The 220886-nt window shown below is 40.1% G+C and overlaps 10 protein-coding genes across 16 annotated transcripts; 3 read left to right on the top strand and 7 right to left on the bottom strand.

Annotated features, from left to right (window-relative positions):
• Positions 1 to 3039: 3039 nt before the first annotated feature.
• ZNF830 (zinc finger protein 830) lies at positions 3040 to 13895 on the bottom strand. The gene is made up of 10 exons (XM_088526370.1): positions 13765 to 13895; positions 13549 to 13648; positions 13079 to 13196; positions 12324 to 12357; positions 10768 to 10982; positions 10342 to 10432; positions 9649 to 9712; positions 6809 to 6889; positions 5387 to 5463; positions 3040 to 3530 (listed from the first exon to the last, which is right to left on the bottom strand). Exons 1-10 carry the CDS (start codon positions 13893 to 13895, stop codon positions 3347 to 3349), a joined length of 1095 nt encoding a protein of 364 aa, XP_088382496.1. The 3' UTR covers positions 3040 to 3346.
• A 1159-nt stretch (positions 13896 to 15054) lies between these two features.
• BAG1 (BAG cochaperone 1) lies at positions 15055 to 30692 on the bottom strand. Of its 5 annotated transcripts, XR_015913477.1 has the most exons (9): positions 30640 to 30692; positions 27950 to 28078; positions 27674 to 27756; positions 26894 to 27007; positions 26254 to 26361; positions 25249 to 25328; positions 21401 to 21478; positions 18315 to 18377; positions 15899 to 15980 (listed from the first exon to the last, which is right to left on the bottom strand). XR_015913477.1 is itself a non-coding variant. In XM_088526183.1 (7 exons), exons 1-7 carry the CDS (start codon positions 30680 to 30682, stop codon positions 15891 to 15893), a joined length of 630 nt encoding a protein of 209 aa, XP_088382309.1. In that variant the 5' UTR covers positions 30683 to 30692; the 3' UTR covers positions 15055 to 15890. The 5 variants fall into 5 exon arrangements, 3 of the variants coding, with proteins under 3 accessions (XP_088382309.1, XP_088382314.1, XP_088382318.1); XR_015913478.1 differs by lacking the exon at positions 25249 to 25328; XM_088526183.1 differs by lacking the exons at positions 21401 to 21478; positions 25249 to 25328 and having other exon boundaries at positions 15055 to 15980.
• Positions 30693 to 31311: 619 nt separating this feature from the next.
• On the bottom strand, positions 31312 to 39921 carry CHMP5 (charged multivesicular body protein 5). Its single transcript, XM_010217385.2, has 8 exons — positions 39818 to 39921; positions 36331 to 36435; positions 35581 to 35627; positions 34003 to 34096; positions 33848 to 33919; positions 32776 to 32884; positions 32372 to 32484; positions 31312 to 31916 (listed from the first exon to the last, which is right to left on the bottom strand). Exons 1-8 carry the CDS (start codon positions 39884 to 39886, stop codon positions 31866 to 31868), a joined length of 660 nt encoding a protein of 219 aa, XP_010215687.1. The 5' UTR covers positions 39887 to 39921; the 3' UTR covers positions 31312 to 31865.
• Positions 39922 to 40337: 416 nt separating this feature from the next.
• FH (fumarate hydratase) lies at positions 40338 to 56466 on the bottom strand. The gene is made up of 10 exons (XM_088526168.1): positions 56455 to 56466; positions 52957 to 53091; positions 52043 to 52153; positions 47217 to 47393; positions 46227 to 46409; positions 45257 to 45422; positions 43791 to 43994; positions 42610 to 42737; positions 41140 to 41293; positions 40338 to 40554 (listed from the first exon to the last, which is right to left on the bottom strand). The coding sequence occupies exons 1-10, from the start codon at positions 56455 to 56457 to the stop codon at positions 40412 to 40414; spliced, it is 1404 nt and encodes a 467-aa protein (XP_088382294.1). The 5' UTR covers positions 56458 to 56466; the 3' UTR covers positions 40338 to 40411.
• Positions 56467 to 57402: 936 nt separating this feature from the next.
• SDHA (succinate dehydrogenase complex flavoprotein subunit A) lies at positions 57403 to 69740 on the bottom strand. Its single transcript, XM_088525885.1, has 15 exons — positions 69615 to 69740; positions 67198 to 67284; positions 66753 to 66914; positions 66234 to 66377; positions 65936 to 66100; positions 64553 to 64701; positions 63996 to 64120; positions 62602 to 62770; positions 61861 to 62056; positions 60942 to 61113; positions 59729 to 59847; positions 59495 to 59606; positions 58970 to 59100; positions 58476 to 58589; positions 57403 to 57781 (listed from the first exon to the last, which is right to left on the bottom strand). The coding sequence occupies exons 1-15, from the start codon at positions 69678 to 69680 to the stop codon at positions 57695 to 57697; spliced, it is 1998 nt and encodes a 665-aa protein (XP_088382011.1). The 5' UTR covers positions 69681 to 69740; the 3' UTR covers positions 57403 to 57694.
• A 238-nt stretch (positions 69741 to 69978) lies between these two features.
• CCDC127 (coiled-coil domain containing 127) lies at positions 69979 to 72088 on the top strand. Of its 3 annotated transcripts, none has more exons than XM_088525909.1 (3): positions 69979 to 69992; positions 70428 to 70555; positions 71169 to 72088. In XM_088525909.1, exons 2-3 carry the CDS (start codon positions 70435 to 70437, stop codon positions 71837 to 71839), a joined length of 792 nt encoding a protein of 263 aa, XP_088382035.1. In that variant the 5' UTR covers positions 69979 to 69992; positions 70428 to 70434; the 3' UTR covers positions 71840 to 72088. The 3 variants fall into 3 exon arrangements, with proteins under 3 accessions (XP_088382035.1, XP_088382027.1, XP_088382021.1); XM_088525901.1 differs by lacking the exon at positions 69979 to 69992 and adding an exon at positions 70000 to 70029; XM_088525895.1 differs by lacking the exon at positions 69979 to 69992 and adding an exon at positions 70221 to 70271.
• A 15932-nt stretch (positions 72089 to 88020) lies between these two features.
• SLC6A19 (solute carrier family 6 member 19) lies at positions 88021 to 108135 on the top strand. The gene is given in 14 exon segments (XM_010227605.2): positions 88021 to 88277; positions 95378 to 95518; positions 96794 to 96931; positions 97990 to 98171; positions 98900 to 99010; positions 99784 to 99896; positions 101518 to 101646; positions 102365 to 102521; positions 103688 to 103774; positions 103776 to 103893; positions 104153 to 104312; positions 105965 to 106127; positions 107412 to 107655; positions 107743 to 108135. Coding segments are annotated over 13 exon segments (1911 nt in total). The 5' UTR covers positions 88021 to 88075; the 3' UTR covers positions 107622 to 107655; positions 107743 to 108135.
• A 1713-nt stretch (positions 108136 to 109848) lies between these two features.
• On the top strand, positions 109849 to 134025 carry LOC104580184 (sodium-dependent neutral amino acid transporter B(0)AT3). The gene is given in 12 exon segments (XM_010227647.2): positions 109849 to 110011; positions 117472 to 117612; positions 119362 to 119499; positions 121763 to 121944; positions 122244 to 122354; positions 126222 to 126334; positions 127267 to 127395; positions 127976 to 128132; positions 129351 to 129555; positions 130613 to 130772; positions 132539 to 132701; positions 133786 to 134025. Coding segments are annotated over 12 exon segments (1902 nt in total).
• A 4157-nt stretch (positions 134026 to 138182) lies between these two features.
• On the bottom strand, positions 138183 to 167167 carry TERT (telomerase reverse transcriptase). The gene is made up of 16 exons (XM_088525873.1): positions 166901 to 167167; positions 163821 to 165723; positions 162869 to 163064; positions 160344 to 160533; positions 156961 to 157143; positions 155563 to 155724; positions 155084 to 155179; positions 153107 to 153192; positions 151060 to 151173; positions 148233 to 148304; positions 146559 to 146744; positions 145160 to 145286; positions 144780 to 144841; positions 142333 to 142457; positions 141856 to 141993; positions 138183 to 138556 (listed from the first exon to the last, which is right to left on the bottom strand). Exons 1-16 carry the CDS (start codon positions 167129 to 167131, stop codon positions 138453 to 138455), a joined length of 3975 nt encoding a protein of 1324 aa, XP_088381999.1. The 5' UTR covers positions 167132 to 167167; the 3' UTR covers positions 138183 to 138452.
• A 9081-nt stretch (positions 167168 to 176248) lies between these two features.
• Positions 176249 to 199988, bottom strand: CLPTM1L (CLPTM1 like). Its single transcript, XM_010227627.2, has 17 exons — positions 199775 to 199988; positions 199136 to 199236; positions 197467 to 197656; positions 195811 to 195953; positions 194016 to 194094; positions 191254 to 191371; positions 190057 to 190151; positions 188646 to 188730; positions 186973 to 187076; positions 184417 to 184482; positions 182805 to 182855; positions 181505 to 181587; positions 180430 to 180464; positions 180090 to 180145; positions 179957 to 180001; positions 177744 to 177859; positions 176249 to 176571 (listed from the first exon to the last, which is right to left on the bottom strand). Exons 1-17 carry the CDS (start codon positions 199946 to 199948, stop codon positions 176487 to 176489), a joined length of 1626 nt encoding a protein of 541 aa, XP_010225929.2. The 5' UTR covers positions 199949 to 199988; the 3' UTR covers positions 176249 to 176486.
• Positions 199989 to 220886: the final 20898 nt, after the last annotated feature.

The following is a 220886-nucleotide window of genomic DNA, read 5'->3' as shown; positions in this document are numbered from 1 at the left end:
TGTAAAATATTTGTAAATGCTAAAATATTTGACTTTTTTCATTAAAGCTCCTCCCAGCTCAGTGTTTCTGAAATGATCAAATGGAGGCCATTTTATTACAGTGGCATGGAATAAGCAAAATGGGTTTACCAGCGCTGAAGCTAGTGCTCCTTTTTAACCAGTGATTCTCTTTCTGAAGCCAATTTTACAGTGATGTGCTTTAATGAAGGACCATTCTTTAGTTTTCCTTCCTCTCTCTTCTTCCATTTTGCCCCCAAGTGACTTTTGGACTCCTCACAGGCAAATTAATAAATGAGAATTACAAATGTTAAGCTTTCCCTCTTAATTCAGATTCTTCACTTTCCTAAACTCCTAGAAATCAGAGATTTAAAATATTCCTCAAATTTCCTCATGCCAGAGCAGCATCTTCATTTTGGACTCTGGCTATGGACAAGGCTGAATATTAGGATGACTTTCATCTCAACAGCTAACAAATAGAAGAAAACACAAGCTGTAAGAAAATGACATTTCTTTTACAAAAAGATTATTTGCTCTGATTAATCACCTAGCAGAACAGCTCATCGGAAATTAATCATAAAACTATTTTCTAAAACTGAGGACCAATAGAAGACATAAATTAATTGTGCTTAAGTTTTTCTAAGTCACAGGAGGTCACTTACCATGATGATATACTACCCTGTGTAGTCACTGAAGTTGGGATAATGCCCTTCTCTTCCTGACATGCTACTTTGCTGAAAAGTAGGTTGATTCCTTGCTGTCTTGGCACAACAGCACATAAATATCAATGGTCTTGAGGGATGCAGCTAGCAGTCACTATCTCCTTGGCAAAGCTCTCTGGAAACTTGTGTTTCAATCGATGAAGAGAGGTAGTTACTGCCTCACTACTGTCACTCCTTCCGTGAGAACTGACGTACGGTTTTATTTATGGATCTGCAAGATTTCTCCTAAGGAAAGAGGCACGGACTCCTAAGCAAGCACCAACCGAGAGGAACCAATGGTGCCAGTAACTTCATCAGCAACACGTGTCCTGCCACCACCTGGCTCCTTGTCCGGACTATTTCATAGAAATTATGTGAGGGTGAAAGCATAGAGCGACTGGGGGGAATGGCTCCACGTTTATTCCTGCCAGCTCTTCCCAATATTGACTGAAACAGTGGATGCCCCTTGCAGCTTGGAGCTCCAACGTACAGGGTTGCTCCTCTGCTCGCAGAGCCAAGGGGCAGCCCCGAAGATGCCTCCCCCTGCACAGCCCGTCCTGCAGCCTGACGCCTGCCCTGGCCTCCTGCACAGAGGGCAACCGAACTGCAACAGCTCTGCTCTCTGGTGCTCAGTTCCCTTGCTGTTTACCTGCACCTGAAAGTGCGATCTATATGTATATGAAAAAGGTTTGCTAAAAACAGAGATTAACATATTTATATTGTAAAAACATAGCATATGCCCATGATGCTCGACACAACCTGCACATAGCAGTTTCTCTGATACTAAGAATCATACTTCTAAAATTCAGTGATCCAAAGATCAGCAGAACGATGAGTAGTTTTGCTTAGTTCTTCCAAGAATGGAAACTGGCCCTGGGGGTTTGAACAGAGCTGTCCCTCTGTGAACACTGTAGCACCTCCTCAGAGAAGGATCTTCAGATATTCTTCAATGCCTCAGCAATCCCCTCCTTGTGCAGATCGCCTTGAGACCTCTCACCACGCAAAAGGCACCTTGAAAACTGACGTTCAAACTCACACATCAAGCTAAAGCGGGAATTTCCTTTCTAATTTCCATTTTGGCCCAACTAATTTTCCCTCTAACTTGCCAGTCCCTAGTTTGTTTCAATACTTCTTTATTAAATCACAAAAGTCGATATCTTAACCTCAGGAGTAATTCACACAAGACCACAGAGTTAAGCATTTTTAGTAGCGCCTAGTTTAATAGCCATAAATGTAAATAGCCAATATATGTAACCAGCATATATGCACAGGAATAATGGATGCACCAGTTTGTTAAAGGACTTTGCTTGAATTTTACTTTTAACAGCTTCATAAGGATACTTTCAAACATCTATAAACAGAGCTGCATCAAAGAAACATGGAAAGCAGAGTGGTAAAACAGCATCTCACAGTAAGGAAAGGGCTCTCGGCATAACCAGTGGTTCTTCAAAAGGAGGCAAATCTAACATCTAGCTTTAGTATGCAGCACTCTTTTCCCCTTAATTAATTAATTAAGAGCACTGAGGGAAGTACACGAAGATCTCTTAAGAGCAGAGCTTGCTCTCATCTCTTAGAACCTGATTAACTTCAGAAAGTTAAAGGCAAAAAAAAAAAAAAAAAAGTATTAAGCTATTCTTTCCCAACTTCATTGTGAGATAAAAATTAAATGACATCTCCTGTTTTTCAAAAGTCCTCAGTAACTTTGTAATGTTTTAAGATTTGCAAAGGTCAACAACAAGAACAGCAACAAAATTACTAAAAGTCAAGAGTTTTCTGCATTCTGGATCCTGGTTTCATCCTTAATTTTACTTTTCTGTTTGACAGAACATAAATCCATTTTAGATGCACTTCTTCATGTTAGAAAGGCTCCAGCAGTTACAGATCAATAAATGTCTTTACCTGGTCAGAGTTTCCAGCGCCCTGCCTTACTCTGACACTTATTACACTGGCCCTGCAGCATGCAAGGATGTAGCTGCTCTGTTCCCTAGCTGCAGCTCACCCAGGGTGAGGTCCGCGCCACTCTGCCTCCATTAAGCAAAGTGACAAGTGCCACAAAGGAAGGGAAATCTGCAGCGCTGCCTCTGTCCTTGAGCAGATCACTGTCGAGAAGCTGCCGCACAGTGTGGCTGAGCTTGGCACACGCACACCACAGAATCTGTAACAGACTTACAGAGCTTACTGGGGAGGAGATGGGGGAGGGAAGAGAGTTTTGAAGCTTTGAAAGTAACATAAATGCATAAGAGTTTCCTTTATTCCATCCCCTCGTGGGGAAAACACTATCAACATTTGCTAGCAATTTAAATCCATACACAATGCCACTGCCTCTAACTTATTGTACATATCTCATGTTCCCAAAAGGTTACAGATTATAAAATTTCTTTAAATTCCATTAAAATATCTCTCGTAGGAAATCAGTATTTTAAATTGGAAAGTTACATTCAACCTTGTAAAACATTTGCAATATACAGTTTTTACAGCATGAAATACACCAATCGGTAGCTCTACAAAGGTTTTCTTTTTTCCTTATATGGTTGTCTCTTTACCATCTCATGCTCCTCTTTAAATAAATATTTTAACAAAAGCATCTCACTTCTGATAACGGAAGTCACATCACAGGTAAAGAGGGTATCAACCACATTGCAGAAATGCTACAACAAAGCTCCTTTCACCCGCCAGTCTTGGGAAAGCAAGTCCTGCAGCTCTTCTTCATCCTCACTACCCAGACTTTCATCCTCTTTCTCTTGTGTCGCTGTTAATCTCATGGCTTCTTTAAGTTTCTCCTTCATCAGGTCCTGGCGGTTGCGCAGCAGCTCGACACGGCGGTAACACTCACTGGTGGAAAGCAAATTGCCTCTTAGTGTTTGCAATTCAGAGCATTTCCTCAAGCGTTGCATTTTGCTTCCCCAAATCTACGTGAAGCTTCCTGACATGTAAAGCGCTCCCAGGACACTCCCGTGCACTGAAGAAAGAGCAACACAGCTGCTCATAGCCTTGATCCACTGATTGTGCACTAAACTAGGGCCCCTCAACTCATTCCTGACTTCCTATTTTGCACTTACTTACAAAAGTTCTATTCTCAAAAATTAATAAAAATTCTAGAAATTTTCATAGTATATTTTGTTGAAAATACCAAATAGATGAGCCTCTGACTAAAATCCCTCTTTGTTTTATTCTTACTTGTTAGACAGAGCCACAATCCAGATCCTATTTCCCCTTGTAAACCTGCAACAGAATACTGACAGGCATCCACACCTGTATGAAGGCTAAGGAAAACATGAATTTCACTGGAATTATTTCGATTTGTAGATTCTTTATAACTTTCAAGAACATGCAAAAAAATCCAACTAACCAAAAGGAAATTCTAAACCAAAGGAAGTCTGCAGGGCTGGAAGTTCAGTGAGACATTACACTGGCATAAGTATCAAATCCAAAAACCAAGAATGGCATTTTTAGATAGGTACTTTGTGCTTTTAAACTGTACTTTGTATTCCAGACCAAATTCAGCATGCCAGATGCTTTTAAAGAGCAGCTCATAATTTCTCAGTTTACTTCACCATGATCTAAGAAATGTTCTTGATTAAAACTGAGTGAAGCATCCTAAAATTCTTTTATAGATTGCTTTATTTCTACTACTGAATATGCTCATGGGGACATATGCTTAAAGGTAAGATTCTGGAGTTCAAAGAATATTTAAAAGTAAAGCAGAAGATGTTTTTCTCACCCTGCACAGAAGACCTGATTTATCTGAAGAACTTCTGCTAGACAGACCGTGAAGTTCTGAAATTACTAGTAGTTTCAAACGCTATTGTACATAGGAATTTTTGAACACAGGTTAAAATGAATACTCAAATACAGTATACTGCATCTCAAGTCCTCTTCAAAATGCCATGATCATTGTTAAAAGATGTTCAGGTACCACCAAAGCTAATTTTGAAGCATCTGCTAGTATCTCCTTTTAATATCTCCTTTTTGATGAAAGTTTTGTTGAAGTGAGAATTAAGTTTCTTTTCTATCATTTGCACATGCTAAGCATCACGGTCACAATAATCTGTTTTCGTCAGGCTACTTGGAGTTTGAACTAATGCTTCTCCAATTGCTCCAATGCTTTTCAAACAAACAAAATGTCATGTAATTAAGTGCATTACTCAAAAAAAAAAAACAAAACTTTTGTTAGAGACAAGGAGAGATAACTACAGAACAGTACTTTCAGTACAGTAGATGAATGATCAAAACACAAACCTCATTGCAAAAATTTAGTTTGTTTGCTGTGAAGACCTTGTTTAAAAGAAACTGGTTATTAAGTATGTTCATATAAATTCACTCAGAATTCACAGAAAAAAAAATACTCAAAACTTAGAGAATTATAACTTTAATGTAGGCAAAGGCAGGCGGACGGTTCAAGGATTTATATTTTATTGCTTCATTTTGCCCTTGCCTGCTTTCTATTTTCAGTGATTTTTAGTGCAACCTTCCTTAGCAAATAATTACATAGCTTTGCACCAAAATATGTTCTTATTATGTATTAATTTGAGGGAATCTACCCTTGTCCTCCAAGTCACCAATACCTAGGTGATTAATGTAAACTAGTATCATAGAAGATTAATATTAAAAATGTTTATGAGTCCAGTCATATAGATACCCATTCCCGCTGCAGACCAGAAAGTTTGAGGAAGAACTGATCTACTTACATCTGCTCATCAATTTCTCCAATCTGGCGATCCAGCCGTCCCTCCTCATCCTCTTCTGCCACTATTGCTTCTGAAATCTAAACCAGAAATGCTCTAAGAAAAATTATATTTAATTCTGTCACTGCTGTTCTTTTTTGATATCCACGTTTCCTCCCCACAAGAAAAGTGTCTCATTAGTGTCAATCTCCTACATATACACTCGTAACTTCACAAAAGACTCTGGAGGCCTGTGCAGAAAAAGACTTTTGGTGATCTGGATTAATTTTAAGTGGAAAGGACACAAGGAAATGTTGTGTTTAAAAAAAAAAAAAAAAAAGAAAAAAAAGAAAAAAACTCCTTAAGCAGCTAAACTACTTTTTAGCATTTTGAATTTTTCAATGCACTACTATTTGCAATACAGCATAAGCAAACAATGCACATTCATACTCCAAGGATGACACAGGAACTCTCTCTCAGTATTTGGGACTTCCTCACACATGCTCATTGAAAGTAATGGTCAAATATTCCCACTAGATCCCCAAGTATTTCTAACCTGTTATTTTTTTCAGCATATACTTTCTCAAATCTGAATGTCTGGGAGATGCTATGCAATCAATGGTCCACGCGTAACTGAGAAGATTCCTTCTAAGGTGAAGAATTACGTGCATGGCTAATGCTAGCAAAACGTATCCACTACTGTTTTTGTATGAACGTGCACTCTGTTTATAGTGCTGACTGCTTTAAGTGCGCAATGATAATTTTTTGGCACCACTCAGCATTTAACATATGAGCAATTATAGTTAAAACTGAAGAAAAATGGCAAATACTCAAAGGGAAGAGTAAGAATATCAGGTATCTTTAATTGTACAAAAACCTATTCTAGGAAAACTTTCATTACAATGCAGTAATGCAGTAAGAAATTAAAGTTGTATCCAACTTGTCTTGTACATAAAATCTCATTTTACTGTCCCAAAGTTTGGGGTTCCTTTCTATTAAATTAAAATTAACAATCAAACCCAGATCACCTATGCTTTATAGACCTTGCTTCAAGAAGACAGGCATATGGAGGGTGGGTTGCCAGGCTTTTAAGGTTAAAATATGAACACATCTAATATAAGAAAGAACCTATAATTACAGTCCACTCTTTGGATATTTCAGATCAGTTTTCTGTATCTGCTATCTTACTTAAATGCAAGTTAAGTAAAGTAAGCAGATATTTTGATGACTGGATTCTCATCAGAAGTGCTTTCCACTTAACACTGCTGCAGTGGAAAAAGTAAGGAACTCCTTTACTCATCCATCAGGCACATTTAACTGCACCCCACAGTGAAACACATAGCTGACAAGTGCAGTATGTCAGTCGTTCTGCAGTCCTGCATGAAATGTGTTTTCTGTTGTGTGTACTGTATTTAACAGTGAATAAAAATAGATTCCACTACTTACTGTGTTGACCTGTCGCATTGCCTTTTGAAATTCATCCCATTCTTTGTCCATTTGATCTTTTGGAGCATCAACTTTTCGCACCTAAGGAATATCAATAAGACAAGTGTGTTAACAGTTAATATCAGATCACCCTTTGGGCACTGTAAACTGAAAAAAAAAAAAACATGAAAAAATATTATGCCTTTTTTTAAGAAAAATCTGGTGAACCCACTCCAGTATAAGTAACACATAAGAACAAGAGTAGTACAGCAGCCATCGAGTGATTTTGAAGGAAAAAACTCCACTCCTGGATTAAAAATGTAACATTAAAGAACTACAGACAAGGAATGGATGGTATGGGGTGCCTGTACTGACAGAAGTGATTGAGCCTCGAAATTTGAGAGGTTTCAGTCTATCAAGTTTTAAATTCTTCCACGAGTTGCCTGTTCAAACATATATAGCAGCACATCTCAAAAGCCAGAAGTAATGAATTATGAATTTTTAATGTAATAAAGTATCAGAAGATTCAGTAACTAGTCTGGCCACTTCCCTGTATTTCCCATCGAGTCTGATTTTGTTGAGCAACAAAAGAAATACTGCAGCTACCTATCACTTGAATACCTGCAAAGCTTTTTCTTTTATAGCAGAGAGCATTAATTAGTAACACAAGATGACTGAAACAGTAGCAGCTGTAAGAATGTGCCTAAAATCTGCGAAGATGTAATCAAAAACAGACTGTGCTTTTAGCTGAGCATATTGGCAAATAAACCAAGTCATCTACCCATGTAACCAAAGCTTCCACAAATAATGATGTATGTCACAACTTCCCATCTTTATGTTGAATGGCAGATGTCTGGTCCTGGATTGGGTAGAAATCACAAAACTGAGAGAAGCAAGCAGTCTGGATAGTAATTTATGGTATCTTTTTGTACTAGCTTTGTTTCTTCTTTATTCATTCCTTTTTTCTGGCAACACATCAATCATCACCACACTAAAGACTACTTGTGTACATCACTTGTTTCTGAATGATTATATGAAATCAAATAGAATTAATTAGGTTTATAGAATAAATTAAAAGTGTCAAAGCAAACTGAGAACTGGAAAATAATACCAATCTCATTTTTCTGTTTTATGATTATTTCTAATATGTGCGTATGTAATATGTTATTACACACTGTGGTTGTTTCTTGTAATTCATAGCTATTTATGTTTGTTATAATAAATTTAAGTACTACAGACATGACTTCCTTGAAATATTTATCTAATCCAGAATTGACATGCTTTATAACCCTGAAGTAAAGAATCAGTCCTTTTCAATCTCACAACCTCCCTCAAAAAGCCCACTGGAATTTCCTTTTTTTTTTTTTTCCTGGATAAATGTATTTTTATTTTATGTATGATTCCAACACAAAATCACGGCAATCATCTCAGCATAACCAATGACAATCACTTTCCTTCTTCTTCCTATTAGCTTCCTATTATACTTGAAAAGGACTGACTAAAACAAAAAGCATCAGCAAGCAGTTGAAAGACGAGCCTGTTGGAACATCTATCCATTTTTAAATTTTATCAGCTTAATAAAGATATCTAACCAGGGTCCTCAATAGATAAAAGGAGGTCTGCATTTCCTGACACTCTTGCTTTACCCTAGCCTCTCAGCAAAACTGAAGTATTTGAAGAGTGTAATACACTCTTCAAGTCATACTTAGTCATATGCAAGCAGAAATGGAAGCATCTTTTTCAGCTACATATTTCAATATACAAAAATTCACTATTCAGTAAGATTCTGAACGCATGCACACTCATATTTGCCACCAAACCCATGTGTATGCGTGGTGCACAGAGAATTTCACCACAGCAAATAAAAGACACACCAGCTTATGCCTGTGCCAGCAGGACAAGGTGAACATAAAGAAGCCTCATTTAAAAAGTTCTCCTAATCCAGAGACATGACCCCACCTCACCATCAAATTTACATTTACCAACAGTCTTCCAGAGTGCGATCAAAAGAGACACATATTCAAGGAAAGCAAGTACAGCATTGAAAAACAAAACATACATCCACAACACTTTACTTTGATAAGGTAACAAGCAAGCCATCAAATATGAGGTAAATTTTACTAAACTATTTTTGTATTTCAAAAAATCAGTGTTATTTTGATGATCATTTGATACTGTGCAAGATACAGGATTATGATTATAACAGATAGATTTTGATTGATTTTGATCACAAGATTTTTAATGACTGTTTTTGGACAAACAGCTTGAATGCTCCCAACATATTTTCTACTCCCCCTATTTTTTTTTTCTTTCTTTCTAAGCAGCAAATAAAAACCATACCAGTAAAATGACAGAGGGTTAAGATAAAGTTTGCTGCTGTAGTATGCCAGGACTAGAGTTGCTAATCTAGTCCCAGTCTAGTTGTTTTTCATTCTGGCAGTCTGTGTAGGTGCAATACAAACTAATACCAACTCTTAAACTTTTCAACCGGAACCCTCGAAACACATTACAGAAGCATTTTTACGCTACCCATTCAGAGGCAGAAGCAGACACATAGAAATGCATTTCTTGGGGCCATTTACAGGAATAAAAACAAGTGGATCTTCCAAATCCCAATTTAGCATTTTAGTCAATTGATAACCTTGCTTCTTTTAGCCCACGAAGGAAACAAAAAGTACCATCTCGCAGATGGTTTAACAAACTCTTCCTTCTCCCTTTCATTTCTTCTAATTACACATAATGAAATAATTCAGTCCTTTTCCTATATTCTGGCCATTAGTCATAACTAATTAGCTGAGAAAGTATCCTTACTACTCAGAAAATTATGATATTTAGCAGAAAGGAAATACAAGACCACTTACTTTTGCATCCACCTCAGGATCATCAAAGAATCCTTCTGGTAAAGCTTCAGCTGTGTTTTCTTTCCTGAAATGTTGGATTATTATCCTGAGTTAATACTTTCTATATTCTTTATGTGGAGATAAAATAGGTAAGAAAAAAAAATCCACTTTATAGAAAGATCTAGAAATGAAATAAGCTTTTTGTGCCTCGAGTTTCACCTATACTCATCAAAAACCAAATTGAAGAAATGAATTTATCTAGCACAAAAGGAATTTATAAGCTTACTGAGCTTCCTGCACTATCCTTTCCATTGTTTCAAGCACCGAAATATTTTACCAATAGAATCTCTACTTTTGATAGTCTAGGCACTTATTCAAGTATTAGCTTAAGTGAACATAACTATCATTAAAGGAGTAAGTCAATAGTTTTCTTTAAACAGTTAAAAGCAGTAGGTGACACTAAACTTCAGAAGTAGCCTGTATAAAAACTAGCACACACAGATATCTAAAAGATCCACTGCCTTTTTTTTTTTTAATCCTGCCTGTAAGATGTCAAATACTATTCTGAAATTATGCTGGATGATGAAATTATGCACAGATGGTTCTGGTTACAAGAACAGCAAGACAGATTTCTGAACGATCACAAGTATTTTATGAAAGGGGAATATTTAGTTACAGTTCCCCAATTTATCAATATTTCATATGACTGCTTACCTTTCCACCACCTTCTCTTGTATCTCTGGCTTCTGTATGGATCCTGAATGGGAAACTATAGGTGCAGCAGTAGTTTTGCTGTCAAAGAAGTCTGTAAGAAAGGACAAAAGCCAATGAACAACTGAACATTTTGCTATACAAAATTCTGACTAGAGAGGAATTTAAATTACTATCTTACTGAATCAAGTCAAAACAAAGCAGCAACCTTATTCTACAAACAACCAACATTATTCTACTTAACCTCACAAAATTACAGCATAAAAGTGGTAAACAGGCTGAGAAAAAAATATAAAATAACCAACTACCCAAGAATCTCTCTCACTGCTTTCCTTCCACATCCTAGTGAGCATTACATAAAAATATCAATCACAGCCCCTCCATCACACATCTTCTCCTCACTGAATTATTTACTACAGTCATCACTACCTGGAGGTAAAGAATTAGCTACTCCTTCTTGTGTTGGGGGCGGAATTTCAGTTTTATGTGTAACAGATGATTTGTTTGAGTGATCTTCCTGTTCTTCCTCCTCTTCATCATCATCATCATCATAATTTCCAGACAATAAACTGGGACCTGGACTCTTTGCAAGACACTTCTTTGCACCATTTTGCTCTGTTTCATCAAAAAAATCTGCTGGTAGCCTAGTAAAGAACACAAGAAATAAACATTTGAAACTTCACAAAAATCAGTTACAGTCTAGCATCTAAAGTCAATTTAATCTGTTAATACAATGATCTTCTCAATATTTTGTTATATACTAAATTGCAGAGTAGCTAGTGTAGCCGTTGTCCAAAGGCAGCAGCACATTATTTGCTGATTTCTTTAAAATTTCTTGAGAAATGTTCGGGTTTGTACGGCAAACATTCAAATTTCAATTTTTTTGTACTCCTATATTCGCTTCAAAACAATTTAATAAGAGCATCCTATAACAAAGTAATATTTAGGAACGCAAATTATTTAGATAATATAATGTTCACGGTCAGAGTTAGGTGTATCGATGTAGCTGTTATAAATACACTAAATACAAAATTCATAAGATTCACAAACATCACTTAGACCTTCATATCCTTCATGCAGCTACTCATTCTGGGTACTAATTGCAGCTCAGAACTGCAAAGACACATATTAACTTTAAAACTAGGAAGATCTGCACAGTCTTGGCAATGTAAAACTCCAGATATTTTTTAAGGATATCTGCAAATCTCTAAGCTGAACATTTTTTCCTGCTATATTTTAAAAGTTAATCATATTGACCAATTTGATGATAAACAAACTTCACAACTGTGTAATTTTATACACACAAAAAAAGGAACTCCCATAAGGTAACAATGTCTATTAGGGTTAATAATGCTTAACGTTAGTGCAAGATAATAATAATTTACCCAATGTAGAAGCATATAGGAGTTCTACCTGCCTTTGTGATACCTCCCAACCCCACACGGCTATCAAAATACCCTCAAATGATACCAAGATGCATACAGGAGGGATAAATAAGTGAACTTCTTGAAGTCAAGTATGCTAACACCTTTAAGATAAAGGCTTCATCTGGAAGATAGGAATTCACATGAATTTCAAGAAATGAAAATATCTTAGTAAAAACCTGTTGATAAATTTTATTAGTACGTTTTGTGACTAAATATTATTTGCATATGTAGTATATAATTTATCTTCAGGCTCTCATGTGGAATACAACAGCATTACAGATTGGAGCACACGCCATAACCTATTTTCATTTTAGTAAACTGCATAATATCATCATACTAAACTTATTCTTGTTTTGTCACAGACTAGATCTAGAGTTAAATACAAAGAATGATTCTGACAAACTCCATGCGCCCACATGAAACTCTGAACAGAAGCAGGGATCTGCTGACTGGTATCTGAATCTTTACCCTTAACTGGGAAATGAAAAAGAGGAAGAACAAGGTGAGAGCACAACGAAGTTCATGCACAGTTATAAAAAACACACAAAATCTACTTACCCAGATGTAGACGTGTGTGGCTTATCATCTGAACCTGTATAACAGCCAAGAGTCACTTCTCAATCTATTCTTTTAAAAGAAATATCCTTCAAATAAAAGTTTTGCTGGAAGCAATAAAGACGGTGCCTGTTGTCATAATTTCTGAACTGCTGCAATTTAAACGTTCCCAACAGGTACTGACAGGTACTACAAATACTACAAAGAATACCAAGCTTACGCACACAAATAAAGCTACTCTCAAAGATGTGCAGTGTTTAGTTAGGCCTATAATTTATGAGCCCAGAACAGTAGTTTGTCTTATGATTCTTAAAGAAACGTAAAAATAACCCTTGTGTATGAACTATGAACAACAAAGTATTTTGCAAGCACACAGCTAATTCTTCAAAAATAGAGAAAACATCTGAAATGTTTGCACAAATGCAGCACTTTCATACATTTTCATTAAGTTGTCCTATAGGAAGAGATTTAACTACCTTCCCTTCTTTATGAGAAAGTTTATCGAACGGCTTGTGGTCCAGTTTGATCTCACTGAAAAGGCAAGTGAAAATCTCCCCCTAGACAAGTGTTTCCACCGCTTAATTTATACTGTTTCTCATGCTATACAGACCAACCCACCACCCCATGACTTAATTTAACCCCCTAACGCGGCAGAAGTTACCAAAGTAACAGTTCTTTCCTGGACTGGCAACTATACACATTCAAGATGCAAAATCTCTGATTCTGCCAGCGCTTTGTAAGTATTTTCGTGCCATTACCTTTCGGTCTCTTTAATTCTGTACTTTCTGTGTCGTTTTTTCGCTTGACAGGATGAGACGATGTGCTAGCAGCTGGGGCAGCCGCTGCCTGTTTCGTGCCTTTTAACTCCGCAACTCTCTGCAAAGCGCAAAATCCACAAGACTGTCAGGAACTTTCGAATGGCAGTTCAAAGCGTAGCACACGTAGCAGGGCTAACATTTTTTCCAGAACAACATCACTAAAAAGACGTCACCGACATGAAGAACAAGGCTTGGTGCTCGCGTTACCCTCTCACACAGAATCCCTGGGATTGCCCCAAGGAGATTTACCCGACAAAACCCTTCCCCCCCCCAACCCACCCCGCGGCCCCACGGGGGCCCCAGCCCCGCCCCCCGCCGCCATTTCCTCGCTACCCCCTCCCCTCCCCCGCGGCGGCCGTTGGCGCGGCCGTTGGCGCGGCCGTTGGCGCGGCCGTTGCGGGCCCGCTCACCTCGCGGTGCTGCTTGCCCAGCACGTGCGTCTGCCACAGCAGCTCGCTCTTGACGGGCGCGTTGCAGAGCGCGCAGCTCAGGTGCCCCAGGCTGTTGTACCTGCGCCGCCGTTAAGGGAGGACGAGCCGCTGCGGGGCCCCGCACCCTCCCGCTTCCCCCTCCCCTTCCCTCCCGCCCCGGGACAGCCGCCCGGAGGGAGCGGGGCCGGAGGATACTTGGCGAAGGGCGAGTCGAGGCGCTTCCTGCCCGCGTTCTGCCGCTGCCGCTCGCGCATGAGGCGCCGCAGCTCCTCCTGCCGCACCTGCTTCCGCGCCGCGCCCGCCCCGCCCGCCCCGCCCGCCGCCATCTTGCGCCGCTGTGTCGCGCGCGCGCGCGCAGGGGAGAGGGCGGGGCCTCTTGGGCCACGCCCCCGTGCGGGGGAGGGGGCGGGGCTTATAGAGCCACGCCCCATTTTCCAAATGAACACGGAAACGCTCAGGCACTTTTAAATACAACCCCTCCTGCCCGAGGCGATCCACCTTTTATACCTGGTTTGCAAAAAGATATTTTGTTGTTGTTGTTTGTTTTTTGTTTTGCACAAAGTTGCCCTTATCCGCTTTTGTCCAGGAAACTGAACAGTGGTAACAGGAGTTAGCACAGAACACTGGTCAGCTCTGGACAAGGCTTCTGAATGCGGACATGCCAGGGGGAAGGGTTCGTCAGCGCTCCTTGGGCGCCCGATTAACAGCCTAGCAAAGACTTACTATTTGGAAATCTTGGATTAATCCATCGCACTTTGAGACGGGTTCAGGTCTCAAGCACTGAGCAAATACACTTGGGCCACAGTACTAGCACGAGGAAGGACACAGTCCTACCACAGACACCATTCTCTAATTCATAGCCAAGAGGATTTTACTAGGATTTTAGGGCTTAAAATCTTCTACAGCTCCTAAAAAAACAGTTTCAGGTGGAAAAAAAAATGCAATAAAAATGGTAACAAAAAATATGGCAGATTGAATCATATGGCCAACAGGCATTTTTACGACAAGAGTGACCCATTTTTAATGCAGGGCTACCATTTCATTTGTCCCATAGTCCTTTTCACTAAAGAAATGCTCCTCCAATTACAAACAGCAGAGAAATACAGTAAGACGACACTTTAATGGTTGTAACTTATTATCTGTTTAGTCACATTTTCTATTTTGTAAGGAGAGCTAATCGTAAAACAGTCATATGCAGATAAAACCTCATTAGCTAAGAGGCCATTTCATCCTCAGCCTCTGACCTGCATGAGTTGAAGGAGCTCAGGTTTGTCACAGGAACAGGCTCCTACCCAGGAAAGATCTCACTGGTTACTGTGAAGTATCAGAAACATCAGAAGCATCAGTGAAAAAGCAGCTCCCACTACACGTATGCCAGCTGTGGGCTCCAGCTCAAACTGCCAACAGAACTGGCTCAGCCTGCATCAGTCAGAAACAACCACTGCAAATTTCCACTAAATATAGAATGGATTCAGTGCAACTAGAAAGGAAGCTGAACATATATTTTAAAATAGCTCCTTATTCATACCTCGCTTGAACTGAACCCTTTATACATGAGCAGCATAAATGATCCCATTTCATTTCCCACCATAACTCGAGACATAACAGGAGCAATAAAAATAAGCTATAAAACACAGTCCACCAGAAATCCATGTAAAAAAATATACACCTGTATCGAGGAGCTCAACAACAATGTAAAGCACCACTCAAAATTAAGTACCATACATATTAGAGTACATTCCATTTATTATGACAATTTAAGGCTAAAATAGGTACAACTCCCTTATAATCAAGCTTTCTTATATTTATCAGTGCATACAAACATTAAGTAGATACAAATATGTGGTCTTTTTATTGCTCTGAACTGTTACTAGAATGTTATACTTCTCCAGATGTTGCTTCAGTTTTTCAATCAAGCTGAAGTTCCACAATTGTGACTTATGGCATCTTTATGATCACATTATCTTCTTTGATTTGAGCTGTAAATAAATTCCAAGACATAACAGACAAAATTGCCCATCACTGCAAACTTTGTTACTCAGTTGACTATGCACTCGTCCATAAAATACATGACAATTCACCACAAATATTATTTCTGCAATTCTTTACGAAGGATTGTTTTCTTTTCAGAATAACAGGTCTAATCAAGTGGCAAACATGACAACCAGCAAGTATTGATTAACTAGTACCAGTCTAACAGACTGGGCTTTAAAAAAAAAAAAAAAAAAAAAAAAAAGCTGAATAAGTGCTCCAAAACAAAGAGCAAACTTCTCTTCTTGCTCATAGAGCAATTATGTTTCCTAATTAAGTAGAGCAATGCCTCATTCTGCCAGCGCCAAATTCTTTGATTGCAACTTATCCATTTCTTGGCCAATATTTCCTTCAACTGTATCACACTGGGCAAGAAAAGCCTGAAAGTAAGGAAACAAACAAAAGTTAACAGGGATGCAATTTCAGCAATGGTAGACTGCTTCTTAAGAAAAGAAATTAAAGTTTACATCATATAAGAAGGCAATTCAACAACCACCTCCCAGACCAGCTTTCACAATGGCTTATTAATAGTTTCATTTACCTGGAATTCCGTGGAAATGTGACAACAATGTGGTTGTCCATCCTCACTGACACTGAACCTTCAAGTTAATCTAAAATCCGCAATTATCAGTAAGGATCAAAAAAGTGTTGACAAGTTGGGGGTTTCGGTTTGGAACATAACTTTAAAACTCCTTCCTACAATACACACTTCTGGGGCCTAAGTGGGATCCTATTGAGCCAGATCAAAACAAGCTTTGGTTAAGCCAAGAGCTCTGTTTGCACTTCTCAAGACTGCAGGGCAACATGAACCCTCATCTTTGACAAGCAGCCAATGTGCCTCAGTGGCGGAAAGTTCCTTCCCAAACGGAGCAGTCCACAGGACCTTGAGCATTTCTTGCCACGTGCTCACAAACTCCTACAATTGTAGTAACTCACGTGCAGCAGTTACAAGCCAGCGACAAGCCAGTTACCTTGGCTTCCTGATCACAGCATGCCTTAACACTTTAAGCTTCCACCAATATATTCTTCTAGGCTGAGTCCAAAGCACTAACTATAGTTTCTATATACACACATCTTACATGTGGTTTTGCTATGTTTGCAATAGACTTTACAGTCAAGCAATGTATTTAATGCTACTTAGATTGAAATAGCATTAAGAAACTTTCTCCTCCTTCCCTCTATTTGTTATGCCAGGCCAGTGCTTTTCAAAGAGCACCTAAGCTTTGGATCATCTGTTTTTGCCCAACCCCTTAACCTGACATAAACTCACTTCTACCAAGACTTGCGTGATGAAGAATTCAAGGTGACAACTGTCACTGTTGTAGGGTGCAAGTGTTTTACATCTAAGCCACCACTCTGGAAGACATGAGTGGTCGTCAGCAACAGAAAGCTGCTAATAACTTCCTCTTGCTTCTATAGAGTATTAAGCATACATTTAAAGTATTAAGTATAATTTGTCATCATTTCCTTGCTGGAAAAATAGAAATGGAAAAATAAATTATTGCTTTGGCCTGAAATCCCTTAGATTCCTCTGCAGTCCCCAAATGGATCAACAGAAGCTGAACACCGTCCCCATACAAGCTCATAGCTAATTCAGACCTCTGCTCAACAAAGTCCACTTTAGACTTCAACAGCAGTTCTTATTCAAAGCCCCACTTATTTCTGCAATAACTTCATCCAAGAGTGGAGCACTAGCAGTTTGCAATGAGGTTTACAGTAGTAACTGTAGGCTAGCTACTTTGGTCAAGCCCATGGAATCAAAATTATTCAGAGCTCTATACAACATAACCTTGCCAGAAGACCATCTTCATTTCTACTTGCATTAATTGACCTTATCTCTGTGGCAGAGTCCAAAAAGCTTTTGACTTAAAGGAAAGCACTTCTACTACAAAGCACTGCTTGGTAGAAATTTCTCTGAAATAAACAGCCATTTTAAAATACTTGGGAAATATATTTGGAAGTTTGGTAAAGTTTATGGCAAAAGACAAAACCTTTCAATTCCATATATGAACAAAAGGAACATTCACGAATAATTTTCAGGAGTCTAACCTATGATTGAAGCTAGCACAATACAAATCAAAACAGTAATCCGAGTAGGACTACCACTTGTCTACGGAAGTTGTGTGGGTTTTTTTGTTTGTTTGTTTTTAAGGGGCACAGTGGAAGAGAATTAATTCCAGCATTTGGTAACAAATTCAGGAACACTTAGAAAAATATAAACATTATGAAACAGCAAAGCAATAATTTAAAAAAAAAAAAAGTACAAACACTCCTCCATACAGCTTTTAGTTTAGTGGTTTAATTTCTATAGAAAGCTGGTATGTCATAGTAGAAATTTTCCAAAAAGCACCTCGAGCAAAGTGTTTCCCAGCTTCCAGCAGGAGTTAGCTGACTGCACTGTTGTACCCAGATCTCACTCATCTCTTCAACTTGCACAAATATGGCAAAAAGAATGATTCTGTTTCTTTTAAAAGTAATTGGAATTGCTCACTTCATCAGGCAGCCATAAGGCCAACCACTAATATAAATTACAAATATCATTTGAAAATAGTATGAGCTATGAAAATCTGTATTTTTCTATGCTCCTTTATAGAAGTATTAAATACTACTCAGAAAGAGCTCATGAGAAATAGCACTGTAGCAATAAATTCTGCAAAGACCTAAGCTGTAAACTGCTCTCATTTTCACAAGCTGTTGTTGGAAAAAGAACTCACCTGAACCCTTTTCACCAATCCCTTCTTTTTCAGTTTGCAATCACTGAAATTCTCTGGCAGATTCTGCAGTAAAATAAGCGAACAAGTTGATGCAGCTTAATCTTGAAACTAACATATTAAACTTACAGTAAAAAGTTAATGTATCAGAGAGCTGAATCCTCTTAACAGGCAACCTGAAAATGGCATGCCTGCTTAGTGAGGGTGACTACACATGAAAGAATTCAAAAGAAAAATCAGTAATTTCAAAACTATATATATACATATATACATACATATAACATGATGATTGCAAACAACTGAGCTAGCAAGCTTACCATATGCCTTCAGCTGACACACAGCAATAAACCATACACAGTTTGTCCACTGTAACATACTTATGTTAACTCTTCTGCTGGGCTCTTCTTCAGGTTTTCAGAGATGACTGAAGGTGCAGTAACTTCTTACAAACACTCGTCAACATCAAACTACACCCTTGCTATACAATCAGTATGAGGCTGCATCAGTAATGCAGGCACTGCTAGTCTGCTTAAGCTGTATGTATCCTTAGCAATCTATTCATGGAAGGTGTTGGAAGGTACGTGAAAGCTCTGAATTTCAGTCAAAATGCATCAGCTTCCACACTCCTTCCATCCAATATATATGTATAACAACGTATAACATCATAGCAAGTTTTACCTGGTTACTTCCTCTGTAGATAAGCTAAACTGGGGTATTGGTGGGGGAGGGTGTTGTGGGTTGTTTTTTTTATTATTATTTTTCTTTTTAGAAACATTATGTCATCATTACACCATCACATCTTGGAGTTTCTTACTGTGACACTTCTTCCCTCCTAACGCTACACCAAGACTAGAGACTACCTTATCTTTCCCTCTGTTCTGCTACATAATCATTTATAAGGCAAAGAAAGAAAAAAAAATAGTCTATTTTCCTTTGAAGTCCAGCCAAACATACATAGTATTAAATATAGGAGTCCTGCACATAATTTAACATAGGAGTTAAAAATACACAAGATTTCACAACAAAAAAATGACATGGTGAGAAGTGAAACTACGGGTTTAAAAGAGAATTGGGGCAGTTCTGGAGCAGAGATCTGCCTCTGGTATGTGTCCATTGCAGGTGGTACCAGACAAGGAAATATTAACAGCCCAGCTCAGCACATTTGCTAGAGGGGGGACAAAGGGGACACAGAGGGGACACGGATTGAGCTGGAACTTATTATTGCATTTTACTTACATGTAAGCCCTGGTCTAAAACCCCCATCACTCTTCTTCCACCCTCACTGGAAGTAGGAACATTGAATGCTGCTTCTTGTCTCTGGAACAGCATGAAGCTTTAAAATGGCAATAACTACTACTGTGATAGCCTACTCTCAAGGTCAAGGGTTTTTTTGCTTGTTTGTTTGTTTGGTTGGTTTTTATTTGTTTGTTTTTGTCTATTTTGTTGGTTTGGTTTTGGAAGATGGAGAAGAGAAGGAATATTCTGTTCCTGGGGTTCCACCTCCCACTTCTGTTGCTCCAGTACCATTAGGAGTTTTTCCAAATAACAGTATTATTAAATTGATCATTTTAAACACTTCCTTCAAGATCAAAAAAAGGCACTTCCCTTGCAGAAATCTTTTATGTCAGACTGTTGTTGCAAACAACACCAGAAACTAAAAATATTTCTCTCAGGGTGAAAAATTATTAGCAGAATGCAAAGGCACGAAACAGGTCAGTCTGCAGATGAACAGGGACATCCTTCCAAATGCAAACTGGTACAATGCTATCTTGCAAAAAGGAAGAGAAATGTCTAAAAATTAAAAGTGATTTTTTTTTTTCAGAGACTGAAGGTCCTTCTCTATCACTAGCAATATTCTTCAGTTTGTCCCAAGACACAGTTTCTTTTCTAAGGCCTATCTATCCTTTCCATCTCTGGATTTCCAACTCTCTAAACAAACAAAAGCTTCATTTTAGTAGTGGTCAATGTCCATTTTTCAAGGCACAACTTTTATTTATTTATTTTTTAACTGTTCATCTTAGGGGATACATAGCTCTTCCAAAACATGCCTTTTTTTTCTAGTGCTGTGCACCGCAATAAGCCCTAGCTCCCTGAGGCAGGCTAAACCTGTAGTAAGACTTTATTATATCCTTTTCTTTCAGAATGCTCCAAAGACATTGCGGAACAACTGAAAAGTTAGTTTAAAGCTGAGACTGAATCTTCTTCAAACAGCAGTCTTAACTCACAAATGTCACAGAAAAAAAAATACAATAAAGGTATATGAAGCATTTTAATGGATCTTGTTTATGACACAGGGCCCTGTAACCACAAGAGGAAACTCCCATATTTCCCTTAATTTTGTACAATATTCATTTTTGAAATGAAAAATACGACAAAAAACATTGGACATGAAGAAACTATTTTAGGTATGGATACCTAATATCTATAATGTGTATTAACCTGGAAGAATAAAAATCAGCCAAAGATCAGATATTGATTCTCACCAGAAAATGAAGATGTCACTATTTCACAGAAATTCTTCTATGCCTTGAAGCCCTCCATGATTCAGAGTTTATTAATAATGAAATTTAAAAAATGAAATAATATCCTAGCATTATCTATCGCTTTTTGTTTTTTCTCTTTGCCCAGAGCTTTTTATCTCGGATTGCAACTTCTGAGAGATTTTGGTGTTCCTATCAAAGTGCAACAGGAAAATAAACAGTTTTCTATTATCAGAATAAGTCTAACTATTAAAACCAGACAGAGAATTCTAGGTGAGCCTGCCACTAAATATCCATTTCAAAAACAAATATTGGTACCTGAAAAAAAAAACTTTGAAATCTGAAAAAGGTTACATTTAGACTATTTATATTTTGACAGTATTTTCCCAAACTGTTTTAAATGCATCTGTGCATGCAAAATCCTATGTTTGTCTGCCTACCCTCATAGGTGTTTTTAAAATCACACCCTCAAAGCCCTAGGTAAAGATATAGAACTGGAAGCCCTATATGTACTAACTTGCCAAACCAATCAAATGGCATTTTGCAGTCAACTTCGTAAAGCTTACAAATCTTAACAGCAAATTAAATCCCACAGTCTCTCTGTTTTACCTTAGTCAGCTTACGTCTCCTCTCCAGGAATACGTTGTCCAGCTATGCAGGGTTTAACAGGTGAAGCTGGCAATAAACCTTGAGTCACAATAACATTTCAATATTTAATTAAAATCAAGTTTTATATATATATATATATATATCTCCTTTTAAAAGTAACTTAATCTAGGCAGTGCTTATGCAAAGCTCTTGCTAAATGTCTGTCTTGGTGCATTTCTCGCAGAGCGACAGTTTGGGTTAGTAGGCAGCTTTCCTCTGCACAGCATATTCCGATTCACGCGGCACGGCTCGTATCTGCCTTCTACTTTCTCCATGACAAAACCCTGCTTAGGTCTCACAGGGCTTTCAATCCCTTCCTTTAAATTCTTTGAGTTCTGAGTGCCAACCGCCATGCTGGCTTTACCCAACAACTTCTGTAGCACTCCTGGGCACAGGGGTTTGGTTGGTGTTTTTCTCCCGCAAAGAGGATTTTGCCACTACAGAAAGTGCCTGTATCACCGTTGGCTAACCACGTTCTTGACCACGTCTCTGAGGGTTCTTACCAGGAGGATACGCTGACTTAATACATTACACCCTCAAAAATTCCTGTCCTGTAGGTATGCCATCCACCATGCTTCATAAAAGGTTGTTAAAACCAACCACCTTTGACAATACTGAATTCACGTGTGTTTTTCTCTCTATTCTCGAGTGCTCCTCTAACAATGAACTCAGATGCCCTCTTCCCTGAGCTCTGCTTCCTACAAAATACGGACTCTCTCTTCATTCCTCTTCCTTCTCCCAGCTGGTCTCCCAATCAAAGAACATCCCTTTGCTGCAGAACATCACTGTCGGCTCTGCCCAGGCTTCCTCTGCTACTGGAGCACTTGCAATAAGGATTTTCAAACATAATGTTACCCTTTGCTTTTTTTGCTTTTACTCTGAGTACTCTGTTACTCTTTGCTTTCCTATTTTTTTTTCCTTCCCAAATCACAGGACTCAGAAGGTAAGATTTGGTGCCTGAATTCAGTTTATAGCACTGTAATTAGCTAATACACAAAACAAATGCTAATCAAATTTATGAGAAAAAAGTAGGGTCTTCCACACTAGCAGTCAACAGCAGCAAGAGCTAGAAGCCTTATAGATTTTTTATATCAAATTCATTTAAAAAAAGCACTCTACCACACACAGCAACAATGCTAATGCCTTGTAGAGACACCACGGCTCTAAGCTCACTGAGCAATGACAGCACTTTCATGCTTCTGTGCTTTAGAAATATATTCTCCTTTGATTTTGCACTTATGATCCATATTAAGAGATTTAAGAGTTAAAAATAAGAAATGTCAATCAAAAAGTTTAATTATCCAAATGAAATCAGAGATTCAGATGTAAGCTCATATCCCTCCAATTATAAGTGGTAAAACTTCATAGAAGAAGTGTTTGTAAAAGGATAGCAAAATAATGCTATTTGCAGAATCCCTTATTTAATCCTTACTTGAGCATTGGTTTATCTGCTCTGTCCAATTTGACAAGAGATTTCACAGTGACTTGAAATATTTCAAGAAATTTAATAAGGAATCATCATGAGAACACAGTCATCTCTCAAGTAGCAAAATCAATGACAGACTACAAGTAAATTAGAGTAGAGCTGACAAGAAAGGTGTAGTATCAGGCCTGTGGGTTTAAATTTTCCTACTCATCCCAGGAAAGCTCCTTTCTTTCCTTTGCTTCAGTAACTTGTCTAAAAAACTGTGCCCACTAATTAAGTCAGGCATTTTTCTGTGTTCTACTTGCTGAGATTTGTAATAGGTGATATGCTTTGAATTTTACTCCTGGACCAGATATTTTAATTGCTGAAATAAATGCATTTCCATCTATGCACACAATTCCTCAATTTCTGAGGAAAACTGAATCTGTATTCCTCCTGAAAAAAAAAGATTTGCAGCTTGTGCAAAGGCCAGAACGTTTCATAGCATTCCAAAACGTGTTAGATGCTTAAAAGATCCCACTCTCTGCTCTCCTGTGAAGAAGCAGTAGCTATTTGTAACCAAATCTTTAAGGTTAAAACGTTCCAAGTTGCAGGTACTCAGAGACATTCTTTGAAGGCTTTGTTTTTGCATTTTTGTGAGTAATACCATCCTATTTTCTCTCTCCCACCCCAATACTGTATGACTCTTGAATTACTATTGCCACTTCCTGACACACTTTAAATTCATAGTTCTTAAATACGTGAAGTCTATTAAAAAAAAAAGTATTTTTAGTTCACAAATCAGCTCCTCTAAGTAATAATACATCTGCCAGCACTAGTATTCTTACACTCCTAGAACAGACAAAACACAGTATATAGTTTATATATAGCTATATATAAACTGTTAGTAAATGACTTAATACCTGTTAGCTTAATACCAAATAAACTGATTTTGTGTCAAGCTTGATTTTCTGAATTGATTCAAACAATGTACAATGCCTAAGACATTTTAAAGTGCTTTCATAACCATTCTGCCAAAGAAACAAACTGAAACATTTATGATGCAAAATTATTGGTAGATTTTCTTTCCACAGCACATTCACTCTTTCATCTTGCTAGGAAATTGCTCCCTCAGTTACTTTTTCTTTAATATGCTGTTGATTCCATTTATAAAATGAATGGCATTCAAAAGATTTGTTAAGGGTTGGTTTTAACTTGGGAATATTAAGACGTGTGTAAAACATTTCAGAAAAAGAAAAAAAAAAAAGCTTTCTGAAAGCTTTTTGCCTTTCTGCTTTACATTTGCATTTATCACTTGTTCCACCCAATTTCTTACTTCAGTGGCTCCTGTTTACTCTTCACAAAAATACCTCTTTGGTCTTCTGTGTCCCTTCATCTGTATGTTCCACAACTGCAGTACTTTTTCGTAATACCTTAATAAACATGGGGCCTGATCATGTAATCTACTGTAATAACAGTACACCGAGGAGCTACATTTTATGCAAAGATTCTGTATCTTATCTGTAAGATTCAAATTTAGTTTTTGTGATAAAAGCCATAGTCTTATTAGAATATTAAGCCAAATAAATATGCAGGTTGGCCCCAAAATGTACCTTCATCCACTGCTATGAGAAGTCCTAATTTGCATTCCTCCCTTAAAAACATGAGTCTAGTAAATGTCAGCTTCTAGGCTTTTTTACAATGAAGTTATAGATAACTATTGCCAATATGAAAAGACACTAATCATGATTATTTTTAGCCCTGACTACTCCCCTTCCACAAGAGAAAATTGAGGCACCTGAAGTCCATTATTTCAATGAAACAAGAAGACACCAGCTTATAAGGTTCCCAAAGTCATTTACTAACCCTCCAAGTACATGTCCAGTACTATCTAGAGCATTTTGGATATCGGGGTAAATAGCTTCCTGTTTAAAACATACAATACCAGCATCAAAAGAAAACTTGGGAAACTTTGTCTGATTGCAATGGAGAGGGTCTTTCAAGACTGTTATTATGTTCCAGGACTGAAAATACACAAGCATATACAAATACTGCTTTTTTTTTTTTTTTTTTTTCCCCAGACGGGACAATGGCACCAGAAATCAGTAGGATCAGAAATACGTTTTGACCCAATCCAAATGAGCTAACTGTCATTTCATTGCTATTTTCATACTAACACATAGGAAATTTGCCATTTCAAACAAGGAATCAGTTGTATTAAGCTTGTTTGTCTGATAGCATTCAAGAACCTACGAAGGCTACTGGAAGTTGAAGACTTCAAAATACTGAACCCTTTTTTTTTTTCCCTTTAATTATGATGAACAAGAAAAATTAAAACTTAGCACTGTCAGCTATAATAAGCATAAGCTAAATTCTCAGCAGCAAACAGCAAAGGCTAACTTACCATTAAAGGTGCACAGTATGAAAGGAGGAAATAAGTTAACAAACTCCCCGCCAATCCCAGCAACACATAATGTACAGCATCTGGTAAGGGCCAATTCAAATTATTACTCTATGATATACAGAGCTGTTCATCTTTTTCAAAGCACTCATCAATTAAAATCCATTTGTTACACAGACTATAGAACTTTGTACCAAAACATGCTCAAATAAACCCATAAAGGGTCACTGTGGAAAGCAGTAGACCCAAAGACATTACTACCACAGAAAAGCAATGCGGTGCTTCTTCAGAATAGGAATTTAAAAACATGATATGCAACAGAATTAGACAACAAAGTGAAAAAGAATAACCCAACAGACATAGAAACTCAACAACAAAATACGCCAGTTGCCACAATTTGGGGCAAGACCCTTGCTCTCACCTTACTCTCAGTTCTTGCATTCTACAGGGAGATACACAGCTTACTCGAGAAGGATGCTGTGAGTTATGATCCATTAGTGACTGTGAGAAACTTGGAGAAACTCCAGTACATTTCAAATAAAGAACCCAGTCCTCAGTATGCAGACATCTTGAGTACAAGTACTGTCAGTCCACATACAACTGACCAGAAAATTCTTCAGGACCTCCTTGTTCTTAAGCAATATAGAAAAAGTGCTTCTGTTTTTTTTTGTTTTTTTTTTTTTTTTTTTTTTGCCCCATCCTTTCGATACCTTTACTAGAAGGGTAAAACCTGAGTAAAGGATGCCTGTTTCATGCAGTCTTGACAGGCTATTATTGCCCAGTATGAAGCTCTTCTATAGAACGGGGATGCTTACACAGGCATTAATGTCATTATTTGGCAGCCTTTGGAGAAATAAAGGGGCAAGAGAAAATTAAGAGTAAACCAATTAACTATCTTAAAATATATGTATTTGTTAGTATTTTAAAATATCAAATACATTGTATTAAAGATTTAGTCTTAAAAGTAAACTTTAGGGATATGGTGCCTTTCTGTGATTATTTACTTACAATAGCATCTATCTGTTCCAGGATCTTCATGAACTGCTCTGCAATTCCTTTTATCCTCTTGTCCAGCTTTTTCAGAGCTTCTGCTTGGAGATCTTTTGGCAAAAAACCCTGACAAAGAAAAAGAGGGAAGACAGTATAACATTACTTCACAACCTGCATACTACTCACCTTAGAAAAAAAAAATCAATCCACTGTAAAAAATATTTTTTACTATTTCTATAGTTTCAGGTACAATAAAAACTCCAATCTCTTTTTTCTTTTCTCCATCAATGCTTGAAATACTAACTGTAAGATCCATTAGATTTCTTAAAATATTTTTTAAAAAAATCTCAAAGGAACAGCCATTTGTCTTTGAATTATGAGAGAACTGTTCATGTTTTTCTACATCTAAAGTGTATCATTTGTTCAATATTCAACAATATTTACCTTTTTTTTTTCCTCTCTAAAGAGTGCCATTCAGGTTCCTATACTGAAAACTCATAAGTAGCATTTGAAGTTTATTAAAAATTTTACAGGCCTCTTGAAAAGATAAAAGGGACAGCTTATTACTGACCGTAGAAAACCTTCAAGTGGTATTTTTTAAAAATAGGCATCTAAAAGCAGTTTTGCAAACATTTAAAACGACACAGAGCTGACATACCTTCTGGATACTTGTGAACTCTTTATTAACTTCCTCTAATTTATTAGCTATTTGGTCTACTGACTTCTCCAAATCTTTTAACTTCTTTAATTCAGCCTCTTCTTCTGGACTATTCTGTGTATTCAAAAGCATAAAATTCACAACTGTGGAACAAATAGGGTTATGATGTAGCTAACATGCAGCAACAGCACAGTATGGAAGTGAAGGCTTTTGCTCACTTAAATTTTATACTGTGGTTATTCTTTCCGTACCTTAGTGCCTATCTAACAAGCTGCTTCCAAAGTTTAACAACAAATGCAGTGGTAATGCATATAAACATGTTAAATGAGAATAATCTGAAGAGCAAATGAAAAGTGCAAGTAATTTTCTTCTATTAGCTTTATTATCTTGCAAGTAGAGGCAACATATGAGGAGATCCTACCTTGCCTTCTACTTAACAAAAGAGGTCACACGTCACTTCACTAGAAGTAACCCAGCAACTACCGGGTTTTGTTGTTTTTCAACCAGAAAAACAGGGTGGACAGAAAAGGGAATCAGCACACAGGAAGCTCATGAGCGCGGACAAGCCACAGATTAGGCAGAAGCTTGTCAGGAATGTAATTTCAGAAAGCTGCGAAGTTATTTGCAGTACATAAGACTGAACACAGCTTTGTGGGTATGAACACAGGGTGAGTTTTATGCTCAAACCTATACCCATGTTCAGGAGTTGAGCCACTAACAGAAATTAGAATAATGCAGTTAAAAAAAAAACCAAAACAACAAGCTGATGGCAATACTTACCCTTTTCCCAATCAACATGACTTTGCAACCATTTTTAACACCAAGCGCTGACAGTGGTTGTTCCATTTCTTTCAGAGACTTTCCTTAATGGGATGAGAGAAAAAAAAAAAAGTCAAAATACTACTAAAAGCAGTAGGTGATACTTTCCACTATTCTTTTCAAGCAATAAAAAACAAAGTGTTGAAAATGCTTTTTCCAAAACATTCTGAACACAGATATCCAAAAGTAAGATGAAAGATACCACCCTTAAGAAACCCGGACAGACTTGTGAATTACCTTTGTATATCAGTTTCTGAAAGGGAACTGGAACACCAGTGACTTGTTCGATAAGCAGAGCCATGTCTTGCAACGTAGGTTCACCATCATCCTGATGAGAAGCAACCTGAATACTGTGCTTTTCGTTACCTAACAAAATCAGAATAATAGTAAGATTGGTTGTTACCTAGAAAAATTTAGGGGGAATCAGTTTCTCACACTTATTTCTGGGAATGCAGAAAGTTTTCAAATCACCAATACTCATGTACAATCTTTATTTTAAATAACTGTGTTCTGTTGCAATTCCTTTGTCTTAGAGTTACTCAGCTGAAAGAAAAAAAAAACATATTTTTACCTTCTGACAACCTGAAGAGTTGGATAACGAAAAGATCTACTGGCTATAAAGCTGCGAATAAAAACGAGATGGGGAATACTGTTGAAGAATGCAGATGGTACAGGAATTCCACAAGCTGAAGAACGGAAGCCCAGACTTTCATGATCTGCTTTATACAGGAACTTTTAAGGACATGAGTCTCACGAAACCAGAGACGACTTTTCACTTCCTTAGTGCCCTACCTCTTACTCCGATGTCTTCCCAGTCTTCCCTTTGCTGGGCCCTCCAAATGAACCCTCTCAGTCTGAGGATGGTTTCTCCCCTAACAGCACATCCAGCTGCTATAAAAACCCGCACTGACTGTTTCTAAGTGTCAAATGAGTTCTAGGGAGGGTCTCCAAAGTCTTACCCACAGCAGCCTTGAAGAGGCTTATCATTTAATTGCCAAAGTCTTGAGAGACTCTAGCCCTTAAATCCCCTCTTAGCCTCATTCAACTCAACACAGGTTTTGGATGCAGTCGAAGAATGATTTCATGCGAACAGGTCAATCAGTGTAACAACCTGGGCAGGCTAAGGAGGAGACTGCACAGCCAGAAATGGGAAACTCAAGCAGCTGGACAGCCCACACCATCAGCGAGCTGAAATGCAGCCTCAGCTACCAGGCCTTCTCAGCCGGCAGCTCCTGCTCACAGAGAATCCTGTTACGACTTCCCAAGACCACGAGGTTCTGACGAGCAACGAACAGCAGGAAGTTCTCCGAACCAAAGGACCATGTCAGTTCATCTCTGCCTCTCACCCGCCTCTGCTCTGTGCAACCCTCTGCTCCCACGTGCTGCAGGCCTGCCAAAACACTCACCAAAATGAACCAGCCCTGGCTGCACGGGAACTGAGAGACCTCTAACAACCACCAGGAAGAAAACTGCCCTCATGCCACTAATTTTCAATGCATATATATCATAGAATTATAGAATGCTTAAGGTTGGAAGAGACCTCTAGAGATCATCTAGTCCAATCCACCTGCACACATAGGGTCACCTAGAGCACGTGGCACAGGGTGGCATCCAGGCGGGTTTGGAAGATCTCCAGAAAAGGAGCCTCCACAACCTCTCTGAGCAGCCTGTTCCAGTGCTCTGTCATCCTCACTGCCAAGAAATTCTTCCTTAAGTTCCAGGGGGACTTTTGGTGCTTCAGTTTGTGGCCGTTTCCTCTAGTCCTGTCAGTGGCCACCACTGGAAAGAGGTTCAGGCAAGTATGCTCGTGGAGGCTGTTGACTCCTGAGCACTTGGGCAAATCTGGATCTTATTTAGATGCCTAACTAGGGGCTGAACAGTGCAGGACTAGCACAGTGACAATAAAGGAAAACACTGCAGTAATTTATCCTGGAGGAACAGAAAGCAGGGAGGGTTTCCCAATTTTAATCAATATGAAAGAAAGAAAGACAGGAAGAAGCTATAAATATCTATTTTAACGTGTTTTGGTCTCCCAGGGACAAGCTACATAGAAACGTCAGGAACCTGAGATCTCCAAGAACATTCTGGAAAACAAAAATGATTTTAAGCTCAGAATCCTACTACATCAGCTCCCTCTCCAGCAGTTCCCAAACACATTTATCTGCTGTATGTGAAGGCTGTGACTGTCAGCAGTTCAGAAAACAAAAATTAAAAAAAAAAAAAAAGAAAAAAAAAGGAGTAAAAGAACAGCTAAGGTTTGCCTTGCAATGAAGACAGCTTTAATTACAAATTATGAATAACGCTTTTGGGTGACTATGGCACAAGTTATTCTACCAGTTCGCTGATGAATGAAATTACCATGAAAAACATTTCACAGATTAAAATTGGCATCACAGTTTCCTTTTTTTTTTCCTGTATAAATGACAGCATTGATTTAAAATCTCAACTAATGCAAGTTTCTCCAAATCTTTTGAAAAACTCTAAATACATTTAGAAAAAAAAGATCAGGCCGATTCAATGATTTGTGGATTGCACAGTGATACAGGTGGGCCTAGCACCGTTCTTTTCCTCAAGCCTTCCCATTCCCAACCTTCCCCACCTTCACCCACGCACGCACAGGGCTTTCACTAAAACGCTTCCACAGAGCGCTGGCCGCGACGGGAAGCAGCCCACAGCACCGCACAGAAACGCGCTGGCTGAAGTCCGTGACGAAGGACGCCTTCTGCTTGCCAGGAATGACAAAGGAACTGCAGGGCAAGAGGATAACGGAAGGATAACAACGCTCCCAGGCCAGCCGGCTGCTGGCGAACGGCAAAGGCCCCGCGAGCAGCGCGCTCTGCGGAGAGCCGCCACCAGCCCGCGGCAGGGAGCCCCTCGGCGCCAGCCCCTTGGGACGCGACTCCCCCCGCTCCCCGGGCGGCTCTTACTGTAGGTGACGGTAACGGCCACCGGCGCTCCGCGCGCCGCCATCTCACCCCGGCTGCCGGCGCTTCCGGGAGCGCGCCGGAAGCGCGTCACGGCGGCGCGAGCCCCGCCCCGGGAAGGAGGCCTCTCCCCCCGGGGGCGGCGCTGTCCTTGGGCCCGGTCCGCGCCACGGGACCGTCCCGCCGGCCCGAAGGCGGCGGAGCGAAGAGAGCGCGCGGCTGCTGCCAGCACCGAGGGACACTCGGGAAAAATACCTTTATTAGTGATAAAGCAAGTTGTTTCTGTACAGAGGGTTGTACAAAGTGCTTCTCCTGTTAGGCAAGAGCTAACTCCGGGCTGCACAATTGATCTTCCGCAGCCACGGTGACGTTTGGCACCAGTCCTGGGCCTGTGGCCCATGAGTTCAGCAGAAGGAAGACAGCAGGTTTTCTTTAGTCTTTTTTTCTTGGCTATATACTTCCTTTTTTTCTCCCCTTACAACATCTATTGCTACTCCTGCCAGGGAGAGAAACATGGCAGAGGCAACAGTATGGTTTAAATGTGACAGTGGAAAGAAAGTATACGGGGTATTTTAGGGATCAAAATGAGGCTCCACCTCTGGATACGCTTGTCAAGCAGTGGGAACACACAGCACGTTAAGATCATTACCAAAAACACCACACCAAAGGATCAGCTACTCTAAATGATTTTATGTTACAATGGCATACATAAAGTTAATGATAACCCTATCATCCGTTACATTTATTAAGAAGGTTACAATACAATAGCACAAAAGTCTCAAGATTGAATTTGTTTTAAAATGCATCTAGTTCTTTATCAAATAAGCATAGAAATGAGGAAGCTATTTTACAGACAGGAAGCAGCAACATACAGTCTCAATTTCAAGAAAGAGAACCATAATACAAAATCAAACAGAGCTCAGCTATAAACAGTCACCTTTACTCTTCACGTATTACTTTGTCGATAAGACACAGGAAATCAAAACCTATTAGACTGACTGCTTCCACCGAAGGAAATTGTGCCAAGTTCTCCATTAATAGAAAAGTCAGTAGTAGAACAACTTTCTTCAAAGAAAGGAAACACCAGCAGCCATTCATATTGCGTACTATGATGTAGTGATATTAAGGTTACACTGGAAGGACAAGTTCTCCAGATCTTTTTTTAAAAAAAATCTTGTAATTTGATTTGTAAAATGTAGTTCGCCATATCCACTGTGCTTTTGAAACATTTATGTAGCAGGAATCTTGGGCAATCCAAATTCATCCACCAATACACCATCCTGTAAGGAAGAGAAAAAAAAAAGAGACAAGTTAACAAGTTCTGCATTTTTTCCCCACAATTTTCATTTAATGATATCTGTAATTGTCTTTGTGTGACAACTGAGATCAAAATAAAAGCAATTGGTATTTGATGCTGTATTACAGCAGTGAAAATCAAAAACATGAAAAACTAAGCTTATAAAGTCTATGAAAACAAGTTTAAAAATGCCATTTTAGCTCTTGAAAACAAAGAGCATGAAGTACACTGTATTCTCTCATGTACACATCTTTGAAAATAGTTAGCTTATGATTTAGAGGGCTAATTCATCATACATAAGTAGATCACTCCAAATACAGAAAGCATTAAGCACAATTTTTGTTTAACATATGGAGGATTCCAAACAACAAGCAACCCACATAAACATGATTCATTCTGAATATATGTATCTATTTTTCTTTTAAAGAAAAGACTCACTTTGTTTTTTGTATCGGTAGGAGTTCCTTCTGGGATTGCTGGAGCAGATGCGGCTTCATCTAAGTAGGAATTGTCTTCATCAGCTAAAATTTCATCACCTAGTGCATCCAGTTCTGAAATAAAATTATTAGGTAGGTTCAAAAATTAATCAAGGCATTTCTTTTGCAGAAAGAAAGTATCTCTTATACAGAAACATGGTTCACAATGAACCACTCTTTCTTATTTGCTTATTATGTTTCTTATTTAACTATCACTACGAAAACCACCCCCACCTGCCACTCAAAACAAGTTCAGGTAACAAAAGTTAAGTTTCTTGTAAGAAATGTAGGTTTATGCTTAAAAGAATAATTAAAATTGTTTTAGAATAATTAAAACTGTTTTTAAACACTGTGAGTTTTCCTCACCTGCTTCCAAGTCGTCCTCATCAATCTCTGGTGTTCCATAGCTTCGGCTCAGCGCTTCCTGGACTTCATTGGCTTCTTCCATCATATCTTCCAACTGATCTTGTATGTCCTGGAGCAACAAAAAAATCATCATGTCTCTATCCAACACTTTTAGCTAAATTTATCAGAGCGTAGCCACAACCAGCCTACAAGGTACTCACAGATATATAAATCCCTTTTTTACTTTTTTCAAGTTGGGGGCGGGGGGGAGGAAGTAGCATTAATACTGGTCATTACATATATATTCAGTATTATAGCACAGCCTCCACTACTGTTAAAAAAAACTAATAACGTAATAGGAGAATATGAAATCTGGAGAGAGTACGTCTACCTGCCAGAGAAAAACATCTGGCCTGAATATGCCAGAGCAACAACAAAAAAGTAGAAGATATTTTAGCATATCTATACCTATTGGCACTATACATAGATACAAATAAGAAAATCATCCTTGTCTAAGAGTTTATCACATAGGCACTATTAAAAATAGCACAGGAAAGAATTTAGTGGAATTCAGCACTGACATCTAATGAACATTTTAATGCAGCATGTTTGTTACACTTCAAGATACTATGTTTTTAAATTATGTTTTTAAATTGGATTTTCTGAAGATACTGTGAAGCTTTGCATGCTTCTTGAAAATATGTTTTTCAGTAACTACCATGAATAAGAACACAGTGGGGCAAAGAAGTAGCAACATGAGGGGAAAAAAAAGAAGGGATAAAGAAGGGATAGAACAAAGCAGTCGCTAACATTTACATAGATGTAGAGATGAAAGGAGGAATGAAGAAAGATGGAAGATTAGGCCAGTATGGAAACAATATGTAGTGCAGTAAAGGCAACAGCTGATTGTGTGGTACCAGAGACATTAGGAAAGAACGGTAGGTGATACCAAAACACCAAACAAAAAAACAGAAACCAAAACAAACAAACAAAAACCTAATGAGCTTGCCATTTACTTACTTAGTTCTCCACTCCCATCGCTATTTCAGTACACTGTTTCAATATTCTAAATTATTAGAGAGCAGCAGCTCACCTCGATTTGATCAATTTTGACTTGCTTGTAAGCTTTCTTCATTTCTTTCACTCCCAGTTTCATTGCATCAACCTAGAAAAGAATTAAATATGTTTGTATCTAATGTTTGTATCTACCCACATTACAAAAAAAGAAAGTTGAGATGAATATTGTACCGTTGTCTTTGTATCCTTGAGTGCCTGAATAGTGTAATTAGCTTGTTCCATATTAAAAGATTGTTGTGATAGATTATCCCTCTGTTGTTCATACCTGTTAAAAACAATGTAAATAATGTCTTAAAAATATCACCACACAAACCTTAAAAACACTATTAATTTTTAGAAATTTCAATCCTTGTTCACCATGGAAGTACTTGTACTGTCTATGTAATGCAAGTCTGCTTTATAAGAGGCTCATCAGAACATCTGAAATTCAAGTGTATACAGAAAATGGCATAGACTAAATACAAATAATAACATCCAACTGACTCTAAATATAATTCACTCAATTTTGAGAACCCAGAATGAAAGAGATGAACTATTCATCGGAATATATATATATATTTAGTCCTCAAACTAAATAAAAGGGCTAAATAAAATACGGAAAGTTGTAATTTCTCAGGGGAGATCCAGATAGAGCAAGATGACATCAGTACCTATCAAATTAGAATACAGAACAAAGTTAGGTAAATGTGATCTTTTGGAACTCACAGAGCTTTTGTAAAGGATAATTTCACTGTTTTACTAGAGTTCTTTGAGGGAGGCAGTGAGTGTGTATGGATGAAGATGATCCAGCTAACATAGGCTATTTCTTTCTGTCAACAAAGAAACAGAGTCCTCAGAAACTAAGCATGTGCTGTGTAAGAGGGAAAGCCCTCACAAGGAGGAATAAAAAGATAAACAGTTCTATGAAAATGCCACATTAATGTTCAGCAGTATTCAGAACAAGCAAAAAGCAAAATTGTGAGTAGCTAAGAAAGGAAAAAAAGAATATCATGCTATTTGCAAGGCAAACCTAAATTTTAAATACAGTGTGGAATTCTGGGTGCTTTATCTCAAAAAGAATGTAGCAGAACTGGAAAAGCTTCAGAGCAGGTCAGGGATGATTCAAACACAGAGCAGCTTCCGGACAAGGAATGACTAAGCACACTAAGGTTCAACAAGCTGCCAGAGAGATGACTGAGGGGTATGATGATGGCCTCTTATCCTCATAAGCAAAGCAAGTCCAGCAAATATAAATGGGGAAACAACTACTGAGTCTTTCAACACAGGCACTGAGAAGACATCAAATCAGATTAGCAGATTGCAGAGTCAAAAACAAAAGAAAGCAGTTGTCCTCATAACATCTAATTAATCTACTGTGCTCCTTGCCATACAGATTTAAAAAGTAATTGAGCAATTCTGTATAGAAGAAATTCTGTATAGAAAAATGAAGTACATTGTTTACAATAATCAAATAAAGATATAAACTGACTGGATTTGTCCTGTGCAGCAAGTTCAGGAGTCAAGTACAGCTTTAGTGATAAGCGGATTTATATAAGCTTTTCCCAATCCAAATGTATATACTCACATACAAAAAAGGCACAGATAACGCTGACACAAGGTGTGCACATAGCTGCTCCTGAGAGGCTGATTAAGCTAGTTCAGCTATTTTCTTGTAAAAATACTGAGAAGTAAGAGTACTGAAAAGATAAATGCCACTTTCCTTAAAAACAGCTTTTGGTTAACTCAGGATTGAGAAAGGTTTAAACTTACATTCGCTTCTGCTTTAACACTCTCAAAGCTTTCTGCTTTACTGTGTTCTGTAAGAGATGAAACAAAACATAATCAGGAAAAAGAAATTGATTTTACCCTCGTTTATACTATTTGAACATAATGTGTAACATTTACATTTTCCCAAAGAGTCTTCAGTTAATCATGCTGAGCTTAGCAGTCACATTCAGGGTTCATTCTGTACTAAAGAGTAATAAAGCAGACTTGGGTAAATGTTCCTAATAGCAAATACACTCGGAACTTCTAGCTCTTGAATTCGTTTTTGATAAGCAGAATATGAAGTCAAATGTGATCAAGCAGAACCATCTTGCATCAACACATTTTAATGGCCAGCATCAAGCAATACTGTAAAATACGTGATACTGTTTGTAGCGGATGTTTATCCCCTGGCAAAACAGTGCAGACCTTTTATTTTGGCAGATAAACTAAACAGCCTCTCTTACTAGACTTGATTCAGAAAACAGGAGGAAGAAGGGAAGCAAGCTTTCAGGCTGGGGAAACCACATTATATTTCAGATGAAACAAAGAAAATGAAATCCTGACTGGGTTAAGATGCATGTTTGACAGAGACTTTAGATTAGAAGTACATCTCCAGGATCTTACACCAGTTCAGTGATGCCAGACACAACTTTAAGAACCTGAAGCACCTACAGTACTACAGTACCAACCCATTACACGAGAAAAAGTCCGAGTCAGATGTTCTCATGCTTAAACCCCATAGAAGATTCTTACCTTTGCTGGCCCCTCTCTCATTTTCTTCATTTGATCCTTATATTTCACCAGCTCTGCATCAAGCCTTGCAATTTTCTTGTCAATTGACTCAGCTCTGCTATCCACCTTTCATACAAGAGGGGAAAAAGGGGAAAAAAAAAAGAGGGAGAGGAAGACAGGAGAAACATTCACTAAGCTGTTATCCATTGTACAATAAAACAATGACCTTGGTTTGAATGTATCTCTAATTTCCTGCTCTCATTCCTCACACAGTAATTTTATGAACAGTTTAAAGCCTGTAAGAAATCAAGTGTAAGAAACCAGAATCAAGCAAAGCAACAGAAGCGCTCTGCAGTAAGCCCTGTATGTAGCAGGCTCTGCTTCAGGATGCTCCTCTGCAAACCCACTCAAGCCACAAGCTCTGTGCAGGAACTTGTGCCTGTGCACAGCGCCAGGGACGAGGCCAGAATGGACACAGAGCATCTTATGTGCTGGCAGGTGAGGAGCAACGCGAGAGGAACAAGGATGTGTTCAGCAAGTCTAAAGGCTCTCTTCTGACGGGCAGAGAACATTAAAACTTCAAAAATAGATACAGATTATTCTAAGCATACACAAATTAAATATATATACACACACACACTGGCAATCACAGCATTCTTTTGAAAAATGACAAAAAAAAAAAACCCTATGATTTTTCATTCTGAGATTACAGGGATTAATATATAATCATATATTAATTTTAGAAAAAGATGAACAGGTGTAAATTGACAATTCTGACTTGCTAGCAGTGTATCTAAACATATATAATTACCATCACTTTAATTTTTGTGTCTTTAGCTCCTTTCAACTCACTGTTCTGTGACAGCAACATGCTTTTGCCAGAGGCATTTTGAGCAGAGCATTTGACATGAATGCTTTCTACACTAGAGACCAAAGAGCTCAGTCACAGCTGGCACTGAAAATTTTGCATTATGCTTTTTGTTATTCCAAACAATTTATTACTAACAAGAAAATAAGCTATTTTATGGTTTTTAAGGTCCTGTAAGTTCCAAGTCTAGCAACTCTCCAGGGTCTTCATCAACTAAGAGCATCTTTAAGGACAGCCTCCTTCCCAGGGGAAAACAAGCTATTTAGGCAAGAGCCTATAAGGATACACACAGATCTAGGAGAATCGGCCTCAGTCTTTGTTTGTGATGCCCATTATCTACATAAGCGCATAATCACAAACACAGAATCTGAACTTTTAGAACCAAACTGAGCATCACGCAAATACAGTACATCAGCTTCTGCAAATTCAGGTAAGGTGGTGTCCCAGCATCCATGTCCAGAAACTTGATGTTAAATGCACACATTATATGTTACGGAGATACACATACATCAGATGAAGGAACAATCCCTTCAAGAATTGACCCAATTTATGCTAAGGAAAGCTACATTATGCATTAAGACTCAAGGAGGTGCTTTCTGTTATTCACACACAAAAATACCCACACAGGAGCCTTTGTTATTGCTAATGAGACCAACCTAAGCACAAGAAAATGAAGTCATATCCCAAATCCCTATTAAACAAAATAGCAGCTTACTCCAAAACTTGTGTGTGTGTGTTTTATATATATATTTTTTCAAAATGACATTCTTAACATCATGGTCATAACTACCTTTGCTCTATGCTAAGTTTCCCCATAACTGCTTTGAAAAAACCTTTAGTCTGGAGTGTTGTTTCAAAGCAGAGCATGAAAACAGGCTGCCAATGCCACAATTCCTGATCTAACCTCCCTCCCACCACCCTCGTGACAGCTCGGAGCCCTCAGGAAAGCAGTAAATTCTGCAGGCACCAAAAGAGAGAGAGCAGGAACTGCAAGGGACAGAGCAGTCCCTTGGAGACTACCTGGAGAGATCGGACAGAAGCATGGACAGATGTTGCAGACAGACAATGAACTCAACAGCAACCAGACATCAGAGAGAAAGACTGGAAAAGCATTTGTCATTTTCAATTGACAAATCTAGAACCATTTAGATATTTTAATGTTTGATTTACAAACTGACTGTGATCATTCCTCAAAACTCTTAGAATACAATTAATGGATAATTGTTATTTAATAGATATCTGAGTTTTTTTCCTAGCAATAATTAGAAAAAAAAGCAAGCAATAAAAAAGCTCAGTAAGAGATTTTAAAAAGCAACTTGGCCATCTTTCAATTGTACAGAGAAATATGCTTCAAATCAAAAAGAAGAGAACTAAAAATTATGTGTGTCTCCAAACCACCAAATTTAACATGCTAAAGCAGCAGCATACATTTCTGATATCTCACCTTGCTCTTTTAATGATCTTTCAAAAGCAGTTTAAGAAAAATAATCCTAAAGATATCACTACTCCTTTAGCAGGACTTATCTGTTGTGAGTATGAACTGAAAACATTGCAAGCCTTTGACAAAAAGGACAAATGTGACAGCAAGACAAATTCATTCACAAACTTAGAACATCCAGAAGGATGTCCCAACACCTGCTCACATACATAATTGTTTTAAAAATTAGTTTCATCCACAGAGAATGAAAGTTGTCAAAACTGGAGGAAAAACACTAACATGGAATTCAGTAACAATAAAGTGGTTTACAACCTTGCCCGAGTCAAACACCTGCACTTAGAGCCAGCACTTCATTTCCGGACACTGCACTGAGAGAGACTCTCCATTTCATTTCTTAAAACCCATAACTCATTATTGGTTGCCAAAAAAATAAAAAAAGGGTCACATGTAAAATGAACCTGGCACTTTACTTTCCAGTTAACCTGATGCATCTTGTACAGCCCAATTCCCAGAGAATGTAATTATAAATAACTGGAAAAAATAAAACAGCATGCCGCTCCCAGTGGCTCATGTTTTTTGTTTGTTTGTTTGTTAATCCTGTACAGTCAACAAAAATAGGAACTGTTTAAAATATACTTATATATTGCAAAAGCCCAAGGGGACTGAACAAGCTCCTTGTGGAAGCAAAGCTGTTGGCACATCTAAAATTGGCTGGTCTCAAGGACAGAAAGCACGCATTACCTCAGAGTGGCAAGATCATTCCCGAGAAATCTAACAAATTATTTTGTATGTGAGGGAAATTAACGTATTGTGAGGGAAAAGATTTCCTGGTCTCTAGCTTTCGCTGTCAAAAGGGCAAACTGAAATGTAAACAATAGCATCTCAGATGGATTTCAGAATGCAGGAAGGAATGCGAAAGGGTATTTTTTGCGCAGACTTCTTACTTATGACTCAAACTGAGCACGCTTGGAGCTACCTTTTGACTGAGCGCTGCTAAAAAGCAAAGCGCAGGTTCTCGGCCAATAAAACAACATCCTACAGGACACAGCGGGCCCGCTCGCGCCGCGGCGCGTACCAAGCGCACACAGAACTACGCACGTCAAGCTGGCACGCACACACGGCGGTGCGGGGAGCCCGGCCCGGCCCGGTCCCGGAGCCCCCGCGGCCCCTTCGCGCCCGCGGGCCCTTGGGACGCCACGCACCGTGCCGATGCAGTCGGTGAGACTCGGTGGGGGCGCCTTGGGCTTCGCCTTGCCGAAGAAGCGGTTCATGGCGGCGGCGCTCGGACAACGGCACTAACGATCGCCCACCGCCCCGGAAACCCAGCGCCGGCTCCGCCCGCCACGGCGCCTGCGCCACCGCCTCGCCGGAAGAGCCGAGCGCGACGCCCTGCGGAAGGCGGAAGCGCCCTCACAGCAACGTGCACCCTAAGTTCCGCCCTTCCGTAGAGAGACGAGGTGTGATTGGCTACTCGGAATGAGGCGGGGCTACGCAGAGCCTATTTAAAGGGCCGCACCGCACAACGACCGCGGCCAAAGTCATGGCCACATCCGGTTAGTGCTGGGCGCGGAGCTGAGCGCGAGCCACCGCCCCGCCACCCCTTCGGAGGGTCCTTCTGCGTCATGTGAATAATCACTTCGTACTTATTTCCCAATGCAGTCTTCTCCAAATGATCTCAGCACAGATAATGCTTACATTAAAGTGTAATACCATAAAAACATGTGGCAAGAAGCAGCAAACCAAGAGCGCAACGTATCTGCTTAATTTATTGTTTTATGATAAGAACATTCAATACATTATTGAGGACCTAACATATCTTTAGGCTTCACCCACTGATCAAACTGGTCTGATGTGAGGAATCCCAGCTTTATGGCAGCTTCTTTTAATGTTGTCCCTTCTTTGTGTGCAGTTTTGGCAATTTTAGCTGCTTTATCATATCCTGTAACAAAATAAAGTGATCCAATTAGCTGTTAGCAACTCTACAAGATTTACTAGATATGAGAAAAAAGGATGCTTCATCCTTGAACTATCAATTTGTTAGGTATTACTGTTATGGATACATTGCTACTTAATTTGAAGTAAATGCACACCTCAAAGTGAAAGCAAATTCTGTTATTCTCATAATAAAGCACTGACATAAGAGTTCTATGTGATTTTATTCAACATGCTACTCAGTGACTTCTCCTTTTGAAATATCTCATATTGTAATGTTTAATTTTTCACTATTACTATAGAGGCCACTCTGGGACAAAGGGTATACAATTCTTCCTAGTTTCCTGTTTGATTCCTACTGGATTTTAGTCTTAATATACTGGAATGGCCACAGCAAACAGGATATATCTATCTTTAAGAGTATTTGGGGATGTTAATTAAGTTTTGACCTGACTCATAACTTGATCTCCTAAGTATTGTGACAATACAAACAATATATACAAAATAATGTTACTGCAAAATATTTTAATCAAACGCTACTGCAAAATATTACAGTATAATGGTTTAAGATGTCTCTGAGCCTTAAACTTACCTATATGAGGATTAAGTGCTGTCACCAACATCAGTGATTCACTCATTAGTTTATTGATTCTGTCTGTATTGGCTTGGATTCCAACTACGCAGTTGTCAGTAAAAGAAACACAAACATCTCCAAGAAGCCTTGCAGAATTTAACACATTTTTAATCTAACAAAGAGGAAAAAATACCAACTATTATTTATTATACCAACTCAGATATTAATATTTGTATTATCTGGTACATTTGTTCATAACTAATGTGCTCTTCTAATATCTACTATTTGCATAGCACATTTTTATAAAAGGAGTACAGTAAATATGCTCTTTCCTTTGTGGGTTGAAGTTCAGCCAGGCATATTTAAAGAAACTCTGCAAGAAGGACTTAAAAGCCAAATAATTCTTACATAAAAGTATGTATAAACACTATTTTGCAAATAGCAAGTAAAAATATATAAAGGTATTTGATTCAAGGGCATTTTTCCCCCTAGGTACCAATTAAGAGAAGACATCTAAAATATTGTCTGGTATTATTTTCTGCTCACAGAAACCATTACATGCCACTCTTTTGATAGCTATTTGTTTCTAACAATATTTATATTGTTAGGAACATCTCTTGGCTAAGCAATAGGATTTTTTTTTTCCAAATCACCAGATGCTATATACTTTAAGAAAGTCTGTTCAAATGGGTGAAAAATTAGTATCCCAAACAGACCTAGTTATGAAGAGACAAATTCTACTTTTATTAACAATTTGAATCAATCATTTCTAACCATTGCAAAAAAAGAGCAGCAGTCGGTCACTATAGGCCAAGTAGAAAAATAATATATGACTCATTGCTTCCCTTGTGCCTTGTATTTCTCACAAAAAGACAAGCACTCAAAATATCATCCCCACTCTAACCTCCATGCTATCCCTGCATCATCTTATACACAATTCTCTATGATTTTCAAGTTTTGATGCTTTTGTTTGCATTCTTTTTCTCAATTTCTTCTCATTTTTTTTCTTAGATGTAATATTAGATAGATGTAACAGTTAGCTAAATGTACATTTTTTAAGCACAGAGAAGGGGTACTCATGATAAGATTGTGGTTCACACCTTAGTCTTCATCAGTAAAACAAATTAGCATCGATAGTTCCTGCCTATCAAATTAACAATAATCATCACTTTTAGTGACAGTATTTTCTTTAGCCAAATTTTCTTTAGCTTTTCAAAAATTTTTGTCTCAAACTGTGATCCTGTCTTCCCACTTCTTTGGGCTGACTAACAATATGGACACATTGTTAAGACAGAAGCTTCATGAAAAAAAAGAAGCCTGGCAAAATAGTAAGAACTATACAAAAGAACCAAGTTTGTTCTCACTTTTATGAGCTGCTTTGATGCTTGTTTTAACAATATACTCACTGATTTTTTTTGCTTGTTATCTGACTATCTGTAAAAATGAGAACTTCAAGAGTCCTATATATTTAAAATGGTTTGAACTTACCATCATAGGCTTAAAAACATTTAGTTCGAAGTGTCCATTGCTACCTCCTACAGTAACAGCAACATGGTTTCCCATAACTTGGGCTGCCACCATGGTTACAGCTTCACACTGCGTGGGGTTCACTTTTCCTGGTTGTGGAAGGGAGAGAAAAAGGTAAAGCAGTAAGTCCTGTATCTACCAAATCACATTCAACAAATTATTTTTTTTCTAGCAGGTAGCATGTCTCATTCCTCAATAGCTACAACATCTAGAAATACAGAAGAGAAGTAATTTCAAAAATTATATTAAATTTACTGCACTTCCCAGTAATTCTGCTAGATTTTTTTTAAATGCATCTCACACCTACAAGAAAACCACCATTTAATTTCCCATTCTCTGCAAAATACAAAGCCTTCAATCACATATTCCCTTCTTTTGTAATGATAAAAAACATTTGCAGAATACAAAGTTCTAAAGAAGGCCACTCCTAAAAGCGACACCAGCAACGCCTTTGAGAGATGAATCTAATGTGCGTGAATAAAGCAACTCTAAATTATCACAATTTTTAACAGATTGTAATCTGACATTGTCCAAGTACTTAGGCATTTCTGGTAAAATCACTTTTAAATTGCAGTTAATTCAAGCAATTGTTACAAATTTGTTAAAATTACTTTGTATGGTTAGCATGGTTAGCATAAATTCAGCTGTCCAGTATTCATATACACACATTTCTTAGGAAAAGAGCAAGGAATGATTAATAATATTATTCCTTTCTTTCTTGTCCTGCCATAAACTGGGATCATTGCAGAAGGGAAGATGTGATTGCATAATGTTAACCAGGCTAGGAAGCAAAGACAGAAGTCAATTTAATTCACAATATTGGCCAAACAATCACCCTTTATGCAGCTCAAATAATGGATACGATTCAGAGATTGGATCATTTAAAGCCTGGTTTTGAGAAGTATGCTTGCATTAGTAGTTACATATACATGTACAAATATTAATACCTGGGACGCACTTTCCAACATGCAGCTGTGAAGGCAATTTTTTTTTAACACAAATTTTGTTAAAATAAGACAGAAGATAGAAACTGACACATGAATTGAACTTACTGAAATTTGTGCTAAGTTTTTAGTAAATACTTGTTAACAGATACTGGTCCAACACAAAAGAAACAGGTATTTTTTCCCTTTGTATATTACCTGGCATGATACTGCTCCCTGGTTCATTCTCAGGCAAGATGAGTTCCCCTAATCCAGAGCGTGGCCCAGAACCCAGGAACCGAATATCATTAGCTATTTTCATCAGGCTACACGCCACTGTGTTCATGGCACCACTGAGTTCAACTAGAGCATCATGAGCTGCAAGAGCTTCAAACTTATTTGGAGCAGTGACAAAAGGCAAACCTACAGGGAGAATAGAAAATATTAAAACTGAGCTATTACCTTGCAGACATAAATCTGATTATCAGGCACGTGATTTGCTTAATATACAACCTTACTAATAAAATTTTAAGTTCTTTTTTCCTTTCTAGACCTTTCCTCACACACTTTATAAACAGATTCAATTGTTTACAAAAGACAACAAAAGTTACTAAAATACAGAAAAATATAAAAGTTGAGAATTTGCCTTTAATGAACTTCAAACTTTCATAGCATGTGTTGCATCCTACATGTTGCTTTGTACAATACTTCATAAATGTCAAGAGTCTCTGAAAATTTAGCCTAACTTACAAATTTCCCCCATAACAGCAAGTTAGGTTCTTTAGACTCAATTTCCAGGGTGCTTTCTTTCAGTTATGGAGATACAGATTTTTGCATAGCAGTGCAGATATTAGGATAAATAAAAAGTAATCACAACAGAAGCGGTTACACAAAGAAGAAAAAAAGACACATCCAAATTTTAAGTTTTGGCCTTGGAAAGGAGCATGAAAGCTGGTTCTGGCTTAGTAGGATGCCTAAAACTGCTGCCAACAGGAGGAGCACAAGAGCAACAGAAGCAACAGCTGGGTATACCTCAGTTGGAGGCTAACTTCCTAAAAAATCTCTGATGGATTCTTCACGCAGCAAAATGAGCCCTGCAGGGTATAAGAAATTCTTGATCCTCTACTATACAACATTTATTAGAACAAAAATGCTGCTGAAAATTTTCTTGTAAAGCATGAAACTTCACATTCATGTTTTCCAGGCATTTTTAAAGGTATTGCTACACAAGACAAAGCAAATTAACTGGTTTGCAAATCAAAAAACTTCAACAGCTCTATAAATTAGTCTTAAATATATTAAGACAACAACAACAAAAAGCAGTTAATTACTCTCTCACATTGAAAAAAAAAAGTATTTTGCCTGTGCTTTCCTCCTCTTTAGTGTCACATCACTCCAGATTAAGAAAGAAGGAGCAGAGATAAATGGAAATACTATGGCTGGTCTAGTAATAGAAGCATTAAACAGTATCCATTCCCAATAAGCCTTATTCAGAAAAGCACAATTTCGGTGGCCTTTACTGCACTGAGTACAAGTAGAAAAACACCTTACATGAAAAATCCTATGCATAAAAGACTGCATTTGCAGAATTTATTTCAATGACAACTGAACGTTTTAGTTTAAATTTAACTGCATGTGCTACATCTACTGCTTTATTGATAACTCTTATATTTATGATGCCTCACCTGTCAGTTCAGCCACTTTGGCAGCAACCTTCTCAGCAAAGCCAATTCTTGTATTTAATCCTGTACCAACTGCAGTCCCACCTGCTGCCAGCTGATAAACTCTTGGCAAGGTTGATTCAATCCTAGCCACACCATATTTAATTTGTTGAACATAACCACTGAATTCCTTTGAAAGAAAAGAGGACAAGAAAAGAAACACCAAAGATGACAAACAAAAATAAGCATCTAACATTATTTAAATATTTAACACGATGAGGTTCTTATTTAAAAATATAAAGACACTGAAGTTCTCACAAATGATAAAGCTTTTATTAGAAGACTACTCACAAATGTTGAGCATTTACACCTAAAAATAACTTGCATATAAAAAATACAGACACTGCACTTTTCCCCTTTATCTCAGTTGGGTAATCTGTAGAACCTGAACCAAAGGTAAATCAGCTTTCAATATTATCAGTTTAAATTGATTCTTTACCAAGTTAACGCAATATAAGCCATTTTTGGACATATGATAACCAAGATTAGATTTGAATATTTTTAGTAGTATAAATTACACTAGTTCTAAAATTTATCTTTTTTTTTGTCTTGGTAAAACCTCATTTTATATGTTTACAAAACACAAATGAACTGTACCTTATTCCTTCTGATGTCACTGCAACAGAAATGTATCATGTATCACATTGTGCTATTTGGCAAAATAAAATTAGTTGAAAATAATTTACACATTTATATTTTACCACTTTTACCAGGAAAAAGATTGCAAAAACATAAGGAAATTTGTGACGCCATTCTTAGAGCACAGAATTCAGCAGCAAACATCAGTTAAAATGAAAACACTGCAATTGAGATTCAACTGGTTTCTTACAGTTTGCGCTAATTTTAGACTTCCTTGAGTTTGCCTCAGGAAAAACTACTTTCATCCATTAAATTTTCAAGAATGTTCTAAAGAAAGAGAAAAGATTTTTTTTACCTGCCCAAGTGTAAGTGGAACAGCATCCTGTGTATGAGTGCGTCCTATTTTTATGATTTGGGAAAATTCTTTGGATTTTGCTTCAAGTGCATTCTCTAGCTTCTTTAGTCCAGGTAACAACACCTCATTAACCTCCTGGGCAGCAGCAATATGCATTGCTGTTGGGAACGTGTCATTGGAGCTCTGTGAAGGAAATTAAAGAAATTTATATACAGTAATTCTCACCATTTGTTGCTGTAAGATCTACCTGTGTGGCTTCATCCTTGTAAGAAGAAATGAGGCACAAAATAAGCAACATAGAGGTGTTCCAAAAGCTAATTTGCAGAGTGAATAAAAATCTTCCAAGTTCAAATCCAGCACCTTAATGATAAAAACCACCTTATCTAACTTTACCTGTGGAAAGTTAACTGCTTAATGAGATTGTCTCTCATAAGTTGTTAGCAATTCTTTAATTTTGCAGTGAACTGAGGTAAAAAACGGATGGAGCATTTTAAATAAACTGTAGATGACTAAAAAGATAACATATTGCTTTGGTAATAATAATTCAGTAGCTTTCAGAATATTGACCCACCACAAAAGATGAGGAAGGGATATAACTAACTCAGTCGCCTAAACTTACCTAATCTAAAGAAAATATTAAGATTTAAGTACAACAAAAATAAGACTGTTTGCCAAAATCCAAGGGGAAAAAAAAAGTGCAAGTTTCTTTCTTTCTAATACAGGAATTTAGCCACTTTACTATTATTTCTACATGCTTTATGTAACACATGATGCAGATAACAGCTACAGCTACTACAGCTACTCAAGCTTAACAAACTGGACCTAGCACAACCATTCACCAACACTTTAAAGTTAATTTAATCTGAAAAAAAATACAAACCTGAAAAATTCATTTGCCAAATCTGTACACCAGTCTCACAAAACTTGATTTAATTGACAAAATATATAATTTTAACAGTAAAAAAAAAAAAAAAAAAAGAATATAGTGACCTGACTTTTGTTAACATGATCATTGGGATGTACTGGCTTTTTACTCCCCAGTTGGCCTCCCATTATCTCAATGGCTCTGTTGCTGATGACTTCATTGACATTCATATTGGTTTGAGTTCCAGACCCAGTCTGCCACACCACCAATGGAAAGTGATCATTTAATTTTCCTGCAGCTACCTATAATGGAAAAATAGAGAGACGATTTATTCTATTGGGACAAAGAAAATTAAGAAGCCTAAAATTATTTGAAATAGAGCTATCAAATTTGTAATTGTATTTTTATTAAATATATATGCACACACACACATCTATTAAAAGATATATCTCAATCATATTTGAAAAATCAACATATAACGATTGTGGATTTATACTAGACAGTTAAGAATAGAGTTTGATGTTAGGCTTTAGTTAGACTTTTAGAAGATATCGTTTAATATCATGTTCTAAAAAGCAAGGGATATCTTATGGTGACCCTAAAGCTGAATAATTATCTCCAGATTTTAAATATATATGACAGTCACAGAATCACAGAATGCTTAAGGTTAGAAGGGACCTCTAGAGATTATCTAGTCCAACCCCCCTGCTCCAGCAGAGACACCTAGAGCACGTGGCACAGGGTGGCATCCAGGCGGATTTGGAAGATCTCCGGAGAAGGAGACTCCACAACCTCTCTGGGCAGCCTGTTCCAGGGCTCTGTCACCCTCACAGTAAAGAAGTTCTTCCTCATATGGATGTGGAACTTCCTGTGTTTCAACTTACACCCATTACTCCTCGTCCTGTCCCCAGCCCCCACGGAGAAGAGCCTGGCCCCATCCTCCCTACAATCACCCTTCAGGTACTTGAACATGTTGATTAAATCTCCTCTCAGCTTTCTTTTCTCCAGACTAAACAGGCCCAGCTCACTTAGTCTTTCCTCATACGATTGATGCTCCAGTCCCTTAATCATCTCTGTGGCTCTCCGCTGGACCCTCTCTAGAAGCTCCATGTCCCTCTTGTACCGGGAAGCCCAGAACTGCAGCCAGTACTCCAGGTGCGGCCTCACCAGAGCTGAGTAGAGGGGCAGGATCCCCTCCCTCGACCTGCTGGCAACGCTCCTCCTGATGCAGGCCAGGATCCCATGGGCCTTATAGAATCATAGAATGCTTAGGGTTGGAAGGGACCTCTAGAGATCATCTAGTCCAACCCTCCTGCACACGCAGGGTCACCTAGAGCACGTGGCACAGGACTGCATCCAAGCGGGTTTTGAAGATCTCCAGAGAAGGAGACTCCACAACCTCTCTGGGCAGCCTGTTCCAGTGCTCTGTCACCCTCACTGTTAAACAATTTTTCCTTAAATTCCTGTGGAACTTTTGGTGCTTCAGTTTGTGGCCATTACCTCTAGTTCTGTCGGTGGCCACCACTGAAAAGAGACCGGCACCATCCTCTGCACTCCCTCCCTTGAGGTACTTATAGACACTGATCAGATCCCCTCTCAGCCTTCTCTTCTCCAGGCTGAACAGGCCCAGCTCCCTCAGCCTCTCCTCATAGGGCAGATGTTCCAGGCCCCTGATCATCCTTGTAGCCCTGTGCTGGACTCTCTCCAGCAGCTCCACATCCCTCTTGTACTGTGGGGCCCAGAACTGGACACAGTACTCCAGATGCGGCCTCACCAGGGCTGAGCAGAGGGGCAGGATCACCTCCCTCGACCTGCTGGAGACGCTCTTCTTCATGCACCCCAGGATCCCATTGGCCTTCTTGGCCACGAGGGCACACTGCTGCCTCATGGTCAACTTGTGGTCCACCATGACACCCAGGTCCCTCTCTGCAGAGCTGCTCTCCAGAAGGTCAGTCCCCAGCCTGTGCTAGTGTCTGGGGTTATTCCTCCCCAGGTGCAGGACCTTGCACTTGGCCTTGTTGAATTGCATGAGGTTTTTTACCACCCAGTTGTCCAGTGTGTCCAGGTCCCTCTGGATGGCAGCGCAACCCTCTGGGGTATCAGCTACTCCTCCCAGTTTCGTGTCATCAGCAAACTTGCTAAGGGAGCACTCTGTGCCTTCATCCAGGTCACTGATGAATAAATTGAACAAGACTGGACCAAGGACTGACCCCTGGGGGACCCCGCTAGCTACAGGCCTCCAATTAGACTCTGCACCGCTGATCACCACCCTCTGGGCCCTGCCATCCAGCCAGTTCCTAATCCACCTCACTGTGCACTCATCTATCCCACACTTCCGTAGCTTGCCCAGGAGGATGTTGTGAGGGATGGTGTCAAAAGCCTTGGTGAAATCAAGATAGACCACATCCACCGCTCTCCCGTCATCTATCCAGCCGGTCATTTCATCATAGAAGGCTATCAGGTTAGTCAAGCAAGATTTCCCCTTGGTGAATCCATGCTGACTACTCTCGAGCACCTTCTTGTCCTCCATGTGCCTGGAGACAACGGCCAGTATGAGCCGTTCCATCACGTTCCTTCTTGGCCATGAGGGCACATTGCTAACTCATGGTTAAGCTGTTGTCAACCAGGACTCCCAAATTGCTCTCTGCGGAGCTGCTTTCCAGCAGGTCAGCCCCTAATGTGTACTGGTGCCTGGGGTTATTCCTCCCCAGCTGCAGGACCCTGCACTTGTCCTTGTTGAACCTCACGAGGTTCCTTTCTGCCCAACTCTCTATCCTGTCTAGGTCTCTCTGAATGACAGCACAGCCCTCAGGAGTGTCAGCCACTCCTCTCAGTTTGGTGTCATCTGCAAACTTGCTGAGGGTGCCCTCTGTGCCCTCATCCAAGTCACTGATGAACAAGTTGAAGGACACTGGGCCCAGGACTGACCCTTGCGGGACACCACTGGCCACAGGCCTCCAACCAGACTCGGCCCCATTTATCACCACCCTCTGGGCTCTGCCATCCAGCCAGTCCTCAATTCACTTCACTGTCCACTCATCCAGTCCACACTTCCGGCGCTTCCCTATGAGGATGTTATGAGAGACTGTCGAAAGCCTTGCTGAAGTCAAGATAGACAACATCCACAGCTCTTCCATCGTCCATCCAGCCAGTCACCTCATCATAGAAGGCTATCACGTTCATCAGACACAACTTTCCCTTAGTGAATCCATGCTGACTACTCCTGATGACCTTCTTTTCCTTGACATACCTAGAGATGGTCTCGAGGATGAGCTGCTCCATCACCTTTCCAGGGACAGAGATGAGGCTGACCGGCCTGTAGTTTCCTGGCTCCTCCCTCTTGCCTTTTCTGAAGACTGGAGTGATGTTGATTTTCTTCCAGTCCTCCGGTACCTCCCCCGCTTTCCATGATCTCTCAAAGATGATGGAGAGCTGCTGAGCAATGACCCCTGCCAGTTCCCTCAATGTTTTTGGGTGCATCCTATTCAAGCCCATAGATTTAAGGCTGTCCAGTTTGCCTAAATAATCCCTAACCCAATCCTCCTTGACCATCGGAAAGTCCTCCTCTCTCTTGGTTCTCTCTCTTGTCTCCAGGCTCAGTACATGGGAACTGGCCTTAGCAGTAAAGACTGCGGCAAAGAAGGCATTTAGTAACTCTGCCTTCTTTGCATCCTCCCTCACCAAGGTACCTTCCCCATTCAGCAGTGGACTAACATTTTCCCTAGTCTTCCTCTTGCTGCTGATGTATTTGTAGAAGTCCTTCCTGTTGCCCCTGACATCTCTCACTAACTCTAATTCCAAACAGGCCTTGGCCTTCCTCATTGCATCCTTGCGTTCTCTGACAATGTTCCTATATTCTTCCCATGTGGCTAGGCCCTTCTTCCACATCCTGGTATTATGCTTTTCAAGAAATAATCTTAGGAATTTTCCATCTTATACAGAAGCAAAACTCTCAAAAAACAAGCAGAAAAAAACAAAAACAAAACAAAAAAGTACAAAACCCTTCCATGATAAACTTGATTCCTTTGAGTTAAGGGCAGGGTTATCACTGCAAGGTTATCTGGAAACATGACAATAAAGCCTCAGGCAACTTTCAGAGATAATGAATAGGGCTAAAAAGCTGAAAAGCTAGATGCCTTCCAGCCACGAGCACTCCAGGTACACTTCTAACTAGGAAAGCCCTACACATCACGGGAAGTGACTAGCTGTATATTTTGGAGCTCTTTAAAAGTCTTGGGGCTTGAGACTCGTGGGGCTACAGCTGGTAGAAAGCAAATTTAGCTGCTGAAAGCTATAGAAGCTGTTCAGAACTGTAAAAAAATGCTACTGCACTGACTAAATATGGCTGTTGATTTATACTAAGTAGGCACAGTGGATACAGACAATTGTCATTCACAGTACTGTGGAATTGGAACCTGAATTTCTGAAATTCAGGAATTCTGAATTCAGGAATTTTAACCTGGAAAAGAAGAGATGCCTCCATGTGTCACATCATGATCCCTCCAACCATAAAAGTGATACTAAACAAGTGCAGTTATAGTAGTAAACTTACGTCTGAAGAGGATTTAGACCAAGATTTAATACTAGCACTGAATTCAGCAATATTATATTCCCCTCCTAAGTTTTTGGACTGTTTTTCTGGCACGAGTCATCCCACAAATACTTTGCAAGTAATGCACCGTGTTAGCAGAGGGGGAAAACTGCATTACATTAAAAATGTAAGCATTAAAATGTATTGGAACATTCACTCATTTCTGAAAATACAAGAAGTAAAATATTATTAGGTAAAATATCTTATCAGCCTCAAAAACAAAGTTTACTAACTACAAATGTATTGCCCCAGCAATCTAAGAAATGCAGGGCGTCTTCCCCCAGGTACCAAACAATCTTCCTGTGAAAAGCTACCAAAAATACCATGAAAGTTCCAGCATGTTGAACAGTTTGTTCCTACCTCATCGGCTGCCTTTATGATAGCATTTGCAATGTTTGGTTCAAGACCATAATCCTGATTTACTTCAGCAGCTGCTCTCTTCAAGATGCCGAAAGCCCTTATGACTTGAATCTGAGACACAAGAGAAAGTTTAAACGTGTTTTTTCCCCTAAGAAAATTTTAGAAACATGTTACACAGATCTAATTGAAAACTAAACTTTCTTAACTTTAATCCAGCAAGTAGTCCATCAAGCAACTCAAAGAGCAATCAAGGTCACATTGACTGTGCTGCCATTTATCTAAGTAATACATAAAGCAGTACGTAGCACATCTTATCCTCTCTCTGAAAGCTAAGGTCTTTGATGCTAATCTGCATCAAAGCAGATTATGTGCAATCTGCTATAATGCAATAAAATAGACAGAAAATATTTTATGTGCAATGAAATAGACAGAAAATAACTGGTAGCCTTTCTAAAATAGCCTTTTAAAGATAAAACATTCAGTATATACAAAAGGAGTACATGACACTTTGTGTCTTACTACTACTGAAAGCACAGCTGCAAGTAAAAAAGCAACTTCACATTTGCTTACGGTATGCAAAACATTCAGAAACAAACAGCATCACAGGAAATATGTAACTATAATATATAATAATATTCACACTCTTTGGTCTTCAGAAATAAAAAACATGTCTTTCATTTTTATCTGTTTATTTAAAAAAATAAGCAACACAATAAGTAATTATTCAAAAGCAATGTTCAATTTATTGACCTGAAATAAATTGATTTCACAGTGAAATATCTTGCCATGGAGATTCTAGATTTAATTACAATTCAAAGTTGCTGATATTCTCAGTAAAAGACTAAGAAAAAGGTATGCATTCTGACATCCACAAACGTACAGAAAAGAAATGAGCACAGAATGAAATTACTTACTGGCATCCTTTCTGAAACACCTCCTATCTTGAAGTTCATTGTTGATCTCACAGTCTGGGCACCATAATACTTGTCACTTGGGACCTTCAGTTCACCAAAGGTGTCATATTCTGTCCTAAAAGACTGTTGACTGGACTATGGAAAAGGAAGAAAATACTTTTCAAACACTGGTAAACAGAATAGCGTTTTTGAAAGTAGACATAACTAAGAAAAAAAATGCACAAAAGGAGGAAAGATATCAGATGTTAATATTAGCTACAAGTATCTTTTCTAACTGTATTTTCAAAAAAAAAATCTGATTTTGAGTACTGGTCTGTTTTACTTGTTCTTTGCTTTATGGCTCTCCATATTCTTGAAGGGGAGCAGAGCTAGATATTCAGCAGAAGCCCTTCTTGAGCAACAGTGACTTTCTCCAGCAGCCTGCTCAGCTCTATAATAAGCTTGCTGTGGACCATTATGCCATTCCTATATTCTTTGATTTTCTTTATCCTATTTTAATCACTTACCATTCACTGACATGCTATTAAAGAAACAAAACATAGCTAATAATCATCTAGTATCTTACAGTCCAAAATGTTTAATCTGGACATTGTGAATGTACACATGCATATATTGGTATGCATGCTGCATTTGAAATCCGAACACCTTCGCTAGAAACCTTCTCTGGAACTGGATAAGCAAAAACAATTCATTTCCAAGCCCAACTCCTGATACAGTTATAGGAGCCATGGTCAAATAACACAGAATGTTTAATCAGCCATAACCTTTTAGCAAAAAGCCAGTAGTTGCACAACTGATTCCTCCAGTTATATAATTCTGAAGTCAACAATGGTGAAACAAAAATAGAAACTCAGAGATCAGCATTCCAAGTACATCGGTTAAAGTAACCTTTAATAACAAAAAACGTATTGTGTGTTCCCTAGCAATCTCCACATCACACAGATTCACAAAGATTTTCAAGTGAAGTAAGGAGATGAGCTTCTTAGAGCCATGTGTTATTTGCTGATTCATCAAACACTAGAAAAAAATTGAAGGGATATTTTTTCCATTCATATCTAAATAACTAAAACACTGACAGGCAATTAAAATTATTTCAGTTTTGGTAACCAAGAAGCAACAAGAATTATCATCATTAACCTTAAATTAAGGCAAAAATGATGCAAACAATCACAAAAACTTGTACAAAGATTATATGGGACACTCATTTTCAGATATCCACTGAAGTATTCATTTTAGTTATGTTACCATTTGCATAAGTACAGTAGTAGCACACAATGCAATGTAAGTATCTTGAAGAATTCTGCATGACTGACTAGTATAGCAGTTTGCAGAACTGAGCACGTTTCTGTGTTAAAAGTATGTGCTTCCCACCTCCTTAGAGGGAACTCTCCCTCCTGGGTGGTATCACCTGAATGCCCCAGTTCCCCTATTGAGGGTGGATTTTGTGGTCATTTTGAGACCTAGGGAACGGAGGGCCCAGTGTGCAACAGTGTGACAGATGCTCATCCGTGGCACTCCCCTAGTCCCGCTCCACTGGGCCACAGAAGGAAAGAAAAGGAAACATAGTGACAAACTAAGGCAAATTCCTATGTTCACTTAGTTTCCATCATAGCACAACAAGGTCAGCTGTGAACAGGAATTCCTCACCTTTACAAAACCAAAACCTGTGACTTTTTTCCTTTTTTTTTTTTCTTTTTCTTTTTTTTTTTTTCCCTCCAGGAGAGTCCTGACCAGGTGTGCTCTGCCTCCACAAAAACCCAATAACCCACAGTCCAAAGCTGATGTAGTCTAGGCAAACACAACTGTACCTTTGCCTCATTGCTGGAAACTATTTTGACACTGGAGAGGATTGCACCATAATGTACCAGAGAAATTCAAATGCCTGTTGTACTGCAATAATGCTTTCTATAGAAAATCACATTCTGATTTCTGTATGCAGCAACTTTTGGAAAGAAGCATTTCAGTTTGAATAAGTGTCACTAGCATGTCTAAGCCATTCCTTAAAGAACAACAGAAAATGGAATCTGTACTCTTCCTGCTCTCTTTTGTAAGATGAACAGGCTTTCCTTGTTTCAAAGCATGGTATGTGCTTGATATACCAATTAAATCACAAATTCTGAAATTTATTCTTTAGAAAACAGAAATGAGTATTTTACAACATTTGGCTGAGGAAAGAAAGAACCCAGTTCTATTTAAATCATCTCAATTGAAATCCGGTTCAATTTAGCACCAAGTTAAGGCAATACAATAGTCACACTGCAAGACAACAGGCAGATTAGGCTCTGCCTAACTATAACGTGTTCAAAAAGTCATCTTTTGCTGCTGAAAAACCTCTGCAAACATCACAAAGTGACTTATTTACATTTAAGTACAGGATTGTTTTCCTTTCCCCTCCGAATGGCCACCATAAAGTTTCCTGTCAAAGGGTTTTTTGAGCTTGAAAATCACCAACGAACATTTTGCTACAAAATCTGCAACACTTAAACACAAGCAATTAACTGTATCATGAATCGCTATTTACAGGATAAGTTATATTTGAGACTGCCAAAGAACATATTTCATGTAAGTTCACAGCCTTCATAAATACCAGATCTGAAGACCATGATCTATAACAATCTTTCTTAAATGATGTGGCAAAAGAAAATTAAAAAAGAAAAATCCTGACAGGCCAATGGTTTAGGAGTTACATATCGGTTTTGACTCCAGCTTTCTCATATATTTCTTTCATCATACAAACGATTAACTTGGAAGTTTGTCTTTTTACACAATTTTCTGTACTATAAGTAATACTACAGATCAGGAACTAATATTCTAGTTATTTGATTAAATGTATTGAACATTAAACATCTTGCTTTCTGCTGAGATTCTTCTGACAGTTGACAGACTTCTTGCTTTTAGCAGCAAACTCCTACTACAGCTCATACAACATCCTGTTACCACCGAGATTCACACTCCCTCATTTGAACAGCATTTCTATTTTTATGCTAAACCGTGTTCAGTACATGCGCCCCACTCATGCTTTTGCCTGACAGTTGACCGGCTATGCTCAAACAGAAGTTTGGGCTACTGGATAAAGTAGCAGTTTCAGGAAATTCTCAGCAGCAGTTAGAGCCATCTTTCTAGTTTTCAAGCTAATTTACAGGATCCTATCTGTCTGTGAGGCTTTAGTTTGGTCCTTTTTATACTCGGCAGCTCTAAGGAAGAGCACAGAGATTTTAGGGAAGAAGCTGCTGGACGCCAACGCCTTTCCCAACGGCGCCAGCAGCAATTGCTTCCTCACCGTCTCCCCCAAGCTCAACTCAGCTCAGCTCAGGCAACTGCTAAATGAATAAATGAACAAATAGATAAATAATGAAGCGCGCAGACGCCAGCGCTGCGGAAGGAAAATGGCGGCCCGGCCCCCGCTGCCGTTAGCGCCGCGGGGCGGGGCCAGGGCGGGCGCCCGCGCAGGCGGCGGCGGCGGTTGAAGGTCACGGCGCCCCCCCGGCCCCTGCTCACCATGGCGGCGCGCGGCGGCAGGAGGGCGGCCCGCGGCGGCAGCAGGGCGGCGGGCAGCGGGTGCGCAAGCGGCGGCGCGGCGCAGCGGAGGAGGCGCAGTGAGCGCTGCATGGCGGCGCCGGCCGGGGACAAGGCGCCGGGGGCGGGCAGCGCCGCCGACCCGCCCCGCGCGGCCCTCGGGTGGCGCCTGCGCGCGCCCCGCCGCCGCCCCCAACGTCCCCGCCGCGTAAGATACAGAATCAAGAACAAGCCACACATCCACTTTTCTTTTTTTTTTTTTTTTTTTTTTTTTTCTTCTTTTCCTCCCCAACAGCAACCAGCATATAAAACATGCAGCAGGTGAGAAAAAAACAAGCATTTGTCAAAAGAGAAACGCTTCATTCAGTTCCAACACTCGAGGACAATGCCCCGGCTCGGAATTACTCGCAGGAAGACTGCTCTGGACTCCAGCACTTGCATAAGCGTGTCTGCACCCTTCAGCAGAGCACAGACAGGTCAAGCCGTGGCAGGCTTAACCCTTTAGGGGAGTTCTCTTCTGCAATGTCAATTTTTATTTCCAGCAAGAAAAGGCAGGCTAGGAAAGAGAGAATACACAAAGAATACACCACAACGGTATTTTCAACGGTTCCAGAGCCAGGGGAGTGAGCTAATGAGAATATAATATGCCGTATTTTTGCAGAAATAATTTCCACCTGTTTCAAGGAGAGTAAAAGTGCCTCTTTTCCTTCAGTAATGAAATAGTATGACAACTTTTACCATTTTAACTTTTTTTTTAAAAAGCTGCAGTCAAACTGAGAGAAAAGAATAGTAGGAATTAAAAATAGCAATTTTGTAATGCTTAATTTTAAATCTCCATATCATAGAATTCAGCATCTCGAGCATGTGTACAACTTTTTCAATGCATTTGTTTTTAAAGCAAGAAACAACTATACATTCAAAATAAATGCATTATGGTTATATACATAACTGCATATTCAAAGATAAATACTGGGACAAGACTTATAATCACTTTATTTAGACACATTTTGTGTTTTCCCTTTGAATTTTGGCAGATAGGTGAAATATTTTGCATTCCATTTTCATAGCTTTGCAGTAAGCCACAGAGCAGAAAACAAGCTGGAGACAGCTCTAGGCAGCATTTTTCATTAATTGTTAATGACAATGGCATTGTGATTTACTTGTGCTATGCTTAGGTACCCTAACCCTCTTTGGAGGAGGAGTGCAAAGTGACTGCCAGTTACTAGTATGAGCGAATAGCAGGTGGAACAGTTGAGCAGTCTTCTTCATTCAGAGTTCTGTCAATTACAGGTCTGTATTTCAAGGTAACCTTTGGAAGGGAAAAAAAAAAAAAAAAAAGACAACTTTAAGACAAACCAACCTCTCATATCCCAAACAAGACATTCTAGATAATACAAGTCGCTGGATAATTCAATTTATGTATGACATGGTTGATGTAGGAAATGAACACTGTGAAGTAGTTTAACATTTTAGTAATCTAGACAGAATATGCAAAGATAACTGAATTTATCAAAACCAAAAAGGGGCTGGAATGCTCTTGATTGTCCTAGAACTAGAGTCAAGGAAGCTAGAAGCGCAGGGATGAAGACGACTAAGGGAAAGGATACACAAACCAAGGTAAGGTGTTTTTTTTTTTTTTTTTTTTAATTAAGATCAGATTTCAGTTCTATTTACTTTTAGAAATACCTCATGCTGAATATCAAAAATGAGTTTTACCAGCCAAGGGAAAACAAACAAAAAGGACCTCAAATCCCAAAGCTTTGTAACTAGCCTGACGCAAGGGAAAGAACAATTCTGGCTGGATCACAAAGAAACTTCTCAAAGTTCAAAAATAACTCACAGCTTCACCTACTATACCAAATGAAACATTTAATTCTTCAAGTATGCTAACTATACCAGGTACCTCAGACAATGCCAATTATTTCCCAGTATTATCGTATTAAAGATTGTCTATTAGCCATCTATTGATAGGGAGTAAAGGCCCTAAAGCAGAGTCAACGAACCTTCCCAGTCTTGACATCCACATATGAAAGGGTGTGCTTTCTCCAGTGTTCTTCAAACGGCTTCTTCTGTTGGCCTTGGAGTGGCTTGGAATAGTCAAACTCATCTACCCGTACCTAGGAAGATCAGGTTAGTGTAGAGCAGAAGTTGCACCTGAAGTTTACTTCATAACCATACAGGTAGCCACACTTCAATTGCAATTTAATACACTGTGTCTCCTAATAGCCAGTCAAGTATTTCATTACCTCCTGCATCAAAATTCAAGGTTCTTGTAAAGTTTCAGTACTTAAAATAGTGCTGTTTGCAAAAAACATTACACACACACACCCACTCTAAATAAAACAGATTAAACAGGGCAGGTGAGATCACAAACAAGTGCCACATGAACTGTAACTCAAAATTCTAAGGACCGTACTTTGAAGAAATTAAGACTTAAATAATCCATCCATAGCATAGCAAAAGCAGCCTCATGTCCAGTCACAGAAAACATTTATACCTTGTAGTCCTCTCTGGCATGTGCGCCCCGGGACTCTTTACGAGCCTCAGCACCATAAACGGTTTGCAGAGCGCAAAGCATCAGGTTTTGTAGTTCTAGGGTCTCCACCAAGTCGGTGTTCCACACAATACCTAGTAAAGATATTAAGATATTATAAAGGTGTTCTACAAACAAGTTTTCCTCAATTTATTTCTAACCTATTGTAGATACCTAGGATGCAGTGCTGTACATAGCACAATCATAATACTGGAAAACTGAATTAATCACTTAATACTCAGGGCTGACAATTTTTAACATGTCATACAAAACTTCAGCAGTACTGAAAGGTTCCACGAGTGTATTAAAATACCATTGCTTCTTGCATGCTTGATATCAAGCTTGAAATTTAGTCCTCTCACCTCATTTCGAATCACAAATCTAGCCTAGAAGTAGCTTTTTAAGCACATCCCTAGCAGGACCAAAAGATAAGGCACCCCCTTCTCAAAAAGGGGACTTTTCCCTTCAGTTAACTATCTCCATTATTACCTCTGTCAAACGTCTTCAGATGAGCCAAATCTTGATAAATTTGACTAAGTTTCTCACAACCTTCTTGTAGTACAGAGCCAGTACGAAATACAGCAGCGTGGCTTTGCATCGTCTGTCAAGACAGTAAAAAAATAAATCGCCTAGTTTCACGTGTCTATATCCACAAAGCCTCAACTGACCTCATTAGTTCCAGCAGAGCTTTATATAAAACTATTCTGACTTCACCAATCTTACCTTCTGCATGTTAAGTCTCACTTCTGAGGTTCTTATGGTTCCATTGGCAAATCTTAATTTGTCAAGATTAGCAACTGACTCTTCACCAGCATCTGGTTTAATGGAGGGAACCGGCTCTCCTATTAAGAAAATTCAGTAAGTTTAATAGATTATTGCCTTTGGCAGTTTCATGAAGTAGTAACTACTAAAAAAAAAAAAATCAAAGCAGAGCAAAAATAATCACTTCCTCAGATACAGGTTAATTGTAATTTTCCTAAATTCTCACCAACAGTACCTATACACTTTTAAAAAGTAAAGTTCCCAGTTTCTTTTTCTTGCCTGTGATTTTGGGAGGAAATTTACAGATCCAGCTAAATTCTGCTGTTAATTCCTTAAAAAGGCACATTTGAAACAAATTCTCCTAAACTGTGAAATAAGCCTCACTGTTTGTGGCTTTGTCATGGTCACCTTTACTTTCCTTGTCTTTCATCTCCAAACTGCCCACTTCCTCTTGGCTCTGTTAAGGGACGAGGGCCTGGTCAGTGTGCTTGGCTGTTCCGTTTGGGCTCTGCAATGCATTTCTAATACTGGGATCCACCTGATAGTGGACAACAAAGATGACGAGGAAACAGATGACTGCTTCTGAACTTCAGCTGCTTGGGCAATTCAGCTGCACTTTTACTAGCATTTTTTAGCTTAGTAACTGTTGCAGAACCAAGCCATTCTAAAATATTATGCAACAGTCATAATTCACATAAGGGATGAGATGTTACAATTATTAGTAACCATTTCTTGTCTCACTTGCATATGTGGTCCACCTATCAAATCAACAAGATGGCAGCAAATCCTACTATATTAAAGAAATGAAGTACAAGACAGATTACATCTTGATCTAGAAGACACAGAATGCAGAAGAATTAGTTTCTGCATTCAATTTCCCCAGTTGGTAAAACAAATCAACTGCTTTTGCTGATAGCACTGGCTGAATTACAGTTTTAACATGATTGGTTTGCAACAAATACCACAAAACAAGTATCAATGGCAAACATTTGCACAGTCAAGAACCTAAGAAGTCTATAAGCAGGGCATTTTTTGCATATTCTAACAGTTTATTAGCCATGGGAATTTTAAATTTTAATTTTTAGTCATAGTATAGTAACAACTCTTTGTTGAGGCAGAAATTAGACCATAAATGTAAACATCTCTCAAAGTTGAGCTAAACAGCGAGACCTACCAGGCTTGCATGTTTCTGCAATAGTAAGGGCACAAGCACGACCAAAGACCACCAGATCCAAAAGTGAGTTTGCTCCAAGTCGGTTTGCACCATGGACAGATGCACAGGCTGCTTCCCCACAAGCATACAGGCCAGGTACCACTTTATCCTCACCATTCACATGCGTAATCACCTGTCATTTCAGAAAGTCAACTCAGGCTCATTTTTAAACTGTTTATAACAACACAAACCTCCTCATTTTCAAAGGCTACATGCTTTGTAAGCATGAAACTACAGCAATCTGAAGTTTTCTGACTCCAAATCTATAAATATTTCGGTTCAAACATAGATGGAAGCCTAGTATTTCTTCAGTCATACTTATGAAATAGAACCATACACTTTATAATATTTTTGCAGTAGTAGTAGTAGAACTAATTTTTGCAGTAGAAGCCACAACAACATAGGAAATGAATCTTTCCTGCAGATTTCCAAAGCAAAATTTTACATTAAAGCAAGCACACCCATCAAGTACAATGCACTCACCCAGAAAATTCATCTGACACAATGACACTGAGCTCTAAGTGCTCAATGTGCAGAGATACCGTGGTTATGTTAGGTGCAGTCACACATACAACCCAAGTTACGGACTGCAGTAGAATCCTAGTCTTATCCCTGCTCAACTACGTGTTATCCTCAGATGGATAATCAGAACATTGTTAGATATGACAGTAACGCTTCCTTTCAGCTATTCCTTGAAATTACTTGGTTCTTGGGTTACTCAGGAAAACAAGCTAGACAGCACATTTCAAGCACTCTAGCATTAAGTTATGTAGTTCAGCATCCCTGCAGTTGTGAAATACTGTTAATGTTTGGATATTTGGAAAATCATTTCCTATTACTAGATGATACAAGTTTCTAAAAATAAATCTGTATTACTTACTTGTCCTTTGTAGTTAGTAGGAATACCTCCCATATTGTAATGCACAGTAGGAAGAACAGGAATGGGCTCTTTAGTCACATCGACTCCAGCAAATATCATAGCTGTTTCTGAAATTCCTGGAAGACGAGTTGCTAGCTGCTGAGGTGGTAAATGGTGCAACTGCAAATACACATGGTCTTTATCAGGGCCGCAACCCCTAGCAAAAAACAAACAAAAATGTATAACAAGAACTCTGCAAAAGCCAGTAATTGTTTTAAGTCTTTTTAGTTTTGATAAATCTTTTAATTTTTGTAAAGGTTATCTCTGATAAAAACACATATTTGGCATATTCGAGAAGACTGTTGACCCCTCTAGCCTTTCTATTTTTGACATAGAAATTTTCTTTCTGCACACTATTTAACATTTTAAAATACTACATATTCAGAGAGATGTAAAAGAATTCATCCATAGAACAAATGAATTTCACTATATTTTTCCTAAGAGCTGATAGGTTAAACTTATTTAAGCAACTGTCCCTGTACTCGCTGAATTCAAATAAGACATTCCTAAAATCTCACATTCCTTTCCAAGACTATTAAGAAATAATAAGCAACATTTTCACTCCAAACACACATGCGGTCTTCATATAACAACTAAACCTCACATCCCCAGCATTCCAGGAGTTTACAAAATGAACTGTTGAACTACATAGGGCCTAGTATGAATATTCATTCTGCAGCTTCCTTGAAACATTTAACTAACCTTCCTTCCCGGATTTCTATTGTCATAGAACGGGACACTACATCCCTGGAAGCCAGATCCTTAGCAACAGGTGCGTATCTCTCCATAAATCTTTCACCTTGACTGTTAATTAGAATACCTCCCTCTCCTCGGCATCCTTCTGTTATGAGACAACCTGCTCCATAAATGCCTGAGAATAAGAAGAAAAAACAAAGTGAAATACTCACTGGATAGCTTCATGATCAAGACAACCAGGACTGAAGAAACAAAATCTACTTAAAATAATGCAAACAAGTCACGTGGGTAGACTGTATTCTTCCCTAATAATCATACCTACTAATAATTGTCCCACAAGGCTTCCTTAGTAAACAAGCTTTATTATTCCACTCAAACATTTTTCTTGGATGGTAAGCAAATGAATTAGGAACATCTCTACCATCCAAAATATTACCATCTGATGATATCCACATGCAGCAATACACATTAAGAACTTTTATATGGCTCTTGTAGACCCTGGGCAATTACTTTGTTCAAACAAATCAGAAGTTGATCAGCTCAAATTCAGTTTGCTCATCTTTGTTCCCACTTCTCCTGTTGGTGGCAGTGCAGGACAACTTCAAATTATATGTAAAGTGTAATTACAGGAAACAAAAAGGTTGACCAACTCGCAGACTTGATAACTATTTTAAAAACTACGGAATTATAACAGAAACAGTGAAATGTTTTTGACTAGGACAAGTCTTAGATATTTTTAGGTTGTAACAACTATAATACTGTAAAATCAAAAAATTCAAAAGGCTCACCATTTCTAATATGCTAAAACTGAGCATTTATTTAGCTACAATAGGAAGAAACTAATCTTTACTTTTTAGCCTGTAATTCTCATGGTGCTTGCATTAAATACTGATCCTCTGCTATAAAAGAACGATCCTAAATATATATAACTTTACTTCAACTACCCCTCTTGCATAAAACATTCTAGTATATAACTTTAACATTTACAGCTATCCCATTGCTTCTGTCTCTAATACCAAACAATTTAATATTTTAAACATGAGAAGAGATATGTTTTCAAGAAGTGGTTTAAACTCAAAATGCTTAAAACTTGTTATATTGTAAAGAGAGCTCCTCAAAGTATTTAATATTGGTATCTAAATTAGAAGAGGTAAAGTCTTCTCACAGTGTAACATTCTTGCTCTCAGCGTTACGTTTTACAGCAGTCTGAACACTCCTTACAAGGAACTAATGAACAGTTAAGTGTTACAGGAAAGTTCAAACCGATTATGTTTTCAAAGCAAACCAACACCCCCTTTCATTTTTGTCTTCTTAAAAATAATGTTGTAAGCATTACTTCAACGCTGCAGATGTATAAACGTTTCTATAGGTAGGATTGCTTTTGTGAGCATGCTCTGTACCTGTGGGATGGAACTGTACAAACTCTAAGTCCTGGCAAGGAAGACCAGCTCGTGTGACCATTCCGGTGCCATCACCCGTACTGGTATGAGCAGAGGTACAGCTGAAATAAGTGCGGCCATACCCACTGCAAAACAGAGGTGGAAAAAGTATTAAGTCAAGGAAGAGCCATTGGAACCTATCCCTTACTGTCTGTCTGTTTGCATAACAGTGGAACTAACGCAGAGGGTTAACAAGGAAGATATTTTGCTATCTCCTACAGTAAGCCTAATCAGAGAAAACAAAAACTGATACTGTCCTATTATGGTCAACTCTATCTGAAAAATGATTGGTGCTAGAAGACAAGGAAAAAAAAAATGTTCTCTTTCAGACAGAATGCCTAAATTTGCAAAATTATACTGCTTTTCATCCAAGACAAAACTTGGATATTATACATTACATATTGACATAAAAAACAGAGATGATGCGTTCATCTCCAAAGGAGCTTCAAATTCATCTACAAACACCCAGTCCTCAAACTAGTAGCAACCCATTACCCAGACTAGTAGCATTGCATTACCCAGTGGCAATGACAGTGTTCTTTGCCCTAAATCGATGTATAGAACCATCTTCTATGCACAGGGCAATAACACCACGACATTCTCCATTTTCCATTAGAAGATCCAAGGCAAAATATTCAACGAAGTAGCTGGTATCATATCGCAGAGACTGGAAGGAAAAAAAGAAAAAAAAAAGTTAATTATTAAGAAAAGCCTGGAAACTTAAGTAAGATCTCTTCAGTCTCTTCAAAGTTATGAATGTATATGAGGTATTTGGGATAACACAGAAGAAACAACACCCTCCCCCATCCTAGCAACTCAGGGAAGCCTTTTTTTTTCCTATAAAACCATATTAAGAAAAACATTACACCAGTAACGAACCTACCCTAGCTCAAGCACTCAATTCAGAAAAGCCATAGGTAGTCAACGAGACCTGTTCTTTCAGCCTAGTTTTGGCAGTACTTCAGTTAGCTGCAGAGCTCAATACAAGTAGAGACAAGTATCACTAAATCTCTCCAAGACACAGAACAAATCTCCTCAAGCCCAGTATATATATTTATGAACGGAGGCAGTAAGCAAAGTCAGATTTCATGCCCTTAAGGATCATACTAGCATATGGCAGCACTAAGCATTTGTTTTGCAGTGGCATGTACATTTTTAACCACAAGGAGATCAAACAGCTAGACACTAAGTAAATAAACCACTAGCTGCTCTGCACTTAGCTTAAGGCTTCAGGCGGCTTACTACCACTTTTAGAAAGAACTATGTCTTTCCTCTGTTTTGTCTCATAGCATTGATAGGACATATTAGAACTATAGTCAATAACTTGCAAGAAAACAAGCTCAGGAATGCATGCTAACCCTTTATGCATTTATAGATGTTACACACATTTTCCCAGCTCTTTGAAGATGACTGAACAAAAACGCTGCCTTGTATCTTTGTCAAGAGTTCCCCAATGGTCCTGAGTCAGTCTGAAAAAGCTAAAAAGGTTTTGGGTTCGGTTTCCTTCTCCTTTGTGAGGGTGGGGAGGAGAGGGAAGTTTAGCTAAATTCTGTCTTTGACTAGTTAATGCAAAAGCAGCAACAAGGCAAAACTGCTCCAACCGCACAGTTGTCAGTGCACACTACTCAAACATTGCCTCCAGGAGAGCAAGCATGAGCAGGATCCTTCAGTGTATTTTGTTTGCACTCCTTACCAGAAACAGGCATTTGCTAGGCTATTATCTTTTCATGGTGCCTTAGGAGGAAAGAAAACCCAGAATGTGCATCAGTGATTTACCCAGACTCCTCAGTGAAATTATAGTTGCGAGCAGCTACATTTCTTGATTTTTTAAAAAATGCTAGAAGAAATCATTAACTGAAAACACAAAAACCCAAATTCATTTTTATTTTGCAGCTTCTTACCCTGCCATACAACGTATGCAACAGCGAGTGTCCTGTTCTGTCCGCAACACAGCAGCATCTGTGAGCCTGCCCTCCTTTTCCAAACTGGAGACTCTGTCCACCAAACGCACGCTGATAGATTTTTCCTTCTTCTGTTCTACTGAATGGCATTCCGTAATTTTCCAGCTGTTGAACCCAGATACAAGTATTGGATAAAAATGTGAATAATAAGCCAGAAAGTTCCTGGAAAGGAGACCTCTGTGGAAGCTGGTCTATGCTACAGTTACCTAAAGCACAAATCATCGTCAGTGAATCTCACCTCTATTACCGCAGCAGGGGCTTGCTCAGTCATGTAGTGAATGGCATCCTGGTCCCCCAGCCAGTCAGACCCTTTCACCGTGTCATAGAAATGCCATCTCCAGTTATCCTCCTCCATGTTTCCCAGGGCAGCATTGATCCCTCCCTGAAAAGGAAAATGCACATTCTTAGAATTATATTACTGAAGTACAGGTTCAGCAGTTTTCCCTCCTGTTTCTGTTATTCCTAAGACAAACAGTAAAGTCAGACTTCACATGCATGTGGAAAAAAAAGAATATGAAATCTATTAGTTTCACAACAGTTCCCATTCTGATGCATAACACAAAAGTTACACATATAGAATGTAGTGAAACTAAACTGAATAGAAGCTAGACATATATTGCCTTCCAAAACAGTTTCAACTAAATGCATAACATTTATGAAAGAAATGTGTCCTTGACACATAAGGCTCATGCGCACATCCAGACAAGCTTTCTGAAAGCAGCTATTTTTTAAACATATATTCCGCTCAATTTCTCACCTGTGCAGCAACAGTATGAGATCTGGTAGGAAATAATTTTGTAACACATGCTGTATTGAAACCAGCTTCTGACAAACCAAATGCAGCCCGCAGACCTGCTCCACCTGCACCCACAACAACTGCATCAAATTCATGGTCCACTACTGGATATTGTGTAGAAATCTGGAAAATGAAGAAAAGAAGTTTATAATCAAAAATATTTAACACTGAACTCAACTTTAAAGTTCTGTGTAAACACAAGCAGTATACAGTTAACATTCATCAGATACAGTCTGCAGGAGGAAATTCATCACTAGAAAAGCTATTCAGTTTAATCAATCTACTTGAACATTACATTCTGCTGAAGCCCAGCATCTCACAGCAGTTCTATGGCTTCCTTCTAGGCATCAAAAGTAACACTGTGTTATCTAGTCTGTTCTTAAGGTATAGAAAAGCAGAGACATACCGAATCAGAAACCTTGGTGGAAGCACTTTTCTTTCCAGTGATGGTGAAGTGAAAGCTGCGTGCAAGAGTCTGGCATGCTGCCGGCCACTGGAGAAAGAAATCAAGACAACCACTGTAGAATAAGCATTTTCACAAGTGAGGCCTTCAGCATTCTCAATTATTCGGTGATTACTAACAAGCATCTTTGTACTGTTGATACCACATGCTCAAGAACACTGTACTAACAACATTTCAGAGCTATCTGCAGTAAAGTTCTGCCTTTCCTATCATCACAGCCAGAAGGACAGATATTTAAAGTTTTGTCTAGATGAAAGAACAGTCTGTAAGTAGCAAGTTGTCATGGTCTTTATCATATTTTCTTCACATTATTAATCCTAGCTTACACCTATCTGAGCCTTGTATTGACAAAACATATGTTTGCAATGAATGCTCTGCTATTACCATTTCTTTTCTTATGGAAACAAGGATACGGACAACTTTGAGAATCACAGAATGACTAGAGAAGATCTCACTTGAGTCAAACTATCCACAGAATTTGAATTATTTCAGGTGTCTGAAAAAGTCAGAGATAGTCTCTCTCTTTTTTTTCCTTTCTTCATTCTGTATTTAATAGTGGCTTATTTAAAAGTATTTATTAATATCTGAATGAAGCACAGTGGCACTGTTTTCCCCTTTTGCGATGTTCTCATGGCTCCCCAAATACCGAATCACTAAAACCACTAAATGACTCAAATTCATATCAGTCCTAACTTTGATAGGTTAAGCCACACTTCTGGCCCCTCTAAGATAAGTTACCAATTTTCCCAATCCTAGAATATTTTCTGAACTATCTGAAGAAGAAATGAAGAAGGAATATCTAATCTATATTAATAGAACAGTAACACAAAGAAAGTCATGCCAGTGCCTTGCACAGGGGCACCAGTACTTTTCCATTTAAAATACCTCTCCAATACATTCTTGCATATGTCTTTTCCTACATTTCTTATAACAACAGTTTAACTGCTCTATAATACAGTCAACAAGCAGGTCTTTTCTCATCTTTTCCCCCACATCATGAAACGAACCACAGTGAACTTTACTCAACTAAGTTTTATCATCTCTCAATAGTTTCTTAAAATCATCTTTATGCTTGGCAGTGAATCTAATACACTCCTTATTAGAGACAATGTAGCTAATGAGATGATTTAATAAGATCAACAGCTATGATGTGATAGTAACAGCTATGATTGAAAAATTCCTCTTAGTAACCTCTTCCAACATTTTTATTTTCCCCTCTCTCCCTCCCCACCCATTCTACTGGGTTATCACACTTTTGGACAATTTCATGCCCTTTTCAATTCGTACATTTGTGCTTATCTTTGTTAATATTTTACATCCCGAATCAGATCAAGTGGTTCACTCAAAGTCAGACAGAATAGATGTAACAGGCAACATAAAGTACAAGACGCAATTCTTCTACAAAACACTCCTAACAATAACAGATACCAAACTGGAACTGGCTGCTCTCTCTACAGGAGGAATTCATTCAAAGCCTTGAGCTACAGTTGGAGCTAGACTAGCAGAACTGTAGTGTACTTGGCCAGCTACACTGCCCATTTCAAGTTTCCCTACCGTGCATTCACTAGCATATACCACTCCTGCTTGTTTCCTCCAGAGAAATAACCACTTTGCAGCTTTGACACTGCTGCACAGCTTCTTAATTTATATACTTATTGTCATTGGTCAACATATCTGGTTATTGCACAAAGCAATTTAAAGAATGTTTTTACTGACGGTACATGACAAAGTTTCATATATGTTTATATGCTTTTATACATCGCCTAAAGCAAGTGTAAATTACTTTTTTGGGGAAAAAAAAAGATGTAATTTGTGTTATATAGAAAGAAACTGAGCCTCTTCTCCCTCACGAAGTGCATGTCCAGCTAAAATCTCCAGAATTCTGCTACGAGAATGACTGCCTCACAGTCATCTTTTTAAAAAAAAAAAAAAAAAAAAGTTACTTTTCCAAGGTTGCCACATCACTCTTCTGCAGGGCTAGCTGTAAAGCAGTCATGAAATATACCTCCGCATCAAAAAAGTCTGGAATCGCATTAACTAATACCCTAATAAAGCAGTTGCTCCTCCTTCCCGCGGCCGCCCAAGGTCACGGGGGGGACACGCGGCAGCGACACCCCCGGGGGCGGGAGGGGGGACAGACAAACGGACGGACGGACGGACCGACAGGACGGGCCCCGCCCACTCCCTCCTCCCGGCCGGGAGGGGGGCAGGAGCACCCGGAGCCCCCGGCCCGGCCTGCGCCATCCCCACCCCAACCGCCCGCACCGAGACAGCCCTCGCCCCAACCCGCCGAGGCCCGCAGGCGGGCTGAGCTGAGCTGAGCCGGGCCAGGCCGGGCCGGGCCGGGCCGCCGCACTCACCGCGCGCGCCGCCGGCCGCAGCCACCGCTTCGCCCAGCCCCGCGACGCCGCTACCGCCGCCGCCATCTCGCGCCGAGCGCCAGGAGGTGGCACGGCGCATGCGCGGGGCGCCCGCTAGCGGCGCTCTCACCCGCAGGGCTCGGCCGGAGAGACCAATGCTGCGGGGGCGGGGGGGGAGGAGAGGTGGAAGCGGGGAGCCAAGGGCGGCACGCGTGCGCCACTGCCCCCAGCACGTCCCGCCCCTGCTACCCGCGAGCAGCTCCGCGTGACCAGGCTAAGTGCTCCCCGCTTAGAGCCCAGGAACCCTGCTTGGTCCTTCCCCCCTCCCCCCCGCCTTCTCTCGGTTAATGGTTCGGCCCGGGGGGGCGGGGCCGGCAGGTGAGCGCCCTGGCCGCGCCGCGGTTGCTGCGTGAGGGTCCCGCCCCGCCCTGCGCGAGGGGCTCCGCGCGCCCCCGCCCCCGGCTCCCGCACGGGGGCCAACGACCACCCCCAACCCCCCATGGGGTCCAGCGGCCGCGCCGGGGCCCAACGGCCACGCCGGCGCCGGGAGCGAGCGGGAAGCGGCACTGCGGCCTGCGGGAGCCGCGGTTGTGCGCCCTGCCTGCCGGGCTGCAGCGGTTGCGCTCGAGCTTCCGAGTAGAGGCTGCATTGGGGGCGGTTTGTGTCAGGGCTTAACCGCCTCTCTTACTCATTTTATCTGGGAGCCTAAGGCCGAAACACTTGCCCAAAGATAAAACGGTAGCCACGGGAACGGCTTTTGTACCTGTGTATGGCACTAACACTGTGTTTCCCTTCTTTCCCATGAATCCAAAGCGTCTTCATGAATAATTTGAACGATCCTCCCCACTGGAACATCCAGCCGAACCGAAGGGAGCCTGGCGATGAGGGCAGCAGGTGGAATTATGCGTTGCTGGTGCCCATGCTGGGGCTGGCAGCCTTTCGTAAGTAGTGGTAACCTGTGGGCTCAACTGCAATCCCTGAAACAGCACAGCAGGTTAAGTAATACCCTGTCTAGGGATTCCCTCTGCACATGGTCTCCAGGATGTGTCATGTGCTTGGGAATGTACCAGCAAATACTGTTAAATTTACAACCCTAAGGCAATGAAAATTTTTCAGCCACTGAATTGAATATGTATATTAGTAAGCTCTGCTTTGCCAGCCTCTTGTCAAGGAGAAGACAAGTGATATGCTAGCAAGCCAAAGGTAACCACCCAAAGAGCTGCTGGTGTATATTTTGCTGGACCTGGAAAGTGCATAGCATAGTTTCTGCACTGGGGGCTGTGAGTTTATCTCCCCAGTAATTCTATATTCTTTCTTTAATCCAAGAAGTAGGTGTGTTAGCCATACAATAGTAGTGGAGATTTGCCTTCAAAGGAAACAATATGATTGTCTAATTCACCTTCCCGTGAAACATGGACCCATTGGTGGCTGCGGACCAGGAAACAAAAGTTTTAACTGCAGAATAACTTTTCTTTTGAGGAACAGTTAATTAATTACACCTATTAATGCTGCCTATGTTTTACTAATATGTGCAGTCTCCTTTATATGTGATAGGTTGGATCTGGACCAGAGAGTGTCAGAAAGAAATAGAAAAAGAAAAAAAAGAGTATTATAAGAAACAGTCATCTTTACAGAGGGATCTGGAAGCCAAATACCGGGATATAATCACAGAAAATCGACGCACAGTTGCTCACTTGGAGCTGGAGCTTGAAAAGGAGCGCAACAGAACCCTGAGTTACCGTGAAGCACTGGTGTCCCAGAGCCGCAAACTTGTAGAAGAGAGAAGACTCCTAGAGCAAGAACAGGAGAAGCTAGAGCGAGAAAAACAGGTCCTCTTGCGCTCGGGAGCTGCAGGGAACTTGTACCAGAGTTACCTGGCAAAGGAAGAAGAGTGGCAAAAAAGAGCCAATATTCTACTGAAAGAGTTAGAAGATGGACTTAAAGAAAGACAGGAAATCTACTGCAGTCTTGTGGTGCCAAGAAACCAGAGACTAGAAATAGAGAAAAATCTGCTAGTTAAAGCAGCAACGGATCCTGTTGCTGTGGCTCTACAAGTAGAGAGTGGCTTGAAAGATATTTTCAAACATGATAACTACTGTGGCAATCTGCTGAACAGAAACAAAAGCCAAAATGGAAGACTTATGTGGCTATATCTCAAATATTGGGAACTAGCCATTGAAGTACAGAAGTTCCAGAAGGTAGAAAAGGCCATGTTAGGAAAATGATAGGTAGCAGAAGTCATGATCCACCATGTGATCCACCATGGATAATGTGGACTACCACAGTTGTAGTCCGAAGCTGTTAGATTCTCCTACTGTTTCATTTTCCCCTCCTTATCACGTTTGTATTTGCATGTGCAGTGTGGGTGCCTTTCCTTTCACTGTCTAACGGCAAATGCTCCAGAGAGCTCTGCTCCTTCCCTAAAACTCTGTGAGTGTGTTTGTATTGCAGACTGCAGCCTCGTGTACAGATGTGCCTGCTTCTGTAGGTGCCAGGAGCAGCAAAATGGTATCTGAGTTGGACTGATTTACCTACTTGCTGGTTATCCTCCTCCAGTGGAGAAGTGAGTTGTCTCCCTCAAGTCAGGTAGCTCATAGTGCTCCTTATCCCTGGTTTCTTGCATCATGGCATTTCATTTTTTAGTTTCTTTTTTTCTTTTTTTTTTTCTTTTTTTTTTAGCAAGACTGATCTTTCTTCTTGGAAGAAAACATGATCAAGGAAGGTTCTTTGCCACATAAATCCTGTATATGCATCTGTGTATATATACGCACACATATGAATGTATGCATGTATATATATATTTGTGTAATACATATATTTCTATGTGTTAGTACCCCAAGGGGGAAAAGAGTATGATCATATTTCAGATTAGTCCTGCATCATCTTCCAGATTGAACATACAAATAGGACTTTCCATAGGAAACATCTGAAAGCAGCTAATGAAAGTAAATGCATAAAGAAATGCATAATGAAAGTCTTGCTGGAGTGAGGGAGGCAAGCCTGAATTCTAAATGGAAAGTAGATGAGCTCTAGGTTATGTTCCGATCGTGCTGTGTAAAAGTTAAGAACACAAATGTTTTCTTCTCTGTAAAGGTTTTAGTTATTACCAAAAAGTGTGCCTCCAGCATAGACCTCAGCGGGCTGCTGTCTGCGTCCTGGTGAGCTGTGGGGTAAATGTTGAGCTTCCAGGAGCCTCTGAAGATCCTGGTGACTGCATCTGGTCCCATACTTGCTATAGGTCCCCTCTGTTACTTGTGTGGCCAGGCTACATTTATGTTTCTATAGACATAGTCACTTCTGCCCCCACCAGCTGCCCTCCGTTCCCCGGAACCAAAGTGCATTTTTCCACAACTCTTAAATTTTCAACTTAAACTTCACCCTTTCAGGTACACGTATCTGTAAAAGCCTGTGGGTTGTGAGCTACCAGCTTTGCAGTGTTAAGCTTTTTAACTTTACTGAGCACAATGAAATGTGCAGATCTAGACAGCGCAGTGGGTTTCTGTGCTTGAAATTGCCCCAAACTTTGACTCCTTATAGAGAGTAGGAATCACCTTCAGTTTCAAACGTGCCATGTATTTTCGAGTGTATTCCTTTCTCCTTCCTAAATTAGCCTTACTCCCAAAGCAGCAGCGCGCATGCATTTGTTTGTAACCTTCTCTGTTACCTCACATTGTTCAGTGTGCAAAGATTGTCGATTCTTTAGCAGTTCTTCAGGACCAGCCTTGAAACACATTCACCTTTGACTGTCAGGTATTGCTCGGCCCAGAAGCAATCCAGCAAAGTGGATGCTGACCAAAGTTTAGCAGGGAACTCTTGCAGAGGTGGAATTTTCTCTTATCTCCTGTTGATTTTATTTCAGCCTGGGCATAGGAGACAGCAGATAAATCAATCATGTAAATTGTGTATACAACTTAAAGTCACTACTCAGCAAAAAATGTCCCACATGGAACAAAATCCTTAAATTACGCGTATTCTTCAAATAATCTCTTCTGTGATTTTGCTACCCTCAGTGGTGATACACTGTTGTATTGATTTGACAGTCTTTTATGGATTGGTGTTTCTTCAAGATAAAGTAATAGTAAACAGACAAGCATTGCAAGTATATATACAATCACAAGCACTGAAAAGACGAAAGGTTTTCTGGATGCCAAACATACACAGGTTGGAAGATGACAACGAGCAACTGAAAAGTTCTCTTGTGTGAGCGCTTGAGCCAAGCTACTGTAGCTGATCACATGCACATGCCTTGAACTGCTTAGTAAAGTAAAACAACTTCACTTGCCTGTAGTTCTCTTCACTGTGGAAACTGGCCACGCAACTATGGAGGATTTGATGCAAACCAACAAGCTGTTGCAGCTGCTTGGCTAACACAGTAGCCAGTGGATCTATGCCAATATATTTAAGACTTATGCCTTTATTTTGTATATATTTGTTAGTTCTTCATATTAAAAGGTCAAGCATTTTACACTGAGTTCTTTCATAGTTCATCGCAGACATCAACTGAAAATACTTAAAGAGAACATACTCAACAGGGTAAAATGCTTTCTTCTGTATAAATATGTAAATTGGAGTATCACGTGCTTGATTGTGATTGGATGCAACATAATAAATGTTTGAAATTCACTTTCACATCTTTAGAAATGTTGACTATTTGTACAGGTAGGATTGTTCACAGACACTTTGCAAATGAGGATATTAAGACAGAAGAGTAATTTGTGGAGGATTTTTGAAAGCAAATTCAGGAGCACGACTCCTCTTTCTGCTGAAATTCATATTTCTGCTCTATAAGTTAGGTTGTATTGAAAGCTTTATTGTGAGCTTTATCTTGCCCACTGGCTCTTGATCAGTGGTTTGTTTGAAGATGACCATATATATGTAGATCATAAAGGTAAATTGTCTTCAGAATTTTAATGAAGGTTTTTCTTGTTGTTTCAAAACATCACTAATAATATTTAAAAACATCAAATTCTTCTTGATTGTTATAAATTGGGGGAAGTGGATGAAAGAAGGGGAATTTGTCTATTTTATGCCAGCTTTCTAAGGAAATTATAAAGAGTCTAAGTTGGCACTTAAAAAGCTTTGGTTTGAGTGCTGAGCAGAGAATATGTTGCATTTTTTTTTTCTTTTAAGGAAAGAACAGTTTTGCTGAAGCAAAATAAATACACGAAAATTAACTAACGATGAATGATGAAAAAAGGACCATCCCTGAGGATGGACCCACTGAAACACTGGAATTATTATTTCTATTTGTTAGATAGGGTATCCTGCCTTCCTCCAGAACCCCTCAGATGCCTCTTACTGTATTTCAACCTCTTTTTGTTTCCTTCTGTGAGTTTTCTCATCTTTCTGCTCTCACTGAGGCATTCTAATTTCACTCTCAGACCTTGGGGATTTCCGTTCTTTTTAATAATAGACAATTAATATCTTAGTGTTTGACACAGTGCTCCATATTGCACTCATCCTCATAGAAGAATGCTGGTTTTGTGAAATACTAGAAATGACAGCAGGAACACTTTTTATCAAATTGAGAGTAAAAATGAGGTTTGTTAACATGTAATTTTGGGTTATAATTCCCATACTCTTTAAGAGTCGGCAGTTTTGAGTTTCTTTTTAATGCATATGTTGTTGGGCTGGGTCACATGTCACAAGTCCAGCCTTTCCTGAAAGGTAACAATTACTTACATTTGGAATATTTCCAACTAATTTTTGCCATCGTTATGAGTCTAATCATTTGCTATCATTGTGAGCTTATTCTATCTATAGCCATATAAAAACTTAGCTATCAAAAGAATGTAATGGAGTAGATACCCATTTCTCTATATTAGTGCTTGGCTAACATCTTGCAGGATGGTATGCACCATTCCTGTTGCGCCTGCTTGTCATGCTACATATAGTAGATATTTCACAAGATGATTTGGACAAGCAAAACTGAGGTATGCTCACATTATCCGTGAAGGGTTTTTCTGAAGTCTTCTGCATGAAGCACCAAGTTTCTGAATATACCATTTTCCTATGCAGTTTTTGCATTAACACCCTCATGGGCCTGTGTTCATTTATTAACATGAGATAATTAAGAAGTAGCCAAACAACTAACAGGCAATTTGCCCATTATAGTAGCCAAGGACTGTGATATCGTAATGAGAAATCAAGTTATTTCTTTGTGACTAATGCCCTTTGCAACACACTGCCTATACATGCTTTCACCCTCCAGGGTAGCTGCCATCTAGTACTTGACACGGAATCATTCTTACACTCAGAATATCCTCAGAAATATCTTTAGGGCAATGCACAAGCCATCCCTTCAGCATGCTGTGTATTGAACTATGAAAGTAGGCATCATCCTTCCTTTGAAGTCCTTTCCATCCATTAAAAGGCTCTGACCCTCTAGCATATGGGTGGTGAAGGTTCCTACAGAGCAAGCAAAGGAAGGCCATGCCTTGAGGCCCTGAGTTTGCTCTACTCCTTGGTGGATGAGTCTCCAGGAGCCACAGGTGTCAGGGAGGGGAATGTTCTTCAAGGAAGTCTCCAGGAAGGCAGTTGCAATAATAAGGTATTGGTTGCTCTGCAAATAACAAAATCGCTGCAACTGTTGAATGGCGATTCAATATATTAGGAAAAAAAAAAAAAAAAAAAAAACCAGTCCTCGTGACTCAGAAACAGCCTTGGACTCCTGAACGGAAAACTGACCCCTGAGTAGCAACATCAAAATCTTAACATTGAAACTTGAGTCTCAGCTTGCTAACACAGAAAAAGCTCTGTCAAAATGAAAAACTCATGAATCTGAACACCTATATCAGTGCTGAGACTGTTGTACTTGGCAGACTATACAAATGTGAAGGATTCATACAGAAGGGTTGTTAAAAATGATTTCATCTCCCAACCAGCACAAGCACACCAATTCCATATAATCCTATTTACAAGGTATCATCATCAGAGAAATTGCTGTAGAAGATACGCAGAAAAACCAATTACAGATTAGTCGCTAGAGAAAGTGGACACAGGATAGCACAGGTGAAAGTAAAAAGACAAAATATTACTGATAAAACAGCCCTAAAAGTGCTACCTACTAAAGCTAGCACTAAAAGTGCTAGCATATATTAATATATATTAATGGGAACAACCAACTGAAAGCAAATGTTACTTCAAAAAAAAAAAAAAAAAAGGGAAAGCTTGAGCAGCACACAGGGCTGATGATCCCTGTAACTGTCATATACTCTAGGATAATCCCAAGACCCTCCCATTGTGAGGTGGTGAGGGGGCCATTGTGAAGCGGCCCATTGTGCGGGGTAAGCCACCCACTGTGAGGCCGCCCATTGTGAGGTGGCCCATTATGAGGTGGTTAGGGACCCTTTGTGAGGCCACCCATTGTAAGGTAGTCAGACAATATGAGATGGCCCATTGTGAGGTTGCCCATTGTGAGGTAGCATGGGGCCCATTGTGAGGTGGCCCCTTTTGAGGTGGCCCATAGTGAGGCAGCCTGTTGTGAGTGGCCAGGGACCCATTGTGACACAGCCCATTGTGAGGCTGCCCATTGTGAGAGGGTGAGGTCCCCTTGTTAGGTGGCTCATTGTGAGGCGGCCCATTGTAAGGCAGCCAATTGTGACGCAGCCCATTGTGAGGCAGCCAGGGACCCACTGTGATGTGGCCCATTGTGAGGCGGCCCATTGTGAGGCGGCCCATTGTGAGGCGACCCATTGTGAGGCAGCAAGAGACCCATTGTGACACGGCCCATTGTGAGGTGGCCCATTGTGAGGCAACCTACTGTGAGGCAGGGAGAGGCCCATTGGGACGCAGCCCATAGTGAGGCAACGCATTGTGAGGTGGCCTATTGTGAGGTGGCCCACTGTGAGGCAGTGAGGGGACAATATGAGGCGGCCCATTGTGAGGCAGCCAGTGGATCATTGTGAGGTGGATCATTGTGAGGCGCCCCACTCTGAGGCAGTCAGGGACCCATTTTGAGGCAGCCCATTGTGAGGCAGCCTATTGGGAGGGGCCAGGGGCCCCCTGTGTGTGGAGCCGTTCTTGGAGGAAAATGGCTGCCCGATGAACCAGCCATACCAGGCGTTGGAGTAAGCACATGGCGCAGAACAAGAGGCTACTTGGAACCTGCGACCTAAGGGAAGATGGAAGGAGCCTGGCAACAGCCAATCAGAGAGAAGAAAGGCTCTAGCCAATCGATGAGATGGGAGCGCGCACGCGAGGGAAAGGATATGGTATATAAGAGACGGCTTTGTTTCAATAAACGGGCTTTTTTCAGATTGATTCACACTGGATCGTGCTGAGCCCACGGTTTTTCTCTCGTCAATTGTGATGCAGAGCAATGGGAGGCAGCAAGGGGCCCATTGTGATGCAGCCCATTGTGATGCGGCCCACTGGGAGGCGGCCCATTGGGAGGTGGCCCATTGTGAGGCGGCACATAGTGAGAGGACCAGGGACCCTTTGTGATGCGGCCCATAGTTAGGCGGTCTATTGTGAGGCAGTGAGGGGACAATATGAGATGGCCCATTGTGAGGTTACCCATTGTGAGGTAGCATGGGGCCCATTGTGAGGTGGCCCCTTTTGAGGTGGCCCATAGTGAGGCAGCCTGTTGTGAGTGGCCAGGGACCCATTGTGACACAGCCCATTGTGAGGCTGCCCATTGTGAGAGGGTGAGGTCCCCTTGTTAGGCGGCCCATCGTGAGGCAGCGAGAGGCCTATTGTGTGGAGGCTCATTGTGAGGCAGGGAGAGGCCAATTGTTAGGAGGCCGATTGTGACGCGACCCGTTGTGATGCGGCCCATTGTGAGGCGACCAGAGACCCATTGTGACGCGGCCCATAGTGAGGTGGCCCCTTATGAGGCGGCCCATTGTGAGGCAGGGTGAGGAGAGAAAAACCGTGGGCTCAGAACGATCCAATGTGAATCAACCTGAAGAAAACAGTTTATTGAAACAAAGCCATCCCGTATACACCATATTCTTTCCCGCGCGCGCGCTCCCGTCTCATCGATTGGCTAGAGCCTTTCTTCTGATCGGCTGTTGTCAGGCTCCGTTGATCTTCCCTTAAGTCACAGATTCCAAGTAGCCTCTTGTTCTGCGCCATGTGCTTACTGCAACGTCTCGTATGGCTGGTTCATCGGGCGGCCATTTTCCTCCAAGAACGACTGCACAGCGGGGAGAGGTACATTGTAAGGAGGCCCATTTTTAGGAGGCCCATTGTGACGCAGCCCATGATGAGGTGGCCCATTGTGAGGTGGCGCATTCTGAGGCGGTCCATTGTGAGGAGACCCATTGTGAGACGGTTAGGGGCCCATTATGAGGCAGCTCATTGTGAGGCAGGGAGGGGCCCATTGTGATGCGGCCCATTGTGAGGCAGCCAGTGGCCCACTGTGAGGTGGCCCATTGTGGGGTGCTGTTGGAGCCATTGTGAGGCGGCCCTATTTGAGGTGACCCATTGTGAGGCAGCGAGAGACCCATTGTGAGGCGGCCTGTAGTGATGCGACCCATTGTGAGGTGGTCCATTATGAGGCGGCCCATTGTGAGGCGTTCCATTGTGAGGCGGTGAGAGGCCCATTGTGAGGCAGCCCATTGGGAGGGGGCGAGGGACCCACTGTGACATGGCCCAGTGTGAGGTGGCCCATTGTGAGGTGGCCAGGGGACCTATGTGAGGCCCCCTATTGTGATGCAGCTCGTTGTGAGGTGGCGAGAGGCCCATTGTGAGGTGGTCCATTGTGAGGCTGCGAGGGAGCCAATGTGAGGCGGCGAGGGGCCCATTGTGATGCGGCTAAAAGTGAGGCACCCCATTGTGAGGGAGCAAGGGGCCCATTGTGAGGTGGGCCATTGTGAGGTGGTAAGGGGGCCATTGTGAGGCAACCCACTGCAAGGCATTGAGGGGGCCAATGTGAGGCGGCCCCTTGTGAGGCAACCCATTATGAGGCAGTTGGGGGCCCATTTGTGAGGCAGCCCAGTGTGAGGTGGTGAGCGGGCCATTGTGACGCAGCCCATTATGAGGCTGCAAGGCGCCCATTGTGAGGCGGCCAATTGTGAGGCCGCGAGGGGCCCGTTGTGACATGGCCCATTTTGAGGCGGCCCATTATGAGGCGGCCAGGGGACCTATGTGAGGCCGCCCGTTGTGACGCGCCCATTGTGAGGTGGCGAGAGGCCCATTGTGAGGTGGTCCATTGTGAGGCAGTGAGGGAGGCAATGTGAGGCGGCGAGGGGCCCATTGTGATGCGGCTAAAAGTGAGGCACCCCATTGTGAGGGAGCAAGGGGCCCATTGTGAGCTGGGCCATTGTGAGGTGGTAAGGGGGCCATTGTGAGGCAACCCATTGTGAGGCATCGAGGGGGCCAATGTGAGGCGGCGAGGGGCCCATTGTGAAGCGGCTAAAAGTGAGGCGGCCCACTATGAGGCGTCCCATTGTGACGTGGCTCTGTGTGAGGCAGCACATTGTGAGGTGGCCCATTGGGAGGTAGCCCAATGTGAGGCGGCGAGGGGCACATTGTGAGGCGGGCCATTGTGAGGCGGCCCGTTGTGAGTAGGCCCATTGTGAGGCGGCAAGGTGTCCATTGTGAGGTGGCTCATAGTGATGCAGCCCATTATGATGTAGCCCATTGTGAGGCAGCCAGGGGCCCGTTGTGAGGTGGCCCATTGTGAGGCATCAATGGGACAAGGAGGTCAAGGAGACCTTTGTGAGGTGACCCATTGATAGGCGGCCTGTTTTGAGGTAGCAAGGGGCCCATTATGACACAGCCCATAGTGAGGCGGCCGACTGTGAGGTGACCCATTGTGAGGCGGCGCATTGTCGGGCAAACCATTGTGGGGCAGGGAGGAGGCCATTGTGAAGTGGCCCATTGTGAAGTGGCCCATTGTGAGGAAGCGAGGGGCCCGTTTGAACATGGCCCATTGTGAGGTGGCCCATTGTGGGGTGATTAGGGGCCCATTGTGAGGTGACACATTGCAAGGTGGCGAGGGGCCCATTATGAGGAGGCCCATCGTGAGGCTGCGAAGGGCCCATTGTGAGGTGGCCCATTGTGAGGTGGCAAGGGAGCCAAAGTGAGGTGGAGAGGGGCCCATTGTGACGTGGCACATTGTGAGGTGGCCCATTGTGAGGCGGCCCATTGTTACGAGGTCACTGTGAGGTGGCCAGAGACAGACTGTGACGTGGCCATTGTGAGGCAAGGAGGGGCCTATTATGAGACGGCCCATTGTTAGGCCACCCATTATGAGGTGGTGAGGGCCCCATTGTGAGGTGGCCCATTGTGAGGCATGAAGAGGTCGAATGTGAGGTAGCCCATTGTGACACAGTCCATTTTGAGGCATTTAGGCGCCCATTATAAGGTGGCCCATTGTGATGCAGCTAGGGGCCCATTGTGACACAGACATTGTGAGGTGGCCCCTTTTGAGGCACCAGGAGCCCATTGTGAGGCAGCCCATTGTGAGACGACCCATTGTGAGACAGTCAGGGCCACATTGTGAGGCGGCCCATTGTGCGGCGGAAAGGGGCCCATTGTGAGGCGGCCCATTGTGAGGGGTTATGCTCTGGCTTCCTTTCAGCCAGAACTGCCCAGGTTTTGAAAAGGCACCTCTGCACCCTTCTGTTCATAACTGCTCCTGCAGGCTTGCATTTCTTAAGACACCTCACTTCTAAGACAGGTTCATACCAAACAAATCCCTCAGACAAACTGGTTGGTGGTTCTTACTATAAAATACTACCTCCCCCTTGTGGCTGGTTGCTTGGCTAGCCAGCAGCCCAAGGAGCAAGTATCTGCACCAAACCAGATGTTGTGGGAGACATCTGTGCAAAGACAGTATGTAGGAATTGGATGTAGCTCAGGAACCTACCAGTATTTCCATATATACAACAGTTTAGGAAAAGAAATCAGTAGAAAGCTTGATTAAAGAACACTGTTCATTGCTTAATGAACATCACAAACAACAGTCCAAAATTGTCAACATGGTCTGGTGCTTTCTGTAGAAAGGACACATATGGCCAGAAGGATCCAAGTAATAGCACCTTATTGACTAAGAAATGCAGGTAGATCTATGTTGATCAACAAGAGACCAAATAATTTTATATGTTCACAGAAACATTTCCAGACCTATGCATCCTACTTGCAATTTTCGCCAAAGTACAAAGATGAAAATAAAAAAAAACTTCAAAGATGATAGTAACATTTCTGCAGCCTCCTGAATATATACAGCATAACAGAAAGGACAGAACATTGACAAGAACAAAACAAAGATGGGTGATGCTGGTAGAGCTGATATTTTTTTCCATTGAAATATTTATATACAAAGCTGAAGCAAATATTACATAAACTACTATTATATACAAAATTAAAGATCATGCCTATTTCTAGAAGAAAAAAAAAAGAGAAAACTGCTGCATGAGAATCAATGTTGGTTCTGGTCTGGATGCATTGTAACATGTGCTGTTTATGTTTAAAGATTGTTCCTTTTAATTTTTTTGTGGCTAAGGATACTGTTGCTTCCACAATAGACTCTGGCTATTTCTAAGTATGTCAGATTGCTCAAGAAAGTTTCCTGACACTATAAAACAATTCTAGAATGAGGTTTACGTGGAGGTCATTGGATATGACATTCTCTCTCTATTGCTTTCTCGGTGGCCTAAAAGAGAGTTTCAGTGATAGCTCAGTGCTGTCTGTTTCTACTTTGGAGTGATACTTACTGACACAAGAGGACCTCTGCTGTCCTATCTGGAAAAGTTTACAATTGTATGAAGTCTCAAAAGTTTGTTGGACTTCAAGGTCCCAAAGCCTACCAGGTAACCCTATTTGAACTGCTATGATGCTGGCAAATGCAGCCTTGAAGCACAGAGAGGAAACCAAATCAGCCAGCTGACTGAGGAGCTACATCTTTTGTTTATTTATCAGGTAGAGTTTGAGAACAACAGAGCATAAAACCTCATACCCAGTTAAAGATCTACAGATTTTTTTTTTTTTTTTTGGCAGGGTAACCTGCTGTTGAATATTAGCCTTAAACTTAAGTGAATCTGGAACATTTTGCAGCTTACCTCTTATTCCAATACAACTATTAGAGCCCCCCAGGCTGGGTATTTTGAGTCTTTTCCTGAACTGTGGTTTAGAGCTCTTTCTTGGTGGAGCCGTTCAAAGATTTTGCCCATTGACAGCCCATAAAAGTATTTGTTATGTCCAAGCAGATTCTTCAAGGATAGACTGCCAAGGAAAGCACCTCTAAATGTTCTTCCTCCTCACTTCTATTATATCTTGTCCCCCTTACTCATCACACAAGACCCATCACATGTGCAACCCGGAGAGGTTGGATAGTCCCCATTCATGGAGGTTTTCAAGACCTGACTGGATAAAGCTCTCAGCATTCTGATTAGATCTTGTAACTGACACTGCTTTAAGCAGGAAGTTAGACTAGAGAGTGCCTGAAGCCCCTTCTGATGTGGGTTGTTCCATGATTTTAATAATACTATGAGTATTAAAATTTTTGACTATGAATAGTTCCATCACAGTCAAAGGTAAGTATACAACTTTATTTATTTATTTATTTATTTATTCCTATCAGAATTTCACATGTTCCTGGTAGTAACCAGGAACAACCCATCTCTCATCTCATTAGTGCTGTATATTTTGTTGCATGGGAATGAGAAAGTGAGTATGAGCTAAACACAGCAGAGGATCATGAGGGGAAGAATGTAGTGCTCTCACTTAAACTGATGGCTGGAAATCTTTTCACCCAGGTACACAGATACATCCACAAACATGGAAATAGGCAACCTATTTATTCTGCAGTTTCTATCACAAAAGCAGAAGTAAGTCATTCTAGTCTAGCTGTGCATGGTCTCTTTTCTAATGTAGTTAATTATAAGAACTTGAGGCACTGCTGAACAAGGTGACAGAACAAATTTAGCATTTATGATTATATTGCCTGTAGCTCTAATGCTCCATGAATGTCACTCCCAAAGTATTTGAAGAATTACAGACTTGTCTGTGTCTTACCAGAGATGATGGGATCAGGAAGAAAGGACCAAGTTGCATTTAATTCCTGAAAGTAGGAATGTAGACCCCCAATAGAGGACATTGTTGCTGCTCACTGCTTCTCCCTGTGAGTTTAAACTAAATATATATATATATATATTTTTCCCCCCAAAGAAGATACCTTCCTTGCCTTCTCCTTGTCCTCCCCTTTGCAGCATCCAGCAGAAGAGCTACCCACTGCAGCACCCTTTGGCCCTTGAGGGAGGCCACAAGAAGACAAATGGCCTGGCCAGGTGCTTCAGTCAGTTGATTCAGTTCCTGCACCTTCCTGCTCTATGTTGGGCTGATTTTCTGCAGGGTTCATGCGCAGTGCTGGGGCGAGCCCGAAGAGGCCCAGTGTGAGGTCGGGAGCCAGACAAGGCTGTTGGGCTGTGGGTCTCCGACTGGTTTCCAGGTCCCACCTGTGCCTCCGTGAGGAAGGGAGATGACCCGTTGCCTCTTTTCTGAGAGCCAAAACTGCTGGAGACCTGCTGCTGCCAAGCAGACCTGTTGGTCGTGAAGAGCCCCAGAGCACGAGGCACAGACCCCAGAGCCCCTGCCACAGACCTCTCCTGCGGAGTTTCCCAGCTCCCACGTGGACACAGCTGAGGGGCATCCAGTTGCTCCAGGGACAGACTGGTGGGAAAACAGGTTTCCAAGCGTCTGTCTTGGCACCAGGCTAACAGGAGTGATGACAGCAGGGCAAAGCTCTACTGCTAAACTGGGGTTGGGTCTCCATGAGCTCAGGCCACCATCGTAGGCGGGCTTGGAGGTTTCCTGAGTGCTGAAACAGGAGCAGGTCATAGAGCACTGGCTGCTGCCTCTGCCTTAAAGGGCAGGTACAAACATGGCCTCAATGTGCAGTTTTTTCTCAAAGAGAAGCTATGTTCCAGTTGCGAAGCCAGGTGTTTAGGCACAGCAGGAAAAATAAGTCTTTCAGAAGCTTAGTGGGGTTATGTAACTCCCTTTTTTCTTCCTCATTCTTTTTGTTTTGATTAATGTCTCTGTTATCTTTCTACTGCAACATTTTTCTTTGTTTCTTCCCTTTCATACTCTTTATTTATGTCTTCATCATCTGTCATTAGAAATATTTGATGAATATTAATCCAATCTCTCCCACATTTGCAATTTGCAATTTTCAAAATATGCCTTGTTTGGCAGCTTATGCTGTGAAAGGATTGATTCTGTAGAGGTTCATTAGCCATAACAAACTGTAAACCATGACAAACTTAAACCTTGCCTTGAAGGAGAAGTATATTTTAGAGCAAAGTGAAGGGCTTTGGTGAATACACAATTGAGTGTGTAGCAATGGTTCTGTGTTTGACTGCACAGTCTTGCACTACTATAAGTGTGAATTAATCCAATGATGTTTTTCCCTCAGTACAGTCTGAGGTGTTACTGAGTAAATCTGAGATCATTCCAGAAAATGTATGTATAAAATCTGTGATTACTATCTCTTGTTCCCTATAGCCACTACTAAGAACACCTTCCTCTGATGTAGGAAGCAGAATAACAACCCAGGTGAATTTTGAGTTCCTGGAGCATATAGTTTCTTGCTAAAGGCCATTAGCATGATAAGTCCATGCCTTTCTCAGAAATGAAAGTGAAATCTCAAATTTGTCATGGCATGTTGGAGAGGAGAAGCACTGGTAAGCAAGTCCTGCAGAACAGTGGGTGCGTGGTAGCTTGTTTGGTCCAGTCCACAGGGTGGCAACATAGACAACCCCTTGTGCAATTACAGGCCACATTAGAGCTGGTGACATTGCTACTTCAAGTTCTCCATAAAAAGGCGCTGTGCCTGTCAAGATCATTAGCCATGCAATCACACTGGTAAAGAAATTGGAGCTAGATGCTATGCCATCATATTTGCTTGTACAAATATTTAACAACTGCTAGATAACTAAGAATCACTGGAACCTGGCATTACCCAAAGTAAGATAAGCTTCTCCAGATTTACACTTTGAATTAATTCAGTGCAACATGATCTGAAATGTGTTGTGATGCTGTTATAAACTGCTTACACGTGGAACTCGTAGCACAGATAATTTTTTGTATCATCCTGACACAAGAGAGGTTTTCTTTCATACTCTGTTGAAGTGTCCACATTTATTTTGGTTCCCAGAGGACGTTACATTAATTCCTTCTGTGCCAACTTGTATTGTGCTTAAAGAGAAACATGCTATTTCAGTATTAATAAATTCTATGTAGAGTCTTTATTTTCAAGGATTTATGGTTACATAGACTCATTAGTTCATAGCTACAAGCTTTTTGGACACCACGATCCAGTTGTTTGGTTGCTGAAAGAGATTTATATAGGGCTTTGCAAAGCTATAGAACTAAAGCTTGACCACAAGTCAGGAAATGGTAGAGATATGAAATAAGTTAGGGGAGGGTATTTGCTTTCCCTGTGTGTTTTCTGTCTGCTTTCACTATTTGTTACTATCTCATGTTCCCTACAACACGACTGCTACGGTTACTTTCCTTTGTCTTAGGAGACAGAATAATAATCCATGTTTCTTGCATACAATTTCGTGGTAACAACCAATAGGTCAATTTCTTTCTCAGAAATGAGAAAGCAATTTGAAAATTCTCTGTTACCACTTATACATGAAAAATGCTCTTTCTAATCAAGGAAAGGACAATTTATGGAGTCTTTTTGGACAAGTAAAGCATCTGTCACTTTACCACAAAGAAATATATTAGCTGATCTACATAGGAATTACAAAATGGATAAGGAACTAGGTAGAGATCTGATAATGGTAAGATGTACTGAAAGTAGAAATAATGATCTTGAGTAAGGTCACTAATGTAGTTCCTCAATGATCAGTTTAAGAAGGGATCTGTTGTCATTATTCTACTATTAACTAAGGACAAATAGTAAGTGCATGCTAAAGAAATTCTCATGACACAATCTCAGCAGCACTGTGAATGCTGGGTAGTAGTGTAACATTCAGGAAGAACCAAGTAGGTAAGTATACTGGGGTGACGGAAATTGGATACCAATAATACACTATCGGTAACTTAGAAAAAGATATGCTTTTTCACATTAGGAGATCTTTGTTTGGAACAAGTTAAGGAGAAGAAAGGCTTTGATCTGTTGGTTAACCAAGAGGCAATTAATTCACAGAACTCATGAGTCATAAGAAAGGCAAGTGGTATTACTAGGTGAATTGGTAGAGGTATTTCAAGCAATGGAAATGTTAACACCTGATTACTAGGCACAGGGAAAATCCATCTGCTTTACTACATAATGTTCCAGTTGCCCATGTCAAGGATGAAAACTCTTTTTTGTAACCTACCTATTCCAGAGAGCATGCAGAGCCTTTTTTAGAAAAGAAAATAAAATGTCTTCCATTGTTTAGCCTATAAAAACTAAGGCTGTGATAAAAAAGAGCCGCAAAGCTGTTTAAACTTATGGGTCACAGTTGCACTAACCTGTGCTTGCTGTAAGTAGAACTGGCTATAATCTGGCCGTGAATGTACTATGGTATGAGAGGAGTGAGCTTCTACACCAGCCTTTCAGTAATGTGGAGTTCAAAAAAATCTATTCTGAATCAGCATAATAAGGTTGCAAAGGGATGCCTTGATGTGTTACCTTCTTTGGCATATGCAAGATTCAGTGACTTGCAAGGTCCTTTTGGTTCCTTATTTTAATCACTCTGTATCACCCTATCTAATGAACCCCTAGGACTGAGCTGAAATAAAATTCCTTCCTATCTATGTTGTGTTAGGAAACACAGAGTCATTAGGAAGGTGAAGGGATTTTTCACTTCAAACCCACATATAAGGAAGCTGTTTTCTTTCAGCCCATGTCCTGTAATGGTCAGAGGTATTAACGTAAATAGAATGCATTTATAAATGCAAAGGTCATATTTTATAATTCCATTTATTCTCACTCCTTTTTGGCCAAAGCATTTAATAAAATATCTGACATGTTTCAGTAATCATGACAAAAAATACAATTTTGTATGCATACACCATGGGAAACTGAATGTGACAGAGATTCAGACACAGCCTATCTTCCTGATACAAAGCAGTCTGAAATCTTTAGGTTAAGTCCGAGGCCAGTGAAAGCTCTTAACTCCATGTCTGTTAGGGATACATATTCGTTTTAAGTGAGCTTAAACAAGGGAGTGGTAAGGGATGTTTCATAACCTTTTAAGTGTCTACGGTTTATAGCCAAATTATCTCCTGAATTACATTAGCTGGAATCAATGTCTTATACTGGACGAACGGAATGTTCCATAAAACCTTGACAGATAAAGCATTAATAAGTGTCAGAGCTGACTTGGTTAATCGAATGATTTGCTGACGCTTCTTTTTACCACATGTCTGCACTTTCAAGTTTAGTGCCAAAGGTTCTCTATATATAGCCGAAGACAGCAATTAGATGGTCCCTTTTCATGCGGATTTCTAGCCAGCTGCCTGCTTCATAAACGTCTTGCTAGAGCAGCTTTTCCAGACAGGAAATTTAAAATATGGTGAAGTTACAGTTACCCAATCCTGGCCTGGAGGACAGAATACCTTCGTATGCAGAATTAGAGGTCCTTGAAAAAGAAGAGGCAGATTCAAGACCGAAATGGGATAACAAGGCTCAGTATATGCTGACCTGCGTGGGGTTTTGTGTGGGCTTAGGGAATGTATGGCGATTCCCGTATCTCTGTCAGAGCCATGGAGGAGGTATGTCTTTAATATATCTTGATTAAATTCGCTATTAACCTATCTTCAATATCTCTTTGGGGATACAAGGATTGGAATACTTTGTTTACAACTGGTCAATTCCTGTAAAAATAATGATGTTTCTCTCTTGAATACGATCTGATGGAGAAGGTTATTTCACAGGTTATTCATATCCATTGGAGTTTATTAGTTATATAACGAAAAGGAATGTTTATTTTGGGACACATGGTTGATCTAATCAGTTCTTGCACTTGTTATCAAAGTGATATGTTTTATCAATTTAAGTCCAATATTACTTTACAGATGCATCTATCTACCTCTCCACATATTTTAATATATCAATAAACTACTTGGCAATACAATTCTGATTATGAACTCAAATTATCTTTCCTTTGTTTTTTTATTGGCTCAATCTGTGTGTCAGCTGTGGTGCCGCTGTATATGTAATTTATAATAGCAGAAGTAACAGAACAAAAATGGTTATTGTTAGGAGTACCTATTTTTTAGCACTTTCTGGTATTAAGTCCTTTAATATCCATGTGTACACTGTTTACGATAAAATTCACTGTGATTCTTCAGGGTTCAGTTTAGGATCGAAAGGCCATATTAAAAGTTTTATCTTGGGTTTGCTGTTTGTGCTTAAAGCAGGATTTTGAGCTAAACCACTGCTTAGAAAATTATATGACATCATGAATATCACTCTATGTCTGTTAACTTCCTCAAACCAGTGTTGCTTGTTTAGGTTTCTCTCATGCCTGATACTTCTTTAAAGAACTACCTAATATAGTGCAGTGTAAAAGCTGAACATAGATTGAAATTGGATGGACTGACGGAGAAATTCATCTGTGCATGATCCTCACAGAGTGTTTTCAGGCAGTTCCAGGAGTGGGTTGCATGCTGAGTCCTGTTGACAAGTCAGGGTTGCTGCATGCAATCCAAGCTTGTTTACTGGGACTTTGTCATGCCCTGGGCAGCTTTCTGGCCATCTGTTCTACCCTACGTCTACCTTTCATCTGCATTTTATTCTAGGATATGTATACGCTGTGTTTGTTCCTCTGGGATGGTTGGTTCAGTATTTCGAAGCACTTTTGTGTTAAATATACATAATGAGATTTTTTAAAAATTGCTATTCCTAGTTAAAATGGGGAGTAGCGAGGGTTGGTTGGATGGAAAGTTATGAGTACAAATTTAGGGGCACTTAACCCCAGATTACTCAGATAGTTCATCTGCAAAAGGGGATGCTTTTAATATTAATATTTTTATGACATGGGCTGGTGTTTAGGGTTGGCAATGTAAACATGGGTAATTTGCAGCACTGAAAATTCTTGTGACAAAAAGTCACATCAGTCAAAATAAATTATAATCCCCTTTCCATATGTGTCAGTTCTATTTTGAAAATTCAATGGATATATCCAAAATTCATGGCACTCGCTGGCTTCTCAGGTAGGACTTTCACTCACCTTCTGTTTATACTTAGAAAGTGGAAATGCCCTATTTTGTGATACTGATTTATAGATGCTTTCTACTCTTCCATTTATCTTTCCTCTACCTCTCCCTCGAGCGCTATAAAATGTGAATGAAAAATAAACACCCAAGATGTTTACTTGAATGAATCATAACTTTCCAGTTGGTGTCAATGAACATTTAGAAATTGTTCCCTGGGTGTATTTTAATTTATCCTCTGACAGTGATGATTTTCCCCTTCATTATTCTGTAGCTTGTCCTTGGTAAGGAACATTAACAGCAGTTATCAAATCTCCCTGCTCCTTGTTCCCCTTGGGCTCTCTCACCCAGATTTTAGTCAGAAGTCATAAGGTGGCATGCAGCAAGAAAGCCGACTCTGGGCTCAGAATTACTGTCCATATGGCTAGACTTGAAAATCAAAATCCAAAATATTTTTTTCTATAAATTATTCTGCAGAACATCTGTCATACGCCGTAATTCCTATCAACAGGTTTTTGCTCAGGTTCTTGCAGGAAGTCTAAATCCACCTCCTGCACGGCTGCCTCCCTCTCCCTGCTGCTGCTCACACTCCAGCCTCATCCTCTTCCCCACCTTCTCTCTGTAGCCAGAGCGGCTCTTTGCTGTCTTTTGGAGGCATGGTTTTGAATTAGAACGCATTAGATGATCTGTATTGTGAAAACAGACCTTGAAGTTCTCATTTTTGGAGATAGCTTGTATTGAGATTTTTTTTTCCTAATAAGATATTCTGGTTTCTATGTCTCCAACTGCCATCCAACCATGTTCACAGCATGGAAAGCATGTAATTGGTGCAGCTCTCTGCATCATCCTTGGTTTGGAAGGATGAAGTTTGGTTCAGCTGCTTCCAGCTGGAAATCAGCAGCATTTCCTAGACATTTTAGATAAACTTTTCCCTAATCTTTGCCACTCAGCATTGGCTTTATAATGTGAATATCACTTTCTACCCCCAAGGGGTGAGGTTAAGAAGAGTCATCCGCCTCATTTGTGTAACCCTCAGGTATGCCACAGATGAGTCTCTATAGCAGGGTAGGGGAAAACAGCAACATCATGCACCTTCTTCTGGGCTAAGCAAAGTTTTAACACTGTGATACTCAAATATACAAAAAGAAGTTGGGTATTACATAGTTTATTTGCTTTTTTGTCACATAAATTTAATACAAATTTGTATTAAAAATAGACGATTTTAATGGAAAAAATAGTGTGAAGTGTATTTTCTCCCTTTAAAAATAATTTGTGACATAAAAGCTGTAAAATACATCATTACCGCAGGCAAACTTGACTTCAATATACACACAACATACAGGCAAGTGTGTTTACCTCAGTGCTTTCACCAGCATAAGGAGAAAAAAATTTCCCTTCGTTTGATAGCTATCTCTGACATTACATACATGGCTTTTGTTTAATCTTTATTGAGCAACATGTCATTTAATCAATTGTCAAACATTTTAGTTTCATCTCTGGTGAGTGTTATTAAAAAAGAGGATGCAACCTTAATGTTTAAACCATCAATACAGAAAGAAAATGTCTTTAAGTATACAGTTAGCATATGTCTGCCATAAACATTTCTGCTGTGCCAGGGAGAACCTTTTCACCTCCGTGCATGAGATGATAGTGAACAAAGAAGGGATAATGGCCTCAGCAGGCCGAACAGCAGAGTTTCCTTCCTGGAATTGTCACTTCCACTCTGCCACCATGGAAAACGACTTAGTCTGTAGTCTAGCTGTGTTCCCCCTCATGAGAAAATCTGTGAAAGCAATAATAATGTTTTCTGTTTTACATTAGAAAATCCCAGATTACACTTCTTATTTAAATAAAAACTGAGTAATAGCAATACAGATGTTCTACACAAATATTAGGTGCATTATATTAAAACAGAATTAGAATCCAATATATAAGCTGCAGCAGTTTCAAACTGGAAGGATTATATATAGTTTATATGCATTTATACAAGATTTATTGTGAGATTTCTAGTTTTTTGTCAAGTTCATAAAAACATGATAGCTCAAAAAATATATATTTTTTATATCTGGCTCCCATGTAGCTGCATTGCAAAGTCATTGTTCCTTTTTTTCTCAGTACTATTTTCTCAGGCTATTTCAGAAAGGTTGAAGAAAAATTGAGAGAAATGCATAGCATGCCTAAGTCGTATTTTTAAGTGGGCTGTTACAACTGAACCCCAGTTCAATGAAAAGACAAAAAAAAAAAAAAAAAAGGTGTGTGTTTAACTGAGAATTGTCATTTTGTTGCTCTTGAAAATATACTCATACCAATATGCTTATAACAAATATAAGTAATATTTCGTTCAGTTCCTGACACAGCACACCTTACATTTTTACATCACTATGCTACCTCAGTATATATGGCTATACCTTCAAACTGGAAGTGTTTTGGTTCCCATATATTTTTATGGGATAGACTGTGCCTTGCAACTGTGCTAATGAAAGGTGCGGGCAGATCCTCACTTTCTCCATTTGTGTCAACCACAAACCCACAATTTTATTTCCTGTGGATTCCAAGGTAGGAGGGAAACTGGATAGACTGTGAATATGCAGCCGGATCACCCATCTTTTTCATATGGTAGATGATTACTTGCAACATACTTTCACCTTTTTATGGCTGCACAAGGAATGTAACGGAGTCCTTCACCTCATTGCCCTATCAGAAGTTGTGTCACGTCTAAAGTCTTCTTTTATGATACCTCTGTAAATATTTGGAACTCTCAGGAAAACCATGGAAGTTGTCAGAACGCTCATAGTGCATCCTGTCCCTGTAGAGGACAGTTCCATTTCTAGAGTGTTGCAGCAATATTTGATACACTGCACTGTCCACAGGAAGAAGTAGATTATGTAGGAACATTGTTCCTCCTGAAACTCTCCATCCTGCAGACTGAGACATGGTATCTACTTAGATTGCTAGACCACACTGAGTACAGGTGCACTTTGCATTTAGATATGTAAGTATGCCTCAACCATGGAAAAATGGAGTCCAAAACAAAACATCAATCAAAATATTTTCTACTTAAAGTGAAACATTGATGCTACCTTTGGGTACTTTCTAAAATAAATGCTTCTAATGTTTCAAAATAAATTACCTGATCTTCTTATTTTCTGCTAGCAGAGATGATAGCTACAAGAAATAATTATTTTCTGTGACAAGTATGATAAAGAGTAAGTGACCGTGGGTTGAAAGGATTGTAAAATTCATATATTTCCTTAAGATCCTTCTTAAGGATCTTAAGTGAGGACCTCTGAGTGAGTCAAATCCTTAAGAAATCTCACGGTTGTCCAAGGAGGAAAAAAGCGGATAGCTCTCCATTAGCAGCAAAGATGATTAACAAATGAGCATTAGCAGAACTAGTTGCCGGTTAATCCATTCTTAAGTTTCAAGGCATTAATTGAAACCACTGGAAGTTGAGTTTCAAAGAGGGACAAGGACTTACTCAGAGTGCAAATGAGTAATAATTAGATCTAATTAGATAATTACATAGCTATACATTTTTGTCCTATGGTGTTTTACTACCCCATTACTACCAGAGAGAAGTGAAACTCCTTGTACAACCTGTCCAGAATTCAAAATAGGAGATGAAAAGATGCAGGTGGAAGAAACAGATTCTCCAGGGGTCAGGTTTCAGACTCTAAAGAGGTGTCCTGGGCTTCTGGCTTGAAACAAAGAAAATGCTCTGGAACAAAAATGGGCTTAAATTGACAATCTCATGTGAGATAGGAGCACAGCACATTTCTGACTGCTTGTTGGTCCATATTTTGATAAGTAACTTGATAAGTAATCTCTGTGAAAGGGCAGAGGCTGACGGGTAGGAAATTGCCCCATTGACCCTGCCACACAGGACGGGAACTGTCAGGATGTAGGGGAAAGGATGTCAACAGTGAGGAGACACTCACCTCTGCATACACTGGAGATATCCTGGTATCTGGAAAAGCAAAAATAAAAAAGCTCAAGAGCAATGTTGCTTGCACAGAACTAGGGTTGGGCTATCAGGAAGGTACAAACTTGCTGAAGCCAAATCTACATGTACTGCATGATGAAGAGTAGCGATCTTCTCTATAAATAACTATTAATGCTGAGTCCTTTAGTTTTTCACTAATAAAAGGCCTCTTCCCAGTCAGAATTTTCCTTCTGGCTGTCTTTTGAAACCTCTTCAATCTTTCAGTCTCCTTTTGTAGAGTAAAAACCGAGTTTTAATCCATGCAATGTGAACTACACTGTTTAAGAAGTGTTAAAGTTTTAGTATGTAATTTTTGTGGAGCTAAATGAGGTGGTCTATAGAATCCTGAAACTGTCATGTCCACACAACTACCTTTGGTAACTGGATTCATCAACAACAAAAAGTTTCCTGGTGCATCAGAAATTGATCATTTAACCAGATAAATGACGTGTGCATTTTCAAAATGCTCAGCATTTTGAATTGTATTTTATGTGTTCAAAGGTTAGCAAAGATCTTGATTAGCGTATTTTCAAATGTCAATGAGAGGCAAATGAGGAACTAATGTTATTTGAATGCCATTACAGTGGAAAGTAAAATAGCATGTATGACTAATTTCATTACAATAATGACCACCTAAAACAGTGATATTGTTTTATCAGACTTCAGCAAATCACACACACACAAAAGAAGAGTTTGCAACGATCATTCTTTCTGAAACTGTGATTTGTATGACATCACGAAGACACCCCGTGGAGCTGACGGGCATGCAGTTCACTTCTTCCAAACAACATTCAGTTGCCTTGAATTCAAAACCACAGTTTCCATTCTTCAGATTTCCTCTATCACTCTATTTTATTTCCATTGCATAGATGGGGAAGAAGTCAGCATGTGTTCAAACAGTTCCCATAGTGTTCTGCATTTTTAATGCACTTTCATTATTTATAGTATGTGAACAGGCAATTAAAGATTTTTTTGTAACCACAGATAACCACAATTCTAATATGTCTCAACTTTCAAGCATTTGACTTTTCACCTTGGTATTCCAGTGTGCTTTTACAATTTATATCTCAATTCAGAAGTATACTTTATTAAGAAAGTAATTAGTACTGTTTGAGCCCTGAGCTTCAGACCTCTGTTACTCAAGCGAAAAAGTTGTTTAATTGAACAGGTAGTTATTAGTTATTTTACGTAGACAACCTTCCTGGGGCTGGCAGCCACCCCTGTCCATTATCCTTCTCAATTTTTCTAGGAATCTTACTTAGTTGACTTAACTACTCCACCTAATTTGCATGATTCACAGTTATAAAACCATAACATTTTGGAAAAAAAAAGGGAGGGGGGGGGTGGGAAGGAAGCAATTCAAACAAAGTAGTTGTCTGTCCTCCACTTGGAATTCAAAGACAGTCCCTTTAAAATTTAACTTTGGGAAGGGATAATTTGGTTTTATTTTGCTACATGGAAATAGTTAGAATTCTTATCTGGAATCAGAGATGCAACATAGTTTGTCCCTTGGGCAATTTGCGTATTTATAAAATGAGTCAAAACATTGTTCAAAAAATAGTTTTCACAAGTATGCTCACAACTTAATTGCAATCTGAAAAGCCCACGTACTGAAGTTTGTGCTTTATTGTTGCATTTCACTGACAGAAAATATTGTTTTTTATATCTGTTTCAGGAGCCTTCATGATCCCTTTCCTGATTTTGCTAGTTCTGGAGGGTATCCCGCTGCTTCATCTTGAGTTTGCTATTGGTCAAAGGCTGAGGAAAGGCAGTGTGGGAGTTTGGAGTTCAATCCATCCTACTCTGAAAGGTGTTGGTAAGTCTGAAGAGGATATAAAAACCCAAACCATGAGTCTCTGAATTGATAACCTCAACAGCAAAGTCTTGATATTTTGTCCTGGTGCACCATTAAAAATCCCAGCATTGATCACTTTTACCATCTCACTAACTATACATTTATATATCAGACTCATCATGACAAGCAACTGTGAAAATTTTGTTTCTGGATCCTCACGTACTGTTGATACCCTTAAAATGTGTTTCTAATTTCAGAGCAATTTCAGGCTTCAGAGATATCATCTGTATTACCCACACTGCTGTCTCTACAATTAGGAGGCTATTTAAATTTATTTGTTTTTAACTACTCTGCAGATAAATGCAAGAGCTGAGTCTTTTTCTATGTTGGTCTACCAGATTTCACTTCAAATTACAATATTCCAATTACAGTATTCCAATTCCAATACGAAAGTAATATTACAAGAAACCTTTTTGCATCTGAGAGTGGTACCAGGTTGAAAGTCACAGAAACAGAATATTGCATGTAAAATGAGTGACACCACCCGTGAAAGACTTCGGTGTTCTAAATTATTAAATCTGACATTGTACTAAAAGCAGCCCCATGCACATAGCAATAAAAACCCCATAGATGCCTCACTGCCACACATGTGAAAGAGAAGTATTGCGGTCATTTCAGATGGCTTGCTGATGGCTTGATGAGGGAGAAGTATCAGCCTGCATCCTATACCCTGCCTCCTGGTAACTGCCTCCCAATATTGCAAAGGAAAGGCAGTCACCTCCACTAACCTCTGCAGAGACGTTATAGAAGAGGCAGGTAGGTTTGGTCTCATTTAAGCAATATTACAAGTCATCTGAGCGCTGCATGTACGCAGACTCCCCATAACTAAAGAGCAACACTGTGAAAGAGGATGTGCAGCTTCCATAGGGACTTACTGCGTCCCTAAATTTAGTTTCTACACTTTCTGTCAGCTTCAGTCTCAAAGCAGTTTTAGGCTATATGCCTATGTAGAACTTACTAATCTAACCTTTAGATAATGAATTCACAGGGATAAAGCCTACATTGAAAAGAACTCAGTGATTTCCCATCTGGATACTTTATATTGACGTGCAAGGACAGCATATTGTTTCATATCCTTAAAAACATTTTTTTCATGGCTGCTATAGTGCTCATATATGTGGCTGGACTTAGTTCGGCTGATTTTAGTTTTTATAATTTCCTCTGTTTTTGTCCTCGTATAATTTAGTATGTCTTGACAGAAATTTACACCAAATTATGATTTTTTTTTTCTTTTAGGCATAGCAGCAATGTGTGTATCCTTCCTTGTGGGATTATATTATAACACTATTATTGCCTGGGTGATGTGGTATTTCTTCAACTCCTTCCAAGAGCCCCTGCCTTGGAGTACCTGTCCTCTCAATGCCAACAGAACAGGTATATTTTTTAAAAAAAATGCATTTTGTTGATAGCAATTGTAAAACATAGTAAAGCATGCCAGAATCATTGTGCTACTTGAAATTTGTAAAAATGTGCATTATGTAAAGCATTATCAATACTTAATCTTTGAGACAAGTTTAGACATTTTAATGAAATTTTAGAAACTTCAGTTTTGGCAGATATTTTTCTTCACCTGTAGAATATTCTCAGAATATGAGTTTCAGTTTACATGTTGATATTTGCCAGATTTAGACAATATTTTTCTTCATAACTAGCATGTCAGAGAATCACAGAATGGTTGAGGCTGGAAGAGACCTCTAGAGATCACCTAGTCCAACCCTCAAATTCAGGAAGAACATCAGGCTGAGTGAGGCATTACAGAAAAGCACTTCTGTGTTTCCAGTGAGAGTCATCAGTGTTAGATGTAAAGAGCCATTTTTCCTCAGATACACAGTGTTAAATGGTAAAATAAAAGTCCAACAGCAATTCTATTCAGAACAGTTTCAAGTGGTGGTGAGATTTTCAAAGCTGTCTGTCTGAGGCTTGATAGGGTATCTCAATATTGTGTTTTGAGCACTCCTGTTCATCTGAGTGGCAAATAATAGACATTATTTATAAAAAAAAAGAAAGGAAATGTAAATTTTTTTGTCAATATCAATGACAGATTCTTCTACTTAAAAAAAAAATCCATTTAATTTTATCCATGCTCAATAATGCTCTCCACCCTTCGCTTTGCACAAGATGCTTCCATCTTCAGATTTTTTGTAGGAAAAAGAAAAAAGAAGCATATGGAAAAGAGGTTTGGGTGATCTTCAAAGATGTTTGAATGATAGACTGTAGAAATAAAAATAGAATCTGGATAGAAATCCCTGTTAAAAAATCTCTTTAAAATCTTGTATTTTTTGAATGCAATCAGCTTCTAGAAATCTGATATTTGCCAATAGTAAATTCTTTGAGGTTCCATAGCATAACTTGGTATACTACTGTTAAGTATTTAACTTTTTTTTCCTAATAAATGAAAGATAACAAGGCATGATGATGATTTTGTGTTACAGATTACATAGACGAGTGTGCCAGAAGCTCTCCTGTAGATTATTTCTGGTACAGAGAAACATTAAACATTTCCACATCTATAACTGACTCAGGCTCTCTACAGTGGTGGATTTTGCTATGTTTAACATGTGCATGGGGTGTATTGTATGTGTGCACAATCAGAGGCATTGAAACAACAGGAAAGGTAATTTGTTTTATACAAAAAAAGAATATTCATTATGCTGTTGTGATTCCTTGTTATACAGACCTAATCATACTATAGAAACCTCTTGTTTTGCCAGTGGAAACACTACTAGTTGAATGCACAGGAATTTGTTTTGATCTGGTTTGTTTCATGTTCAGATTTGTGTAATTCCGATTCCTCATCCTTAAAGATCCTAGTAGAACCTTAATGAAAGATCAAGGTGCTTCAAGGTGCATCAAAGATTAATGAAAGATCAAAGTGCTCCATCTTTTTTGCTGTGGCCATTCTCTTCATATAATGCATGCACAGATTTATTTGGATTTGTGCTAATCCCTAATATTATCTCTTCCTGTAATCCATGTTCTGCTCTCCAGAGATGTTAGTTAGGTCCAGTACTTGCATCAGAAGCATCAGTGTGATCTCAGGATTTGCATTGTTTCTTATGTTTCTAGTAACAGTGACTGAATGATGAGCTGAATTTCAACAGTGACAATTTGTCTTGAATAGAGCACTAACAGTAAAACCATTTTATAAAATGTACTGCACATGCTGTTTATTTTGAACATAGTTTTTCTTAGTACGTTAACTGTGACTTATTTGAACTGGTCATTATTGTTTATCTGTTAAACAGATAAACAGTTCATTGTTTCCTCCCCTCATTTTCTTCTGTGTTATTTTTCTTTATATTCCATTGTATTTAAATGTTTTATTTGCTATTCCCTGTGCAGGCTGTGTATATAACATCAACTCTTCCTTACCTTGTGCTCACTATTTTTCTAATCCGTGGCTTAACTCTGAAGGGATCAGTCAAGGGGATTGAGTATCTCTTCACTCCTAATGTAAGTCACTGGATACTTTATCCTTTAATGAAACTATTCAATAGTTCTTCCTATAATTAGCAGCTCATTGGAAATGAATCCTCACCATCAATACTTGTTAACTATCCGTTAAATCTTTAAAACCTTGATTCTGATGGGTGAGTCCTTTTTTGCATCATATGCAAAAAACACAGGCATACACACACGCACAGTCTCTATATCAAAATTTGTTACAAAAATAGACCTTTGCAGAGCAATGCTATGGAGTTGTTATAAAGCAACTTGCATTCTTTTTCTAGAATGTCCTGTAGTCTAGTGATGGACTAGCCTAACTTCCAAGCACACATGGTATATATTTGGGAATACCCTCCATTTAATCAGTATAGCTACATGGAGCTTAATAAATGGGTTTAATTATAGAATTTAATTACAGAAGAGTTTATTAGCAAAATTATAATTCATTTCCTTTTCCAGGAGGAGACCTATTAATATTTTCTATTAATGTAAAAAAATTCTAGAATCATCCATTTTAAGATTCAGCTATGTAAAGTCATATTTTAATGAATTTTCAAAATATTAATTTTCTAGACTACATAATATTATCATACTAATAGGTTTTCTTTTTGAAAGAGATTACGTTTGACAAGAGGAGTGACCAATTTTTTAAGAATCCTGAAAAGTAGCGAGTTCTGCAAGATTAATTATCTTGTTTTAATTACTGTTTAAAAATTCTCATATTCAGTCTAAATAATTATGCTATATATATGCTTAAAGCCGTATGTCTGGTGCCTCAGGTTGCTGAGCTGGCTAATCCGGTGACATGGTTGGATGCGGGCGCTCAAGTGTTTTACTCTTTCTCCCTGGCCTTTGGAGGCCTCATTTCTTTCTCCAGTTACAACTCTGTACAGTAAGTAGTCAGGCAAAAGCCAAAGTTTTATATCATTCTGTTTCAGTTTCACCTCAGATCTAGTCACAGTTTATTCTCTGCCATCACTCTTGTTTTCAGGTGTTTTTCCAAAGTTCATCTGGACCTTCTGGTGCCCACAAGTCTCAATGCATGATGACATGCCATATTTTAGGTGTAAGTCAATGTTCCCACAATTGTGAGGAGCAGAGCTCAGAATTTTCAGCATCTTTCCAATAGATGTAAAGAAAAGAAACAGTGTATTCCTGCCTTTCCAACACTTTGGGACTGCCACACTAGGCCACCCTCCTTCAATTACCAGAACTTAACGATTTAAAGAGGAAACTGACAGAATCAAATGAAATTTCCATGAAAAAGCTATAAGAAAAAAAATGCAAATTCTATAATGTTATACTGTGATGTTGGACCACTTGCAGTCCTAAAAAGGAAGTAATATTTTATTAAAGATTGTCTGCAAGAATCTCATGTCACAGTGAAAAATCTGACAACAGAATTCACTGAATAATTTCAGTTTAATGCCCTCCCTGCATTGTGGACCTTTTGGATACATCATAAATCAGGAAAGGTCCTGGTATCAGAGATCTTTGATGGATATGCTTTCCCTTCCTCTCCTCTTAAACTTGATCAGAAAATTAGATAGGACTGCATCAAATTCATCTCAATAGTTGAGTCTTTCCCAAGACAAGTATATCTAGAGCGTCACAGCCATCTCATAAAACTATGTACTAATTTAATATTGATTCTTAGTCTTCTCTGTCAGATGAAGGTCTGTTTTTGGATCTGCAAATTTGCCACTTAGCAGAGACACTTTGGAAGGAAGGCTCTATAGTAGAAAACTCTCCCCAGAACAGTTTAGATTTTGTAATAGAATAGATTGCCTATTCAATCTTATCAGCAAAGATTCTCATTGTATTTTCCAAACTTAAGGATATTTTGAACTATTTTTTTGTCTAACAATCAACATTTTTTAACAGATTGCCTTCTAGTCAATGCTGTTTCAATCACATTTCTCCCAAACGAAAGCAATCCTCTATATTTTCACTCTTCTTTCCCATGAAGAAGACAGCCTTCTTCCTGTTCAGTAATATTACAAAGGCAAGGGAAGTACTTACAGAAAAAAAAAAGACCAAAACTCAAGCAAGGCTCCCTCCAGCAATATAGCTCTACCATACAACCTACGCTGATCAAAAAGCAGCAAAATGGGCATGGAATTAATTAAATTCAAAGTACAGAGTGGAAAATGTTTACTCATCAACTGATGACAACAGGATATAACAACTATGATACTCATCTAGAGCATAGAAACGTTGTTTTTGTCCTTCCTGTTTTGCCCTACATGAGCCATACTAGAAAAGACCAGAGGAAATAATTCCTTTTCAATAGCATTATTTAAGCAAGGAAAAAAAAAAAGAATAACTATTAAATTTCCTAAGGCATGAGTATTAATTCAACTAACTCTATCAGCTGTACTTATACAAATTGGGAACGTAGGAAGGTACCTATGCAGCTATAGACTACCCTTTTGTTAATTTTGATGGTCAATTTTTAACATTTATCCTGAGAGTGTATTTGAAGTTCATTGTGTCTTCTCTTTGCATTGCAGCAATAACTGTGAGAAAGATGCTGTGATTATCTCAGTGATCAATGGTTTCACATCTGTTTATGCAGCAACCGTCATATACTCCATCATTGGATTCAGAGCCACAGAACGATATGATGAGTGTTTCGACAAGTAAGCTATTGAAAAAACAGAATTATAGAGATGTTTGTTTGGCCAGGGCAGCTCTGTTAAGCTTGGTGATAATGGCTCAATCAATCATGAACAGTTACTGGTCCTGAGCCATAGGGTGCCAGACCACTCATTACTTCAAAAAATCTAGATTGCATTCAGGATGAATGTGTTTTGAGTGTGTGAATTTCTGAGGTATACTATTACTATTTTATTCTAAATACACAATGGATGGAAGGAAAGAGGGAAAGAGAGAAAGAGAGAGAGAAAGAGAGAAAGAAAGAGAAAGAGAGAGAGAAATGGAGAGAGAGAGAGAAAGAAGGAAGGAAGGAAGGAAGGAAGGAAGGAAGGAAGGAAGGAAGGAAGGAAGGAAGGAAGGAAGGAAGGAAGGAAGGAAGGAAGGAAGGAAGGAAGGAAGGAAGGAAGGAAGGAAGGAAGGAAGGAAGGAAGGAAGGAAGGAAGGAAGGAAGGAAGGAAGGAAGGAAGAAGGAAGAGGAAGGAAGGAAGGAAGGAAGGAAGGAAGGAAGGAAGGAGCTATAGATTCACAAATCTGCTGGACTTCCTCACCTACAACTCTGAACTGAAGCAGTGGAAATATTATTTCCTTTGTATCTTCTTATAAAAGACATTGTGCTCTTAATGACTTGATTGATGATGAAAATGAATGCTGTGGTTGCTTATAAACAAAAAAATTCAGCTTATTTGTATTTCACTTTTACAGAAATATTCTTACATTGATAAATGCATTTGATTTGCCTGAAGGTAATGTAACCCAAGAGAACTTTGAACAAATGCAGAGGCTGTGTAACATGACAGACCCAACGACTTTTGCAAACCTGGAGTTTGAAACCTGCAATCTCGAAAGTTTCTTGAATGATGTAAGTTTAACACATATCCATGCAATTACTATGGAGGGAACCCATAGCAATACTTACATTTTAAGTTGCTTAATATTCTTCCTAAGATGGGTTTTTGTGATATTTCCATTAATTATTTGTTGTTTGTTTGGAACGTCCTTGGAATACAGGATTGCTTTTGTTTATTCCCTGGAAAACAGTTTAGCTTTTGAAGAGATAAACAGTTAAATTTCTCTGAAAAGTATTGACAACATGTCAGAGTATTATCTAAGCACTCATGTGCTTAGGTAGGTTCTAGGTTGGCCTCCTGCAGCTGACAAAACAGCAGTAGTTTTGCCTCTAGAAAGAGCTCGTTGCAGCTATAGTGGGAGGGACAGCAAGACATGACCCCTTTCCCACTCAGTATCTGGGTGTTTCCAAAAGAAAGAACCTTGACAACAAAGAATTTGTGATAAAAGGCTGTAATATTTTTGTTGTTGTTGTTATAAAGATTGGAAATTATATATGAAAAGATATGTTTATAATATTTAGTGAATGTGCAACCGTAACTCAAGCAATTTAGATAGAAGCACAGGGTCAGAGTAACTGTGTAACTGCACAAAATATCTTACACACAGTTTCTGCTATTTTTAGTGCATCTGTTGGAAGAATATATAGCCAAACTGGAAGACTTACCATTGTGTTGACATTCATTAAGCAGAAATCTTGAAACTTTGATTTTACATGCTAAATAGTATTTTCACGTCATTTTTCTCGATTACAACGTCCATGTATATGCAACTGCTTTACTGAAATTGTAACTCTATTTTTTTTTTTCAATGCGAGATAATTAAGTGCTCCCCCAGCAGGAGTTAAACCTTTTTTGGGTTTATATTGTTCTCTGGCCAATAACTTATCATTAGGACCATTTTCTACCACAGTCTTACTTAGTTTATGAGTGGAAGAATTAGGAAGAACACTAGAATAAAAAGGAAGGCAAGTATAAAATGGTTCCATTCTGCTTTTTTTTTTTCTATTCCATTAGATTGAATTTATATTTACAGGTAATATGCTGCTTTATTAGGAGGTCTTGTGAATACAAAAAACATAATTACTATTGCATACGGTAATGATAATATATGTATATGTAAATTTCAATGCTGTATGTTCACAATACCAATTTTTTGAATTTCTTAAATCTTCCACAGGGAGTTGAAGGAACTGGCTTAGCGTTTATTGTCTTCACTGAAGCTATCACCAAAATGCCTATTTCACCTTTGTGGTCCGTCCTCTTCCTTCATCATGCTCTTCTGTTTGGGTCTGTCGTCTATGTTTGGAAATATGGAAGGTGTGCTTGTACCTTTACAAGATCTTAATGTCATACCCCCAAAATGGCCCAAGGAGCTCATTACAGGTAGGTGCTGTATTTTAAACAAGTGATTCTCCCCACCAAGAAATAGCCTACATGCTAAAAATGCACTGTTAATCAATCACATAGAATTATGGGTGTATTTGTCTTAAGTTTGATAAATACTGAACAAAAGGTAAGATATTGGAAAGATTAATTGAAGGAAACTTTCTTACTAGTTTTCTGCTTTATATGCCTGAAATGATGTATTTATCTTTGCTGTGCATTTGTTGCTCTTTTTATTTATTTTTTTTCTCTTTTACAGGTCTGATTTGTTTGGGATCTTACCTGATAGCTTTTATTTTTACGCTGAACTCGGGTAACTATTGGCTGGCTCTATTTGACAGTTTTGCCGGCTCTATTCCCTTGCTGATAATTGCATTTTGTGAGATGTTTTCAGTTGTCTACATTTATGGAATAGACAGGTATGAAATACAAATTAAGCATCACTAGAAACTAATGCGTAACTTGATAAGTTCTATAGATTTAGCATTTTTTACATGATTTAGGCTTCAAAAATGGTTCTTAGCAAAAACAAAAGATGTTTTGTTAAGAGTTTGGTGGGTGGTTATTTTGTAAATGAAAGCTGTCCACCTCTCTACTAATATAGTATAATAGATAATGCTCTATAACAATCAGCTAAAATAAACATTTTCAAGTGCCCTAGAGCAGAATAATATGAATGTAAATATTTTATTTTTAAAGTATGTATCACAACATGCACATTTCAATAGCTAGAGAAATACCACTGTAGCTTATTTACATTTTAAACGTGGTGGAATTTACAATAAAACCTTTTCAGAATAGTTTCATAAAGTATTTAATTAGCAGAAGCGAATGGGCACTGAGCTGAAAATTTAAAACAAGAAACTCAGGTATATTCCACAAATATTTAGAAGAAGTGCTAAGTGATATTGTCCAAAGCACGAAACAGCCCCATGCACATCGCAGACACTGTTTTAGAGCAGGATGCAAATCCAAGGCTACTGAGATACGTTCTGCCTTCCTTGATAGATTCAAGACTGTCAGTTCTAGCAGTGAAGAGTTATCCCACTAACTTCCTAAAGACATGTAATAAATCATCTTTTTGTTCATAATTAATCTTTAAGAAATATGAGGAAACTCTGGGAACTTTAATCGCCCATAAGTTTTCCATGATTAGCTGTATTAGCTCTCCAGCTACGTCCTCTGGCACCAGTTAGGTCTCACCACCACAACCTCATCACCCTCCTTGCTGCTGGGCAACTTTAGGTGGAAATGCAAAGCCTAATGCCATCTTAGTGTATGCTTCTGGCTGTCAGTTTAGAAAGATCTAACCTAAGACATCTAATTCTGAATTGCTAATTAGATTGAACTGAAGTTGATTTATTTAGCTATCTTGATGTGTTTTTGTGAATGCCCATAGGAAAATGTAGGGAACTGTAAGTTAAAAAGGGGAAAGCACCACATCTATAAGGCAAGGACTTTCAGGTGTTCAGCTTTGGATTTATGCTGATCTTCTCAAATTCCATCTTTATGTCTCCAAGTCAATATTAATTTCAGTATGGAATGGCCACAGTTTTGCTGCTTAAAAATTTGGAACCTGCAAACTGCAACACATTTGGATGGATTTTCAGGAAAAAAAATCAAAACATCTTCAGCTTCTACTGAACACAAATTCAGAATGCTAAAACTCAGGCCATAGTTAGTTCTAACTGACTCCAACATTTTATGTGTGTGTGTTTTGTTTTAATCTCAGTGTGGCTTATGCAGTGGCTCCTTACGCATTGACTACTTCTTGCCAAAATTATTTTCTGTATGGTTTGGCTAATTCTTGACAGAAAGCACATTTCTAAAAGCTTTATTCGACATTCCTTTGGGAACCATGAATGGTAAATGGCTAAGATAGGTGTAGTGCTGTCTGCTTTAATTCAAATAGGTCTAACTCACGATGTTGTTATCTATCCTCAGTTCACAATGACATTAATAAAGTTCTGAAAAGTATGGTTAGGTTTGGTTTGGACTTTCCTACTTACAACGGATGGTCTTTGATTCTGTCCAGCTTTTATTGTCCTGAACTTCCTGCTTTTATTTCTAGGTTTAACAAAGATATTAAGTTCATGATTGGACACAAGCCCAATATTTTCTGGCAAGTTACCTGGAGAGTTATCAGTCCTCTCATTATGCTAGTTATCTTCATTTTTTATTTTGTGGTGAAAGTCAATCAAGAACTTCTCTACAGCGTTTGGGACCCTAATTATGTAAGTATATAAAGCCGAAGGATTTATTTAGACTTACTTTTTTAATGCAATAGTCTAAATTATATTTATCTTCCTTCTGCAACAATTTTGGTGAAAAAAAAATTATTATAAAGCTAAAATTTTCATAAAAAATACCACATAGAAAAATAAGACCTAAATTCAGTGGTAATGTCTAGAATTGAGAATCTTTTTTTTTTTTTTTTTTTTTTTTTTTTTTTGTTCCTGAAAAGGACAAAACTAAAACATTGGAATTAATCTAATTGTTGGAGAGGATTGAAAGAGAAATAGTTATACAGATGTCAGTCCATAGTAGCAATTACAGAAGCTCTCAAAACGTCACAACTTTTCTGTGGTGACGAATGACCAAATGGGTCAAACCATTTTGATATTGCATTTATTTGTTTATTTATTTATGCATTTAGACTCACAGAACTGCAGCAGTGATGGTTATACATCAAACTGACAAAGAAGTTAAAATTACCCTATCCAGATTTCTTGCTTCCGCTAAGTTATAATTGCAAAAATAAGCTAATTACTTTTGCTTTCTTCCTCTCCAAAATAATGAGCCACATGTGGTACATAGAAGGGCACATTAGAAAACACATGGGTCCTGTTATTTTCTTCATGATCCCACTTTTTCTGTGCCAATTTAGCTCTGCTTTTTTATCCTCTGACCTGGTGATATCTTTGAAGCAAAAGGCAGTCATCCTGCACACTGGTTACCACGTTTTTTTATTTACTATTTTGTTTTTATTTATTTTTGCATCTCACAGAGAGTGAAATGCAAAGGGAAGAAGATGGGCAAATGGGAACACTTTCTTCTCCTTTTTTCTTCCCTCAGCATCCTTGCCTTCTTCTTCCTGCTGATCTTAGGACCCTGTTTTGGTGTTCCCACATCCAACTGTTTCAGCCCTCCTGCCCAAACACCATTCTGCTACCAAGCACCAACGGCCCGTGCCCTGTCCCTCCTGTACCCCTGGGAAGCGTGTGTGCCAGGAACAGTCACACCAGTGTCTAGTTCCCATTTCTGCTTCCTTCACACCATCTTTCCTCTTTCCGTTGCTTTTAAGGACAAATAAATCCTAAAGATCTGGGATCACACACCCTTGAGAAGCAATGACTTTAGCTAAAAGCTTTGCTGTAGAACTGGCAAGTTATTATGCAGTTGTGGCTGGCTAGCTGCTGCTATGGTTCTGGTTTGTGTTCTGTAGAAGTACTGAATGTGTGAATGTTCCCTAGTACGTGCTCATCAGCTTCCTACCACTTGGTTGTTTTTTCTTGCAGGAAGACTTCCCCAAATCAGAGAAGATTGGTTATCCTGGCTGGGTATATGCTGTTATTGTAGTCCTGGCTGGAGTGCCTGGTTTGGTCATCCCTGTTTTTGCCATTTACAAAGCCATTAGAAATTGCTCTCAGAAAAAAAGAGATCGTGTGGGCCTGGTGATCTCCACGTCAGAGACTTCTGTAAATGGGAGCTTAAAGAATTCAGCATAAAGCCATTTTAAAAGTGTGGAAGAGCGCTTTGCTGGTGAGGAAGGGAAAAAGATTTTTTTTTATATAAAGAAACAATAATTAATTTTATTGTCATAAGAGGATAATGATGTGTTGTTTCCAGGTAAACATTTGTGGAAAATGCATGTTTAACTAACAAGTGCTGCGCTTTGAAGACAGAATATCTTGGATCCTGAAGGCAAAACAGCTGCCTTTGCAAGTGGATGGAGCTCTAGGCCAAATCATTTATCCTACTTCTGGTTTTGAAGCCAGCCTCTTAAAAATTAGCTGAGAGTTCTCTGTCGGGGGATGCACTGCTCTTGACGTACATATGAGACTCTTCCATGTCCAATCATTCTGGTTGGGTGACAAATATTAAGGGTAGATTTATACTGCCTTCTCTTGCATATTAAATTGTTTTTAACTCTATGTGCCACTTTGTTGCACAAAGCCACAAATATTATCTCATACAGAAGTTTAAAATATTTAATAAAAATATTTCTAAGTATGGAAATAACATTTCGATTCATTCATAATTCCAGATATGTGATTAATTGCATTTAACTTCCAAACTTCCAAACTTGCGGCAGATAGCCCTGCTCAGTGACAGTGTGCAAGTTCTGTCAGCATTTTGTGCGTGCCCACTGAGATACCCTGATAAGGCACTGGGAAACCGAGTTGCACCTTGGACTTGCATTTTGTAGAGCTCCAAGCAGGTGAACTGTCCTTCCTGGGAAGGTTTCTGTGGTCTAAATGTGAAGGTGACTTCTAGCTAGATGACCTGCAAGACGAGCATCTTTATTCGCTTAGCTGCAGCTGCTTTAATAAAACGAGCAAGCTGACTGAATAGCTTATTTATGGGAGCCTGAGATAGTTTGTATTGCAAAATATCAAAACATTGGTCTAACTGAAAGACAACAAAAATCTGTTCTCACACACCTTCATTTGAAGGAAAGCACGCAGCTGTTACATTCCTCAGTAACTATTTAATGAACAATAAAAATAGTCACTTGGGATTCATTGACAGGTGGGAATTGATTAACTTCTAGCAGGAATGGTAAAAGTGGACCAGATTCTAATGTCTGAATTCATATGGTTGTGACAAGATCAGGGTAAGTCTGGTGTCTGCTTGGCAGCATGGCTGAGATTAGCCTGAATTTTCATATTTCAAGCTACAAGTTTTGATCTATTTTCTAAGATAAAAATGAGATAACTGAATAACTCCTTCGATAGCTTCATAACTAACCAAACCAGAATTGCTCTCACAGGTTTACAGAAGTGAAATACTGAAAAAGTGGTTCTCAAAATATCAAATGCTCTATAGATAAAACCAATTCTCAAACTACCTCTGCCAAAGTGTGCTGCACCTTTTGAATATTTTGAATGAGTCATGCCTAGGGGTGTGAATTTTCAGATATGGAAAAGCATGATAACAGATAACTCCTTTGTGTTTAGTGCCCTGCACGTGCTCGGGAAAGCCTGTTGCAGGAAAAGCCATGTGCTCAGGCTCAGGTCATCCATGCCATGGGGCCAAACGGCAGACCTCAGGACTGACAAATAGCAACTGCAAGAACATCTATAAAAATATACCTTTTTCAGGCTCTTATTGAGGCTTTAATATGACTAATGACCATTATGCAGCAATACAAGGCATGGGAAATGGTTTAATGAAGTAAGAGATACATCTGATTAATATTAAATGTTATTGCATTTTGTTACTTTATGAACGTACAGAAGATGTCAGCAATCAATTAGCTCTTTTAACGAAGTGCCAAAGGAAACAGGAACGTCCTTTATTTACAGATTTTTCTTTAAAAAATACAATTTCAACAAGTCTGATTGACTGCTGTAAGGGGTTTATCATCATTGTTATTACTCGCAACGCACATCTTTGTAAGTGTCTAGGAACATAAAGAAGACAGAAAATAAAACTCTGCTTGATCTCAAGTTACCAATTAACAACATATTCCCAAGTTCTCTAACTATAGAAGGAATTGCAGATAGTGGAGTAGTAACTATATAATAATAATTCCTGGTTTTGTCTTTAAACTGCAGCTTTTACAATAACACATTCCTTTGCATAACATAAAAGGAAAGCTCCACCTCTTTTTTTTTTCCAGAATCCTTTAGTCACTTTGCATAAAACCTGTAGGAGACACAGGTTGTGAATCGTACATATCTGCCTGCTTACAAAAGAGAGGGGCTAGAGAGTCGAGGCCATTTCACAGGCATGTCAAAAGACTCATCAGTTGATGCGCCGCCTGAAAGCCTTAAAGAAGATGGCAGACCTAAGTGGGACAATAAGTTCCAGTACCTTTTAAGCTGTATCGGATTTGCTGTTGGTTTGGGGAACGTGTGGCGATTTCCATACTTGTGCCAGATACATGGAGGCGGTAAGATTGGAACGGGACTTTGTCAAAATACTAAACTACATTTCTGATATAACTATGCTGATTTATGATGGGCATGGATGTTGCACGTTTAGATGACTGTTTTTTGACTTTCAAATTCTCGTAAATGTTTTGCAAACCCTTTTTCACCAGTTAGATGGATTAGCTTTTCCTATATGAATCTATTTAATATTAAAATGATATTCATGCTTAGGAAATGAGACCAAATGGATGATAAGGTTCAGCAAGACCAGCATTAAAGTTCTTGCATCACTATTGTAGTTCTGATGGGAGAAGGGACCTGAACTCACAGCTCCTTAGCTTAAGGAAAAGAAAGAAGTCCTGGCAAGGACTCACTGAAGCAGCTCCCCAAATGAAGGAAAGCTTTCCTTTTAGGAAAGTGGAAAGTTCATCTCCTTCCTTCCTTTGAGGCTTTGATACCCCGCAGTCTAGAACTGCCACTGAACATACCTAAACCATACCTTACTCTGACTGTGAAGATAGTTTAAAAGCCTAGCAATATAATATAAAAAAAGAAAATGCAAGGTGATTCTGACAACTGCTTAAACCGTTCACTTAGCACTATCAAATATTCTAGAAAAAAATATTAAAAGAAACTTAACAAGTGTAAATGGATCAGAAAAGATTAATTGTTAAGTCATCATTTACAGTAGATTTTGAGATCTGCCATGCTAAACTATCTAATGCAAGATGATGCAGAAAACTGTTTCAGTCCAGTACGATTGATTATTTTTTGATTAACTGGAGAAGTGTAAAATTCAAACCTGGAGAAACTTAGAAACAACAGGAAACCTGGTCAAATCCAAGATCACTCTGCCAAGCAATCTGTATGCCTTACTGGTGAACGACGCCAGGGAACCAAGAATGGATTCTGTCTTTAGCAGAGGGAGGCATTTTAGAAACAGGCAGCCGCGCAGGGAGCCTAGTGAGCGACTGACTGAATTAAATATACCAGGTTGTAGGGCAAAAAGAATCTTGGCACATATAAGCAAAGGAATAGGAAACAGATGGAGGCATAGCACCACTGATAAGACCACTTCTGCCCCCTTCTATGGCCACCTTTCAAAATCAACTTGAAAAATGAGAAAAAAAGAGAAAAAAGAAGGACCAGAGCATCAGAATTATTCAAGGTATGGAAATCTTATGGTACGAGGAAAGACTTCATCTCCATTTTCTTGTTAATAGGCCATGAGAAATGTATACTTCCATTTTCAATTTCCTGAGCTAAATGGATTGAATTCTGAAGTCTTTCAGAGTTTTGATTGTAAGTAACAGTAAACATATAAGAGCTGGAAGCTACAAGTAGACAAATCAAGTAAGAAAGGAGAAGAAACAACAGAAGAGGAAGCCTCCAGAAGTCTTCATGTTTTATACCTTTTATTTGCAGCAAGATGTGAAACCCCATGAAACTCTCTCAGATGAGTGCCATAACCAGATAGTTAGAAATTCAAAGCTGCATTCACTCTTTTTCTCTGCATTTGTCCATTGGAATGGCTGGGAAAAGAAAAAGGCTTTCACTTTATTTAATGATATCTGTACCCATGAAATATGATAAACGTCTTTAGAGAGACACTTCTATAGCATAAACAGCATGAGACCTGCAAGAAAAGTGTTCTTCTGGAGCAGGAGCTGAAGGTCAGACAAATATCCTAGAGCATCTCAAATGCCCTTCAATGCCCAAATTTGGGCAAAGGAATGGAGCCCAGCATGGTCAGAGGAGGAACCTTAGGTTCCTGGAGAAATTTAAGGTCAAAGCCAAAGCCATAAACCTGAGGATCTCTTAGGAACAGCCAGTACTTATACAGAGTTTTCAGAATTCCACTTTTGGATAAGTAAATTCTGCTTTTATTCCACTTTAGGTGCCTAAATACTTTTTCTTCCCACTCTGTAGACAACTACTGAGGGTTAAACAAAGCACAGTCCGATTGCTCACTCAGCTCTAGGAAATGAAGACTGACAAAACTACCCGTGCTGAACATGAGCAAATGGAAAGCTGCGTGGTGCCATGGTAAATCCTGTGCTAGTGAATTTTGGAGTAATCTGACAGGAGCAAAGCAACAGGGAGCGATGCAAAAGGGAGCACAGAGGGGTTTAGAAGTACCTCCTGGGGGAACATACCCAGTTCAGTAAATGGACAGTACAATTATGGGTGTATGGTTCCGTTAGATCGGGCAAACTGATGTATACTGGAGAAATAAACAGGTATCCTACACTTTCTAGGCATCTATCTTAACTATATCAAGCTAGGAAAGAAATCTTGGCAGCTCTACAAAAAGTTCAAAACTTAAACAGAGCTTAAGATGGTGAAGACTAGGGAAAACACTATAACACCACACCGAATACAGCGGCGTGCTATGCTGTGGTCAACAAAGAGCTGCTGTCAGCCTGAAGGGGGTCACAGATTTCTCTTTGTGTTCGATTTCAGACACTCCGCTGAGCTGGAATGATCACAGCTTTTCTACTCAACTTGTTCCTGTGGTCTAACATTTTCTACTTGTCCAAGCCAAGGTCTATCAAGTCTGGCATGTTCATATGTTTCCATCAAAAGTTTAGGGACACACAGAAATTTAAAAGGAAAGAGAATGAAACGAATAAGAAGGATAAGATGGGACACAAAAGTTATGACAAGAAGAAAGAAAGAATTAAAAATAATCTTCTTCCCATCTTGGAGCATTCGATATAATCAATAAGCATCATAATATAATTAATATAATGTAACATAATTAATAATTAATATGAGATTCTTTGCAAGCAGATTATCTGTGAATCTCATTGCACAGAGGTGCTTCTGGAGCCACAAATTATGGCAGATTCCCAGAATCTTTGTGCTTTGGAGTTTGCATAAATTGCTATTAAGGATTAGGTTGAAACATTGGTTTATAGCCTCTTAAAAAGTTCTTATATCTTCCCAGTAAACCCCATGTTCACTGCATTGCTGGAAGCAAGGGACTAGCTGGAAGAAAGCCTTTTCCAGCCTTTTCAGATCTCAGCTTCACTGAGATATTCTCCTTCACAGCAATATTCTCCTGCTGCTGGAGTTTGACGTGTCCCCCTGTTCCCTCCCTTCTGGGGTACCCAACAAACTCACATCACAGCAAAGTGTGACTGAGTGCCAAGCGAGCAAAGCCAATCCTCCCTACGGGCAGCCCAGCACTCAGAGAGCCTGTTTGCTTGCAGGACGTGCATGGGGCTCACAGCTGGCCAGGCAGGCTTGCATCGTCTTGGCAGGTGGGAATCTGCTGCCTGGGTGGACTAGGCTGATCCAGCCTGGAGCTTCTGAGGCCCTGTTACATCCCACGGCAATGGCTAGGGACAAAGCAGATGATAGGTTTCAGAGTTGTTTTAAAAATATTAAACATGGGAAAGGACAGGGATTGAATCATTGTTTTGCACCTTCAGTAGTAATTTTACCAGTGGAAAAAAAGTGGTGTGAAATAGCCAGCAGACTTAGTAACACTTTATAGCTACTCACAGTGCTGCAAATAGTTGCAGAAGAAAGTAGTGAATAAAGGTCAACATAGCAATCTATGGCCAATATTCGGTCACCATATTTTAAGAAAGGTTTCAGAGAACTCAACAGCATGATAGACCTTATACAGCCTAGAGATAGACTGTATGACGAAATTCTTTGTGTTTTGTGAATATCTATCCTGGTAAGCAGGTGTTAGAAGAATTCAAGTGAGTCATGAATGCTGCCAAAAAGACCAAGCTTTTTGTTTTACCCAAGTGTATGTGGTTGTGCTTTAATTCTGCTGATTTCAGAGAGTGATGTGATTTGGGGTTGCAGTTCTGAAACCAGCCAACTCAGACGCAAAATCCCAAGAGAGGAGCAGGGGTACCGGAGCATGGATCCTGCCTGGATGCGCCGAAGGACATGGACAGGGGACACACACATCCGTTATGGTTAACCAGGAGCCCTGGGAAGCGATGCGGCTCAGTGTCTGAGCCACAACCAGGAGTGCAACAAAACCTTGTGCGAAAAGGGCACGGATGCGCTCTGAGGCTGAATAGCTTCTGAAATGTGGACCACCATTTTACAACAGCTTCAGACTTAGGCAATGTTATTTTTCCTCATTTCTAGATCTTTTAAACAACAAGAGATAAAACTAAGTGCTTGTGCATGGGTTTCATGTCAGTTGCTTCTCATCAGACCTCTGAACCTTATTCGTCGCACATTAGTGTTACTCAGTAACTTGGGTCTAATATAATATCAGTTCTGCTGACATTCATCACCTGCTGTCGTTACTGATTATTTGGATTTATTGCCTGAGTTAAGTTAGTTATTTACTTTGCATGACTAATGGATATGAAGGTTGTTTGCCACAGTAAGTGGAGATAAACAGCAGTGTTCCCAGGCAACTGGAACTGTAAAAGAAGTTTCTAAAGGGCTTAGCATATATTTTGGTACTTAAAACTGAGATTCACATGCATTATGTACATATATACACATATCATCATCTGAGTACACATCAAAAAAAAAAACCTTAACCTTAGAATCTGGAACTTACTGCAATATCGTGCCTCTGATTATGGTTAGTATAGATATGCCTGGATAACAAATGGGTTATAAAAATTATGCATATAGTACCTTGTCCTACAGGATGAATAAAAAAATACTTTCACTAGAAAATACAATTTGATTCTAGGAAAACAAAGACATAGAAGCATTAATCCTGCTAAACAGCAAGAGTTCCTATTAAATCCCCAGGCAATGGTTTACAAATGTTTGTAATGTAGACATACTAACCTCACACTAGAATTTGAGCTACAACTTAGCAGTTGCCTAGCTAATTGTCTTCTCAGAAGGAAAATAAAATCTGAGAGAAATTACATGTTTACTTAGAAAATAATATAAAAAATAAAGGGGCATGTTGGGAAAGCCAGAACAGCTCATTCTTTGACAGAACAATGAATTATGTTACAAGGAAAACTGTGAATGGATCAAAAACAAATGCACTAGCTCTTCTGTAAAGTATTGACCAGAATGTCAAAAAAAAAGGGGGTGGGGCAGTTACAGGGTTCAGTAAATTGAATAAATCATTATTATGGTGAAGAATTGCAAAATCAACAGAAGTTAAAGGGATCTCTTGGACTGCATCTTTATTAGCAAGTAGGGTGGTCTGTAGACCAGATCTGTAGAGTGAAGCAGCCGGTGCTCAGGACCTGATATCCATGCTGTACACAGTCTAACATTAACTTTTTTTAATTTCAGACTAACTCTAGTCTGGCCCCTGGCCTGGCTGAAGGTCCATTCTTGGCTGCGGTGCTTTAAGGGCACTTTCAGTTTGATGACACCTGGAGGGAGTTTGGGGCTTGAGGGTCCGTTTCTTGCCATGACGAGAACCGAAGTGCAGTGATTGGTGACGGCTGAGACCGGCCTCAGAAGGGCAGCCCTGATTTGAGCACAAACACTATGTTAGAACCACTCTCACTGCTCACATTTCTAATATTCATGTTGTCATGTTTTCTCCTCCCATGCAGCCAATGGAGCTCGTGCTTAAGCAAGCAACCTGCCAGGCTTCCCGACTGGCAGTGATGAACAACCCTAGGCCAGGGGAAGCAATATTTGCTAGGGAGCACAAGGGAGGGGACCCTCACAAACTTCCACTTCCATTTGGTCAGGCTTTGGGAGAAATGATTGGCTCTTGTTTCTTCTTCCAGTCTATACCTAGATCTTTTGACACTCTTCTTGTCCGTAATTTCCCTATAGACTAAACTTTTCCTGTTTTTTTTTTTTTGGTCTCAAGAATGAAAATAAATTGTGCCCTGGTGATACTTTCGATTTTAATGGGCATTTCTTTAGGCTTTAGGCTAAGATCTTAATGATCTTAGCCAAATCTTCTGCCAACCTTTCAAATTTGTAGGTCACTTATTTTCCACACCATTTGCATGAAAACATGAGAACAGTAATTTTTTTTCAAATATGATATTATATGTTGTTGTGCCGCAAACATGACCTGGGATGCATACAAACCAGCACAGAGTAAACAGGCTTTTATTGACAGCATACGCAAAGATGCTCTGCTGCCAACAGTTCAGCTATCAAACAGAAAAGGGGAGAGAGAGATAACAACGACGCAGTTTGCAGTAAATACTGCAGTCATTTCCAGTGAGATAGGATGTTTTTCTGCCTGCAGCAAACCAACTGGACACCAGCCAATCTGGAAGCTATTGATAAACATTACAGCCATAAGTCAGTGCATGTTCATTATGGAATGGTTTACATGGATTAATCCATTACACAGATTGCAGTTAAACAGCTACCACGTCAAAGAGCTGGTCCGTGTCCAGGCAAGCAGAATAAGTTCACGTCTGACTGTAGGATACTGTGTTACATTCCACACACTGACGTTCCCCACCAATATTTACACCAGGTCTTTGGTGCCTAGCTCCAAGCTGGATTTTGTCAAGTGGTAAAATGCTTAAAGAACAATAGAGGTCCCTAAGTCTCTCTGCAAATCTATTTCTTTAGTAGCTGCCACTTAGGAACTTCTTCCAAGTAAGGGGACAAACCAAGCAGAGGATCCAAGAATCAAAAATATGGTTTTAATATATTGGAAATTAAGTGTTAGACTCCTTTTCCAAATCTGTTTCTTAAGGATTAAAAAATCATTTGAGGAAACCAGATCGTAAGGAAAGACACTAATTTAAGCCTTTAACAAATGAAGAACAAAGTCTTTCACTGAAAAAAGCCATAGTGTTGTTATTTTTTCCCTATGTACTTCTTTATAAAGGGCTAAACTATTAGCAAACAACCACACATCTGGTTTGGGTGTCCAATATAATTCTTGCAATGCTTAGCAATAGGTCAAAGTGATTCAGGTTACATGCCTAGCTTTAGAAATCAGTGGTTGCAAAACACATGAGCAATTCCAGGAAAGGGGACTGGAACAGCTGGCTAATTCCTCCACTGTCTTCTCCAGGCTGAAGTGTGATGGGAAAGCTGAACTGCTCCCTGCTCTCTCAGGAATAGGCTTGCTGTGATGCTGAAATTGCTCATCCTCATAGCCTGGAGGGATGGCAGGTGGGGAGAGAGTTTTCAGAGCTTGAAGAAGAGCAGAACTGGGAAGGGTCAGACAAGAGACTTGGAAAAAAAGTGAAATGAGGTGCAAAATAAATTGACTATGTGTTTTTTGAGTTATAATAATTTACAAGGACTGTTACACTTTTTAAATTTGAGAGTTTCCAGGAAGGGAAAACAGAGTAAATTGTGAAGCTATTCAGATCTTTGGTACTAGTGAACAAGAAGGATCAGAGTCCTTCCCCGTGCATCTTTGCTAACAAAACTACCCATACCAGATGGCATTAGAATAGCCCTGGGCCTCCTCCTCTCAACACATCTTACAAGGACTTTGTTACAGTCATAATGTAGAGGAGGTAACAGTAATTTAAGCAAGATGTAGATAATCATGCGGCTCAATTGCACTTAATTATGTTTTCAGGGGCATTCCTGATCCCGTACTTCATTGCTCTTATCTTCGAAGGAATCCCACTGCTGCATCTCGAGCTTGCTCTGGGCCAGCGCCTGCGGAAAGGCAGCATCGGTGCCTGGAGCGCTGTCTCACCTTACCTTGGAGGAGTCGGTGGGTCTCCCAGGGCCCTGGCGGAAAGGAGGGCAGCAGAGCTCTCACCCAGCGCTCACTGCCTACAGAGCCCTGCCTAGTAACTAGAATGGCTATTCCTGTAATACAGTAAAAACTCACTAGATAGATAGATTGTTAAATGTTTTAAATTGTTAAATGCTTCCTGTGAGGGTGACAGAGCCCTGGAACAGGCTGCCCAGAGAGGTTGTGGAGACTCCTCTGGAGATCTTCAAAACCCACCTGGATGCCACTCTGTGCCACGTGCTCTGGGTGTCCCTGCTGGAGCAGGGGGGTTGGACTAGATGATCTCTAGAGGCCCCTTCCAATCTCAACCATTCTGTGATTCTGTGTGAAATGAATCATCCAGGTAGGTGAATTAGGCAATGCCGAGGAGCCTACTGTGACCCGATGGTGTCTGAAGTGGCAAGTTAGGCACTGAGGATGACCGCCCAGTGGATCGGTGTGGGCACGTAGGGCTGACCCACCGCAAGCTGCATGGACCTCGCATTGCCCTATTCCTCCCATATCTTGGGGCTTGTGCAACATTTTCAGAGGCCATTCGGAGGCAGCCTTGTCCCTCCAGGAGCAGCTGGGACTGGAAGGCAAGTTAGGCAGTAAGGAGCACAAGCCCAGCACTTGGGCAAACTCCCCTCCAGGAGCGAAGGGTTCACTGCGTTTAGTGAAGGCAAGAAGGCAGCCAGGAAAAAATATCTGACAGCAGGGAGGTGCCTCCAGCTAAAACCATCGCCTGGGATTAGGTGTGCCCATTCTCCCTTTGCAGAAATGCACGCAGGCACAGTCACTGGGTGCTGTTCTTCCTTCCTTATTCTGGGGGCAAAGCAGTTCTCAGTTCAGGGTACAGGTGCAAAATGTGGGACAGACGAGTGCGTTAGTGCAGCAAGAGCAGGCTGTAAAACCTCAGCCACTTCTGGTATTTGCTATCAAAACTGTGCCATGCTGGAGAAAGCACTGAGTCATTTAATGCAGCAAAGTTTGCAACCCTAGCTTTCCCCATAAACTGTGCAATTCCTGGTGCCCCTGCTTGAGCAGGGGGGTTGACTAGATGATCGCTAGTGGTCCCTTCCAACCTCAACCACTGTGTGATTCTGTAATCCTGGAACCTTCCTTGAGCCAAATAACACTCTAGGTATTTTGCAGGAACTGGAGCAACTTAAAAACAACTTTTGCAAGAGAGATCCTTTCAAGAAGCTCTCATTGCTGATTCAGCTTGCTTTTATGGGAGACATTAGCTTTCTTCTGTGATTAAGTCTCATCTGTCTGCCCAGCTTCCTATGCCAGGCACCAGGCTCCTGGGAATTGGGTACCCTACAGCGCAATCCCCGTCTTCTTTCAGCAAAGCACAGCCTCCACTGGGAGGTTTTCAAGGAAGACTGGCTAAAGCCCTCAGTAATCCGGCTTGACTCTGTCACCTCCTGTTTGAGCAGGAGATCCCTTCCAAGCTGAATGTTCCCAATTTCCTCAAACTGGAGCTGCCTTTACAAGTGGGCTGGCACCAGGGACTCAGGAGCGAGTTTTCCTCCCAGTTCTCTGCTCTGAGAGGACTCTGTAGCCAGCTATATCCTGAACGTTTGATCCCAGTGGGATGGGGAGCAGGTCTTTCCTGTGAGCATGCCCTTCCATGTCCACAGAACACTCAAAAAATTACAAAATGGGAACCTCTTAGAACAAGTGCCCTCCATGATATTTTTTTCAATGTTTTTCTAATCTGAGATCTTGCGTCTTCTGCAGGAGTCGCTTCATGGATGGTGTCAGTTCTGGTGAGCTTGTACTACAACACTGTTTTGACCTGGGTGATGTGGTATTTCATAAACTCCTTCCAAGAGCCTCTTCCTTGGAGTGTTTGTCCTCTAAATGAGAACAGGACAGGTAAGTACCAATCATTTCAAAAGTCTTTATTAGCAAAAGGTGGATCCAAATCTTACTGCTTTGGACTTTAAGAAATAGTGGCTGGAGAAGGAAGCTCTGTTCAGTTTTTTATTCTTGCAGTATGGTACCAATTCTGCACCACCAGTTTGAAAGAGCATCTTCAGCTTTCTCACTAGGAGAAAAATAGTCCTTTATCAAGGCATGTGAGGCTGTTATCGCAAACTACATGTGCGAGACGTGAGATTGTGAATATAAATTAAGAATCAAGACTATGACTATATTTTTAAGCAACTTCTTTAAAAAAGACTTTTGAGTTTCCGTTAGATGGTAACATGACTCACAAGCAGCTCTTATAAAAATCTTTCAACATATACTGAGAAAGATCAAGTAAGTTTTCAGAGTAGGAAGCACAATAACATCGAAAAACTTCAGATTCTGCCTGTAGATTGCTTAAACATTGGGCCTTTATTTTTGCATATCCAGCATATCAGCTTACTAGAGCAACTAATGAACCTCTAAGAGAAGTGACATTTGCTTTGACCCCATGTTGTGCACAAAGCTGGGTTCATTTATTTGTCAAAGAGCTGTGAGAGTGACCAGTGTCTACCTAAATTTAGCACTGTTGTGGGATCAACAAAAACCCATAGTCCGCTATGTTTTTGCTTGATTTCAAAACGGGAAACTGGTAGCACTAACCTTCATCTGCCTACAGAGCCCAAGATCATATTGGAGAAGGGAAGGCTTAAGATACCACAGCAGGAAGGAGATCAGGCTGGGAACCTGAAAAGGAGCAAGAGCCTGGAGAAGGAAAAATCAAATTTAGAAAGGTGGGGAGGTTTTGGATAACACTGACAGTACCAGTATCAATCTTGTCTATGCCAGAGCATGATCTTGGGGTCCCAGGCCAGCTATTGCAGTCCTGTGACTTGTGCTGGGTGCCAGGGCACAGTTCCTGCCATCTCTGGCACCTGCTCTTCACCAAACCTCCCTAGTGTGGTGGGGGGAACCATACTTAATCCACCTGCATAAGCAAGATCGCTTTCTTTACATAAGAATAACAGTATTGCCACGTCTATGGTCATGGCTTTTGCTCCTTTCGAAGTTCTACCTGTTCTCCTTAAACTAGCTGGTGGTGACTGCTGGGCATGGCCAGGTGAGGTGGGCCTCTCCTTCCAGCTGGTCACCACACCACGGGCCTCTCCTGGAGCTGGGCTCTGCCCTCAGGCCTTTCCCCCAGAGCACTGAAGAACAAACAGCATTTGCTTTTTCCTTCAGAGGCTGCAGAGCTGCGGGGAGAAAGGATGGTAGGCAGATAGATTTCTGCCTCTCCCTTTACTTGAAGATACTTGATATCCTATATATCAAGTGACTACCTAAAATAAAAATTGAAAGGAGAAAAGTATACAAATGAAACTGCTCCACTTTTTTTTCCTGACTAAAGCACAACACATTCAAGGGACAGATACCTACTTCTCACACATTTTAGGTTGTTTAAATATGATTTACTACAGTGAAAACTTGAAACAAACTTGGTTTGTCATCAAGGAGAGAGCTGGCCACCCAGGATGACTGAGTGTGCTTCCCCGTTGTATGAGTCCCATGATGAAAGAAACTCAGGGGATCCATGAGCACCACTTAGTGAGTGTGATTTTTAAGACTGTCACATTGTTCATTTCTTTGTTTCCTTTCAAATTCTTGTAGAGGATGATGTTTTTCTCAGAGTAAGTGAAAAATCATAAATGACAGGATCAGAGCTTAGTTAAAAAATGGTGGCATTTCATATAAAATAAGATTTTGTAAAATACATATGGAAGGTGTTTCTTGTAGCTTCATGACTATCCTTTCAAAAGCAGAACCTGCAGCATCTAGACAACTCTGGCTTCCAGGTAAAGACAGCAACTTAGTGGTTTTGCTGAAGTTCCTTCATCATCCTTTTCTTGAGCATTTAGGTTGCACATAGGCAGAGCTGAGAGCATAGGTTGTGGCATAAAACAGGATACCATTTGATACTTGCATATAAAAAAAAATCCCCTGTCATCTCCCACCCTGTCTTCCACAACAAAGTTTGTCTTGCTGTACATTACAATGCAGAAAGAGAAATTCAGTTCACTTGTCTTTTGACCTGGCAGTCATAAATAGTCCTCCGCCACCATCCCCTCTTCTCTCTTAGCATAAAATCTTTCTTCTTATCTATATAGTGAGTGGGAAAAAAGTATTGCCACATTTTAAAATTTATTCTTAAACTTGCCATATTTTTCTCTAGGATTCAATGAAGAATGTTATGAAAGTACTGCAGTAAATTATTTTTGGTACAGGAAAACTTTGAATATAACACCTGACGTTACTGAGAACGGCACACTGCAGTGGTGGCTTGTCTTGTGCCTAGCAGCTTGCTGGGCAATTGTGTATCTCTGCACCATCCGAGGAATCGAAACCACAGGAAAGGTATGGAAAGCACAGAAAGAAACACTATGCTGTGCATTTCGAAGCAGTAGCACAGCTGCCTCAAATGCCCTTCCCTCCTTCTCTCCCTTTGTGACTGCCTCTGCCACAGTCTCCCCTCTCAGTTTTAAAGTTATTATTTCAAATACATTCTGCAAATGCACATCATCCTTCCATTAAATATAACAAAGTTTTTCTGCTGTTGTTTCACCTAACATTGTCAGGATTATATATTGCAATAACTTAGACAGGACCTATTGATGTTACTGTCAGTAACTGTAGCATTCTTATCTTTTGTTCAGGCAATTTATGTAACAGCAATATTCCCATACCTGGTCCTAACTATATTCCTTATCCATGGACTCACTCTACCTGGAGCAACTGAAGGTCTCGCCTATCTCTTCACCCCTAATGTGAGTATTACTTCTATATTCACAACTACTATTTTTCCTTTCTTTCCCTCTCGAATCTCATATTGTATATTCATTCTCCAGCAACTCTATCCAGTTCTCTATCCTCAGCAGAGCTCTTTATTCCCCAGGTGAAGCAATTTAATATTATAATACACTTTAGCGAGTGAAAAGAAATAGATTAATTAAGTTTATTAATAAGCATATCAAAATATTGGAAAATATCACAAAATACAAGCATGTTATGGATGCCTCAATCTTGAATGTGCAATTAACACTTCTCACTTGAAGCACAGATTCATCTCTTTTATACAAGGCAGAGATACAAGGCTACAGAAAAGAAAGACTAACTTTTTAAAATATTAAGAATCATTTAGGATTATTTTAGAATATTTAAGAATCATTTAAGAATCATTTCCTTCATCACAAGGAAATCAATTGAGAAATTGAACTGCAAAATACATCTTTAATAGTTAGGAATCATCTTCTCCTCCCCTAGTTTTTCCATAGCTGACATTTTTTGCTATAGCTTTCCATGAAAGATTAAAGAACTTACTTACTGAAGAATTCCCTGCCTTTCTTCTCATCAGTGGTTCCTCTTCCTCAATCCTTCTGCTTGTTAGAACCTCTTCTCTCCCTTACCTCTTCCTGGGATACACATGATGTGGCCTAATTGACCTAGGGGACCTTTTATAAAGGACTATAAGGGAAATGTTTGGTGGGAGGGAATGAAACATAAAAGGCTCCAGGGATGCATGGAAAAACAAGAAATAGTGTACAACATTAACAGCCAACAGATATTATTCTTATGCATCTACTGTCTCTCTAGAGATTGCAAAACACAGATCAACTTAGCCCCTAACAGGAATACAAGGGTAAGGGAAAATGCAAGTCTAAAGACACGATGCACATGAGCCTGATAAGGGATGGCAGCAAGAGGGCTTAAGCAAGGTAACTTTTTCCCTCGTCTGGCAAGCTCAGAGACAAAGGCATTGACTTAAAAAGTGTCAGCTTGTAGAGGATACCTTGGTCTTTACAGGATTGGGACATTCACTTGCCTTTTAGTAAGGCCCGGGCAGGGCAATAACTTCTCACTCACAGCAGAGTGGAGTTGACCAGTTGACACCACCAATGTCAACCAGTGTCCACACATATATGCAGGCTCTCAAATAAAGGTCTATTTTCTTTGATACAATAACGTAAGAAACATCTAGTCTGTGCAAACAGAATAGGGCTTAGCCTGTTGGTCTCAGCATGGTTGTCAGACGCAGACATATGAGCTTGTATCTTCTGGGTTTATGATCATTACATAGTGAATTTAATGCAAGAAAGATTTATGTACATTCAATTTATGCATGACACAAAGCTTGGGGATATTACAGTAAGGAGGGAGAATGGATCATCATAAAAGAAGATTGAGATGGTTTTGTAGACTGGCGTCAGAAGTCATCATCAAACTGCAATCAACCTGCAGTTAATGATTAGCTCGTTTAAGGAAGCAGTTCCTGGGGATTTCGTTGAAGAGTCATCTGAAGATATTTTTGGTGATGAATCTATGTTCTTATCAACAAACATGGAAACAGGAGAACTGATGCAAGACCTTGGTAAGTGTTATCTAATATGGATGTTGTTATTGCGTAGAAAGTCGTAATCTAAAGACAGAGAGATTTATTTATTATACTAACATGCCCACTGTTATGGAAGATTTTTGATATTCCAAAGATTTCAAAAGGACAGTAAAAATAGGACTACTGCATTTCCCTTTTCTTCCCTTTGTCCACAACAATTCTAGTACCACATTGCCTTCTTGTGTAATGAGGAACCATTTCCACCAGTGCCACCGAATACCACTGTCTTGTTACCTTTCTCTACAGGGGATTGCCCAAAGTGATGGGGTTTTTTGTTTTTGACTTTTCTTTCTAGTCATTTCTTTCTGGCCTATCTTGGATCATACTAGCTAATAAAATCTTATTGTATTTTTCATAGTATTTGCTGCTTTGCTTTTCTTGTTGTATCCTTTTCCAGGAAGTTTGTGATGCTTCAGGAAAACAAAATGCACATTAGGTTGCTTACTGCTTTTTCAGCATTCTATCAATCTTCTCACCTTGGAGGGGTTTTTTTTCTGACTTTGGAGTGCATCAGAAATTGTAGTTTTTCTGTGTTTTTTAATGGCCATTGTATGAGTTCATTCCCTTTCCAAGTCAACTCTGATTACTAAATCGCACAAATAAGGATTGCTTGTGTACAAATATTAAATATGGGTAGTGGGTTTATTTTCATGAAAGAAATACGTAGTAGGCTCTTTGCCATGTACTACACTTTCACTCAAGTTTTAGAAGAAATAATTAATATTTCTTTTCATTGACTTTCAGGCACAGAGAATTCTTGAAGATTTACTCAACCTCTCCCAATCCTTGACTACACTGAAAGTGAAGCTGAGAGGAAAAGGAGAGTTGCTGATCTCATGTTCATAAGCACTTGAAGGAAAAGCAGAAGTTGTGCAAGGATGAAGCAAGTACTGAAGCTGGAACAGAGACTTTGGGACAGATCCTTGGAAAATGAAAATCAGAGGCAACCAAAAAGGGACTCCTTCAAGCATTGGCATCAGTCTGAAAAAGAGTTCAGCTTCTACAGATACATGTATCAGCTCAGGAGCATAAGCAAAGACAAGTACCTACTTCTCCGGCCTCTTTTCATAGAATCATAGAATCTTTAAGGTTGAAAGGGACCGCTCGAGATCTTCCAGTCCAAGCCCCCTGCCCACGCAGGGTCACCTACAGCATGATACACAGAATTGCATCCAAGCAGGTTTTGAATTTTGCAGCTAAAAGAGCTTCAAGGACTGTAAATATTTGGGGGTTCTTGAAATGAACAATTCCAGGAACATGGATGGGTAAACGATGCCCGAGCCTGTGTAGCTATTTAATGAGCAGTGAGAGGAACTAAGAAAAAGAAAAGGGCAACATAGGCAACAGATACCATATCATGGACACTAATTGAACTATTTTTTTTTCTGTATTTTGCTCTTCAGTTTTGTACCTGACTTTTTTTTTCTTTTCTTTTACTTTTTTTTTTACTGTTTACTTTTCTTGAAATTTAGTGGTCAATGGGTAATAGTGCACAGTACTGCTCAGGAGTTTTAAGTGTCCCTGTTTAAAAGAAAAAAAAACACACCAAAAAGTCCCTAACCAGAAAGCCAGATTTGTAACAATAACATTGTAACCTACCAGATAGAAAAATAAGCAAGGAAGCGGGGAGGGAAGAAGTTGGTAGAATGAAATTTAGAATTTTACTAAAGAAAGGAAGATATGAGATAATTTTTTTTCCAGTTAGTTTTTTTTTTTTCTATGTCAGCCTTTTGCTTTTTATTGCCATTTCACAGTTCTCCGAAGTTAGATGCTCTTTTTGATGGAAGTTCTCTCCCTCTTTGCTTAGGTCTCTAACTTTTCCAAATAGGTCTCAAACTTTTTCCAAATTTCCAACTTTCTACAGGTTTGAGAAGCGATAAAAATACTTTGCACCTTAGAGTTAGGAAGACTAAGTATTTGTCCATACTGCTTCAGGAAGAAAACATTCTTAAACTCCAGGTTACCCAGTATGTGTACTAATGAAAGAAAGAAACTGAGGAAAAGTGCAATGCATTCTCATTTAGAAATACATTTTTATCAGACAGAAAAGATGTGCAATGGTTTTAGTGAGGATTTTAAAAATGAAACAGTCTAAAATTACTATAGACATTTAAACAGACAAAATTTTGTCTCGTTGAAACACATGGTTTACTCATATTTTGCATAATTTTCATTTTCAGTGTTTTTAAATAGAAGAATTCAAAATAAAATTTAACATAATAATTTATTGCAACTATTTCAGCTGAACATTTTGAAAAATCCCCGTGTATGGCTTGATGCAGCTACTCAGATTTTCTTCTCTCTGTCTTTGGCTTTTGGAGGGCTAATTGCCTTCTCAAGCTACAATCAACCAAAGTAAGTAGAACTAGAAGTGGACAAGTCAGTTAAAATCTTATTGCTTTTTATGTAATCTTCTAAAATTCTCAAAACTCTCCTTCCTTGGAATACTTCTAAAGACTTTTAGAGCTGCTGTCTTTCTGAAGGCTATGTATTCATTTACTGAGAAGAAGAAAAAAAATCTAAAATGGTCAATTTTTAAGTTTTTTTTTTTAGGAGAATTCAGACTATTTCTTACAGAAATCAACTAACATTTCAGTTTTATTTTAGTCTTTTCAAAATTATTGCTGTTAACCTGCACCACACCATAGCACAACATTAAATCATACTATAAAATACACTAGCTATATATATGTCCCACATGAAGAACTCCAGAGACTTCAGAAACAAAACCCACCATGCACTAATCACCATGCTAAAATGAAATACTTTTTTATTTTTTCCCCTCTCTTTTTCTTTTAACATTTCTACTGAGGTGGTACAACTACCTTACAGACAGCGTTATTGTACTGGCCAGATACTTGTATATGACACACCACTCAACCTCCTATCACTGTTTGTGTCTCCTTGCTGAGAAAGCAGAACTTTCAGGCAAAAGGTTGGTCTAAAGTCAGACAGGAAAATCAGGACAAAGACCAATTAATTCCCATATTTTCAAAGCCAGGGACCTAACCAATAGAAAAATGAAGAAAGATTATATCACAATCTTAACACTACTAGGGCACATATACTCATCAGCCTGGAGAGAGTTACAGTTATATACATTCATGTATCTTATTTTACCTGTTCTAAGATCATGAAATTTGCTTCTCATTCTCAGCAGGTATGTTCAGTGTGAACTGACAACTGGTGTCATTTGCCCGTGACAAAAAGGAAACTTTTCTATGCTAAAGAGCAAGTAAACTTTGCCCTTTTTTTAGCCGCTTTACTTGTTTGCATTCTATTTGTAGAAATGACTGTGAAAAGGATGCTGTGACGGTAGCAATTGTGAACTGCCTGACATCTCTCTACGCTTCCATCCCAGTCTTCTCTGTGTTGGGGTTTAAAGCAACCACTGGCTATTGGGACTGCCTGGACAGGTGAGATGTTTGTCTTGCAAATGTTATACTGTGGCTTTAATACCTAGATAGACGATGGGTTATTTGAAATGCAGTTATTTCTGGAATTTAATTTCACCCAAGAGGAAAAGCATCTGTATAGAGAAGAAGGCAACAATGATCAGGAGTAGGGTTGGTAAGAACTAATATAAATTATATAACAATCTATCACAACTAGTGTATACAATAATGCACAAATCAAGGATTAGGTTGCAATCAGACTAGCACAATAAGCAGTCAAAAAGCTCTAACTATTCCATAGGATTTCCTTTTTTTTCTTTTTTTTTTTTCTCTCAGTTGTGGAAATGGCCTCAATAGAGGGCATAACAAGCATAAGGACATATTTTAGTACCTAGTACCTGCATAAAGTACTTAGCATTTCTATCTGAAAAACAGGACATATTAAGTAGCATCTGTATATTTTCTCCTAGGTTATTTTATAATCCTCACTTTATATTTTATTTGGTAATATAAACAACATAGAAAGTAAACACAACAGTATATCAACTCCCTGCATAAACTGCAGACTGCTAAACAACTGATATATTGGCTTCTCTGACAGGAACATTATCAGTATCATCAATAAATTTGATCTTCCGGAACAAAGTATCACACGACAGAACTACACAACTTGGGTTAGCCTCTTGAACTACTCACATACAGAAAAAATTGCTGCACTCAAATTGAGAAGCTGCAACCTTCAAGAATTTCTGGATCAGGTACCATAATTGCTTCCTAAAAAACAAACAAACAAACTTAAACAGAAAATTAAGAAGGACCAATATCTTCTGTTTTTATGCATGTTTGCAGTACTAATAAAGACTGCATGCTACTTAACCATGAAAAATACAAAACAAAACACAATTCTGTCTAAATTTCAAAAACCATTACTGCTGTAAGTCAGTTTGAACTCGAAGTTATCTGGTTTACCATGCAAATTATAAATTTTAAATCATAAAACTAGTTTTTAAAGCCAATAAATGGCTTGGAGTCTACAACAGACACTTGGATTCAGTTCTACTTTGACTTAGAGGAATAAGGAAAACAGTAAAAATGTTTGACTGAATGATTATAGGAAAGAGATGTTTAATAGGCATTTTCTAAATCTGTATTTGTCAGTTAAGTTATCAAAGAGCAGTTACAATTCATGCGCACTGGTTGCCTTTAACCACACACAACCTCCAGATAAGTGTTTTACCACTTTTTTTTTTTTTCTGGCTTTCTTTTCCTATCTTCCTATTTCCTCCTTCCTCTTTCCCTTTATTTCTCTTCCTTTCTGCAGAGGATCTCACCATATTTATCCTCCCCAAATATAAAAATGTATCATGATCATCTCCCTTTCCTTCTTCTCAGCCTTCAGACAACTTTTTCCCTGTGACCAACAGAAATGTTTCCTCTCTCTTCTAATCTTTTAACCTCTTTCCACTTGCTCCAGTGATCCTGTCCAGTCCTGTAACAAACACTTGCTTTTAATCTAGTTGCATTTCCTTGTTTTAAGTTGTTACCACCTAACAAGAAAAGAATATGGCTAGAGCTGGGAGAAGAGAAAAAATGGAGGGATCTTGAGAGAAACAAGTTCTTAGGACAACAGGATGGGCACATTTTCAGAGATATATGGTAATGTTTATTTATGTATACATAATATACATACATGTATATTTATGTATGTGTGTATAGCAATAGGCTATAGTGAAAATAGGCCCCCATAGTACTTCCACATGTCCCCCAGCCTGACCAGCACACTTGGCTCCAGGGAAAGGTACAACCAGCAGCAGCGGCCAGCTTGAACTGGTCCACAGCACTCTAAAAACCACACGGACCAAAATTTTGGACTTGAGATTGAGAATGGGAACATAAAAGAAGTGTGTTATAATTCTATATGCCTGACAAGCTATTATATTATTATATCGTGACTTTTTAATCTGTGAATTTTGCAGAGTGTATCAGGAACTGGCTTGGCATTCATTGTTTTCACTCAAGCAGTTATTCTAATGCCTGCATCACAGGCCTGGGCCATCCTGTTCTTTATAATGCTGTTTAGTTTGGGCCTTTCTTCTATGTTTGGAAATATTGAGGGAGTCTTCACTCCTCTTTTGGAGCTTAAAATTATATCTAAATCCACACCCAAAGAGCTTATATCCGGTAAGATATTTTATCTGCTTTGTTCAAAGCTTTTGTATAAATGTACAAGCTTAAAAACTGCTTAATAAATATCGGAGAGGAATCTCTAACATCAACTTAATATAATAGTGTTGTAATTAATGTCATATTAATGTAATAACATAATATTGTCATATAATAATGTAATATTAACTTAAGGGCAGTGATTATATTTGCATAAGAAACATACAGAGCAGTTACTGCAGAAGTTGCCAGATGACAGCTTTATATTGTCCCTGCAATTATTTTTCTTAACTTGTAGGAACCTGTTGAATTTCTGAACTGCTGCAATCATTGTAAAGAGCCTTGTCTTGAACTCAAGGCTTTTGCACCTAAACAAATCACTTTAAGGCAACAAAGTCACATCCTACCATAACCCGTGGTCTACCATAACCATTCTGGTGTGAGCTTGCCATATATCACTTTGTCTTAACTGCAACTCAGTCCATTCACCCCTGTTTCATTCAGGGTTATGCACCTACAGACTACTTCACATTTATTGGAAACATATATGGGTAGAAAATTATCAAGCAGAAACTGAGAAATGTGTGCTTGCAACTCTCATGCATCACTGCTAGAATCTTTTCAACCAGAAAAGAATACTGAATCCAGCCTGCTGCTTGGGAGACAGATTCAGTGCTGAACATGTTCATTTTGGCTGTGTTTGAATGTAAAAGCATGTTAGCAATTGGATATAGAAGAGAAGAACAGATGAAATCCTACTGTGAAATTAATCTAGAAAAACTTCTAGCAGTTTGAAGCAATGCATTAACACTTCTGCAACATCCCCTTTAAAATAACTAGGGGCTAGATTAAGGCACACAAGTGCATGCTTCAAAACAAATAGGCAAAAAACTGCATTTGGGAATTTGGGAAGTGATATTAGCTTCCCAAAGAAACAGAGCTCGTTGTAGCTCCATATATGAAGAGACAGTATAAAAACAATTGGAACAAGAGAAAAAACAACATAGAAGAAAAATATTCTTGCCAAGTTCAGTTTGATACTCTGGTAATGAAGGTATCCTTTTTTTTTCTTCAGGTGTAATATGCCTAATTTCCTTCCTTATTGCTCTCTGTTTTACGCTGGGTTCAGGGAGTTACTGGATTGACATTTTTGATAGCTATGCAGGCTCCTTGCCTCTACTAGTCATTGCTTTCTTCGAAGTGACTGGGGTTGCATACGTCTATAAAATTAAAAGGTAAGTTGGAAATAAAGGGCTTTTTTTGACTCGTAAGAGGCAAATACCTCTCCCTCTCAACCCATCTATCTCACGTGCAGACGTATAATGTCAACATATTTCTGCAGCACTTACTGGCTCTGTGAGTGTGGGTAGCACTCCTTGTCCTACAAATATAGGGGTCTTGAAACAGGAAGGATATTTTCTGCCTAGCACTTATAGAAGGGGATCCTAAGTTTAAAGCAAAAACCCAACAGTCCCTGTAGTTCTCCATCCAAGAGGACTTACGGCCTTTCAGACATCCTCCTGTTACAAACCTTTTGTGTGTGTCCTTGTATATTTTGGTTTACCCTTATTTGTTTCTCCTCAAACTTTAAAGCCAGCAACATGAAATGGCTTCACCATAACATTATAATAGCCAAGCTGCATGCTGAAAATTGCCCTGGCACAGGGACTAGTTTGATTCACTCTTCAGTTTAAAAGCTTTCCTACATCCTTTTCATCTCAAAATTCCAGAGATGTAATCTCATTTTGATTTAGATTAAAACTGTTCCTTCTACTCAGGATTCTTCCAGTCCAGAAATTTCCCTAGTTCTCAGTAAACAGGTACCTTTTTTCCCTCCGTATTTTTTTCAGTAACATATTGAGACTGCACCTTTACCTTTCCAGTTCTTACTCTGGCACTTGACCTTGAAGGTCCCGATGTTTTGCAGATGCCCACTATAGAAAATGAACACAAGCTTGGTTAGTGCTGCTGTCTATCAATATGCTTCAGAATCTCTTCAGCTCAAGTCTTAGTGGAGGCTGTGCTTTTAAGAAAAATAAACTAAAAAACAAGCAAGCGAAACCAACCAAACAGAATTCCTCTATTGCAGCTGAAGTTCCTGCATCATCCTCCAGATAACACACCGTTAAAATCCTTGGAGCATTTCAGTTGGAGAAAACTCTCAGGCAAAATCAACGTAAATGAATTTGTACATCCCTCTTGTTGCACATAGAGCCATCTTCAATCTTACACGATGCAGAAGCAGCAATAAATTCTGGCTTCACATGCCACAATACACCCCAGATTCCTTGTTACGCTAGTATCATCTTTTTCTGCTTGACTACCATGGAATATAAGCATAGTCAAGTCGCTTCCATTTTCCTAGCTCACAAGAGAATTTTTAATATCTGCAGTTAAATTAATAGAATTAAAACACACCTGACATTTGAACACAGAGAAATCCTGATTAAAAAATCCTTTCCAACTTGAAAGTTGTAGACATGCTGTAACAAACGATCAAGTCTAGAATCATCTATTTACTGTGTAATCATATATGCAAAACTGTGAGAGGTATAAACAAAATACCATGTCAAATTCCAAATAATTGCTGCTGACTTCAGACAAGAAGCTGGCTCAGGTTGCAGAATCTGAACTGTTTTTTATTTGGTCGTAATTAGTTTAGACTTCTTAATAAACTATGTTTGCCAAGATAAGTCTTGGCAATTACATGGATTTTAAATGTTTGAATTGTTATACAGAGCTGATAAACTATTTTGTTCATTTATTTATGCTGAGAAATCTCAAGCCAGGTACTCACGTGACAAAACCAGACATTCAAGACTGGTAAAGATTTAGACTCGGGATTCGTGTTGTTATTTAATTGAGTCTAAGGTAAACTATTAAAGAAAGGAATAGAAAAGATTTAGGGTACTGTACATGCTTACTTACTAAAAAATATCAGAAGAGTGAAACTGGTACTACTTAGATCTGACATTATCATCAACTTCCCTCTTCCTAAAAGGTTCAGTGAAGACGTGAAATGGATGACTGGACGAAACCCAAACCTCTACTGGCAGATCACATGGAGGTTTATTAGCCCTCTGCTCCTGCTAATCGTCTTTGTGGCCTTTGTAACACTTCAGATACAGAAGCCACCAAGCTATGCAGCCTGGAACCCTAAATACGTATGTTCCCTAATACTTTCAACTTTCGTAGTAAAAGCCAGAGTTATGTATTATTTTCTACTACCAAATCCTTTAAGATCATTGCTATCTACTGCTTAGCTACCTAATACACCCTGAAGTGATGAAATGCTTCAAACGAGGAGGTTCCAGTGTGCACAGAGTCTCCCTGGATTTCAAATGCTACAGTGGCTTTCCTGTTAACAGGGCCTCTTCTTGACAAATCTCATATACTATGCACCACACTCAGCTTTTCCTGCAAATTTAGATGACGTGTAATGCAGAGAACTGTTAACGTGAAACATCTCACAGAGAAGTCACACTTGCATAAGCTTCGGGGCAGCACAGATACACTTGTGAAGTTTTAAAGCATACAACAAACACTGTGGATAAAGACATTTCCAGGTGAAAACAATTTCAATGGAGCCTGGGCAAATGCATGGACCTGTTATTTTGACAGACAGATAGCAACAGTGGCAGCAGAACTAAGAGTGTTGGTTAATCCAGTGATGAAGACGTGATTTAGCTGAAAACATTTGACCTGGATAGTATTGATCACTGTCAGTAACAGTTTCTTGGATCCTTCTCGAGATAGTTAAAATGCATCTTGTATCTGGGTATGAAGATTGATTGTGGCATTAGACCGTACAAGGGCAAAAAGTAACCTTTGGAGGGAACACCCTCAAAGAAGAGGGTGAACCTTCACAGTACAAATACATGCATGTGCTGGTACCCCAAGGACTGCTCCCATCAATTACAGTAGCAGTTTCACTACTTGCTGGAACCAGGTAAGCTTTGACTACTTGCAAAAAAAAATGAGTTTAACCATGAAGGTTGAAAGCTTCATAGATCTTTGCACACTTCTAATGTTGCTAGTTGTATCTCACTCTTACAACTATCAATCTTTGAGACTATAAAACATTTACAGTCATGTTTAGACTCATGACAAAGTTATCCAGAGGCCACTGATACTCAACACTAGCAAGAATAAAACTTCTCTTATCTTTACAGCAACATATGAAAATGTATATGATAATCATAGCAAAAGTAATTTCACCTGAAGTATTTTACTTGTTTATCTCCACAGGAAGACTTCCCTATGAAAGAAGAGAAGATCTATCCATCTTGGGTACTGGCCATCTGCGTGCTCTTAGCTGTCCTTCCCTGTATATTTGTCCCTCTGGTAGCACTCTTCCATCTGATCAAGCGAATGCTCGGAAGCAAGGATCCAAGTTCTGTGCCATCAGAAGCGTTTTCATGTCAGGGAACTAACAGCAATTTTTCTCATCCAAAAATATAAATACATGTTATATCTATATATAAGTAAAAATAAGAATTAATCTCCAGACGCACTTTAAAATTGGAACACCTGCTAATGCCCCCTCCCTCTCTTACTTCACTTCTCCTCTAAATAAAAAAAGAAAAATGATTCTGAAGTATCACCTAAAAATACAAGCACAGTTTCATCCAGTGACCACCTCACAGATTAAGAATGGAAGCTCTTGAAGAGTAAGGCCTCATCTTTTTAATCACTTTTAAATCACTTTATGCAGTTAAACCTTACTTGATTGTTATTCTATATTCTCACATATTGCAAAGAGCAAAATAAAGCATTAACATTTAAAAGAACATATTTTATGTAAACATGAACAACCAGATTTGCAAGAGTATCTTAGCACAGGTAATCCATCCACAAGTTGTTACAGATTTTAAAGCAAGGCATCGGGTCATCATTACAGGACCACCGGCAGCAAAGCTAGAGTCCAGCTACTTCATTATTGCCTTGCCAGAATTTATTGTTGTGGAAACAAAATGTAGGAATCAATGTCCTGTGACCTCACAGGTTAGGAAGCCCTGTGTGACTGAAGTTTTGGGCGAGAGCTTTTTCTTCAACATAACATTAAATGACTGCGAGCAGAGTGTCTCCGGGTAAGAAAAACACCACCTGACACTGAACATGCCAGGAGCTTGATGACAAACTCCAGCCCACTCACTCATTTCAGTTACCACCAAAAAAAAAAAAAAAAAAAAAAAAAAAAGTGCTATACTGCAAGAACAGACTCTCTTTAGTGAGAAAGATGTGCAGAAACAGGAAATAATGACTTGCTCTAATAAAACAGTAGAGAAGAGACAACCTTTGTGGGCATAGCACAGACTCTTTCTTGCCCCCTGAACTGGGCTGTCCACTCTAAATAAAAGAAATTAGATCTCCCTATTATTCAGTTCCCTGGTTGTATCAACAACAGTTTTACTGCCTTTGGCTGTTGAAGTTCTAGCTTTTGTTATAGTACTAAAATACAAGCATAAATGCAGGAGGAGTTATTTTAAAAATACTTCTGAAAAATGCTGTCTGTTTTAAAAGGGTTAATTCCTACAAGTGAATTTAGGAACATAAGCAAGTAGCAAATGAGAAAATTAGGCATACAGTAGAGAACTACCTGTCACAACCTAAATCTGAAAGGTCATGGTGATGAGTTAAAAAGGTTTCCATAAAGAATAAATAATTACAACAGAATCAATAAAGCTGCAATTTTGAGCTTGTATTCAAAAGTAGCTGTAACTATGAAAATAAGAATTTTCAATCAACTTGGCACAGAGATAAACAGACACACACTACATTTGTCTCTATGATCATAGATAGATAAGTCATATATACAAAGTGGTTTAGCAGGTTTAAATATTTGATTAGAGATCTGTCTCTAAAGAAAAACATACCCAACTAACGTAGGTGTGTTGAAAAGGAAATTAAAATACCTATACGAGACTTTCAGAGTCCATAAATCTATCCTGAGATCCAGGATCACTCCTGATAGGTATCACTGTTGTGACACTCACAGGCCCTGTGAATTTTGAACTTTGTGACTTTTGAGCTGTTCCTTTCTGTTCACCACGCAGGCAGCTCCATGGATCACTGGACACAGTTCAGCCTGGGACGAGGCAGAGGGAAGACGACATTCTTCAGCTTCCCTAACTTCAACTGACAGTAGGGAAATGCAGTGTGTAAAGTTACTGTTTATTCAAAGGAGGCACACAAAAAACGCAGCAAGTAACTTTTCCAGGAACACTGCTTTTTTATTCTCAGTGCACTTCTGGTGGTACCTCCACTAAAATTCCTGTGCCCGAACTGTAGCCTTATTTCAGTAAAATTAAGCCTATAAAAACTTTACTGTCTATTTATATGAAGCACAGTGCCTGACAGGTGTTTCTCTTTTGAACAGCAAGACAGACTTCCCTACTTGAGTGTGTGCCTACAAGCATGAATCTGTGCCACAGTCTTACATTTTAAGCAGTATCTCTGCTCACTATCCTCCTAGCCTTACATCTACAGATGACACCAAATATTCTTTGTCATAATACTCTACCATGAACTCATACAGTCCCGGCAGAATAGTATTTTCAGAACTGTTTTCTCCAGGCTGTAAGTACACAATTGATTCTTTTGGGGTAAATCTACAGGGGACATATAGTATTCAGCCTCAAACAGAATCCATAGCCCTAAGACACAGATTTAAAAAAAAAAAAAAAAAAAAGCTTTAGAAAGCACAGTGCAAATAAGACAGCAACCAGATTATTCAAAAACAAACAAAAAAATAGAGAGAAAAAAAAAAAAAAACGAAGAACATACTCCTTCTGGAACCCATATAGTTCCCTACATGGTGGAATTTGACACCTATCTCACCCACTGTCCTCTCCCAAAAGGAAGCAAATTTTGGGCTTGTTGTAAGCATGTGGATGTGTTTCCTCTAGCGGAACTACTGCCAAACTTCTCCCTTCTGCAAAGAAAATGAAATAAAATACCAGTCCTAGCACTTTTCCTCGCCAATATTTATGGCAGGTTGACCCAGAACACAGGTTAAACAGCACAGCTATATTGAGTAGCCTAGCTCAGATCAATCTCTCTACTTACCTTTTCCTAAAAATTGAGGCAATCTTAGAACCCCAAGACTTTGGCAACGTTCCCAGCTTTCCAACGATTGTTGGAAGCCCCTAGGAAAGGGTCAGAACGCCCCTAAGTAAGTTTTTCAGCATTTCCAGATTCAAGCTATTGAATCCAACTAAGGGTTTCATGTCAACAGTTGCTGTTTAACATCCCACCTTGCTACAGTGCACTAGAAAATATTTTGCAACCATAATGCATTGCTTTTTTTTTTTTTAAGAATAGTTTTCAAGGAAGTAACCACTATTGAGTATTTCTACCTTTGCTACAGTACAGTCTATTCACTTGAGACCATTATATCTTTGCTATCACTGCATCTTAATCTATTCCTTACATACATGGTCACAGCATTTTTTCCCCAACTATCCTAAGCTATACCAGCAAGAATAATTATACATTATCTGGCTGTAGAGACCATCAGCTTTTCTTAATTTTCAATTTTTCCAGCTGCTAAGCACATACCAGTTTGGGCGTTATTTTCACCTGCCTTCTTAAATGCAAGATGTTTTAAACTTAAATAGCAGCTTTGATTTTGGAAGTGTAGTTGGACTTGGTTACCTCCTGAAGTTGTTACCTTCAGAAACATCAATTTTTATTTAAAACCAACCTGTAATCCAGTAGATGTGGAGGAAAAAAAAAAAAAAAAAAAAAGACAAAAAGATGCATTCAGACAATTGCAAGGGTTACATTTAATGTATTTCTACAAAATCTCCCTCTCAACCGAGACGCAGCAATCGTCTATACCACTAGATATTGTACTACACAGTATAAATGGGCTTGTCCTACCCACCAACCAAATTCTCGATGGGTAACACTGCCTATGTTGTGTTTCACTCCAATAAGGTGTCTTCTGTCTGCTTTGAGAAAACCTCCCAGCAGCTGCTATTTATTCTCTAATAGAGATAGAAGTTTCAAAATTAAATTGTCTCTTCATCAGAATTGTGTTAATTCAGCATGCAAGTCTGGAGAAGAAAGCCACATGTGTAGGCTTATCAGAGCAGTCAGACAAAATTCAGCCCTCCGCAGCAATGCCAACAGCGGGACAGGACTTCAGTAACATTAGGAGGCCAAAGATAAGCCTCAAAGAGGCAATGCAAACAGAAGAGTAATCTACTCAGGATCTTATCTAACAAACAACTCTGATTCCCCTTGGTTTTGGGGGTATAAATGGTGTACCATCATTCTGTGTAACACTTTTTATTAAGAATATCAGCAAGTGCTCAAAATGTTAAACATACTTGGGACATACTCTGATTTTATTCAGTTGGACTGACTGACTTTGTTGTGTTCTCCAAGGCATATAATCTCTAACATGAACATCTTGCTGGACAGCCACAAAATGCATTTGCTCTGTGCAGGTAAGTGTCCTTCTGGACAGAGCCCACCTAGAAGGTATGTTGCAAATTATTATAAAATAAAGATATTGAGTCAAACGCACATTACTGAACCTAACCAAACAATTTGTTATAAAGAAGTATGCAATGTAGAGAACAGTTCTGCAGAAACAATACACTGGAGCATAAATGCTGATCTCGTTGCAGAGTCTCCATCAAGACTATGGGAATTGCTGAATGAAACAAAGTTATTTACTTCAAATAAACAGGTAGTGAAGTTGCTGGTAAACAGACAAGATGATATTAACAGAAACATCTACTGTGCTTAATCAATGTTTTGATATCCAAGAAACAAATCCAGGAAACTTCCTCGATAAAGTTGCTTTAAGTCCATCCTACTAAAATAAACTATGGAGAACAATCATCTGAAAACTTAGCATTTGTTTTTAAATCTGGAAAGATTACAAAATAAGCCTTAAAGAGTTAGTTTAAGATAGCTTTAAAATCTTGACAAACAGCTGGGTCTGTCGCTGTCTTCAGTAATGCCATAGTATCCTTTGGGATCTTCCTGAATAGCTGCATTTTACCTAAAAAAAAAAAAAAAAAAACAAACATAAACAATAAGTTGTGAGTATGTAACAACTTAGTATTAGAGAAAATGCTAACAGTTTAAAACACTTTCATGAAATCAGTATTAGCTCAATGCAATAAAATATACTTGTAACACCTGGAATGAGGATTAAAGAAAAAAAGTTACAGCAAAATATGCTGTTCTCATTCTGCCCTTAAGCCAAGCAGACAATTTCTTGTAAACAAAAGGGCTAAAATCATATGCTAGAACTTTAACCAACTAAGTAAACTCCTCCTCCTACCTTCTCTTCTCAAACACTTTCTCTTCTTCCAGATCTTTAACGATTTCTTTAAAAAGTTCAAATGCTTAGAAAATAAGACAGGTCTTATTTACTAATACTTTTTTATAGCAGAAAATTACTCCCCTGATTTTTTTCCCCTTTTCTTGCAGTATAGCATTACTTATTTTAAAATAAACAAACAAACAAGAAGAATGCCTGTTTTGCTGAAACATGGGCAACAGCAACTCTCCCCACTGTAAGTTAATTGCAAAGCCCCCTTAAGATAGAAAATTCTGAGGACTAAATTAAGTTCTTACATCAGAAATGAAAAATTTACAACACGATGTAAATTTTGAAATACAGCAGGGCAGTGAAGTCTACAGTCAACAGAATTAAAGACAGTAAAAAGGACTTTTTAAAGATTAGGAAGCACATTTTAAATCCTAGCAACAGCTTAAGTCAGTTACCTAAACAATGTTGGTGAAATTGTTAATGATGCAGAAAGACAAAAGTGCTCAATAAACATTTGTTTCATATTTGGAGATAGATTATGTATTTATATCTTATCATGATAAGAAGAGACTCTTGATCCCTTCCCCACTGATCATGATAGGAAGGACGTTAAACAGTAACTATGTTTAAAATACTTCACTCTGAAGAATGACAACAGCTTGTCCTGGAGAGCCACTGACACTGATATTTAAAAAGTTTGGGATTATTGGAAAGAACCTCCTCCTTGCCCAAACCTGTGAGCTTGATATTGTTTCCAACAGAGAATAACGGAAAGGCACATACCGAGACATAAATTAAAAATTAAGCTTATATTAATTCCTTTCCGGTGGGTTCCTGCAGGATTCCACCCAAATCTACTCATTATTTTAGTAGGTTTATTTGGACAGGAATAGATATATAAATAACATATACATTCAGGAGTCTGAAAATTAGCCCTTAATAAGACAAAGGTTTCAGTTTTCTCTCCCTCTTAATAGAGAGGGCAACAATTAAGAGAAACAGCTCCAAAGAACAATGAAAAATAGTAAGAGGCACCTTACAATCAAACATCCCTACAGGCCTTCCATGCTGCACACTTGGCATTCAACGCATACACTTGACTCCAGACCATGGAAAGACCACTTGGATGGGCTGCAACACAACCCTTTGCATTTTGGGCACGCTCAGACCTAAAACGATGTTACATTTTACAGCCGCTGGGCACCACAGGTACTCCAGGGAAAGCTGACAGCAGGCACCACACAACTCGTGCACATCATGCGCCACTTGACGCATGGAAGTGGCAGGGAACAACGTCCAGCTTTTTTTTTTTAGCTGCAAGGGCATCTCTTTTGAAATTCAAAGTATTGGAGACAAATTCTTCTTTCAATAATAAAAGCTCATCATTTTTAACTTATCTTCAGACCTTTCCTGACTCACCTTCATGATACACAAAAAGTATGATGCCAACAGCTCTCCCCAAAAATTTAGTAGATCAGGTTATTCAGTTTCTGCAAGGGGCGTTCTTCCTAGAGGACCCAACTGACAGAAGGCCAACTTTGTCCTCTGCACATACAGAGGTAGGCTTGGACCACACAAGCTTCATGGTCAATATCACAGTTAGGCTGGTAGAGAAGGAACATCATAGAACTTCATACACAAGGAAAACATTTCATCACTTGAACCAGGAAAAAAATTTAACCCTACCTCCCCAGTCCATTCCCCCAGTAGCCTTGGTGGTATGGACAGCACAGATTCTAATTTTAAGGTACATACATACACATACACACATGAAAAAATTGGGCTGAACAATAGAGCTTTCTGGGGCTACATTTGTGACCTGAATGCACTGTCAGTCACAACAGCAAGGGGCATCACAGGATGGGGGAGCTTCATGCTGGATTATACTACCTCAGAGTTCCTCTGAGCAAGATCCTAAGCACTAGAGATGGAAACTCACTTACAGGCTCCACACGGACCTTAGAAAAACCAACACAGCTCTCCAAGCAGCTATCCTAAGAGAGGAACTACTGCAGTCCCTTTTCAGCTCTCCAGCTTCAGCTGTCTGTATTTGGCAAGCAGCCATTTTCCTCCCACCTGGAGGCTGGCCTGCTTCTTTACCTGTGCTTCTAGAAGAGCTGAACAGAACTGCCTTCTCAGCAGCACTAAGCACAAAATGTGCCTCTGTATTTGCCATCACTGAATAATTCTCTGGGAGAGGCCGCTGGAGCTCTGCTCAGTATAAAAGGCTCAGAGGACATGTTTATACCTGTCAGGAATGGGCTTTCTACAATCCCAACCATCAGTTTGCTTCCGTAAGAAACATTCCAGTGTTCACACTCACACTGCACCACCAGAAGAGGACTGGGCGCACTCTGGCTTTTCCTGTAGGCCTTGCATAAGGGAAGGAAATGCTCGTTTTCAGAAACAGCATTGCTCTCTTTTTGGTGCACTGTTTTAGCACTGAAATTGAGCCTGTGGTAGCTTTAGAGACCCCCCTTTGGCTACACTGAAACCAGACTGAGGATTTTTTCAGTGTGACAAAGTAATCCAGTGTTCTTAATTCCACACTCAGCACTGAGAAACCTCGGAGCAGTTCCTGTACCTGGTCTTTACTGGGAAAAAATTCAACAGTAGTACTGACCTCTTAAAGCTACTGGTGTTCACTCCTATTAACTTTTAATATCTCTGAATTCAAAATTGTGAGTTCCAAGGCTGGTCTGTGATCAGACTACACATCTTGACCAGGACAGACTGACACCAGAGGCCAGAACTCTACAAGTTTGTTGAGCCCCAGATAAAAACAGCTTTCCTCCATGTGTAACAAGGCCATAGAACATGTAATGCTGAAACTACCATTTTAGTTTATTCTATTTAGTTTATGTCTAAGCACATGTGGATTTGATTAATATTAATATTTGATTCATGTATTACTGTATAATTCAGAAAAAAATGCTTTAAGAAAAAACCTTACAAATACTTTGAATTCTACATTTTATTAGAATTGATCATATTTAAACCTGTAAAAGTAATCGAATACTTACATATTTTCAAGGGCTTAAGCAGACATTTGTAAACAACCTTGTGGTTTGATAGCTTGACAGTGAAGGCATGATAGCAAAGCCATTCTGCTGCCTCAGAGGGAAACACACCAGTTGCACGCTTGTTGCCTAGAGGAATACCTACAGACAGAGCAGAAAGATGTAGCCATTGAAAAGAATGTGCATTCAGAAGCATGTATGATCCCTCCACTTTCTGTATACATCACTACAATTTTAAACTTAAAACACATAGTCAGTGAAGTCCATAAGGGAGGCAGGCAGGCAACTAAAAAAGAAAACCTGAAACACTTTATTTTCAGTAAATGGAGCTTAAGTAGGCAGGGGAACACTAAGTGTGATGCTTAGTATCTACTCCACCTTTTTTTATTCTGGATCTTTTTTTCAGAATTCAAGTTTCTTTTCTTTTTTAAGAAAAGATGGATAAATTATGATATTCCATTGCCATTATTAATACTGTACCGGCATTTTTGGCTTTCAGGATAGAATAGCAGCATGATGCAGTTTCTGAGATAATCCTTAGGAAGAAATAAGGGTTGTTTTTAACTTGCTGGTTAAATGGAAGTTGGAGAACACATGCATGGAACCTGTTCATAAAAAGAGCCTATTTAATCACAAATCATTTGCAATTTAAAGTGAAAGTACAATTCCATACCTTAGTTCCTACGCAAAATTTAACAGCACCAAACAGCCTATAGCTATATTAACTCTGTTAGCATACCACTCCTAAATACAAACCCAATCAGGCTGAGATGAATAAGAGCTTTATTTTTAAATTTCTTCTGAAGATACTAATTGTCCTATCTGTGGGAATGTTGAAGTCCCTCACCGATCTCATACCACAGACTGCAAAGCCAGAAGACACACACACACACGAAACAGGCTTTGCTCTCCAGGTGGGCAGACCTCCAAATGCTCTAGAGTTCCACACGCCAGGATCCCCACTCTTTTGTCTAACTGAAGGCCAAATCTATGTAAGTGATTTATATTGCGTGCTCCTTTGCACCTCTTTATTGAGGGTTTAAAAAATTGTTGGCTACTTTGTTTGCTTCAGACTCTGGCATTAAAACCTTGTCTATGCTGAACACAAAAACTAGTTTTTGTAATTGAATATTTTAATTATTCAACAATGTACAGACTTATTTAGTTTGTTAAATTAACACAGCAAAATGGAGTTTAGTTATTTTAAAATATTATAACATAATTGCTGTACTAGATCATAAAATACTGAATTAGTTGTTTGTCTGCTTGCTAGTGCAGTGAACAGTTTTGTACATATATTCTGATATAATAAAGACCTTTGGGAGAATAAAAGTTTTATCATAAAATCAAACAGAAATCATTTAAAATGATTAAACATACAGCATAACACAGTTAGGTGAAAATCAGAAATCAACCACAAAAAAGGTTTAAAGAACTTTTAAGGCATCAGGTACTACAAATGAGTCACAAAAGAGGTATATGCATACGAAGCTGGATTTAAGAACACAACTAAAGAACTAAAATTCCTCTTCCTACCAAGTATATCACAGAACATAAGTATGCACCATCTTAAATCACTTACCATCCTTGACAAGGGAAACCAATAAAGACCAACATTGAAACAGTGGCTGAAACACAACTGCTAAACCATAGAGAAAGATGATTTTTTTTCTGCAACTACTTACTGTGTTATAGACAGGAGAAGGGAAGGAAAACACAACAAAAACAAAAAAACATATTTGAAATCCTGCACAAACACCTGAACAAGATGTCTGCCTGTATGAATGTTCGGTAACTTGACAGCTTTTATGGAATCACACATTAGAAGAATCACGCATGACTTCTATAAATCCTGAAAGTAAGCTTGAATGCCCATACAAGGTCCAATATAGCCAATGAAATAAAATGTAAAACTACACAAGGTCTCTAGCAACAGTATTACCTGACAACTAAAGGGCAGTACCTGATTTTTATAAAGGGGAAAACACCTCTTAAAAAAATATCTTGTTTAAGAAACAAAACAAAAACCAACAACCTCTTAATGGATTGTGAATTGAGACACAAATCAGAGGAAATAAGAAAATGACTTTTGATATTCCAGTATTTGGAAACAACTGATAACAAGATTCATGAGCTAGAATAAGAAACATTAGGAATACAACATGACCACATGACCATTATCTTCTGTTGTCTCCTGTCTAGGGTTGGAAAGATGGAACTAAAAAAGGCTTAATAGAGCACAGTAATAGGCAGGTTACATCATCAAGCGTCCACCAGAAAAACACTGGAAGAGTAGTTTAAGACCTGGGAGATTTGATCTTCATACTAACCTTCTTTCATGTTTCTGTCCCCCACACTCCCCTATGCTACTTGGTATCTTACCAGCTTATGTATTAGTTTTGATTGCACTTATCCTTGTTCAAAAATGTTCATTTCAAAAAAAAAAAATTAACAACAACAAAAAAAAATCTAAACTTTGCCAGCTACGAAGCAAGTAAAGAATTATCAGTAGTTAAGAAACTAACTTGGAAAAATGATACCTCACTTAAAGCAAAGTTATCCAGGACAAAGTTCTACATGATTTTAATAGATACAAAGTTCTAAATATACATTAGTTAATAAGTGATTAGCTTTCTAGTCTTCCTTCCAGAATAAAACTGCTTTTCTTGAGTTCAGCTGTAAATACTCACGGATATTAAAAATCCATTAAGCAAAGCGTCACTTAAACACAGACTGCAATTTGAATTATATTGTATATTGAATTATACAATATTACGTAAGAATAGTCTTGTTTCAAGAGTAATGTAGCTCAATACAATTTACCACAGCATATGTTTTTGGCATACTGTTCGCTAATCTGTAGCTCCACCATGTGTCAAGAAACAATACTGAAATATTCAGAGTTCCTACAAAAGACAGTGACCTACCTGTACGCCTGGAGTAAAAATATCTTATAGATGTTAATGAAAACTGTTCTAAGGCTGTTGATCTAGAATAGAACAGAAATAAAGCTGTGGAAATATTTTACTGACACCAGGAACAAATGCACTTTGTTCATGTCCAAAAATATAAGACAATCAATCAAGAGAGAAATTGTATTTTATCCTATACTTCAAAAACTTCTATTAAATACACAAGTTAGAATATTTTGAAAGCCCATTTCTGGAAGGTGCTGATACCCCATATTACAGTTGATGACAGTAATTCCAAAATATGTTTGCTTTTTTAAAATTAACTTTTATGTTAGAACTCCGAGCAGTTTTAACATACTTTATCACTAATCATGACATCTTTTCTAGATTCCCACCTGTAAATCAAGAAATAAACAATGGCATTTGAGTTTGAGGACTGTCATCAGTTTGCATTTCATGTTTTTCCCAGCTGTTCTGCTCGAATTGAAGGAAAGGCTTGATCTGATGGAAGTACCGATATAACTAGAAAGAAAACAAAAGTAGTTAAACTCCACAGACTAATAAGCTAAATTAACTTATGTTACAGAGATTACTTTGTAAATCTATGAGGCAATAGCTAAAAGACTATAAGCAAATACAAATTAGAAAACCGCCAGAGAATGTAGCACTGAAGCTATTAGATACAGGAATGACTTCAGTACCTCAGGGATGAATAATTCACCTTGTCAAAAACTTTAAATAAAGCATATGCATTCCTAAAGCATGTGGTCTAGCCAAAACATTATTAGGTACTCCAGCAATGACTAGCTTATATTCAGTGATCCATGCAACTCGGGAGCCAAGAGCGGAAATCACCTCAGTTCACCTTGGCCCAACAAGCAGTTGCAGCAATCCCTACATACACCCGAATTGTTTGTTTTATAAATACAGTAAGTGAAAAGATCTCTTTAACTGTTGATTTTAGTAAAACAAAAAAAAAAGTTACAGAAATATTTTTGTAAGCTGAACAAGCTTTTATCTTTCAGAAAACTACTAATGAACTTTACTGTTCCAGTGAGAGAAAACCTCTTGTTAATAATGATGGTGTCTTTATAACTAACCATATTCAGTCTAAAAGCTTTCATCAATAGCCAAGTCCAGGAGATTGGAGATTACTGAAATGTCTAGGATTCCATGCAAGTAATCTATGGAAGTTCTCCCTAGCGTACATCCTTTCCTGAGATTCATAGTTCCAATTAAACTGCTTTGTGTAGCTAACATCTCTTTAAATTGGCAACACTGATTATTTTCCCCCTACATTTCAGATTTGAAAATTACTTGAGACACAGCCTCTGATACTAGCAGGATTACTAGCTCCCCTAATCTATACCAAATTAATAGTTAATTTAATCATTGGTGTCTCTGTTAAGGTATATAAAATAGGTAATTACATTAATCATTCTGAGATCATGGTACCAGATTTAGTAATACAATGTGTACTGGTGAAAGAAATTGCATTGAGTTGATCACATGAATTTCTCAGGAGCCACGTGGTGACCATACGAGGACTTCTAGTCACTGCTAACTTATGTCACATTTGATGAGCTTAATGGTATATGTGTCCCAGGGGGATGGAACGTAGCTAATGGCAGGCTGCATAGAAGAAAAAGAGTGTTTAAATTACTGCATAAGAGAAAGAATTGGAAAATTTGTTTTGCAGTGCACTCAAATATATCATTCACAGGACAGCCTTGTACTTCTCAAGAGTAAAACAAACACTATAAAACTTATGCTGGAGGATACAATTCTATTTACCTGGAGTAATCGCAGTAAACCTCAAGTGTCTGTATATCTAATAATAAACCACACCACGGGATCAAACGACAATCTGGGAGCTGTTTAAATTCAGAACATCCTGGGATATCATCAACAGGAAAATTCACGATCGTCTTATTAGGGTTTATTGCAAAGCCATACTCAGGAATACCTGTTGCTAGAGTCCTAAAACAAATATAGACAGTTAGCCTATCCACCTTCCTCAAACACAAACCTCCCTCTCCAGCCCACGGCACACAGGATCTGCAGAAATAAAGGACAGAAACTCAAGAATAAAGAAACCATGGCCAGCCCTTTAGATGAGTGTACATGCTAGAAATACCACAACCTGAAGATAGCAGAGGTAAAACAAATAAAGGAAAAGCTTAAGGATATAATGAGACGAACTTTTACACATTAAGGCAAAAGGAGAATTTAAACCATGAAACACTTGAGATTCAAGTTGCATAAACCATGCTCACAGAAACCACTGAGGTCAAAACCATATGTAAGTTTTTGTTTCAGAAGGTTCACTAAAGCAGGGAGCACAAAAAGCACCAAAGAGGCTACCTGTCCACAGAAAGCAAATAAAATCAGTGCAAAACTGATACAAAACATGAAGGTGCCAATAACTTCAAAGGAAAACAGGAGAATATTTGCAATACTACTGCAAGTGACTTTTTATTGAAAAGATGTTACAGAGAAATATTTTGAGGTATCCCCAACTCTACTGATGTCCTTCGTGACTTAAGTCAAATGATTCATCTGAACTGCAGATCCATGATGACATCACTACAGATTTTATGCTGTTTTGTCAAGGAGCTCAGGGTAAATAAGGTCTTCAAGAAGCACCATCCCACTAGTCAGTACAATTTACACTTCTAGCTGTACTTGACCATGACAAGTTTCAAGGTCAAGACAGAACTGCTTCTTTTTGTCTGTGAAAAGCACGATGTAACTGACTGTGTTGCAGGTGCAAAGATTATCTTTAAGATCCCTCTCACCGAATTCATAAAACTGCTTTTGGCATCAGCATAACCCAGCTCCTTGGATGCTGACTGTATGTACATTCATTTCCAAAATTACAAAGAACATCTTTTGACAACCAGTCTAAAAACAAAAGAAACTCTGAAGCACTCTGAAGAACCACTCTTCCAAAAGTTTTGAGAGTTACATGCTGCCATGCCATCATTATCTTCAAGCATTCACCTCAGGATACTGTTGCTAGGAATTTCCTGATCATTATCAGAACAGGAAAAAATTACATTGCTTCACCGAAAACAGAAGGTGGCAGCATACCCCCCTGATAAAAAACATTCAAAAGAGGCAGTTAAAATATTTTTATGACCATTTTTCCTCAAAATATTAAAGACAACTGTCAGCTGTTCTGGCTTAGTCTGCATTATTAATTGCTCTGTCAAAATCAGCAACTAGATCCCTACTTTAAATCTCACAATCTCCCTCCATCCAGGTGCAACGGATGGTTGGTTGTCAAGAACAACAATTAGGACTCTTCCCAGTCACGGGCTACTAGTGAGGACTCCAAAACTAGCCCTTGATTACTAATCCATAAACCAAACATACTTATATGAATAGGTGCAAAGGAGATCAAACACAACATCCTAAAAAATGTTAATGCTTATTACTTTAAGGAATGTGCATTTAATAGCATACCTCAGAAAAGTTCTTGCCTTCATTAAGTGTGGTGTGACCAGCAAAAAGTCATCAATTAAACGTATCAGGACTCTGGAAACAAGTAAAAAATGCAGTTAAATTGCTTGATAGGTAATCCTTTCAAATTTTTGTTAATCTCCTCTGAGGGATGATGTACCAAATCGTATTACTGCTTCCTTTAATTCACAAGGAGGTAGAGGCCAACACAACCTCAAACGTACATTGCATGAAGAAATTCCTAGCTTTGCTTCTCCATTAAGAGTAAATATTTTTTTAAAAAAAAAGAAGCATAAAGGCTGGCTACGTTACACAATATCAGAATGCAGAACACACAAGCTACTACATATTAGCTTTCTGAAGGCAAGATTTTACACTTGAGAATTTACATTATTTTTGTTCACAACGTAACCAAAGGTGGTACATACAACATACATTTGAAGATACTAGATACTTGATATACTTTAACTTCATATCTGATAGCTTGTTTGTGAAGCTGCAACTTGAGCAAAAAAAAAAAAAAAAAAAAAAAAAAAAAAAAAAAAAATCTAAGGTCCACCACAGTAAAGGCTGAAATTTCCTTTTTTAACAAAAGGCATGCCCCAAGACTACCTGTATTTGTGTGCAAAGTTCTACCTAATAGATCTTCCTTTCCAGACTCCCTTTCCAAGCCTTCACTACAAGAAATCAGCTGCACCTTTGTCCAGCCAAATCAACAGCCACTCAGGTCAAATGAAAATACTAACATCAGAGTATACACCTAAACAAGATCCTACAATATGCCCCAAAACTCAAAAAAACAGCTGCTATACACAAGAATATATTTTTATGAACCAGCGTTTTGCAATTTCAATATTACTAAAAACACTCCTTGAAAGAAATGGATAGTTATTTAGATGTCTATCATTACAGTCTCTACAACCAACCTGCAAAAGGGAAGTCTTCGTGGAAGTTGCATGTGGGAATCTCTAGTAATCTGTACCATGGAACAAACAGCCCAGATAACTACATGCTCCATGTGGTTATGCTTGGCTCAGTCCTTCCAGAAGCTAATGTATAAAACACGGTGACAACCTTTGGTTCATCAACCCTGGCAACACCTGGTAGGATAACTTTTACAGTAACACATATGGTAATGCACAGGACTAAGAGCCCTGACAGACTCAGAAAAGAGCCTAATAATTGAAGAATGCCTTTTATAGCATCTTAAGAATTATACTGTTTGTGTAGAAGGAAGGTATCTAAAAGTGGTGATTCTCCTTATCCAGGGAGCTTTGAAGATGAGACACTGGACTGATTAACTTATCAAGAGTGCCCCTACACACTTAGCTTCTTTTACCTTTATTAGAGGAGAATTCACAGTAATGGAGAAAGATGTGTGAACAACAAGAAGCTTCAAGAAGCTCACTGATGTCCTGTTCATGTCTCAAGATTCTAATCTGGGATTCAACCAGGGACCAATTCATATGGAGGCAGAAGGGGATCCAAATTTTCTATGTCTAGTGAAAAAGCAGAGCTTTTGCCCAGCTCGCATTCAGCAGGATTGCTGAGAAACAAGCACAAGTTGGGCTCAAAGACTTTGAAGCTGTACCAAGAACCACACAGGGCTTTTAACAAAAGACAGTGGGCCTTATAAAGAAAACCACAACAAAACGTATGACCTTGATAACAGTGATAAGATTTGCAGATGGTTGAGCGGAAGACCCTCGGGTGGGAGCCAGGAATTTTCAGAAGCTTGTAATGAAGACTCTGTCTTGGCTGAGGCCAAAGGAGCACAGCGTCGTGGGAACGAATGTGGGAGAACCATAAACCTGCTAGTATCTTATCAAGAAGATACTGTCAGAAATGTTACAGCAGCACTAAATGCTACGCTCTTGGTAAAACCCTAGCAAGTCTTCCACGTTTGTGAACTTTGCAAGGAATCAGAACAGCGCAACTGAAACCTGGAGGTTAAATATATTCAATGTATTATTGAAACCTCTCACCTACATAGCTGGGAAAGCTCCCTCTCAGCACTTCTCTTTCCAATCTTATGAAAACTAAAGAAACTCTGTAATGATTACAGCACACTGAAGCTTCAGAGGTCTTAATGGATACTGCACTCCTAATGAGAGTAGTGAATACTTAAAACACAAAATTAAAGTTAGAAAACTAAAACAAAAATCACCTATGACTTTGAAACTAATTTGAGATTCCCACGTTATTTGCATTCTGCTATATAGCAAGTATGATGAAGACAGCCAAGAGATTATCACAAATGGTTGTTTTTGCAATGATCTGTAATGTGAAAGTTTGCGGGATTAACAGTCCAGCTGTGTCAAGCTGTCTAGCTGTTTATAATGTAGTAAAATTAAGTTTTGCTTCAGTGTTGTACAACTTGTACAGCCATTAGATGCATTTTTATTTTCACAGGAAGTGAAGAATGTGAAAAGATTCTGCAAAACTTGGCCTGAGGGTACAGCAAGACTCAAACTCAAAACACAGGATTGAGCAGTCAGCTATTTAAACAGACAGAAAAATGGTGTATACTGGCCATTTAAAAAAGCATCCTTTGACTATTGCATTCTACTTCTCTTTGCAAACTTAATTTTTTGCCCTCAATCAGCAATCCTTTATTACCTTTAGCTGTAGGTAACATTAAAGGAAGATTCTGAATAAAGTATTTTGATAAAACTGGGAAAAGAGGAACGTTCCACATCACAAAGAAAATATTCATAGTTTGCACTTCACAGAATGTTATGTTGCTGTTTCTGAACAATCTAGTAGCCAGCTGAAAAAAATACGCAAAATATAGCAGAGCACAGGAAAAAAAACATCCAGATCACCCTACCCATCCTGCTGTATGCCACAGAGCAATTTGTTTTCCATGTCTCCATAGCATAAGCTGCAAAGCAAGGTTGACAAAATGGAGCCTTGGGGAATTCCACAACACTGCAAGTAGTACCTGGGAAGGAAAATGAACAACCCCCACCACAAATCAAAACAAGTAACAAGAAAATTCCAATAGCCATTGAACATTTACTCTTTAAGCATAGTATGTATTTTTCAGTAAGAAATATGCTTTAAAACTTCAATTAACCTTTACTTAATTATGTTATTGCTTTCCTCTAAGAATCTAGATACGTTTGATGAACTGAAAACTTGCAAAGAGGTAAATCTCTATGTTTTTATACTAATAAACTCCAGTAGACAGCTATCATTGAATAAATAAAAAAAAATTGTAACTGCACAATTCCTTTCCTCTTTCACAGAGGAGTTACAAAGGCGATATGTGGCTCCTTAATTTCCTTAATTCCTTATCTCCCACTTTTTCTTTTTAAAAAACTTGTGAAAGAAATGATACAATGCAAAGAAAAAACAAACAACCCCACTCTTAACTACAATGCTGTTATTATTGTTTTTTAAAATCTCAAGTGCTTCAAGGAAGTGCTCGCTAAAAAAAATTCCATGGGGTGAAGCTTAAATCCCTCATGTTAATGTACAGCATAATTCGGGCAGGTTTGAAAGTCGAATAGTTTTAAATTTTCTGAGAAACAGGAGACTTCCACATTAAGTTCAGTTATAAACATTCATAACTTGTTTAAAAGAAAAAAACACCTTTTTTTAAATACAATAACATTATTTCAGTTCCATAAGTCGGAGTAAAGCTCTCTAACTACATTAGATTTAAGTGCGCTGCTTGAAGTATTTATTCTTCACTTCTACAAGTATAGTACTATTTGTCCACAGGAAACATTTTCTTGATTATTTTTTCCACCACTCTTCACACAGTGAAATCCCCGAAAGCTTAGTCTAATGAAATATGTAATCTGGTCATACATCTCAGGCATTTTTTGTATACTTCACTGTGAATCACCTTATTTCCACATATAACTGCTCAAGCATGAAAATATCTTGCTTCTAATGTAGAAAAATCACTAGCATACTGTGACATGCTGAGCTTTTGGCATTTGCTTTTTTATTAGTAGTATTCATACTCAACTCCCGCCCCCAGGAAGTTCGCTGCAGTTGCCAATCATCACCTTGCAGAAGTATAAATCTCAAATCTCGTTTTGTTTTCCATAGCTGCAAAGAATTCACACAGACACAGCCAGAGTGACATTTTTCAGTATCTCCTTCATCTTGTCAGTTGCATAAAGTTATCTTTTTTTTTTTTTTTTTTTTTTTTTTTTTTTTTTTTAATACCAGTAGCAACAGAGAATGCTACACGAAATTCAAGCATATTATTTTCACAGTATTCTGTCAACAAGAAGGTACTGCATTAAAACGCCCATTTTGCTATTACTGGCTTAATGAAATTAAAAGGACCAAAATTATAGAAAACTGTGGACATCAGACTAATATCTTGAAGCTTAGAAGATCTTACTGATGTTGCGAGTCACCTGCATTTTTTTCCTAGGTGTAATATTACTTATTCCAGACTTCTAATCAAACTGTATTAGAAGATTCCCTCTCAGTCCCTAGATAAAGGCATAGAGATCCACTGTGGTGACCAAGAGCAAGGTAGCACTCAGGCAGTTATGCAAAAGCCTTATTTGTAATTTTGGTTTAGTACAGATCTCACCCTTCTTTTCCGCTTGGTCTGATGCTGTATTTAGAAAACATCATCTATAGTCAACCACAGCTTGATGATTTGAGGAAAAAAATCCTATGTTTGGCTTGTTTAAGCATCTTTCCCTTAAACTTAAAACTCAGGATATAGTTGAATTAGTATTATCCAGATGGGAAATAAAAATTGTATTCATAAATAAATTTGATTTCAAATGCTTCATGTTTTTCTAAAAACTTAGACTAAAATAAATTATAAATAATTTTCAAATAAAAATAAAAAACACCTATTATATAAACAAACTCTTTTTTTTTTTTTTTTTTTTTACCTGCGCTCAATCTCCAGGATGTTGTTATGTAACATTTGCAGAAAAAATGTAAACAGGCTGTCACTTGTCTCATTAAAAGATAAACTCTAAAAACAGGACAAAACAAAACACAATTTGTATTTTTTTTTTTTTTTTTTTTTTTAAAAGAAGTACTGAAACTGGCAATTTACTAAAACTAAACTAGAAGATACATAGAAACCTTTCTTAGTTCAAATCTCTAGGGGAAGAAACAACAACTTAAAAACAGAAACTGAACATACACACTAAAAAGTTTCTCGCAACGAATAAATATAGAAGAATGACGGAGAGATTGGAAAGACTATATTATAACATGTATAAATCAAAAGAGATTACAATATATGAAACCTCCTCTCTTTGATTGCTATTCCCCACCGGGTTCTTTACGATTTCCAAATACAGAAATACGCACCTACCTGTTCTCCTGCAAAACATTCCACCTCCTTGCTGCACATTACCAATGACAGCCTGTGTGACTGCCTGCTCAATATTTATGAACAAGGCTTTTGTGTAAAGTGAATGACAACCTTTCACTTAGTTGAAATACCTTAGCAACAACCGCACCCAGCACAGAAACAAAATCACTTCCTATGCAAATGGATTATAGGTGAGAAAAGGCACCTTTTACTAGAGCCACGTGAGATTACAGTTAAAGATATGCACCGAAGTGCTAATGTGATGCAGCCATAGCATAAATGCCCATATTGACTTCTTCTTAAATGACACTCAAATTCATTCCTAAAAATACTGTGAAACAGAATGCTACCTCATCTAATCATCTAAATCAATGTGCACTACAAAAACAGAAAAACAAACCCTGCATACAAGTTACCAGAAAGTTTTAACTTTCATTCATAGGCTCATTAGGGTCTCCGCACTTTGCAGAATCCTGGAGGGAGGCAACAGCCCTCCTTAACATTCTGCCCTTCTCCCCAGATGTACAAGATTACTTTCTTATAGGTTAGGCGTACAAATTACCCCACTTCAAAATCTTCCACTTGCAAGTGAAGGAAGAGGAGAAACATGGAAGAGGAAGTACAGCATGAGAAAATACTCGAGAGTTTCTGGGCATCTGTGGCTCAGGAAGCTTATATACACTAATAGCATACATGAATCACCGTGATGCCAAGCAGTAAGACATATTGAGAAATGGACTAGCTATATCATCTACTTCCATACTTTCCTCTGTTATGGTCCTTGTACGGAAGGAAGTATTGAGAACAAATATTATTTGGAATTAGTATAGCTCTCTAAAGCACAAGAATTGGAACAACAAAAGGATGCTTGTTTCTTGTAACAAAGGGCTTTTTTAATAAATCACTTTTAGTCGTACTTTCATTTACACAGTGGGCAATCTCTTTAAAAGACAACACAAGAATTAATGATGTTTTGCACTCCATTTTAACTCTGCTAAAGAAAAGTTTATTCTTACAAATTTTGGCAACTTTTTTTAAAAAAAAAAAAAAGTTTGTTTTTAAAACCATTCTTTCGTTCAGTGAAGTTGGCTATTCAAGACTCCTTATCTATTTCCTTAAGTTACTTAAGGCACATTGTTTACATTTTTACTTCTTTACATTTTGGGGATAATAAGTATTTGAAACCCTTCCTTTACTATGTAAATAACTTCTCACTTGAGAAGTGTTGCAACAGATAATAAAATTCATTAATAAATATTCAAAAAGAAACACTGGTTCTAGTCGAAGTTCAATGAGAAAATCTGGAAGAAGTTTAGAAGGACATTTTGTCAGAAGTCTTGATCCTTTCACTGAACATTAAAAGCTTGCTATAAAGACCAAAGAAGAGAATTCGTATTACAGAAAGTGTTAAGTAACTAAGACAGAAGCCAAATCACCTTATGATATGTGCATTTGTTTAACAAAACAAAACAAACACACACACACTTCTCTACTTCCTATGTAGCTTTCTTTTTCAATTGAGAAGAAGTTTCCTAATATTTACCTGTTCAACCACTATTGAATTTTGCAATGAGTCACTCTTCTGAAGTTGGGACACAAACTGTTTCATGTCTGGCATAAAATCCTTGAAAGTAGAAACCTGTATAGTAAGTGTAAAGAAACAAATGACAAAAGCAATAGAAAATCCAGTACTAGACTCATTATTAATTATTTAATGGAAGTGAAAGGGTCAGGTTATTTATTTTAATCCAAAAATGCTTGCTATATCTGAAACAAAAATTCTCCCTTCCCTTTATATTCCTGTATTCACATAACTAACTTTTATTTTTACTAATTCTGCAGAGGAAAATGCAGTTTTGTCCACTCCCATAAATAAGTGGAAGCCAAAACATCTTACAGTAATTACGAAATTCAAATAGACCTCCCCCCTCACCACAAAGAAGCATATATGTATATATACACAAATATATTCCCTAGACAGAAAAATAGCATCAGCAAGTAGAAGAAAACAGCAAATCATACATGTCTCTTGTAGAACTTCCTGGCTTTTCCACTTGCTGTAAACTTAATCACTGCATACCGTCGTATGCAGTAAACTGTTTTTTTCTCAGGTTTTAAGATCTGTGAAATCACTTCCACAAGTTTCTTGTGAGGAATGGTATCATAAGCCCTGGACACATCAGTCTGAAACAGAAGAATCATCTGTTATGTATTCACCATTATTATTGCAAATACTCTTTTAAGAATGAAAACAAAGCTGAAACATAAATTACTCTACCATCTGGTTCAATCTGACCACAGAACAGACTTCCTACTTATCTGCACACAAACTATTTCTTCACTGAAGAGCAGTTTTCCCTTGAAAGTAGAGGTCTCCAAACTATCAGCTTTAGAATTAATTTTATTATTATTATTAGTGATCCCTACTGTAATCTGCACTACATAGCACCTTCACGATTAAATAATGAAAACTAGTGAACATTGAAAGCTGCACAGGCAGCCTTTAACATTTAAATATTGATCATTTAACTACAATGTATTGCTATTTTTTTTTGTATGCTTGACGTTTTCTTTTTTTAAATAAACTTTCATCTCTAGGATTTCGTCTTCATGATCCCAGAATTCTTCTAAAGCTGCAAGAAAAGATGTTTGACTTTTCCTAGTGCTCATATTACAATCTTATCTTTGCTTTTACTCTACCTGATCTTAACTCAAAAGAGCCTGAAAAAGCAACAGCTTTACGAAAACTACATCAACAATAGGATTATTTGGCTTGAAAGATAATGAAAGAATCCGTGAAAGCAGCTTCAGGAGAGGATGCCAACTGATACACAAAGCATAGGACGGCAGCTCACAACACGGACCTAGCAGACTGAGCTAAAGCCCTTGAGATTTCCTGCTAGACACAACTGAAAAATAAGTCTCAAGAAGAAACTCTTTAACCATGGGTTTTAAAATGCGCTCAAGTTTTGCAAGTGAGAGAAGAAACTTGGGCAAAGACATATTACAGTTCAGGTTTTCTACTTTCATCAGAAAAGAATAGTATGAAGGTAGAAGACACCTATTTATCAAAAGATGTTGTGTTTATCCAAATTCACACCGTTTTCCGTGTTTTCTTTTTGTCTCCCCCCCGACACTTCCGTAAAATTGTCCTGTCCCTCAATATTTACAGTTTTGTCTCATCTTTATGCCCAGTAAATGTAATTGCAAAAATCCAGTGCATGATCTGAAGCAATAACTAGCACCTGAGAGAAACAAAAGGAAGTACAGTTTCAGAAACAGAAAATTAAGTCAGAATTCTGCTGTTAGGTGATTTTTAAGAAAAACACAACATGCACAGCTCACAGTTGTAAAAATATCTTCAGCAGTTAATTTGAAGGATTAGTTTCAACTACGGAAGGAAAAAAAAAAAAAGTATACCTTGACATAGTAGAAATGAGGAATCTCACCACCCGATTCAAGAACCTTTGTAACAAATTTCTTCCATATCTTGAAGATATCATCTTTCCCAAACACTGATGAGCCTAGGAATGTGGCATTTATAGTCTTTTCATAATTTAGCACACTAAATAGATTTTTCAGTTGAGTATTGTAGTGATGAACCTAAAGAGATCAAAGAAAACCACCCAAAGTATGTTGAAAAATATTAAATTCTGCAGAATACAGACATTTTACAGCTGGACAATATCTGAGAGGCAGTTTGTATATTTACTGTATTTTTGATCAATTACAGCTTTCCGAAAGCCCAAGTACAGTTCCAGTGACTAAACAGAAATGGCAAAAGGCCTCTGAGATTGATACATTTAAGAGGTAGAGAAACCGTTTATTCTAAGTTTAATGCTCAGAAATCAAGGAGTGATGATAGTTAAGAACATTAATAAAGGGACTTCAGCAAATAAAACCATTACCAGTTACAAGGTAACTTTTCTTAGGCTACAAACACATCTGTTAGCTGGTTCTCTGGATCACCTGCAAATGCTTTTGCTAAGGTTTAACTCTCCCAGCTGTGGGGACAGTGCAACAGAACAGAAGTCTGGCAGCTTCATTATGGAGATGTTGCTCTGTCAATACCTTGAGGAAAAAACTACCAGATGTCGCTATAAAAGAATGTTGAAAGGGCAAACTTGAAATAAGATTCAACCAGTTTGAAGAAATCCTCCAAGACACATACATGGAACATAAAAGTCTTCTTATTTTCACTGGCAGTATTATGATCACGATACAGAAGAATGGAAATTTCTAACTTTAAGCCTTCTGGTTCATCTGAACCAGATGAAAAAAATAATAATAATAATAATACCGCTTTCAATGAAAAGCTGCCAAAACTCAGGTACATTGAAGTACCTGAGTACCACTGCCTGTGAAGCAGCATGGTCCAACTTCACCATTTTACACACAGTAACAAGTTTTGTTAATTAATTGGTTGATATGGCAAAGTGGTTTTAACCAATTTCACAAATCTTTGTTATATAAAATTAAAGCCCTTTCCTGACCACTACTCCTGTGACATCCTTGCTAGTATAGGCGCAGTACTTAAATATAGTCCAAAAGGAAAAGATGTAGCTCATGAACACAAAAAGAAGCACAAAGATCAAAGTAACATTCAACAGAATAGTTCCTTCTTCCCTTTTTAGGTCTCCCAGGATGCTTCCTTTAATATTAAATTATTTCATGTCACTAAAACATCCTTAAGGATGTTAGCAGGCGGTGTCAATAAGAGCATGGCAATTAAGGCTTCAGAGCTCAAAGACTGGTTTGAACTAAGAAAAAAGAAAAGTATTCACAAATTCACAACAGCTCCTTATTTTAATTTTTAATGGCAGAAGGAATTCCCTCCAGCCTCTTACTAATTTCAAAGTACAGATCTTATCAACAGAGCTAAGAATATTTTGCACAATTCAAGTATCTGCTGGAATCTTTGCAGAATGTAGTGAAAAATCTATAAAAGTCTGTTTTGTTTTGTGCATTTAAGAACGCACTCCCTCACACTGTTTTGTACTTTGCACTATAAAAATGGGAGGGGGGGCAATAATAGTGGTTTAAAAAGCTAAGAAGGTTGCCAAGCAAACATACAAATCTTTAAAACACAACAAAATCTATGCCAATTTGAAGATAAACTCAAAAAAAAAAAATCAGATTAATCCACTTCTGTGAATTTATTTCATCACTTTTTCAGAGCAAAAATGGAGTTGCCCGTGAATCATGAATCAGCTAGATTTTATTGGCGATATATCTCTATCTGATACATTCCACTGTATAGCTACAGAGCCAGCCATCACTATCCTCAAAATTTGAGATCGGCTTTCACTCTAAAATCTGAAATGTTGTCAGAATTGGACAGAATAGGAAGTTGGCTTTCCTCTTGTGATTTAAATGCTAGGAAGAAACTGGAGAGCAGAGAGAAACTGGATATGGCACCGGACAAAAAAAAAATGGAGCAGGCTGGAAGACAAAAAGCCAAGAAAAGCCACAAAAATGAGCCCAGTAGCAATAATTCCATATTGAATAAAGCGATTGTTTTGCACAACACACTTCTGTCTCAGTCTACTGAGAAGAGATGCAACACTACTACCTTGTCTTGCACAGCATTTATGAGAATCATCAGCTATGTTCCAAGTGCTCTCCTAGTTTAGGCAAATGAGGTATTTTCATAACAAGTGAAGACTTCAGATGTTTGTTTACAATCTCCAGCAGGAAACCACTGCTCCTATCTTTAAGCAGGCACAGATATTCCCCCTTAGCTCTCGTGCAGCAGGTTAGCTGAAAGCATCAACATTGCTGACTTCAAGTCTCATCTTCTTTATTGCATTCATGCTTTATGCCACATCTACTACAACAGGCACAAAAACACCTTTAAAGCACTGCAGCTATTTCCAAAATATGCATGCGCATTCTTCCCAATCCAACAGTATGATTGCCATAAAAAGACTACTAAGAAAACAATACTTCAGAGCAGCTTTTCAGCTATGTCTGGCAAATAAGAGTTTGGATTCACACTTAACTATGAGTACTAAGAAGGCATTGAGCTATCATCCATTTAGGGAACATTTCACATTATCCTACTCAATGGGACACAGTCATTAGGAAAAGCAATTAATTTAGTCATGGAAAGACTGGAAATTAGCTCCCACTATGTCTTGTGGTTAACTGGCCATTTAAATTGGTTGTTCTGCATCTGTTCCCACGCTGTAGTGATGACCAGCTTCCTTTCCATCTCCCTACTGAATCTGACCCCGCTTCCTTGTCCTTTCAAGGCTTTCTCCTGTAAAACACCCAGCTCACCACTGCCTGGCCTGCTAAAGTGGGATGGACACCCAGGGTTGACCTGGCAAAAGAGCCAGCTAGCTGATTAAGTACTCATATATATCCCAGTGGGTTAGACTCATCTGTCCCTCTCCTCCTGGTAAGTCAAACAAATACCCTAGTACACACATTGTACTCAACATTGAGTACCTAACGCCTTTGAGACTTCCTATCCCCATGGATGGCCAAAGACAAGCACTCTGGCAACATTAGCAAGGCAAAGGCGAGGAGAGAGAAAGCAGAGAGGAAGAAAGCATATTATCACATGAAACTCACTTTAAGACAGGCTTGCAAACAAAACTGTGTGATTCTGCTATTGGAGGCTCACAATAATTAAGCACAAGAGAAGAAGAAACTCAGCTAAGTTACAATAGCCCATTCAATCTCAATCTGAGGACACCAGTTCCTCACTTTAACCAGTAACATTAAAAAAAGAAGCCCACTCACCCTCATATAAGCTGCCCACATCAAATCCATAAGACAATAAAGAAAATAAAAACCTTCTTTTCTCTGCTTTCCTTGCTGAACGCTCTTGCTTCAACAACACCACTCACTCTTACTATGGGTCTTAGCCCACTTGATTTGGGAATAAACCGCAGCTTTGATGCCATAGGAATGGGTTTTTTTTGATGGATAGCTTCTATCTCCTCTGAAGATAAAGCACGTAGCTGTACTTTGGTAAAGTGGTTTCTAAAATATAAACACATAGACAGTAAAGAGAAAATGAAGCAGGTTACAAATATTTCATTTCTTTATGATAACTGCAGCTAAATAATCTACTAAGAATTACACACACTAAAATGCTACTGCAGAAACTGGCATCAATCTAAGGTACCAAATAGAAATCTGTGGATTTCAGAAAAACTCCACAGCAACTTAATGACTATGCAGTGCAATAGAGAAGTAGTATACATCTCCACTTGATGCTGTGCAAACTAAGATAATGAACTATTTCATAATTTTCAGATTTACTTAGTTAATCTGCAGTTACATTTTCATTTGTGTTAATGGAGATATTATAATTCAAATCGATGTGAACCTGGACATTTTCCATCGATTCAAAATCTTACAAAATCTTTACTTAGTTGGATAGGACTTTCTGAAAACTACATTAGGAAAGATCCAAGGAAGGATTTACACACTAATGGGTGTTAGAGTTTTAGGGTTAGAGGCTCTGCCACCTAAAAAAAGTCATAGTGAACTGAGATCCTAGGGTACACATATATGAGATGAGGAGGACAGCTGGGTATCCCAAAACAGGATCCAAAGAAGCCAGCCTGATGAGCAGCAGTCAGCTCAAGTAAACAGTAGAAAACAATGAAGAGATGGATGGTCTCTAAGGCACAGATGCCCACTTCACTACCTGCATTTTATCAGTAGCTGTAATTCCATCTCACAGACAATCACTGTATCGTTCATGTCATTTATAGCAGGGATGATGAGACTGAACACTCACTAATCTAGTAGCTCTTGAACCATCCTACTCTGAATTGTACACTCAGAGCCCCGTTTTACACAGGAACGTAAAGGACTGAGTGCATAGTTGGGCTGTCTTTGAGATCTCATCTCCCTACAATGCAGGGGATTTTTCTGCCATGTAGGAGACCTGTAACCCCTGCAGCAATCCTACCCTGAGTGTAAGGGCAGGAAGGGTTTGGTCCTCAAAGCGAAAAAAGCACTCGGCTTTCCCACTTCTTTAGCATGTTCACTTCTTTCTTTCGCCCAACTTCTTTGGGATGCTCACCACCACCAGCTTTCAATCACCTGCAGTTCAGGGAATTCCTGAGCCAAAGATGAGATGGGACTTCCTGCACAGCAGGAAAGTAATTGGGAAGGAAACAGGAAGACCAGGGATCAGCTCAGATTAAAGCCTTGTAAGTCCAGACCACCCTGTCCTTAAATGTGTTTTGGGGAGAGAAACTGGGAACCAGGGAAGAAAGAGCTGGCCAAAACAAAACAAAAAAAAAACACACACAGACACACAAAAAAAACAAACCCCGAAAAACAAAAACACACCTTTTTTAAGCACAGACTCCATTAAAAACAGTATTCTCTAATAAATAAATAAAATTTAGTACTCAATAATACTCCAGGCAAAACAAAGAAGAATGTTAGCTCTTACTTTACATAAAATGTTAATTACAACACTAAGATTGTTAGTTTAAACAAAACGAAATTTACCACTACTATTTTTACTGCATATTCTGGACTAAGGCTCCATTTACAAACGCATATGCACAGCAGCTGCATTGAAGAAATTACCAGTGTTGAGCTCAGGGTGATGAAAAACAAAACAAAAAACCCCACGCATACACTAACACTGTAGACCAACACACCACTGCAAAGCCAAGAATTTCACTAAAACACAAGAAAATATCATCATTTTGTACAGTTCTAAAGGTTCCTTAGACACCACTCATTTAAACTGATAACCCAGAAGACATGAACTAAGACAATGCTGGGTACAATATTATTCATTAAAATTCCCTTTGAATTTTTCTTATTTTCTCACTTAATCATTTATAATTTTATACTAAATAATGCCCTGGCTTAAAATCATATACATATTTTTAGGAATGAAGTAGCAGCAGACAGTTTCAAAACTATACTAAAAAAAATGTACTAAGGTGCTGCCACTTTTAAACTCGTTACTCTTATTAAAATAAATAGAAGCCATACAAGCCTAATGTCTGAATTCAAACGTAGAGTTAATTTTCCAAAGCTTACTTTGGGATTTTGCCACTATGACTCATCAAAAGAAAATCCTCTTCATAATTAATATTATCTCAACAGTCTATTATCGTCAAAGAAATCAAAAATTCAATCAGTTTTCCCCTCACACAAAACATTTCTGAACTTACCAGTCTAGCAGAGTATAATCACAGGCTTATTTTTCTTTTGGAAAATTAAGGGAACAGAACAAATAGGATGAGTGGACAATAAATGAAAGCAGAATTATAAGTTTACACTGCACAACAAAGAGTTCCGTATTTTCATTAATGCTTGATAAGCTTTCTATGGTTACCTAATTCCAATGTTCTGTAACTTGCCCCAAATAAGCTTTCGGAAGTAGAAAAGCATGTTTTTCTGGAACATAGTCTCGGTGATATAGAAAAATGATCTGAGCAACTCAACAACATAGGTACCCATCAGCCAGTATAGGAATTTAGCCAAAAGTTCTTCACGGAAACAATGTTCATAGGCAGGAACAAAGTGATCACCTTCAATAAACAATTCAAATGTAGTTATAGTAAATATCAATTCTCTGTGTTAGGAAAAAAAATACAGAACAAACAAAAAAGCACACAGATTTTTTTTTAGTCTGAGGTTAATAAAGGCACAAAATACAAACAATTGCACAGATGCAACTCCACATTTTCACTGTCACTAAATAATTATATCAAAGCTTAAAGAAAACAGATGGAAACAAAGTTTTAGAGACAAACTAGCACCAAGGATACCAATACATGCAATTAGTGACCCAAACACTTACTCTCTTCTCACAAAGTCGACTGTGCAAGATCTTTAATGTGCGATGACATGACTATTGTGAAGGGAACGGTAAAATGTTCCGTTGCAGAAAATTAGGAGATAAGAGTCTATTAGAGCATAAAACTTTTAAATAAAGTCAAAGTATTAACATTTTTAGGTATAATGTAAAAGTAATAATAAAGAGAATTGAACTGACTTGAGGAAGAGAACAATATTCAGATTTCCTGAATAAATTCAAAGTTAGACCTGGCTTGTTTCAAACTTTCTACGTAGAACTTATTTCTGCAGTCAAAAAAAAAAAAAACACTGTTTTAAATCCATCAAATATTTAAATCATACAGTAAGTATGAACACTGAGACAGTAAGTATGAACACTGAGCTTTTCTAGCTATTGTAAAATTTAAGCCTATATAAATATTTACGGTGATGTCTAAAATGTTAGATAGGACAGGGTTTGTCCCCACTTTGCCTACCATACTAAGTACCTTTGACTAGACGAAGCCACAGGCAGTCATTCACCCTCATCTTCCACATCAGCTCCCGCAGCGAGAGCTTATCAAATTTCCCCATGGAGATGAAGGCTTTTACGTTTTTTAGGAAGCGGCACTTGTTGTGGTTGGAACCCCACAACTCTTGGGGGACCACACGCTCCAAGCACTGCCGCACGAAGACATACACGTGCCAGCGGCTGCTGTACCGCGCGAGAAGCGCCCGGATGGCTGAATCACAGACCTCATCAGGATTTTGTTCCTGGCAATGTGATTTCCCACAGGCAGGTTTTTGAAGAGGAGTACACAAGTCATTTGTCACATCAGTGTGACCACTTTGCTGGCTACTGTCTCTCGTGCTCCTAGCTGGTTCTTTCCCAAACTGTCCTACTTGCTTGTGAACTTCTGCTCCCCCAGGCATTGCTGACGGACAAGGCAGCTCAGCTTTCCCTGCATCTTTGTCATAAACTCCGACAGGACAATTTTTTTTCAGGAGAAACAAGTAAGGGCACTTTCCATGGTTCTTGACTAGTTTCTGAAATATATTTCTCATCTGCCAGTAGCGTTTGGGCAACCTTTTCTTTTTCCAGTTGAGATGTGGCAGGTTGTGATTGCGTTTTTGTTCCAGCGGATTTTGGCTCAAGAATATAGCTTCCACGAGCCGCCTGCCGCTCGCCTGACAACCCTTCAAGCGATTCAGTAAAAACCATTTAGGAAAACATTCTTTGAAACTCCAGCGAGAATACAGAAGAGACTTCCTCTCAATGTACACTCCAGAATGCAAAATCTTATTTGGGAACTTCTTTCCCAAGTGACCCAGGGGACCTTCCAGGCTTCTGTGTTTTGAAGAAACACTTTCTGTTTGTTTCAGCTGTACAGAATCCACCTGAGATTTATATGTATGCATCTCAACTCCCTTTCTATTGGATTCCACTTGCATTTCAGTGCTGGACTTAAATGGTCTGTTACTTTGAGCTCCTTCAGGAAATGCCTTTTTATCTACAACAAATTTCTGCTTCCCACCGTAAGATTTGTTCACTAAAGAAGGACCAGGCATATCATTGTCACTTTGTTTAGTAGCGTACTTTTCTTTAAGACTTTCAGAAAGTGATGCTGCATTCCCAGTTCCACATCTTTTCAATCTTTGGTTTATGTTCGGATTGTGATTTCCAGCTTCTTTCTCTAGTGCCTTCTCCTCTACTTTAGCTCTCTTAGCTGTGATTTTAAGTTTTTCCCTACTAAGCTTCCTTTTCAAGGGCAGAGCTGTAGCTGATGAAGATAAACCTGGGCTAGTCTGATTTTCCAAATGTTCGGTAATCATTTCAATTTGTTTATTTGCTTTAAGGTTATCTTTAGCAGAACATGCCAAACCAGCCACCATGCGTTGTCTTTTGTTATTTACTTTATTTCTCCTGACGGACAGTTGGACTTCAGGTTTTCGTTTGCATTTCCACCAGCAAGATTCCGAAAAATGTTTTTTATGAAACATAAGCCTTTTCTGCATATAGTCAAGCAAGGCATTATGTCTGTGCTTTGAATATCTTTGTTTAACGAACACCAGAGGTGATTCTACATTATTTGAAATAAGTTCATAAACGGGCTGCCCGCAAACTTGATAGCAATTACTAGGGGGAACCAGCATAAAGATTGCGCATTGTTCCAGCAAATACATCATCACATCATCCCCTATCCTGCTCAGTAATGTTTCCCAGAGGCCACTGATCCGAAGAGTTTCTGTTGCGGTATTAGGCAGGTAGCTGCACAAATTTGAAGACGGCATGATTCGGAAATGAGAACTGTTTTCATCCAGTAAGGAATATCCATATGCAAGGATATTCTTCTTTCTTTTTTCACATAGTCTCTGAATAACTCTTGTGATGACTTCACTCTGACTAGATAACTGAAGAAATAACGAAAAAAAGAAAAATACTTTATATGGATTCTTCCAAATGCCACAATGTATCTCTTCTATAAACAGACATGCAAGATACACAACCCTAGCCTTGGGCTTTAGATTAAAACTTTTCAAAACAATGTTAACGATTCAGGAGCGCCCTATTAGAAAACAGGGTTTTTAAACGCAGCACGAGATTTTTTTTAGTTCATTTTCATTTAGTTCCTTACATTCAGCAGTCAGACATTGTGACTTTAGGGAAGTCTTTTAACTTCTGCCCTTTTGAGCCCGGCTTTCATGCCAAGGGAACACCCTACGCTGCTCCTCACCTTTCCCCGCAGCGCAGACTCCAAGGCTTTCAGGTCGGCCGCTAGCTACGCACATGCGCGGGCCCTACCACAACAAGACTCCAAACACTGCCCTTCGGGGGACCTCCAGGTGCTAGCGTAAAATAAACAAAGTCTAACGAATATTTCGGCTCACGATTCAAAGGAAATGCTCAGTAAGTATGCAACGTTTGGCGTGTGCTGCCACACCACTCTGCTCACGCACGTGGCAGCTTTGGGAAGCTCCATCTTAAACACTGCTCAGAAAGCAAATCTTTTCTCCTCTATCCTCTCACAAAAGGAAAGGGCTATTTTTGCCCTTTCTAATGACAATCGGAAATTTCTAATTTCATTTCCCCCACCGTGGTAGGGTTTTTTGTTTCTGTTTTTTCGTTTTGGTTAAATCCTACCGCACAGACCGAGCACAAAGTCAGAGAGTCCCAGACATGCAAATCGAAATCTAAAAAATTTAGCTTATCTAAACACGGACCGGTGGGTACTAGGAATCCGTCCGTTCTCTCCGTTGCAGAGAGAGAGGAAAGGGGTAGAACCCCCACGCTGGCTACAGAAAAAAAAAAAATAACCTCCAAACACGGGGATTCCGCGATGAAGAACCGCAGGAGGGCCGAGGGAGCCGACAAAGCGACGCGGCCACGAGGCGACGGGAATGGAGGACAGGAAGAGCCCTACGAGCCGCGGCGCCCCCTGAGCCCGCTCGGGGGCCGCGCCGCGAGGGGAGCAACCGCCCCCAACGGCCGCCGGTGACCGTTAGCGCGGCGCGGCCGCCCGCGCGCACCCACGCGCGGCGCGCAGCGCGGCGGGGCAGGTGCCGCCGGGGCAGCCCCGCGCCCTCCTACCTGCTGGAAGGTGAAGGGCCGGGGGATGGCGCGCGCCCCGCGGGGCACGCACACCACGCACTGCGCCACGAAGGCGCGGTAGCAGGGCGCGTCGCCGGCCCGCAGCACCTCGCCCTCCGCGGCGCCGCTCTCCCGCAGCCGCTGCACGAAGCTCTCCAGCGGGACAGCCTCGGCGTAGCAGCCCCGCAGCGCGGCCAGCACGGCGGCGAACGGCCCCGCCGCGCCCGCCATGTTGTGCCGGCGGAGCGCGCCGCCACCTGGCGCGGCCCCGCGCCTTCCTCCCCCACCTCCTCCTCAGCCGACGGGCTGCAGCTCCGCAGGAAACTGCGAAGAGCTGCTGCGGCTGCTTCCTTTTTTATTCATTTTTGTTAGCATTACTTAAGAAGAAAAAAAAAACCGCAGCTGGTGCGGCCAGGTGCCGCGCGCGCCCCGGGGCTGCGCAGAGGTGATGGGCAGCGGGCGAGGTGAGGGAAGGAGGAGGGAGGGCGGCCGCTGTCCAGCCCCGCAGCTACTCGCCTTCCCCAGCGCCGTCTAGTGCCCCGAGGGAGCCAACATGAAGTGGGGGCGAGTGCCCCGAAGGGAGGGCCAAGCCAGCCTGGCGGTTCACAGGCCGTGATTGCCCTCAAAGACCGCACAGTTGTTGCAGAAGGGTGCTAAGGTAGGTTTTCCGTGGAAGAAATCGGCAGGATTCTTGTCACAGGAGCCCTTTTAGGATGGGGTCTCGATAGAAGATCTGTCTGAAGTTGAGTAGTGTAGAAGAGATTAATATGCAGATGGATTCGTTACCCAAACGAGTAGTGAACTGACTGGTTCTCACCAAATTCGGGAATGAAGCAGCCGAATCACCCACACTGGTTCTTACTCAAGAATTCTTACTCACACCGTGAGTTCTTGCTAACATCGTGACTTACTCACAGTGCTGTTCTTACTCAAAAATTTCCGTGGTGCCACAAGACTGCATGGTGGCAAATATGATGCCAGACTAAAATGAGTTGAAATGAAGTTTGGGGGAACTCTGGGCCTCTAGAGAAAATTAGTATGGATAATAATAGAAGATAAAATTAGTAGATGCTGGGAGAAATACAGGCTGCTCAATCAACATGTCGCCTGCAAAAAGAAGTTCTGCCTTGAAAACCTGCATTTCTTTGGATCGTTGAGAAGACTTGAAGATTATGATGACATAGTTGATACTTGAATTTCCAAAATATCCTAAAATATTTGTAAGCAAATGTTATAAATGGAGGGAAAAAAAAAGGAATTTTCTGGTAGGGATATCTTATTAGTTGAAAGATAAGAAAGAGTGGTAGTAATAAATCGTCAGTTCTTTCAATAAAGATGACCACCACCAGAGTTCCACGTTGGTTTGCACTGCATAACTTTCTTAAGTGACCCAAAAGTACTGAGAGTAATCAGTAAGTAGCAAAATTTGCTGGTGGGTGAAGTTATTCAAAGTAGCAAGGAGATAAGCAGAATATAAAAGTGCAGAAGAAAGTTATAAGACTGACTGCCTGAGCAACTGTGTGGTAGTTGGAATTTAATGCTGATAAATGTCAAGTGTGGCATAGAGGTAAATACATTCTTAGCTTCATATATAAAATTATGGGCTAAGATCATCACTCAGAATTCAGAGCCTCAGGTTATAATAATTCCATTAAAAAAAAACAGCTTTATCCTCAGCAGCAGCCAATAAAGTGAGTCAAGTGTTAGGAATGATTAGGAAAGGAATAAAAGACAATGAGAGAGGATCATTATGTCATGGCATAAGTTCATGCCCACACCTTGAGTGAGTTGCGCAGTTCTGGTCTCTGCATCTCAGAACTAAGATGTGCTAAAGGCGCAGAGACCAAAAGTATGGAACAGCTTGTATACTAGTCATGACAAGGTAGGCTGGAAAAGGGAAAAGAGAAAACTTGGTGAGGAAAGGCAAATGCTGCATGCCACAATCCATTTTCTGAAGCAGTCGGATATGTGACCAAAGGTGCCCTAGCACAGCCATCTTCCAGGACACAACCAGATATGTTAGTGAGATGAAATGACTAACTTCTAGTTAGGCTTCCTGGCTAGATTGAATCACAGAATGGTCGAAGTTGGAAAATACCTCTAGAGACACCTGGAACACGTGGCACAGGGTCACATCCAGACAGGGTTTGAAGATCTCCAGAGAAGGAGACTCCACCACCTCTCTGGGCAGCTTGTTATAGGGCTCTGTCACCCGCACAATAAAGAAGTTCCATGGAGGTGGAACTTCCTGTGTTTTAATTTATACTCATGACGCCTTGTCCTGTTACAGCCCACCAATTCACACTGATGTGAATCTTTTTGCAGAAACATGGCAGGGTTCTCCCCTTTGTAAAGACTGGAGAGTACCTGGCTCTCTATAAGGATTCACCTGACAGCTACCAGTGTGGAGAAGGTTGTTTTTTCAGGTGCTTCATTTGGTGAGGGGGAAAGTTTGTGACCCTGTGACCAGGGCATCATGCTGCCCCGATACAGGTGGCGCTACCAGGCAAATAGTTCTGATGGCAGGGCAGAGGGGTAGAACCTGTGTCCATGTTGGGAGAGTGCAGTGTGTACCTTCCCTTCCTTAAGAGAGGACCACAGAAGCTTCAGGGTGAGGTCAACATCCTCCTGCACATTGAGGACTGGCTGTACCTTCCTTCTAAAGCAACCTCTGTGTTACAGGAAGTAAAACAACTCATCCCTGCTCATCTTCATGCCTGAGGAGTCCAATCCTTCTTGGCTTCTTTATGGCTTTCAGATTGAGACATTCCTGTGTCACTCCTAATTCAGCACTGCCCACCTGCCACAGACACAGAGGCACCAGATGGGCACCCTGAAAGAGGGAGAGTGGTAACACGAGAAGGTTTCAAGGAACCTCAGCGATGCTGCAATGGAGAGGTTGCACAGACACTGCGGACTTGGGCAAGGGGGCAGAAGCTGGCTGTACCGGCAACTGTACTCAGGTGGGAGTACTGCTGATAACCATGATCCGACCTCTGGTGGGTCTGTTTTGCATGTGTTCCACTCTCCCCCACCCCCAGTTACTCCAAAGGTGATGGTACCTTCAAGGTAGCGCCTAAGGATGATGTCTACTGCAGCCAGGCATGTGGGAGGTACAAGGGCCACCCTTTTCTCTGAGGAACATGTTTAGGAAGAGAGAAAGAGGAATAGGAAGAGATGTAGAGTTTAACCCAGCAGTAAGGACAAGAGATCATTAATTTTGCAAGTGGCAGCCAGACCCCTGACTGAACTAAAGATTCTCGCCAGCAGTCAGTGGTACGACACTGGAGAAACCAAGGACATGACAGTGAGAAGGACCATCTGTGAGGTGTTGATGTGCAGGTCTTGTTGAAGAGGTGGACAGTGGTCTGGATCTCTCCACCAACGGGAATTTCTTAGGAGGTATACAACCTTAGCAGCAGTGCGCAAGGAAGCACTGGGATTTTGGTGGTAGTAAAGGACAAACCCACAGCTGAGGATGTTCTGGTTGCAGGTGAGGTAGTAACTCCTTGACTGTCCGCTCTTGGGGTGGCAGAGCCACATCCCCAGATCCCTGGCAGAGGGTTGGGAGGCAGATGCTGCTGTAGGCTGACTTTCTGAGACTCTTTGTCATCATTTTTCTGGACCCCTTCTACTCACTGGTCCTTAGCTATGCCTCTTGCTGATGCATTCTTGGTAGGAACAGCGATATCGATGGTGTGAGGAGACAGGATTGCTGAGACCAAGCTAAGGGGGTCTCTTTATTCCTGTTTCTTTTCATAGGCACCCACCACACTGATTTCCTGTGTGCCAGCCACTGGGCTAGGGAGAGAATTCGGGAGGTAGACAAGGAAACTAAGTGTCACAGAAAGCAGGATAATTTTCATTTTTAGTTTTAGAAGGCTGAATAAGGAAAAGAATAACAGAATCATAGAATAGCTGGAAAGGACCTCCAGAAATCTCCAATCCAAACCGCCTGCTCAAAGCAGAATCAATTAGAGCCAATTGCTCAGGACCTTGTCCAGTTGGTTTTTGAATATCCCTAAGAATGGAGACTCCACAACATTTTTGGGCAACTTGTTCCAGTGTTTGGTCACCCTCACAGTGATTTTTTTTCTTAGTTTAATTGGAATCTTCTATATTTTAATTTGTGCCCACTGTATCACTGTATCTTGTCCTGTCACTGGATATCACTGCGAAGAGTTTGGGTCTGTCTCCTTTATAAGTATTTATACATTTTGGTATCATCTTTCTGAGTACTTCCTTCTCGAAGCTGAACAATTCCAGCTTCCTCAGCATATTCGTATATAACAGATGATCCCCTTACTGGGTTTACGGGCCCTTGGTTGGACTTGCGCCGATGTCTCTGTGTCATTCTTGTGCTAGGGAGCCCAGACCAGAACGAACAACGAAGTCACAGTTCTCCTCAGCAAATTTGTTCTTCAGGGGAGAACTAATTCACATCTTGCTCCATCACCAGCTTTTGTGAAAGAAAGTTACCTCGGAAGCAGGTGATTATAGTGTAGTGATAAAAATAAAATGCTTTACAATCTGAGTGTTTACAGTCTGAGAGTGAAGTGAGAGTAAATAAGATGTTATACTTAGAGCATGTAAGATGTACTTGTCCCAACATTTAGTTGATTTGACACAGTTGTTTTTATATTAGGTCAAGCTTCAGTAGTGACTATTTAAAGACACATCTTTACAGGTGTACTGTCAGTGCATATCTTTTTCTAGAGTTCCTTCTGAAAAGGCCAAAAATGAATCTCTCATGAGAAGTGAAGCTGTTACTAAGGAGTCTTCCAGGAACTTGAAGTTATATTAAATCAAAAAAGAAAAAACAAAACAAAACAAAGCAGTCAGAGACCTTTGATGAACAACTTTCAGCTAGAAAAAACTACGCTTTTTCAAACATCAGAAATAGGAAACCTGTCAGGAAGTCTATAATGCAAATAGTAAATTTTACATTACAGTATGGAGGGAACACTTGGCAATAGTGAGGAATTTACAGGATGAACTTGAGGAGGGTCCTGTGTCAAAACCTTGGTTGATTTATCTGAAGCTGAAGTACTACAGATGATGTTGTTGAATAGTGAGAGAGAAAAAAAGGCAATTAGTAAATCACCATGATCAGGTGATATTATCCCCAAACTGACGCTGCTGTTCAAACTAGGCTTGTACAATGCCACACTATTAATCAAGGCCATTCCTCCCGTTTAACCAGCTACTCAACGTGAGTACCCATTTTAGGGCCCCCATCCTCTGCTGTAGCTATAGTCTGTTATGGAGCGGTACCTGCTGTGACAGCGACCTGCTCTGCTCTTTGCTAGGCACCATCTTCAGCCTTGGCTGCTTTTATGTGGTCTTGGCAACTGGAAATGTCACTTTTTTCTCCTATATGATGGGACTTTGCTTGCAGTGGGGCAAAGAGTGGAGGGGAACAGGCCCCTCCAAGCACTGTAGTTACTGTCACAGACTGGTCGGGCCCCTCTCATGTGTTTCCATACCAATCCCCCAAACTGGGGATGTTCGTGGAGAGCTGCAGTGGTCTCCTCCCTGCTTTGTAACTGCACTTTCTAGGCTGCTGTCTGTCTCTAACAGGGTGTGTGATGGTTCCTGGAAGACATGTCTGCTCTCACAGCAACCCCTGCCTCTCTGCTTCATGCAGCTTCTCCCTGCTTGCCTGTTGCTCCTTAGAACAGCTGTTGGGCACTTCCCTCTCCTATATTCCCTCTTCTCAGTCACTAGCTGCATTGTATGAGCCATGCGTTTTGCCTACCAAACTTTTTTTTTTTTCCCTGTTCAATTCTGTTTAATCAAGGTTCGGTGATGCTTTTCACCCCTTAAGGCTGACAGAGAACCATGGCAGAAGGCCACATGCATTGCTCATCCTGAGGTAGGCTCTTCCTTGCTATTCCAAGCAACCTCAGTGTGACTGAAGAGTTTGAGAGGAAATATATTTTGTGGGGTCAGTCCCTGCTGAACTGCTACCTTCCTAAAGGTGACACTGTATTGACAAGCTGTGTTCATTTAAGTGAGACTGATACATGTCTTACACAAACTCATTTCCTTTGGTGCACAACTCTGTAGCCCTGGTGTGGTCTGTCTGGTGGTCTCCGGCCCTTGGCCTCTATTTTAGAGCCAGAGGTGCTTACAATCGTGCATCAGGCAGCATATAAATCTACTCTACTGCAGGATTTACATATTACTGGGTTATCTTTTACTATGTGATTGCACAGTGTGTAAGCTGTGGAAAATAGGGAAGAAGATATTCTGTCCTAGAGTTTTATTAACTGAGCTTAGGCAGATAAAGTATGCCAGACTTTCCCTGCATCGATCTGTTTTAGTTTAAAAGACAAAGTATTTTGCTCCCTTTTGCTGAAGCTATATGCACTGGGATGAGAGATGAGGATGAAAAAAACAAATCAGATTTCTGGGTGGGGTGGGCACAGGATACGAAAGGGAAGAGCAATAAATACACTTGCAAAAAGAAAAATCTGGAGCAAACTGGTGAGTAGACTCTACAAGGAGCAGTGTTATTCAATACAAAAGGATGAAAAGAGAGGAGCAATCACAGTTCCCAGGAGCATCACACAGGAATAGCCACCAGGAAAAACTATTAATCCTTGCAGAGTACAAGGCTAAACCTCTCCCTTGTGCAAGAGAAAGCAGTTGGAGACTGTAATCCACTCAGACATTCTGGCCTCAAAGAAGAAGAGCCACACAGGGCAGAAGACCATCTTCTGGAGAAGACAGCCTTTAAGAGGTGAAAAAGACCAGGAAATTGTATGCCATGGAAATGGAAAATACTGTCTCAATAACACACTGAAAGGGTCGTGGGTGTGAATGTGAGCATGGAGGAAGGCAAAGACTACAGGGCAGAGCTCTGAGGCATAGGCCACATCCATCTACAGAAAGTGGCTCCAGGAAACTGCCTTTCTTCACTTACATTCTTAGATGATCCTGGCTAGCACATTATAATGTACTAAGGATTGTGCAGCAATATCTTGCAAAGGATGCAACCCTTTTCCAAATCAAGCCTAGCGCACACACACAGACACACAAGTCACTAATTTGTACACAGCTTCCAAACCCATTACAGCTCTGATGGTAAGAATAGGAGATGGTCACCTACTCGTTTACCACAGTTAATCCTAACAGAAGGGAGGAGGCTAAATTATTCTTGAAGGCTTAAGTAGACTGGATACTGATCATCAAGCATGAGCTGCAATATTCTAAAAATTCTAGATCTAGAAGAAAAAAATTCAAACTTTTAATATTAATCATGTATAGAACCATATTTTTGTTTTAAGTCATCTATTTTCACAACCAGAAAGTTGAAATATTTAATATTTGTGATGTTATACTAAATAGTTCATCTTTCCAACAACAAAAAATAACGGTCCCATATGCAAGTATTTTATTTGGAAGTGGAATGCATAAAACAGTGAATTGAACAGGAAAGTCTAGTTCATTATAAAGACTTCAAATGCTCTAATTTTGTATTTTTTATGACTATATGGGATATTGTGAGGTTATTATCATCAGAAATGAGACACAGAAGAGCAAGAAACTCACAGTATGTAAAGGTGCAACAGTGATTTTTCAACAAGATACATACAAAACTGAATGCTAAAATGGTTTAAATACCTGAATACGGTATTCTGGACTTTCGGAAGACACTCTGAAAGAATCAGTGACTTGATTATTTTGAAATGGCACAAAAAGGAATGCAAGGCTTTTTGTATTATTGATACCAGGATAAAATTTTATAAACACTGAACTACTATTATGAAATAAAAGTCCCAAATTAATTTGCCTCACAGCTAGGAGCTCCTTATAAACAAATCCAAAACAGGTACATGGTATAGCAAATAACCTCATTTTTCTGTATATCTGAACATGTCTAATGATAAAAATCAACAGATCTACGGTCCTCATTATTTACAACTAACAATGTTAAGAGCTTAAAATGAAAATGGGTTAAATATCCAACTCAAGACTCCTTTACACCATCAGCTGCATATAAACACTTGAGTAAAAAAAAAGACTGTAGTCCATGACAAAAGAAGTTCGACACTAGCCTGTATTTTCTGAGGATCCAAGCATTTATGCCTTTAGGCTTCTGCAACATTAGACCTTGATAAAGTGTAGTTCATAAAGTAGGAACAAATCACAGTAGTAGATCTTTGCTCTGTGAAGTTATTTATGTTTCAAATCAATAGCATGTTGAAGTTAAACATCTTTGCACAAACAGGATGCAACTGAATGAAAACCTTTTGGTTGGCAGCCATTTGGAAAGAAACTTAATAATCAGGGTTAATCCATGTAAAGTCACTGACCAAAGAGACATTAGAATTAGTCATCCAATTCTAGTTTTTGGAATTAAGCATGCTAAAAGTCATGTGCTCTATTTTTTTTTACTGTCACTACGAAATATTGAGCTAGAGTTTTTATTCACTTGTGCAGTTTGAATTTTGGTATAACAATTCAATTTCAACCTGTTTATTTTTGATAACCTGATAGTGAAAACCAGATCAACATAGCCACCTTCATAAACTGTCCCGTGGAATATAGATTTCAGAATGTTTACAAATCAATTCTGCCTGTTCTGAAACAGGCTGGTTATTTTTCACCCTGCTTCTAGGTAATTTGTTGAGTCCATATTGTATTTAAGCAAAGTAATTCCACTTGAATGATACACGTTCTATTTTATAAGCAGAACTGGGGTGGGAGGGAGAAGAAAGAGACCAAGGAACTGTTCCATTGTTCCCTTTGAAAGGTGAGAAAACTGGGCTATTGGGTCATCAGGTAACAACCATATTATGAAGAATTCAAGATGTGTTAAGACATTCTTAGCACATTACAATGATGTGCTACATGAACACCTGCTATCACATGATACTGGATTTTTTTTAAACAGAATGATTTATGTAAACTTAGATATATATTAAAAGAAATCATGTTACTTCCCCCCCGCCACATCCTAATTCAGTTTAAGAAAACAAATCCTCTGCCAAGATGTGGGCTAAGAATATGCCCATTATTTGAATTTTACCAGACCCATCTGTCTCACTATTTCCAATAAAAATTATTTTAAGCTATGAACTTAGGTTAACGTACAATTTTAACCATGATTTCTGAATTTCCATTATCAACTTGTGGTTAATGCATAATCCAATAACTCTACATTTCAATTTTCACAGCCTCCAGTTTGGCAGTGATGCTTCATTCTGCTGTAACACACTGGGCTATTTTTCACTGTTCATAGCCCAGTGACACAGGCACCACACAGTTACAGAGTTGTCTTAATAACATTGATTTAAACATAAGTTACAATGATGAGGACACTAAGCTTTTCGCTGAAGAGAAGTGTAAGTGCAGGATATTGAATGACATCTGGCAGACTGTTGACCTCACGAGGACAAAAAAGAATCCTGAAAGAGGAGGATATCAAAACTAGATTTTGGCAATATAGAAGATGTATTGTCCATGTAGTTCTTTCATAAGCTTTAAAAATACTCTTATTAAATAAGTTTTTCCTTAAGACCAGATAATACAGGTAACCAGTAAGAGTCCGAGGGTCAGAAGCTTCTTCAATTCTTAATTATTCTCTATGAACTTTCTTTTTTGGCCTTTCTTCATAGGATTCTCCATACTCATTCACTCTGCTCTTATCCACAGGATAAAGCCTGGCAGGAGAGAAGAGGAAAAAAAATAATAATAAAAAATAAAAAAAGAGAGATTACTTACATGAAATAATGAGATTCAAGCAGCTCTGTGCTACTTGATTTTCAAACTGAAATTCTGTGTCATCCTGGTTTATTTTACAAGTCAATTTCTTTCTCATCATATTCTCTATTCCCATTTGTGGCCTAAAAACCTAGCAGTCTAAAAGATTAGTTACAGATGTATCGGCTTTTCCATATTAAGACTTAAGCAGTTGTCTCATAGGTCCTCTCAAAGCATGCTAGAGTTCCCCTAAAGCTTGCCATGGATATTTCCCAGGCAGTCCCGGATGCTTCTCCCAGTGCCAAGCCCCTGCCAGAAGTTGCGGGGCTCTTAATTTCCAGAACAGGACCCTGGAAAGGGTCTGTTTTATGGGGAATTATATAAAGCTAAAGGCTCAAGTTCTCATTTAGACTTAATGATTAGTTAGAGGGAAACATCCACGCAATCTGGTGCAATGTGAAGCTGGCTTAAAATTCCTGTTCACAGATAAATATTTATTGCTGAAAACAATAACACCTCTTATTTAGCTTAACTTATGCCTCATATTTTAATGGCTACTATATGGAGTAGTGTGCTTCAGCTGTATATAGACAGGCAGCCCCTTGGCAAGGATTAGAAGCCCAAAACTCCTATGTGGGAGGTGTGAATACAAGCCTAAGAATTGCTCTTACTTCAAGTCTTTGTCTTTCAAGTTTTTTCCTTTTATTTTTGAAATTTGCAAATGTAAACCTTCACCCATTGTAAAGGAGGAGCCTTGATTGGGGATGGAGAAGGGAAAAGTGGCAAGAACTCTGTAGATGCTGTGAGAAGGAGTTTAATTACTTGACTACTCTCTTAGCATACCAAGGAGGATCCAGGAATGCCGTCAGTTATGGGAAGGAACTTTTGCTATGTTTAACTTATTTGTATTGAGATTGCCTTTTCAGGATCCCATTCAGTCTTCCTATTCACTCAGCATATACACACGTACCATTAACCGGACCATACTATAAATGTCAAGACAGTATTTAAAAAAAAAATCAAAATCTTTTTAAGATCTATCCCAAGTTTTTCTGTAATTCCTTACAGCAGTAAGACTGCAAGCATTTAAAGTGCTTTAAAAAATGCCTATTGATAATCAAGAAAAGCATACCATCTTTGGTAAAGATAGACCAGGAACACGACATCATCTCTAAAGCATGCCAGCCTATGAGATGTTGGCATAGTGATGATGAAAGCAAAGATATCATCAATAAAGGTGTTGAATGCCTAAAAAAGAAATGCATATTTCAGCTGGGTATAAAGAAAGGAAGTAACTTGTCATACAAAGCTGCAGGAAAGAGGCTTTTCAGAACAGCATTTTTCAGTAGATGGACAGATCACGTATCTATAGCAATGCTCAGGAGTTAGGCTGAGAAACTATTCAATGCAAACTTCAAAGTGCCTTCCTTTCATGAAAACTGCTACTTTAAACCACACAACTACAGACAATGTGCAGACACAGTCCAAGTTAGAAGTAAAAAGGAAGTAGGACTGCTTGAGGTAAATGAGTATTGTTATTTACAAAAGAAAAAAAAAAAAAAAGAAAGAACCATGTATCAGTAACTTCATTGAAATCTTTAAAATAAAGGAATTAAATATTATAGCCTCTCATTACTCAAAGTATTCAAGATTCACAAAATACCGTTGTTTACTTTTATTTTCTGAGGGAAAATAAAGTGATTTGTAAATAATTATTCATTTAATATTAAAAGCATTAACTTGGTAGCCATATATCTTTTTTTTTTTTTTTTTTTTTTTTTTTTTTTACAACCATTAAACTAGCCATGTTTTTTTGAATCAATAGCAAAATACTTGCTGACTACTTTTTTGAATGAGAAGGTTTAAATTACTACACAGCTGCTGGGAAAGCAATACAAACAGGCTCTGAGCTATGCATGGATGACAGTATTTTGACATTAAAGAGGTTGTGGATTGAATCCTAACCTACAGGGAGGGTTAGGCATTAACCTGGCTTCTTTCACTATTGGTGAGCACTTAGTCTGACTCAACTACATAAATATCTCTACCTTAAAAAGTGGGGAAATTGAGGCATTTTCTAGGTAGAGGAGGACTCACACTTGGGGGAAAAATGTGATGAAATATGGAGAACTTTGGGATATTGGAAAGTTCTGATTAATTACAACAGGCAGAAATTATGGCTATATCACAGAAATATAAGGGCCATGTAAGGCTCAATTTTAAAATTTCAGCTCCTGTGTCCCAGATTATCAGTTTGAAAGTACACAGCATGTGTTTAGAAGCTTTCAACAGTTCTTAAAGCACTCTGTTACAAAGAACATTGATGTGCTGATGTGAAGGGAGAATGATTTAACATGCTCACATGTGGCAGCACACAAATACGGGTATGCTGATGGCACCTAGATTAGTATGTTATGAAGAACCCAGCACAAGTAAGTGCAGCTTCTCAGGACACAATTAACAAAAAGGGCAGTGCAAACAACCCCAATACCTTGTGGAGCTGCCACAAGATGGAGACCAAACCCTACAAGCTCTTAAAAGGTCAAGAAAACAACACATCCCAATTTAGGAGGAATTAGAAGAGTGGGAACTCATGTGGATGTCTGTTGTTCTCTGCATGGTCCCAAGGAATCCTGGCTAGGCTGTTCGGATGCACCCATTTTGCTGCCTGAATTTGAACACACATGTGAATGGTGGTGGGAGCACAGACATGACATGGATAACAAACTTATTTTATTCCAAAATGAACAAATTTTCTTGTCTTCTAAAGTTTGCTGCTAGGCTTTGCCTCTTTGGTGCATTGTTTTCCTCCAAGGCAACACAGTGCAAACCCTTTTTCGTCATGCAACAGCCCACTATACCTTAGCCACTATACAATTCCCACAAGTTTAGAATTACTGCGTCAGGAACACAAGGTGTGCACGACTTCAAGCTCTGGTTACTCCCAGAACCTGTCAAAATAAGTTTTTCTGGCAGCCCTATCTATTTCTTAATTTCTATTTCAGTAATAAACCTTTCATTTGCTAAAATAATATACTAAATTGAGACTGGAAAAAAAGTAACTTGGAAGGACTAACATTTATACCTATGCAGCATATGAAAAAAAAAAGCTAGTATTTTCATCAAAATTGGGATGCAATTATTCTCATTTTATGTAAGCTACTATGAAAAATAGGAATTGATTGCTGCCTTTTTTTTTTTTTTTTTAATTTTCTGTTTTTATTGGCGGCTTAGTTCTTAAAAATGAAGCCAGCCTTAAGGTAGGTATTACTAACGTATTTCTCAAGGAAAAGCTATTTCTGCAATAACAGCACAAGTCTTTAGAAAAGGTACAGCTTTACTTACTTTATATGTGAAAGCTTTCCATGGTAAGTGTGCAACAGATTTCATCTAGGATTAAAAAAACGATATATGTCAAGCTGTAATAAAGTCTCCAAGAAGAGATTAGAAAAGTTGTCTTTTATCACTTAAAACTTACCTTGTAGTTTACAAACAGCTGGGGCAGCATAAATAGGAACCCAAAAGCATACACCCCTGAAGATAAAATATGAATGGTTTAGATGTAAATGCACAACAGACATACACCAGACAACTATACTTTCAATTAGAGACCTATATTTTTCTTCCTGAAGACAGAAATGCATCCAATTCTTTTTGCCTCACTTACTTTTCTAAATTACCGTGGTAGTTTTGGAAACCATGATCAAATAATTATCCTATATCTGATAGTTCCAGCTGATGCCAGTTAGTTTTTCTACTTTCAGGTCTTGGCCTTAGTTTGAAGATGTATGAAAAGAAGAGAAAAAGAGGGTACTCACCATTGACAAAGCTGTTAATCAGCCAGGAGTACCAGCTGCAAGTAAACAAAAGACAGCCTTTTCCACCTCAGTCAAACATACCCACAAAACACCCACCCCAGGGGCAGAGGCTGCCAAGGGCTGCCTGACTACTCAAACAAACTGGCTATTTTGTGAGGTGTTTAGTTCTTCTGTAAAGCATTCACACCTTCTTTTCATTACAAAGGACTCCAAAAAAAGCTCCTAATAGTTTAAGCAATGGACATTTATCAGTGGCATCCAACAAGTTGAGTTTGGAGATCTTTGAGGGCTTCCATATATTTTTCCAGCATATTCCAAGACTTCTCTATCCGAACTACATCAGCATGTACTGCACACTGTTCACATTAATGTCTCCAAAGGGCATCACTGTATTTCTAAATATTAGTGAGACTTAACATGGCATTGCAAAGGCTTATCAGATTTAAGACAAATACCATTCTGTATCAACCACTGTAGTAAACACACTGCTTTTAAAGAGCAGATAGAAGGAATTCACCTCTTCTCCTAGTTAAATCTAACAAAACCACCCAAAATTCACTGCAGCACAACCCTAGCCAAACAACAGGAGCGTCACACACGGCAGTTAAATTCCATCCTTCCGTCTGCACCGGTAAGAAAGGCTAGCAATTGCAGCGTTCACGTTGCATTATTTGAAATTGAACTTGCAATTGCAACTGAGCAGCAAAGTCCTAGCTAGAACTACAAAATGCTTCTACAAAATACTTCAAGGAAACACAGGCTGTAATATTAGAGGGTAATACCCTGCTAAGATTAGGTGTTTTATCACTAATTAATTATTTTTTACAAAAGTAGATTTAACATCGATACAAATGCTCTCCTGTGAAGTGCAATTGACTGTAGCTTACTAATTGTTGAGAGGCTGCTAGACTTTCTACCTGTGAATCCTGTAAAACTATTTTTTTTCTGGTTCCTAATTTATGAATCAAGCAACCAAAAATAACCATCCCATCATCTCAAACTAATCAGCAGTGAAAAAAAAGTGTGAACTATTTCACTTCTACATAGAATTATGGATAGATTTACAATACCATACCTCTTGTATTTAACATTCAGCAAGGAATAACCTGCACCTCCAATACAGAGTGGATACAGCAAATATGACAAATATTTCATAGCCTATTAGACAGGGAAAGTAATTTGTTAGTTCACATTTTATAAGTAACTTTTTTCATGATGTCAACTGAAGACAGCCATGTAACTTTAGGAGTAGGTACTCTAGGGGTCCCTGCTTGAGCAGGGAGGTTGGACTAGATGATCCCTAGAGGTCCCTTCCAACCCCAGCCTTTCTCTGATTGTGAGTACTACTTCCTCTGTTACAGGAAGAAACTTAAATGCTCCCAGGCAAAGCATTTAAACATAACTCTGATAAGGAATGTGAAGACAGGTTTGGGGGATCACAAATGGCTTTCACGAAGCCCACAAGAAGATCAGCAAGTTAATAACACCACCAGAGCAGGCCAAAAAAGACTGAGGACCATGTTTCCAAGGGTGGAAACTACATAGTCTCTCTGGGTAATTTGTTCAAATGCTTAATTGCCCTCACAGTGAAAGAGATCTTCCCTTCTATCCTGTCTGAACTTCTTGTTATACCCATGTCCTCCACCACTATAAAAAGTTTGGCTCCATCTTCTGGGGATAACCTCCCCGTAGATGCTGGGAGACCCCCCAGAAGCTGCCTCTTCTCCAGGCTGAACAAACCCCACACCCTCTGCCTCTCTTCACAAGGCAATTGCTCTAGTATCTCAGTGACCCCTCTGCTGAACCTGATCGCATTTATCAATATCTTGCTTGCATTTGGGGGCCCAAACACTTGTCTAAAACATAATAAAACAAGAGAGGACCATAAACATGAAGTTTCTCCTCTTCAGTAGCATTAGGAATCCTGGTTTATCTGAAGACTGTCACTGAAGCACAGAACTAATGATTTAATACTCGGTTTTGTTACTCCTAAGGAATCTTGCAAGAATTAAAATTCAGACACACAATGAGAACACAAGGTATCTGCACTGGGTTGGATCAAGCATCCATCCACCCTGCCAAAAGATGATGTGTTGTTAAAGCTGTAAGAGCATAATTGAGAATATTTCCTACCTAGTTTAAACATTTTCAGTTCAAGTCAGTGACAGGTGAAATTGTTCATATGTTATCAGCCTTAAGGTAAGGACCAAGACCTTTTACCCATAGCATAAATCAGGTATCTCAGTTTGAAAGTGATAACACTGACTTGTGATTCTGTGACAGCTTTAGGACAAAAGATGTTACTATGTGTTCAAAGCATGATGAGTAGGCCACATTAATATTTATATAAGAGAAGTCACAGCATTTCCTCTTACCTGGGTATCATATTCCTCAGTTTTCTTTTCAGAGTCATTGTATGTACCAAACTGCAAAATATATAAAATACGTAATTAAGTCAGAATTGTGGTAAAAAGTATTTTGACCAAAATGGTAACTTTAGCATCATACTATGGTCCAAGAGGCCACCTTATTCCAAACAAATTATCACCTCAAACATAACACATTTTCTACTGACACAAAAGTTTGTAGCATCTACCGCACCACTGCCTAAATGGAGATTTAAACTGTTTAAACCACTACGAGACATACAGCTTAAAACAGTTCAAACTTCTTATATCCTTCTGTATAAGACAGTCACTACAAATTGTGTGAGCAGCCTACTAAATATAGGCTAGCTACAGTGTATATGTTTTCCTTCTATTTTATGTTGAACATCCAGGAGTCTTCTGCTTTGAAAAGTGCTGTTGAGACAGCAGAGTTCACCCAATGAGAGCCAAGTCAAACGACGAGGAGTTTGGCAGCTAGAGGAAGCAATTACTAGTAATCATAACCATTTAATGCACAAATAGGTCAACTGTGTTCTGTTTCTCTAAAGAGAATTGCTAATAGTTTTCTCAAGAAAAGCCAGTGAAGACAAAGGTTATTTAAGAAATCTTTTCATCAGAATTCAACACATTCCAACAGTACTTTTTGAAGAGAAGATGAATATTCAGCAAGTGACAACTTGTCAAATACGACAGCTTTGAAAACACTGTATTCTAAAAGAAAAATACCTGATTTTTTTTCCCTGTCAATCTCTTTATGGGTTGCTTGCTTTTACTATGCAGAGTTTTTTAAATGTTAGCATAAGGTAGACTGAAATAGACTGAAATAATAATGTTCTTAAACCTAAATAAACAATTCAACCAACTATGCTCTTGCAGGTTTAACAAAAACCAAGAACACCCTTCCCCACACACACCCCTACTAACAACCAACCAGAAAAAAAACAAAAAAACAAACAAAAAACACACACACACACACAACACAAACAGCAAACAACCAACCCCTCCCCCCCCCCAAAAAAAAAAAAAAACTAACAAACAAACTTCAGCTGTAGCAGGGGAGAAACTTTGAAAAGAGCAAAGGATTGCAAAATTGTGATTGTTGCAAAGTTGTGATTGTTTAAAAATATTTCCTTGAATACTGCCAAGGGAGCAAACAGAGCTATTAGCCTCTTAAGAGGCAGACTTCGAGCAGCAAAAAATGCCAGAATTTCTTGTTATGTAAACACTGGGGATTACACAACAGTGTTTCTCATATCAAAAAAAAAAAAAAAAAGTTTGGATATAGACACTCTTTGTATAAAAGTGCTTTTCCAACACAGCAGCAGGAACTTAAGTCCACCCATTAAGATTCAAGAGGACTGAGAATTTTGAATTTTTCAACATAATACATACAAATTAAACCTTCCACACAAATTAAATAAATTCATAATTTTGAAACTACTTATCTAAGCTTTTGTATTAACTCACTGAGAAAGAAAAGCTGTGCATGCAAGGCTTTTACAGTTTATCTTCCCTTTAGTGAAAATCAAGTTGCACAGTAATCTGAAGGGAGACAACAAGTTCAACAGCTTTAATGATAAAGGGCTAATGCTTACTGTACCTGAATTTTGGGTCTTATGCCTTGCCACTTGATCGTCATTTTCAAAGCTTTCTTCACTTTCCAGAGCTGTGGTTAACAAACCAAATTGTACACATACAAAATTATCTGAAGGAATTTTCACAAGATTCAGATAATCAGGTCATACATATAAAACCAGTAATTGCCTGACCACAGCAGCCTGCCCTGCATATACACGACTACAAATGGAAAGCCGTGGCACCGGACAGGCCCATCACTGACAGTCTGCTTAATTAAGTCCCTGTATTTGATGATATACCCAAGGTGAAATAAGTCTTTGCAGGCTATCTGTATTTCAGAGCTAGTGTGGAAGTCAGTGGCTCTCCACACTAATGCACTTCAGCTTAAATGTCCTCCAGTAACCATGTGCCAAGCAAGTTTTTTCCATGCCTTCAAGGAGTAGCTGGGTCTCTAAGACCAAGGTGTCTCTGAACTCTGAGCACTGACATCCTTACATGGTCACTACCTTTCAGTAGCAGACTACAGGAATTAAGGCAAAGTCAGGGAACCCACGGGATGGCAAGGCTGTTCCAGTCTGGCCCTAATGCAATCAAAAGTCCAGCTTATGCAAAAGTTTATTCAAGTATGGATCCCACTGTACAGATTTTGCAAGTAAAAAAATACAGTAGCTCAGCAGGACTATATTCTGTGAAACTTTTGGTGGGCAAGGTTGGTTTTTGACTTAATTTTTGTTTGAATTTGCTTGAATAACAACACCAATATTCTTTTCCTATCCATCATATCTTCCAAATGAAACAGAACAAACAGGTAAATGCAATCCTGTACTGTCAGCTTTGACAGAGGAGAGAACGCTGCTTATTACAGAAGCAATGTCATGGTTACTAACTGTGTAAGAAACACATGTTAAGGGTAAGTTGTGAATAAGTACTCCTGAGCAGCCCAATTTCCTTTGAGATGCACAATTCATATGTTTATTCCCACTTTAGATAAGCATCTTACCATCACCTGAGACCAGACATATTTTACTTCAGCAACCCTTCTACTACAACTTCAACTACAGATTTTCCCTCTACGTAAATTCTGCATAATGCACCCATGTAATCCTTTAAATTTAGTTTCCCCAGCTTGCAATCCAAAAGCAACATATTAGAAAGGCATACGAGAAACATGACTGGAGGCAAATAGTCATAAGGACTACAGATCTCCAAGAGCTCTGATATTCTCTTGCCGATTGCTCTTTGGGCAGCATCAGCAAGAATCTCTGACAGGTACAAGGTCTTTGGAGACCTTCAACAAATGAGATCTGGATTTGCCTGTTCTTACAAAATGGTTACCAATAAATCCATCTTCTTTATAAACCAGGAATGCAAAGTCTTAAGGTTTCAACTGAATTTAAGTCTTGAAATGTAGCTATTCCTGTCTTTCACCCCACTATAACCAAAACTGTCATTTATCTTGACAATACACAGTTTAAAATCATTTAGCCCTTTTAGATTTCTGAAATTTTTAGATTCAAAAAAAGTTTTTGATTCTTAAAATCCAAATAAGCTGAAATCAAATCAATTTAGCAATATCAGCAGCATACTTATAGCATGTTACCATATTTGCATACACAGTTTTCCCTGAAACCTTGTTGAAATTTGAGAGCTAAAGAAATTTTGAAATACAAGATTAAATTTAATGTTTGGAGGACAAAACCACTAGTAAGTACAGTACAAAAAACAACACAGAGATATGCCATATTTTTAAAATTTATAGTGCTATCCCAATTACTAAATAATTATTTTTGTAATCAAGGAACTGGCACTATTTGGGATATTGCTATCTGTAGCTTTCACTAGAGCCTAAATATGCACTAAACTGAATTTTTAAGGCTCACACTTGCATTCAGCAACTTAATCTCTACTTTCAAAGAGCGTCCAATTAAAAGAGCGTGTTCTGAACTATTTTGTCCTTACAGAGATCATCTGCAACTGCATGAGATGCACAGTCGAAAATCCCACAAAGTCCTGAACTTAGTTTTAAATACTGAAACATAACATCTGTAACACTTGCTACTCGGAGAACTCTTCCCAGCAGTCTCAAGGCTTCTGAACAGCTTCTGCAAACCACTGACTGGACATGGTCTGCTGAAACCACCAACAGGCTCTTCCTTTTCTGCCTTTGCCAAGGCCTCAGTTATGGCCTGGCAGAAAACTGCAGCACAGAGGTGTCTTTCTGCCTGCTCTTTGACAAGTGTTCCCGTGAAGGCTCCCCGACCTGGTCAGTCAGACTTAGGCACATGAGTGATGCTCTGTGCTTGGTGCCACAATAACAGCTGGCCCATCCCAAGAAAAGCTCATACTTCCAATTTATTTCTTGTCTAATAAAGAGATACTATCTCCTCTACCAGAGGGCCAGTTAAAGCCATTTAAAGACAGCAGACTCCAACAATAATTTTCCAGCAACTAGTTTAGCATTCTTTTTGCACAGTAAATTATAAAATGATCTTTTATAAAAATATTTGAAGACTCTGTATGCAACTAATAGCTGTTCCTGAGAATACTGAGAATTAGTTCTAAAGCTTTAACAACTTACCTCAATCACTGCACCAATGCCTGCTGGAATCAGGACCAATAGACTTGTTTGTTCATCCAAAAGGAAAAGAAATATTACAACAGTACTAAAGCACCGCCAGAGAACTAGACAGAAAAAAATAATATTAATATTTATATGAATACTTGAGACGACAGCAAACTTGGTCTATTTTCTACAATTCTATCTTACTTAAGCAGTTTAAGCATGAACTTCTCCACACATCTTTCTTTGTTAAGCAGTTCCAGAAAGTAGCCCAATTACCTATATACCTCCAAGCAGGCTGAAAAAAAAGACACCTAGCAAGTCACAAGACCTTTTTATAAAGTCCTTATCACAAGAGTAAGGAAACCAGAATATTTAAGGAAGATTTCTGCACTACAACAATTCAACAATATATCAGTACTGTGATGAACTACACATTCACGACTCTTGTCTCAGGAAGCTGTAAGATATCCAAGTAATGTCAATCTTGGAAAATCATGCAACTAATTTAATGCTTGTAAACTGCTAGGAGAAGTAAATCCACTTTATTCAATTGCTTTGAAGATGCAAATATTTTGTACTTGGGTTATTTTCCAGGTTCTGCAAAACTCTGTACAAGCTTCTCCTAAACAATTCATAGATTAAAGCAGGCAAGGACAGGAATAGGTTAGAGCTACAAGATGCTGGGACAGCAAGAATTACATTGCACCATTTCATGGTAATTTCTTGTCCCACACTTTCTACAGGGGAATAAGGAGGAAGATGCAGAGAGGAAGCAGACTGAAGTATGATTCCACTGTCTCTTTAGCAAAAAGCCAATTACTGGAGACTGAGCACTGTCTTTGACAGTACGGTTAAGAAAACCTATACCTCTTCGATTTTCCAGTTTGACTTTTCTCACTTAGCTAATTGGCAATTAGCAATTCCAAGTCTGAAATTCTCGGATTGTTTCGGATTCTCACTGACCTTTTTGTGCACATATACCAGGTGCAATATAAATGCTTTATATAAATATAAATGCCCTTTGACACAAAGAAAAATCCCCCCCCTTGAGGAAACTGTGTTGCTGTTTATCCTGTCACAATGTCTTTTTTTTTTCCTATCTATATTCCTTCCATATTTTAATCAATCTGTACATATTGTAGAATAAAGAGATACAGCTCTAGAGGGTAAACAACCACAGATCTTTCATTTTGGCTTATAAAGATGATGGAAAACCTATTTGAAAAATAGGCAGTGAGTATTAACAGATTAAATAAAGCTCACTAGTTGTATGTTTAATCTCAAGTGCCCATGTCTGGCTGCTAACCTCTAATCTGTCTCTAAAACTGAGAGACTGACAGATGTCAAACCACTATGCTTCAGTCTCTTTCATATCCAATAATGAAACTACAGCTTTATAATACTGTATTTGTTTTAAATAGTTTGTAGCTTGTTGCTATATAAACGGGATATTTGGAATTTGCAGGATAACATTACATATGATAGCACCTTTTCTTCAGTCAAAACATTGTTCATGACCTCTTTCTTTTCTCTGTATTTTTGTGTCACTTCACTGATGGAAATTTTAAACTCATAGAAAGAAAACATCTAATTTTACCACCTTGGATAAATCTACATTTCAGCTTACAGCAAGAATAAGCACAGTGTATGGCACACATACATGTAACACTTTGAATTATAAGCCATACCTGCTTTTGTAGACATCCCAATCATGTTCCTCTTTTTCTTCCAGAAACTGATGTCATTTTTGAATGCAAGGAAATCAAAAAGGAGCTGCAAATAGCAAGAAACATGCAGAATTGACTGAAACCTGCCCAAACAACATGCACTACCAGCTGAACTACTGAAAATTATTTATGATGGAATTGCAAGTTAAGAGTTATAAAACTAGAATCGAAATTACACACCATAAATACAAGCTAAAAAGAATGTGTTTTAGAAGGCTTTGATAAAGGATGAAGAACTAAGGTCCTTGAGAAGTTGCTCAGCTCATGGACAGATCACACTAAATTAGATTAGTGATTTGTGTTGGATTGATAGTATTATTCATTTTAGGTTTAGATAGTACAAAGGAAAAAAAAATCCTTCAGGATGGCAAGTCAGGTTTTATCTTGATTTCAGCAGTGTGAAGCTTGCCTAAACTTCAGGGACTTAAATTTGCTTCAAACTCTTTTTTTCCCCCCTTCCAAAAGTCTCTTTCAGCATTCAATATATGAAAAAGCACAGATGATTCTGAAAATCCTGGGTCAAGAAATCTTAATGAAAAAATATATTTTTTAATTTGGGAAAATTATATAAAAAGAACAGATATTTAAAGAGCTCTTCTCAGTCTACTGACACGCAACTTTCTAAACAAAATGGAAGAAAATAAGTTACTATTACTGGGAAACATAAAGGACTTTTACCACCAAATTGATAACATATACTCTAACCATAAAAAAGCATCATGTTCTGGAATAATTAAGAGCTTGCAGAGCACATGGGAGCTGCACTGATCATAACTGTAGATAACAAAAGTGTTCAATGTAGAATGATAAAATCTGAAAAAAGCGTTCACTAAAAGATTCACATTTAAACCAAGATAAACACAAAGCTCCCAGAGGTGGATGACACTGCAATAACATGTCTATAGCAGCAAACTCTACACATACAAACTGACAAATTTTTAATGTAAATCTGGAGCTGATCTGAATTCCTATAAGGTTTGAAGTCAGAGACTAGGAGAACTATTACTGGTGCCACAGCTATCCCCCTGCAATGGTACACTTTGGGACAACGCAGCTTAGCACAACATTTGAAAGTGCTAGCAGGCATCTAACGCTGGGGGTTCGGGTTGCACTCCAGATGAACAAAGGATCATGAAATTAAGTGGTTTATATTTCAGCCAAGAGTTAATTTATAGCTAATGGGCTCAGATATCTATCTTCAAAATCTTTACATTAACTGTGCATTGGAAATGCAGCTGACTTGTACAAGAGAGCACTTGTATTGCTCTAAGGAAATTCCTATTTCCAAGAACGGTTCCCAATAAATGAAGGGGTTGAAGTGCAACAATTTTTATGTCAGCTAAATTCTTAAAAAGAATTTTTCACTACTTACATGGAATGCTGCTACGAAGAATGTCAGAGCCAGAAAATACAGATTAGTATCCACAAAAATTCCTTTTACTTCATCTGCATCCTTTTCTGAAAACCCTAAGAGAACAAAAAACAAGTAATTGCATTAGATGCTGTTATACAAGATTCTAATATGAAAGTTTTTTGTCTTTTTTTTTTAACCTGGATGTATTTTGGTAAGCAATCATAAATCCAAATCAAGGCAAAATGCAATTCTAGGTACATTCTGATTAATGATTTGCCTAGCTTTAAACAAAATGTATCAGCCAGAAGAAGCCTTATGTGCATTTAATATCTTGTTCAGCCTAGGTTGTAACTACACAACAGATACACAAATGACAAGCACAATAAAGTCATTCTGGCCCAGGAGAAGAAGATTATTCAACTTGCCCTCTGAACTTTCACATGAAAGTAAGCCTCACAGCAAAAACTGAAAAATGAAAACACGTGTGCACTACAGAGGACAAGAGGTCAGTGAGAAAATGAACCACGCGTGCAACAGTACGGCTCCTGAGAGTGGATCCACTTCAAGCCTTTCTACAGTCCTTGTAAGAGAGTCCTGTAGAACTAGCTCGGAAGCTCCTGCTTGATAAACTGCAAAACAGCAAAGCATCTTCTGGAGTTCACAGTCTAATCAGTGAATGCGTAATTCTCACCTCTCATCAAATCTGCTGAAGGAGGAAGGATGTTACCTTGTATAAAAAGGTAGCTTTTAAGAAAGGGGTAGTCAGAAGGCTATAGTCGAAAGCTTTGCTGTGCCTGGCTGTACTTTACCCTAGCTATATGGCTACATTCCCAGTGACCACTACTTCATAAATTTATCTTCTCAGCATCTCCTGCATTCTTCAAAGCTTATACAAAACTTATTCAGCTATCTTTGCTCCATGGAGGATAGAGGGAAGCCATGGGAAAAATATTATCTTCCACTTTGGCTTCTTGTGCTTTCACAATAGTATTCTCTTGAGAAAATTGAAAATTAATAAATGATTAAATCAACTATTCTTGTTTCCTATTACATTCCAATATTTTATTTGAATCTTTACATAATTAAAGCAGCTTACAACAAACATTTTCAGAGTATTATCAGAAAACAGAAAGCAGCACATATCTATAAATAGCTATAAAGTTAAGAGGATTTTAGGATCTTTGCCTTATATTATTCAAAATTAAAAAAACATACCAAATTGTTGGAGGGAGTACACAGCATCCTGCATGTGGATCCAAAATCGGAGTTTTCCAAGAGATATTTTATCATACGACACTGTAAGAGGTAGCTCTGTGGTTGAACGATTTATAACCTGTATTTCAAAGAGAAATAGTTTCCTTTTTAATAGCAAAAGTAAATTCAGCAGTTATTGCAGTTATTTCTATTCATTTTCTTTTTGAAAGTAGAAGAAACTAATTATATCACATACCACAGAAATATAACCAAGAAATGTTAAATTGGCAGTTTGCTTTTTCAGGTTTCTATTGCAAACTCGCTGTTGGTATAGAAGAGAAAAATCTATAAATGAAGCAGGGAGAAAAGCTGGAGAAACTAGAACAGTGCCAGGAATCTTTGAACTGTCTGACAAAAAAAAGGGAAAAAAAGGAGCAGAACTGAAAATAAAGAAAGCTAGTAAGATTTCACTGCTCTTTACCAAAAAAACACATACACATCTTCCAGGCTTCTCTCTTTAAAAGGATACCTATAATCCCTTCATTCTCTTTGCAACTCAGTCAATAACTCAATCTAAAAAGATAACATCAACATTTCTGGGAAAGGACAGAAAAAAAGTTTTATCTGTGCTGAACAGGCAGAAAATAAAAAGTCAGCAAAAACATAGTGGACTAACACACAGTCACTGCACTCTATTCAGACAAAACAGATTAGTAAATCAGAGGTAGCATAGAAAGAAAAACAGCTTGTAATATAAGACAAATTATTGGACAAACGAAAGCAAATAAACATATAAAAGTCAGAAGAACTCTTTCCTAATGGACCATTACTGTGCACAAGTGCTGCTGTGCAGCCTAGCTGAACACGATTGCTAAGCCTTGAAAACTAGGAAATTCTCAAACCTCTGCAATACAGCCTGTGCACAATTGTAGTAAGGCCTCCAAATGGCACTCTAAGACTACAAAACAGTGTGTGAAGAGAGCAATGTAGTACTACAGAATTAATTTTAACATGTTCTCAAACCAGAACCCTGTGCCCTCTCCTCCCATAAAGGGCAAGAAGATTCTACAACAGGAAGAACAGGAAGAACCACTATGCAAGACACCTCAATACTTACCCTAGAAGACCTACATGAGGGTTAAAGTAGTCATCAGTTCAAAATCTACCACAGCACAGAAAATAATTCTCCAACTACATGGTTTCAGGTCAAACATATCAAGCAGATAGCACCTGTACTCCTATTTACAGTTAAACATTGACCTTGCTGTCCACAAGCTGCACTACCTTAGTCTTTCTTGTGTTTCACTCATCGTATACGTACCACCAGACCACTCTTACTGCAGGACTTGTCAGCAGTTTGGCAAATCATTATTGAGAAGTTACATAAACCAGAGCTGAAGGAGTGCTAGTTTTAGTAGTCTTTGTAGCACTTGTTTTCAAAAATCTTTAACCACTTTAAGGCAGAATTACAATAGCAGCAATTGCAATGTGTGTGACAGCAGTGGGAATATCATTAACAAGATGAGAACACTGAAATTATAAACAGGGGACATGACCAGTTAGAAGCTATTGTGTCCTGGCATGAACGCACCGAGCTTAATAATGAGCTGTGGTAAGAAACTCAAAAGAAAAGACAATGAGTGCAGGACATCAGAAAGGAAACAGCTAAAGAAACACTGGACAAAACTACCTGCTCCTAAGACCTAGGAGTTTGTAACTGAAATGCTCAGGAGGTTGTTTTGTCAACTCGAAATTTATAAATAAAAAAGAGCAAGCTCCTTAAAAAGATTCTCCCCAGCAATCAGCAACAAAAATCTTTGTCTATCCTGAAGTTTACGAATTGGAAAGGTCTTGGGGAAATTCAGACGAACCCAGACATATTCATATATTAGACTGTGACATTCATCAAGGCTTTTGTTCTCAGTCATGTTTTGGTTAGCAATTACCATTAACTGCAGAGCTCAACTAAGAGCTGCATAAGGTGCCTGTGCTTTAGATGCAAGGGACTTCCATGAGAAGCTTACAGCAGGAGAACCATACAGTTTCCCCAGGAAAAGGAAGTTGGGCACAAAGTCAAACAAAGGAAATTGCATGTGAATATACTGTTCTAAATGATCAGACTTTGAGCAGGGGGGTTGCACTAGACAACTCCCTTTCGACTTCATCCATTCTGGTAAGTCTGTAAGTTCTGACTCGAGTGCACAAAACCAGTAGATGGGTATATCCAGTTGTACTTAACAAGTTTTAAGATGCTCAGGTTACTTTTTAACATTGCATAAAGCACCACTGCAAAATTAAGCCTCGGTGCAGGTTTTGGTCGGTAAGGATTCCCCTCTCTCCCTGTAGCTTTGGTACCAGATGCATTGAGCATGCTCTTTTCCCTAGAAGATATTAGGAGCAGCTCTGGGATGCTACCTCATCTTCTTCAACCAGCTTAGGGAGTCAAACTGCTGGCGAGGCTGTTCATGCTGCAGCTGCTGCAGTGTCCTCCGCATCCACCCCAGAGACAGCAGCAAGGGAATCCAGCTATCTTTAGGCAGAACAGAAGGGAGTGTTTGGCAGCTATGTCTGCCAAGGGGGAACCTCAAAACCCAGACCCAGCTTCTGCAGTTGCCACAGTTGAGCACGTTAAATTAAACAACAGTTAAGATCACTGAGAGTCCTTTCATTAATTTCTTAGGTTGTTTGCTGTAATAAAAAACTATGACAAAATCTTAATTAAAACAATATTCAAGACTGCTGTTAATATTGTTAAATGTAATTAAAGGTATTCTATTACTCACCATCAAATCTTTCACTCTGTTGCTTAGCTGATCAATAAATAATATTGGAAGGTAATGCACTGTCTTCCCCAACTGAACCCTAGGACGTTTAAACATGGATTTTATGACTGTAGTGATCTACAAAGAAAACTACTTGTATTACAGTTAACACTCTATCATCACTTTCAGACCTACCCATGTAGGCATTTGCCACTGTCTTTTCAGGCACTTTTATTTTTAAAAACGCATGGCAAGAGAGAAGTAACAAGACTAACTGAAAGATGTCTGCATAAAAGCTAAGCATGTCATAGTTCTCTTTAGCTTCTGCTTTGACTTTTCAGTAGAGAGGCAGAATAAGCAATAAGGAATGAAAGACAAATGACATTAGCTGTGATGATGCTAAAGCTGCCATGTTAATGGTAGTGGTAGGAATTAAAGTCTGTCAAAGGGAAACACACTGAAGTCATTACTACAATTTGTATCCTTTGTCTCAAATAACCCTCTCTTTCTGTAACAGTGCCAACTTTCCTCCATCTGCCCTACCATTGCTCTACCATCTCAGCTAGTAGAAATCAGCAAAAACTTAAATCTTTAGGTTTGCATTGACAGGAAATTGTTACTTCATTGGCCAGTGATCTGGCTGATGATCTACAAGCAATTCCTTTGTCAGCAGCTTGGAATAGAGCTTAGCCTAGTGCCCTAACAGTAGTAAAAAAAGGCAACTACCTAAACTGAGGCATACTTGGTAAAAGCAAGTCTCTGTGTGTGCTAAGACAGTACTGTACACTAAGTACACAAGGGATAACTGGCCCTGACACTGTAATACAGAAAAAGCATTAACTCTAGGCTCAGAAATCTTGTTTGATGATTTAATTGAAGACATTTTATTTCCTATGAAACGTCTACTAACAAAGTGACTGCTAGGAGAGCTGACAAAGGCTATTTCATATTCACACTGTTGCCTGTATAAAACAGTGTTGACCAATCTAAACACAGCTACAAGAGGGACTCTCTTTCACCAAGCCAGGCTGAATCCTTTGCAGTTCTATACAGGCGTATCTTAAAAACCACTAAGTCTGTCTATTTGGCTGGGAAGCTATCCCAGACCCTCACTTCTTGTTCGTTCAGCAAATACTTCTGGGTTTGATAGGGTACTTGTAGAGAAAGGCATCAACATAAGGCAACAGAAGCCAATGAGGCAACACTGCACTATTTATATGGCTAACACTGGAAGTCATTTAAGTGAGCTGTGAACAGGAGCTAGTGCCTGCATTTAGTGGCCTAAAAACCTATCCTTGCTTTCTAGTACTTTCTTGAGAAAATGACATGATGTAGGAGGACACAGCCACAAAATAAAATAAAACCAGTCATGGAGGGAAAGTGATGGAACAGGGAATAAGCTCTGCCACTTAAGCACTTGCAGTTTATATAAATAATCCTCATATGAAGGTTAATTGGAACAGTCAAGGGAAAATTACCTTAAATACCCCAAGTATTGCGGGAGCACAAGTAGTCTGCAGTAGCATTTCACTTGTGTCTTTGCAGTTATAATTTGTCTCGCTATAACAACATGCAAAAAAAATTTCACACTCAGCTGCCCTGAGTAGCTCATATTTTGTTCTTATATTTTTATGTGGTTGAAAACCACATTGGAAATATTTTATTAATTATCACTATTGAAAGGCAAGCACTAAGAGTATTGTCTCCCAAGGTCCAATTCAAATGTAGAATACTCAAGGAGGACAGGGAAGACTTTCAGAGAAGTGTGCAGGAAGTTTATAATACTAAAATTAGCGAAATTAAGTCATTAACTTACATCTTCATGTAACGGTGAACATCAGCAGGGAGGGACGATCCATCAAAGACAAAATCTTCCACCATGACATTTAAGGTTAACCTTGACCTCCAATGTGAGACAGGCTCATCTAAAGCATTGGTCTGTTTTTCTGCTTCAATTTGCTTTAAAAATACAATAAGCATACATATTTTTGCTAAACAAAACAATTTTGAATAAGACTGACTTTGAATTTCAAGTCATAGAATTTCAGTTCATAGAATCTATGGAGCCATTTGCTCTATCGCTGAACAGAAGTTCATTAAGAAACACCTCACCATCGTTTTAACCCAATCAAATATTTTTGTGCAAATATATCAGAACCAATCATACCAGCCAAGCGTAATTTGACACTGAAAGACTCTAGTATCCATTCACAGTCTTGCTTACCAAGAATGAATATTGACCTAAATAAAGTTAACACTTTAGGAATCTGAACACTTGTCAGAATAAGTCACTTGAAAATAAGGACATCAGAGTAGTGGGACACTAATTTCCAAAGCCATTTGCTTAGAAGTTCTGAGTTTCCGAAGGCTGTGTAAAGTAGTGCTGAAACAGAATAGGACCTTGGCTTTCAGTACGCTGGACTGTGGCATCAACTCATCCTCAACTTCATATACATTCTACTTGCATTTAGAAACAGCAATGCAGAAACAACAAGGCTGGCTATGGCTACATTTCAGACTACAAGGGGTATCAATAAAGATTGACATTCTAAAACAAAAATGGCTCCACTTGAGTACTGTGTACAGCAACCACTACAAGTATTTCATTCTCTATCACTGGGTATTTTTCCCACTGAGTAATCTCAGCATTTGACAAAGGATACTATCTTATTCAATTGAATTGTAGGAAGAAGTAAAAATATACTAAAGAAATAGAAGCAGCCTGCACTTCGATAACTCACCAGTACCAAGATGAAGTTCATGCTGCTCTTACATAACCAAAGCACAGTATTTTACATGAATCCAGTTTACTGTGCAAAGCAGGACAAAACAGTTTCTATCAAAAGCAATGAATTCTTGAAACTAATTAGGGAAGAGTTTTAATAGCAGCTAGTCTTATAAAGTGCTCCACATCTGCTGTGCTGAGTAGTCTAGCATTAGTCTACAAGCTACTTATCAAGAGGAGGATTTTTTTTGTTTGATGTACAGTTTATCAACTTCCATTTTTTTATTTCCCTCTTCAATGTATGTTGAAGTATAATGTATAATATAGCCTCAATCAAAATATTCATCCATAGTTAAGGCCACTACAATTTGGAAGTAAAAAAGGCCAAGATTTATGCATAATCTACTTTGATATTAATATATTATAGTTTGAGCTACAGAGGCCTTAGCTGTAAGCAATACAAGCAGTCTTTCCCTAAACTAAGCTTTCTCGTAATATAAACAGCATATACCCATTGTCACATTCAACCCAAAAAGGCAAAAATTGAGTTGTGTCCCGTAATTTGGGAATGCATGTTTATTCTGCTCTCCAGGCCTTCCTTATTGCAGAATATCACACAAAGTGCTATTCCAGCTGACAGGTTGTTAAATTAATTTACCAGCAAGAAGAAAAAATTATTTCACGATACTTCAAAGAAAATCTTCATTAAAATATTTTTCTTGTTGAATCGTGAGAAAAGATACCTACTTGTGTGTCCGATTCTCCAGTGAGCAAATTAATCTCTTCTGGTTTAGGAACCATATACGTAGTCAGAGGACTTACAATGTGCACCTGCTTACCATCATGCCACGGCAAAATGCCAGCATGGTGAAGAAATATATATGCATATAGTGTTCCATTATTCCGGGTTTTCTTTGGTACAGAGACATTGACCGTCCTAAAATGCAAAAGCAGCACATTATGAGATGACATAGCATAAGCTGAAGTATTGATCTTTAACTTAGAGTACAGCAGGTGTTGTGGAAATGAGCAAGAAAAGGCGTCGCTTTCCACAAATTAATTCAGGCTTACACGCCTCAACTCGCCTACACTGGGTGAGATCAGTTTAGATACTCCAGGATGTGTCATAATATTTGCATTACCAAGATTTTACCGTCATCTTTATTACCTTAGACTTTGGTCAATTCATCTTGTGTTACCCTAGGCAACACACAAATACTGCACCATGGGTTTTCTAGTTGCTTTCCCACGGCAATTGCTCACAGGGCCAAAATTATCATGGAACATATAGAAAATAGCTTTTACATGCTGAATATATACCAAAAACTGTACACATGACATAAGATAGGGAAAAAAAAGAAAATTTCCAAGACTTTGCATCACAAGCACAGAACTCTAGAGAATACTCTAGAGATACTCTACAGAATTCATAGAATTCTAGAGACCCAAATCAGGAAATCACTACCTTGAATTAACCAAGAAATCACCACACTTGCTACTTTGGGCTCCAGATCCCTTTTCTACTCTTGTCAAATTGCTAAGGTCACAGGCCAGTTAAAGCATTCAGAAAAAAAATGAAGCCATGGCTACTAAGGAAACCACTGTGTAGATAGCGTTCTGACTACAGACATTATTAGAAGAAAGTCAAATGTTCTCAGTCACTTTTAGATTTTCACAGATGAGTCATTTGTGTTATTACAAGCAAAGCATATTTTTTGAAACATTTGTGTATACACCTGAAAACTGTATGTAGATCCAAACCAGCCAACACTTGTACATTAGCACATTATGCAGAAGCAATCTATCACAATTAGCGAGACCAATAGTTAGAATGGGATCAAAAAACTGTCTGACAGACCAGAGAAGACAGCACTCGAGGTCTGTAGAGACTATATAGGAGAAGCAACTATTCCTGTATTCATCACAGAGGCTTTGTTTGGCAGGGAGTTGTTTCTTGCAACTGTGAGATGACAGCTCAATGCAAGAAAAGTCTGTGAAACAGCCTATTCTCTAGTGCCAAATGAACTTATCTCACCTTTTCCATCAAGAGAGCTACTTTATGAATACTTAGAGGATAAAGAACTTTTAATAAATATATATACTTACATATATATAAAACACTGCTTTTACACATAGGAGTACTTTATGCTAAACGGAAAGTCTGACTCATGACCAATTTCTTCGCTGCCTTAACACTAGGAATATGGTTACTGATTTACTAAAACACATGGGAACTGAACAGCCAGAAGAATAGCAACCTTAACCCAAAACCAAAAATATACAAGAACAGTAGCAACTGCTAATTCTCTCAACACTACTGTTATGAACACAGTGCATCTCATGCCACTTGCATGTGACCACTAGTTAGGATAAATTCTTCAACATGAAACAAAAAACTCTCTGTTCTAACACTTACCTTTCAAATTTGGACTCAATATCAAAGTCTTCCACATTCAAAACCAGATCTATATTATTCTCAGCACCAATGTGTGACCTTGTGGTAGTGTACACACTTAACTGAAATTAAAAGACAACACAGGGCAATCAGAGCACAAAAGTACTAAGTTCATATGTCAGAAAGCTCAGAGGGCAGTCCTGTAAGTCAACTTCGCTAACCTTCCCAGGGACAGGAGGATTATACACACTGGTAAAGAAAATTACCTACTCAAGATAGTTTAAAAAAAAGCTCGGCTTTCCCTGTTCTCCCTTTGGGGACAGAAGTGCAGCACGGACACTAAAGGGGGTTTTATAAGATTTCTCCTCTACAGAGGAACTATACTTGAAAGCAAAGTTTTTTTTTTTTTTTTTTTTCCCCCCACGCTAACTAGAACCACTTGTCCAGTAAGTCCACTCCATTTACTACTACATGTGCTAACAGAAAAAGAGAAAAGGGTATCTCCCGCCCCGCGCCTCAGCCAGGGCCGCTAGCTACTGCGCAGGGGGAGGCTCCACTGGGCACCACCAGCGCGCTCGGCATGCCCCGCTCCTCCACCGTGACACCTACCGCGCCGAGGCCGCCGTGCGGCTGCAGTCACCCCAACACCCCGGCGCTCACCTGCAGCTTGGGCCGCCGCGCCAGGTAGGGCCAGACGCAGCCGGCGGCGCCGCCAGCCGCCGCGGTGGGGCAGGGCCGAGTGTACACGATGCCGTACATCACCCAGCACGTGTGCGCCACGTACACGGCGAACACGCCCACCACGAGGCTCGTGAAGGAGCTGCGGCTCAGCATGGCGCCCGCCGCCGCCTCATGCGGGCCCCCGGCCGCCCGCGCGCCCGCGCCCGCGCATCCTCCCCCGCCGCCGACCCACGGGGCACCGTCACTTCCGCGACGCAGCGGAAGCCGGAACCTCCCCGTCTCGTCGCCCAGGAACGGCCTCGGCGCCGCCGCATCCGCGTCTGCGCATTACGGCGCGCGGCCGCACGGGGGCGCCCTAGGGCAAAGACTGGGGGCGGGGCCGGGGGCGGGGCCTCACAGTCCCCCTCCCCCCCCCCCGTTATGAAATGTCTTAATTGGTCAAGTTTGAGGCCTTAGCTTCATATGAGAATGTGCAACACTGCTACACAACTAATAGGGCTTCACTAAAAGAAGAAATAACTACTTCTGGACAAATACTGTCAAATACTGTATTTGATTTTTTTTGAAAAGTGGATGAAATTGCACTCACTATCATCTACACATGTTTTTTATCTCATAGAAACCTCAGCATTACTAACCTGTGTAGGCCAGAGAACATTACTCAAAATCTGCATTCACCCTGTAACTTACAATGAGAGACAATTTTTAAAAGAAATATTAACAGCAAATCTTCACTTGGAGCATTCACATCGTGAAGCGTACATGTAAATTCTGGAGTAAACACCACACTTATATATTTGTGGGAAAAAGTCTAATGCTCTAACCATGTTCCCTCATGGCTTTCATCCTGAGACCAGCCACCCGCAGGTGGTTCTGATCCCTGCCAGAAGAGAGATGAGCAGGGATGACAAAAAGGAATCCCAAACACGGGTCAGTGCTGGGGCCAGCATTGGTTAACGTATGACCTAAGGGCTGGGCCGGTGGCACAGAGCAGACCATCCCCTAGGTTGTGAGTGGTTCCTAACGGGGCAGGGCAGGAGGGACATTGCAGAGAAGGACGTGGGGGTGTCCTGATGGACAACAGCTTGGACGTGAGGTAGGCACATGTTCCTGTGTCAAAGGCGGCCACCAGCATCCTGGGCTGCACTAGGCAGAGCACTGGCAGCAGGCTGAGTAGGTGATCCTGCCCGTCTTCTCCATGCTGGTGAGGCCACACCTGGAGTGCCATGTCCAGAGCTGGGCCCCTAGTATGGGAGACATGGGGCTAGGACAGTGAAAGCTCACCAGCATGGTTAAGGGCTGGAGCATCTCTCAGCACCTCAGGAAAGGCTAAGAAAGGAGGGATAGTTCCATCTGCAGAAGAGAAGGCTCAGGAACAATCTGCTCAATGCGTATAAATACTGGAAGAGAGTGAAGATGGCAGAGACACACTTTTCCCAGAGGTACCCAGAGACGAGACAGGAGGAAGGTCTGTCTGAATGTAGGAAGACTCTTCATGCTGAGGGTGTCTGGGCACTGGACCTGGTTGCCCAGGTGGGTTGTGGAGTCTCCTTCTTGGGAAACAGTCCAAAATAGGGCTGGACAGGGTCCTGGGCAGTCTGTTCTAGGAGACCCCAGGGGAGCAGGGCGGTTGGAGGAGACAAACTCCCAAGGGACCTTTGAGCTCCAGCTGCCTTGTGGTTCTGCGAAAACTGCAGTTAAACTGCCCCTTCTGCTGGGTACAGTTTGACTCATTCTTCTGCTTAAAGGCTACTGAAAGAGAAAGTTTAACATTTAGCGTATATATACTTCTATGTGCATATACTGTACTCCTTTTTCAGGAATTACATGGATACCACCAGTGTCTAATGCTGGAGTCAGCTGTCTGTTTTTCTGTACCCAAGGCCTTTTCTTTCTTATTTATTTCAACAAATCATGAATTTCTTCATCCAAGAACCATTAACAAAAGACACGCAAATCCATCTTCCTCCCCAGAGTCTTAGGAATGACCACATACCACTTGAAAACAAACACGTTGAAAGGCAGCCTTAGAGGAGGTGAAAATACACAGCATTGAGTGTGGCAAGTTGGGTAGCTGTCTCCAGTATCAGGTCCTTAGGGGAACCAGCTTAATTTTTCAGAAATGGGTATGGTGTTTGTGACTCTCCAGATGAACATTGCTCTCTAAAAGAGAATGGTTGCAAGCTAAGCCTTCACTGCTGTGCATGGTTGATGCTGTGTTTCTGCTAAAGGTCACCCTAGTGTTACAAGCCTGGCAGGAATGAGCGTGTGCCAGATGATGGGCTGCTGCCGTTTGTCGCCCCATGTACTCAGTTAAGCCGCTCTTGCGGTGGCCTGAAGTGAACACACAGGGCAGTGAGGTGGAGAAAGTGAAAAGCGGAGGCCCGAGCTTGTGCTCCCTTGGCTATAGCGCAGTAACAAATCAGAGAGCTTTTGAAATGCCCCCAAATTGCCTGCTGAACAGTGCCAGAAAACACACTATTTAAGCAGAAAGGGTTAAGAGATTCTGCAAAAGCAGACAGTACTGCTTAAGCACTAGAAACACTAGAAGTAGTGGCACCAATTGGACTTGGTAAGGTGAGAAGAATAAAATGTAGCAAAGGTGTATTTTACAATACTGTGAAACCATGTTGCCATGGCTTACTGCTACAAGCATCCCTTTATGAAATCTAAATAATTTTTGTTTTCTATTTCTATTTGTATAATATATATTGGACCTGTGGCCAAAAAAAGTAAATGCCTGCTCTGGGAATGACAGTTTATAGTTTTGTGAGACTATTTATAGTTACATTCCAAGACTTTCGTCATACTGTCAGTCTGATTTATATCAACTGCTGCAAGTAAGATACTGAAGAGGTGGCAGAAAGAAAAAAAAGAAACCCACCTCCCAGCCAAAATCTAGCACATCTTCATACTGGAATTGAAGCCTTTAGCTTCTCCCCAGTAGATATATGGATCAAAATATTTGGCAGTCCAACTGGCCTGGCGCCCTGATGTTACCAACCACCTCACTGCTGCTGCTCGTCGTTTGACCTACCTGGAATATATGTGCTCCTTTTCTTTCTGACACATGGAAAAGCTTTCAAGGTTTTCACTTGCCTTACCAGCCCAGCGAATAGATCTTGCTGACTTTCCAAACTAATTCAAGATCTATGAAACGACAAGGTTCCTAGAAACGCTGTCTGGGAAAGGAATGGCATTAGGGTTGGTGAGCCTCCCTGCTCTCAGATGCTGCCACTGAACCTGCTGCATATGTCGAAGGCAGAATGTAGTTGTTCAGCATTTTCACAAGGCGTAGCGCTCGAACAATCTTCAAAAGACTTACCCCGATGGGTGTTCATGCCCTGCTGTAGCTACAGAGGAGGCTGGCCACAGGTGAATAAACAAGAGCAACCTGTCTTGGCACCCTTGTCCTTGCCCATGGCACAAGGCTCAAGCTGCCAGGACAGCTGCCATATCTGTCCCCAGACATGGAGCTGCTTCAAGCAGCACTGCCCATGTTTGGGCGCACAGACCCAGAGACCAGAAAAACGTGTTTTGTGAAACTGTTTGTTGTTACCAAGACTTTTGCCACACCATCAATCTCATTTATACCAACAACTGCAAATTAGGCAAGGAAGAGGTGGCAGACAAGATTCTTCAGGGTTTACAGCTGTGGTTTGGATAAAAAAAAATAAAAATGACAAAAAAGACTTCAAAAAAAGGACAGTATTCACCATGCAGAAAACTTGCACCAATTGCTAAGCACAAAGAGCTCCTCCCAGAAGAGACACCCATTCAGAAAAGAATTAAATAGAAATCATGCACATTTTAAACTTTTGTTTTCTAAGCCTATAAATCAGCCTAATGTATGCAAGAAAGCGTGCGCATGCAGAAAGCATGCTTCTCAGTGAAGCCTGATATGTTTCCAGATCTCAGGAAGTCAGCTGCAATAATGCAATAATGCAGCTAGTAGTACCACAGATCAGGCAAAGATAAAGGTCACGACTTGATGAATTTGTGTGCACACCCTAGTACCTCTAATGACAACTAGTATCTTTAAGGCAGGTGTACTTTGTGAGGCTACCATTTCCCCATTTGATATTCTACTTCTTCAATTACTGCTTCCCCGATATCCCCTACTCCATCTTTAAGCAAAGCAGTGACCAGACAGGCAGTGCTAGCAGCATTGCCAATGCCACCATCAAGGCTCTTGATTTCAACCATCCTTCTCTGTAGCTGTGACACTGTCAAATGCAACATGAAGGGGTAAAAGAGAAGGCTCTGCAGATCATCTGAATGGAAGCCGCCTCTTGGGAATGCTGAATGAGCCCAAGTCCCTCCACATCCCCTCCTGTGCCACAAAGGTGCTGCAGCACCTGAGCACCTCTGTGGCCCTGTGCTGGGCTCCGCCAGTCTGTCAGGCATCTTGAGAGCGAGGGAAGCCCAAAGCCAACACTGCAATCCAGAGAAACTCTGCCAAGTGCCAAAGAGTGAGGCAAATAAAAATCTCAGCCGTTTGACCAAGCTAGCCCTAAGGAAGCCGTTAGGCAGGAAGGCACTCCCTGCCGGAGGCCAGCACATCTTCCTGCTGGAATGGAAGCCCTTTTCTTCTCCAGGGGAGCACAGCTCCTCCCATTGATACGGTGCTCTTATCAGTGCACCTCCAAGGAGGGCCTTGCACCATGTTCAGGCTGGCATTAGGTAGCTGAAGAGCGAAGGAACTGGAGACAGCTACTCTCATCCACCTTCTTGACCACCGACCGAAAATGCCCCCTCCGAGCGCTCAGAGACCTCGGCACCCCCCGCCACACTGCCCCGTCCCCGCGGCGCAGCAGCCCCAAGGGAGCCAGGGCCTCTCATCGCCTCTCCCTCGGGGCTCAGGGCTGAAGACAGGCCACGTCTTCAGGTCCCAGGAGTGTGGGGCAGGAAAGAAGGGCTCGCACAACACTCGATACTCAGGAGTTCTTTTATTTAATGTTATTTATTGGTCCATGGTGGTTGGCTGGTCTTGGTGAACAGTCTGCAGATGGCTCCTTCTGCAGCCCCTTCATCATGACGATCTGAGAAAGGGGTAGGAGAGGAGGAAAGGGGAGGGGAGGGAAGGGGGGAACCGGCTGCTGCATGCTGCGCCCATAGATGTTCTTTGGCCACGCAGTCCCTCAGGTTGATCTTCTGCCGAGGGACTGGTGGCCGGGCGCAGCTGGGTGGCCGTAGGGGGCCCAGGCTCTCCTGGGATGCCTCTGCCGAGGTGTTTTGCGGCAGGGCATCCCAGGCGCCAGGGCCTTCATGAAGGATCCACCTCCATCGGCTCCTCGTCAGACAGAGGTGGATCCACCTCCATCTCCTCGGGGTGTTCTTCGGGAGCGTCAACTTCCATGGGTTCTTCTAGCATCCTCCTTGGCCACCTGCTGTTACCATGTACGACTCTCAAGATCTTATCCAAGAATTCTTTTCTTCTCGGTCGCCTCCTTTGAACACCCCTGAGGGCAGCCACCGGTTTCATTTTCCAGAAAAAGGGTATCAATCACCACGCGCTAAACCACCACCACCACCAGAGCCAGAGCCTCAGCGAGCTCGGGGCCAGCGCCAGCGCTCCCGCTTTTATAGGGGCAATGGCAGTGTTCTGGAACTGCGTCACAATGATACGTGACGTGACATCACAGGAACCCACCTCCAGACCACCACTGTTGATGTCACGTCACGTATCATTGTGACGCACCCCCAGAACACTGCCATTGCCCCTATAAAAGCGGGAGCGCTGGCGCTGGCCCCGAGCTCGCTGAGGCTCTGGCTCTGGTGGTGGTGGTGGTTTAGCGCGTGGTGATTGATACCCTTTTTCTGGAAAATGAAACCGGTGGCTGCCCTCAGGGGTGTTCAAAGGAGGCGACCGAGAAGAAAAGAATTCTTGGATAAGATCTTGAGAGTCGTACATGGTAACAGCAGGTGGCCAAGGAGGAGGGTAGAAGAACCCATGGAAGTTGACGCTCCCGAAGAACACCCCGAGGAGATGGAGGTGGATCCACCTCTGTCTGACGAGGAGCCGATGGAGGTGGATCCTGCATGAAGGCCCTGGCGCCTGGGATGCCCTGCCGCAAAACACCTCGGCAGAGGCATCCCAGGAGAGCCTGGGCCCCCTACGGCCACCCAGCTGCGCCCGGCCACCAGTCCCTCGGCAGAAGATCAACCTGAGGGACTGCGTGGCCAAAGAACATCTATGGGCGCAGCATGCAGCAGCCGGTTCCCCCCTTCCCTCCCCTCCCCTTTCCTCCTCTCCTACCCCTTTCTCAGATCGTCATGATGAAGGGGCTGCAGAAGGAGCCATCTGCAGACTGTTCACCAAGACCAGCCAACCACCATGGACCAATAAATAACATTAAATAAAAGAACTCCTGAGTATCGAGTGTTGTGCGAGCCCTTCTTTCCTGCCCCACACTCCTGGGACCTGAAGACGTGGCCTGTCTTCAGCCCTGAGCCCCGAGGGAGAGGCGATGAGAGGCCCTGGCTCCCTTGGGGCTGCTGCGCCGCGGGGACGGGGCAGTGTGGCGGGGGGTGCCGAGGTCTCTGAGCGCCCGGAGGGGGCGTTTTCGGTCGGTGGTCAAGAAGGTGGATGGGAGTAGCTGTCTCCAGCTCCCTCACTCTTCAGCTACCTAATGCCGGGCTGAACATGGTGCAAGGCCCTCCTTGGAGGTGCACTGATAAGAGCACCGTATCGATCGAAGGAGCTGTGCTCCCCTGGAGAAGCAAAGGGCTTCCATTCCAGCAGGAAGATGTGCTGGCCTCCGGCAGGGAGTGCCTTCCTGCCTAACGGCTTCCTTAGGGCTAGCTTGCTCAAACGGCTAAGATTTTTATTTGCCTCGCTCTTTGGCACCTGGCAGAGTTTCTCTGGATTGCAGTGTTGGCTTTGGGCTTTCCCTGCCACCAAGATGCCTGACAGACCGGCGGAGCCCAGCACAGGGCCACAGAGGTGCTCAGTTGCTGCAGCACCTTTGTGGCACAGGAGGGACCTGGGCTCGTTCAGCATTCCCAAGAGGTGGCTTGCTTTCAGATGATCCACAGAGCCTTCTCTTTTACCTCTGTGTATTTTGGGCTCCTTTGAAGAACGTCATGGGTTAGGCCCCTAGAAGGAAGGAGGGGTCTAAGAGAAATAGTTAAGATTCAAATGTTACTTTTCCAAGCTCAAAATTGGTGCATATCTGTGAGTAAGAACTCAGGCAAAGGGGCTGGAGACCTGCAGGCATGAGAAAAGAACTCGTGGCTAAACTCAAACAGAAGAAAGAAGTATACAAAAAAAGCGAGAGGCTGCTTGGGAGGACTAGAGGAGTGTTGTCAGAGGGCACAGGGATGCAATGAGGAATGCCAAGGCCTATTGGGAAATGAATCTTGCAATGGATGTGAAGGACAACAAGAAGGGCTTCTCCCAGTACACGAATAGCAGAAGGAAAACTAGGGATGATGTGGGTTCGCTGAATGGGCTGTGTGGGCCTTGATGACAAAGGATACAGAGAAATCAGAGTGACTGACTGGCTTCTTTGCCTCAGGCTTTACTTCTGAGGTCAGCCCTCAAGAATCCTGGACCCTGGAGAGGAAGTGTGGAGAAAGGCAGACTTTCCCTTGGCTAAGGAGGATCAGGCTGGAGATCGTTTAGGCAGACTTGACACCCACAAGAGCTGAGGGAACTGGTGGATGTTATTGCTGGGCCACTCTCCATCAACTCTGAAAGTTCATGGAGAACAGGAGAGGTGCCCTGAGGCCTGGAAGAAGGCCAATGTCACTCCAGTCTTCAAAGAGGGTAAGCAGGAGGGCAGGGGAACTAGAGGTCAGTCAACTTCGCCTCCATCCCAGGGGAGGTAATACAGCAGCTAGCTCATCCTGGATGTCATCTCTGAGCATGTGGAGAACTAGAAGGTCATCATGTGGAGTAGTCCACCTTCTTTTTTTTTTGCCAAGGGGAAATCCTGCTGAATGAACCTGAGAACCTTCTGTGATGGAATGACAGGTTGGGGAGATGAGGGCAGAGCAGTGCATGTCGTCTACCTTGACTTCAAGAAGCCTTTTGACACTCTCCGCCATAACATCCACATAGGAAAGCTCAGGATGTGTAAGATAGGCGAGTGGACAGTGAAGCAGCCTGAGGACTGGCTGAACTGGCAAAGCTCAGAGGCCAGTTGTTAGCGGTGCAATGTCTAGTTGGGCACGTTCCATCACCTCTCTCGTTTATCATTGCAGTCACTAGTGAGAGGACAAGAGGAAAGGGCCACAAACAGAAGCATCAAAAGTTCCACAGGAACTTAAGGAAAAATTTCTTGACAGTGAGGGTGACAGAGCACTGGAACAGGCTGCCCAGAGAGGCTGTGGAGTCTCCTTCTCTGGAGATATCCAAAACCCACTTGGGACGCAATCCTGTGCCATATGCTCTAAGTGACCCTGCGTGTACAGAGGGGTTGGACTAGATGATCTCTATAGCGGTCCCTTTCAACCTTAATGATTCAATGTTTCTATGATTCTGTATATGTGGGGGCTTCAATTTTTAAGACTTTTTCTGGAACCAGGGCAGCTATGCTTGTTGACAACACGGCTCTTTCGCAGCTTCATCCGCTTTCCTTTTTCCTCTAATCACATTGGTTTGTCAAGGCTGGTGCGCCTTGCAGTGTGTCACTGCCATTTCTTTAGGTTTATTTACTGCCTCAAACAGCAGCATAATCTCTCTGCTGTATTTTTAGGGTTCCTCTTTCCTTCCCCATTGCCCCATGTGCATGTATTACCCCAAAGGCATAGTTAGAGCCAGTAGAGATATTAGCCCACTTTTCCTTGTGATAACTCCAGAGCCCCTGTTAAAGCTGTCCATTCAATGCTGGGAGTCGAAGTATTTATTGGCAATGGTATTGCCTCTATTTCTTCGTCAAAGGTGATGGCGACATATGCGGCCTTCCGTTCTCCTTTCTCCACAAAACTGTTTCCATCAGTAAATAACTCTCAGTTGGGACCTCATAATTGAGTATCCCTCAGGTGGCATGACTGGAGTACACCATTCTATAGTCTGTAGGCAATCATGTGCCACTTCTTCTTCTTTACACAAAGGGAACAATGATGCTGGATTCACAGTGCCGGACACATTCATGGTTATATCCTCTTGGTTGAGCAGCAGTGCTTGGCATTTTACTGTCCTATCTGGAGAGAGCCAATGGTGTCCTTTCTGTTCCAGTACCGCCGCAACAGCATGTGGCACATAACAGTAATTTTCTGCCCCAAAGTCAATTTTCATGCCTCTTGTATTAACAGTAAAATGGCTGCCACTGCCCTCAAGGCCCACGGCCATCCAGAGCTTACCTTGTCTAGTTATTTTGAAAAGTAAGGGGCTGGTCTTTTCCAGTCTTCCCAAGTCCCAGCGCCTGATGTTCCCTCTCATGCACATAAAGTTCGAAAGATTGAGTCAGGTCCAGGAGACTGAAGGCAGGAGCAATCTTCAGTTCCCCAAGTGCCTTCCAGCATTCTGGCATCCACTCCGCTATCTCTCCAGATCCTTTGACAGCCTCATGCAGTGGTTTGGCCATTAATCCAAAATTAGATATCCAAAGGCCACACCATCTGGCTATCCCTAAAAACGCTTTAAGTTCTTTCAATGATTTGGTATGCGGGGCAACTCAATGTATTGCCTCCTTCTTTCGTGTTTCCAACTTTCCTTCTCCCTAGGATGTTTTGTATCCCAAGTAGATCTTGTTTTTCTGTGCAACCTGTGCCTTCCTTTGTGACACTCTCTATTCCAACTTTCCCAAAATAATCTAACAGTGGTCTCTTCAACCCCCAGTAAGATATCATCTACACACTGTAACCAGGCAATATTATTATATATATTGCAACAGATATATCTGTAAATATATTTACATATATATCTACAGGTAAAAAGGGCCTGACCGCTTGCCTTCCCATGGCACTAGTTCCTGACATAGAGAATTTACTCATTGGCCCCTCACAGATATTTAATATTGAATATATTGCCCCAGTACCTATTAAAAAAACTTAATTATTTCATTCCCTTGCTGAATGGAAGCCAGAGGATTGGATGTGGAATCCACTTTCTCACTCTCCTGGCCCCATCAATCTGAATCCACTGTAGTAATCGTAAGCAAATCTGTCTGCGGAACTGATCAGATTTTTTACCCAATTCTCTGATCGCCTCTTTGGGCACTTATTTTTTTCCAGGACCCCTTTTCACTATGACTTGCACACTGATTTCTTCCCAGTGGGATCCTACTTCCTGGATTCCCCCCTGCTCTGTGTCCTTTTCCACACCCTCGGCCCCTTGGAAAACCCCTTTCCTGAGAGGACGTTTGTGCCTGGACAAATGTGGCTGCCAAAATGGCAGCGTTGTGCTTCTGGTCTTTCTACTTCTCCTTCTGGGTTTCTTTCCTTGCTGCTTCCTCTCTGCTATTGCATGCCTCAGATGCAATTTCCACTAGCTAAGATATTGACGTTGCAGACATACCATCCACTCTCTGAAGTTTTCTCCTTATATCTGGTGCCGATTGCCCTACAAATTGTGCAGTAAAAGTCACCTGCTCAGTTTCATCTTCAGGATCAAAGTCTGTCCATTTTTGAGCGGTCTCACATAACTGCTCATAAACTGCAGAGGGATCCTCAGCCTTACTCTGTACGGCTTCATCTTGGGCCGGCATAAAATGATCCGGTCTGTCCCTAGCATTCTGTTTCCCACATTCCTCTCAAGCTTTATCCAACACCATTCATTTTCCCTTGGGCACGAATAATGTATTCAGGAGCTCCTGTAAATCCTGCCAATCTGGATTATGTTTTTCAGTTCTCATTCTAAAGGATTTTCTGGATTTTCTCTGGGTATGACCCAGCTCCCTCCTTCCAATTCATTAAATCTGTAGTTGAAAAAGGGACTTTTACATAGACAGGCATTCCCTATGGCCTCACTGCTGAACTCAGAGGAGCCTCAACCACAGAGTTCTGCTGTGCTCTACTTCTGCCTTCAATTGGACTGAACATCTCACGTTCTCTAGGTCTACCACCAGCACTATCTAAATGACTTTCCCAGGAGACCAAGAATTGCACATCCTCTTCCTCCTCATGTACTTTCACACACCTTTTCCCAGTGCTCCAAGCTGAACAACACAGAGGCACTGTCTTTTTGCCCTTAATCTTCATTAACGTGTTTGAATTGGATAGCAACAATTTACATTTCTTTCTTTTTTCAAGATCATTACTCAAGGAAAAGAACAAATCTACCTATGGGATTTCCTCCCATGTATCCTGCCTTCTGACAAACAACAACTTATGTTACAAGAGTGTGTTATAAACTCCCATTTCTGACTGTTTTACCTCATCCATTTTTGTACTTTGGCCACCATTGACTACAATATTCCTTTAATTTCCTCCTCACTAGCAGATCCCCACCAAACATCTCCCAGAGTTTCAGGATGCATCCTAAAGGAGAACGAAGGGGCACTTCCGCCGATTGTCCTGCCCTCAATCCTGTTCCCATATTACTCTCCCTAAAAGAATCTTCTTCCTGATCCTGGCTTTGCACGCTCCAGTCACCACTGTCCATGCAAGTAGTTACTGCCCTTGGACAATACCCTTAGATTGTGAGTGTTACTCCTAGATGATTACCCTTAGATCTTTTTGTGCATGTATTGTCTCCTATTACTTGTTGCGTTGCACCTTTGAGTCGCTTAACTGCTCTGGTTGAGGAGGATGCTCGCAGAGTCAGCCCTGAAGCAAAGGCCGGTGTGCGCTGGAGTCTGGAAAGCAGCCTCTCCCCGCTGGGAGTTGGCAGGACTATCTGGGCAGGGCTTTTACAACAGTCTCATCTGGGTCCCATCGTGGTTGTCCAAAAAGTGCCCAGTGCAATGAGCTCCACCCAGGAAAGACGTTCAGTTCTTATTGGGGGACTTCAAGCGTCCCAATGTATGCTAGGATGACAACACAGCTAGGGACAGAGAGTCCACAAACTAGGAGCAAAGAGTTCCTGCAGAACATTGTGGATCACTTTTTCATGCAGTTCGTAGAGAAGCCAACGAGGAGAGGGGTGCTGCTCAACCTTGTACTGACAAGCAGAGATGGTCTGGTTGGAAACGTGAAGGTCGAGGGCAGTCTCAGCTGCAGTGGCCACAAGATGTTGGAGTCCAAGACCCTGCGAGCTGAAAGCTGGGGAGGAAGTAGGATCGCGACCCTGGATTTCAGGAGAGGGATCTTTGGTCTCTTCAGAGACCTACTTGGAGAAATACCCTGGGCACGGGCCCTAGAAGGAAAGGAGTTCCAGAACAGTTGGCTTTGCATTAAAGAACCGCTTCCTCCAAATTCAGGGTCCATGCATCCCTATGAGAAAGAAGTCAAGCAACAAGGGTAGGAGACCTGCATGAATGGGCAAGGAGCTCTTGAGAAAATTGGATGCCTCCATGGATGGGCAAGCAGCTTCTTGAGAAGAAGGTGGAATACATATTATATGAGAGCTGGACCTGTTTAGCTTAGAGGAGAGAAGATTGAGAGGGGATCTTATCGACAGGCACAAATACCTGAGGGGAGGATGTAAAGAGGATGGGACAAACTCTTCTCTGTGGTGGCCGGCAATAGGACAAGGAGTAATGGGTACCATAGAATCATAGAATGCTTAAGGTTGGAAGGGACCTCTAGAGATCATCTAGTCCAAAACTCCTGCACACGCAGGGTCACCTAGAGCACGTGGCACAGGACTGCATCCAAGCGGGTTTTGAAGATCTCCAGAGAAGGAGACTCCACAACCTCTCTGGGCAGCCTGTTCCAGTGCTCTGTCACCCTCACTTTCAAGAAATTTTTCCTTAAGTTCCTGTGGAACTTTTGGTGCTTCAGTTTGTGGCCATTTCCTCTAGTTCTGTCAGTGGCCATCAGTGAAAAGAGGCCAGCACTATCCTCCTCCCTTGAGGCACTTATAGACACTGATTAGATCCCCTCTCAGCCTTCTCTTCTCCAGGCTGAAAAGGTCCAGATCCCTCAGCCTCTCCTCATAGGGCAGATGTTCCAGGCCCCTGATCATCCTTGTAGCCCTGCGCTGGACTCTCTCCAGCAGCTCCACATCCCTCTTGTACTGTGGGGCCCAGAACTGGACACAATACTCCAGATGTGGCCTCACCAGGGCTGAGTAGAGGGGCAGGATCACCTCCCTCGACCTGCTGGAGACGCTCTTCTTAATGCACCCCAGGATCCCATTGGCCTTCTTGGCCACGAGGGCACACTGCTGCCTCATGGTCAACTTGTTGTCCACCATGACACCCAGGTCTTTCTCTGCAGAGTTGCCCTCCAGAGGTTCTGTCCCCAGCCTGTGCTGGTGTCTGGGGTTATTCCTCCCCAGGTGCAGGACCTTGCACTTGGCCTTGTTGAATTGCATGAGGTTTTTCACCACCCAGTTGTCCAGTCTGTCCAGATTCCTCTGGATGGCAGCGCAGCCCTCTGGGGTATCAGCTACTCCTCCCCGTTTGGTATCATCAGCAAACTTGCTGAGGGAGCACTCTGTGCCTTCATCCAGGTCATCTGCCATCCAGCTAGTTCCTAATCCACCTCAGAACCAACTGAAACACAGGAAGTTTCATCTGCATGTGAGGAAGAACTTCTTTACTGTAAGAGTGACAGAGCCCTGCAACAGGCTGCCCAGAGCGGTTGTAGACTCCCCTTCCTTGGAGATACTCAAAACCCACCTGGATGTGACCCTGTGGTACATGCTCCAGGCGTCCCTGCTGGAGCGGGGGGCTTGGACTAGATGGTCTCTAAAGATTTCTTCCAGCCTCAACCGTTCTGTGGTTCTGTGATTCTGTGAAATGCTGACACCTCATCTGAATTACCCATGGACTAACTTGGGGAATTCGCATTGTCCAACTTGCCTGTTGTCTCCCATCCCATTGCTGGGCACTTCCAAGAACAGTCCGGCTCCACCTTCCCTGTACCTTCCAGACAGGTAGCTGGCAAGATCAATAACGTCTCCCCTCAGCCTTCTCTGCTCCAGCCTCTACAGAGCCTCTTCTCCCTGCACGTCATGTGCCCCAGCCTCCTGAGCATCCTGCTGGCCCTGCACCTTGCTCCAGTACGTCAATACCTTTCTGGCACTGTGGATCCCCAGACTGGACACAGTACTCGCGGCAGTTTCACTGCCAGTTGCCAAAGCCAAGGGAAGGATCATGTCCACAGCCGTGCTGCACTGGCCTTCCCTGCTGCAAGGCCACACTGCTAACTCTCACTCAGCTTCCTGTCCTCCTCAATCCCCAGATCCTTTTGGACAGAGAAGCCTCCTAGCAGCCTGTAGGGTATCCCACCTCAAATACAAGACTCAGCCATTCCCTTGGTTGAGCTTCATGAGGTCTCTCCAGCCCCTTTCTCCAGCCTGCACAGTTCCTCTGAACATCAGCCACTGTCCTCCACACTGTTCCCTCTCAGCTTGCTGACATCTGCAAACCTGCCCACTCAGCCCTCCACCCTACCTTCCAGGCCTTTAAAGACAACCTTCAACTGGGAACTGCTCCCTGCCTTGATCCCCAAGAGACACTCCCACTTACTGGCTGCCACGGGGACTTTGCAGCACTCCTCACAACTCCAAGCACAGCAGTGCAGCTAGGTTTCCACCTCTCTTAGAGTCTACTCAGGCAGCTGAAATCTCACTAATTTGGCAATAAGGAGGATCAGCTGCAAGGCCTTGCTAAAGGCAAGATATACTAACTGCATCCACTGTCTTCTCCTGGTCCACAGGGCCTGTCACTTCATCAGAGAAAGTAAGGAAGTAGCTCAAACATGACTTGCCCTTGCTAAATCCATGCTTGCTGCTCCAAACCACCATCTTATCCTCCACGTGTTCAGAAATGGCTTCCGAGAAACTTTACTTCTGTGATTCTGTGCTTCTGATTCTGTGATTTGCTCGTTTATTTTGGAGCTGCACAACGCTGGGTGCACCGTCCCAACGCACCCTCCCAACCTTCCAATTTCCTCTTTTCATATTTGATATCTTTCCAAGTACATCCCTCTTGCACTGCTTGGTTAGTAGTTTACATGCAGTTCTCACACTTCTTACTCAACATAGCCACTGTTACGCACGCTCAGGGGAAGGGTCTTTACCTGGGTGAGGGTCTTTTTGACCTAGAGATGTGATTTTTAGTATTAAAACAGAGTTCACTTAAGGATTCATGGGCTTTGGTTTTCCTGCCAAGTTTGCAACGTGTAAAAAACGTATCCAGTAATGTCTTCTTATGGCCTTGCAGTTCCAGGGTATCCTTGGTTAAGGAATGACAACCTTCCATCATACCAAAATACGCAGGACCCCAGTTCAGACAAAGTAAGTCATCCTTCAACATTACGACAGGTTGAGAGAATATCTTATCCAAATGCAGGTGTTTAAAATCTTCTTAACATTATTATTTTTTTTTAATCGTCTACTAATCTGAAGAGATAGGAATAAATGAAAAGCTGTTTCAAATACTGCTTTTACAAGCTGCTTTAACATTAATATCCTTTCTCTTGAACACAAACTAAACAGAATAATACCGTTTCTAGGTTGTTTGGTCCAAAAGATTTGAAATTGAAATAACTGGGTGCAGGTTTGGGCTCCCCAGTACGGGAAAGACAGGGTGCTCCTGGAGCAAGGCCAGAGAAAGGCCACCACGATGAGTAAGGGACTGGAGCATCTCTCATACAAGGAGAGAGAGAGAGAGCGGGACCCATTCAGCCTGCACAAGAGAAGGCTCAGGGGCAATCTTACCCCTGTGTTTAAATACCTGCTGATGGGAGGCAGCAAAGACAACAGAGCCAGACACTTCTCAGTGGTGCTCAGTGACAGGGCAGAAAGGCCCTGGGCACAAACTGAAACACAGGAAGGTCCGCCTGAATGTGGGAAAACTTCTTCACGAAGAGGGGGACTGAGGGCCGGACCAGCTTGCCCAGACAGCTTGTGGATTCTCCCTCCTGGTAGCTATTCCAAACTGGAGTGGACACAGGCATGGACTGCCTGCTCTAGCAGACCCTGCTTTATCTTGGAAGTTGGGTGAGATGAACTCCAAAGAGGCCTTCCAACACATTGTTTAGGCAGGAAGGTCCAAGAGACTCTCTGCAAAACTGGTCACCACTAGCCCTTTGCCACTAGACGCAGTGGCTGCCAACCTGACTTGCTAAGAAGAGAAGGGAGAAGGGCAGCAGAGGTGAATTATACAATACCATGGAACCGCACTGTCCTGGCTTACTACAACAACAAGCATCCCTTTCTGAATACCAGATTGCCTTTGTTCTAAGCTGAATACTAAACGCACCCAATAAAAGTAAAGAACTGCTCCAGGAATGACTGGGTATATTATAGACAACCAACTGCTCATGCTTGCAGCCCCTAGCACAAGCTAAATATTAGAGGTATAGAAACTGGATAAATAGCAATGGGTTCTGCTCATGCTTCTGTAATTATTTTACCAGCCCAAGCAGTAGATTTTGCTGACTTTTCAAACCAGTTTAAGATCTACAAGGTGTCAGGTTCCTGGGAAGCTTATATGGGACAGGATTGATATTTGGACTGCTGCGCCTTCTTACTAAATGGTGCTATAAGTGCCCCAATTCCTCTGCTCTGCATGCTTCCACAAAGCTGAGGGCAATCGTTCAGCACTTGCGCAATGTGCGGCTCTCTTGACCACTCTTCAACGGACTTACCATGACAGGTGCTCGTGTACAGAAGAGGTTGACAACACACAAACAACCTTGGCACCCTTGTCCTTGCCCACAGCACAAGGCTAAAGACACAGGGAGATCTGCTGCCAGGATAGATGTCCCGAAATGTGGAATCATTCTTGGAGGAAAATGGCCGCCCAATGAACCAGCCATACGAGACGTTGGAGTAAGCACGTGGCACAGAACAGAAGGTTACTTGGAACCTGCGACCTAAGGGAAGATCGACGGAGCCTGGCAGCAACCAATCAGAAGAAAGGCTCTAGCCAATCAGATGAGATGGGAGCGCACGTGCGGGAAAGGAAATGGTATATAAGGGATGGCTTTGTTTCAATAAACCATTTTTTTCAGGTTGATTCACATTGGATCGTGCTGAGCCCATGGTTTTTGTCTCCTCAGATGGTGACCCTGAGCTGATGGCTCGGAGCTTCAAATTGAAGAGGTGCGTGGGGAACCCCGAAGGAGAGGCCCAGCTGGAGATGACTCAGCAGGACTGAGGCCGGGACGGGTCGGAGCACGGCCCGGGATCAAAGAAGAACGAATGTTGCAACGGGACATCCTGTTGGTGAGCAGCTAGGGCAGGAGATGGGTCAAGGAATCACAAAAGAAGAAGATGCAATTGTTAAACCTCTCCTTCATATACTCTCTAAGAGAGGAATTAAGTACGATGAGCTTATGCTTCGGAATTTACTAATTTGGTGCCAAGTAAATGGCACCCCCGCTGAACCAGAAAACGCTTTTGAAGTTGAAGTATGGGAAAAGGTTGGTGAAAAACTGTGGGACAGAGTAAGCAATGGTAGTAAAGAAGCAGAAAACTTAGCTACCACTTGGAGGTTGGTGCTATCAACCTTGCAAAGTTTAAAAGCTGAAAGATCTGCAGCTGCTGGGGCGTTCGCCACCCTGAGACCTTCATCAGGGTCAGCAGCATATCTGGCTCATATTAGAGTATTCGAACAACCTCCTGTCCCGTACCCTGTATCACCATGAGCACCTCCGATGGAGGAGCAGCTAGGGATGGGAGAGGGGAAGATGGAGGTTGACGAGCCTTGGCCATTGTCTTAGCCTTCAGGAGAAGAAGCTCCTGAAAGAACTGTAGGAGCCAAAGATCCAAAGGATCCACCGCCAATACCGCCACGCCAGCCACCAGATAGCAACGGGACAACGTTTTATCCACCCCTACCGCCCTCACCACTTCCATCTCCTGCACCTCAACCGCCCCTCGCGCCCGTGGGACTTGCGGAGTGGGCAAATGAAAAGTTATGAAAGTTAGGTGAAAAGGAAAGAGATCTGATTCGAGGGAGAGTTTTGCAAGAGGAAGGAGGGCCTGTGCTCGCGCGTCAGAAGGAAAACAAAAGATGAAGTGGAGGGGACGATGCGGGGGGTGGAGGAGGCAGGTTGGAAGGATGTGATCCAAAGAAACATTGGAAAGGAATTATTCAAAATGCAATAATAGAAGGGGAATTCCTTCCTAGTGCCTATCCGGTAGTTATGGGCGGTCAAAATCAGCCAAATCAGTGGGTTCTGCTGTCATGGGATCTGATTAAGGAAGCTCTTAAGTCGGTACAACAATACGGTTTGCATAGGCCTTTTACGCAAGCTATACTTAATAACATATTTACGGGGCATTTGCTAACACCTCATGATACCAGACAATTGGCTTCCGTTCAGCTGGGTCCTATGCAGGAAGTGCTTCGGCGCAGTCGGTGGCGGACGTGGCTGCTTTTGCCGCTCTCGCTAATTTGGAAAGAGTTGAAGGGGACTCGTTGCGCCTGGTCTCAACAGACATGCTCATTGTGGGAGGTCAGTGGGCTGATGCGCAACGACAAGCTCGATTAAATGCAGAGGTTTTGTGCTTATCAGCGACCGTGGCACGAGAAGCACTCAGGACCCTTCCTAAGGATGGTAAGCCAACGCCACCGTATACTTCAGTCAAGCAGGGGGCTGCAGAATCCTATATGCAGTTTTTAGATCGCCTCCGCGATGCGTTAGAACGAACCCCATTAACGGACGAGGTGCGGGAAGCCCTGCTAATGTCTTTGGCAATAGAAAATGCTAATCTGGCTTGCAAACGCGTTTTACAGGCCCTGCCCAAAGACGCTAGTATCGCACAAATGATGGATGCATGTGCGCAAGGTCAAGCCGTTGGTCCAACAAGGAAAGGGTGGTCGCATCCCATGATGCTTCAAATGCAGGAAGCCGGGACACATCAAGGTACAATGCCAAGCAGGTCAAGGGAGTAAGGGGAAGAGTGAGGGTAGGCAGAATAATAATGGGGGTTTTTCTGGGACATGTGATTGTTGCGGTAAATTTGGGCACCGAGTTGCAGATTGCCGATCACAGTTCCACAAAAATGGGACCCCTTTGGGAAACGGAGGGACAAGTGCGATGGGACTGCGCGCTATGACACAAGCATGGTCCCAGGCTGCCTGGATGGCGTCGCCGCCGCCACCACAGGCAGTGCCGCAGTGGATGTCGCTACTGCAGTAAAAACAACTCTGACTGACACACGGGTACAATGTGTCCCAACTAACATGAAAGGTCCCCTAGGGCGCGGTTTAAGCGCTTTGCTACTGGCGCGGTCTGCTGCTACCCGTAAAGGTCTTTTTGTGTTAGCTGGTGTAATTGATGCAGACTTTACAGGGATCATTTCCTTGATGGTCTGGACTCCAAACTCTCCTGTTGTCATGCCTGCGGGAGCCCATTGGGCAGCTTGTACCATTCAAAGCCGCTGTACCCTTTGTGAAAAGTGTTGCCAGAGGGGCAAGCAGATTTTGTTCCACTGGTGTGGCAGAAGTATTTTTGACCATGGAAATTGCGAAAAAGAAACCCATGGAACGGGTAACACTAAAAGAACCTGGAGGGCAGTCTCACGAGGTAAACATGTTGATCAATACCAGTGCAGACATTACTATTATCAGTCAAGGAGTATGGCCAGACACATGGCTGCTAGATGCCATTCCAATACCAGTAAAGGGGGTTGGAGGTGCCCAGTCTACTAGGTTGAGCAGGCACTTGATTCAATGTGCCATAAAAGATGGAAGTATTTGTACCATTTGTCCGTATGTGATGGATACATCTATTTCTTTATTAGGACACGATGCGTTAAGCCAGTTGGGAGCGTGGCTGATTACTGGTAGTGAGGTTTTTTGAATGCGGTCATTGGGGAGGGGCAACCAATGCTGAGGCTACTATGGAAAACAGAAGATCATGTTTGGGTTGATCAATGGCAGCTGTCAGCAGAAAAGATCGCCCACCTCAAAACTCTCGCACAGGAGCAGTTGGAAAAAGGTCACATCGAACCAACAACCAGCCCTTGGAATACCCCAGTGTTTACCATTCTGAAAAAATTGGGTAAATGGCGGTTGTTACATGACCTTAGGAAAATTAACGAGGTTATGGCTGATATGGGGGCCTTACAGCCTGGCCTACCTTCACCGAACATGATTCCAGCGAATTGGACAATCTTGATTATAGATTTAAAGGACCGCTTTTTTACGATTCCGCTGCATCCAGATGATTATCAAAAATTTGCCTTCTTGGTGCCATCAGTTAATAAACAAGCACCGATGAAAATGTACCACTGGGTGGTGTTACCACAGGGAATGAAAAATTCACCAACAATGTATGTGGCTTGGGCACTTGCTCCTGTACAACAGGCACACCCAGAATTGGTTATTTATCACTGTATGGATGATATATTGATTTCTGGAGAAAAACTGCAGCTTGGCACGCTGATGACAGAAATAGAGGAGACCTTGAGAAAAGGAGGTCTTCAGATAGCTCCTGAGAAAATACAAACACAACCAGCCTGGAAATATCTCGGCTGGGAAATTACCAAAATAACAGTGAGACCCCAGAAAATAGATATAAAATTTGACATAAAGACCTTGAATGACATTCAAAAGGTACTGGGAGATTTAAATTGGGTAAGAGCAATTTGTGGTCTTACCAGAAATGGAAATCATCGCGAACAGAACAGCAGAAGCAATTTTTGGGTTGCAAACAGAAGTGGATTCCCTGAGAAAATACTTGTACAAAATCAAAAGGCCCTTGACATCCTACCCGCACAGGCTGGAGGAATATGTAGCCTGATAAATGAAACATGTTGCAGCTATATTGATCAGTCCGGCAAAATACTTACGGATGTCCAAGGCATTTGGGATCACGCAAAGATTTTGCATAAAGTTACACAGGATGAGGGTCTGTCATGGTTGGACAATTTATTAAGTGGATAGGAATTTCGGGATGGTTACAATCATTAATTAGAAATGCAGGGATGGTGTTGTTGACTTTGTGTTGGATTCTGTTAATGGTGCCTTGCTTGTTGAAATGTGTGTCTAGTATCATTTGGAAAAGCCTTAAGGAAGGTTTGGCTGGTTCAAGAACAAAAAGGGGGAATTGTGGAGTCGTTCTGGGAGGAAAATGG

The sequence above is a fragment of the Tinamus guttatus genome, unplaced genomic scaffold (genome assembly GCF_059628265.1).
Source record: "Tinamus guttatus ecotype Peru unplaced genomic scaffold, ASM5962826v1 Tinamus_guttatus_pri_ptg000025l, whole genome shotgun sequence".
Classification (NCBI taxonomy): domain Eukaryota; kingdom Metazoa; phylum Chordata; class Aves; order Tinamiformes; family Tinamidae; genus Tinamus; species Tinamus guttatus.
This window is presented reverse-complemented; position numbering and strand designations above follow the sequence as displayed.

Coding starts and splice junctions, on each gene's coding strand:
- ZNF830 (XM_088526370.1), bottom strand. CDS start 13,895: ATGGCGGCGGGCGGGGCGGGCGGGGCGGGCGCGGCGCGGAAGCAGGTG. Junction 10,433..10,767: donor AGCTAATTCTTTACCTCCAG/GTAGTGATGACT, acceptor CCTTTCTTACAG/ACTTCTTTGACAGCAAAACT. Junction 3,531..5,386: donor GGAGAAATTGATGAGCAGAT/GTAAGTAGATCA, acceptor GCTTTCCACCAG/TGAGTGTTACCGCCGTGTCG.
- BAG1 (XM_088526183.1), bottom strand. CDS start 30,682: ATGGCGGCGCGCGGAGCGCCGGTGGCCGTTACCGTCACCTACA. Junction 27,757..27,949: donor TCAGAAACTGATATACAAAG/GTAATTCACAAG, acceptor CATCCCATTAAG/GAAAGTCTCTGAAAGAAATG. Junction 15,981..18,314: donor GATTGGTGAAAAGGGTTCAG/GTGAGTTCTTTT, acceptor CCTTACTTTCAG/GCTTTTCTTGCCCAGTGTGA.
- CHMP5 (XM_010217385.2), bottom strand. CDS start 39,886: ATGAACCGCTTCTTCGGCAAGGCGAAGCCCAAGGCGCCCCCACCGAGT. Junction 36,436..39,817: donor TCACCGACTGCATCGGCACG/GTGCGTGGCGTC, acceptor CTTGTATGAAAG/GTGGATAGCAGAGCTGAGTC. Junction 34,097..35,580: donor GTGTTAAAGCAGAAGCGAAT/GTAAGTTTAAAC, acceptor TGTTTTTAACAG/GTATGAACAACAGAGGGATA.
- FH (XM_088526168.1), bottom strand. Junction 47,394..52,042: donor TCATAAAGGCAGCCGATGAG/GTAGGAACAAAC, acceptor TTTCCATTATAG/GTAGCTGCAGGAAAATTAAA. Junction 43,995..45,256: donor CAAAGTGGCTGAACTGACAG/GTGAGGCATCAT, acceptor TTCTCCCTGTAG/GTTTGCCTTTTGTCACTGCT.
- SDHA (XM_088525885.1), bottom strand. CDS start 69,680: ATGGCGGCGGCGGTAGCGGCGTCGCGGGGCTGGGCGAAGCGGTGGCTG. Junction 64,121..64,552: donor AACACTGTCATTGCCACTGG/GTAATGCAATGC, acceptor TCTGTTTTGCAG/TGGGTATGGCCGCACTTATT. Junction 61,114..61,860: donor CTACTAACTACAAAGGACAA/GTAAGTAATACA, acceptor CTGAAATGACAG/GTGATTACGCATGTGAATGG.
- CCDC127 (XM_088525909.1), top strand. CDS start 70,435: ATGAATAATTTGAACGATCCTCCCCACTGGAACATCCAGCCGAACCGA. Junction 70,556..71,168: donor GCTGGGGCTGGCAGCCTTTC/GTAAGTAGTGGT, acceptor TATATGTGATAG/GTTGGATCTGGACCAGAGAG.
- TERT (XM_088525873.1), bottom strand. CDS start 167,131: ATGGCGGGCGCGGCGGGGCCGTTCGCCGCCGTGCTGGCCGCGCTGCGG. Junction 153,193..155,083: donor ATTCAATAGTGGTTGAACAG/GTAAATATTAGG, acceptor TCCTGTTTTTAG/AGTTTATCTTTTAATGAGAC. Junction 148,305..151,059: donor TGTGGCATACAGCAGGATGG/GTAGGGTGATCT, acceptor ACTTGTTTCCAG/AGTCCTGATACGTTTAATTG.
- CLPTM1L (XM_010227627.2), bottom strand. CDS start 199,948: ATGCTGAGCCGCAGCTCCTTCACGAGCCTCGTGGTGGGCGTGTTCGCC. Junction 182,856..184,416: donor GCATAAGACCCAAAATTCAG/GTACAGTAAGCA, acceptor TATATTTTGCAG/TTTGGTACATACAATGACTC. Junction 176,572..177,743: donor GTCTATCTTTACCAAAGATG/GTATGCTTTTCT, acceptor CTCTCCTGCCAG/GCTTTATCCTGTGGATAAGA.